Below are 248,296 nucleotides of genomic sequence, written 5' to 3'. Positions count from 1 at the left end.
TAGGCTCATTTTCAAATCCCCTAGAGTTAAAATAGTCCCCAGCAACTCTGCTATTGCTGCATCTACACAAACTAGGCCGAATGGATTCAAAAACCGTAAAACACAAGTGAGATGGAAAATGGGAGATGGAAAATGGAAAAGCCTGTTTTCAAAAATAGTGGCGTGTTCCTTTAAGAGCAAGCACACATAAAGAATAGTTATGGCATGAAGATAAATGAAGGAGTGAACGAATCAGTATTTGTTTCTTTGCTCAGAGCTGTTGAAAGAGGCCTTGTCAGTGACACAGAGTGAACAGGTAAAACAGCATGTGTCTGACAGACAGGAGGGACTCTATTCCAGCAGTCTGATATGTCTCAATCATGTAGGCCAAGCTTGAAAATATTTGACTTAAGGCTTTTCACATTTTAGAGAACAATCCTCCATCCCTCGTACCAGCTAATCAAAGGAGAAAAAAGTATAATGTAATGATACATACTACACTGATAGTGTACATTTTAATATTCAAATACAAAGTGAAAGTGATTTTAAAAAGGTTATGTATGGTAGTAGTTGAATATAGTGTGTGTGTGTGTGTGTGTGTGTGTGTGTGTGTGTGTGTGTGTGTGTGTGTGTGTGTGTGTGTGTGTGTGTAATTTATTGACAGGCTGAAATGGAATCTGGAGAATTTTTCTGTTTCTTTTTTCATTATTTTTTGGAAAATGTAGGAAATGAATTTATATAAGGTAGCAGAATTGATTTAGATAAGGAAGATTTCTGTATATATGTTTGAGATTCTACAGTCGTGGCCAAAAGTTTTGAGAATTACATAAATATTGGAAATTGGAAAAGTTGCTGCTTAAGTTTTTATAATAGCAATTTGCATATACTCCAGAATGTTATGAAGAGTGATCAGATGAATTGCATAGTCCTTCTTTGCCATGAAAATTAACTTAATCCCAAAAAAACCTTTCCACTGCATTTCATTGCTGTCATTAAAGGACCTGCTGAGATCATTTCAGTAATCGTCTTGTTAACTCAGGTGAGAATGTTGACGAGCACAAGGCTGGAGATCATTATGTCAGGCTGATTGGGTTAGAATGGCAGACATGACATGTTAAAAGGAGGGTGATGCTTGAAATCATTGTTCTTCCATTGTTAACCATGGTGACCTGCAAAGAAATGTGTGCAGCCATCATTGTGTTGCATAAAAATGGCTTCACAGGCAAGGATATTGTGGCTACTAAGATTGCACCTAAATCAACAATTTATAGGATCATCAAGAACTTCAAGGAAAGAGGTTCAATTCTTGTAAAGAAGGCTTCAGGGCGTCCAAGAAAGTCCAGCAAGCGCCAGGATGGTCTCCTAAAGAGGATTCAGCTGCGGGATCGGAGTGCCACCAGTGCAGAGCTTGCTCAGGAATGGCAGCAGGCAGGTGTGAGCGCATCTGCACGCACAGTGAGGCAAAGACTTTTGGAAGATGGCCTGGTGTCAAGAAGGGCAGCAAAGAAGCCACTTCTCTCCAAAAAAAAAACATCAGGGACAGATTGATCTTCTGCAGAAAGTATAGTGAATGGACTGCTGAGGACTGGGGCAAAGTCATATTCTCTGATGAAGCCCCTTTCCGATTGTTTGGGGCATCTGGAAAAAGGCTTGTCCGGAGAAGAAAAGGTGATCGCTACCATCAGTCCTGTGTCATGCCAACAGTAAAGCATCCTGACACCATTCATGTGTGGGGTTGCTTCTCATCCAAGGGAGTGGTCTCACTCACAATTCTGCCCAAAAACACAGCCATGAATAAAGAATGGTACCAAAACACCCTCCAACAGCAACTTCTTCCAACAATCCAACAACAGTTTGGTGAAGAACAATGCATTTTCCAGCACGATGGAGCACCGTGCCATAAGGCAAAAGTGATAACTAAGTGGCTCGGGGACCAGAATGTTGAAATTTTGGTTCCATGGCCTGGAAACTCCCCAGATCTTAATCCCATTGAGAACTTGTGGTCAATCCTCAAGAGGCGGGTGGACAAACAAAAACCCACTAATTCTGACAAACTCTAAGAAGTGATTATGAAAGAATGGGTTGCTATCAGTCAGGATTTGGCCCAGAAGTTGATTGAGAGCATGCCCAGTCGAATTGCAGAGGTCCTGAAAAAGAAGGGCCAACACTGCAAATACTGACTCTGCATAAATGTCATGTAATTGTCGATAAAAGCCTTTGAAACGTATGAAGTTCTAGTAATTATATTTCAGTACATCACAAAAACAACTGAAACAAAGATCTAAAAGCAGTTTAGCAGCAAACTTTTGTAAAACTAATATTTATGTAATTCTCAAAACTTTTGGCCACGACTGTACTTCCAATACAAAGATTGTGCATGGATTGTAGAGATGTACTCTGACTCTGTGCAAATTTGTTTTAATACTAAGTAGTACCACTCTTGTTCTATTCAAATTGCTGTTAAAATGGCTGTTGTTTATTAGTAAATATCAACATAACCTGAAAAGCAGAGGCGCACAGTAGTGATGTAGTTTTTACTGTACTCAAGTAAATTAAAAAAGTATCTGTACTTTATCAGAGGGGTTTTACTTCATTACATTCTGAAGCATAATGTCATACTTTTTACTGCATTTCATGAATAAATGTTAGTTTTTTTAATCCTTTAATTCTACTTAAGAACATTAAAAATGTAGTACTTTCTTGTACTCAAGTAAATCTTTGAATTACTTTTACTTGAGTAAAAGAGAGTAATAGATTTCTAATGTAATTAAATATTAAATTATATATATTATAAAATGCAGTGCAGTAAAAAGTACAATATTATGCTTTGGAATGTTGTGAAGTAAAGTTTTTCTAATGAAAAACCCTCTGATAAAGTACAGACACTTGAAAAGTACTTTTAGAGCAGAGTAAAAATACTTCAGTACTGACCGACTCTGCTGAAAAGCCTTAAGCAACACTATCTACACGTTGTCGCTACAGCGGTCAATAAACAGAACAGCACGCATCCCGCGGAAGAACATTCTAACCGGAACTACTTCTCTAAGTCTATGGCGATTTACGCAGGTGTGTTACTCCGCAGCGGTGACGAACCAAACAGGCTACAACAGTCCAAAAATAATCACTTATCATAAATGTACCGTAGTGATTTTGGATAAGACAAAAAGGCCGTTTGGTAGATGAATTTATGATGTACTCACTCATTATATACATTTTGCAAATTTTAAACACAGGAAAAGTTACATAGTGTTGCTTTAATGGAGAAAAGGGGGAAAAAAGTATTCTAAAATCACATTTGTGTTTATTAATTTTTAAATGAATCTGTACAGTTCAAATCTGCAGGCAGCTGCTGTCATTGTGTTGTCATTTTAAAGGATGTTGCTTACAGTAATGTACCGCTCCTGAATTTATACAGTACAAAAGCTGTAATGGTTTTAAAAGGTCTTCCATGTACTTTATAAGCTATTGTGAATGAAAAGGGACACTTGTTCTTTTATGTAAAGTACACATTTGTACTCTCATGTACCTTTTCTTTCAGAAAAGCACAGCCAGCTTTTTAACCATGATCCCATTTTCTGTCAAGGTACGGCTGTTTTTACCAGCATCCACCTACAGCACCGCTCAAAAGATTGGATAAATACGATTTTTTTATTGTCTCACCAAGGCTGCATTTATCTGATCAAAGATATAGTACAACAGTAAAAGGAAAATAATATTACTACTTAAAATAAGTTTATATTATTGTATTTTAAAATGTAATTAATTCCTGTGATGGTAGAGCTCAACTTCCTTAACCCAAACTGTTGGATGGGGTATTGGTTTCCACAAATATTAAGCAGCAAAATCATGTTTCAAGATTAATAATAAGAAGAAATGTTTCTTGAGTATTAAACTGAAATATTAGACTGATTTCTGAAGAATCGTGTGACACTGAATACTGGAGTAATGATGCTGAAAATGCAGCTTTGCATCAGAACAACTGTAAATGTTATATATTTAAAAACCAAACATTCTTTTAAATTGTAGTATTTCACAATATTACTGCTGTTTTTTTACAATTTTAAATTTAATCAAATAAATGCAGCCTTGAAGAAACTTGTTTCAAAAACAACCAAACAATTAAAAAAAATCATATAATATAATCAATAATTATTAGAACTGTTTTCTCTACTGTGTGTACTGTAGAGTCAATATTGGGTCAATGTTCATCATTTACATTTTAAATACATGCTCCTAGTCTTACTAAACATGCATTAATAATAATAAATGAACACATCAGAAAAGACGTTTTCTTGTTCAACACCCCTGATTCACTCCGAAATACATCATCACAGAAGTAAAATATGGTACTAGTAGGTGATAGTTAAACAGCGTTTGATTGAAAACTACATTTACACTTCATGAAAGTGTTTGTGTAAGTGAGGGGAATCAAGTGAACTTGCACTTTTGGATGTTTTTGTACATGAGCAATGGGTAATCCAGTCTCATTAACACCACAGAACACGGTGATATTTGCATTATTTCTGTTAAAGCTTGAAGCTGCAATTCACTGCAATATACAGGCAATTTTCTATTAATTTCTCCTTTCGTGGGCTTGAAAAAGAGATGACGCACCACATTTGACCAACACCGGGTGAAGTAAAAAAATTACTGAAGTTTTGATTTCGAGTGAACTATCCCTTTAACTAACCTAGAAAACCAGCTAAATCTTTTAATTGATATGAAAGGATCACGTTAACAGACATGACAGACAAATCAATTTTGATTTTTCCATTTTTAATGGAAAATGTAAAACATCTCTATAACTTCAATGTACATACAGTAGCAAACAACACATACAGCAAATAAAGCACACCATGTTATAGAAAATCATAATATATATTTATATATGTATATTCTGCTATTTACATATTACATTTCAGCTGAAAATTTCACAGATCTTTTTTTTTTTTAACAAACAGAAACTGTAATTCTTTAATATTCACCCTCTGCACAGTGAATATTTGCCAAACTGTAAATAATTTAATGTTGCTTAAACAATAAAACCTGCCATTTGGCAGCTGCTGATGTGATGGAATGCTGCTATGATTGTGTTGGAATCGCTGCTCTGTAAAACTGTCCAAAACACAGACAACATGTTGTACACTTTGCAGTGCAGTAATTAGTAATAAAGAACGTTATCGCCTTTGGAAAAACCCGTATTTCTAAAGGTTTTCCATGGTCTTCTGCCTGTGCAGCAAGTGGAAGTGATGGGCTTTGAAGTTCATTGCACCTGTTTGGAGAGCACAGTGCACTACTATTATCCCTCTGTTTGTTGAACCTACACCCCTTACTACACTTCCCGTCTGTTCAGGAAGACATGATGGGGAAGTTCAAACAAAGAGAATAAAATCAAAGAGAAGACAGTGACATCACAGAGGAAGTCACAGAATCTCACAGAGTGGCCTATTTAGTTAGAATCACAACTAAGAGATTTCTTGTTGGAGAATCCTGGTATTGTCTTTATGCTCCAAGGGTTTGGACAGAGGAGGAAGGGATGCATTGTCAGGACTCCTCCTGTTTCACATCGTCTGTGTTCCTCTCCTTCAAATGGTTCCTCAGTGTGGCTACAGCATCTTTCACAGAGTGATAAAAGATGTTCTTCACCTGAACAATCAAGAGGGATGAAAAGATACTGTGGAGTTAGATTTTACTTACAGATTTGACTCATGCTAAATTACAATTGGGAACACAATAAAACATAGTTTCAAACAAAAGGAATATAAAACTTCAATAGCAATTTTGGCTACAGCATGCCACTTATCACAAAAAAACTGGAATACACTATATGACTTAAAATCTGAACAGAATTTAAAACACTAGGCATCTTACACTTGCCGAATTTTTAAATGGTTAGAACAGAACAAAAGGGAATTATATACTAAACGGTTGAGGTTCACACACTGCCAGATGTTTAAATCGTTCCAAGCACAACAAAATGGCAAGCCTCCACATGTGCTTCATTGTTAGGAGACGCAGGAGAACTGAAAACAATGTCCTCTAAAATAGTGCAAAATATAATTTAAACATCCTCCGACAGGATGAAATCATAGTCTGAAGCTAGAAAATTAAAGTCTGTGTCCATCATACACTATGCAGTTTTCTGTGACTCCTTCAGACAGTAAATCGGGTCAAAAGACTGGTGTATCTAGCCTTTATTCCAAAGAGTAAAGCAAAAATGCTGTGAGACACAATGCCACACAACAAATCAGAAAGTAACATTATGTGAAGCGTGATTTTGGACCAATGAGATTACACTGTCGGTAGGGTTACCAGCATGATGTAGCAGAAATGGAAACTAAATGATCAACAAAACAAAAGGTCCCAGTAGGTAGATGGAGGTACCTGGAGTTTGTCTTCATAGTTCATTTGGTCTTTGAGAGGGCGGAGCTCTTGGGTTAGATAATAGGAGTTGTGCGCATGTTCAGGGGACACAAAATCTGCATTCACTTGGATACAACTGTGCAGATTCATCACCTAAAAACACACAGTATGCATAAATACAGAATACTGAACACCTGGTGGAGTGACAGCTTTAGGAATGCAGTATTCCTTCCCAAGGAAAGATTGCTTTAGGAGGATGTAGCTGGTAATGTGAGGGTGGTAATGTACCTGGTGCAGAGCTCCAGCAGGGATGATAACAGCATCTCCATGGAACTGGAGGAGTGTGCGGCTCTCTACACCATATTCATCCTTAAGCCTCTGCCTGAGCCTGGGGCTCAGATACCAGCCGCCTTCACGCAGGAGGTCGGAATCACCATCCAACTCTGAGTCAGAGTCTGCCTCTGGATCCACTTCAGACTGCTGCTCAGCAGCGATCTGCAAACACACAGAAGCATAAATAACATTCTCATCGATGAAGGAGCAAGGGGGGGAGTGTCTTATAAAACAGCAATACGTGTTTAGTGTACTTATTTAATTTAGATGAAATAAAGGATGGATGGTTTTAGGAGCATCTACTAGGAGAACAACAATGGGCACAAGACAGAGCCTTGTAGCACACCATACTGAATCAGCACTACAGGTCCTTCTCAAAAAATTTGCATATTGTGATAAAGTTCATCATTTTCCATAATGTAATGATAAAAATTAAACTTTAATATATTTTAGATTCATTGCACACCAACTGAAATATTTCAGGTCTTTTATTGTTTTAATACTGATGATTTTGGCATACAGCTCATGAAAACCCAAAATGCCTGTCTCAAAAAATTAATCCGACCAATAAAAGAAAAGTGTTTTTAATACAAAAAAAGTCAACCTTCAAATAATTATGTTCAGTTATGCACTCAATACTTGGTCGGGAATCCTTTTGCAGAAATGACTGCTTCAATGCGGCGTGGCATGGAAGCAATCAGCCTGTGGCACTGCTGAGGTGTTATGGAGGCCCAGGATGCTTCGATAGCGGCCTTAAGCTCATCCAGAGTGTTGGGTCTTGCGTCTCTCAACTTTCTCTTCACAATATCCCACAGATTCTCTATGGGGTTCAGGTCAGGAGAGTTGGCAGGTCAATTGAGCACAGTAATACCATGGTCAGTAAACCATTTACCAGTGGTTTTGGCACTGTGAGCAGGTGCCAGGTCGTGCTGAAAAACGAAATCTTCATCTCCATAAAGCTTTTCAGCAGATGGAAGCATGAAGCGCTCCAAAATCTCCTGATAGCTAGCTGCATTGACCCTGCCCTTGATAAAACACAGTGGACCAACACCAGCAGCTGACATGGCACCCCAGACCATCACTGACTGTGGGTACTTGACACTGGACTTCAGGTATTTTGGCATTTCCTTCTCCCCAGTCTTCCTCTAGACTCTGGCACCTTGATTTCCGAATTACATGCAAAATTTGTCCAAAAGTCCAGTTCTGCTTCTCTGTAGCCCAGGTCAGGCACTTCTGCCGCTGTTTCTGGTTCAAAAGTGGCTTGACCTGGGGAATGCGGCACCTGTAGCCCATTTCCTGCACACGCCTGTGCACGGTGGCTCTGGATGTTTCTACTCCAGACTCAGTCCACTGCTTCCGCAGGTCCCCCAAGGTCTGGAATCGGTCCTTCTCCACAATCTTCCTCAGGGTCCGGTCACTTCTTCTCGTTGTGTAGCGTTTTTTGCCACACTTTTTCCTTCCCACAGACTTCCCACTGAGGTGCCTTGATACAGCACTCTGGGAACAGCCTGTTCGTTCAGAAATTTCTTTCTGTGTCTTACCCTCTCGCTTGAGGGTGTCAATGATGGCCTTCTGGTCAGCAGTCTTACCCATGATTGCGGTTTTGAGTAATGATTTTGAGCTGGGAGTTTTTAAAAGCCTCAGGAATCTTTTGCAGGTGTTTAGAGTTAATTAGTTGATTCAGATGATTAGGTTAATAGCTTGTTTAGAGAACCTTTTCATGATATGCTAATTTTTTGAGATAGGAATTTGGGGTTTTCATGAGCTGTATGCCAAAATCATCAGTATTAAAACAATAAAAGACCTGAAATATTTCAGTTGGTGTGCAATGAATCTAAAATATATGAAAGTTTAATTTTTATCATTACATTATGGAAAATAATTAACTTTATCACAATATGCTAATTTTTTGAGAAGGACCTGTATATGGTACAACTCATCCCTTACCAGCAATTAAATAAGCTCATAAACTTTACACGATCAAGGAGTGCAGTACCTTTTGTAGAAACTCCTGAATCTTTTGTAGGTCTTTACTCATGTAGATGTGCCACAGAGCACCTGGCGTCTCTTTAGGGTCTTTCAGTCTTTTCTTTACACTCTCATCCAGAACTTCTCCTTCCAAGAGCTTTAGTACACCTATCACAAGGGTTTGACAGCAAAGTTAATGCAATCTTACACACAAATAATTGCTCACAATGTTCCATAAAATTTCTTATTGTGGCATTTTAAAGGACACCAATACATTTTTTATTTCAGCAATTTCCAAGACTCAGTAATAATGGAATAGTCGTGGCCTAATGGTTAGAGAGTTGGACTGGCAATCAAAAGGTGAGTTCGAGTCCCGGGCCAGCAGGAATTGTGGGTGGGGGGAGTGCATGTACAGTTCTCTCTCCACCTTCAATACCACGACTTAGGTGCCCTTGAGCAAGGCATTGAACTCCCAACTGCTCCCCGGGCGCCGCAGCATAAATGGCTGCCCACTGCTCCGGGTGTGTGTTCACAGTGTGTGTGTGTGTGTTATCACTGCTCTGTGTGTGTGCATTTCGGATGGGTTAAATGCAGAGCACAAATTCTGAGTATGGGTCACCATACTTGGCTGAATGTCACGTCACTTTCACTTTCATAATGCTAGTAAACTGTGAGTGGCAAATCTCAAGTCTGAGTTTAGTAAACAAAAAACATTTTTATTTTAATCAACATTCAAATAGCTTTAAAAGATGCATCATGGCAACAATGATCTCACACAGTCAATGAATGTAATAATGTACAACTATCGACTGTTAAGTCATTCCATTTTCAAAATCCATACACAGAATGTCTTTGCATCCAGATCCACCTCTCTTACAAATCAAATAATTTTACTGTTAAATAATGTGTATGCAAACCTACTAAGGCAAAATAAATGTTTTAGAGAAAAAAAACAGTGCCACAATATCATGTTTTTATGTACAAGTACCTGCTTTGGATGAAGCTCCATTTCCTTTGGCCACCCCTACATATACCAGAATACTCATGGTGTCTGAGATTTCAACATGTAGATTGCTGGTCCCAAAGTCTTTTTCTGGACATGTTGTTACACCTGAACAAACACTGGAACATAAGGTCCATTGCATAACAAAGAGCACAACAGCACTGTCAGTAAGTACAGGAAAGAAAGAATACCGTGGGCGCAGCAGAGCCGAGGACCAAGGTCAGGTCGAATGAAGAAGGAGGGCAGATGTGAGGCCAGGTTCAGATGTGCCTCTGGGTCTGTGTACTCTGGTACCGGCAAAGACTTCATCACATCATGATATCTGAGGTGGGTGAAAGCATTACATATTCAAATTCCTTTGTCTCAAAAATATCAGTAAAACCTCATTACACACCATAAAAGCATAGTGATTTAAAATAAATAAATAATGAAAATATAGAATGGCATTACACTTATCATAATAATGAGTACAATGGTGTTTACTTATCATTGTGTGGTTTAAGGTGACTTGATGATTTAATACAATTTAAGCACTCCTTTATAGTGAATTCTCGTTTTTTTGTGATTTTAATTCCAATTATTTTCAGATCAAGAAATAATGTAGAATCTGATGGACGTATGTGTAAAATAAAAAGCAATCCTGCACTTTTCATTAATTGGAAGATTAATTTATCACTAGAAATCTATTTCTCTATGGAAAAATTCACGTGTCTTTATTTCTGGAACTTCTTGTACTCTTTTACTGCATTTCTAAGTTCCAAGCTTGAGAAGAGGTTTATTCAAATACTGGTGAAAGTATATTCAAATCGAGGAAGCATTAGCAGTACGAAGTGGTATTCTATGCAAATTCTAGTGAGGTCTGAAAGACAACATATGCTTCAAATGTTTCCAAGGGCGGCAATACCTGGCAGGCATGAGGGCCAAAAACTCCTCCCCTGATGGCCAGTCTTTCAGTCTATACACCACTGATTCCCCTTTATCAGATTTAGGTCTCTCTGTGGGTCACATACACAAGAATGCAAATAAAATTTAGTCCACAGAGTCAAACAGCAAAATCATATTCAGCAAATTAGAATGGAATTATAAGTACTTAATCACTCACTTGACACATCTTCAAAACCATCCCAGAACTCCTTGACCTTAGAGTTTGTGACGCTCCCATCTCTGCAATTGTAGAGGTCAGTATGTAGGCTGGAAAACTCATGGCTGAAGTGCTCAGGCTTCCACAGATTAGTATTCAAACTCTTGTGCAATCCGGACACCAGCACTGGCTAAAGAGGACCAACAACAGCTTCAGAAGCATAGAATATGAAGATTCTTTTTACTTTGGGTTTTCATACAAGAAGCCCCTTTGAATGTCTTATTTTAAAATAATCAAAATCAATGGTTACTTTTAAGTAATTAAATCCCAAGAGGTTTCATCCTGTCAATCCTAATTTTTACAGAAAGTTAAACTGTAATTCACTGTAACTTCTCTTATGAGTTCATTTCCTTTTCACGCAGTATCTGTAGAGATGTAGTTAATACTCCACTTGCGTGAGCATTACAAACCTGCTCTTGTGTCCAGTTCTCTTTGAACAGTCTTTGGTTGCCTTGGTGAAGGTGATCTTTAAGCCAAAGCAGCCGGTGGTTTCCTAACCAATCGTGAGGGACAATGGCGTGGTGATCAGCCAATGGGCTTTCATCAAGCTTCACACCCTCTGGCCGCTTCCCCACTTCCCCTTCTGGTAGCAAATACTGATTTAGCCCCACCCTGGCCATCTTTGTAGCGGGAATCTTATTTTCTACTACAGAAGCAATGATGTCATCCAGGATGTTGGGCACACGAGTGTTTTGGGCTACCTAAAGAATGAAGCATGAATATATTTTGTTATTTGTTAAGTCATACACCTAGTTTAGTTATCATCATCTTATATTCTTGTATTAACCAGTCTATATAACTAACCTGTTCAGACAAGTTGTAAACTGGTGCAAAGGCACCTCCAGTGGCCCCGAGACGCAACTTTCCAGCTGTGGAGGTCAAAAGGTCACGCAATGTTGATCCTTGTTCGGGGCTCGTGGACTTCCTCCTGTGAGCTTCCATACCATCACACCTTGCCTTCTCTATAAATAAGAGGAAACAACATGTCAAGAGCATTTTATTCAGAAAGTACATGGCCAGAGCCAGGCAAAATTAGAAATTACCAGCGGCAACAATGAAGTGACACAAACACAGCCTCACAAAACACATTTGAGGTTTAATACACTATGTGGAGGACATATTTTGGACCAGTGAGATTTCATGGTAGGCAGGGCTACCTTCATGTTGTGAATAGTGCTGTCAATCAATTCAATTTTTTTTTTTACAAATTAATCGCAAATTTTTCTAAAATTAATTAGGCAAGGCAAGTTTATTTATATAGCATATTTCGTACACAATGGTAATTCAAAGTGCTTTACATAAAAGAACGTAAAATAATAATAAAGAAAAATAATAACAAGAATAAAACAAGCATTTAAAATGAATTTAAAACAGTTAGAAAATGATTTTACATTAAAAAAATAAATAAAAAAAATAGTGAAAATATAGTGCAATCAGTTCGGACATTGCACAGTGCTCATTCAATAAATGCACAGCTAAACAGATGAGTTTTTAGTCTAGATTTAAATGTGACTAGTATAAGTTTTAAGTCTAGATTTAAATGTGACTAGTGTTTTAGCACATCTGATCTCTTCTGGAAGCTGATTCCAGCTGCGGGTGGCATAGTAACTGAAGGCGGACTCCCCTTGTTTTGTGTGAACCCTTGGTATTTCTAACTGACTCGATCCTAATGATCTGAGTGCTCTGTTAGGCTTATATTCAGTGAGCATATCTGCAATATATTTCGGTCCTAGGTCATTTAGTGACTTATAAGTACGAGTAAAAGTACTTTAAAATCAATCCTAAATGTAACTGGAAGCCAGTGTAAGGACCTGAGGACTGGTGTGATATGCTCAGATTTTCTGGTTCTAGTCAGAATCCTGGCAGCAGCGTTCTGGATGAGCTGCAGCTGTCTAATCGTCTTTTTGGGAAGGCCGTGAGGAGCCCATTACAATAGTCCACCCTGCTGGTGATGAAGGCATGAACAAGTTTCTCCAAGTCTTGGCTGGAAACAAAACATCTAATTCTTGCAATGTTTTTTAAATGATAGTATGCTGATTTAGTTACTGCTTTGACATGACTATTGAAACTAAGGTCTGTCTCCAGAATCACACCAAGGTTCCTGACTTGATTTTTAGTTGTTTGACCCCTAGAGTTAAGGTATGCATTCACCTTGAACACTTCATCTTTGTTTCCAAATGAAATGACTTCAGTTTTTCCTTGTTTAACTGAAGAAAGTTCTGGCACATCCAACTATTAATTTCATCAATACATTGGCAGAGGGAGTCAATGGGGCTGTAGTCATTTGGAGATAAGGCTAGGTAAATCTGGGTATCATCAGCATAGCTGTGATAGGCAATTTGGTTCTCTCTCATTATTTGACTTAGTGGAAGCATATACAGGCTAAACAAGAGCGGTGCGAGAATTGACCCTTGTGGGACTCCGCATGTCATGGACGTCCACTTAGACTTATGCTCTCCTAGACTCACATAATAGCCTCTCCCTTCTAAGTATGACCTGAACTATTTGAGTACCATACCAGAAAGCCAGACCCAGTTTTCCAGTCTCTCTAGTTGTATGTTATGATCGACAGTGTCAAACGCAGCACTGAGATCTAGCAATACCAGCACCGATATTTTGCCAAAGTCACAATTTAAGCGAATATCATTTATTATCTTAATGAGTGCTGTCTCTGTGCTGTGATGCGGTCAAAAACCAGATTGAAAATTGTCCAGGTATCCATTTGAGTTTAAGTTTTTGTTCAGCTGATTAAAAACTACCTTTTCTATAATTTTGCATATAAAAGGAAGATTAGATATTGGTCTAAAATTACGATTAATCCCAACTAACATTAAAGTTTTTAAATACACTTATATTGCAATGTTTTGACATTCAATCTTCCAATTAATGTAGAAACAACATAAAGACAGTATATTTTTAATATTTGTTTAATGGCATTAATTTTTTTATGACAGAAGGTGAGTATCACTGATGTCTCTATGAAAATCTTTTTTCCCCAAATATTTAACCATTGGCTATATGTAATGTTGACTATATTAACGCCACTGTATAAATGAGAGCTATCAATTTGAAAATTTATTAAATAAAAAAAAAACAACAACTTCTAACTTAAGTGAACAATCTTCAAATAAACCCATTATAATAAAAGTATATACAGAAACTGAATAAAGTTAGTCAAACACTAAATTCTAACTTAAATAAAGATAAATCCTAGTTATTTATTTCCTCTTTTTCTTTTGTTCCTCAATTAACAGACATCAAAGCAGCTGGGATATTAGGTCATTTGGCTGCTATTACTTTAAGAGCTGCCGCTGCTGAACGTGAAGCTAATCTGACACGCATGCTCATAGTTTCACTTGCGCTTTAATACAAAATAGTACAGGCTACAGAATGCATCGCCCTATTTATGTGTGCAATTGAAGAGCATGCACTACATACTACGAGCACAGTATAACAGCGGACAGGATAGTAAAAATGAATTTTTACTGACATGTAGCCTGACAAAATTTTTCACACCGTTAAACTGGAAAAAATTTATCGCCTGCATTAATACTCTAATTTTGACAGCACTAGTTGTAAAAAAAAATACAAACAACATATAAAGCATCTAGTTGTGCATTGCTTGTTGTGGACTGTGTTTAAATATAAGGGAAACAAGTACAGAATGGATGAATGATGTGTTTGGTTTAGAGTGTTTGTGTAGGACATTCCTTACCTCCTTTCTCAGTGTGCACTTTCACTGTGACATGTGAGTTCTTCTGCTGATCTGGGATCTGCCGGCTCTTCAAGTCACTCTGATCTGTGTCTGAAAGCTGATGTCACACCAAAAACGCTTTCATAAAATGTTATTCATTCAACTATCCAGCTTCACATGCATCTAAACATTCCTGTAGCCAGATTTGAGCACCAACACACTTGCCTGGAAGTTTCTAGTGTGTTGAAGACCTTGATTAGCTGGTGTTTAATTAGGTATGGAGCTAAACTCTGCAGGACACTGCCCCTTCAGGAGCAGCTTTGAACACGATGCAGTGGAGCATTGTGTTACCAATACCAAATATATGGTTTTGATTCCCAGGTAATTTATGTACTAATAAACTGTATACTTTTTTTTGTATAAAAGTGTCTGCCAAATGCATAAATGTAAATGCAAAGTGGAACTTGCCGGGATATAAATAAGCCAGTACATAATGTGAAGTTGGCATCTTACTGGTGAGAGTCCGTTGGTAGTGGCTGTGCTGGGGTTGTGGGTTTTGCTGTCAGTGCAGGAACAATGGAATGGGATTCCAAACTTTTCTCTCACTGAATGCACAGACCTCTGCATGTCTGCCAATACTTAGGAAAAGATGGCATTGCACTAATTTTACTATAAGGTACACAGTCAAAGATGACCCAAAAGCTATGTCATGTTTAAAGACATTTAAGTACACAAACCTTTATCTATGCTTACCTGTTTCAGGGACAATCTGAGTAGGCATTAAGTTCTTGAAGTCATGTGGCTGATTCTTTACGCATCGGACCCAGACATACAGTTCCTTATCTGAACAACAAAACATACAAATTGTTGAAAAGAGAAACAGCCATAAAAAAAAAACTGCTGAAAAAAAAAACAGCATATGTTTTTTAATAAAACTATTTCCATCACTAAGGTTGTGGTGGTGAGGAAATTTTCCCACTGGTTAAACGACGTGTGACGTTTATCACAGCGGGGGTGGGGCTTTCCCTATTTTTCTCGCTTTCCTTCGCTTTTAAATAGCTTGTAAATGCGGCATGCACATTTTGCTTTCCCTTTTAAATAGTGGCAATTCGTCATAAAGCAATAGTTCTTTTTTTATTTGAATTTTTACTCTTTTCCTCGCTTTCCTTCGGTTTTAAAATCACTTAAAAGTGCCATGCGGATTTTACTTCCACTTTTGAATTAGCGGCAGTTCAGCATCAATTGCTTGATTGCAACAACTAAATACAACGTCAAACTCACTTTAGCCAATTTATAAAACATAGAACTTTTATTAACAAAACAAATAAAAATACACCATGATATAGGGCAGGCTATGGCTAATATAAAATAACAAATAACTTACGGAAAGTTTAAATAGGTATACAAAACTGGAAATAGGCTAAGCACAAATATATATTATATATAACCAAATAAATAAGAAACGTAGAAAAGTTTATTAGAAAAAAAAAATAATAATAAAAAAAAAGTAAGAAAGAAAGAGTAAGAAAGCTTGGTGGCACGGCATACACCTTGATGTCAAATAAAATAAATAAATGACACAAAGTTTAAATAAAGTAAAAATCAGCATGCAACGTGGAACCAATTCAATAAGAAACAAATGTTTAAAAAAAACTTCCAAAATCACCTTAGATAAATGGCAAAAGTCTAACAGGCTTTTCAAAATCCAAAATATTGGCAAACACGTGCTTTTGCATCGAAACTACACTATGCGCCATCGTCTTGTCTGTCTCACCTCACTCTTCTTCTCACTCGACTCACTGGAGAAATTAAATCTGATCTGTGATGCGACTGTCGTCTAAGCAGATGACACTGCACTAAGCAGTCGCGCTCAGTTTTTAATTGTAGTGTAGATTTTATATGTTTTTTTTATATGTAGATTATATGTAGATTTTTACATATTTTCCATATATTACCATGAGAATCCTGTTAGCAAGACCTTGTTGGACGACAAACAATAACTAATTTAACATGCTACACCAAAACAAACTAGTCTAAACCACCTTGGACCAGAATGGAAAGTCTAAACTGGCTTTTTCCAGAGAGGTGAAAAGAAAAGGTCAACCTACAGTATAGGTAAATTGGTTTAAAATAAATAGGAAAATCCATGATGCATTTGCAACTGACCTTTGGCTTTCTTCTTCTCTCTGGCTTTATAGCAGTCCATGCAAACCACAAAGCCACATTTATGACAAGCCCAGTGCATGTTGAAAAGAGTGGCCTCACACGCGTCACACATCTCCCTCACACCTCTCACTGCTCGCTTCCACATGATCTGGGCTGGAGAAAGGAACAGAGAAAGAAGACAGCAGGCCAATGTGAAAAAGACAAAATGACAAGGAATAGACTTTGTGTATCCGAAATTCCACACAAACATACTGTCTTTCTTGACCCAGGTGAAAGCAGTGTCCTCTGTCTTTATGAGCTGGCAAAACTTGTCTCCAATGAGTGCGAGGATGGATTTTGATGTCTCAAGGTCTATCTTTCTCCTCTTCTTGTCCTCCTCATCCTCTGTGCTTCCCGTCCACACTGTAACCGCCTCCTCATCTGTCTGCTCAGACACCGAAAACCCATTCACACGGATAACGCCGTTCTTACTGTACGACAGACTGAAGAGAACGGGGAAAGAATTTGTTATTACTTGCATGAAACATGTGCGAATCATGAATATGATTATCATGTTTTAAAAAACGTGAGTGCATATCATTAAAGTCAGACTACGCAGTACTTCATGAGGCTTGAGTAAATATAGCATCATTAATGACCCAAATAAACCCCAAAAACACAGGTTCACATGTCCAAGAACAGTCCCAACAGTTTTAAATACTGACCGTCGGAAGTAGTAAAATCGGCAGAAGACAGGTGAGATGGCAGGCTCCTGAGATTTACGTGAGCGATCTAAGCGACACTCTCTGCACTTCTGCACGTTGGTCCCGATCTCTGCACATGAGTCGTCTTGTAAAAACGCTTCTCCAGTTTGCTTGAGCTTCCTCACCTTCCTCCAGTCTTTCAGCACAGACCGAGGGATGCCATCTGAGACAGAAATAACATAGCTAAGCAAAGTACCAATTGGTATTTCAGCGATAGTTTGAATATGCATGATTTGAACGGTCCTGGCTTTCATGCCTGGTTCTGAATGCCATGGTGAAACTGATACTGTTACATTTTGGCAGAAACACACAGTATGAATAATTACTGTGTTATAATCTAGAGAATAATCTACTATAAGACCAATCAGGTTTGAGATGAGTCGACACTAAAACATTTAATAAAAAAAAAAGCTTTCAAAAATGGAAAAGAAAAAAGTGAAAAAGCCAGTATAAAACAATAAAAACATACTGACTATATTTGACAAAATATCGAGTTAATCATTGTTAATACCAATGACAATGTTTGATGTTCTAGTTATTAACATTTTCTATGGGTCTAAACACACATCAGCATTTAAACAGGAGGAAGAACTCACTGCTGTTAGCGAGTCTCTGTTGAGGCTTATCCTTTGCACTTTGCAGAGTCCCACTGGGTTTGGCCTCTTCCTCTTCTTCCTCCTCCTCCTTTACTTTCTTCTTCTGGAGGTCATTCTGCTTGATTTTAAAAGAGGACTTGGGCTGTCGTTTAAACCTTTTTCCTGATCCACCACTCTCGCTTTCATTGCCGGAGTCTCCTCCACTCTCGCTGTCTCCGCTGGACTCTAATGGCCGTTTCTCGCCTCGCTTCTCCCTCTCAGGCTTCATATGAACCAGGGTTGATCGTTTTTCAAAAGATTTCTTGTCTTCTACAAAGTGCTCCTTAGACTCCAGCTTTCCATTTCTGTCCAAAACAGGTTTGACCTCTTCTAAGGAAGACTTCTTGCCAACTGTCACTGGTTTCTCATCGGCCATGACAAATTTCTTGTCCTCTGAATTGAAACTTAGAGCATTACTAGCAGACTTTCTATCCTCTAAACATGACATCCTGTTCTCTTGAATCTTCTTGTTCAATATTTTGGACTTTCTTCTGTCTAGGGAGGGATCTTTATCCTCCTGACTGAACCCATTATCCAACAGTCCGTTAACTTTCTGTTTGATTGGTACAGAGTTGCTTGTGCTGGTCAAAGTTACAGCTGTCTTAGTGCCATCTACTGATTGGGAGACCGTGCTGCCTCTGTCTTGCTCAGAATGGCGGGTCAACCAGGCTTTTTTCAGTTTATGGTAGTTGTTCTGACCAGATTGAGATTGGTTGGTTATGGTCGAAGCAGGCGCCTGCTCATTGGTTAGTAAACCTTGTTTGGTTGTCGGCACAGGGCTGGAAGTCCCTGATGCCAGTTGGACACATTCAGAAGAACTAGTGTTGAATACAGGCTCTTTTTCTCTTTCTGATGCATGTGCAGAACATACAGGGCGTGTAGTGAGCGTAGTGCAAGACCCACACCTGCTATTTGAGAGGTGAGAGGTATGTTTCATAGCGTTTGAAGGATGTACAGTGTGTTGGGGCTGAATTGTATGTGTGTTATGTCTAGATTCAGCAATAGCTAGTCCAGCTCTGTGTTTCTTCAGGTGAGGGAAGTCTCTAGGAGTGCAACAAGAGGTGGAAGAGGACTCCATCTTCGGTTGAACAGCACCAATCTCTCTCCTCTTGCAGTGTTCTGCGATTAGGTCTATCCTAGAGCATGCAACATTCATGTTTGTTAAAGGTTGAACTGTGTTAATAGGTTTAATTGTCGTCTTTATGGGTGCACTGAGATCTCCCTTTTGGGCTGTCATGTTGATGGGGTGAACAGTATCCAGAGGGGTCCACAGGACACCTCTTTTATGCTGAACACCGCTCTCTTTTGAATGTGGGTTGGACAAACTTTCCAATGGTCTTATGTGGCCACACTGCATCTGGGAAACTGAGCTGTCAGACACTGTGTAACTTATTGTTGTATGTGTGTGGTTTGTTGGACGTACAATGACTGAAGCAGTGGCTGACTGTGGTTTGACTACACCTCCATTTGTTGTGTGTCCACCAACCACTTTCTCTATGCCATATATGACTCCATCCCATTGGGTATCATAGGATTGTAATGTCATTGATGCTTTCTCTGGCACAAGTCTTTTCCCATCTAAGGCAACATGTTTGAGTTCAGGCAACAAGGTGGGTGGCCTCTGTTGCTTCTGTGCAATTCCTGGCAAGCTCATTGGCTGGACGGGTGTGAGAGTGGGCGGGGATGATCTGCCAAGTCCAGAGTTTTTTGAAACCACAATAGTTGGTGCCGGAGGGTGAAAAATAGGCGCACGGTGGAGTAAAGGCACATTGCGTGGAGAAGAGGAGATGAGAGAAGAGCCTGGTCCCCTTCTCTCCACAACTGCTACCTCTACTGCTTTCATAGAAGATGCTTTATGAGCCAGTTGCTCTGAGATCTTTCCCAGCAGACCTTCTTCTTTCTCATGGTGGCGTTTAACAAGAGGCGGAGGTCTGGCTCTCATTGAGACCTGTGAGCTGGAGGAAGTTAAGACGGAGGTGTTGCTGGCACTGAGCCTGTCATAGAGTTCTTTGCTGGCTGGCACTCTGCGCTGTGGAGGCTTATTCTCCACGCTGTTAGACAGAGAGGCATAGTAGCTGCTCGAAGTGAGGGTTGGGGTGGGATGGGCTGACTGCGGCCGGGGAGGTAAAATGTGTCTGACTGCATGCGCATCTCTCTCTCTTTCTCCGTCTCTGTCCATCTCTCTCTCCCTCTCCTTGGCAGATGTGGGGTTTCCAGGGTATCGTGGATCCCTATCCGAGCCCAGTTTAGCAGTGAACGGTGCCACCTCACTGCTCTCCTGAAGAATGCGGCGGTTCTCTTCCTGGTAGCGGTTAGGTCTCTCTCCTGTGAGATCATAAACAACAAGTGGCTGTTTGGTTCGCCTTGGGGACGACTCAAGGGCGACTGGGCAGTAAGTCTGCCCATTTTTGCTTGTTGCTGTGCGGAGATGCTCCTGTTCAGACTTGAGGTGAGTGTGGATGAGTGTGCTCTCAATGACAGCTCTTCTATCCAGCTCTCTAGAAACAAAAACATCAGGAACGAATGTGGAAGAGATCTTGTCAGTATGTCTGATAAGTAAAATATAATTAACAGTTGACCATAGGAAATTAATTCAAAATTAATGCACATAATGCACACCCCAGGTTGGTAATGTGAGTTTTAATAATTTAACAGTCAGGTCTCATTTTAGACTACCATTACTAGTTTGTAAAGAATATGGTGAAGTAATATGAAAGTGTAGTGTCGTAAGTAAGCGGTTATAGAAAATAACACAAAGCAACATCTGTCAGTCTTTTATACAGAAACAATGTTGTGTTATTTAAGGCACAAAAATTATATGAAGTGGGAAAAGTGTGTAGGAGTTAGCTGAAAACTTACTCTGTGGTTTTGGAGGTGGGTGTGCAATGCTGAGTGTTCCTAGGCACTCTCTGAGGGTCCGCACTGGAGGGTCGGATGGGTTGTGGGGGTTGCAACCCTTGACCGTCTGCATTAGTAACATTGGTGGGCTGAGAAATCCAAGGGTTTGGGGTGTTCTGTTACCACACAGACAAACATACAGGGTTTCTTACAATTTATAGGACCGGTTTGGTTTGATATACAGATTAATATATATCTATCAAAGGACATCAAAGCTTAGGGAGGTAATATGAAATAAAATCAGAAATAAAATTAAACACAGTGTGGAAAGATGTAAATTAATCCCTTACAATACAAGAGAATTATTTGTGTGTACACTCTCTAACACATTGAGAAACACAATCTTGTTTATATCCATAGAACAAGATGAATAGGTGGTTTACAGACAACTCAAGGATGTCCTCTTGATAACATATGAATAAAACAAAGGTGAGGAGAGTCTACTGCCTGGATGACTTTTTCAATTCATCATTCTTTTCATTGCTTGTCGTAGCTATCTTTTTCATTTTCTTGTTCCCTAGTCTCCTTTCCATCTCTATTCAGCCTGTCACAATTCAAACTACCCACTGCAATATACGTCCATAATACAATAACCTGCCTCTTGATGCTTTATCTCGGCTTAAAAACTAAACCAGACAATATTACACCATCGTCATTGACTTGCATGACATCCTTATAAAATCCAGAGGAGTCAGCATAATACCCACTATGTCTACAGCAGAATAAGCAGAAAAGGGAGCTCTCTTCCAGTATGCACACCTCAGGGGATATGCTCTGCTTCGTCTAGACTTCTCTCTGACAATCTGAGGTCTAGCTATGATCTCATAAGTACCATAACAACTACACAAATATCATTATCTGTATACATAACAACACCATGAGTAACACAAAGCATGTGTTACCAATACAACCTGTTGGAGTGCTTACAACCTATTTTGACTTGAAAAGACTTGAAGGGATAGTTCACTCAAAAATGAAAATTCTGTTAATTACTCACCCTCATATCCTCCCAAACATGCAAGACCTTCGTTCATCTTCGGAAAACAAAATAAGATATTTGATGAAACCCGAGAGCTTTCTGACCCTGCATAGACAGAAACGCAACTACCACATTCAAGGCCCCGAAAGACAGTAGGGACATTGTTAAAATAATCCATGTGACATCAGTGGTTCAACTGTAACTTTATGAAGCTACGAACTTTATTCAACAATTTTTCTTTTCTGTAACAGTGTCCACTGCCATTTACGACAGTGCCAAGACCCATGCGTGTGCATTCCTCTGCTTGAAAACAAGCCACAGCGCATATGTATTCTATGCCAGAACACTGGCTCCTCTGTCAGCAGCACCACACACATACATCATGGTACTGTTGCGGAAGTGAAGAACTGTTAAATAACATTTTTTATTTCTGTTTCCTTTGTGCACAAAAAGTATTCTTGTAGATCCAAAAAATTACAGTTGAACCACTGATGTCACATGGAATATTTTAACGATGTCTTTCTTACCTTTCTGAGCCTTGAATGTGTCAGTTGCGTTGCTGTCTATGCAGGGTCAGAAAGCACTCGGATTTCATCAAAAATATCAGTTTCCTGAAGATGAACAAAGGTTTTACAGGTTTGGAACTACATGTGGATAAGTAATTAATAACAGAATTTTCATTTTTGGGTGAACAATTCTTTTTAAAAATCCACTATAGTGTTACCTTTTATTTACAATTGATATGACTGTCTATGATCCACCTATTCCTCAAAGCCCATATCCATGTAGGTTTGCTGGGATGCCAATGAAGGCAGAGAAACACCCAGGATTGGGGGGAACTGAAGCACTGAGAAAACATGCAAACATCACACCGAAAGGCCTTCTGGCTACCTACTGAGCCACCATGTCACCCACAGGAGTCATAGGAGCCCTCAAACCCTGTTCCCAACAAGCTCTTTATATTTCAGAGCAACAAACTCTGTGCCACAGCTCTTAATGGGCTTAATATCTTAACTGACACCAGAATCTGGGATGTGCATGCTAGAATTGTGTGAGGACACTTACACTCCTCACGCTGCTGTCAGAGATGCCAGCACCATCTGGGTGTGTCCATTTGGATGTTTGCAGGCCCAATCCAGGGTAGCTATGGGCTCCATTGGGGAAAGGAGGCCACAGGAGGGGATAGAGACCAAGAGGTGCCAAAGGAGCTGCACCAGAGGTCTGGCCCAGGAGAGACGGGTTACCTGAAAGGGCAAAAGGATGATGGGGAAGTCCCAGAGCTCCAATACGAGGATGTCCAGACAAGAGTGCAGGAGGCAGGAGGGACGGGAGGAGGTGTGGATGAGGGATGGTTGAGTGGGGTGTGGTCAGGGAACAGAGGGGAGGTCGGGAGTGGAGGCGAATGGGTGAGAGGTGTGCAGGGTGAGGGGAGGGACTCAGCAGCTTGCTATGGGAGGAAGCAGGGGTAAGGCTGGGAGAGCTGGAGGATGGAGGAGGCGTCTTCAGGTGGTGTTTGGGGTTTGGGGGTGTGTGGGGGGGCTGAATGTAGGTGGGGTGTGCCTCAAGCTCCGTCCTGATTAGTGCAGGGTCTCTGTAGATAGTGAAGGGCTCCTTCCTGTCCACAATGAGAAGACTTTTGGTGGACTTGTCAGGAGTGGGAATGCGATTAGGCGTACGGGAAGGAGAATGTGTCGGGGTTCTGGATCGGTTTTGGGTTAGAGAAGGACTCTGAATCAGTACTGGAGTTGTAGAGCAGGTCACTTTAGAATTTGGTGCCATTTTAAGGCCGCTAAGAGTTCTGTCCATAGATTTAGCCAAAGGAGCAGCATTCTTCAACAGGCCAATCTCTAGAGATGCACTCTGCTTCTGCCTGGATGTCTCCATTACAGTCTGAGGCTTAGATATTATCTCAGGAGAGGAGCAAGGACTAGTGAGCACACTAGGCTTGTGGGTAGCTTCCAAGGAAGTTACAGGTTCATATTTTGCATTCAAAGTTGCTGGAGAGCAACTCTGTTTAGAATCCACAACCTCCTCTTTGTTGCAAGGTACGACTGGAGAACAAGGCAGGGGTCCTCTTGGCTCCTCTTCTACTGGGACTACATTGTCATTGCTGGCTTCAGAATGGGGAAATTCTGACCTCCTGACCTCTGATTGGTTAAACTCTGACCCCCTAGGCTCTGAGTGGGTGAACTCTGACCCTTTGACCTCTGGATCAATCGTCGACATCTGGTGCTCTGCCTCTGCTCCTTCACACTCCAGAGGTGATGAGTGTAGCAGCACACATGTGGCTTCCATGGAGACCAGCTGCTCACTCTCTTGGGATGCCAAAAGTGCAGACACGGCCTCCGAGTCCTCTCGAGATGCCCCCTCGCTCCTGTCCTCCATTTCTGTCATCCCTCCATCGCCTTTCTCTTCTGATTTCTCACCACTAACAAGAGCAACAGACTCCGGTGCATCAGTGTTCCTGAATGCTCCATTGCAGGATGCACTAGGGGAATCAGATGGAGAGGTTTTTCCCAATTTTTGAGTCTTGCTCTCTCCTAATTGGTTAGGTGAAGGTTCCCCACCTCTATGGGAGGGGTGAACCTCACAGTCCAACGGCCTCTTTGAAGTGTAATGCTGTTTCAGCTGTCTCTTTGATCCTGAATCTGAGGATGAATCCTGCATTCTGCCGCTGGAATTTTCGGAATCGCTGTTCTCTGACAGGTCGGACACACTGCCTGCTTTCAACCTCTTCAACCCACATCTATTTATCTGCTTGTCATCTTTTCCCTCATATTCTTTCCTCCTTTTTCTCTCACCATTGCTGTTTTTAGATTTGGGAGAATCTAAAAAAAAAAATAGATCAATAATACTGATTTAGAAAAAGCTACACAGCTGCTGTACAGTACATAAAAAGACTCTCATTAACACTTTGTAAAAATCAGCACTCTGTATCAAGCTAATGCCATAAACCTGAATCCAGCTAAATGTAATTTAACACAGATAGGGCTCTTAATATCATTATAATCATTATCCATGGCTACAGCTCACCTCTTGCCTCATCACTCATACTTTCAACTTTCATGCTTTCTTTCTCATCCTCTTCCATGCTGCAGTTCTGTGTGCTCATCTCAGACTGCTGCTGCACTGGTCTGGAGCTGCACACCTTCAGCAAAGAGACAGAGCGTGTTTTTACTAGAGTATGCAAAACTATACTGCTATGATGGATTTGGAAGTGTTTTAAAGTCTCTACCTGGTCATTTGTTGTAGTGTTGTTTGATATGCTTCCTGTGCCCTGGAAGCAGATTTAAAAGAGGTAATGGAGACACAAACACAAACTTGACATCTAAATGAGGACATACCATCGACTCCTACTGCAATAACATTTGTCTTATTTACCATACTTTTGAGGTCAATTTTGTTCTGCAATTAGTATGTGCACACATGTACAAAAATGAATGTCTACACTCACAAGAAAAATCCTATTGATCTTGGTGATGTGTGATTTGCGTTTTGAGTTTTCTCCCATCAGCGAGGAGTGGGTGATATCATCCAGCAGCATCATCTGAACCAGCGACGGATCTACGTTCATCTCTCGAACCTTTCGAAGAGGAAAAAAATTACTTCATATAAAACACATTTCTACATAATCTTACTATACACAGCCTCATATCTATGTTTGTCTCACCTGGTCAGTCATGACAGCTACGGTTCTGTTGTTCTGGTCGTGATGTGTGATGACTCCAGACAGCCACTGAGCTTTGGACTCCAGTCTGAACACTTTCACTCTCAGGCCCTTTAGAGAACAAGCACCTGTCACACAAAAGCAAATAAATCAAATGCTTATTTGAGTCAAGTTTGGCCCGTAAAATTTGACCCATAAAATGAACAATATATAGTATGATGTGGCAGCATTCATATTAATGCACCAATGCTTCACATAATTGCACCAGTAAGGTAAACAAACTATGTAAAAACACTCAGTCTTGGAAGTAACCCTGTAATGCATAGCATCTTGTGGCTATTTGCCATCTTGTAAAAATGCTTTAGATGTAATCTAATTGAATATGCCAAAATTAAAATATAAATACAGCCATGACAAAATCATACATCGTAGCCAATAAGCAAGTGCCGTCTTGCACCTTAACCAATTCAACATGATTTCAAATACATATTCATTGGCCATGTACTTTTTTCACTGAACGCACTTTTTTGTTCACAGTGTTGGGGAGTAACTAGTTACATGTAATGGTGTTACGCAGTGTTGAGGGTAATGCATTACAAGTAAAACGAGTTCCATAATCAGATTACTTTTTCAAGTAACTAGTAAAGTAATGCATTAATTTTGAATTTACAAGAAAATATCTGAGTTACTTTTTCAAAAAAGTAATGCTAGTTACTTTGATTTCTCATTTATTGACTGACAAGTCTCCTGTCCCCATATTGGGAGAAATCGTAAGTACAGAGGCGTTGTGTGTGCTTGTGTGAACATGATGTAATTCTAGACTAAATGTGAATGTGCATTAATTCATCACACTCGAAAAAATTTAGTATTCATCAAGTGCAAACTCAGAATATGACGCAAACCTGCAATAATCTAATGTTAAATAACACTAATGTATCTAATCCCATTTTATTAACTAATGTATTTCCTGCTGACCTTTGATGATCCAGTTCCATACGAATAAGGAAAAATAACTTTATATTAACTAACATTTGCGCTTCATTGTTTTGTTTTTTGTTCCTGAAGAGTGTTGAACCTTCTTCTTCAGTGTTCTACTCTACAGACATGAATTTACTTTTCCAGCAGCCTTGCTATAAATAAAACTTCTTATATTTCTTAAATATGAGACACCAATGTTTCAGAAGTTTAGGACAGAAATTTCCTATTTGTTTTATTTCCTATTTGGGTTTAATGTATAGGCTTTATTTATTTTAAGATTAACTCTTTTTTTCCCAAGGCACTGTTATATGCCAGTGTTTCCAAAAATCTCCAAGTAAAAAGAGGTGCTAATGTCTGAATTTGTGGCATCTGTGCTTTAAAATTACTACTGTAAGGTTAACCCTGCCTGTTTGAAAATTGTTAACAGTTAAAAACGTTCGTTAGAGGTTTAGAAATGTAATACAAAAATTAAATGTAATCAGTTACATTACTTAAAAAATTACTGAAATAGTTACACTGTTTATTACATTTCAAATAGAGTAACTTTGTAACCTACAGTATTACATTTCCAAAGTAACCTTCCCAACACTGTCTGTTCATTTAGAGATCACAGTTTGATCATTCTTGTTTTCTTTATTTTCAAGATCTGAGGTAAATTATACATTGTCGCATTCAATATGGCTATTTCAGTCATGCACAATGATAATCTGACTACAAGTAAAGCCCTTTAAGATTATACAAAGCACATAATCAGCACCTGAGATTATCATTGTGATTAGACACCGTTTATGTGTTCTTGTTCCCAACCACAATCACACTCACAGAAATTGAAACCATTTCTAAAGCAGAATCCCCTGTTATTTGTTGTGTATAACTGTTGTGGATGGTTAGGACAAAATCTGTGATTAACATAAAACCTTTTTATTGTGAGGTTACTTTGATTACTAATATTAAATGTGAACTTTTAAACAGTAGCATCTTGCAACTTTCTGCAGTAGTATTTTACAGTAGTACAGTAATACACATTTCTCTGCCTTGTGTTGTGACAGAGGACATCAAGTAATGGCCTCTCGTGGCTCTTAGTTTTTTTTTTAAACCAGTCAAACATGAGCGCTAATGAAGATATTGAATATGCAAAATCCTCTGTGTACTCCGTTGTTTGACAGTCAGGCTTCAGACAGTCAACTCAGAGGTGATCATGTTTCTCAAACATCCTTATCAAACGCAGACTAACAGAACAGATCCAAATCACAGGATCCTCACACTGATCAGCATTACAAAGGCCTTTCCTCTGAAGAGAGAAAGCAGTGAGAACGTAGGCTAGAATACCTTGCTGAAGAATGTTCTGGAATTGGTTTTGTTTGAGCCAGGCCTGGACCTGTTCCTGCAGAGACGGATCATCTCTCACAGCTGGATTTCCACCATCCACTTCATCCTTTAACAGCAAAACAACACAGCTTGAGACAAGTTCTGGTTTTCTTTCCCTTTTTGAGGAGGGCTAAAAAGCTGTTATGATCACACCGAAGGCTCCTAAAGAAAATATGAAGATGAAGGAAAGCAACAGTTGCATACCAGACAGCTTCAGACGGGGGAGGGACGTCAGAGAGAGACAGCGCTCACACACACACACACACACACACACAAGCAGCATTACACATGGCATTACTCATGCATGTACACAAAAGACACACCTCTTCACTGTACACACACTCAAGACTGGAAATTACGTAACGGTAGTGTGTGAGGGATATTTAAGCTGAACTGCAGCTGAACTCCCAAAACCTTTGCCTGTCACACACACACACACACACACACACACACAGCAAATAAACAGGAAACAGAGGCTACATATCATTTACAATAAATATTACATCACACGTCTCTCTTTCTGTCATTTCCATTCAGTACAGAGATCACGAGTCCTGACATGCCACGCCTGACAGCACACAGTGAACACACTCCACACACACACACACACACACACACACACACACACACACACACACACGCGCGCGCGCCTCGCCTTTACAACTTTATCTCTTGCTCTTGAGTAAGACAGTTTTTTGTTTGTGACAATAGCTGATGAATGTATATACGAATGTATAAGAAAAAGAAAATTACTGTTACAAATTAATACATTATATATTAATCAATAATATCAATATGTTATATATATAATTATTTATAATTAATCATTAAAACTGTCAGTAATTTAATATATTGTATTTTTATATTTATATTTAATCTAATATATTTTATATATTTATATATTATTCAAAAATAGCATTCAAGTAATAGCTTTTATGATCAAATATATAATTATTTTATTGCATTTATTATTTATCACCAATTATTAAAATAATTCATAATAATATAAAATTAGATATTATATTACTCTCTATTTTAATTCTATTCTTAAAAAAAACTACGTTTTTTTAATTATTTAATTTGTTATACAATTAACAAAAGCAAGCTCTAGCTTGCTCTATTCTTTTTCTAGTCTATCGGTTTTCTTTTTATTATATAATAAAAAAAAACCTTGCTACGTGTGCTTTGTTAAGCTAACAGAGACTTGTTATAGCACTTACATGTCATTGCTCTTTTGTTGATTTTAATTGCCTCCACTGTTCTCATTTGTAAGTCACTTTGGATAAAAGCTTCTGCTAAATGACTAAATGTAAATGTAGAATTTATCATAATTAGAAAATACATTTAAATACTTTTTATTGTATTATTACGTTTTACTATATTAGTAAAACTTAATTAATTAATCAAAGCAATGTGACTTGAGAATGAGTGGAGGAGTTAAAGGGATAGTTCACCCAAAAATTGTAATTATGTCATTAATAACTCACCCTCATGTCGTTCCAAACCAGTAAGACCTCCATTTATCTTCGGAACACAGTTTAAGATATTTGACTCGACTCGAGAACAAGTCAGTCTTTTGTTCGTTATTTGGCTCGGAGTTCATCTTCAGTTCTCTCTTCACAGCAGTTCAGTCAGTGTACTGTGTGAGTACATGAATTACTCCGGGATATTGGTTTGTTTGAACTCAGAGGGAGTGTCAGTCACATTAAAAAAGTTAACAGCTTAAGTCATTTGTGGATTAATGCGTATTGGAGACGCGAACCGTTTAAAACTATTCAGTTCGATTTGGTGAACTGAATGATTCGTTCACGAACCGGATATCCAGCTGCTTTGTTTTGAACTCTCTCTCACAACAGACACTGAAGAGAAGACAATGCTGAATAAAGTCATAGTTTTTGCTATTTTTGGACCAAAATGTATTTTCGAAGCTTCAACAAATTCTAACTGACCCTCTGATGTCACATGGACTACTTTGATGATGTTTTTCGTACCTTTCTGGACATGGACAGTAGACCGTACACACAGCTTCAATGGAGGGACTGAGAGCTCTCGGACTAAATCTAAAATATCTTAAACTGTGTTCAAAAGATAAACGGAGGTCTTACGGGTTTGGAACAACATGAGGGTAAGTTATTAATTACATAATTTAGATTTTTCTGTGAACTAACCCTTTAAAGAAGACTTCCACTGATATTTTTATTGTGGAAAAAGCAGTCAAATTCAATCACTCTCTCTCTGTCCATCAGTCTTCATCTGGCTAGTCTAATGTCTCAGTCCAATTTCACCTCTGTGACTCATATACAACTGACCCCTGAGTCATTATCATCATCTTCCCTCTCTCTCTATCACACACACACACACACACACACACACACACACACACACACACACACACACACACACACACACACACACACACACACGTGTACAGAGGCTCAGGTACAGGGAAGAGAAATCTTTCACAGCAATACTGTGAACTGTTGTGACTTCCAACTGACAGAAATAGCTAAACTAAAGAAACAAATGTGACCCTAGAGCACAAAACAGGTCATAAGCAGCATATTGGGGGGGGGGATACATGTTGTTATTGTGAAGCAAAAAATTAATTCTACAGTGATGTAAGATTTTGGTCATCCCACCCCAAAACATTATTAACAACAGCTCACCGCAGTGGGGCAACGGGATCTGCTGCTGCCCAGCTGTGTGGGTGCGATCAACGTGTGTGTGTGTAAAGAATTATAATAATATCAGTGTGTGTGTGTGTATAAAGAATTATAATAATATCAGTGTGTGTGTGTGTGTGTGTGTGTGTGTGTGTGTGTGTGTGTGTGTGTGTGTGTGAGTAAAAGATAGAGCGGCCATCTCTGATTACTATCTGCCCTTGCATAGCAAATATAAGGCGGTGTGTGTGTAAGTGAGCAGACTGCATCAGAGAGGGAACGAGAGAGAAGAAGAGCAGGAAGGAGAGAGAGAAAGAGTGTGTGTGTGTGTGTATTACTCATGCGTGCTTCAGTTCTCAGGACGAAGGGAAGACATGATTTATTCATTTACCCGCAGGCAGGTTTTGATCTCTCTTTCTCTCCGGCTCAGACAGGTCTTTCTTGTCTCGCTCACACAAACATACACAGTCTCTCTCTCTGTCTCTCTCTCCCCCGCTGTTTCTGTGCCTCTCTCACCTCACACTATTTCTCTCTTTGACAAACACACACACACACACACACACAGCTCTGCTTCACTGGCCTTTAGGAGGAGGAATGAAAGAGGAGATAATAAGACGGGGGGATGAGGGAGGTGTGATTGGAGAGCGCGTTATGTGGGCAGGATGAAGGGCAAATTAGGCTAACGATGATGATAAGGTTAATTAGTGTTAATTAGCGTGCTACAGCATGGCTTTCTTTGATTGGTGGGCTGGTTTCCTGCTTTTATAGTTCTCTAAACAATCTGAAATTCACTCACTCCATTAAACACACACACACACACACACACACACACACACTCAAACTTATTCTGAAAACAAAAGCATCTCTGCATTTCCCTCATACATATGGAACACACACACACACACACACACACACGCATGGTCACAATCTCACTAACTCCTAAAAATACACACATAAACAAACAAGTTCTAAACTTGACAGAGCACGTGAACACACACCTCAGCTGACCAAAACAGAAAAGATGACAGAGAAACACAGTGACACTCCAGAGGACGTGTAACGCACCGCAGCATAGAAGGAACACAGCGCTGAGAAAATGAGATCTATTAAAAAAGCATTTCATTTACTCTGTTTATTCTTTATCTAATTCAACAGCACATTTGGATATTTTAACTACAGATCATCTGTCACTGTGAAGGCTGTGTTAACATTCATGTCTGTCATTATGACAGCTACTTTACCCACAAGAGTATCAAACTATCTCCATTTACGGTAATAATACTGAACCCTGGTCTTGAATATTCCAGGTAAAGTACAAGCTGTAGTTCACACAGTAGAGTATGATGCTAACAAACCAAGGTCAAGAGTCTGATTCCTAGGGAATGCATGAACTGATATTGAATGCAGTGAGAGTCGCACTGGATGTAAGCATCTACCAGCTGCATATGTAATGAAATGGAAATTGAAGCCTTATTAACAACATGCATGACATTCTGTTGACTGCCAAAGGCAATCATTCAGACTCGTACCTCAGAGTGTAAAAACACAGAAATATGTTGACAGTTATGCACTCACTATATATGGGTTAAGCATACAATAGTTAAGCTTATCTTGAGCTTAACCCTCTAATATTCCTGTAGTTTGTATGATTCATGTTATTCTAAACTCTAAACCTTTTCATTAGGCTAAAGCAAGTTTTGTAGGCAGCATATAATTTTAGAGTACATGACTTCAAAGTAACCAGATTTAATGTTAGGCCATTATACAACAGTTTAATATTATTATAAAACACAAGTTAAAAAAAAAACAATTAAACTGACTACAGTACTTCCAAAAGTTTGGGATCAGTAATACATTTTCAATTAAATTAAAACTTAAAAAAAGGATGCATTAAAATGTATAAAAAGTAAAGACTTTAAAATTGTTACAAAAACTTTCAATTCAAATAAATGTTATGCTTTTTGTACTTTCTATTTATCAAAGAATCCTGAAAAAAATTGTATCAAGATTTCAACAAAAATATTAAGCAGCCATCTTCAACATAAATAGTAAGATATCACCTTGGTATAAAAGTAAAATCTAAAGAATCATGTGACAGTGAAATCTGGACTGATTCAACTTATGTCAAACTATTTTAAAAATGTTATTACAGTAAAACACTTATTTCTATACTTACTAATCATAATGACTGCGTTTACTGTATTTTTGAACAAATAAATGCAGCCTTGATGGGCATAAAAAACAAAAATGTGATTTTTTTTTTGTGTATGGCACAAGCAGCAGTTGTCCATTAGCCACAGGTTGGAAACCACTAAAAAAAAAGCAAGAAAGATTATATTATATTGACCACTAACATCATGGCCAACTTTCTAATATCTAATCAGCAATATTATTCTGTTTTACTTGGAAATATGTCGCACTACAGAAAATAAATTCTTGACTTTAAAGCATATTTGAAGCATATTTAGAAATATTGATATGTTGTAGTCTATATGAAGATGCCTGTAAACAGATTAGTTGCAACAAACTTACGGAGCTACAAAATGTGTTATGACAGTAAAAGTGGACACAATGTAATATCTGATACGAACCCAACTGCACTGAACAGAATTGATGGATGCTATGGTTGAATTTGTATTTTTAGAAACCAAAATACATTATTGCTTCATCAGTCATGGCATAGTTTTGAGGTTTAGTGGTGGTTTGATTCCAGTTTCATAGTTCTGTTTGATCATTTTCTCCAGTCGTTTCTATGTTCTACAGGATGAGAGAGGTGAGACGAGACGAGAGAGACAGACAGGACGGGCTGATAGAGTCATACGAAGAGTGAGATGACCTCAGACTAGCGCTCAGCCAAAGCATCACCACGGCAACGTGTGCAAGAGAGACATCGGGCTGATCCAACTATTGCATCAGGAAGAGAGAGATGGGGGGGGGGCAGACATACAGATTACTGAAAAGGATGAGCTAGTATGTTTGTAGCAGCTTGTGTTTACGTATGTACAGACAAATATCATAGCTGGAGAGAGCATGAAGAGAACAAGCAAGCTTGTGCTCCTTCCTCCCGCGAGAACAGCCACACACACACACACACACACACATCCAGAGAGAGATACAGAGGGTTACAGAGGGTCAATCAAATTCCAATTAACAAACTACTGATGCACCCATACTGAAAATGTGGCTTATACCAATATTCAATATTGATTGATAAGTGAAAGTTGGATCAATACAGTTGGATAAAAGTTGAATAAATAATCAACAGAGAAGAGTGGAATACAACAGCATTGAACACTGAGTTGGGTATAACAACACAGGACAGTAAAACATAAAGTATAGCATAGAATATAGTCAAATACAATAGAAAACAAAGATAATAGAATAATAATGGAAAAGTGCAGCACAGTAGAATAAAACAATAGAAGACTGTAATAGTGGAGTGGAGAAGAGTGGTGTACAGTAAAGTAAGAGAAATAAGGGTATATATATATATATATATATATATATATATTAGGGGTATGCAGCGAAGCCAGTATTTGTATCTGTATTTGTATCTGTATCGATCACAGAATTATTCGGATCTGTATCTGTATTCGGATAAAACCGGAAGAAGGCGGAGCTTGAACCAGAATGTCGTACAGTATTTGATTTATGGTTTTACAGCCTTTTTTTTAAATAGTTATCTTTTTTTTTTTTTTTTTTTAAATAGGGACCTTTCGTGATCCAATAAATAGATATTTAAGTATCGGAATTAAAACAGTAAGGGTTCCTACGCAATTTAGAAATATGGAAATTGATTTAAGTAATTTATAATGCTATTTTATTTGTGCTTATTTCATTCTTAAACTCATTTAGCTAGTTTGCACACTTGTTACTGCGTTGTAATTTTAGAGGATTATGTAAAACAACATGAATTCCTTTGGCTCATCGGTTCCTGTAGAGTTAAGTATTTCACTTAAGTAATCTGCAGGTCTGGAAAAACTATGGGGGAAAACAGAGAACAGAGTGTGGAAAACTATTTCGACTATTTGCCCTATTCAGTGTTCTAAAATATAAAATTAATCATTTTAAAAAATAAATTTATCATACAAGTAGGAAGATTTCATGACAAACATTTAGTGAATGAATTAATCCAAGACTAACATTTCATTATGCAGAACTATTTAAACGAGTCATTTTTTAAACTTCACTAAACAAATGTGCATATGCCACGCAAACCAGCAAAAGTTAAGGAAGCAAACATTTGGGCCTAGTAGAAAATATATCTATTTAAGTTGATTATTAGCCTATACTCTTGCCAGAGTGCTCATTTGGTTTTTGAGAGACGGAGACGCGCAGAGACGGCTTGGCAATCACGCTGTGCTTATTCATTCGTGTATCATACCGTAGCCTGTAAGGTTTAAATAGTAGAATAAATAGTAGAACGTGTATGATGTAATATTTTAGGTAATATCAGCCCTACTCTTGCCAAGTTCTGATTTCTTAGAGATGCACAGAGAGGCAACAGCAATGCGGTTTTTGATTTGCGCTCATTTCATTCATAAAGTTTACGTTCATTTACTTCACACTCTCATTGAGTGAATTCAGAGGTTTGTGTAAAATATTGCGCTGATCCCCTGGCTCACCTGTGAATCTAGTAAACAACCGACTGTGCTGCAGCCTCAGCTGAATATTCGGGCAGAATTATTCATTATCCGTTATTCATTTTTGAAAACATTATTCGTGCCTTTCCGAATGAGGTATTCAACTTTGGGCACACCCCTAATACTGGTGTTCTAATACTTTTGGCCACCAAATATACATATATACAGTGCCCTGGAAAAGTAAAGACAAAATTGCTCTGTTTGCTTTGGAGTCAAGACGTTTGCAGATATGATTAAATGATGAATATGAGACAAAACTTCAGAATGTCAAATTTTATTAGCGGTTTCAATACATAAATGTATTACCAAATAAAAAGGACAGCACTTTTAGAGTTGATTCCACTATCTGATGTAAGCACAAGTATTGGAACAGTTGAACTTGAGGAAGATTAACGATTAAAATCTGTTATTTTGTTGCAGATCCCTTGCATGCAATCAGAGCAGTGAGTATTTGACCCTGTTCCAAAACTCTACTGGCTTTTGCAAACTCTAATCTTGCCTTTCTATTTTTGGTGCTGGTCAGAGGTTTGCATCTTGCTGTGTAGTTTCTGTAATTCTGTGTCAAAGTCTCCTGCAGACTTGTAAATTGACAGAGCATCACCCCAGCTTTCTGGAGGTTGTTGGTGATTTTAAGACATGTACTGTATCTTAAGGTTCATTTTCACAGCTTTTATGATTTTTTATGATTTGTCTGTCATCAACTACTGTTGTTTTTCTCAGCCGATCAGGTCATTCTTGGTTGCTGATGTTGCCGCTGGTCTCCAAACTCTTGATTTCTCCATGCCCTTTTTGTTTTTGCCTTCAAAATTACTTGCTATTTTCTCAAAGTCAGCCCCCTCGTCTTCATCCTGGTTCGTTTGTGTCATTATCAAATGCAATACTCAGAATGCAAAAGCAATGGATATAACTGATACGACACATTCCCTGCTTTTAATATCTAAAGAATTAATGCAACAGGACACAGCTGAAACTCTGTAAGTGCTGATCTTCTTAGCTGGTAAAACATTTATGTGTTGAAACACCCAATATTAAAATGTGACATTCTGTAGTTTTGTCTCATATTCATCTTGGAATTTAAATATTTACAGGAAAACTTGAAATCGCACCATATGACCCCTTTAACTTAACCCCTTTATTATTATACTTTATTATTATAAACAAAAGAGTGGATAAGAGTGAAAGTGTAAATTAAATTAAATATAACTGTGTATGTGTGTGAAACAGCCATGGAAAGCTTTTCTTTTACACACTGAGTGAAGTTTGTGTGTGTGTGTGTGTGTGTGTGTGTGTGTGGACTGAGGGTGACTGACTCACAGCCGAGTGTCTTTCTCACCACAGCCTCAAAAGGGAAAGTGTTCCACAGAGTCTAATGGAAACCACTCTGCCTGCTTTTCCCTTCAGTAAACCTCTCCTCCTCTCACTTACTTCAGTCTATCTCTGTCATACACAAGAACACACACTCACTCACGCAGGCAAACACACAGTTTGGAGCTTCCTAAAAACAGCTGCACTGTTCCCATTTCAGCATAACAGGTCAACAGTGCTTAACCCTTCCTTCTACACACACACACAGACACACACACACACACACACACACACACACACACCCTCTCATTACTCGTCTGCTCACATACTTTCACACACACACACACACACACACACACACACACACACACACACACACACACCCTCTCATTACTCGTCTGTTCACATACTTTCTCACACGCACACGCACACACACACACACACACACACACACACACACCCTCCACAGGCCCCTTAACATGTGCTAAGTAAAAACACAGCTTTGAGTTGTCAAGGAAACAGTAATAAATACACACGGTCCTCTGTCCATGCTCCATTTTCCCCGATAGATCTCTCTCAGACTTTCTCTCCACCTTTATCTCTTTCTGTCTCTGTCTCTGTCTCTCTCTCTCAGGCTGCTCAGTAATTCACTCACGTCTCAGAGCTCAACATTCAGAGCTGTGGGTAACAGAGCAGTGGGGAGAAACACAGTATAGTAAGTAGAGCAAAGAGTAAAGTTGAACATAAAGGAAACAGAATAGAATAGTTGAGTGTAGTACAATAGAATAAAGTAGAAAAGAGTAGAATACATCAGCATTGAATAGTACAAAGAAGAACAGATTAAAAGTGGAAATAGAACAGAAGAGCAAAGCACAAACAGACCAGAATAAAACTGTATAGTGTCAAGTACAGTGGAACAGAATAGAACATAACAATGAAAGGGTAGAGCAAAGTGGGGTAAAACAATAGATAGTGTGAAGTAGAGTAGAATAGAATAGAATAGAATAATATACTGATAAAGTGGAATAGAATAGATGAAACTACAACAGCACTGAAAAGAACAGTTGAATAGAGTGGAGTAGAGTAAAAAACAACAGAACAGAAGTACATTATAGAAGAACAGAATAAAAGAGTATAGCATAAAATATAGTGTATTAGAATATAATAGTAAAAAATAATAAACAACAGCAGAATAACAGAAAAGAGTAAAGTACAATAGAATGGAAAACAATACTGTGTAGTCGAAGCATGGTAGATAGGTGAACAATAAAATTGTATAGAGTAGTATAAAATAGAGTTGAGTGGAGCACATTTAAATATAATAGAGTGCAACACAATAAAATAGCAAAAAGTGGGCAAGAAAATAACAGTAGAATATAACAGTAGAGTAGAGTAGAAATAAAAAGAACAGAAGATAATAAAAATAACAGCAGACTGGAGTAAAGCAGAATAGATAGAATGGAGAAGAACTAAACAGAATGCAGTAGACAATAACAGAATAAATGAGCACAGTGGAGTGCAAAAGAGGACAATAACCACGCACAAAATAAAATGTAACTGAGTAAGAGTAGATTTAAATAGAACAGAAAAAAGCAGAAAACTAGCATAAATGGTACAAACGGGTACATACAACACAAAAGAATGTAGTAAAGTACAGTTGCACAGAATTAGAATAGAATTCAATAGAACAGAGTAAAGTACAGTAGAATAGAACAGGACAGAACAGAAAACAGAACGTGGGATCAGAGTAAAGAAGTGTTGTAGTTTAGAGGCTGTTTCTCACAGGATTGACAGAACTGCAGTATTCTAACATCAGTGTCATGTGCCTGTGCTTTCTCTCTCTCCCTCTGCCTTGTGTTTCTTTCTCACAGCCTCAGTTCCCTCTCCACACACACACACTCAGATGAAAGAGAGGGGGTCTCTCTTTTATCATCCATCCACAGGCATCAGAGACCGGGAGTGATGAAATGATGCAGTGGAATATGTGTGTGGGTGTGTGTGTGTTTTATCCACAGCTCACAGTGAATGTAAACTGTTTTAACACAGAGGGCTACAGTCCTGTGTGTCATAGTGCCTTCTCCTGCACTAAATGATATGATTGCGCCATGTGATTATGATAAACAAACACAGCCTGAAGGAGTATGTAAAGAGTGAGGAGCATGTGTCTAGGGCTAATTACACACCCCTTACAAAAACACACACTGCCGAATTCACTGTTAGAATAAGCTCTAAAACACTTTAAAACTAATATACATCACACACTACAGAATATATTTAACCCCTTCAGCACACCCTGGACTGTGCAAACTACGAAAGTAGTACTCCATGCTCTAACCATTAATGTTTCAGGAAAATATGAAATGTTGCTCTTTCTTTGCTCTTCCCCAAACTTTACAAAGTTGATGTGGCTTCTACAGGTGCTTCTCAATAAATATAATGTCATGAAAAAGTTCATTTGTTTCAGTAATTCAACTCAAATTGTGAAACTCGTTTAATGATACCCCCCCCCCCTAAAAAAAATTGTGTGTGTGTGTGTATATATATATATATATATATATATATATATATATATATATATATATATATAAAGAGGTTGGTTCCAAAAAGAAATAAATCCAATTTGATTAATTTGAGTAAAAATTTTGTTTTCTTACCAAGGATGTGGCAAGATAGACAAATAACCAACATGCTTAATATATATTTAGAATTTAGAAAACATATTTTACATGCCATTCAATAGATTTACTTTGACATGCAAAGAGTATTTTTAGTGTTAAAACATCCCTTTTCTCATGTGATTCTTATTTCACAACCCCAGGCAGCTGTACACTGAAGGCCTCATTATTTCTGCTAAATGTACTATACATTAACTGTACGTACATGTACATCGCCTGTCAAACGTTCGGGGTCAATAAAAAGAAATTTGTGAAAGAAATTCAGTTAATTCGGAAAGGATATACTAATTTAATCAAAACTGACAGTAAAGACATTCAAACTGTAAAAAAAAAATATTTCCAATAAATGCTGTTCTTTTGGTTTTCACGAAAATATTAAGCAGCACAAATGTTTTCAACTGTGTAGTAATAAGAAATAGCAAGAAATGTTTCTCGAGCACCAAAAAAACTGTAAACTTTTGATTGTTATTGTACACTACAGAACATATTCTGAACACACAGAACATATCCCATAAACCCTGCAAAAATACAAATAAAATTCTATAAACATCCTCTAAAAACTATTACATAAAAAGCCTTACTTTCAGTACTTTGCTGTCTGCTCTCAGTGCTCTGTTAGAGTTTCATATAGGAATATTATTATAGAAATCGTTTACATCGTAATACTACTTTTCAGCAGTGCAAAGCTATATTTAAATTGACATTTTTAGCCGTTTAGTGATAATAAATCTCATTATTCAACAAGTTTTATCACGTTTTTTTCATTGCCATATGATGACATGGTAATTTGCAATTAAACAAACTGTCTGGGACATACGCTCCTAGAGGCGCTTCCACAAACACTACCCGGCGCTACGAACACAGACTGATTAAACCAGTAATGACTGGGAAATGTCTTCATACATCACACTGTTATGAAGAGGTCTGAGAAAGCAACGACTCAAATCATATCTTCAGCAAAAATTGTAACACCTAGAGCAACAGAGAGAGGTTGGAGGTTTATTAAATATGCAGGTGTTGACGGCAAATAAAATTCACTCTATTATTTTTCCAGCATAGACTGTAAAGGGAAATGAGAAAAGGCTAAGTGAATTATTTAATGCTTTAAAATATAGCAGTCAATGCAAATATCAGTATATCATTGCTCTTATTCATTATATTTAAGGTTCTTATACTGATATTTTATGAATGTGTTTCATTCATGTCATAAAACACTTAGCGTCTAAAAAGATCAACAGCTTTCCAGTAATGACTTGACCTATGAAGAAAACTTTGTTCTAAACTTTTTATATGCAGTGTACTATAATTTCATCACACTGTAATTTAATGAATGTCAAGCATACATAGTTACACAAACTCAACAACAAAACACCCCCCACACACATGAATCTGAATAAAAACAACTTGTGCACACACCTCGAATGGTCGAAGCTCCTCCTGTTCTGTGTAGAACTCCAGCTGTCTGTCAGAGATGAACTCCATCACCGTCCAGCCTCCTACGCAGGACTGGCCAATCAGAGGCCGGAATCTCTGTAAAACACATATCACAACCAATCAGTCTCAACACTTCATCACAAACTTTTCAAGAGCAGACAGTCTTGAACTCATGTGACTGGTCATTTAAAACATTATTGTTAAAAAAGTTTTTAAGTTAAAAAGTATGCTTTACAAACATCATAAATTACTCAATGTCATTTTGGGGAGTTGCACCACATGATATTTTACAAAAATAGGATTAGTGATATTTCAAGAGCTTTTGACCTTGACACACAGTCTTGAGGGCCTGCAGGCATGAGAATTTCCCATATTATCTTTTTTTTGCTTGTTTATTTGATTACTTGACTTTTTGGTTAAATAATAAGATTTTTTTTATGCATATTTTAGAAGGATTTATGTAACCCTGAAATAGCTGCTGAAAATTCACCTGAATAAATTACACTCATTCACTAATTTTAATCTGTAATAATATTTCACAAAATTACTGGTTTTACTGTTTTTAATAAATAAATAAAATATTTCTTTCACAAAAATTCTAAAATCTTACTAACGGCAATCTTTTGAATAATATCCAAATGGTATTTTTCTTTAATGTTGCTTTTTTTCCATTATGATATCAGATGCATCACTGTGACTCAACCAAACTTAAAATTTAGTTATTCTTTCATTGATCAAGTCATGTTCTTCATGTATGGTTTCTATTTATATAAATACTAGGCCAGCACACTCAAAGTTTCCATGTCTGGCTGCCTGTTTCATGTGTGTGTGTGTGTGTGTGTGTGTGTGTGTGTGTGTGTGAGCTCATGTAAGTCGATGTGTATTATGCAACACAACGATATTCATGTCTCTAAGGTATCCTGAAGTGAAACCTAATCTACATGCAGCCAAAGTGTTATGGGATGTGTATACTTGTATGTGTGTGTGGGTCAGGTTTGGTCTACATTGTTAGGACCAAAAGTCCAGCCAGCATGGAAAACGACTTAATAAACACAATAAATAATGTCCTTATGAAAAAGCAAAAAGGCTGGGGTTAGGTTTAGGTCCAATGGAATAGAAAATACCATTAACTCGATATTAAAAATGGAAAGTCCCCAACAATATGTGTGTGCTTTTAAAGAGGCCTGATGCATGGGATGATTTGAGCCAAACATCAGTCATCCAAAACCTCAATTCACAAGTACTGTGTGCCAGTCTGACTATGTATGTGTGTGTGTGACTCATAAACCATGAGCTGGAGGGTAAGGGGACAAACAGAACGCGTGTGAGCTATTTTTAGACACTCTGCTGTGTGCAGAGCACTCACATACACTCTGTCACACACACTGCACACAGTTACACTCGTTTACCGCACTGTGGTTTGAGACTCTGTTCTGTCAGACAGAGAGAAAGGACAAACAGTCAGGACAAATATTCTTTTGCAGAAACAGCATATAGACTGTGACATAGTTCTAGGCACTGTAAACGTATTTAATACATGCAAGCACTAACAGATGAACTAATACAACACTGCAACTAAATATTAATGAATAGACTAATTAAAAAAAACTATTGAAGTGATTGACCAGACTGTTGTCAATGGCTTGTTATAAAAGAAGCGCTAGTCGTTGATGAAAATTCAGCTTTACCATTACTGGAATATAAAATTATAAAAGTAAATATTGTGTCAAATGAGTGTTCATTTCACTTCAGCTATCACTTCAGCTATTTTAAGTAGGTCTCATTTTATTCATAATTTAAATATTAGAATATAGCAGTAGCATATATTGCCATCATATTGTCCTTCATCCACCCTCCAGTGCAGAGTTGGCTATTAAGAATCCTAATCAGCCGATCAAGATGAAAATCATTAATGCATTATGTAAGATGTCCATGCAAGAATAAACCAGTGTCTGGAGTGAGACAGCACAAAGTCTGCGGCTAGCCATAAAACAAAGTCCAATCTTACTCTAATCATAAACTCAAATGAGATGCACTCCATCTTCAGTTCATGCATGTCTGTTTAATAACTTGCACACCATTTCCTCTCATGCTGAGAAGTTTCTTTTGACTTCTGTAGTTGTATAGTGAGCTACTGTTCTCTACCCTTAACCCTAAAATTACCTCTCACAAGTATGTGTGAAGACGAGTAACACTTACAACATGGAGTTGTAAAAATAAAAGCAAGATTTTTTATGAAGCTTTATTTATAAATTTTGAATACTTTGTCCATTAAAATATACATCTAGATGTCTGTTCAGAAGTCCCTATGTAACAGACAACAAGTGGAGAAAGTGATAATAATGTGCAACACTTAAAGGCAGGGTAGGTAAAAAAATGTATAAAAAACTTTTTTTCCAAATTTGTTTAAACTTTATTTATATATCAATACATAATTAAAATGTAAGTACTCTGAAAAAGAAAGTATAAAAATCGAGTGACTGTAGACCTCTCACGACTGTTTTAAAGACAGCTCATTATTTCCATTCACTCCACCCCCTCCCTTCTGGGCTCCTTCCAAAGCCTCTACTATGGCTCGCTAAGTAATGTTATGTTAGCTATATTACGCAGCTACGTGTGCTAATGACACATGCTTCATGAAAAAAATATGTATGATCAAAATACAAAAAGAAAGATTTACCTGTCCAGCAGAAATAAAGCCATCAAGGAGTCACTTTTCAGCCCCTTGAGTTCCCTCAGTTCTCGCCATCGCTGGAAAGCCACGCCGATTTTAACTTTTTGTTCATTGCCTTTTCTTGTACTGTTACTGTCTTCCTTTTTTTGCCTGGTTTGCCTTCACTAACTGCATAGGCTGGTACTGTGAATTTTGCTTGCTGTTTCTCTGCCATTGTTTTGGTATTCCTAGGATCCGTGTCTGTTGAATTCCTCAAATCAAACGTGCACGCGCAAGTGGGCAGGTCATGTGTGGCAAAAGGGTGGTTGCCATGGTTGCGAGAGAGTGACAGTCGCCTAAGCCAATCCTATGTTTCGTCCCGAAATGGAAATAATGAGCTGTGTTTAATACAGATTAAACGGTCTAGAGTCACTCGATTTTTATACTCTTTTTATCAGAGTACTTACATTTTAATTATGCATTGATATATATAGAAAGTTTAAACAAATTTGGAAGAAAGTTGTTTATACATGTATTACCTACCCTGACTTTAATGTTCAACTACCAAGTTAAACACTGCCATTCAAAGGTTTGGGATCAGTAAGATTTTTATGTTTCTAATGGAGTCTCTTATGCTCATCAAGGCTGTATTTATTTGATAAAAAATACAGAAAATCAGTGATATTGTGAAATATTATTGCAATTTCTTATATTGTGCCGCGTTTCCACTGAGATTACCCAGAACAATTGTACCAGGAACTTTTTTCCCCAGGAACTATTTCCCCCCAGACCTGTTGCTTTCTGTGTTTCCACCAAGGTCTAAAATACTGGGAAGATTAGGCAAATAGTCTGGTGACGTAGGTTTGCGCGCGTTTCTCAATACAAAGTACGCAAATTTTGGACGTGCATCCTCGGTTGTTCAGACTTTGCGCATTCGACTCGGGAGTGTGATGTCCGCGACGTCACAAATCCAGTAATTCTGCAAACAGCAGCGTACTTGATAACATCAGTCAGCTCACTTTGGCTATTGCAATTTTGCTCTCTGTATATTTACAATAAGACGAAATATGATATCAAACACCACTGCCTCCTTTCGTTTTCATTTAAACATAATAATAGCTGCATAAATGTACTTAGTTCAGGGAAATATGTATATATACAGCCATTACAATGAAATGAAATATTATATAAATTGGTTCTTTTTATTTTCATTTTAACATATAGATAAATTAAATACAGACCAAAGATAACCTGTTAGATTTACCCAAAACGAATTATATTTTATGTTTAACCACTAAAGAGACATCAGAGCCAGCGGCACACATCAGAAGGTCTAGCCGAGGTGAGGCTGCTTCTCGGTGGATAGATGATCACTGAGCTCCCGCTGGTCGCGTCGAGCTGACTGTCTCTGAGATCGGCGAAACACATTTTTAAATAGGTGCTGTCTTTATAAATAAACCACAGATTTGAGTTTTAAACAACTACATTCTCATCTGAAATACTTTTAAAATTACATTTCATGACACAATAACAATAATATTTTGAAAATGATCAGAAATAAATGGTGGTTGAACTCAACCAATGCTGCGTGAACTCAATCAATCAGGATGTTTAGCGGCCAAGTCCCGCCCCCGAAAGTTCCGGAACTTTGAAAAAGTACCACCTCGCCAGCAGGGACTTTCTGAGGGGCATTTTTTTTACCCGGAACTTTATTTAGTTCCTGGTTCCTGTGGTGGAAACACACCGAGTACCAGGCCAAAGTTCCTGGGTAAAGTTCCTGCGGTGGAAACGTGGCATTGGTTACCTTTTTTAATATACTTTGAAATATAATTTATTTCTGTGATGCGACACTGAGTTTTCAGCATCATTACTCCAGTCTTCAGTGTCACATGACCCTTCAGAAATCATTCTAATATGCTGATTTATTATCAGTGTTTAAACAGTTGTGCTGCTTAATTGTATTTTTTGTTAACCTTTGCTCCTTTTTTCTTTGATGAATATAAAGTTCAGATGAACAGCATTTATTCAAAATAGAAATCTTTTCTAAATCCTGACTTTTTATCCATTTAACACATCCTTGCTAAATAAAAATATTAATTTCTTAAAAATAAAATAAAAAAAAACAATTACATTGCAATACATTGCAATTAATTTTTTTTTATCAAATAGAGCCTTGATGAGCATAAGAATTTGTTTTAAAGGGGACATATGAGACATGATGCGATTTCAAGTTTTCCTTTCTCTTTGGAGTGTTACATGGAGAAGCTGTGTGTTTCATTGTGAAAGCGAAACTACTTTGTGTGGTCTTCAAAAAAAGAGGACATAACTAGAACTCAGTGGTTAAGTTGAATTTACAGCACTGTTCCAGAACAGTTCAACTCAAATAATCTGATAGGTGCAACACATTTTACGGAGGACAAGGACTGTTTCCTGATTCTGGGAGAGTAGCCTACAATGCCGGTGTTCTCACAAATAATGCTGACTCTCAGTCTGTAAGCATGTTTTCATATTTAAAGGATTTGCCACTGACTATTCAAATGTGAGTTTTGAGCAGTGCTAGTTGTTAGTAATTTCTCCGATAACAAATGCAGACATGCTTTTATGTTTATGCGACACGATACGCGACTATGTTCACACTTGGCGTCTTTTTTGAAGCTGCCAACATCTGTTTTTTTTTCATTATAATCCTATGGAGTAAACCGCGTTTTCAAAAAAGTCCTGAGCCTTGTCACCGCTGGCGTCTTTTTCTGCAGCTCAGAGCGTCAGAAAAGTTGAAAAAGCTAAACTTTTCTGTAAAAAACCACCCTTCGTCAAGTGCCTTTTTGACAGCTGACAAATGCCAAGCGATTGGCGAGTCATTTCCATAACAACAAAAACAATGAGGGGAAAAAAGGTTAAGATAGCCGGTAGACAGCTCGTACTAGTATCGGAGCACAAGGAGTTGTATGTCATTTTTTAGCAACGTCATATGACCCCGTACAATCGTACTGATCCCAAACTTTTTTCATACGCAGTGTATGTAATATTACAAATATATAACAAATTAATGGAAATTATATTTGAAAGTTGAAATAAATCTCACCTAATTCTGAGATAAAGTTATAGTTTTGATCTATAAAATTACAATTACGCCAAATAAATGAGATTTAAACTCACAATGCAAGATCTTCCAGATCTCTTCTTTTTTATCTGCAGAACATGTGAGAAGATATTTTCAAGAATGTTGCTAACAGAACAGTTTTGGAACGACACGAGGTTAAGCAAATGATGACAGAATTGTCATTTTTGGGTGAACTACCCCTTCAGGTCTTATCAGTTATGAGAAATAAAGCTACAGCTGTGAGAAATAAACTCACAATTACTTGAAAAAAGTCAATATTTTGAAGTCGAAACAACAGAAACAATTTTTGAGTATTAGGTTACTATTTTCTTTTTGTAGCTGTGGCTGTGTAGCAGTAATGCATAAGTGCTTTAAAAAGCCATTTTTTCTCATGAGAACCTTTGACTGGTTCCCACAATGTAGGTGATTTCATGTTTTACGGCCCTTGTGGTGACATTTGATCACCGTAGTGTAGGCAAAACAAGAACCACACACACACACACACACACACACACACACACACACACATCACATTCAACAAGATCAAAATCTAGATCACAAACGAACACGTGATCAAACTCTGGAAGCCTCTTTAACAGTGATCACACACACACACACTTTCCCCTCTCCCTCTGTCCTTTCATTTCTCTCTCTCTCTCTCTCTCTCTCTCTCTCTCTCTCACAAACTCAATCTAGGTCACACACCTGCTGAAGCACGGCCATACACCCTCACTCTTGGCAGAGCACACAGTGTTGCCATGGTTTTAGTGTGTGTGTGTGTGTGTGTGTGTGTGGAACATTAAGACTTCATTAAGCTTTTAAAGCTGCTTGAGTCTGTCTCTACACATGCTTTGAGGGACAGAGAGTGTTTGTGTGTGTGTGTGTCTGTGTGTGTGTGTGTGTGAGGGAATGCATGAACGTCTAGGCTATATTCGCATTTGAGACTGTTTATATTTTGTGTAAAGAAGGATGTGTGTGTGTAATTAGAAACGTCTGCTCAGCACAAAGCCACATTTAGGAAGACTTATTAAAATAGGTCAGAGTGCGTGCGCATACACACACACACACACACAAATACACAGAGGGACAATCAAACACAAGCAGGAGTCTCTGCTGATTGAATAAACAGAGATAAAACAGAAACAGTTAGATGGTAAATGTCATATGAGTCCACACCCAATGACAGCGAGACAGACAGAGAGAGGGACGCTGGAGAAGAACAGCAGTGTTAATCACTGACCCTTGGGCTATGACATACTGACACTTGTCTCGACACACTAGCTGCCCTTTAGCTCAACAGGATCAAATTCAGCTTATCCCTTCTGTAAATAACATGCGTATTTTCACTCTACTGTACTGAACTACAGTTCAACTGGACGGAAATTCACTTTTATATGCCAGCTGTTTCACCATGAAAACATTATTAACTGGAGAACAAACATAGACTTTTGAGAAGGCTGGTCAGATTTGACTTCTAAGAAAAGACCCAGGAAACTCTCGTCTCTTCAACAGTTTCACAAGTACATCGTCTCATACTGTGGTCTACAAGCGAGACATTTCAACTTTCAGTATTTATCACCAAATCCTCCCGAGACCATATCATCAATACTAGCCACCTGCATTTTATCAAGCTTCACACTTACTTTATATTATTTTACCTAAAGAATTTTAAGAGAACGATCAGTGACAAAATTTGATGTTTAAATGAAACACTGAGCTATGAAAGAGCGACCTGTGAGTAATATTGTCCTCTATAGTAGAACTAGTCCTAAATGTTTCACAGCAAGGCAGAGAGTGTTTCTGAGTGTCCTGCTCTGTTTGCCGCTCTCTTTGGGTAAACGTGACCTTTCGTGCCTGTTTTTTCCCCTCTTGGCGAGACTGCAGTCATAGAGCTTGTTCTGGATGAAGAACTGCCTCTGCTTTGAATTTCTGATGAAGACATTCAGCTAATACTTTATTTTCAGTGCTTGACTGCATTCAAACTGCTCTGATTTAGTGTTGAAATCCCTCCAAACTCAAGCTGTCTTTCATAAGAAATCTTTCATAATGGAAAAATGTGATTCATGTTTTGTACCTTTATTTTTCCAAGAATAGTTGTTGCTGAAGAGAAGCTTATTTTCGTGTGTGTGTGTGTGTGTGTGTGTGTGTGTGTGTATGGAATAATTTATGTGGCTTTGCGTCGTGGCCACATCAACACCTCGGGTGTGCATTATTTTTGTAATAATTCAACGGCCCAGAGTCAATTATTCTGCTTTTACTACAGTTACCACACCCCAAGACATCGATCAGATTATATATTAAAAGGGTTTTTTTTTTTTTTTTTACATAAATCACTATTTCATCCGCATCTCACACAAAGCCTCTTTTGCTGATTCCAAAACGTCAACTTAAAGCTGGTAATGGAGGCTTAAGCCGTTGATAGCATTCTAATGCAGTTATTAATGAAGTTATTAGAAAGAGAGTGAGAGAGACAGAGACGCAGAGAGAGAGAGCTTGTGTGAATTAGGCTATATATATATATATATATATATATATATATAGTTTGTTTATTATGAGGTTTTATTACATTTTATATAGTCAGATGTTTTAATCTTTCATAGTTCAGGAGACTTTGAACATTATCACTATTGAAGTTTATCTTCAATAATGATAATGTTCAAAGTCTCTTGAACTATGAAAGATTAAAACATCTGACTATATAAAATGTAATAAAACCTCATAATAAACACATGAACATGAACATTATATTATTACATGAACTATATTATTAACATATTTCTCCTAATATTTATTAAGAGATATACAAACGAGTGTAAAAATAAAATTTCTTCCTTTGTTTATTCTCCATTTAGCATCTTTAAGATGATATTGTAGTATTCATTAATATTTTGAAATAGCTCTTTTCAGTTTTTATTTTAATTCTAGTTCAGTGATTACAGTACTCCAGCTTGTTTGATTTCAGTTAGTTTGATTTCTAATTTGAAATTATTAAAGTGTCTTTTTATGTCTAATATTTATTTTATTTATGACTATTTCAATTCACAAAAACTCTTTTTAAACTTTAGTTTTAGTTTTACAATAACAACACTGAAACAGATCTAAATTATCTTTTTTCTTCAGGTTGAGCACTACTTGAATTCAAAGTGTTGGCTGGACTTTTCTTATTTGTTTTCTTCATTTATTTGTACCTCTTGAATTTAGAATTAAAATGCAACAGCTCTGTTAAGAAGCTATCATAAATCAGTTTTTGTGTTCGTGTGGTTCACTGAGCTTCTATAAGGTTGTTGAACTCACTTTAATGCACAATTAAAGTTGATACTGCAGCAGTGTGATAAGAATAACTGTGATCTGATATTTCACACTAAATGACCTCAGATTGAGAGCTAGTTGACCTCTCTATGAGTTCACCCTTTAAATGGTACATAACATACACAGCTTCACCTGATCTCATGTTAATCTTGAGTTTGTTACACTCCGTTGCTGCCCCGGAAAAACAAACTGCATCCACTCTTTGTGTACCGCTGGGTTCTTTGGGAAGCTGAACACTGTAAACTTTCCCCTCACATCCAAAAACACACTTATTTGGAGACATTCTCGAACAAATCCTATGCAGCGCTGGCAGCGATTTCCAGATGAAGCGTGTTGGTGTGCGGTCTTGCTCTCCTCTGGTCAACATGTGCGCGGGCGCGTTTTTCCGAGAGAAATGCTCATATAAGGAGTTCCACTCTCGTCTACGTCATTAGATCCACGATTTAAAAAAATGAATGTCATTCATTCAAATTATATATTTTTTTAACTTTGGCCATATTTAGCATGAGAATCCATCTCTTCAACACTGTGAACAACTCTGAATACATGAAACACCATTGTACCCCCCCTTTAAATGTACAACTGCATCTCTCTAACCATAATTCATGGCACAGTGTGGAAATAATGTATATGTACAGTATGTGATGTGGGAATTACCTTTATTGATGCTTATTGTCACAGCATACAAGTTTCAATCCGTACGAAAAGAAAATAAAGCCCCCCCTAAAATGTTCATGGAAACAAAAATCTGACATCCGGGGATTGTGGTGTGTCATGAGTGCTGATTCTCGCACTTTGCTTCATGACAAATGCTCACACACAGAAAAACCAAGAGTGAACAAAGCTTGTAGGCTTTAGAGATTGCACAAAGTTGGACGGAGAAGTTCTCCTTCCTTTCTTTATCTCTCGGTCTCGTGCTCTGTTTGTGTGTGTGTGTGTGTGTGTGTGTGTGTGTGTGTGTGTGTGTGTGTGCTCTTGTTTTTGTGACATATCAGGACACAACTCTGTATAATGACATGGGTATGACACAGGTATTACAAGGAGAGGGTGACTCATGAGGACATAACCCATGTCCCCATTTTTCAAAACGCTTATAAACCATACAAAATTTGTTTTTTTGAGAAAGTAAAAATGCACAAAGTTTCCTGTGAGGGTTAGGGTTAGGGTTGGTGAAGGGCCATAGAATATACAGTTTCTACAGGATAAAAACCATTACGCCTATGGGATGAACTCACTTTTCACAAAAACAAACGTGTGTATGTGTGTTTAAGAACCCTCTTTGTTTTGGCTCTCCAAGAGGCTGACACACAGCCAACAGCCAGACAGAGCCTCAATGTGTGTGTATGAGGGAGAGAAAGCTACAGAGAAACAGAGTAAGAGAGAATGTGTGTGTATGTGTGTGTGTGTGTGTGTGTGTGGTGGGTAAATTTATGTCCAGCTGAGTGAGTAATAGTGAATGCACTTCCACATAAATGACTCTCTCTCCTACACACACACACACACAGATCAGCCGTAAATATGCACACATAAAAAACAAATCTGCCAGCCATAAATAGAAAATGCAAACATACATCATTCATGACCTTTGCTCTGCTGTACACACAAGCAACACTAACACACACACACACACCAGACCTGGGGTAATATACTCACAAAACAAATTTGCCAGTCATAAATAGAACTTGGTGTAAAAACTTTTCTGCTACACACCCACACACACACAGAGAGGCTCTCTGCTGTAGATCTAGGTCATATTTGTATTTCTAGACACCAGTTAAACACACACACACACACACACACACACACACAAACACATAGTCTATTACCTCCACAAGCACCAAATGACTAGCTTAACTGATGTTGCTAATGGCAGCTTGGACAGACATCCACAACTACAGTCTTGCTGTGTGTGTGTGTGTGTGTGTGTGTGTTCTTGTTTTCTATTTTCGTTAGTGCCAGGGACAAAGTAGGAAAGAGGGACAGAGAAAGACACTTTCAATTTAATGATCAAATGAGTTAGCAATTCAGAGGAATCAACTCCCTCTCTCTCTCTCTCATCCACACACACACACACACACACACACACACACAGTAATGGAGTCACTTCCTGACTGAGTCACACAACTGATTAGTCATTTGGCAGCCATCTGCATTTGTATGTGTGTGTTGAATATGAATAATTTGCTACAGTAAGAGATGAAAATCATTAGAGGTTTGTTTTACTAATAGACAGACGGATACCACTGGCTCGGTCTAAAAACGAGTGAGCAAGATGGACAGCATTTTAGGCCAGTATAAATACATTCAAAAGGACTTATGATCCCCAGAATTGCTAAATCAAACACTCAAAATGAACTTTACATGCAGAATGAATGAAGTTCCTAATTATACATATTAATGTTCAACTACAATGTTTGAAAAACCCGATTCTCAAAAATGCTTCATTAAATATACAAACTTATGAATTAAGCTATGTTTCTCAAAAATGTTAATTCGACAGGATCTTGGAAACAAATGCATCTAAAGAGCACAAAAATGCTGACCAAAGCATTCAAATATTCGCATTAAAGATTCAAATGCACTCCGTTGCCCCAAACTGGTGAATCAAACACCCAGTATGAACCTTCAAACCAACAAACAACACCCAAAAATGCTGAATCAAAGATATGAACATTCAAATCCAACATATGAACAAAACTGATTCTCAAAAATACTAATTTGAACAAAACAATGTCATAACCAAACATTTCAAACTCCCAAAAATGCTGAAAAGAAAAGTTCAAAAATATCAAATGAAGATTCAGTTGCATCTGTAATGTGCACAATCAAATATTCAAACTGCAGATTCAAATACATTATGATACCTCCAAATCAGATTTAAACACATGAAATTACAAATTCAAAATTCAAAATCACCTATGATTCCCCAAAATGCAAAACCAAATATTAGGTGCAAATCCAACATTTAAATGAACATGACGCCAATAAGGCGTCAGACCAATAAGGGCGCTTCGCGCCCTTCTTGCCACTTCCCGCCGAAACGGGTGTGGCCCAACCTATAAAAGGAGCTCGAAAAGGCTGACTCACCTAATTTTTCATCTCTTCAGCGAAGCTCACGCATCGCTGGATCACGAAGGAAGCAAGCGCTGTCTGAGAAGCATATCAGCGAGACGAGCTATTCTGAAGCTGCTGGCCTTCACCGCCTTCCACTGCCGTTCCTGCTGCGCTGTCCGGCGCCTATATCCTTTCAATTCTGTTATCCAACGGTTCTTTATGTGTGTGTGTGTGTGTGTGTTCGCCCTGCGACACACACTCGTAAAAGAGCTTGCGTCTTTTTTAAGATGCCTTCCTGCGGCTCGTCAGAGCCCCACTCAGCGAGGGAGACCGGTACGTCATCTGTGTCTCCTGCTTGGGTGAAGATCATGCAGCGCTCGCGCTCGCTGACGGCGGATGCCCTCACTGCGAGCTGTTGCCATGGTGACTCTGAGGACTCGCCTGGCCTGTTTCTCTGAGCCTGCATTCTCCGCTGCGCTGAGGCGCCGTAAAAGCGCCGCTTCCAGCGTATTCCGGAACCGTCTTCAGCTCAACCGAGCTCGCCGGTTCGCCCTGCTTCACCGGCCTCCCCTGCATCGCTTCCCGATGGGCAGCGGCCGCTGTTTGCCGCCGCGTCGTCCGAGGAAGTCGATCTCAGTCTCGGCCTCGAGTGGTCTGCACCAGCGCCCCCCCTTCTCGTTCCCGGCTGGATGGTGTTTTCCTTTCGGATGAGCGTACTTCTCAAAGCCCGCCTCATTTCTTCCTGAGCTTCACAAAGAGGTGGCGAAGGCTTGGAACGCTCCATATTCAGTGCGAACTCGTTCGTCTGTCTCACTAGCATTCTCCACACTGGATGATGCTAAAAACAGGAACTACCAGTCACTTCCGCCGGTGGAACAGGCGATAGCGACGCACCTTTGTCCGCCCTCTGCTGGATGGCGGACGAAAGCGGTGTTGCCATCTAAAGCCTGCTGCATGACGCTGCGTCTGCACTACTCTCATCGAAGCGCAGGTGTACGAGTTCCGCTGTGGCCGAGCTCTCACCCAAGCACCCCGCTGTTTCAGTTTCAGGAATTGTGACTGTCTCAGCGTTTTCTGCAATGCGCAAGCCTGCACAGTTGCTCGCTTGCCTGCACACAAAAGCCGTTATCACAACAGCTTCAGCAACGCAGCTCGAGACCCCCGTTCTCGCTCTACCGGCCGTCGCCCCGCGTCGCGGGGACCGCGGCAGAGGATTACGGTGAGGCCGGGAGCCCCGAAGCCATCCTAGGAAAGCCATCTATGCAATCTAAAGCCTGCTGCATGACGCTGTGTCTGCACTACACACGATGCGCTGTGGCCGAGCTCTCACCTAAGCGCGCCACTGTTTCAGTTCCAGGGATTGTGACTGTTTCAGCGTCTTTTGCAATGCGCAAGCCTGTGCGTTTGCCCGCTTGCCTGCACACAGAAACCGTTATCACGGCTACCCAGATATTTCCCGAAAAAGGTGTAATTTCTGGTGTCCCGGCCACGGCCGATGGTGCTATAAATGTAGTGACGATGCCCACTGCTCAGTGCCCATCTCCACATGTAAGCACAGCCCTTCACACAGGGCTCGCGCCCATAAAAGCGACTCAAGTCGATCGCGTGCTCTACATAGTAAACGTGCCCACTCCTCAGTGCCCACAATCACTATGTCACACGCATCATGTGGTTTCTGTAAAAACGAAACCCGTGCACGTTCGTCCGGCCACGGTCGATGGTGCTATAAATGTAGTGACGATGCCCACTCCTCAGTGCCCATCTCCACATGTAAGCACAGCCCTGCACACAGGGCTCGCGCACATAAGATCAACCCAGATCGATCACGCGCGCCACATAGTAAACTTGCCCACTCCTCAGTGCCCACATACACTATGTCACACACGACGCGTGGTTTCTGTAAAAGCGAAACCCATGCACGTACGCTCTGCCCAGGCAGACAGCGAGTCGAAAGTGGTAAATGTGCACGCTTGCAGCCCACAGTTACTTGCAGACATCACGAGTCCCACGGGACCCGCTCAGGCCTCCCCCAATCGGTTAAGCACCGGGATGGGGTCGAGGACGAGCGATCTGCCCGCTGTGATCAGCGCGCTCCCCGCCTCAAATGCCACAGGCGTAACGCCCATGGTTGCCGTTGCCCAGTCAACAGAGCGCGCTTCGCATCCAGCCCTTAGCCATTCATGCAGATGCATGGTCAGCGCTTCCAGGGGTTTCGGATTGGGTGCTAGGCATTATAAAGAGAGGCTACTCGCTACAGTTTTTTCGACGCCCTCCGCACTTTTCAGTGCGCGTCGAAACTACGGTCAAAACAGAAGTAGCACACATACTTCGGGCCGAAATATCAAAACTGTTGAGCAAAGGGGCTGTAGAGCCTGTGTCTCGAGCTCAAAGCGAGGGGGGGCTGTACAGGCTGAATTATTATTATTACAGCAGATACTTTCTGGTGCCCAAGAGAGACGGGGTTCTCAGGCCCATACTGGATCTAAGACAGCTGAACAAGGTATTGATGAAACGCAGTTTCAGAATGCTTACGACCAGGAAGCTCCTCGCGCAGATTCGCAGAGGGGACTGGTTCATGTCAATAGATCTGAAGGACGCGTATTTTCAAATACAGATAGCGTCAAGTCACAGGCGATATTTGAGATTCGCCTTCGAGGGCCAGGCATACCAGTTTACAGTCCTGCCGTTCGGCTTGTCCGTGGCTCCTCGTACGTTTACGAGGTGCATGGATGCAGCGCTCGCTCCTCTCAGACTTCAAGGCATGCGAGTGCTGGATTATTTGGACGACTGGCTGGTTCTGGCTCGATCACGAGCGGAGCTCGTGGAGCACAGGGCCGTTTTACTCGATCACCTCGAGAAGCTCGGTCTCAGTGTCAATTGGGCGAAGAGTTCGCTGAACCCCAGTCAGACGATTCTGTTTTTGGGTATAGTTCTGAACTCGTGTTCCATTATGGCGCGGCTGTCACCACAGCGCCCGTTGGGCATTCAGCGTGCAGCGAGTTTTTTCCGCTGCGGCGCGACCGTTTCGCTCAAACACTGTCAGAAGGTGTTGGGCCTCATGGCCTCAGCATCTCCGGTTCTGCAGCTGGGCCTGCTCCGCATGCACCCCCTGCAGCTCTGGCTGAAGGCGCGGGTGCCACGCAGAGCGTGGGTGTCTGGCCGACTGCGTCTCAAGGTCAATCAGAGCTGTGTCACAGCCTTGAAACCCTGTACAGCAAACAGCTGGTACCAATCAGGTGTGAGCCTGGGGACTTCCCCGAATGTGAAGATGGTGTCGACGGACGCCTCCACTTCGGGATGGGGAGCGCTGCTCGAGGGCAGACCGTCCTTTGGCCTGTGGTCAGAACGGGAAAAGCTCCATCATATCAACTGTCTGGAAATGCTGCCAGTGGAGAACGCGCTGATGCGCTTTTTTGTCCCCAAATCAAGGACCACCACGTCTTAGTCCGTTCGGACAACATGTCTGTGGCGTCCTACATAAATCGCCAGGGCGGTCTCGGGTCCCGAAACCTGTACAGGCTGGCGGAACGCCTCCTGGTTTGGGCTCAGCGCAACGTGCGTTCGCTGAGGGCAGTGCATGTGCCTGGGTTACAGAATCTGGGTCCAGACAGGATGTCCAGAGGCAATGTTCCTACGGGTGAATGGTCTCTACACCCGCAAACAGTCCGGCTGTTGTGGGAGAGATTTGGCAGGGCGGAGGTGGGCCTCTTCGCGTCCCACGAAAACGCTCACTGCCCTGCGTTCTTTTCCAAGAACGAAAGCGCGCTGTCACAGAAATGGCCGTGCTGCCCGCTTTATGCTTTCCCTCCCGTCTCCCTCCTTCCGCAGGTGATAGAACGGGTGAGAGAAACGAGATGTTCAATACTGCTTGTAGCACCTCTTTGGAAGAACCAACCATGGTTCCCAGATTTGATGCAGTTAGCAGATGTCGCCCCGTGGCCAGTACCGTTGAGGAGGGACCTCCTCTCGCAGGCCAGGGGTTCGATTTGGCACCCTCAACCGGAGTTTTGGTCCCTCCATGTGTGGGCGCTCAATGGTTACCCGCTGATCTCGCAGTGGGAGTGCTAAATACCATCACTCAGGCTAGAGCTCCGTCAACACGACGTCTGTATGCCTCGAAGTGGTCGGTGTTCTCCAGCTGGTGCACAGCTCGAGGATGTTCACCCCTTAGTTGTGAGGTGACTGAGGTTCTCTCCTTCCTACAGGAGCTGGGCCTAAGGTCATACTCAAACCTAGGCACGGTTATGTGCCGAAATCCCTCAACACGCCGTTTCGGGCTCAGGTTATTGCCCTGTCTGCCCTGCCGGTGTCAGGAGAGGATAGAGACTCGAGTCTTCTTTGCCCTGTCAGGGTTTTAAGAGCTTATGTGTCTCGCTCTGCTGCCTTTCGGCAGACGGAGCAGCTGTTTGTCTCGTCCGGTGGACGTTCCAAGGGAATGGCTGTTTCGAGACAGACTCTATCCAGATGGATAGTTGATGCTATAGCGTTAGCTTACGTTGCCAGGGGCCTTCGCCTCATCGTGGGCGTGGTCTACTGGGATCTCCTTGCAGGATATATGTATGGCGGCAGGTTGGGCCTCGCCGTCTACATTTATCAGGTTCTATAACCTGGGGGTTCCCGCCTTGCAAGCAAGGCTGCTGTTGGTATAGTCGAATCAGGGCCCTGAGGGGAACTCTGAGTTCGTGAGCGTTATGCGCTGCCGACTGTTATATGGGCAGTATTGCGTAAGACCCGCATTGCCACATTGGTCAGGCCTTGCCTCGGCTGTGTGATGTCATATTGCCGCATCTACGGATGTTGCTAGATATGGGACGGAGGGCTTCCCCCTTCCTGTCCTGCCCTCAGGTGACTGTGCACTGTAATCCTGGGCGTTGCTTCAGGTTTATTGGTGTGTGATCCCTGCGCACACGGCATTTTACATTGGGTTCCCGTAGCGTCTTAGCTAAGACGCAGTACGAGAGAGCTCTCGTAAGAGAACGTACTCGGTTACTAAACGTAACCTCGGTTCTCTCTCTTCGGCGGGAAGTGGCAAGAAGGGCGCGAAGCGCCCTTATTGGTCTGATGTTGCATCAGCCTGCGCTCGATAGGCTGTGCAGTTGCCGCAGAACAAGCCAATGAGCGAACGAGCCGTCTCGCCTATGGCTGTGTACTGCTGCAAATGCGCTTTACAAAAATACAAAATTAAGGATAATTTTTGCTTCAGTATTTCGTGAAAAGAGACTTTTCCCGTAGCGTCTTAGCTAAGACGCAGTACTCGTTCGCTCTTCTAGAGAGAACCGAGGTTACGTTTAGTAACCGAGTACGTTTTCACAAAAACAAAACATTTTATAAAATGCTAAACTTTACATCTCAGCCTTCAGAGTCAAAAGTATTAACTCTTATATTAATTTTAACAGTTATTATCGATAAAATATTATATCAATTAAATAATATGAATTAGGGGTATGCGATATCGACAAAAAAAATGATATCTCAATCATTTTCTGGGATTTTATCGATTACGGTAATTAGATAATATTTTGCTATAGATTGTGTTATTGTGCTGATAGCTTATCTCTAATAGTGCTAACAGCTGGCTCCTAAATTTTTTAATATTCTTCATTTTCTGTGTGGTAAGGTCACAGTAATAATAAAAATTCATAATTTCCAAATAGTTTTATGGCCATTTTTACCTTTGGGCCATATTTTCTAAAAGTGTGCACCATCTTTTCAGTCAAATTCTTGCATTTGGGCTTTTACCAAGCAAATTAAATCAGTATCAACAAAATTGATCTTTGCAATGCAGAGGAAACACAGAAGCGGCATTAGAAGTGTCATTTAGACGCATTTACACACTGTTTAACATGGAATACTCTAACTTTTAATACATAAATAATGTTTTGATATTTTAAACATAAAACATTGAAAACTGACGTTTGAAATTATTTAAAAAATGAAAAGGTAACTTAAATGTGGAATTAAAACTGCCCGTAGGTAGCAGCAAGTTACTGTTAAGTGAGTCATTGCATTTGAATTATTAATTTTGGCGATTCATTCAGAAACCAAACAACATTATGTTGTTAACAGCACTGTGGCTATGTTTGGAATGATTTTTGTTGAAGAAATAGAGCAAAAACAGGAAATATCGTGTCTAAAATGTAAGTCTCTTAATATTAACTCCTTGTTTACTGAACTGTTGTATAAAATCAAGATCACATTTGTAATCATGCTGACTTTTGGACTGTTCGTGTGATATTAACTATATGAAATTATATAAATATATACATTTTCTGCTCCATCTAAAAGACTGATTCATGCAGTGAAAGAACGCAGTATTAACGCACACGGATAATATTATACTGGATAATATTAAATTGCACATAGTTAAAACAAAAACTGCGATATTATTGCAGGATTCGCAAGCCACATAACACACCCCTATACTTTTTAGATTTTTATAATGAATTGTCTTCTTCTCGATCCATGCGTTCACATTAAAAGCTGCGCGTGCTTACAGGGTAAAAACATGGGTCGCATTGGTCTGAACGCTGAACAAAACAACAGTTGTATTGAAAATGTTCATTCATTCTCTGCCAGCAGGTGGAGCGTTTGTTAGAATAGAACTGTTTCCCTGGTAACAGCAGAACACAAAGCAGCACAGCACCAGACCTCGAATGTGCAGCGCTCATGTTTATTTCATGAAATTAGGGATGTCAAATTTAGATTATTTCCATGATCGATCAACGTTTAAAGTAACGATCAATTAATCGTTAACCATAATGCTGCAAAATGCGCCTAATGCATGCACGCAGTCACCAGAATGACAGGATGTGAAAAAGCCACACACACACACACACACAAAACGCTTTTCTTATTTGAATTAAAGGGGTTTTAGTCAGAATAAAATGCTAGTAGCAGGATTATAAAATGAATAGATGTGATTATGGTCATTTCATTAAATGAAGAGAGTGTGTCGTACGTTTGAGGTCATTTACTTTGTTGACTTTCATATCCCGCATCGAGACCGCTGAACGCGCCTCTTTAAATGGTTTTGTGGTGCTTGTTGTTGTATTTTACAACACAATTGCAATGTTTTCAACTGACATTATGACAATTAAAATAAAATTATCCCAAACGTAACAGTGGCGCCCTTGTGGCTGTGCTTTTTAACTGCATCCATCGGCGCTGCTGCAGCAAAACACAGTTGCTCACATTAATCTGATCCTGCTGGATTCTGTTATAGAAAATGTCCGGTTTAGAAGTTTTGCATTCCGTTTGGCCTAGTCTATTTGTTTAAAAAAATCCAGCATCTAGTGCATTAGATCATGACAGCGCGTTAGTGCTTGCATATGAGGACGAGCTAGCGCGGGTTTGGCTAGATTTATTTGGAGATTACTGCTCATGTCTCATTCGGCACAATTCCAAATGTTTCCATAATCACAATGTATTTGAATGTGAAACTATTATTTATAATATAAACCACATACACATTCGCACATAGATGGAAAAGATGATCCTCTTCATATGAGCAAAAATGTCATTGGCATAACAGCAGAGTGGACCGGTATGGTCTATTTAAACTGACCAGTGTAACCTGTTAAAGGTTTAGTTGACTGTATTTTATTTTGATAATGAACAGACTGCGATGTAAGTTTGAATCGCTAGAATATACAGTACAGACCAAAAGTTTGGTCTGTAACATTACTATTTTTAATGTTTTTGAAAGAGGTTTCTTCTGCTCATCAAGCCTGCATTTATTTGATCAAAAATATACATTCTTCATAACATTCTGGAGTATATGCAAATTGCTATTATAAAAACTTAAGCAGCAACTTTTCCAATTTCCAATATTTATGTAATTCTCAAAACTTTTGGCCACGACTGTACACTCACAATAAAAACAGAAGATTTGTGCTCTTAAAGGGTTAGGAAATGTTAGATCGTGCCTCTGGATGCCGTTCGAGATACAGCCTCAATTTACGCGGCTTTGTTCTGGTTTGCCGGTTGGTCAGGAATTTCCACAAATTGAATAACATTTAGGCATTGTTTCTTTTCCTAGATCTTCATATTCTAACCCTCTAATTTCGCAGGTTTATTTTATTATCTTTCACTTTTAATCGCATCTCTTACTGTGTGTGGTAAACATGGGAAGGGAAATGAAAGATTTCATGAATTTCAAGAATTCGTTCTATTTATTGATTTGTTTCCTTATTTCAGATAAATCATGGGTTATTTAGGGAACAAAATGAATGAGACAATTGCCACAAATGAATAAGTCATAGGAACGAATTAACAAGTGTCCTGTGTCCCACAGCCCTGCAGAGCGCAGTTATCTGATGAAATGACTTAGTTTCTACATTTCTATTGCTTTTCATTTTGAAGAACTTTTTCTATTTTAATGTTCTTTTAAATCACATTAAAAGCTTAATTTGTATAAAAGCTTAATCGATCATCGATTAATCGTTGACATTCCTAAATGAAATCATAACGTTAGCCTTTATGAAGTTTAATCATCACATTCAGCCATATTGCAATACTGGTCTTTTCCCCAAATCTAGGACCTCTTGAAATCACAATTAAGACTTTCCTGTATAGTTTAAGACTTTTTAAGGCCTTAAATTTGATACAACTAAATTTAAGACTTAAGACTTTTTTAATACCCGCGGAAACCCTGAAAAACACTGATTTGAGCATGTGAATGTGCAAATCCAACATTTAAATGAACCTATGATTCCTCAAAAACCTGAATCAAACATAAAGTAAAAATGCAACATTCAACCAACCATATGATGCCTAAAGATGTGAATTTGAACATATGAACATACAAGTCTAATGTTCAAAAGAAACTGTGATGCTCAAAAACACAGTCTGGCTAGACAGTACACTGACAGAGACAAGATGTGACCTGACATTTGTGAAACACACACACACAAACCGATGCAGGACAGAACAGCACGATCTACTTCCATGAAGGGTGAACCTAGAAACATCAGCCTTTATTCACCGATTAAATCCAAATTTCATCAGAGTCATTTCTGGAAAAGAAAAGTGAATTCAGTTTGTGAGGAATTTGAGATTAATGTGTCGTCTGTGGCTTTCCTGAATCCGCTGTGATTCATTAAAACGACATTTGGGAAAAATGAGCAAGTGTGCATCACTCTGTGTGTGTGTGTGTTTCTCCTGCACACACACCCTGAGTCTAAACAATCACAACGCAAACAAACGTCAGTGTGTGTGTGTGTGTGTGTGTGCGCGCATGTGTGTGTGGTCCTGTCTCTTCCTAAATGATGACATCATTGGCGCTGACTGGAGCTCATCACACAGCCAGGCTTGTAATCTCTTAACCTGGATCCATTTAACTGCCTGCCATTACTGACAGCAGAATCATCAGAGAGAGAGACAGACAGAGCATGTGTGTGTGTGTGTCTAACACACAGCAGAGCTCTGACACGTATGTAAACACTGTGGCGGGTGATTGTGTGTGTGTGCGATCCTGAGAATTAGTTGAGTGAGAGAAGAGAGCGAGTGCATCTGGTGGTAGATGTCGACATGTGGTTAGACCGTTACAGGCACTGTGCCAAGAACAGGCGAGGGGGCGGGGGTCTCACACACACACGCACTAAATATAGAGCCCTGCCGAGGCTTCAATCTCACACATACACATTGTGAGAGGAGCACAAACGCATAGACAAACAAGCATGAGATGAAAAGGATATCAAAGTGTACGGCCCTTTATGGTTCCTGTAATGCAGAATTTACTGTGTAATTGTTTGAGAAATGTAGGCAAAATAGGTAATTTATTTTTAATATTGTCAAAATTTTTTAAAACTTTCTGTTGGCCAGCATTGTGACTTTGTGTGGCCAACATGAACATGAGTGAAATCTCCATGGGGAACTGCATTGGGAAAATGGATCCCTATTGAAATGACTGGAATTTGCCCACAAAATATGCAATGGTTAATGTGACTGGACCTTAAGTTGAATTAATAAATCAAAAGACAGACTAAGTGTAATTAATCTACTTCAAATTGTGACATGAACTAGTGTCTGTTATTATTAAACTGCAAAAAGAAATATGATGTTTGAATTTTCTTGTTAACATGAGTAAATCTCTGTTGTGGAGCAGTTTATTTGACAAACAAACAATAAATAAATGCATTTTTAATTTGAACAAGTTTTATTAATTAATACAAAATGAATTTGTATTAAATCATAAACACACAAACTATATAAAATGAAAATAAAATGGAATTTGAGAAAAACAAACACTTCATTGGTCCCTATTATTGTTACAATTTTAATATATTAATAAATTGTTAAAGTTTTATGAATTTGATTGATTAGACACGCTTTTTAAACCAATAAATCTAAACCCAGAAAAATATTTTTGTGAACAACTGTGTGATATGAATTGTGTGCATGTAATAAAGTCGGAAACATTCATATAGAGGGAAACCAAGACCGATAAGAGAGAGAGACCCCAAACCCCCAGAGGAAATAAATTTCCTAGGACACACAGAACCGCACACACAGGCGTGCGGTTGACCTGTTATTCTGTGGGGTCATGAAGTAATGTAAGCTCTGCAGCTGGTACATAAATATGACTTTGAGAGCAACACCACTAACTCTCTGTTTGAACTACATTCAGACTCATGAAGTGTAGCGAGAGACGGCTCTCTCTGGTCTGTGCTCTGCTGGTCTCTGGTGAGGTAGAGAAGGCAAAAAATGAAAAGACAAATGAAAAGAAAGCATGTCTGTTTCTCTCTGTTGAAATGATGGCACTGCTGTGCAATGTCCCTTCAGTAATAAAGCCCAATGTCACGCTCTCATGTGAAATGAGCACATATTCACATACATCATATAGCAAATCATGAATAAGTAAATCAAATGCTGAATGTCCAGTCTGTGAAATCACAGCGATGTATGTGTGATGGCATGCTCTCTGGAGAATACAGTGTTAGTGATATATAAAAATAATATAAAAGAAGTATGTTATAGTTAACAATTAGGGATGCACCGACAGGAAAATTTGGCCGATAAATCTAAATGCAAATTATTATATAATTTTTGATAGTCTGATTACAAAAAAAGTCTCACCATTCAAAGCCATTAAATACTTCAACATAAATCAAACAAAGCAACCTTACAAATAAATAAAATAATGCAAACAAGTCACTGACAACATTACTTAGGTGTAAAAAAAAAATATTTATTAAATTTGATTAAAGTTAAAACTGTAAAAGCTGCAAAATTTTATTACAATTTAAAAATGTTTATTACGATTTATCATTCTTGTGATGTTAAAGCTTAATTTTCAGAATCATTACTAAATCATGACATAAATAAATATTTCTTATTATCAATGTGGAAAAAGCTGTTCTGCTTCATATTTTCTTTAATTGTTTTTATTGAGATTCTAAATCGTGCACACTGATACTTTACATTTTTATATAAATGTATTTTGTATTTATTTATATGTTGATGCACAGTATTTCCTATGTATTTCAATTAATGAAGCTAGCAGGTGCTCTAAATAAAGTGCAACTGAAACCATCATAATTTATTGCAATGCATAATGCATGTGAGGTAGTTTATGATACCCTAATAGTAAAACAAAGTGCATCAAAAAAGTGCATCCTGAAGAACAATGCCATGTTTGTTTAGTAAAGGGTAGCCTTTATCACAACAGCAGTCATTTTCATATAAAAGTTTTAAAGGCACACTAGCATCAGCTGTTTAACAGTAAAACTAAAAGTAAAGTAAACTAACGGTCAAGTAAAACTAAATTACAACTTTGTGGCAGAAAAAAACTATCATTTAAATTGAACTTGGGTACACAAATGGGTAAAATGTGGCTTCTTTAAAGCCTCTTAAATAAATGCTAAATTCAACTTTAAATTCTTCACTCTCTCTCACCTCTCATTTCCCAGAATCCCCTCATTTCACATTCGTAAAAACGCAGGTCTTTCTGTTTTCATAGTGTCAATAAAAAATCCTGTAAAGGTCAAAATGTCTCTAAGCACTTACAAATATCTACAAATTTCCACACATTCACACAAATACACACACATGAAAGTATAAATAATCTGTTCTTCCTCCTGACACGTTCACATTCTCACCCTCACACACACAAGTGCTGTGTTAATGGTCTGTCTGACTGTCAGCAACACACGCATTGACTGGCTTTCATCCTGTGTGTGAGCGTCTGTCTCTTCCCCATCTCTTCTAATCTCTCTTTCTCTCTCTCTGACAAGTACACTGACATACATGCTGTGTTCATTTTTGACAAAGAAGGTCGGATAGTGATAGAGAAAAGAGGGCCAGGGAGATTATACCAGAAAGAGAAAGATAAAGGGAGAAAGAGATGGTGTGTGTAGGTCACTGTGATAGAGAACGGCTGCTGACTCAGTGATATTCTACAGCAGAGAAAGTCACAAGCAGATTGGTGTGTGTGTGTGTGTGTGTGTGTGTGTGTGTGTGTGTGTGTGTGTGTGTGTGTGAGAGTGTGAGAGAGAGGGAGAAAAAAAATAGGAAACCAAAGTGTGTCTGTGGCTGTTTAAACCCACATGAAAATGCATTTCTCAGAGGTTCTTTCTCAGTTATATTTCATTTAAGTTTCTACTAAAAGAACAGAGAACAAATGAAGCATTATATTAGGTATTAGATAGGGTTTCAAATGATGGCATATATCTCATGACAAAGATTACGCTATGCCATATCCACAACAATTTTTTAAAACACTGATATCAATCTGAACACGAGTGTGTAGTGGTGTAAACCTTTGTTATGACAATGATTCAGCTGGAGCAATTTGTGATAATTGCCATTATTTTGGAACAATTCATAATTATCAAAATATGCTAAATAATTTATAGTTCAAATATATATTACGTCTGACATGTATAGGGGACAATAACAATATTGATCTTGTTGCTGAGCAATGCTGTCAATTCCAGTCAGAGCCTCTAGTGTGCTACGGCTTATTTTATAACAGCTTCAAACATGGTTCACCACATCATATTTAATACAAACTAAAGCTGCTTTTGCACTGATGCCAGACTAATTCATTTGAATTAATTATGAATTCTTTATAAATAATCTTATATTTTGGTTTGCATTTATCATTATTTCCAAACACAACAGAATATAATCAAATTAGATAGATTGCGTATCTGTATTGTACTGCCTGTACTATAGGGAGTGTGCTTTCTTTATGGGAAAAACTGGGAAATAGTTTATCCTATTATATAGGATATGTACAGTGCACAACATAAATGAGTACACCCCGTCTGAATAAATAGAAAATATGTATTTTCTTAATGATCACTAATATAATTCATGGAAAGATGGCAAAATTGAAACAGATTAAATATATACTTAAAAAAAACATCAAAATATATGCCAATATTTTCTGTAAGATAAGTTAATTAGCCAATTTTGTTTAAATGAAAGATTGCAGAAATGAGTGAACCCGAGATTTAATTCAGAAAATGAATAATATTCTAGTGCTCTGACCCTTCTTGGCCCCGAGTGTACAAGTTCATGACACATTTTCACATCTGTCCTGTTTAACTACTGGATGACCTCCTTAAATGCTCTGGTCTTTAATGGGGAGTTTTGCTCAGCTCGTCTCTACAGAATCCCCCACAGCTGCTCAAGAGTGTTAAGATCGAGTGAAATACATGTCCACTGAATGATTTTCACATTGGGAGAATGAATATATTCATTGTCATGTCATGGGAATGAGGGGGGGGGGGGCTAGCATCGTCTGTTTCAAGTTTTTGTATTACATCACACTGCAGTGTATGAATTCATGCCAGCGTTGATAAAGCACAACTTCCTCACACCTTCAGCACTCATTCATCCCTATATAAAAACTTTACTACCACTGAACGTCACTGTGGGTACCAAGCACTTCTCACTGTGCTCCTCTTCTAGCAACACCAGAACATTTGGGATGTTTTTGGATCCGTAATGACTGACTTAGTCTCGAGACCAGAGTATGGATTTCCAGAAGTCTCTATGTAAATATGGGCTTTGAAAGAGGTTAAATGAGTTTATTTTGCTTTGGCTACAGTAAGTATTTCTAGTGGTGACAACAAGCATGCATGTCACTTCTGCAGGCTGCGTCATACTCCGTGAGATAAAGTGTCACTCTTTTCATAGCTTTTGCCGGCTCTGTGACACTTGCATGTTATTTCTCCTGCTCTTTTTCTAGCAAAAATTCACTCATAACTAAATGAAAACTTAAAGTGAAGACCTGAGTATTTCAGGAGCCTTGTCACAAGTCCATTGTTTTTGAATATCGGTGCTACTTCTGCTATATTTTCACACGTAAAACAATAATTTGGTACTCCTCTTGTTCAACTGTTCTTTCCTATGCTAAGAAATAAGTCGCCTGGTATTGACCCAATTGGTTCCACTGCTGCCAGCATTACGTCCGAGTATGATTCAGTGGGCTATATAACACTTTTAATTATGAGGAAATTACTTGTTTTTAAAAGTTTTGGTTCAAAATACTTACCTGTTGATCAAAAATAGCCTTAAATCTATACAAAATGTTTGTTTTTTTTACTTTCAAGAGGGTGTAACTCATTTTTGCGACACAAAATTCTATCGCACAACCGGTGCAGCATCATAGAACGTCTATGAACAGAGTCACGCCCACTTTTAGGGGAAAACAAACCGCCATACAGTATTGGATAGAGAAAGTGGACTAACCTTAAACATGCCAAAGAGTTGGTGTGTGGTTGGGTGCACCAATAATGTTTGTAAAACCCCAAATCTGAAATTCATGGCTACCTGCCATCATCATCATCATCCATATCTTGCTGCTATGGAAATATTATGAATTATGTATGATGCTAATCGAAAGCTAAGCTAAGCATTTTAAGAGGTTTACTTTCAAATACAAAGTAAAATCATTCACTGGCGTAACGTTACCTGGTGACTCGATGAGGTATTGTTATAGTTGTGGTGTGGACTTCCCAATTCTCACAGCATTAGAATAATTATTAAAACTGTAGTTTTCATTACAGTTATCTTCCTTGCTTTGAACAGGCTTTAATTCAGCAATGATGTATTAAATTCATCAAAAGTAAAGACATTTATAACATTACAAGATTTCATTTCAAATGGGGTTCTTTGAACTCTATCAAAGAATCCAGAAATTAAATGTATCGCAATGGTTTTCCACACTGATAATCACAAGAAAACCTATAGCATCTTATAAGTGTGTGTGGGGGGGAGGGACCAAGATGTGTGAGTCACAGAGAAAGAACTAAAAGAGGAAGAAAAAGTGAGAGGATTAAAAAAGAGAAAAGACAGTGTGCATGAAAAGGGAACGCAAGAGGTGGATGTGTGTCTCTGTGTTGGCAGAGTCAGATAAATGAGAGCAGAGGAATCAGTAGAAGCTGTGTAAAATCGCTCTTTGTCTCTCCTTCTCAGATGTTGCTACAAAATGCCTTTTATACTGACAACCCTGACACACAATAACACTCTGCCCGGCGCACACACACACACATGCACTGTTTTATCAAACACAGTTATAAACACACAGTACTCTGAATGGAGGAAGTCCACACACACTCGTTAACTCTTATCTCTGCAGCCCGTCGGCCAAACAGAGCTCTGTTATCACAGTTATCCCATTTACCCATGTAAATGGCCTTGACCCATAGTCACTCCAGGTTATGCACGGTAGCCCACAATAACACAGGGTTAGCCACGGTGACATGCTGTCATATAAGTCATAAATGAGGTTACATAATGCAGAATTGTAGAGTCTTTAATCCGCCGTCTGTAAAACGTGGAAAATTATTTTTTTATATATCTTCATGACACAGAGGCAACTAATGACCCATAGCAGCAGTTAGGACGTATAAAACAGGACACATCAGTCAGTCAGTCTCCTTTGGTGGAAACAGTCCAGATATGAAAACAAAAGCCCATCAGTTTCATTCATTCTGCACTGAGTGACTTCATAAATACATGTGTTGAGTGTTCAGACAAAAGCAGTCTTATGTATCTTACTATCAAAAGTGTGGTTCACATTGCAGCTTAAAGCGAAGTCAGACTGACATTACAATTGCTACAAACCACAGCTCGCTTTTGAGCATGATGTTTAAGGGCTGCTAAATCAGTATTTCAAATAAGTGCTTCTTGCACCATTTTCATGGCCAATAAAACGGCAAGATAGCAGTTAAACGAGTTTTCAAAAGAAATTAAAGTCTGTTGTTTTATTGATTCATTCAGACACAAAACTATCACTTTTGAATCATTCTGATGAATCTTTCGCTGAGGCATTATGAAATCATTTATTTACAGTTTGTGATGCAGCTGCAGTCAGATCTAGTACTGCTTCATCTTTCAACAAATGTTTTGTGAAATCTTAAATGACAGTGTGCCTCAATTACAAAACAAAAAGCTCTGAACAATCCTCTGACACGATTTGCGGTTTCATAAAAAATAAACTATCCACTTGTTCCTTACACGTGTTGACTCTGTTCCGAAAGGAAACACACACATATATACTATATCCACGGTAGACAAGATAGCGGCAGTGATTGGAATTTCTATTTGCTTGTGACGTGCCATGACACTCTCATTAATCAAGTGTTAGCGGCTGAACACCATTGGGCAGGGCCTATGGTGAGAAGATGACTAATTGTAGTTTTTTTGCTCTGGAGGCAGCGTTTATGCAAATGTTTTATAGGCTGTTTTAATGCTACAAAGACCTCTTATATGCCAAAAGATCAAGGCAAATTTGATTTCCCATGTGACTACATCTGACTACATGAAGCCAGCCAATCACTTTCAGGTTCTTGCTGTTTTTGTGTGTAGCATACATCAGATGGTCCATGAACAGTTTGAGCAGCAGTACTTTGAAGGGTTTTGTGGACTCACCAGGGCGGGTTGCAGGCTCCTCTTCTCCTGGCCGCTGCTGCTGCTGTTTGTGCCGGTTCTTCTGGTGGCCAAGACGAGTTCCTGTTCCAACAAAAACACCTCACATTCCTCTTGGAGTCTCCTCCACTTCCTCTCTGTGCTCTGCTCGCCATCCCAGTGCACACACACCTAACACATGGAGAGAGAGAGAGAGAGAGCGAGAGAGAGGGTAAGTGAGACTTAGGTCTCTGCAGAGCAAAAGTAGGCGTTTATGACCTTGTGGGTGTTTTCAAACTGCTGGGTGTTTCTAAATCATGCAATCAATGAGTTTCGGATGTATGTACAGACACAGGTGCATGTGCACACGCGAACACACAGCATATGTGTTCACAATTAACTTGATTGATGCAGCTAATTACTAGATGATTCAAAGGTGATAAATCTAATAAATTAGAAACAAATGTCAACACAGCAACAGCATACTTAACCACTTGTACAAAAACGTCTGCACACCAGATCACACAGTCCTGTCCATATCAAGATACATGTTTTCATGTGTAAGCCTGAACTCAATGATGTCACTTGTATTTGTCACCCAGAGTGTCATCACAGCATAACAAGTGCTTAATCTGACTGATGACTGAGCCAGACGAAATTAAAACCCACTCACCGGCTGCAATGAGCCATCCAGCTCTACTGCAGCATGACGATATGGCTAAATCTGTGACAGATCTGAATCACAAAGTCACCCAACAGAAACTCACTATGAATACAGCACTAAGATCTAGCTCACTCCCAGTGATTTAGAATTCATGGTCACTGAGAAAACATCAGCAGGTAAGGTTAAATAAAGAGGTGGAAGACTTCTGGTCCATGTGGCAGGAGAACAAGATGAATATGGCAGGGCTGGTAATAAAGCCCTACTATAAAGATAATGATAAAGATAAAGTTATAAAAATCATTCTCAATATTAAAGAATAGCAGAGTCCACCCCACAACTATAACAATAAAGGCACAGAGAAAGAATATCATTGGAATCACTTTCAGAACGATTTTCTCCAGCAGATGACCGATTCAAACATTGACAGCCAATCATGCTGTAACGAGATCGAGAAGTTAAAGAGGCAGACGCACGTGCGCTAAGAATAAGCTAAGATATTGTTAGCTGGTGTGGACACTATATTGTGATTGTGGTTGATGTAAACGGGGCTTTAGACGGGGCTTTAGACATGGTTTGTTCCAAAATTGAATTTTTGAGAACTGAAGGTCCATAAAGATTATTTGATTTGAATGGTTGAACAAGCATTTCTAAATATTATTACTAACATCTGAAATGTAAATATAGAGTGCATTTCTGGGCATCGTAAGTGCATTTAAAAGTTTGATTCAAATGTTTGAATGCTCAATTTGAATGTTCACATTTAGAGAGTATGATACTTTATTTTTTGGCTAGGTTAAGCATGTTTTAACATTCATTTAAAAAAAAAAGTTTAAATGTTTGATTTAGTATTTTGTAAATTTGTGGGGCATTAGTGACCTGGTTGCTCAAATGGTAAAGGAAATCCAAGGTCAGTTTCTATTTCCAAGTAACAGCTTTTGGCATTTAGCCTGAAAGTTACTTTGGGTAAAAGTGTCTGCCAAACAAATGCTAATATGATTTTTAGGACATTTTAGGTGCATTCAGAAGTTTGATTTCGATGTTTTAATGTTTGATCAAGCATTTTGTAGACATTATAACTGTATTTAAAAGTTTCAAATGTTTGAATGTAAACTAAGCACATTTTGGACCCTGTTCGTGTATTTGAAGGAACAGACAGATGACGCCTCACACCCTACAGAAGAATTAAAAAAAAGACCCAAAATATAATGCATTGCAGAGACACATGTTGTCATTGGTCAAGATCCTTTGAGCATGAGATGGAGAGAGAAAAAGGTTTTTTTCTGAGTTGCTATGCTACCAACACATCTTTTCTTCCTCCTGTCTTTCAACCTCACCTTTCCCCTTAATCTTCTCAGTGTCTCTTTCACAAACTCTCTCTCTCTCTCCTGGTGTAAGGATGCGTGTCGGACACTGAGGTGATATACGTGCACTCCTGCCAATTATCTGTGAGATGTGTGTGCCTGACCAACAGTGTGTGTTAGAAGGGGGAATGTGAAGGGAAAACTATTACTACTAATTATTCATTTAGAGGAAATCATTAGTCATAGGAACCAGTCCTAATGCCTTTTGAAACCACACACACATACATTCACACAGAGCTTCATCTGTCCGGCGTATGTTAAGTGAGTCTACCATCATGTCAGCTTGTCATTTTTCACAGCAGCTGTTTTTTCTTCCGCGTGAGTGTAATTACGATGATGTATGTGTGCCGTCTTTGGGTGTGTGTGTGTCTCAGACGCTGTTTACAAGTGTGAGTGAGCTAACAAGAGGCTCTTTCCTGCTATTCTTACACACATGTGTTGGATGTGTGTGTGCGCCGATCTGTTCGGCCATGATGCGTTGAGTCGTCGGCAAGCTGTAACAGGTCAGAGAAGCGTTTCACACACACACACACACACACACACACACACACACACACACACATGCATACAAATTCACAGGCGCACCTGCAAATCAACTCAAGCATTGCATACACTCCTGCAGTATCTCTTATTGACAGACTGCAGGAGAGAAACATTTACACATACTCTCTCTCTCAGTAAACACTTCCCTGAGGCTTGTGGGAGGGAAACATTCATCGGCATCAGATTTCAGCCTGGACCACATCCAACACTCCGGCAGAAATATGCTTATAGCATCAGCATTTATACACACACAACCTGACACTGCCTTCCTGACTGAGAAACCATGCACTCTTATTTTTTACTGGTGGTTTTTCATGAGATGTACATGTAAATATATTCTGCTAACTGTAATAATCTGTTCTGATCATTTCTGCAACACAAGCGAGGAGTGAATGAGAAGGGTCTGGTTGTGTTCCTGATGAAACCGACACTGTGTGTGTGAAAGGCGAGAGAGAAAGAGAGTCTGGGGAATAAAAGCATGCTGCCAACATAGTAGCATGAGACTATCATGTGACTTTGTGCGAGTGTGTCCGTGTCTGTTGTACATACTGTCTTTAGCACCGAGTGCAAACACACACACACACACATTCACAAACTGTGATCCACAGAGGCGCCTAACTGATCAATAATTTACTGAGCGGAGAGAGAGAGAGAGAAAGAGAGAGAAAGGTGGGCAGGTGAGAGAAAGAGAGAGAAAGACAGACAGAGAACAAGAGAAAAAAAGAGACAAATGAAGACAGTGAAAATGTACATTTATAAAGTCAACTCACATCAGAGCTACATGAAACACTATATTTGACAAGCATTTCTTATCTAATTATTGCAACATTCACCTATCTGTCATTAAAATGAACACATTTAAAAGTAGATTTCTGTGTAAATTACAATAATTAAACACCGATAAACACAATCTGTTATTGTTTTAATATGACTCATTTTAAATGATATAATTATTTATATGAACTGAAAAGCAATTAAGTATTAGGTTATGGATCTTATAATAAAGCATATTTCTAAATAAAATGCATTTTTAGTGTATAAGAAGGAAGACCTAATACTGACACACATCCATTTTTCTCAGCTGTTTACATTCACTTCAGACATTAGTGACTGTGTTTACTAGAATACTTGCCAAAGCGGGTATTTTAACATAACTTTGTGTGTATGTGAAAGAGGAATAAATTGGGTGTTCAGCACACAAGTTAAAATTGCCTAATTGTGTAAACTGGCAAGACAAAACATGTGCAGAATGATAAACTTTAATACTCTATGATGATTAAACTTAACAGTTAATCCATGAATCTGCCGAACCGTGCAGTCTGATCCATACGGATCACGGATCATCTACGATCCATTGCACCCCTATAAAATATGATTACAATTTAAAGTAACTGTTTTCTTTTTTAATAGGTTTTAAAATGTAATATATTTCTGTGATGGCAAAGCTGAATTTACCACTTAATAACTACAGTGTCACATGATCATTCAGAAATCATTCTAATATGATAATTTGCTGCTCAAGAAACATTTCTTATTATTTTCAATGTTGAAAAAAGTTTTGCAGCTTAATTTTATGGAGACTGTGATACTTTTTTGTGCAGTATTCTATGATGAATTTGAAGTTTAAAAGAACAGCATTTATTTAATATAGAAGTCTTTTAACATTATATATATATAAAATGTTTATGTATATCAGTTTTTGTCATAACGCAGTGCCAAAGTAGCAATATGACATGCATTACAATTTGAACCTGATGGAGACAGATTCAATAGATTCTCAATAAAGTCAATAAAGGTGGATGTGAGCACAAGAGTGTGTGCAGTTAGGTGTGGTGGAGGACTGCATAGTACATGTGAGTGTGTGTGTGTGTGTGTGTGTGTCATGAAGGAGTGACCCAAACACACTGCTGTGTTTTAATGCCAGAAAACATCATAATGATACGATAAGCTAGTGTGCATGACAAGAGAGAAAGACAAAAGAGGACACCATGTCCTTTAACTGAAAAGCAGCAGCAGGCATTCATTATTTCACAGCGAGAGTGAGAGTTGGACACCTTGTGCAGCTGTTGGCCAGCTCTCCAGTCCCGTGACTCTGATTCTGTCATGCATGATATACCACAGTTTAAACAAACTCGCTCTCCTCTGTCTGCCAAACACACGCACACGCACACACACACACACACACACACTCTCTCTCTCACCTTCACACTCTCTCCTCCGCACATATAAAGACATTCACACAGTTAGTGTGAGAGTCAAAGAGATGAGCACGGTTACACAAACATCCGAAACAACCACACACCCTTCAGGACTAATAGGAGATTCTCTTTCAAACACACACACACACAGACAGACACATCAAAGCAAGTTATGCATCATCAGAAGGAGAAATGACAGAGAAGTTAAAACAGCTCTGTATTGTTGTGTGTGTGTGTGTGTGTGTGTGTGTGTGTGTGTGTGTCTCAGTAGGGCTTAAATCTACAATCACACAGCCTGAGCTGGACTTCTTACTTATTTCAGGAGATAAGCTACAGCACACACACACACACATGCAAAATCTGTCTGGTCTGCAGAATCACACATTGCTTCCCTGGCAAAGCTTCAAACCATCTGCCAGAGGTCAAGGGTCAAATGAAAAGAAAGCTGAATGTAAAGCACAACAATACACACATTTTGCAGACTAACTGATTGAGAGGGTCACATAAACATGTAAACAAGAATTTACAACTTACATCAAAAAGGTATTAGAGAGAGAGAGAGAGAGAGAGAGAGAGACATTTAAAAAATGTATTACTTCTCTCTACATGAGGTGATGAAATTCAACCCTTGTCTCTGACACTGCAGAACCATATTTCTGTGTCTGTGTGGGTGTGTGTGAGTGTAGACCGGCAAACACACGTGCAGAGAACTGAAATCTGGTCCTCAGTGCCAGCACATGCACGGACGAGAGGGGAAGAGGAGTGCTTAAATAGAGCACAGTGCAAACACACAACCACAGAAAATGACAAGACAGAGACGAGGCCAAGCAGAGACATCTGGCTTTAGTTAATGCAGTGCAGAACAGAATTAGAGCGCTATCAGAGCAAGTCGATAAAACACACGCAGCTGAAATTAATAAATGTCTGCATCAGGCGAATGATATCACTGCAACATGCACACTTGTGCAATCCAAAACAGAAACACTGTCTGCACAGATAAACCCTCCATCAAATATGTGTTTGCAACTTCTTTAGTGGGTTAGACTGCAATATAGATGGTTAACAAGAGTTCAAGAAGCTACACTGTGAATATGGTCATGGCTAAAGATATGGTGTGCACTGTGCAGCATTGCAATATTACAGCAATCATATTTTAAGATTCTTTACTTAACTTCATAGGGGAAAATATAATTTGACATGACTGATTGAAGCTAAATACATCTGGTTACATTAAAACAATCGTGGTAATTCAAAACTATTCTACATTTTGGTGAATTGGTGGCTATTACGTATGAACTTGTATTATATCATTTCCTAAGATCTGCTTACGCCCAAGAGATGGTTATGTTTAGGTGCTCTCTTACTTTTTTCTAAAAATAGATGTCAGTTCATGCGAAATTGTTCTAAGGGTCAGAAGTATTTTAATTCGAATATGTGTCATGTGTGAATGAATGCAATGATATTTATGTACATTTCACAAAATGTTTTAATTGTGTCATCAGGAATTTCCCCACCCAACAAAACTGTCAGTCCAAACCGATAAGACTTTATCTTTGAAACACAATAAAACCTGAGAACAAAAGAGCTAAATTAAATCTGCTTATCATATTAAGGGACTGTGTCTCTTCACAAGATTTGGATTCAACTGCTCTATCCATATGGATTACTTCCAATGATATCTTTTTGTACTTTCTGAAGTACTTTTAATGGATGTACAGAAATATCTGATGTTTCGTTAAAATACCTTAATTTGTGTTTCGAAAAAGATACTTTTTCCATCACATTTAATTCATACAGTCAGAATAAAGGTATAAAATCTGTCTCTGTGGTGGTACCTTTTCAAAAAAAAAAAAATTATACCTTTAAGGTATTAATATGTACACTTTAGGAAGTAATAAATGTGAAAATTTAAGGTACCAAAATGGACCCTTTAAGTACAAACGTGTACCTTTAGAAAGGATACAATCCCAGTGACAGCTTTTATACCTTTTTTTCTGGTAGTGTTAATATTTGTATAAATGTGTAATTTAGTACAGCTGGTCTGCCATATTCACCCATCAGCATCCAGGACTGCAACCATCTGTTTTATACAGTACATACTATATCATCACACAAAGATAAGAAAACAACATTCTTGTATCATTCCATTTCATGATTTCCTGTTGTTTTAAAACTAAAAACAGTGCATATCTCAAGCTATCAGGTCCGGACACACTGCGGATATTTGGAAATTCAAGCAAATCAGTGTTTGTGGTAAGCCCCTGAGAACACAGCACAGTAAAACAACAGGCTGTGAAGGAGATGAGAAGCATTAGTGTGTGTGTGTGTGTGTGTGTGTGTGTGTGTGTGTGTGTGTGTGTGTGTGTGTGTGTAACACTGCAGGAGGTTGTAACCCAGGGAAAGCTGTCAGTCACACGGCTAAGCCACTGTTGCCACAGGGACGTCATCTAGCCAATGGCATAAAAGACATGAGTCCCCAAAGACAAACACACACTAACACACATGCACTTACAATCTCATGAAACACATAAATACACAAGGAGAGAAATCCAGCAGCTGTTCTGATAAACAAACCGAGCTGTATATTCCCCAGCTTTAAAAAATAATACTACAACCACCAGAGAGACTTTTTTCACAGCATATCTAAACAGAGGACACAATCCAAATAAATACAGTACTATATAATAAGATTACAGTTTTATCTAAAATAATTGACTTCACAGAGGGCGAACAAACTCTCATACAGTGAGAAAATCCTGTTGGTGCGAGTTTATAACCACAAAGAGCTTGTTAGACAAACACACACACCCTACAGATATACAAGCAATCCTGCACCTCTACTGGGAAAATGAATGACAGAAATGCACGCACATGAATGCAAGCATTTGCCAAACAATCATACCACATATGATCTGAGCAACAACTATGAATGCTTTCTTTCACGCTGTCTTTTACACACATACACAGCTGGAAGCATATGACAGCACGACTAAACTATCAATTCACACAAACTGTCAGAGAGAATGAATTAAACACAGGACACTTGCCAGATAACAGAGCAAAGTTTCTACATAAAAACAACACAATTCTCAATTTTTTGTAACCCTAGTGGAATCCATACTGTACATTTGATTTACACTGTAAATGTTAACGAAACAAGCCTCCACAACTTGTTCAATCAGTTAAGCAGTGCGATCCTCAGAGGGTGATCTGCTCTTTCGCTGAGCACTAGTGTAGGAGGAAAGTGTGCCTTTGACCCTCATTATTAACTTCACAGTTGTAAAAATGCAAATATGTCTACTGTGCACAGGGTGCCAGCAAAGATTCAAATGAATGAACTGTAATGGCTTTACTGAAGTCAACATGCATTTAGTGCATTTATTAACGTGCAGGGTTCCCACAGCTTTTCGCTAATGAACATCCATGGCTTTTCCAGTCCTTTGTGATGGCTTTATGGATTTTAAAAGCATTTTATAGAGTTTAATAAGCAACTTGAGTGTGTGTATACACATACATATATATATATATATATATATATATATATATATATATATATATACACACACACACACACACACTTGGATTCATACATATGGATGCACATGTAACTACAGAAATTAATTGCATGTGTAATTGCATGCAGATATTTTTTTATATAGTTACAATGAATGTACACAATAAGTGCATTAGATCAAATTATTAATAAATGTTATAGTACAGTTAAAGACACTTCATAAAAAATGGATCCATATAGGTAGCACTATTTTACATTGACCTTGCTACACGTTACATGTACTTACTCCAGAAATAACAGTAAGTTATGCATAATTACATGCAACTAACCCTAAACCTAACCTGAACCTTATAAATTGATATTGTTAATTAATATTACTCAGTACTCAAATGTATAGTTACACTGTAACAACGACACATTAAATTGAAGTGTAACCTTAATTGTGCTACTTTTCCAGGGAATTACTATTTCAAAATCCTGTTTTCTTGATTTTTACCTGACCTTGGGAATCCTGAATGTGAATACACATCGGAAAAGCTAACAAATGCTAGTAACACATATTACATGATGTCATATTGCATATGTCAAGTCATCTGCATTTCTATAGCAGTTTATACAATACAGATTATGTCTCAGTAGCTTCAAACACACAGAAAAATAAGGGGCCAGAATTGTACCTTTTGGGGTACAAAAGCTTGCCCCTTGAGCAGGACCCTTAAAAGGACATATTTACCCCTTTTTTACCCCTAATAGAGACATATTAGTACCTTAAGGGTACTCTTATGGTTAAGGTACTAATATGTCCCTATTAGGGGCATATCGGTTGTTATTTATATTTTTAATCTGATAAACAGGAAAACAGCAGAATCGATTGCTGAAACTCAACCATGGAGACAATTCAGATTTTGCAGTAAAACAGCTCTAGTGTCATTATTTTGTTCAAGTCAGTTCAGTGTTGTATTACTAATAGTTAATTACATACACATTCTCGGATAGGTACATACTAGTTATTCATTAGTTATTTTGCAGTAGCCTACTCACCTATGTAAACACATTAACGCTGTAATTGAAATAAATATCAGTATACAAAGATAAAAGGATGTGTCTATAAAAGCAGACACCTCGTGATTGAGCAGTCTCAGAGCTGTGCTGGAGTCATTATAGCAGCGGCGCAGTAAACTGTCTCACAACAGCTGATTAGTCTGAGTGAAGTCCCGCTGAGCTATGACCACACACACACACACACACACACACACAAACAGTTGTTGTTTTTTTCTCTCTCCTTCATAGTAACACGCCCAGCCTTCGACTCGTAGTAAAAGCAGCCTGAATGTCTCTTGACTAAACAACTGACAGAAACAAACCTAGCGTTACCAGCTTTCAAAACAACTTTCGCTGTCATATCAGTAACGTTAGTTCTGCAAAACTTTTTTTTCTGACAAAGAAGCGAGAATGAGTTTTTAGAAGTTATATCAACCTGAAAAGGCTCAAAAACAAACGTCAGATTTCCTAAGTAATGGTCGTGAGGTCAGTGTTACCGTTAGCGCGTGCGGGTCGCGCGCGCGGATGACCCCGGCTCTCCAGCTCCAGCGCGAGATCCCCGCGAGCTCCAGCCGCTCTCCGCCGCTCACGCACAGGCAGCGCTTCCCCACCAGCGCCACCGCCATAGTCCCGCGAAAAGTGCGAGAAATGTCCAAGGACAACTAGCAAACTTCCTCCTACTGCGGGCTGTGGTGTTGACACATTATTAAAATATTGTGATTAAAAGTAGATTATTGTGAGTTTGAGTACAGGGGGTTAAAATTCCCCGCATAAGTCCTCTAGCGAACGCTGATCTCTGTGTGTGCGCCGAGAACTGACTTACACTGTGGGGATAGTAACAGTGATTATGGCTCTCTCTCTCTCTTCTCGCTCTCGCTCTCTCTCTCTCTCTCATTCTCTCACTCACTCACTCGTGGTATTCATCCGCACACAGGACTATCAGACCGCAGCGGGCAGACTTGTCCGTCCGCCAGACTTCGGTTCACTCCTCTTTTGGAGGCTTTCTCAGTGCACTGCCACAGACTGCAGAAAACTAGTCCTTCGTCTGCGCTTACATTCTGAACTTGAACTTCACAAACACTTCACCAACACATTTTAAAATTACAATTGATAAATTACAGGTGAGAAATTATTGATTGGTTTTCATAAGAAACCTTATAGTTATACCTTATACCTTATAGTTGCCAAGAACGTGTACTATTTATTTGTTTGTTTGCTTGCATGCCACAATTTACCAAACTGTTTTGCTTGGTATTCTAAATACAACTACAGCTGAATTATTTTAGATACATGATCATTTTAACATAGAATACCTGTCTGTTTGTTTGTGTTTGTTTGTTTGTTTGTATGCCACAGTGTTCCAAACAGTTTTGCTTGGAGAAAGCACACATTCTCAATACAGCTACACCTAAATTATTTTTTAATTACCTGATTATTTTATCAACCTTATAGGTGTAACTGCATTGATAATGTGTCCATTCTCTAAGGAAAACATATTGGTAAATGGAAATAAATAAATAAATACACGATGCAGATTCATTTAATTATTTAGATCAGACACAACATTTTTCCTTTGAGAGTGCACAAATTATCAATATAGGTACCTGAATAAACAGTGATAAACGTTACTCTAATCTCATTCACCCTGTAGTTTTACAAATTTTGTATTACAAAGTAGGCCCAATATTTTGTTCTGTCATTTTATTTAATTTTAATTTCATAATTTAATTTGACCTACAATCAGATGGATATGATCATCAGTATAATGCTGCTAAAAGCATCTAAAAGTGGTGTTAGTGGTTAATTCTGTATCAAATGACTAAGTGTAACCTCGGAGAGGCTGATGTCATTGGGCATTACTGGTGTTGTCATGTGAATGGTAAAAATAAACTGACTTACGCAAGCGTAATCAAAGTTATGTGGTAACAATGAGGAACTACTTTTTCTAATGTCTACATTCCGGGAACCTCTCAAATCTTATGCCATATAACTTTCTCAGGTTTTCAGTGTTTAGGAATGTAAACAATCCTTTGACAAAGAGTAGAAAAAAAAACATCACGAATGAATGATGTTGTTTGTCTGCCCTCATGTGTCGTGCACTGGAAATACAGCAGACTGCAACAAAATTATAATTGTATGAATATACTTAAAATGTTATGAATTTAAAACAAGATGCAAGGGTCCTATCCTCAGTTTGCACCAGTCAAGAACAGAATGACTTACAGCAAAAAAAAAAAAAATTATATATATATGTTTTTTTATATATATATTTATTATTAAAAATGGCACTACATTACATAAAACAATAAACTAACTAGGATTTGGAATCTGCTAAAATTCACTCAAAACCCTTTTTGCAGGTACTTCTAACCAGCAGGTCTCAGTCTCAAACAGGGGTATGTCAACTAAAAATAGTTACCTTAACTGAACTAAAATATTAAATATAAATAAGCGCGTTTTCCATCTAATAGCAAACATTTCTCCTTGTATATTTAGTTTAATTTGAAACACTAAATACAAATTACCCTGCAGATTTTGGGACACGCAATTCAGTAATAAAATGAACACGTGGATTTTAAACAAATGTTAGCGCAATGTTTACAAATCTCACGCCGCACGTGACAGGGGCGTCACCTTTGAGGAGCTCCACCCCTTTGTTCTTTCATTTACTTTTCATTCAATACTTCCTGTGAAATGTAAACAAATGGCGCTCTGAAAAAAGTGTAAAATTATTCAAAATGTAAGCCGAATACGTTTGTTTAAAATGTTTAAGAGTTCACAATGCCTGGAGCGAAGAGAAAATATAATGTTGGCTTTCCACCCGTGAGGATTTCTTCATTTTCGTAGTTTTATGAGCATCGTGTGAAGCCACTCACTGCTGCTCGGATGAGCGCCACTGAACCTTTCAACTCATCCTCCTCTTTGCCTCATGGCCAGGGACCCATCAATAAAATAATGCAAAATAATGAGGTTGGACGAATCGCTACAGCGGTGCTAGTCAGCATATGTATCCTTTCAAAACACCCAGTGAATTCTGGTGGAGAGTCATTCATAGTCAAGAGTCATTTGCGAGTTGATTCTTATCAAGCGTGTAAATATTCGTTACGGGTTTTAGCAAATTAAAGAAAGAAAAAAAACAGATTTAGCACTATATATATATATATATATAAATATATAATCATTACACTTAAATAGAAGAGTGGACTCGAGAGTCGACTCTGACTCTTCGATTCTTTTGTTTTAACGACTCATGAGTTCATATTTTTTAGAACGCTGTGATTGGCTCAATCACATTGCTTATTTTAACCTTAGTTCAGACTTTTCAGGCCAAATATCAACGTATCTTACCTCAGATCTCTTCTTACCATGACCTGTAAAATAACCCAGTCCAGGAACAGCAGAATGATGTCCATAAATCACATGTGAGGTTCAAAATTAGGCATCCTCGTCTTAAATTTAACATAACTATTCATATGCATCATCTACCGTTTTGTGAGTTTGTGATCTTTGTAGGAAACAGTACATTCATTCAGAGTTGTTTGACTTCCTGAAGGATTTGGCAGATCAGGCATAAAACTAACCTATTATAACTACATCAATCCAGTGTTCTGCAAATTGTAATTTTACATTTTTGAAAATAATGCAGCGAACAATCTTTTGCTGAAAACTGCAGCGTTATTTATGAAGACCCAGCATCTTTTGGGAGGTGGGTTTCATTGTTATTCTTAGCATCTGACATAAACATTTAATTAGTGAAATTGCTCTGTTGTGGTATTATATTGACCATGAAAATAATTATAGAATTTTTGTTTTCAAGTTTTCCAGGGAGTTTTACATTCCGATAAGGAAGAAAATAATTATATAAGGGATTTTGTGATTATGAGCAGCTCCACTATTTTTCTTTCAGTTGGATTCGTAATTAAATCTGTAGTCTGAACTCTTATGTTTATAATGTAACATTATTTTCTAAGCTGAGACATATGTGATTTATAAAATATTTATAAAGGTAAATATTATCCACATTAGGTTACAGGGTTCTATTGTATGACAAGGTAAATTGTATTTGATAGTAAATATTCTTTAAAGGTGTCAATATTGTATAAATATGCATTTTCTATTCCTAACCTAACTCCTGTGATATATGACAAGATGTAGTAAATAAATGTTTAAAATAACCAAATATCTATTATAGAGCAATGCAAAATAATATTTGAATAAAAATATGAGGATGATGTTTCAAAGGTACTTTTATTTTAAGTAAATTATACTCTTTGTCTGGTCACAAAGTGTAATGCAGAAAATATACAAGAAAATAAATAAAACTCAAACAGGCCTCAAACCTTTTTCTGGATTGTAATTTGGGGCAAAAACCAACATTTTCTTCTGAATGACTTAAAATTGGTCTGTGGTTCCCTTTTTCAACATTTCAGCAGCTAAAACTGGGCAAACCCTGTCAAGGCTGAAATACAGTACTTACAGTGATATAAAGCAAATAGAAAAGCAGTGATCTAAAAATAACCCATTGTCCAATCTACATGATTTTCTTTTTAATAAAGTCTGTTTGAGACAAAAGAAACAGGCTTTCTGCGGCTTGCATCTGTTTTGGTGAATATAAATGGCTATGAGTAAAAGTCACGTATGTTCGTAATACTATTAGATGTGATGGCAAAAATGTACATAAATCACTCCATTTTCACCAGAAAGAAACATTAATTAAATGGTCCGAAATATCTCTTTATTGTTCTCTCTCCAAATCATCTTCAAGAAGATCCAAAGGAAAGCCTCTTAGTGAATGAAAAACCACCCAGTGCCTAAAAAGCACCGTTCAACCCTGTGAGCCTTTCACAGAACAGGACAGGGCAGCCGACAGAGTTACCATGCTAAAATAAGTACACTATATTACACACATACACAGATTTCATTTGACCAAGGTCTCCTATTTAGCACTCATCTTTTCATTTCATCTCTTGCATTTCCATCTTTTTATTCACTGTAAACAAAATCATCTAAAAAAGGAACGTGATAATGGAGCAATGTGATGTCTGCTGTTCAGTAGAGTCACATTCTGATCCTCTCTTTTGTAGGTGGAGCAAAAAAAAAAAAAACAAAAAAAAAAAAAAAAAAAAAAACAATGTTTAAAAGCCAAAACCGGAGGCTGCTACATCCTGGGCTCAGTAGAGTCGTGCGCCGTAGCCAAAAGTCTGTTTAATGGCGTGGCAGTAGTACCTCTGCCAGCCATCTCGTGTTCGTTCCTCTTCACCCTCAGGAACCGCCCGACACTCAATCTTTAACTCCGTCTCATTACCCTTGTCTGTGAAAGTCAATGTCACCGTCGCATAGTGCTCTAAAATAAAAAGGACAAGACAGTGATGGTAAACAACGAGCAGAGATAATCAGCTAGATGTTTCTCAAAGTCAGCTGTCAGACAGTAAAAGAGAGATGGTAAAAACAATATTTATAATGGTGCATGCATCAAAAAATATTTTTTTGTGATATCAGACCACATACGTTATTTATTATTCTTCTGCCATATAGTGAACTATACTACCATTTAAAGGTTTCTGGTCTAAGAGATTTAGGTTTAAAGTGCCCCTACTATGGATTTTTGAAAATTACCTTTCAAGTGAATGAAAACATCCTGCAAAGTTATAAATCTGAAAGTGCACCGTGTATAAAGTTAGTCTCTTAAAAGAAAGAGTTGACTCTGAATCATTGAAACTAGTCGTTTTTAAAGCAAATCCCAAGATCCTTCCATGTTGTCGTCAACATGAAACATTAGCATATTGCCTGCCCACTTGTTGGTCTTTTGATCCGAATGAAGATGCAAATAATTTTTTTTTACATAAAGCAGCACTGAACTCACAATCGCTGCTTTATCAGTCATTACAGACAAGATGAAATGAAAATGAGACAAATCGGACCAATCACCTGAGCTTGCCGGTAAGTCGTGGCCTAATGGTTAGAGTTAGACTCGCAATCGAAAGGTTCGAGACTCGGGCCGGCAGGAATTGTGGGTGGGGGGAGTGCATGTACAGTTCTCTCTCCACCTTCAAATACCACGACTTAGGTGCCCTTGAGCAAGGCATTGAACCCCCAACTGCTCCCCGGGCGCTGCAGCATAAATGGCTGCCCACTGCTCCGGGTGTGTGTTCACAGTGTGTGTGTGTGTGTTCACTGCTCTGTGTGTGTGCACTTTGGATGGGTTAAAAGCAGAGCACGAATTCTGAGTATGGGTCACCATACTTGGCTGAATGTCACTTCACATATTCACAAAGGAGCGGTTTGGAAAATGTATCGCTGATCGAATCGTTTGAGAGTCGTTGAGCAAATAAGATAAAAATGAATGCATATTATAAGAAATTGAAAGTGTTTTTTTGCCCTTGCATGCATTTCAACCTGTTGTTGGGGTCTCCCAAAACCAAAATATGAACCTTTCATTACCCATAAAAGGGGCACTTTTTTACACTGAACGCGAAAATTTGCTGCAAATGTTCTGTGATATTGCCCTTTTGAATCAAAACAATATATTCCAATGGAGCTATTCGCACTAAGAATCATCATTCGCGGCTTGAAGAAGCAAGAGATTTTTTTTTCATCCCATGTCATTACCTGTAATTATACGGAAAAGGACTATATAGGCCTAAATATATAATTTTTCCTCAATTCATCTTAATTTAATGCTGTATATTGAGCAGCAGACGAAGTTAAATCCATATATGAGAAACATATCAGAGAAAAAAATGCATTATTGGTTTGTGCCACCTAGTGTGTAGGTGTGAATTAGCAGAAAGCAAAAAATGGTTTCACACTCGGTATGAAAGCACAGTTCGTCGGTGATTCACCTAGCTCAGTGTGAAACAGCCTTCAAGGGTTCATTTATTTCATCAAAAATATAGTAAAAACAGTAATATTGTGAAATTTTATTACAATTTAAATATGATTAAATTTAGAGCAAACAATGTCTATATAACTCACACTGAACAAATGTATCTGATTGCAAAACTTGCAAAGGCCAGTGTGGTCACTCAATTGTCTGCAGGGTGCTCAAATTTCTCTTACCACAAGGCCATGAGTTGAACCTCCACTTCATGACTATCTTCTGCTCAGGAACCTGTCAAACCCACAGCACATGGTTTCAAAAATCAAATCATAATTCAGTCATCACTATCAATCATCACTGAATGTATTTTTAGCTGATTTATAGGACAGTGTCTCCGGTCATCATGCTTTATGTGATTTGAATCCGAAATCTCACCAGCTCCTGGAACTCTCCGTTCACGTTTCCATCCAGCAGACGAAACTTTCCACCCTTTTCAGCCTCAACCAAAGCACTGCTGCGTGTGAAAGCCTGCACCATCTGTAACACACAATTTGGCATTCCTCTCAAACAAATGCAATCACTAATGAGAAATGATCTGCTCATTAAATAATAAAAGCCCAGGGAGTCAGTGGCTGTCAGCTGTGGCGACAAAAGACTCACCTCCTGATTGAGAAAGACCCTGTAAAGGTCTTCTGGTGAGGTCAGGAAGGTTTCTTTTAATGAGAACTTGCAGGTGGGGATTTTTACCCCTGTGCTGGGAGGAGGAGGAGCAGCACTACAGGAGCCAATCTGAAAACACAAACAAATGATAAGTTTAAACTGAAGCTGCCTTGCAGGACTTTGGCCTCTCTATCACCATCTGTGGTTGAAAATAAAACTGCATGTTACTTGCAGAGTAGATCATTCGTTCAGATGTTTTGAGGAATCACAACGGTTTCATTTAATCACCTCATCAGAGCAGATCTGTTATGATACATCAAGCTCCACTGAAAAATTTTCAACAAAGCATATATTAAGGTGACCAGATTTAACATTTAACAGGGTTGCTGTGGAGAGCTGAACATGTTGCACGCTAGATAGTTGACTAAATAAAGTTCTGCATACCACTATTTAGTACAGATTCAAGCCAACCACGATATAGAAGCTGGAAAGTTTACAAGGTAATTATATATATTTTTTCATCTAGCCTCTGAATTTCCAGCGGTAACCCAGGAAATACTACAGCATTGCTGCTCATAATCGCCACCTGCTGGCAGAGAGTGAATTTGCATCTCATTCAGTTCATCTGCTATTTCGTTCAGACGTTGTTCAGTTTTGATTAGGGCTGCACGATTTGGGGAAAATGTCATATTGCGATTATTGAGGTCAATATTGCGATATGCGATTGCGATTATAATAAATTGTATCATGAGTCAACTTGATGGGTTTTAAAGGAAAATGCACACACAGATTAGTGATAATGCTAAAATGTGTATTTGTAAAACTAGAAATGTTTTCAAAATAAATAAAAAAATGAACATTTGCATTTATGTAAACTTATTTTCTCAAAAGTAAAGCTAAATAAATAAGACAAATAAAAACATACACATTTTCACAAAAATAAGATTTTTTTAACATTTTTGTCCAAACAAACATGGATGGACATTTACTCAGGATGTAACATATACTCTCTGTATACACGGTTGAAAACCCAAACCACTAAATCTTAAATGACCAACAGGTACTTCCAAATCCTCTTTCTAAACAGTTAGGCTAATCTTATCGCATTAGAGGTTCTTTGACAAAAACACAAGCATATCGACTTTCTCTGGTTTCAGACAGGAGCGATGATTTGACACAACATTGCCACTAGCACTAAAAGCTCTCTCTGATGCAGAGCTTGTTGCTTGTATGCCCAGATATTTCTGTGCTAGTTTGCATAGCCTAGGGAAGCTGACTTTGTGTGTCTTCCACCATTTCAGTGGATCTTCTCCATGGTCTACACATGGCATGTAAATGTAAACATTGATTTCAGAGGCCACTGCTTCTCTTAACTGTGCCATGGAATCGAATGTGGACAGTGGTGCTCTTGGTGCTGTGCATGTGGTTTCCTTAAAGAAACTGGCCAGAGTTTTCTTCTTGGCTTTAGCAGCAGGTGGACTTTCCACATCTTTGCTATTCTCCATCACTGCAGGGCTTTGGGCTACATACTGCTGGCCGTGAATTTCCTGAAACAATAAACAATGCACATGTTTTAGAAATTTGTTACATTGAATAATTTTTTACCAGTAAACTCTGTAGTTTCACTCACGATCAACTCGGATATGGCTCGTTCCTTTAAGGTCTGGGTCTCTTCTTCGGAGATGTGTTGTGTTCTGAACCTTGGGTCTAGGAAAGTGGTGAAGTTTAGCAAGTCCTGAATGCCTTCATATTTGCTGTTGAGGTAGCTAAGAATGTTGGATTTCAGTGACTTGGTCAGCTCAGTGTCTGCTTCGTCTTCAGCCAGCACTGAGGTGTTCAGAAGATGCAGCGCAGGTTTCACACAAGATATGCTCACATAACTTTCACCCGATAAGGCATCCGTGAAGTCCTGTAGAGGGCTGAGTGCCTTGTTTACAGATTCCAAGACCTCCAGGTCCTGCCAAGAAGGGAGTAGGTGTCGCACTTTGCGGTCTGCAGAGAGAACCTTGGACAATGCACTTTGCTGCTCCAGGACTCTTTCTATCATTTTCTGAGAGGAACCCCATCGTGTTGCGCAGTCTGTCACCATGGCATGCTCTGGGAGGTTGAGCTCTCGTTGTGCTTCCCTCAAGGCCACTCTTTTCTTCCAACTATGGGAGAAGTGGCCCACAATCTTCCTGCATATCCCAGTAGCTCTGTTAATGCATTGTGCATTCTTTTTCAGAGCATTTTCTGTGAATGATAGATGAAAAACATTTACTCACTACACATTGCAAAAACGTTTAATATTCACGTTCTGATTCCATGCCCAGTTCATATGAATAGCATAAAACACACACACACACACACACACACACACACACACACACACACACACACACACACACACACACACACACACTGCCCCTTTCCCTAAACCTACCCATCACAGGAGACATGCTGCATTTTTACATTTTTAATAAAACATAGTTTTTTATGTTTTTTAAGCTATTTGAACACCTTAAATTGTAATACCAGTGTAATACGCATGTTATTATACACAATTTGTATCCTCATATCACAAAAACAAGAGCACACACACACAGTTAATATTTGTACTAAATCATGTCACAACTCTAGGCCTAATTAATTATATTGGAGTAGTAGGCAAAAATGGCAATGGCAGATTTGTTCTTTACAATCATCCATCTTTTACAGAGTTATGTTTAATGCTAATTAATAGCCCTAAATGAAATGGGCCATCTTTTGTGACACACAGAATTTTACATTGTATTTCAAGTAATTTTATTTCATTAAATCAATGGTACAACTGCCCCTAACCCAAAGTTATTTGCTTATAAAAGTACAGTAGTTTAAAATATTTGCTTTAGTGTAATATAACGAAATATGAAAGCAATTTAACTTACCAATGGCCAAATGAAGTCTATGACCAAAACACTGGATTCTAGTCCACTGATTAAGCTCCACTGCTTTGACCATGTTAGTGCCGTTGTCTGTTGTTATGGCGACCTGACGCTCCTCGCAGAGGTCCCACGCAGCCAGTGCCTCTCTCAAGCCCAAGGCTATGTTTTCTCCTGTGTGGTCGGCGGGGAAATACGATGTTTGCAGGCAGCGGCTTTTCAATTCAAACTCCTCGTCGACAAAGTGTACAGTCAAGCTAATATACGGTTCACTTGTCCTGCTTGACCACAGGTCCGTAGTGGTTGAAAAGAACGTCACTGTAGCCATTTCCTTTTGAACTTCGTCACGGCGCGAGTTATAAAGTTTAGGGATCGCTATTTGAGAGAAATAGTTTCGAGAGGGCAGTTGGTACCTCTTGTCCAGTGTGTGGATCATTTTCTGAAACCCCACTTTATTAACGGCATGTATGGGCATCATGTCTTTTGCCAAACAGTGCGTTATGGAGTCAGTGATTTCTTTATGTCTAGCCGAAGACTTATCATATGGCGTGATGCTTGCAAACACATCTGTAATTTTGTTTTGTTTTGTTCGGGGAACAGCTTGTGCCTTGTTTCCTTCGGTTGTCTCTTTCACCGTCATGCATTCCTCATATTTTTCTCTGTGATGTTTCAGGTGCTGAAATAAATTTGTCGTATTGCCTCGTGATGTAGCAACTTTGATTTTGCAAATCTTGCACAGTACCTCTCTCTGCTCAGTGTCAGTAATCCGAAATCCAAAATACCGCCATATAACAGAGGTAGAGTAATTTTTAGGTACCAGATCAGTGCTGATCTCCTCGGCATCCATCTTCTCTCTGGTATTTTCGCGCTGCGCAGTGCGCGCGCACACACACACACACACACACACACACACACACACACACACACAAGTGACCACGCACGCGACACGGCACGAGACGCAACACGCCTTTACTGAGACTGTCAGATCAGATTTCGGCAAGGAAAATCGGCAAACTGTTCTCAGAAAGTTTGTCTTCACACACACTTATTTATTTTATCGCAACATTTTGCCGTCATATAATCGCAAAGGGCTGACATCGCGATTGCGATTGCGATGCGATTAATCGTGCAGCACTAGTTTTGATCGTGAAATCAAAATCGTGAATCGCTACATGCCTAGTAAATTTAAAAATGACATTAAAAGAGAAAAGGTCTGACATCACTTGTTTGTAAAAATTTCATGCTTTGATATGATGTATTTAAAACAAACTCATCCATGTGGCATAAGTATTATTTGGTCCACTGGATAATAAACGAATCGATTCATTCATAGTAGCATTTAGAAGTATAATTTATAGCTCACCTGAGTTTTGTTTGACTTGGTTGTTGCTTGCGCTGTCTGCTGTTTCGTCACACCATTGGCTGTAGGCAGGATCATGCCCTGTGTGAACTCTACAACAGATAATAACAGATAAACAGATTATGACAATCCACATCCAACAGACAATGCAGTAGGAGCTATGCTTATAAAACTCATATGCATGGTGCTGGTTTTGGAGTCTCAGTGAGCCTCACCTGTTTTGAGGAAGTCCACGTAACTGGCCAGCGCCGTGCGGATCTTTTTGACTCCCTCGCTCCTCATGAGTGAAAGCAGCTCTGTCTCGGGCTCATCTTTACAAAGACTCACGCTGATCTGCGAGTGACCCCGAAAAAATACTCAACATCATCACTTATGCAAAGTAGTAGACATGCTCAAAACAACTACTGAATACATCAACAAACAAATTACATCCATTTTAGATATTTTAGATCGGCTCTTCTTAACCTTTTTTTGGCTCCAAACCAAGATTTTTTTTTAAAGGTCCCATGACTTTCCAAGTTCTGTGTGATTTACTGGACAAGGATTTAAAGAAAACTATTCAGAATTTCTACCTGACAAACATTTTAGAGTTTAGCATAATTAGAGACGTATATTTGTTATAAAAATACTCATGAAGTTGTAAGATGTTAATAAAACAAGAATTATCCAGGTGTAGAAAAAAAAACTTTTAAAATGAGGCTCTCTCATATATCACTTTGGAAATAACAGTTAAAATATCTTGATTTTTTGTTGTTTTGTCTCATTTTAAATCCTTTTAAGGCTTTTAAAGCCTTAGTCTGGTGATGGTACAGTATGTAAAAATACAAAAAATATTTTGTTTATCTTACATCAAGGTCGTCCATGTCATTTTCATCCGAAAGGTTTGGAACTTCAATATTCCCCTTGTATTTGATGCCTGATTTTGATGTCCCTATATGAACAGACAGCCCAAATCATGTAAATAGTTTATAAATTCACCAAAAGTAAATATCCGATAGAGTTAAACATTACATTGGCCATATTAATCTACTGATCCGACTCTCTTTCCTCACCTCTCCAGTCGGCCTTCAGATTCCACTCATAGAAGAATATAAGCTTTCCTTTGCGGTTATTGATGGATGCTTCTCCCTCCAGCTTGCTGACCTCTGTGATCTCACACTTGCCTTCTTCACTCTCCACCTGCAACCCCATGAGCAGCTCCTTCAGCTTCTCTGATGACCAGTTTGTGGCATCCCTCTCGGTCCTAACAACACAAGGCATATATATGCATTGATATTACTCCATTATATTTGCAAAATTTAACACTAAGGATTTTTCTTCTGGCCCAAGTGCTTTGTACTTGCCCAAACAAAATTGACATTTACTCTGCTTAAAAAAAAAAAAAAAAAAAATATATATATATATATATATATATATATATAACCCTGTATTCTACTAAAAGATTGTTACGACACCAAAGCTTTAGATGTAATTTTGACATCGCAGCAAAAATATAAGTCTAACTATTATAAAATATAAAGATCAATGACATTCAGTAATAAAATCAGAACAAATTACAAACAAAATAAGACAAATAATTGCAATACAATAGTTGTCAAATAAATAATAAAGCTTATGATTGAATGATTTAAAATTACTACAATTTTTAAATTCTCAAGACTGACATGCTAATGCTGAACTTTTGTGACGATGCAACAATGTCAACTGTATAAACGATAAATAACAAATTCTATATAGATCGCCAAAGTTATTATTATTAGACTATAATAAGTAGTATATAAATGTCTACACGATTACATAAATACCCTGATATTAGAATACAATTCGATTAGGAAACTGAATGAGCAATACCTTATTCATGAAATTTAGCAAAGGAAAAAATACTTTTCCAGGCTTGTATCCAAAAAAGTATTATTTATTGTCTTTATTTCTAGGTTTTCCATAAGTCAACCCTGAGAACTGTTCTTGACAAACCATAGCTTGTCTTGCTGAATGAGGTTTCTCAATGAGATCATAGTTGAAACTAGATTCTAAAGTAGGCTGCTTGTTGACAACTTAAAAACCCTTTTCCCTTATGGATGGAGATGCTGTCAAACATATATAATGGTTTAAATGCTTAAGCTTTCTGTTCCTTTACTCATTATATTATTCACCTGATATAATTAGGTTTAAAAAAAAACAGCGTTAACCTAATTAAACTCCAATTTACCAAACTTTATCATGTAATTAGCTCCAAGAAAACCGATAGTATATCTTCCTCAGTAATATTCAATGTCTTTCCGCTGCTGAAGCTGACACACAACGAACAGCGGACACGATGAAAACTGTCTGACGACGACAACAACAGCTGACAACACAAGTAATAAACGAACAAAAACGAGATTGTCGTCAACTGATAGAAATATATCGACAAGATAGCAGTCTCGTGGAAGATGCTGTGAAAGCATGGCATGAATAAAACTTGTGACGATGCTAACGGACCACTAGCCAGACTCCACCATTTCACTTTATAGATAAAATAACCCCCAAAACAACAACTTGAGCCATCTCGGTCGCAGCGAGCTGTCCCCTTGTCCTTATTGTATTTTCTTCGATCGGGTCTCCATGAAACAGCAAGTTTAAAGAGGCCAGCTCGGGTCAGAGGCGGGTGTGCTTTAGCATGTTAGCATCAAGGCTCGAGCCGGTGAATCTCACCAGTGCCAGTTGTTGACATTTGTAGCATCCGCTCTCTCCTCCACGATCCAGCGAGGGTCTCCTTCTCCCCACTTCGCCATAGTGGTTTAATCCAGGTATTCTGCTCTCAGTGGACGAAGCTGTGGGTTGTGACAGAAGTGTGTCCGCCACGCGTGAACTCTCGCTTCTGGAAGCCTCTCGAGCGCTGCCTCCGGTTTTGCTGCTCGTAGAAATTACTGGAAACGGAAGTGAGTCGCGCGCAAAGCTCTCCGTGCTGAACACCGGCTGCTTGGGGAATATTCCGCGCGAACCTCCTACACGTGAGATCCCAAACAATTCTGTGTAGCTCCATACAAAACAAGAAAAATTTGGCGTAGTTGTATTTCTGTTTGTTGGTATTACTAACAGTTTTTGGGGGTTTTCTTTGGACGTGAACCATAGCAGTGACATTTGTTCTTAAATACCTTGGAGTACCACGTAAATTATGAAAGAATGTAGCTGACTTTTGAAATATATTTTGCAGAATGGGAATGTAATATTATTTGTAAGTGGCAGATTACTTGTCTGTAAATACGGACCTTGTTTTTGCAATGACGTCAACATGAAAATGCAAAAAAGGCAACTGCATTACCATACGATCACTGAAATGTGCTTAATTCAACTCGCATTATTAAAGAAAATACTATTTTACTATAAATGCATTGAAGAAAAACTATCATGATGAATGCATTTATCGTTGCTTTTAATACACTAAAATGATATCGCGTTTCTTTAATTATATATCAATACCTACATCTATATCTACATATATTAGTCGATTAAATTTTTTAATCTAGTTAATTACATGATGTTTCGATTAATTAATCTAATTATTAATCTAATTGCAACATAAATTTGATTGAAAATTCCCACAAAAGATATTTAAACAGCTACTTTTGTGTTAAATGAGAAAGTATCATTACAAATTGTACCTTTTAGAAATATTTTATTTGATTCAACATAAAATTTACTACACAAACATTTGGGCAGCTCAAATATATGTATGTGTGTGTGTATCTATCTACCTATTGAGATAGAGCCTATACATACACATAGATTTAAGAAAAAAATAAATTAATTACAATAAAAAAAAATAAAAAAACATACATTATTTCACTTGTAACAAAAAACCAGTTCTGACAAAACTTTTTTTCTGTTTTTGCACCTTATTCTGCCAACACCGACTTTTTCCTTAATATTATCAAGGTGTCAACCCATATCATTTATATATCCCAGAATTGTTGCCATTTATCTGACATTCAGGATTTTTTAATACTCTTTCCCTCATTTCTACTTAATGGGACATTTAAATCCACAGGTTGTCGTTTCAATGACAATTTAGCCAGTTTATCAACAGTTTCATTTTCCTCAACTCCTACATGAGCAGGAACCCAAACAAAGCCAACGTTCAAGCCCTTCTCATGAAAACAGCATATGTTTTGATGAATTGCATTAATGACATCTAATCTGCATGATTTCATAGTTTTAATGCTTAAAAGAGCAGACCAACTGTCCGATGCAACTATTACATCATTCACATTATTTTCCTGTATGCAGTTTAAAGCTAGTAGTACTCTCACTAGTTCAACTGTATATACATATAATTTATCTGTTGTTCTTTTTATTATAGCTATATCATGTTGAGGAATATATACTGCTGTTCCTGTGCATCCTGTCTCTGGATCTTTTGAGCCGTCAGAGAATACCAATAACTTACCCATATATTGCTGTTTAATATAATTTTGTGCTAATAAACCTTTTGGTATCTGGATAGAATTATCCCTTATGTGTTGTTGAATATTAAAATCTATTATTGGCATCACACATAACCATGGGGCGATATCTGAATAGTTGAGCTGTATTTCAGGTTACACAACCCTTCATTCTCTGCTTTTATATCTCCTATCCATCCAAAGCTTCTTATATATACAGGTTCATCTCAATAAATTAGAATGTCATGGAAAAGTTCATTTCAGAAATTCAACTCAAATTGTGAAACTCATGTATTAAATAAATTCAATGCACACAGGCTGAAGTAGTTTAAGTCTTTGGTTCTTTTCATTGTGATTAAATTGCCAAAGAAGCTAGCTGTTCACAGAGTGCTGTATCCAAGCATGTTAACAGACAGTTGAGTGGAAGGAAAAAGTGTAGAAGAAAAAGATGCACAACCAACCGAGAGTACAGCAGGCTTCTGAGGATTGTCAAGCAAAATCGATTCAACAATTTGAGTGAACTTCACAAGGAATGGACTGAGGCTGGGGTCAAGGCATACAAATGTGTTTAAGGAATTTGGCTGCAGTTGTCATATTCCTCTTGTAAGCCACTACTGAACCACAGACAATGTCAGAGGTGTCTTACCTGGGCTAAGGAGAAGAAGAACTGAACTGTTGCCCAGTGGTCCAAAGTCCTCTTTTCAGATGAGAACAAGTTTTGTATTTCATTTGGAAACCAAGGTCCTAGAGTCTGGAGGAAGGGAAGCTCATAGCCCAAGTTGCTTGAAGTCCAATGTGAAGTTTCCACAGTCTTTGTTGATTTGGGTTGAATGTCATCTGCTGGTGTTGGTCCATTGTGTTTTTTGTAAACCAAAGTCACTGCATCATTTACCAAGAAATTTTGAAGCACTTCATGCTTCCTTCTGCTGACCAGCTTTTTGAAGATGATTTCATTTTCCAGCAGGATTTGGCACCTGTCCACACTGCCAAATCACCAAAAGTTGCTTAAATGACCATGGTGTTGATGTGCTTGACTGGCCAGAAAACTCACCAGACCTGAACCCCAGAGAGAATCTATGGGCTATTGTCAAAAGGAAAATGAGAAACAAGAGACCAAAAAATGCAGATGAGCTGAAGGCCACTGTCAAAGAAACCTGGCCTTCCAGACCACCTCAGCAGTGCCACAAACTGATCACCTCCAGGCCGCGCCGAATTAAGGCTGTAATTAAAGCAAAAGGAGCTCCACCAAGTACTGAGTACATGTACAGTAAATGAACATACTTTCCAGAAGACCATCAATTTTTATTGGTCTTATGAAGTATTCTAATTTGTTGAGAGAGTGAATTGGTGGGTTTTTGTTAAATGTGAGCCAAAATCATCACAATTAAAATAACCAAAGACTTAAACTACTTCAGTCTGTGTGCATTGAATTTAATACACCAGTTTCACAATTTGAGTAGATTTACTGAAATAAATGACCTTTTCCTCGTCATTCTAATTTATTGAGATGCACCTGTATATTTACTGTGTTCCCAACACTCCCATAAAATATGTTTTTGTAGGATGAAAACTATTATGTATTTCTAAATTAATCCAATAGGTTGACATAAGCTTAAATCTCCTTATGCATAAAGGCATCTCTCCTGTTTCTACTTGTATTGCCGCTATTGGGGATGTTTTAAAAGCTCCACTACATGCTCTTAATGCTTGTGCCTGTTCCACTTCCAGCTTCTTAAGGTGACCCTCTGCAGCAGACATATAATCTATACATCCATTATCAAATTAGGCTCTCATGATAGCCTGATATATGTTTAACATTGTTCTAGTTGCACCCAGGTCTTGCACAAAGGTTGCTAATTTTCTTAGGGTTTTTTTTCACCCTTATTTTCTCAATATGTTGTTTCCATGTTAGTTTTCTTATCTAGAGAACTCTGGATATGGAAACACACAGGGATTAAATGATGGGACTAAGCAGTGAATTAACAAGACACCTGGAACTAATGAACATAATCAGAAGTATGTGAGAAATTAGGTCATGGGAAGAACAACACAAGTCACACAAATGTTTGTGACACTGAGATCACTCACCCTGAGCTGCTTTCCTCTAGGTAAAGGCACAATGAAGCTCCTGATTGTGGCTGCACTTGTTGGGCTGTTTTGCCCAGTACAATCCAAACACTAAACATAACAGGACCTCCATAGTTCATCTGTTTGAGTGGCGGTGGGCAGATATAACTGGAGAATGTGAGCGATACCTGGAACCAAATGGCTACGGAGGAGTTCAGGTATGTTTACAATGCTTCTTAAATCCAGCACAAATTCGCCTGCACTATTTTTAAGTAGCCGAATGTTAAATGTGATGTTTTGAACCTTCCTGAGCTTTCAGATTAGATATGTATACAGAAGGCATTGAATTATAAAAGATTATAAAAATGTAAAAACCTATAAAATAACAGTTTGTTGTGGTGTTTAATTTTACAGATCTCTCCCCCTGGTGAGAACATTGTAGTGACCAATCCTTGGCAACCTTGGTGGCAGAGGTATCAACCAATCAGCTACAACTTGTGTTCCAGATCAGGAACTGAGGCAGAGCTAAAGGACATGATCGCACGCTGTAACAATGTTGGGGTAATGCAAAACTAAAGCTCATAGTATCGTACCTCAAAAACAGTCAAAAGACGATGCTGTAATGCTATTGATAACAATGCAGCATTTCCCTTTGTACAACCTGAATTCTGGAAAAGTTGGGATGTTTTTTAAATTTTAATAAAATGAAAACTAAAAGACTTTCAAATCACATGAGCCAATATTTTATTCACAATAGAACATAGATAACATAGCAAATGTTTAAACTGAGAAAGTTTACAATTTTATGCACAAAATGAGCTCATTTCAATTTTGATTTCTGCTACAGGTCTTAAAATAGTTGGGACGGGGCATGTTTACCATGGTGTAGCATCTCCTTTTCTTTTCAAAACAGTTTGAAGACGTCTGGGCATTGAGGCTATGAGTTGCTGGAGTTTTGCTGTTGAAATTTGGTCCCATTCTTGCCTTATATAGATTTCCAGCTGCTGAAGAGTTCGTGGTCGTCTTTGACGTATTTTTCGTTTAATGATGCGCCAAATGTTCTCTATAGGTGAAAGATCTGGACTGCAGGCAGGCCAGGTTAGCACCCGGACTCTTCTACGACGAAGCCATGCTGTTGTTATAGCTGCAGTATGTGGTTTTGCATTGTCCTGCTGAAATAAACAAGGCCTTCCCTGAAATAGACGTTGTTTGGAGGGAAGCATATGTTGCTCTAAAACCTTTATATACCTTTCAGCATTCCCAGAGCCTTCCAAAACATGCAAGCTGCCCATACCGTATGCACTTATGCACCCCCATACCATCAGAGATGCTGGCTTTTGAACTGAACGCTGATAACATGCTGGATGGTCTCCCTCCTCTTTAGCCCGGAGGACACGGCGTCCGTGATTTCCACCAAGAATGTCAAATTTGGACTCATCTGACCATAAAACACTATTCCACTTTGAAATAGTCCATTTTAAATGAGCCTTGGCCCACAGGACACGATGGCGCTTCTGGACCATGTTCACATATGGCTTCCTTTTTGCATGATAGAGCTTTAGTTGGCATCTGCTGATGGCACGGCGGATTGTGTTTACCGACAGTGGTTTCTGAAAGTATTCCTGGGCCCATTTAGTAATGTCATTGACACAATCATGCCGATGAGTGATGCAGTGTCGTCTGAGAGCCCGAAGACCACGGGCATCCAATAAAGGTCTCCGGCCTTGTCCCTTACGCACAGAGATTTCTCCAGTTTCTCTGAATCTTTTGATGATGTTATGCACTGTAGATGATGAGATTTGCAAAGCCTTTGCAATTTGACGTTGAGGAACATTGTTTTTAAAGTTTTCCACAATTTTTTTACGCAGTCTTTCACAGATTGGAGAGCCTCTGCCCATCTTTACTTCTGAGAGACTCTGCTTCTCTAAGACAAAGCTTTTATAGCTAATCATGTTACAGACCTGATATCAATTAACTTAATTAATCACTAGATGTTCTCCCAGCTGAATCTTTTCAAAACTGCTTGCTTTTTTAGCCATTTGTTGCCCTCGTGCCAACTTTTTTGAGACCTGTAGCAGGCATAAAATTTTAAATGAGCTAATTAAGTGGATAAAAGTGTAAAATTTCTCAGTTTAAACATTTGCTACGTTATCTATGTTCTATTGTGAATAAAATATTGGCTCATGTGATTTGAAATTCCTTTAGTTTTCATTTTATTAAAATTTAAAAAACGTCCCAACTTTTCCGGAATTCGGGTTGTATTACTGTGCCGTCATGTAGGTGAACATATATGCGGATGCAGTGATTAATCACATGTGTCCCAGACAGCAAGCTGTTTCGGCCCAGATCTGGCCCACATTTGGCCTGTATGGATTTCACGTGGGCCAGATGTGGGCCGGTTCTGGGCCAAAACTGCTTGCTATCTGGGGTGGAGCCTCTGGTGGAGAGGGCACTCACTCCAGCTGTGGATCATACTTCAATGCCAACAAGGAGGACTTCCCCTCTGTTCCCTACTCATCGTGGGACTTCAATGATAACAAATGCAAAACCGCCAAAGAAGAGATTGAAAACTACAATGATATTTTCCAGGTTCTTGTTCGCAGCAGTGTTTTTAACTCTTCTGTGTAAACACTGTGATTCTGTGATTTGGTGTTGACAGATCAGGAACTGTCGCTTGGTGAGTCTTCTGGATTTGGCCCTGGAGAAGGACGATGTTAGAAGAAAAGTAGCTGAATATCTGAACAAACTGATTGACCTGGGTGTGGCTGGATTCAGGGTCGATGCCTGTAAGCACATGTGGCCCGGTGATCTTTCTAACATCTACAGCAGACTCAAGACCCTCAATACCACTAGGTTTTCTCCAGGCACCAAGCCCTTTATTTATCCAGAGGTATCAGCATCGCATCAAGATCAAGTTACTTTAAAATGGTTTTTAAAAACATTAACACCTCTTCCTTTTTTAGGTGATCGACTTGGGTGGGGAGCCCATTAAAGTCAGTGAATATTTTGAACTTGGAAGAGTGACAGAATTCAAGTACAGTGCGAAACTGGGCACAGTCATTCGTAAATGGGACAAAGAAAAGCTAAGCTATCTCAAGTAACTTCTATTGACACCACCTTGATATGTTATTGTACATATGTTTGTAAAAATATAATAATATAATATAATATAACAAATATATTTTGGGACAACTTTCTTGTTAATGTTCAGTTTTGTTAAAGGTAGTTTTTGTTTGTTTGTTTTGGAGGAAGAATGTGTAAAAGTATGGTACTTTGAGTAAAATGCACTATGTGCTATGTGCTCTGTGTGACCCAGTTTTGAATTGTTAGCCAGTTCCCCTGTGTCCTCATTTTAAGTTTAATAATTTTACCTATTGAAGTCAACAGAATGTTTTTTTTTTTTAAAGTGTTAACCATGATAAGTGAGTGAACAATTACTGTGAGCCTTTTACTCAGTTGCCACATATATATATATATATATATATATATATATATATATATATATATATATATATATATATATATATTTTTTTTTTTTTTTAAAAACACTATTTCTGATTTCTTTTCTGACTAAATTTGTTGCTCCTTTTAATGTTCCGTAAAAAAAGATTTTTCTACAATCATACACAATGGGACTAAAGAAAAGCAATTAAGATTTCCTTAAGATGTGCCATGAGTGTGCTAAATGTTCAGAAAACCTGAACAAATAATGAATTGGTGAAATAAAACCCAGGATCAGAATGACTGGATGGGCCCTCCAAACAATGCCAATGGATTCACTAAACCAGTCCCCATCAACCCAGAATCTACCTGTGGGAACAACTGGGTATGTGAGCACAGATAGCACCAAATTGGGTGGGTGTCTGTGTGTGGGTCACCTCTTCCTAAAGTCAGTCAAATCCCAGCTGTTCACTTGCTTTATTCCCCACCACAGAAATATGGTGATTTTCTGTAATGTGGTAATAAAGCCTCTCTCCAACTGGTGGGACAACGGTAATAATCAGATCGCCTTCAGCCGTGGCAGCAAAGGATTCATTGTCATCAACAATGATGATTGGTGAGAAACATTGTAATTTAATGTACAGTAATTCAAATTGGCTGATAACTGCTCCGTAACTGTATTTAATGAATGTCCCAGGGCTCTGAATGTGACGCTGAACACTGGTCTGCCCATGGGTACATACTGTGACGTGATCTCTGGAGATAAGAGTGGGGGCAGTTGCACAGGAAAACAGGTGTCTGTGGGATCTGATGGACGCGCCACCTTCAGCAACACCGACCAGGATCCATTCATTGCCATCCACGCTGACTCCAAACTGTAGATTCAGTCTGGATATAATTATAATAAAGCAGGATCAATTAACAGTGTAATCAAATAATAAATCATAGGAAAAGAATAAGCCACAGTGTCTCAAGCATTCCAGACAAGCCAAGTGTACTGTTAATAATTGGTGTTCCTTCTAGACATGTATCCAACCTAATCAGGGACAGGATCGCGTGAACTCTGCTTTCTACATTTGGATGACACAACATGTAAAATAACAACAATGCAATGTATAAACTTTTTTTTTTTTGTAATACCTTAAACTGTATTGACTAGCATAGCCTACTATATTTTAAAATACTATTTTAGAGCGACATTTTACTCCTATTGTCTTATGGTTTATTGATCATGTTTAAATATTGTGTAAAAAAAAAAAAGAGGGAAAGAAAGAACAACGATCATAATATGTAGTTACGTTACCAGTTTTACCGCGCGAGCTGATATTACCACGCTGATATTGGCGCGAAAATCAAACGCCAGAGTCGACTGTTTATTTTGTGTCAAGGTTTTGATCGTTTCTGTGGTGAGTAAATGTTCTTTTTTACCAGTGTATATAAAACATTTAAATGTTTTATGAATGGTTAAATAATCAAATGTACTACTGAACACAAATAGAAGTGTTCCAAAAGAGGAGTTTATTCGAGGTAAATGTTGACCAGGTAAAAAAAAGAGAAAAAATCCGCTTCAAGGCTTTGACTTTAACGTGCTCCTAAAAATACTATAAATAAATATACATGTTCTTACCCTTCAAATATAAAGTAAACAAAGTATATTTTGACGTAAAGGAGTCGAATTTGCTGTCATAATGTTTATGTGCTACAGTAACTTATCTACATCACTAGATGGCACAAAAGCCAGTATTGACTGGAAACTAATAATTTCAGCTCTAACTCGACTACATTAGTATTTTAGGAGCATGATAATGATATTTCGGGATTTTAAGATATTTTAGATTAATCTGTAAAATAGAAGTTAAATGCCTAAATTATGTACCTCAGTGAAAAATGTATATGTTGTGAAAAACGTGTATTATACTGTAAGTTATATATATATATATATATATATATATATATATATATATATATATATATATATATATATATATACTGTATAATGTCTTGCACCTTTTTTTGGTGTTGTTATAAGTTTATGCTTAGGAATTTATTATTTGGAGAAATATTAAGCAGTAGTAATTTACTATTCCTTTAGCACATTTGGTTTATTTTCACAGTACTTATTGAAGGGTTTCTCTTGTTGTTTTTTGAAGCTCTGTGAAAGCAGACCGATGTTTTGTAGCAGCACTGAAGAGGTGACCCCGGGTTCGAGCTCTGAGGCCGGGCCGAGCAGCAGCACTTTAACCCCACACAACCTGATCGGCTACAGCCATGTAACCTGTAGACCACAGGATCCTCCGTCGTCTTCTGGCCTGCTGACTTCACACAGATCGGATGATGTCAGGAACCGTGTGTGTCCAGGATCAAGCACTGCGACTGATACTGCTGCTCTGACAGCTGTGTTCACAGACACCACACCGACCGGAGGTGACAGAGAAACTGAACACTATAACACATGAAATAAATGGGTGAAATCTAGATCAAAATAAACTTAGCATGATAACTAAACCTGATTTGGTTCTTTAACAAAAGTTTTCTAACAGCAGCTTTATCAAAAGATAATAAACATTTTCCTGTTTGTTTAATTTTTCTAATTAGAGTGAGTATTATTCAGCAAACATATTAATTTAAGCAATTTGTGAACATCAATTTCACAATTTGAGTTGAATTACTAAAATAAATGAACTTTTGCTCAACCTTGTAATTTATTGAGATGCACCTGTAAATGTAATTCGTTACTTTCCACCTCTGGCCCAGACTCACTCTTCACAATAACTAAAAAGATGTTTGAGTCCAGGGACTTTGCAAATCATTTTTATTCTTTTTCTATTTGGTTACCAAAAAAGGTCCAACCCCTTTTCAGTAACCAAACTGAACAGAATAAATCTTATTTGTATTGACTGAAAAATAATTTCTTAATTTTGCTTTCAAAACCAGATTGATTCATTTTACTTTTGTAAAATTTTTGTTCAAATGTACAGTATTTTCTTTTGGAAGACATTTCCTCACAAAATCCAGTAGGAAACACAGGATATATGGGTAAAAAACCCATGTCAATGGACTAGTCCTGTGCTTTCTCCTTAGCTCAGCGCCTGATAAACATCAGTGGAAGAGCAGACAGGATCAGCTCTTCTGTGGGTTCATCTGTCCACTCCTGGAGCTCCAGCACTCCACATCTGAGGGCCACGCCTGCACTCTCACTGCATGGACGAACCCCTCAGAGAGACCTCAACAGTATACAGCTAACTCACCCTCTTTCTGTAGTCCTGATTAAATCTTAAATCTGATAACTCCTTGTACAACTCTTTTAACATAGTGACAACGTCTTCATCTGCGTCTGCATCTCATGCGGCCTCTGTGATCGTGGCTGTGGTGGAGGGACGTGGTTTAGCTCGGGGGGAGATTGGCATGGCCAGTATCAATGTGAGATGCCCAGAGCTGGTTCTCTCACAGTTTGCAGACACTGGAACTTATGCCAAGGTAAAAATCCATCAATTCTTCAAACCGCTTGTCTTTTGTAGGATCACGGGTATGCTAAAGAAGAAACCTGTTAAAAATTTTGACAATAATGTTTAATTGAGTTTAAAACAACAAAACTGTGTTTATAAATTTTTCACTATACTAAACAGTGTTACAGTGTTTCCCATATGTTGATTTATCGACATATCGACCGTCACAAATACCCACTGCCCCCCTGCCATCAGCTCCCGCTCCTCACACACAAGAGCGTGACAGTAGCACTATATTTAGCAACTTTTAGACCCATGTAGCTGCTTTTTTTCTCATAAAAGGTACATACTGACAACCATAATGACTTTTAAGAAAAAAACCTCAGTCAACTCATGAGCGGCAGAGAAGCAGCGCATTCAGCTGGCCGTACCGCAGCAGACTCATCAGTAAATGAGTACAAAACAGCATTTCTGAGCACCTGTCGCTAACTGACTATTTGGATTTTTATATATGAAAATAATTAGTCTGTTAATATGATCATAGTTTGTTATTTAGATGCAGGCAAGTGTGCTGAATGAGACAAAACAGTAAATTAGCCAAAACCACTGCATATAGTCACTTTTTAGTCTGGGTGTACAGTCGTGGCCAAAAGTTTTGAGAATTACATAAATATTAGTTTTCAAAAAGTTTGCTGCTAAACTGCTTTTAGATCTTTGTTTCAGTTGTTTCTGTGATGTACTGAAATATAATTACAAGCACTTCATACGTTTCAAAGGCTTTTATCGACAATTACATGACATTTATGCAGAGTCAGTATTTGCAGTGTTGGCCCTTCTTTTTCAGGACCTCTGCAATTCGACTGGGCATGCTCTCAATCAACTTCTGGGCCAAATCCTGACTGATAGCAACCCAATCTTTCATAATCACTTCTTGGAGTTTGTCAGAATTAGTGGGTTTTTGTTTGTCCACCCGCCTCTTGAGGATTGACCACAAGTTCTCAATGGGATTAAGATCTGGGGAGTTTCCAGGCCATTGACCCAAAATTTCAACATTCTGGTCCCCGAGCCACTTAGTTATCACTTTTGCCTTATGGCACGGTGCTCCATCGTGCTGGAAAATGCATTGTTCTTCACCAAACTGTTGTTGGATTGTTGGAAGAAGTTGCTGTTGGAGGGTGTTTTGGTACCATTCTTTATTCATGGCTGTGTTTTTGGGCAGAATTGTGAGCAACCCCACACATGAATGGTGTCAGGATGCTTTACTGTTGGCATGACACAGGACTGATGGTAGCGCTCACCTTTTCTTCTCCGGACAAGCCTTTTTACAGATGCCCCGAACAATCGGAAAGGGGCTTCATCTGAGAATATGACTTTGCCCCAGTCCTCAGCAGTCCATTCACTATACTTTCTGCAGAAGATCAATGTGTCCCTGATGTTTTTTTTTGGAGAGAAGTGGCTTCTTTGCTGCCCTTCTTGACACCAGGCCATCTTCCAAAAGTCTTTGCCTCACGGTGCGTGCAGATGGGCTCACACCTGCCTGCTGCCATTCCTGAGCAAGCTCTGCACTGGTGGCACTCCGATCCCGCAGCTGAATCCTCTTTAGGAGACCATCCTGGCGCTTGCTGGACTTTCTTGGATGCCCTGAAGCCTTCTTTACAAGAATTGAACCTCTTTCCTTGAAGTTCTTGATGATCCTATAAATTGTTGATTTAGGTGCAATCTTAGTAGCCACAATATCCTTGCCTGTGAAGCCATTTTTATGCAACGCAATGATGGCTGCACGCGTTTCTTTGCAGGTCACCATGGTTAACATTGGAAGAACAATGATTTCAAGCATCACCCTCCTTTTAACATGTCAAGTCTGCCATTCTAACCCAATCAGCCTGACATAATGATCTCCAGCCTTGTGCTCATCAACATTCTCACCTGAGTTAACAAGACAATTACTGAAATGATCTCAGCAGGTCCTTTAATGACAGCAATGAAATGCAGTGGAAAGGTTTTTTTGGGAAGTTAATTTTCATGGCAAAGAAGGACTATGCAATTCATCTGATCACTCTTCATAACATTCTGGAGTATATGCAAATTGCTATTATAAAAACTTAAGCAGCAACTTTTCCAATTTCCAATATTTATGTAATTCTCAAAACGTTTGGCCACGATTGTATGTTAATTTTATCAGATGATGTTGCGACTATAAATCAGTATTTAAGGACTATAGTGAGAGTGATTCCTGGTTAACATTTCGTATCAATGTGTTTAGTCACTATTTATACTTGTTTTATGTATGACAACAACACAAAATATGTAAATGTGAACAGCTTTATTGGGCATTCTGTTGTGTATTACAGTATGTGACGGTTCATAGAGCAGAACAGATCTGAAGTGTCAAAACCTGACCGCAAACTTGAAGCAATGATGTCATAAATATGCCAGTTAATATGTGATGTCACCTGCCACCGATTCCCCATAACATACAAATAGTATGTTTGGACTGTTTTAAAATAAGGTTTATTAAAATGCTTTGCTCTGGGCAATTGTCCAGAACAATTGTCCTTCACACAGTGCACCATGCCAGAAAAAAAGATTTTAAAATGACTGTATCGTAACCAAGAAAATAGATTTTTATTGGTCTTTATGTAAAGTCATTGCTTAATTTTTAATAATTGTATTGCTATTGAATTTTCTTTCAAAGTGAAGAAAATATATTTTTATCCAGAGACAGTATCAGGCAGTAGAGGACGACACTCTTTGTAAAACTAACACATTCAAAATGATTCTTAATTTTATTACAGGTTATTACCAAGCTGCATAACCTGATGCCTCTTGAGATTCTGATGCCAGACACGGCTAGTGTGAGAGGACAAGGAACCAAACTCTACACCCTCATCACAGAGACTTTCCCGGTACCGTACAAGTTTACTGCATCTATCCTGGCTATAAATCAGGGCTGGGTGACTTAAAATGAAAACTGTTGTTAGAGATTGTGCACACACCTTCATCTGATTTAACTCAGAATTACAGCGGTTTCTTTCCACTGAGTGCTGAATATTTGCTTTTGCTATGTGTGCAGTCAGTCACATTCACTGCAGTTCTGAGGAAGTACTTCAATGAGAAGAAGGGCCTGGAGTACATACAGCAGCTCTGTGTCCCTGAGTTCTGCACTGTCCTGATGGAGGTGCAGACCAAGTGAGTAGTGGATTCCCAAGGCTCTTTTTCAAGTGTTTGTTTTTATTCTAGATGTACAAGTCAAATTAGTAGTAGTAGTATATGAACTCCTCCTACATGTCCTCATAAAAAATCTCAAAATAAACATGATCTCAGGGGTGACCTTTCATTGTGTCAGTGTGAATTATTTGCCTGTTTCAGATGACTGATATGAATGTGTTTTTATAAATGCAGTAATGTGTTATTACTCTGTGTAATACATGTATGATAGATTTGATTAAACCGTATCAAATGAAACATCTTTGTCTGTAGATACTACTGCCTGGCTTCTGCATCTGCCCTACTAAAATACTTTGAGTTTGTTCAGAACTCAATATATGCTCCTAAGTCACTGAAAGTGATCTTCACCGGCAGTGAGCAGACAGCCATGATTGATGCAATATCAGCAAGCAACCTGGAGCTAGTAGTTAACCACAGAGATCACAGGTTAGAGGACATTACTATTCTGCAGTTTTATGTTGACCTGCACATATTTATGTTACAGAATTTGAACTGAAAGCTCCACAAAGATTTCGAACACCTGTCATCCACAAAGAGCTACAAATGTCCTATCCCAAGCTTAGTTAGCACTGTTTCACACACTATCATATTTAAGTACTTACCATGGAAAGTAAAAAAGCACACAAATTTCTATCGTGTGTTAGTGGTTAGATGTGCACAGAAAGCTGTGCCTTTGTCATATGTTGTAATTATGAACTACATTGACTATACTCATAATTTGAATGTCAGTAACCATATGCTGTTGTATGCAGAAGTAAAAACACTCTGTTTGGGGTCTTGAACTACACTAAGACTGCTGGTGGGGAGCGACGGTTACGCTCTAATATTCTTGAGCCCCTGCTGGATGTGGTCACTATCAACTCACGCCTGGACACCATACAGGTGATTTACCTGTTATCTGTCTGCTTTTTTCCTTCTGTTGTTTTGTCATTAATCAAATAATCTTCTCTTTGATCCAATTACAGGAGCTGCTGCAAAATGAGGAGCTCTTCTTTGGTCTGAAGAATGGTAATAACACTACATTTCATATATATCAGTTTTAGGGAATATTGTTCCAGGTAGTTTTTCTCCCCTTTTAACCCTTTTGTTTGAGGCTCTTTTTGCTTGTGATCATATGTGGTGTTGTTTTTTTAGGTGTGTACTGCACCACATGCATAAGTAGTTAACTAAAGTTGTGATTTCACACTGACTGTTACTGGATAATGGTTCCTCTATATAGTAAAAACTTTTTTCTAGGTTATTGTATTGCGAATTTGCGTTTGTAACAGCCATTGTTACCAGGAGATATTATTGTAAACTTGGTGAAATATAATTTACATGAGGAGGAATGCCACATCTACTTGCAGTTATTAGTTTAATTACACATATCAGAACCCAAACCCTAAAGAGTTGCATTCTGTCAAATTTTTATTTGTTTATTATTATTTGTGAGTACTGAGTTGAAAACCATAACAAATAACAAAACTCACAAAAAACAGGTTATCAAACGTTACAGTGAATACTGTAAACTGTCCATATGAATGCTAAAAAAAAATGCACAGCTTATTGCTGTTTATGTATGAAACAGGCCTTACTTGTTATTGAGCAATTTGTTGGTGTTTTCAAAAGCTCTGAAGCTCTTGGATCACAACAACATGGAACTGCACACATAATTATAATATATTAATATTAATCAGATGCCTAAATGTTTGGCTGGTACCACACCATGGCAGGACTTTATTGATGTTGTGCTTTAATTCACAGCCATTGCACACTTCCTGGATATAGATGATCTGCTGTCTGCTCTTATTCAGGTCCCAAAGCAAGAGACGGTATGCATAAGAAGCATATTTACCAAGTACATATTTAAGTATTGACCAAAATAATGTTGCTTTCTTATTCGGAACGATTTGGTGGGTAATTGATTTTACAACATTTTCACTAAAATTCAGTTTAAATTAACATGTCATTACTTTTTTAGGAGGTCTAGTTTAATACTAGGCCAAATCCTTCAGCAAGAGAGCTTTTGTCTTGTAAATTCAAGATTTTCATCTTTTAAATTACTTAGCCACCATTGTTAGATTCAGTTTAGCAGTGACTGTAATTATCAGTTTATCTTTTTTATGGTTTAATCTTGTAGATACCAGTGGCTGAAGCAAAAATAATGCAAGTAATTCAGCTGAAGCACACTTTGGAACTCGTCCCATCATTGAAGGTAACTTGTGCCTATGCAGACAGAAAGTCATTCAGGCCTGTACTAAACGTGTCTGTGGAAAGCTCAGCAGATTTCCAAAGAATTGCAGTACCCATATTTTGACCTATATTATAATGCTTTAAGATATCAATAAGAGCAGTAGTCATTTCAACTCAGTGTAAAGTCAACACCTGTAATGAAACACCTGTAATTATGTAAATCTGTAAATGTCATGATTGTATACTGAGTGTATTTTTTCTGACTTGGTTGAGAAGGCCTATTAAAATGCTCAGTTGCATATGTAATTATGCCACGTTTAAGTATATTATCCCTGATTAGGCGATGCTGTCACATTCCAAAACAGCCTTGTTGGAAGCATATTACACCTCACTTGATGACTGCAGGTAATACATTTTAGTGAACTATATTTGCATATGTGCTGATATCTTGAACTGGCCATATTTGTTTAACATTTAATATGAGCCTGTCCTTTCATAAGAGTAGATAATGTGTTGTGTATAAAGCAATAGCATAGAGGAGGTTCTGTGAGCCCCACATGTGTATCGAGATCAATCAGCATTTTATATATGCATTTGAAGGTTTAATTAGAGTTCTAGAATGCAGCCCAATAGAAACTACTATTTCATTTTTAATGTTTTTCTCATTTGTGTTGGTTTAGGTTCAACAGCATTCTGGATCAAATCAAATCACTGATTAATGATGACACCAGCTACATGAAAGGCAGCTTGACCATGCGCACACAGAAGTGCTATGCTGTGCGACCCAATGTCAGTGAATTTTTGGATATTGCGAGGCGAGCCTACACAGAAGTGGTAGATGACATAGCAGGTGAGTTTTCTTAAAGCTGCAGTCTGTAAGTTTTGCCTCTTTGTCGCCATCTCTGTTTGAAAACCTGCAATTGCAGCTGTTTGCGGAATTATCTTCCTTGTGTGGGTTGTGCAGATTAATCTTATGTTTTGAGGAGTATGTGATGTGTGGCAGTCAGTCACTACACTGGTGTGGATATTGAACTTTGCACTCACAGATTCTAGCCTACGTCTTGGAATATATGACCCAAATAAGCATTTTCACCGGATATTGTCATGTGAACAAATAAGGAACAAGTCACGTTTGTTCTAAACAACTGAGTGGAAAAAAGCATTACAATAAATAGAACTACCAATGGTGATTTAATCTAAATTTAAATCAAAATTAGCTCATATGACATCAAATCATGCAAATTATTATTATTGTTATTTAGGCCTGTCGCGATAGTTGATAAATCAATTAATCGCACGTTTTAAAAAAAGAGCTCGGTAATTTTTTCAGCCGTGATCATTTCTTTTTTAAATTTTTATTTAAAAAATGTAACATGTCACGATTTGGGGTTAGTCTGGAGCGCAGCCTGTGGACGGCCCGCGGTAGAAAACACCTCCTCCGTTGGCACAGATATCCCAGGAATAAAGAGATAACGTCTCGCTAGTGACCAGCTTTGTGAAGCGCCTTTCATTTGCTTGTGGATGTTTGCGTCGCAAGTGATATTGTATTGTACTTGCACTACTGCTTTATTTTAATACCGCGTAGCATATTTTGCAAGTAACTTCGTTGCCCTTGAGAAATGGGCCTACTTTTCGCTCGCTTCATTTGGCTTGCTCAGCTAAATATGTCTGTAGGCCTGTTACGTGTGTTAACACCCCCAGTGATTTCACACACACACACGGTTAACGGTTAAACGGTCAATATGAGCATCCCTAACTGGCATATAAACATAATATAATATACAAAATTTATTAATTTTAAGCCACACAAAGTCAACATGTTGGTATTTCTTGCTCTGAATCCATTATCATTATATTAGTTGAAACTGGTCTTAGAATGACAATATTATCGTTTATCGCAATAATTTCTTGGACAATTTATCGTCCAGCAAAATTTGTTATTGTGACAGCCCTATTGTTATTCTTTATTCTCAAATTGTTAATGTTAACAACATCAGCATTGCCTGACTATGAGTATAGTGTGTGTATAAGCGAGTAGATTTAAATTTCTGTAAAGTCTAATCTCTAATTGTCACACCACTCTAATTTAATATTAAGAAATTCTTTTAACCCAAAAAGCAAATTATGCTCCCTTCGAACTGGTTTTCTTTAAAATACAGATCTTGTGTAATCCAAAACTATCTGTAATCAGAAGCACATTTAAAACTGTAATATAACTTAATTTCATTCACATGTCTTTCATAAACACATAATCCTTTCTGGATTACAATCCACCATCAAAATGATACATTTAATTATTCCAGCTTGCTGTCAGAAAAGGATATAAATGATCGGCCACCTGCAGGATCCTCAGTCGCATGCTATGGCCTAGTAGCCAGCACTACTTCTTTATGTTTACAGACGTGACGTAATGACGCAGCAGATTCGAGCATGAAAACCTACCTGTACCACTCAAGTTAGAAACATCATTATTATTATTATTATTATCATCTTACTATTGTGAATCGGGCTACAGTACCGCAATAGTTAAGCACACTGGCTGGTTATGTACTTGCTCAAATAATAATTTTTGATAATTTTAACCAAACAAAAGTTATGAACTTCAGCTTTAACTTCAGTAGAGTGTGAATTGTGAATCACCAGTTCATATGCCCTAACCACACCACCACAATATATGATCCCTTACCATTACAGGGATTAAAAACATTTTTATTATAACATTTTTTTCCTGAGATTCATTTATAATGTTCATTAAATTTCATAATTTAACAAAAAGTTTGGCATAATTTAACAAAAAAGGCATTGTAAATGTGTTCAAACATGTGTATACTGTATGTTTAAATGACATGCCACAGTCACTTAATAATCGGATCTTTCCACATTCCATCCTATTTATATGTTTTGTCATGAACGTCAGCATTATTGATGTGTTGTGCTATTGCTGATCAGGATTGGTGGCTCAGCTTGGAGAGAAGTACAGCCTACCCCTCCGGACAAGTTTCAGCAACACACGTGGCTTCTTTATTCAAATGAAGCTGGAGGGTGGGGTCTTACCTGGGGGGAAGTTACCAGAGGAGTTCATCAAAGTCAGTGATAGAAATGACCTTTTAAAACTTTACTGAACGTCTTCATAAGTGTGTTAAATGTAACGTATATTAAATGCATCATATATGTTCATGTAAGCCAGATGTTTATTATTATTAAAGTGTTATTTATTATTAAATTTTTGGTATCAAGTGTTTGCTAGTGGTTTGATTCTAAACACTATAGGTGACCAAACATAAGAACAACTATGGGTTCACCACTGTAGACCTCATGAAAATGAATGACCACAGTGAGGAGGCTTTGAAAGACATTTTCCACATGTCTTATGTGTGAGTATATAGCAGATCAAAATAAGTTTGACTTGATGAGAAAAAGATGCAGCATTTTGATCATAGATGGTATTTCCGTAAACTGCAGGGTGGTGTCGAGGTTACTGAGTGATGTCTGTGAACACATCCACTGCCTGTACAAACTGTCCGATGCTGTGTCAATGCTGGACATGCTGCTTTCTTTGGCTCACGCTTGCACTGTCTCAGATTACGGTAATCTTTAAGAACCAGATAAGCATAATATATGTTATTACATTTATGTGAGCAAATACATTTTTTCCTGCTTTTAGCTATTGATAGCACTTGTGCCGCTCCGAAGTGATGCACGCAGAAACACAGAGGAGAGGTCAAAATAAAACAATGGTCTCTAATCAGTACAAAACGAGGAATTGGAAAGAAGAATTTCGGAGGATTTCGATATAAACCAAGAGGAGACTAGTTTTCCTTTGCTAAAGGAAACTTTGCTTCCTTTGCTCCTGTTAACAAACGTTGGTTTTCACGAGACTCACCGGCGCATCGCTGACCTCATACATCCTTCCCCCAGAACTGCTTCTGTTTTACAACAGTGAGCGAAAGCTAGATTAAAGTGATTAATATGTTTTGAATATGGGTATTTTTTGTATGAAAGAAGAAAGTCATATACTCCTCGTGAACACATTACACCGGTTCTTTCACAATTACACTGGCTTCCCGTAAATGCGAGAATTGATTTTAAAATTCTTACTTTAACATACAAGGCACTTCATGGGACTGCACCTGAGTATCTTTGTGAACTCATCAGCCCTTATATTCCATCACGCTCTCTTCGCTCTACTAACTCTCTTTCACTTAACCAGCCATCATGCAAGCTAAAGACCATGGGGGAAAGAGCCTTTTCATATAAAGCCCCTAAGCTATGGAATGTACTTCCTCTGCACGTCAGAAATGCACCAATGTTGGATGATTTTAAAAAGTTGATTAAGTCACATTTATTCAAGACTTTCTTTCTATAATGAATTGTTGTATTGCTTTTGGTGTTTTGTTTTACTTTATTTATTACTTTATTACTGTAGCGCTTTGGGTCTAAGAAAAGCGCATTACAAATAAAATGTATTATTATTATTATTATACACCTAGAATGACTTCAAGGTGAGTAATTTATGGGCTAATTTTCTTTTTTGGGTGAACTAAACCTTTAATGCCTGAAGTTCCCTGTAGTAACCTAAAAGTGTAAACAAATAAAATGATTTGTTTCCTACAGTGCGTCCTGAATTCACTGATACGTTGGCAATAAAGCAGGGTCGCCACCCAATCCTGGAACGCATTTCTGGGCAACAACAAATCTCTAACGACATCTACATCTCTGAGGGAAGCAATTTTGTGATCATAACAGGCCCCAACATGAGTGGCAAGTCCACCTACCTTAAACAGGTGGCCCTCTGCCAGATAATGGCTCAGATAGGTACACAGAGTTGCTTTTATATAAATATATATATATATATATATATATATATATATATATAAATATATGCTCGTCTTTGTGCATGGTTTAGCACCAGCTGTGTCTTCTAGTTCTGTGGGATCATGACAAACTTATTTAAAAAGTCTTCTTTGTCCCAGGGTCCTTTCTGCCAGCGGAATATGCCTCTGTTCGAATTGCAGATCAGATGTTCACCAGAATAGGAGTAGACGATGACTTTGAGACCAACTCCTCCACATTTATGGTTGAGATGAAAGAGGTCCGTTTTAGACCCTGTGGGAGAAAAGTTTTTTTTTTTTTGTATATTTGATTAATGAAACCTGAAAATGTAGTGTCGGTGTCTTAAAATTTGTATTTACACATGTATATTTTGTGTACACATTGTCTCAGTATGTCTCAATAAATAGCATATACAAGGGCTGTCCGGAAAGCATCCTACCATGTAATATAAAATATATGAGAACTGCAAACTGACAAAAATGGCTGCAGCTTTGGACAATTGGTGATTAGTGGCTTCATGACAACAATGTATCTGCCTATCTGTCCCATCTCATGCATAGTTTTTTGGGGAAACATCTAATTACCCAGGTGACTCATCCCCCTAGGTGCCCTCCTGGCTTTTCCCAAAACTAAAATCACACCTTTGAATGGGACTGAGGCGTCACTGTCCTGTGTACAGTGTTTCTTGTATCTTCTATAAATGTATTTATTTTTCATATTACATAGTTGGATACTTTTCAGACAGCCCTCAAATAGAGATAAATACAGATAGATCAAGTACTCAATCAAAAAACAGTATTTTCTCATTGAAATGCTCAACTGTACTCCTAGGTTTCTTACATCATCCACAATGCAAGCGCCAAGTCACTCATCATTATTGATGAGCTGGGGCGAGGCACCAGTCCCGAGGAAGGCATTGGCATCTGCCACAGTGTCTGTGAATTCCTCATCAATCTTAAGGTGCTGTATTTACTTCATCAAGAGTACAGGTCCTTCTAAAAAAATTAGCATATTGTGATAAAGTTCATTATTTTCCATAATGTAATGATAACAATTTAACTTTCATATATTTTAGATTCATTGCACACCAACTGAAATATTTCAGGTCTTTTATTGTTTTAATACTGATGATTTTGGCATACAGCTCATGAAAACCCCAAATTCCTATCTCAAAAAATTAGCATATCATGAAAAGGTTCTCTAAACAAGCTATTAACCTAATCATCTGAATCAACTAATTAACTCTAAACACCTGCAAAAGATTCCTGAGGCTTTTAAAAACTCCCAGCTCAAAATCATTACTCAAAACCGCAATCATGGGTAAGACTGCTGACCAGAAGGCCATCATTGACACCCTCAAGCGAGAGGGTAAGACACAGAAAGAAATTTCTGAACGAACAGGCTGTTCCCAGAGTGCTGTATCAAGGCACCTCAGTGGGAAGTCTGTGGGAAGGAAAAAGTGTGGCAAAAAACGCTACACAACGAGAAGAAGTGACCGGACCCTGAGGAAGATTGTGGAGAAGGACTGATTCCAGACCTTGGGGGACCTGCGGAAGCGGTGGACTGAGTCTGGAGTAGAAACATCCAGAGCCACCGTGCACAGGCGTGTGCAGGAAATGGGCTACAGGTGCCGCATTCCCCAGGTCAAGCCACTTTTGAACCAGAAACAGCGGCAGAAGTGCCTGACCTGGGCTACAGAGAAGCAGAACTGGACTTTTGGACAAATTTTGCATGTAATTCGGAAATCAAGGTGCCAGAGTCTGGAGGAAGACTGGGGAGAAGGAAATGCCAAAATACCTGAAGTCCAGTGTCAAGTACCCACAGTCAGTGATGGTCTGGGGTGCCATGTCAGCTGCTGGTGTTGGTCCACTGTGTTTTATCAACGGCAGGGTCAATGCAGCTAGTTATCAGGAGATTTTGGAGCACTTCATGCTTCCATCTGCTGAAAAGCTTTATGGAGATGAAGATTTCGTTTTTCAGCACGACCTGGCACCTGCTCACAGTGCCAAAACCACTGGTAAATGGTTTACTGACCATGGTATTACTGTGCTCAATTGACCTGCCAACTCTCCTGACCTGAACCCCATAGAGAATCTGTGGGATATTGTGAAGAGAAAGTTGAGAGACGCAAGACCCAACACTCTGGATGAGCTTAAGGCCGCTATCGAAGCATCCTGGGCCTCCATAACACCTCAGCAGTGCCACAGGCTGATTGCCTCCATGCCACGCCGCATTGAAGCAGTCATTTATGCAAAAGGATTCCCGACCAAGTATTGAGTGCATAACTGAACATAATTATTTGAAGGTTGCCTTTTTTTGTATTAAAAACACTTTTCTTTTATTGGTCGGATGAAATATGCTAATTTTTTGAGATAGGAATTTTGGGTTTTCATGAGCTGTATGCCAAAATCATCAGTATTAAAACAATAAAAGACCTGAAATATTTCAGTTGGTGTGCAATGAATCTAAAATATATGAAAGTTTAATTTTTATCATTACATTATGGAAAATAATGAACTTTATCACAATATGCTAATTTTTTGAGAAGGACCTGTATATGTATGATAAAATAACGAGAGATATAAAAAACAAACATAATTGATATGCTATTGTAATATCCGTACTACCAGTATTTTTATAAGAAGCTAACCAAACTCTGTGCTGTAGGCCTTCACACTCTTTGCCACACACTTCCTCGAGCTCTGCCAGCTGCAAACCCTTTACCCCAATGTGGAGAACCAGCACATGCAGGTTCAGCACGTCCGCACTGAAGACGGCAGAGACAGGGTCATCTACACATACCAGCTCAGTCGAGGCCAATCAGATGAGCGCAACTATGGTGGGGTTAAGATGATTTCAAGTTTTTCTAAACTACAGTGCTTTTGTTTAATGTGTATAACAAGTGAAGCTGTTTGGTTAGGTATAAGAGCAGCGGAGATGACCAATTTCCCGTCAGACATTACTGAGGAAGCCAAAACTGTCGCAGCTAAAATCAACCAAAAGCTGTGGGTATGTTTCTTCTTGGATGTTAATGACTAGTGAATAATATATTGTAGAGGTACAGGAGAAAAATCAGATACAGACAACCTAGAAGGTTTTTGACCCTGTGTCTTCATTGTGTTGTCCAAAGGCCAAGCATTACAGTGATCCTGACACGGTCAAACAGAGGGCAGTCTATCGTCTAGCCACCAGACTGCTGCAGACGGCCCGTAACTCACGGCTGGATCCAGAGAGCCTACGCCAATACCTGAAGGGGTTGAAGAGACAGTATGAGGCTGAACTTCAAAGTGCTACAGAGTCGGTAGAAAATGAGGAATAGGGAATGGGATGGTGGGGCTGGAATATAAGGGATGGATTTCACCTGTTTGAGAAAAACTGACAAAATACACTTGTTGAACAAAGCCAGGGAGATACACCAGACCATACATAAATCTAAGTGTTTATTTATTTATAAAAGCAACTTATTTTCACAGATCATCATTTATTGTTTGTTTAGTCTTAAGTGAGACCAAAACCATATGAGGTGCATGTGTTCTACTTTTGAGGTGTTATAAACTGTTATTTAAATAAACATATGGGATGGTAAGTTTCATTGTGGTTCATTCATTGCACCAATGTCTCACAATCAGCCGGCTGCTGCACTTGTATTAGTCTACAAGATTTTGAGTTGTTTTTTATTTGTGGATTGTATAAGAAACCGCATACAAATAAGAAAGAGTGCTGATGTTCCAAATATTGCCAGATCAATGACTTGGCTGCAGGTAATCACAGATGTGCTGATATTAGGAACAACAACATTTCATTGAATCATGTCACCCAACCAACTGGTTAAGAACACTGATTAATTTAAGAACAACAAAGTTATGAGAGAAGCGGTGAATCAATCACACAAATCATTTGTTTAGAACTGACACTGACTCAATTTGTTTCATTCATGGATTAAGGTTTTATGAGTCAATGATTCTATGACTCTCTTATACAGACTGCTGCTTGAAGCAGTAAATGTAGCCTGCAGAAAGAGTCATCAATAATCCTTCATGTCTAACGCAGTCTATCTGGAAGACTCGCAGACAAGCTGAGACATACAAACTCAAGGTCTGAAGTCAAGAACACATCCCAACTTTTACTACTAAGTTCGAATCATGTGTTATATCTTGCTTGAGTCAGAATGTGTTCTGTCAGTATCAGTAATACTAGCAGCTGTCAGTCTTGCTAGGCCAGTGAGACTCTTTTATTTTTAGAGTAGATTCATATCTGCACTTAAGCCTTCTTTGATGGGTGGATTTCTGAGGCCTCTAAATTACCAACATAATCTAATCTACTACATGCCTTCTTTCATCTGGCTGATAGTTCATACTTTTTTTATCTAGTAAAAGGCCTTTTAGTATAATAATAAAAACGTCCACATTCAGGTTTTGGTGCATGCTTCTTTATTCTGTGAAATCTGTAGTGATTTTTATAAAGTTAACAAAATAATGACCTTTATAGTGTTATCAATAGTGCAATATGAACATTTACTAGACTGAAGCAACTTAACTTTATCTTATGAATTATATTTATCAGGTTAAAATGTAATATATGAGGAACGTTTATTTGTACATCTCTCAGCAATGTATGCCCCAAATTACTAGTACAATAGTAATAATAATAAAATATATTTTGTATAATCTTCTTACTAAGACAGTATTGGGAAGAAGTATCGCATTTTATTATTCAGTTGCATTTTAGTATTCAGGAATAATATTTCTATGCATTTTATTTACCTCGTATCTAATCTGGAACACTCACAGACAAGCGGAGAGACGAACTCAAGGTCTGAAGTCAAGTAAACTATTTTTATGAAGTTAAAATAATGACCTTTATACTGTTATTAATAGGTCAATATGAACATTTACTGGACTGAAGCAACTTAGGTTTACTTTAATTATTTTTAATGAATTATTAATGACTTTTATCAGGTTAAAATGTAATATATGAGGAACGTTTATTTGTAGATCTCTCAGACAATGCATCCCCCCCAAATTACTTTTACTATTAGTACAATAATAATAAATGATCTTTTATCATAATTTTCTTACTAAGACATATTATTGGGAAGAAGTTTTCAGTTGCATTTTAGTATTCATAAATGATACTTCCATGCATTTTATTTCAGTAGTTAATACTGTCATAAAATCTCATTGATTTACATTACAAGCTATAAAAATGTCATATAATTTTCTCTTCTCTTTTATATTTTGTCTAAAGATCCAATTAATTCATACATTTTGAATTAACTGATATTTAATATCTCAGTCTTTACAGGGTATAGTGTGTAAATAGTGTAAATAGTGTGTAAAAACAACTCATAAAGCGCCGTGCTGTTCTTCTGAGCTTCTAAATCCCACGCTTCACTTCTCGCGAGAGTTCCGCGGCTCGTCATCCCCGGTCTTCGCGTCAGAGTTCCGTCTTCCTCTCTCTCTCTCTCTCTTTCTCTCTCTCTCTGAGCGCTTCTTCAGCCCACACTGACCTGACCCTGCCAAAGCGAAACAAGTCGACGTGCCGCCTACAACCGGGCCGGAGCCGCAGTCCACAGCGCGTCCACTTCAGGAACGCCTTTACACCCCGACAATAACAGTAATAGCGAGGACACCACCGCAGGTACGTGAAGCGGCGGCTTTATCCCGCTGTATATCCAGACCGAGGCAGTGAAGTGAACCGTGAGTGGATGGAGCGGATCACACGGGGCCTAGCACTGTCTGCACCGCTGATCCTCTCCATGCCATGCCCCCAGAACACAACCAGCCTTTTAACTGGACCTCAACGATACAGACCCGAGACCCAGGCCGTCGGTAGACCGAGAACACACGAGTGGAGATGTGCTGCTTTGTATGCGGGTTTGATGATGTCCGATCAATCCACGCCTCTCTCTTTAAAGATAATGCTAAGATGGTGATACAGATAAAGCTGACCCCTCGCGTTGTAGTTTTCTTGCGGTGATATGTTCATCTCCTTTCGCTGTCAGGTTGAGAAACATGCTTGTCTTGGCTCTCCAGCACACGGTGTGTTCTGCTGCTGGTTAGTTGGTCAGTCACATGTGGTGACACTGAAGTGACAGTCAGGTCCTTATTAAACATCTCGACCTACTTTAAATCCCGACTTTCATGCAGTCATCTCGGTGAGGGACAGTCATTCAATAAGGACTTTGCTCCTTGTCCTAACCCACTGTTATCTTGTAAAGGTATGAGCTTTATTGTAGACCTGCTGGTGTAAAAATCCACCTCACAATGGAAAATAAAAATGCGCTGTGTTGTTTGGTGTTGAGTTTTCATGGAGACGCTTATCGCTGCCATTAGAGCCAGTAATATCTTAACTAGCCACATTTCTCTTGATGTAGCTAACGGAAGGATTATCTGTCAGTTGTAGTTGGGTGTCTTTTAATAGTCGCTTTAAGTTTGCGCATGCGCACTGGCGTGTCATTCAAAGAAATGGGCGAAAGCTTTCATGGCAGGACACATGTCTCCAGGTCTTATTTAAGGACCTCATGGAATCAGAATTGTGTTGTGGCTTTTAATCCATGTCTGTTGGCTAGCACACTTCTAAGGGTTAACTACTTCTAGCAGGTATATTAAAAATAGACAGTAATTTCTAATGGGAAAATAAATCTAAAATGTCGATGGCTCGTATTTAGAGTGCAACATTCAGGTTTTAGGAAGTAATAATGGTGGTCATTTTTTTCCATGAGAGATAGTTTTTGACATTAATTTACCTAAACCTTTAAGGACAGACCTGCTGTGAGCTCCAAGGGTGTTAATTGGTGGTATATGCTTTTGTTGAAACCATCAGCCTGCATTATTTCAGATTATTTCGTAAATAATAGTTTAAAAGTGGAACTCCTGGTAAAAATGACATCACCCATGATTCTGCAAAGAAATCGCCACAAATTAGAGAAACAATTAAATTGCATGCTCTTTAGCATCCACCCACTCACATGAAGCGCTGGGAATGACATTTATTCATATTTTACGATAAATGTAATATATATTGTTTCTCTTTGGAGTGTTACAAGCTGTTCGTGAACAGATAAGATACCTAAAGTTGTAAAGACTAAAGTCTCAAACCCAAAGAGATATTCTTTATAAAAGTTAAGACTCGTCCATGCTCTCCTAAAATGCCTCATTAAAACACGCCCCACATGTCTACATCACTGTGTGGGAAGATTTGCATAACACCACCCAAATGTTCAAACAAAGAAAGAAGTCATTTTTATTCTCGCTGTTGCTTCCCCCATGTCATGGAAGCGCTGTTTTGTTGTGAAAGCGAAACTACTTAGTTTGGTCTTCCAAAAGAGGAAACCACTAGAAGTCAGTGGTTAAGTTGTATTTAAAACTAGGGATGGGCGTTTTCCACAAATATCACATTCGAATATTTGAGATCACAAAAAACGAATATTCGAATATTCGTTTATTCGTTTATTTAAATTAAGTTTAATGAGACAGACGTTATTTTTCAGCAACATTTATTGTTTCAGTCGTCTTTTTGAACAAGCTTACACACGGTAAGCTTGAACATTACACATCGTGTTTTGTAGCTGAAAACCTTTAACAATGCGTGCAAACAAACAAAAGTACAGATTAAAAGCAAAATAAAAAGTGAAAAAAAAGTGAACAAAGAAAAAACGTAAAGCAGCCTGCAGCGATTAGGCTATTGTAGAACTTAGCCTACACTTAACTTTGAAACTTTTAAACTGTCAGCAAATCTTTTTTGCTTTTTTTTTCCTATTGTTTTACATGTTCTTGTTAAGAAATACGGGCATGTAAACATGATCGGGGGAAAGTCGGCTCCTTAGTCTGTTAACAATAAGGCCGACCGTGGAGAAAACGCGCTCTGACGCACAGACGTTGACGGTACTCACAAATAACGGTGCGCTAAGCGAATAAGTTTTGTGAAGCGCTTCGTGTTTTCGTTTCAACACTGAATGGGATCCTCATCTGGTGGAATACATGGCTCCAGCAAGAACTGTTCCCACTCGTTTTGGCTGGACTCTCTGTAATCATCGCTGAAGAACTGACTCAGCCTTTTCCGATGAGTGGGCATTGCATCCTCTTCAGCATTGATGATGGCGGCTGCATCCGCACCACTCACATCAAGGGAAATGATCTGATAATGTTCAAAAAAGGTTTTTTTTCTTACTTCTCTCATGTTGATACTTCTCACAAACCTGAGATGTTTGTGCCGAGGGTCTAGGGCAGACACGAGAAGAGGAGTTTTCACTGCATTCTCCAAGTTAGCGGTGTTTGTTTGTTGCTTGAGAGATGCCTCAACAATGTTCTTGAATTCGGTCACTTTCTGTGATTCTCCACGGCATATTTGAAGTACTGTAGAAGACTGCAGTTCTTTTAGGGGCCGTTCACATATCGCGTCTTTTGCGCGCTCAAGTTCGTTATTTCCAATGTAGGCGCACGGTATGCGTGCTCATAATGGAAGCGTCGCGATACGCACGTGGTGCGACGCGCCCGTTTTTTCCAGGCGCGTCCGCACCGCATCGAGTTAAAAACATCTCAACTTTTCAGAATGCCGCAAGCGCACCCCAGGTCATGTGACAAGAACTATACATTCAGCTTCATTCTTTACCGTAACAATGTTGAAACCTCAGCCAAGATGAAGGAACAGCTGATCATAAATATAGTAGCAGAGCTACTGCAAGCGATTTTTTTTTTTTGTGCTGCAAATCCATTTATCCTTTGCTGAAATTTCCGCGTCATCATGGAGAGAGCCGGTCACTGTTGCTTAGCAACGGCAGACGCCTCAGGAGCGCTTCTGCCCGAGCGCTTTGGAAAGAAGGAGAAAGCGGCGCGCCTAGCGTTTTCCACGCGTTTTTAGGCGCGATATGTGAACGGCCCCTTATTCATTAATTAATTATTTTTTGCTTGCATACATCTTTAAATATGCCGTGGAGAATCACAGAAAGTGACCAAATTAGGTTTTATTGTGAACTTGTTTTTTTTTTTTCATGCAAAATTCGAATATCATTTTTATTTATCGAATAATTAGAGCAGAACACCCCTATTTAAAACACTGTTCCAGAGCAGTTGAAGCCAAATATTCGTATGTGCAATGCATTTTACGGAGGATGAGGACTGTTTCCTGAATCAGGGAGAGTAGCCTACAATGCCATCTGTTTTGACTCGCAGTCTGTAATAGTGCTGTCACGGTACCAAAATTTCAGTATTCGGTACCGATACAAGTGAAAATCCATGGTTCTCGGTACCAATTTCGGTACCAAAGCAAAACACAAAAATACGCTAATAAAAAAAAAACACACTTCTTATCACTAAAAATCAAAAACCAAAGCCATTCTTTATACTTATTTACAATTGTTTTTAAAGTTTTTCTACAAATAATATAATTATGAAAAGTGGTAAACAAGTTTCATTCAAATTTAATTTATCTTTTAATTAATTAAATTTAAACACATTTTATTTTGTGTTAAAGGGGATTTGCTATTAAAATTAAAACATAGAAGAAATATTTTGTGATTTTCTTTCTTTAAAAAATAAAGTTTACAAATTTGTTCAACACTAGTAGCAGTATTGCATACATTCTACTAAACGATAGTAGTATTTCTAGCACTTTATGTAAAAATGAACTTTTATTTTGACGGATTACCATGAATACCTTTAAATTGAGACTGGTTTTACTCAAATTAAACGGTAAAATGCTTGTGAAGTGACTCAGAACAGTTCTGGTGTTGTTTATTTATTTATGTCCTCATTGAGACGGCAGATGCTGAAATTATTGCAAGCGTCTCGCGCTTCAGTCTATGTAGTAAACAAACCTGCACGTCTCTTGCCATTCATTCATTCACACAGAAACGCGCAGAACATGCAGGATTCGTATTTCAACCAACTTTTGCTGCTTAACATTTACAAATACTGGTCCATGTGGATATTTGATTTGATTAATTTATGCTAACTTTGACAAATTCCGTGACTGTCCATATTAAAATGTAAGTTTCATTTTCATGACTGGATTTTGAGATTCCGTCCGCGTTTTCTGCTTCGTGGAAATCATAGCGCTGTATGCGTCCAGAACCGGGTTGACCGGGTACTCGATACCACCGGTACTTAAAGAAACCTGGTACCCTGACATTTAAATTTTTTTTAGTACCGACTTGGTACCAAAGTACCCGGTCTTTTGACAACACAAGTCTGTAAGTACGTTTACGTATTTAAAGGATTTGCCAGTGATGATTCAAATTTCGTTTCTGTCACATGCTTGAGGTATTCAGCCAATCACAAAGAACTGGATAGCTGGCCAATCAGAGCACACCTCGCTTTTCAGACCGATGAGCTTTGTAAAAATCGAAGCGTTTCAGAAAGGCGGGGCATAGCGGTGGAACAATAATGTACAGTACGTGGAAAATGTTTTGTTTTTTAACTTAAACCGCATAAACACATTTCACTACACACCAAATACAAACAAATATATTTTTTTTTTCAACTTCGTGTGACCCCTTTAAATATTTTGACTTAACAGACTATTTATTTTCAATTCTATTTATTTTTTTATGCCCATTTTAATCTGGGCTACAACATGCCCTAGATATTGTTAAAGTGTTTTGATTCTTTGTTTGGTCACACTTTACATTAGGGCTTCATTAGTTAACATTAGTTAACAAAACTGCCAATGAAAAATTCTTCTAAACATTCATTAATCTGTGGTAATTGCAATATTTATAAACCTGTTGTTAAAATCAAAAGTTGCAACTGTGTTATTTAATGAGCTATCGTGAACTAATTAAAATTAAAATTAAAAATTAAATTAAATTTATGAATTTAGCAGACGCTTTTATCCAAAGTGACTTACATTGCATTCAGGCTAACAATTTTCTCCTAACATGTGTTCCCTGGGATTCCAAACCACAACCTTGCACTTGCTAACGCAATGCTCTACCACTTGAGCTACAGGAACACATTTAAAACATTTTTCAACAGTTGCTACATGGTGTAAGAGTTTTTTTTAAATCTCGAAAAAGAGTAGGGGTGTAACCCCGACATCCTGGCCAAATTTGCCCATTGGTCTTGTAATCAACATAATATTCTGATTGGCTCCTCTCCACCGATAAACTGGTGTGTGGTGGGCATTCTGGTGCAATATGGCTGCCGTCGTATCATCCAGGTAGATGCTGCTCACTGGTGATGGTTGAGGAGATTCCCCCCTTCTATGTAAAGCACTTTGAGTGCCCAGGAAGGTGCTATATAAATGTAAGGAATTATAATTATTATATCTTTGGCACTTGATCTGTTTAAAATTGTATAAATATTTTGTGTAAAGAAAAAAAAAAAAGTGAAAGTGACGTGACATTCAGCCAAGTATGGTGACCCATACTCAGAATTCGTGCTCTGCGAATTCGTGCCCATCCAAAGTGCACACACACACACACACACACACCCGGAGCAGTGGGCAGCCATTTATGCTGCAGCGCCCGGGGAGCAGTTGGGGATTCGATGCCTTGCTCAAGGACACCTCAGTCATGGTATTGCCAGCCCGAGATTCGAACCCACAACCCTAGGATTAGGAGTCAAACTCTCTAACCACTAGGCCATGATGACTTCCCCTAGTTGCTTTATTGTATTTAAATGTTCAGTTATTTTTGTTTACTGTATTATTTAGCTATACTGTATTATTTCAGTGACAGCTGAAAACTCATCTCTTTTGACTCTGCTTGACTTCATCCTAAATTTTACAAAGAAAAAAAACCTGTCTAATTATTCCTTCCCTTTCTAGCTTGTATTTATTTGAACAAATGCCTAGGGGTGGGCAATATCTCCTATTTAAAATATATCAAGATTTTTTTAACACGATATGGATTTTGACATATCTTATATCTATATGTTGTTTATATTTAATTTAAATTTAATTTGATTCCGTCACTTTGCTTGTCTGCATTCTCTGTGCTGTGCTCGGTTTCAAGACTTCTGGCGAACAGCAGGCAGATGTCTTCTGTAGGGCCCTATGATTTCCACGATGCAGAAAATGCGGTCGGAATCGCAGAATCCAGTCATAAAAACGGACTTTACTGTTTAACACGGAATGTCACGGAATTTGTAAAAATTTTTATGAATTAATCAGAAGTAGGTCATTGCACTCACATCAAATCGCGATATGGACTAATATCTGCAAATATTAAGCCGGAAAAGTCTACTTAAATATGAATCCTGCATGTTCTGCGTGTCTTTGTTACTGAATGGCGCAGAAGCGCGTCTTCGGTTTATTACACACAGAAGCGCGCGTGACGCTCCGGTGATTTCAGCATCTTTCCTCTCACTAAATAATGATGTAAACACACGAGGAACATCTCCAGAACTGCTCTGAGAGTCACTTCATGAGCTTTTGACCGTTTGATTTGAGTAAAACTAGCGTCATATGTCACATCATAGACTGTAGTATCACATACACAGAACTGTAACGGTAAACCCGTCAAAATAAAAGTATTTGCCAGAAATCTATTACTATTGTTCAGCAGAATGTACATAGCCCACTACTACTACTATTAAAATGAAAAGAACATAATTTTTTAAGGAATAATCACACAACATTTCTTCTAGTTAAATAATTTTTTTAACTAATTAAGTTGTTTTATGCATTTAAATAATTACATATGCTAAAACACAGAATTAGGTAACAAAAAAAAAGTTGGTGAAAAAAAAATAAAACATTTCATAGGGCCCTAAACATGTTATATTTGCCATAGTTGTTTTTGCAGTAGTTTTTTGGGGGTTATTTTTCCTGTAAAGATATAGAGATATATATGGTATATCGAGATATAGCAAAATATATAGAGATATATTTTTTGCTCCATATCGCCCAGCCCTACAAATACCTGAAACCTGGTATTACGAGCACTTCCTGTGTCTGTTTGCTTCTTTTCGCTTTGTTGCTTTGGATCAAAGCTTCTGCAAAATGACTAAATATAAATATGTAAATGTATTATGACAACACTTTTTGCAACTAAATTTCAATAACGTGATAATACTGTATACCATGATTAAAAACATTAGCAATTAATCGCAACATGAAAATTCAATAACTGCATATCACTAGTTGTGATTCACCTTGCAACATCAAGTAGCTAATCATGGTCCTCATGTTTGATGTAAATTAAAACATATTGGCTTTTTAATAAAATGGAAAGGACATGTCCAGTACGAAAACTATCATTCAGTAGAAGTGTTATTACAGAAAATTATGTTGAGGCATTTTGTGAAGTCTAAGTTTTGTTTGTATTGGTGTGGAGCTTTCCTTTTCACACCGTGCCGCCTTTGCACCAATATGTGCCCTTATTTTCCTCTCTTTGTCTGAACCATTGTTCTGAGTAGTGTGTAGCTATTTAAATAAACACAGAGAGAAATTTACGTAATTAAGACAAGTAGATGACTTCATTTTCACTTCCCGTGCCTCTTGGGTTGAAACTTGCAACACAACTTGAACACAAAGTAAGGCTTTCCTGTCTTTATCCTCCATGGTTCTGAGGGAACGTTTGATTGTTCTGAACTGTTCTGTACAAATTAAGTTTAAAACTGCATCTATTTCTTTACATTTCCTAGTTCAGGGGCTCAAAATGCATATGAATAGTAGTCAATCATGGGAATGATTGGCTGTTTGGCTTGGAATATGCTGTGTATACTGCCTCAAGTTTCATAAAATAGACTGAAACTATTTGCAAAGTGTAATGATAAACATTAAGTGTGCACCACTGTAGTATGAAATGTCACAGCATTTTTAATTTAGCAAGTGAAATTCGGTTAACGTCTTGAAAAATAATTTTATTTTGATACATTTAAATTCGGCATTGTTTAATATTTTAAACATAATATTTTAATATATTTTCTAAAATAAATGCTTTATGAATTTATTCATTCAATTTTAATTCACAAAATTAAATGATTAATAAATTGACAAGTTAACGAGATTAGTGCTGTCAAACATATTTGTCGATTTATATATACATAATAAAAATAAACCGTACACACACACATTATGTAAACAAACTTATTTAGGTGCTATTAATCGCAATTAATCATTTGACTGCACTAAACGAGATATTAAAAATAAAGGTTGACATTGCATCTGGTTTTTTTATCATATTGGAGATGGTTGGTAACATTGCAGTAAGCTGTCTTGTACACATATTGGAAAATACAGATCAGATGGGTATTTTGTGCATGCAAACAGTTTGCATACTTTGCATCCTACTGAAATGGAGTATAGTTGTATGGTTTTTTTGAACATAGCCAGGCATAGTGTTGTTGAGCAGATCGGTCCACTTTGCTTGGCACCAGCTACATAAAGCACTAGATTTGCCAGAGCTAAAGACTTCCTGTAGCAGCGTTTACAGACACACTGCTTTTAAGTGATTCACATCTTTGTTTTTTTCATTTCCTCTTAGCAGGGCAAAGAAAACTAGACGCAGTTTAGAGCAAGTGAGCGCACCACACCCATCTCCACTCTGTTCTCTGTGCACAGGCCTGTGTGAATCGAACACACGTGAAGCCTAAGAAATGTGTTTCCACTTATTTAACAGGGAATATGCAAGTAAGGGCAATGCACAAGTTTAGTTTACACCTCAACAGCTGCTTGTCTCGTCTTGTATGTTTTCACAATGCTTTCAGAATGCTTTCACATAAGTATTTTCTCACAAGTATTATATTTTAATCTATATATTTATTTAATTATACATTTACATCAAAATTTTAACTGACTAATTAAGGCATTGATAAATAGTTGATAATCAAGAAAAGATGAGAGACAAACACATGACAGTATGATTGAAATGTTAATATGTAAGAAAAACACGTTTATTCTGTGGCACTTAAAAAAAGAATTTGGAAGTTTGGAAGAAGCGTCCAGCAAACCACTAGCTTGCTTCAAGCAGTACCTTATTTACTTCTTCTTGCACGTTTAATGGTGGATTGTGTTATTTATGGAACATAATTACTGTTTACCGTCTGCCGCTGGTTCTGTTGACCAGGACAGCTCCTGTAAACGTAAGCGTATGGGCTAACCAAACGACCCAAGAAGAGTTTGGGACAGGAGAGAAAGAGTGAGGATCAATATCGGTGTTGCATTTTCTAGATGGAGAGAGCTTCGCGACAAACTTCAACTAGAAAGAGATGCCGATCTCGCTTGTGTTTTACTCGACAGGTGAATTGCTTTGATTCATATCTTTACAGAAAACGTATGCTATTATAACGAGCAACGAGATTAGTATTATGGGGCATACACGCCAAACGCGGGGCATCGCGTCTCTAGACCCCCGCGATGACGCGTCTGATCACGTCTAATCACGTCTGTGCATTGACTTTGTATGTAATCTACTCACGCAAATCGTTGAACTCACGTTTGCTATGTATGCCCAATTATTGTGTTTGAATGTAAACAAGTGTATATATTGTTGAACAAGTGGTAATTGTTTTTATATCGTCTGATTGATGGCCGTCAGCAGTTGGGTAGAAGACAACAAATCCCATCATTCCACGCTCCTCCTTAGCGTCATCAAACCACGCGAGTGTTATTGTTTTGGTAGTGCGCCCTCTAGTGGCAGGTCCTACAACCTGTACCTTTAATAAATAAATCAATTAATATCAGGAAAAAATTTAGCTCAAACCACTTATCTATTTCCATTTATTTATTTAGTTAAATGCAGTCATTTTAATGGAAAACCTGAGAAATGCTGTGAAAAGAATTTAAACATGGCAAAATGTTTTAAGCTGAGCGCCTAGCAGTACACTTTTTTTTCTGACATCAGATTAGGGAAAATATTTCATAAATGTGCACACACATGCATTCCATTTCCACCCTGGTTCTATCTCAGGCCTTCATGGGACTAATCGCTTGTTAAGAACATGACATACTATAAATTAAGAGTTCATATGCATCTTTCTTGGAAATGGTGTCTTTTGGTTAAGTAACGTCGTGAGATGTGACCGGAAAATGGAGAATGTTAGACTGATTGTCTCTTTAAGGGCTCCTGGGAAATTGCAGTAGAATGGTGCTCCTAAATGTATTCTTAATGTAATCGGCTTATCCATATTCCCAACACAGTGAATTTCTTGGACACATTGAACAGAACAGACTCCAGTCAGACAGAGCAAACGGTCGTTCCAGGACCTGGTGCTTCTTGTCACTGGTTTTCCTCACTGTCCCGAAGGCAGAACTCAGCCAGGCATGTCATCCAGCACAACAGGGCACTGTTTCTGTTTGCTTCGCATTTTGTACGAAAGCACTCAACCAAATGTCCACTTACGCCTTCCATCAAGAGCCTGTCTTTTCTTGTTTCCTCGTCCTAATTAAACATCAGACAAGATATAGATTTTTCTCTCTCTATTTCTTTGGTAGTAAACCGTTTTGTTCTGTCAGACTCAGGTTTTTTTGTTATCATCAAATTGTTAAAGGGATAAATAAAATAAATAAATATTCTGTCATTAATTACTCACCCTCATGTCGTCCCAAAGACCTTCGTTCATCTTCAGAACACAAATTAAGATATTTTTTATGAAATCCGAGAGCTAAAAAAAAAAAATTGTTAAAATAGTCTGTGACATCTAAAGAAGAAATTAAAAAAATGGAATTTCTTAAAAAAAAAAAAAAAAAAACATGATCTTATAAAATAAAAAATTCAGCTAGTTCCCAATGCATAATTTTTCATTTTGTGTAGTTTCTGTTGAAGTACTAAAATTACTAAAACAAAATAAAATAAAAACTTTATCTAAAATTAAAATAAAAACTGAAAATATAAAAATAAAATCAAATTCAAAATATTAACAAAAACTCTAAAAGTCTATCAATACTAAAATGACACTGAATATTATTTTTTTTTAAAAAGTATATACTTTGGCTTTTATATATAAACCAAACGCAAGACTGACATTGATCCTGAAAATATTTTTTTCTCAGGCCACACTAAAGCCTGGATAGATTAGCACTGACAGGGGAGTTGTGCTGTTTTCAGATCTGCAACCACTCAGCGTGTGACATTTTCCCAGCTGGATATTTTTGTTCCTTGCAAAGCTACTCTGCACTTGAGTTTAGGATGTCAATTGAGTTAGCGAAGGGTGTCTTGAATGACCGCTTTGGGTTTGGATAGCTCCACAGTATCATGTATTCAACAAACAAATGCATTTTTTTTAATAGTGCCATTTTAGGCTTTATTATTTGGCTCAGTGATCATATTACTTGTATACAGTCTCTGAAAAAAAAGTGAATGTGAGGGAGTAAGTGTCACCCGCTGAAAGGTATTTAGCTTGGTGTCAAGAAGTAAACCCAGATTGCAGCCCTCAGCACACATACTAATTGGATCATACCACTGTGAGAGGGTGGAGGAGAAACGGACAAGCCAGAGACATGGAGCAAGTAGAAGTCAACCACAGAGGAGGCAGCGTTCCAGGGTTGGCCGTATTAGAACATCTTATGCAATTTGCTGAATAAGTGTGCCAAGGTGTGATGATTTAGTTTTGCCTGAGGCAATGTGCACTGCCTTTAAACAGCACTTGGTGAAAGTACAAATGGCTGTGGTTACAATATAGTCTGATAACAGAACACAATACACAACTTTAATTTGTGTTATTTAAGATTATAATGAGATCGTTTCCGATTAATTCCGGTAATCTGATGTGGTTCAACTCTAGGTCTGTTGCTTTAAATTAGACACCATAAAAGCAAATATAATATCCACAGAGTTATCATGTAGCAGCATGAAAAAGGACGCCATGTTGCCTTGTACATGAATTTGTTGGCATATTGTAAGCAGCTATGTTTCTGGTTTTGTAGCTGCCAGATCTAATGCGGTCGCAAATAGGGCTGTGCGATATTGATAACAAGTAACATTTTGATTAGTGGTTCTACGGATCATAAACCTCAAGCTCTAGCTGAAAGACCTTGAAATAGGTCCATATATACAATTTTGATTCTTTGTAGTTTGCATTTGTCAAGTGGCTCTATTGTCACGCATCCTGCTGAATATTTGTGCTCACTTCTGTCCTTATGCTCTTTATTGCGTTCTTCAAGAATGGCGCTGGACATGGCTGACTCACAGTACCTGCTCATCCTGGCACCGTCGCTGGTCATCGCTCTCATGTTCCTCTTTTTCTGGCTCTTCATGAAAGAGACTTCCTACGACGAGGTTCTGGCCCGCCAGAAACGAGACCTTAAATTGCCTCCCACCAAGCCCGATACTCGTAAAAAGAACGAGAAAAAGAAAAACAAGAAGAAGGAGACTGGTGGAAATGGAGTGGGAGGAGGTGGCGAGTCAGAGGAAGACCTGAGGGATTTCGATACATCTGATGGCGCTGGCCCTACCTCGAATGATGAGGATTCTGAGGCGGTGCCCGTGAGTCCACCGGTTGCTGCTCCGGTCCTGGCAGAACCTCCGTCCGGGATAAGAGAGAGGAAAAAAAGAGAGAAAAAGCCAAAAGCTTCTCCAGCTGCTGTCCCAACGAAGGTACCCCTTTCACGTACAACCCCAACTACTCCTCCTGCCTCAGAGGTACCGGAAGTCAATGGCTCCAAACCTGCTGTCCGTAAGGAGCAGCCCCTCCCCCTGACCAAGCAGTCCAGCCCCCCCCAGCCTCAGGCCACGCCCCCTGCACCAACTGAGACTACCAGCAAAAAGAAAGCCAAGAAGCAGAAGAGTGAGTCTGGTGAGTGGACTACCTACAAATAAGAACATGTTTTATGCAAATGCCATGCAAGTTGTGTTGAAAATGTGCAATGTTCTATTCCATGAGGACAATCCAATGTACAATATTCAACTTGTGAATGGTAAAGGCCAAAGTATACCAACACTTAGCATACATGTAAAGCTGGTTTTTGCTGCCTCGCCCAAATATTTCCAGTTGCCGAGATTTTGGTGCACTGCTACTAAAAACAATTCAAAACCAGAACCATTCCGAACACCCTAACAAGTACTATCATTATCCTAACAACCACCCAGAACACCTTCTCATGCTCCTCTCTAAAGATCTCTGGCTCTCATTTCTCACAGAAGAGCATCCGCCTGAGATCAAGCCTGATCTTTCTCCTCCTGTGGTGAAGAAGGAGGTGCCTGTGATCATTGAGGTGGAGATAAAGGCAAAGGAAAGAGCCGCCCCTATTACCACAGCAGCACCAACACCACCAACTGCCTCCAGCGGCAGTGGGCGTAGGAAGAAGAAACAGAAGCTGGAACCTGTCGTCACAGGTAAGAATAAATCAAAATCAGACAAACTAGAGAGGTTCAAATTCTCAGTTGAGTCATCGAATCAATAAAGTAGGCATCTGGTCTGTGAGGTCTTTGGCAAGATTTTATAAACTAAAGCAAGTGTTGCATTATATAAAAGGGCTAGTTCAAATCTATCATCATGTGCTCACTGTCATGTTGTTTTTAAACCATATGACTGGCTTGCCTCCAAGGAGAACAAATAGAGATGTTTAGAAGATGTTTCTAAATGCTGCTCTTTTCTCTTTTAGGAAACTATGCCATGAGCAGTGGTTGTGATGCTCCAAAACGAGCAAATAAGCACCATAGAAGTGGTCTTTACTTTCATATCTCACTTAGGCAAATTCAAACTACATATTTGAGAAATATTTTCATGAGTTCTATGGACTACTGTAGAGCATTGGAAGAGTCCTTTCTTATTCACTGTTATTCTATGGAAAAGAGCGGCATGAACATTCTTTTAAAGCTCTCCTTTTGTGTTCCATTGAAGAAACAAAGTTAAACCGGATTGGAACGACGTAATGATTAAGTGATTTTAGTTTGGTTTGAAGTATTGCTTTAATAATTGCTGTGGTCATGTGTGTTTCAGTGGATGAGGCACATGTCCAGTCCTCAGCCCCGGTCACTGAATCCACCACATCGACAAATCACCAGAGCAACCAAAACAATGAGGCTCCGCCCCCTGCTCCTGCACCCACCAAACATAGCAAGAAACAGAAGAGCGAAACCAACAAAGGTACTTGGCATCCTTCATACATTTTTTTTTTACACTAAATGGGGGGTATAGCCAGATTTGAATTATTTTAAACATTTTTATTGATACTTTTCCATGTTTAATGAGTTGTAACTATAATCATAATCTGCATTCTTCACCATCTTGGAATATTTGTTCCACTGAGCTTGTCACAATGCATAATGGGATGGTCTTGTCCACAAAGGATGCAGGCAAATGCTGCCTTAGAAATTGACCTAAAGAAAGCATATTAGAAAACAGCACCTCCTATGATCCCATAAAATACTGCCTATGGAGGGTTTGAAATTTTCCTGATGTCCTGTTTTGAACAGGTTGCTAATACGTGTCTGTTTTTGTGCAGAGAACTCTGAGGTGAAGCTCAAGGAGCTGCTTGCCAGTCTGAGTGGACTCGTGCTGTCAGACTCTGATGTGGTCAGTCTCGTCTCGCTGCTCCGAGACAAGAGTCCCAATGCTTTGGACAGCTGGTATAAGGTTAGAGGATTAGATTGACTTTGGTTTTTTGCTATCATGCAGTAATGAGATGTGCTCTATAGTGAAAGCTTGAGTCGTCAGATTTCTGATGATTTTTTTTCTGGTTTCGCTTTCTCAGTCTGCAGCTAAGTTTGAGCCCTCGGCCCAGCAGCTCGCAGAGAAAGATCGTCTTCTGAGCACGCTGCAGGAGGAGGTGTCTATCGCCAAGGGCAAAGTCAAACAGTTAAGCCAGGTTAGTCAATTGTTTCACTTATATTTCCTGATGTGAAAAATGTGTGGCACTTTTCATTTGGTTACTCATTATATATTTTTTTAAGTTCCTCTATCAACATAAAAAAAAATTCATGAATACATTAAATTTGTGCATCCAAAAATTTAATTCATTTGGACCCTTATTGGGAAAGACAAGGAAATAATCTCATTCAATTTTCAGCCCCGTTATCAGAACTTCTCACTTTTATTGGTTATTTATTAATTAAATATTTGTTTATTTGATGTTTATTACTAAAATAATAATTTCATGGTTGTTAACACTATTCAGATATGTTACCGAAATTTGCTAACCTCATATAAAATAAACCTGCGTATAATATTTAAATTAATTTGAGGAAAAAAGTTCAGAATAATTCAAATATTTAAAGTACTTTTTTGTAAATAGCAATCCTTTTTTTTTTTTTTGCAAAGTGCCACATTAAAATCTCTAGTTGTGACACAATATTGAAAATAAGTAACCTAAATATGGTGTAAAAATATGAATATAATGGAGCTTGGTAGTAATTTATTGACTGGTACTTCAGGAACTGCAGGCTGAGAAGCAGAAGTCGGGCCGCGTGGAGTCTGTGTTGCATGAACATCGTGTTGCCAGAGAGAAAGACATCATGCAGGTGAAAGCTCAGAGCTACCAGGAGATGCAGATTAAGGTAATCAATCTCTTTGACCGATAACACTTAGTGGTCTAACCATGCAAGTCATAATAGAGCTTAAGGAAGCATGCTTGATGTGGTATGTTTATGTGTAATAACATCTAATGACAAGTTACCTTTCTCGCTGCAGTTCCAACAATTAAGAGAACAGCTGGAAGGACAGATCGCGCGACTGCAGCAGGAAAACGGCATCCTGAGGGACGCTGTGGAGAGATGCTCCACCTCCACCCAGATGGAGAACAAGTGAGTCCCACCAACTCCCAAATTCCTCTCCTTTGGTCCAATTATAGTGTCAAGATACATAATATAGTATCTGAAAACCATCCATCAAACAGCTGTGTTTTTTTTCAGGCAGACGTCAGAGTTGAATAAACTGCATTCAGAATACAGCGGCCTGATGAAAGAGCTCGCAGAGACCAAAAACAAGCTGCAGCAGGAAGAGTTGCAACGGAAGAGTCTAGAAGTCAACTACAAGCAGAATATGTCCCAGCTGGAGGTGCCTGCAAAGCCCTGCACAATACATGTCCATTAACATGCCTTTTTCAATCACACTTCTATTAGAAGACTAAACATGGCATTTAAGTGGCAAAAAGGACCCTGGACCACAAAACCAGTCTTAAGTTTAAACTTTTTGAAATTGAGATAATTACTAAAATCTAAATACTGAGAAAATCACCTTTGAAGTTGTCCAAATGAAGTTCTTAGCAATGCATATTACTAATCAAAAAGTTTTTATATATTTACGGTAGGAAATTTACAAAATATCTTCATGATCTTTGCTTATGAATATCATTAATATCCTAATGATTTTTGGCATTAAAAAAATCCATAATTTTTATTGTTACAAATATACCCCAGTGACTTAAGACTGGTTTTGTGGTCCAGGGTCTCACACACACACACACACACAAACTTCCTTTGCTTTTTTATTGATAAGGTCACTTGTATTAGGTCTCAAATTGTACCTTCAGCTTCAGACTCTTCAATCTCTGTCCCCCCCGACTATTTAAGGAGGTTTTACCCCACTGTAGGACCATCTGTTGTTGCACTTATAAATAGTAGTCTGACCTCGGGTGTGGTCCCTGAAATTTGAAAACATGCAGTAGTTCAACCTCTGATTAAAAAACCTGCTCTAGATTCGTCAGTTCTTGCTAATTTCAGGCCCATTTCCAAATTGCCTTTCCTTTCAAAAATCCTGGAGAAGATTGTGTACAGTCAATTATTGGCCTTTTTGGAAGAATATGATATACTAGAGGTTTTCTAGTCCGGCTTTAAAGCCTTGCACAGCACCGAAACTGCTCTTTTAAGAGTTTTTAATGATATATTTTTAGCTACTGACTCTGGTGACTGTGTTATCCTTGTGCTTTTAGATCTAACTGCTGCATTTGACACAGTGGATCATGAAATATTGATTTCACGTTTAAGGCAGTGGGTGGGCATCAGTGGCATAGCACTGGAGTGGTTTAGGTCATACTAAGCGGATCTAACTTTTGTGTTAGCTTAGGTGACTCTGTATCCTCCTCTGCTCCTCTCTTGTGTGGGGTCCCACAGGGCTCAGTCCTTGGCCCTCTACTTTTCTCTCTGTATTTGCTTCCAATTGGTTCCATACTTAAAAAGTACGGCCTTTCATTCCACTGCTATGCAGATTTATGTACCTCTTAAAAAGAAAAATGATAACTCTGTTGGACAACTACTCGATTGTCTCGACGACATAAAGGCCTGGATGGCTCTGAACTTTTTAAATTTTAATAATAAAAAAACAGAAGTGATGGTTTTTGGAGGCACCACTGGCACCCCGCCTGTAGATCTGGGCTCCTTGGCACCCTATATTAAACCTAGTGTAACAAACCTAGGAGTGAAAGTGGACCCTGAGCTTAAATTTGACAGTCAGATCAAAGCTGTTGTCAAATCAAGCTTCTTTCATTTGAGGCAGCTGGCCAAAATAAAGCCAATTCTGTCAAGACAACATTGTGAAGCTGTAATCCACATCTTTGTAACTACACGGCTGGACTACTGTAATTCACTATATGTGGGGGTTAGTGGGTCCTCCATCACCCGTCTCCAGATGATACAAAATGCAGCAGCACGTCTTCTAACTGGCACATGTAAACATGAGCACATTTCCCCTATTTTAGCTTCATTACACTGGCTGCCTATTCAATTTAGGATCCATTTTAAAATTCTGTTATTTGCTTTTAAATCACTAAATGGTCTTGCCCCGCCATACCTCTCTGAGCTTCTACACTCTTATAAACCCGTCCGCTCTCTCAGATCAGATGATCAGCTGCTCCTGACTGTGCCTAAAACTAAGAGTAAACTCAGAGGAGACCGGGCCTTTGCTGTGTCTGCCCCTAAACTATGGAATGATCTGCCTTTGCATGTTAAGCAGGCCTCTTCTTTATCTGTTTTTAAAACCCTTCTTAAAACCCATCTTTTCTCTTTGGCTTTTGACACCTAGGCCCAATCCCAATTCTATTTTATACCCCTTCCCTTTCCCCTACCCCTCCGCCTACCCATCCCCCTTGTCCCTTAAAACAGAGTGTCAAAGGGTAGGGGAGAAAATATTCCCCTAAGGATTGGGACACCATTACCATAACGTCACACGCCATCATTCGTCGACTAGCTCTTACAATACACACATATACTGGTGTGCTGGTGTGCATTAGAGCCTTTAATTATCATTCTGTATTAATGAGCTGCTTACTGACACACACACACACATATCGAAAATCGCGCAGCTCACACATCCAGGAGAAAATAAACTTGTCAACGCTGCCCCACAACTTTTATTAAATACAGTTTAAATACTGAATCGCTACATTATATTTTCCAGTGACGAGAGGATACAATCGCTGTTAAGTAAACTCACTCTAAAAAGATAAACGCACAGATGCGAATACACGCAACTTCCATCTCTCTCTCTCTCTCTCTCTCTCTCTCTCTCTCTCTCTCTCTCTCTTTCCCTCTCTCTCGAATAAGCAATATTTGAGAAAATGGTTTAGCGATTTCTAATTATTGGGGGGATTAGCCCCCATCAGTGTCTACGGCAGTTATCGCCCTGATCAGACATATGCTGTGGCACTATCATACAGTCTGTAATGACGTTAGCAAACATAAGCAATTTTTTGCAAACATTTCTCTGAGTAACATGACCATAAATATGAACTCACAATTGAATGTAACATAAAACAAATTATTACTTTTCATTAAAATCTTTATTTATGCCAAAAAAGCTTACATTTATGTGTCTTTTTGTTCGCTTTAGCAGCCACGTTTCCGAGATAATTCATACCCCTTCGTTTGAAGTGTGGTCCCGAAAAATCTTCGTTTGAAGGGCTAAGGGGTAGAATTGGGATTGGGCCCTAGTAAGATGTCGACTTTATTTACTTGATTTTATTTGTTACTTTCAATGCCTTTAATGTGTGGTTATTAATGGTACATATGTTTATCTTTTCTGTACAGCACTTTGGTTGTTGTAAATTGCTTAACAAATAAAGTTGGTGTGTGTGTGTGTATATATATATATATATATATATATGTATATATATGTGTGTATATATATATATATATGTATGTATATATATGTATGTATATATATGTATATGTATATATATATATATATATATATATATATATAGAGAGAGAGAGAGAGAGTGATAAAATATTTGTGCTTTGTAAAAAAAAAAAAACCTAATGTAAAATAATATAATCTTTACATTAAAATGTAATCTTTTTAAATGATTATCAGATTTTAGAATAAAAAAAACTGTTTTGGTTATATGAACAGTGAAGATCTCAATCAGGTTGCCTTAATAAAAATTTAATGATTGAATACATTTCACTTTTAAATATCAAATATTAACCCTCAGAAAGATGGGCATCTCTGGAACCGCACTCCTGTGGTAGAAGTGCGGTTCCACTTTTGACAAGTTAAATGACTTTTGTGACCACTGATAAATGAGGATTGGCAAATTTATTAATTTATTTACATACACGCACACATGCATAATTACTCTTTAACTTTTCAACATTTTTACCTGGTCATTGGAATTAAATAAATTTTATTAAACAAGCCATTCACTCCAACCAATCGGATTAAATGAATAGGATTTTCCTGTATATAAGACAGACCGAACTCTCGAGGAGAGTGTTTATCATTGTTGAGTTTCATTTTCCCTACTCCACTGCTTGTTAGCAGAATTAGATTGTGACAGGAAAGGATGCTCTTGAAAACAGCTGAGCTTTTGTTAAAGGTTTCTAAAATGTAGCATCTGTTTGTAGCATCACTACATTTAGCTATTGAGCTGAATCTGTTTTGTGTCTTTTGTCGCAGGATGCAAAACGTCGTTGGGAAGAGCTGCAGAACTATTTGCACAACGTGAATGCAGAGAGAGAGAAGCACCAGGCCTCTAAACAAGGTGGAAACACACACATACACCGTCTTACAGACATGAAGTGCTCTGCACACACCACTTGAGCAGTGTCCTGTGTGTCTTCTCAGAGCTGCAGAATCAGCTGATGACTGCGGAGAGCGAGGTAACCAGTAAAAACAAGGAGATCCAGAATCTCCACAGCAACTTGAAAGAAACGCTCATCTTCAAAGAGCAGGAGCAGCAGAAGGTCAAGCAGCTGGAGCAGCAGGTCATGCAGCTGTTGGAGGCGTCCCAGCACGACCAGCTGCAGGAACAAGTCCAGGTACCTCCTCGAACTCTAAAGAAGCATGGATGCATGTTATATGGCTCCTGATCCTCACACAACACTGTCATTTACAGGATCTTCTTAATGAAAACAAAGCGCTGAAAGTTCAGATTGATAATCTTCAGGCTCGGCTCAACACTCAGGTATGTGGATGAAGGTGAATCTGTCTCTGCTTGTTGGTGGACAGTTATGTTTAGGAGTCATTTCTTTGTTCTCCCTCTTAGGCTACAGCAGTATCACATTTCGATGAACTTCAGAAACTGTAAGTGGTCACCTCAAAGCTTCCTTAGTTTATGAGTTTTGCACAAAAAAGGCCTGTTTTATATGAAATATACTTGACATCCGTATTAACAGGTTAGGTTACAATATTCAAGCAATAAAATAACAGCTTGTAAGACAGTATTTATTGTTTCTCATACAGCTATGTAAAATTAAATTTGTACCGATAAGACTTTCATGCAAAAACCCTAACATGGAACGGATTTATCACTTGCCTCTTTATCACATGGTTGGGACACAGCTTAAGGCGGTCAGCTGTCTTAAAACTCATTATATGTTTTGTTACATTTCTCTCTCATTAGGCTGGCTGACAAAGAGCTACAGAGAAAGAGTCTAGAAGATTCTCTTAATGCAGAGAGGAGCAGCAGCGCCGGCAGGGAGACAAAAATGCAGGCAAGTGTCCCCACCGTGGTTCCAGCTCACACCAGTTGAACTGAAGTGTGATTACCGCTGTGCAGCGAACTCACAGCTCTCTCTTACCCTCTGTAGGCCATACACAATGAGAACCTGACACTGAAGACAGACCTCCAGAATCTGCAGGCACAGATTTCTGAGCAGGTTAGACTCCAGCTGCTTTTCTTTCCTCTATTAATGCTTCTTTACGCTAACACACACCACTGACGTGTCCTCTCTTTCCTCAGGCTGTGTCTGTGGACCAGCTGAAGCAGAGGTGAGAACTTTGAAATTCGTTAGAAGTGTAAATAAAATACAGATGCACAAGTGCTATTCAGATATGAAAAACCTGGCTGATACAGATGATTTTCGTGTTGTAGCAAATATTAAAAATCAGTATAAATAATATAAAAAAATGTGTAAACTTTAGCCGAGCTCCCCGTAAAGTTTTGCTTGTTTATTATTATTTTTTTTAAATGGATGATACTTTTTAATATTTATTCCAAAAGATATGAATTTAACTACCCACAGATTAGTTAGGGGTTGGTAAGTAATTTTTTCCCAGTTCTCTTCTGCTCACAAAGGCTCAAAATTACAGTTAACATATGAAATATTATTAAAATTGAAAATAACTTCATATGTTGGAAAATGTCATTTATTCTTATGATGGCAAAGCTGAATTTTCACCATAATTCTTCCAGTCTTCTGTCACATGATTCTTAAGAAATCATTGTAATATGCTGATTTGATGCTCGATGCATTTCTTATCAATATTGAACAATTACACTTTACGCTTTTTTTTATATTTTTGATAATAGAAATTTTAAAATAGCAATATTATCGCACTAGTTCTGTACTAATATAAAAAAAAAAAAAATCTGGCCAATGCTGGAAACCTCATTATTTTTGTGTTAAAGCAGGTATTACCAATCAATGTCAATGATATAAAAATGTATGAATTAAATTAGAGATGTTCCGATACCCTTTTTCTCTTCCCGATACTGATGCCGATACCTGGGTCGGTATCGGCCCATACCGAGTACTGATCCGATACCTGGGTGTGTATCTGTATATACAGCTGTATATACTACTAGCCCTGTGTAAATTGCTAGAATTATTTTATGGTGTGCTTCCGACTTGTCCCTTAATAAAACATGAACAAATACATGGTGAACTACTGTATTTATTACAGTATTTTTATTATCTGACATGAATTTGACAGCAATATTATTTATTTTCTTAAGCGAAAAAGAACTTCAAATGCAGCCAAAAATCGACAGCGCAAACTAAAAAAGGTATTTTAGTTTTACAATATAACTGTATAAAAAACTGCAACAAATAAGTCTAGGAATATAAAAATGTGCTCGGCGTAATGGCGTCAAGTCTATCAAACATTCAAATATATAAAGTCAGTAATCATATCTTTAGTCAGTTAAAAACCTCATAATCATGAAAGGTTTACAATTAAGTTTTTCAACAACTCAAATACAGTAACAGCAATAATATGCATACGAGGATTTAAGTCTTGTGTGTCAGTCTGCTTCACGTTCTCAAATTGGTGAGAACCGATGAGCTGATGATACTGCGCATGCGTGATTCATCGTTGCAAATCTTAATTGTAAACCTTTCAACCGACAGAAACTGTTTTCGGTTCAGTGTACTGATGATCCGAAAACCGATGCAACCGGTTCTTGACTCGAGAACGAGAACTGCTCCAGCAGTGGGCGTGTTTGTTCGCTATCTGGCTCGGCTCGGTGTTCATCTTCAGTTCTCTCTTCACAGCAGTTCAGTCAGTGTGCTGTTTGAGTACATAAAGTCCTCCGGGATATTGGTTTGTTTGAACTCAGAGGGAGTGTCAGCCACATGCTTATTGGAGACGTGAACCATTTCAAACGATTCAGTTCGATTTGGTGAACTGGTTCAAGAAGATCCGGTTACATCGAACGATTAGTTTGCGAATCGGACATCACTAGCGGTTAAGCAAAGCTAGCGGTCATAACTAGGTCTTGTTTAAGAAAATGGTGTTTAAACCCCAAAAATTATTTAAACTGAATTACTAAATATATTATATTGCATTAATAATTAAAAAAAAAAATTACCAAAAAAGATAAATATTTAAACAGTAGTTTTTCATATTACAAATGGATTTTGATCTCAAACTAATTAAAAAGTGCTATTTACATAATGTGTACAGGTTTGTTTGTGTGTGTTTTATTAGAGGTGTTTCTAAAGTCAAATTTATGTTTAGACAAACTTGTAAAATGAACAAGCGATTCCTAAATTAATTTCCAAATTAAACGAAATATGATTTAGAACTATTATTTTGCATTTCTTGGCAACATTTAGAAAGTGTGTAACATTTATTCATGAACACACACAGCTCTCCTTATGAGATAAAGTTCACGTTTTTTCAGTATTTATTTTTCAGTATAAATGCATTGATGCATTTTGTTTATTAAAGATCATTAATTAATGTGTGTGTATTATGTGTCCTTAGCCTTCAGCAACGTGATGACAAAGTTCGAGTGGTGGAGAACTTGCTGGAGTCCAGCCTCATTCAGGTGGCCAATAAAGAAGCCGAACTGAAGGTGAACAAGAAAATAGTTTTTAATATTTGCATTAGCTCCTTATATACTAATATATAAATATAGTAAACTAACTGAATGTTAGAATGAAACTGAGCACAATAAATGCTCTTATAACTGCAATTAAATAAGAAGTTTACATTTGTTGTGTTGAATGCATCTTTTAACATGTGGTTTATTTTAAACAGGCAGTCAAGAATGAGTACGAAGGTTTGAAACAACAGCAACTGGAGGCAGTTCAGAAGCAGACCTCAGAACAGGTAGCGAGCCGCTACAACACACACGCATTGTTTTCTGGAGAAGAGAGATAGGCATTGTGATAAACGCCTGCCAAAGCTGCCCACTAACATTCTTCCTGTTTCTTTCCACCGCATTTTTCCAGACAATGTCAGAAAAGACACTAGAAGAGCTACAGCAAAAGTAAGTTACATCGTCACAACCAGGACCAGAGTGGGGACAGTTTAATGCCCCCCCAAAAGTTTCAACAAGAAGAAATGACATGCTAAACTTCTTAAACAATCATTCTGCAGTCAAATGTATGGATAAGTGCAGCTGAAAATACACCCCATACAAATGAATAAGTCCGTAAAGGAAATTAACATCAGACATCAGTATGGATTATGGTTTTCTATGAAATATTACACCACTGTATAAAACCAAGATTATTTGGAAGGGGTGGGATTGATTGACCGGTAGGGGCAGAAATTATGTAACGCATAATATTTTGTGATTTCCTGACTTTTTTTTTTTAATAACACTATTGACTAACTAACTTTTTTCCCATCGTGACTAAAAAAAACAAAAAACAAGCAAGAGCGAGCATTTAAACCTAGTACCTAAACTTGTATTTTACAACAGTTGTCTGTTTGTGTGGATTCACTCTTTCTGTGCTGTGTGTGTGTGTGTGTGTGTGTGTGTGTGTGTGTGTGTGTGTGTGTGCACTCTATCAAGTGACACAACACTTTAATACATAGTGTGAATAACTGATGTGCTGCTTTAAAAACAAGTAAGGATGTGTGATGAGTTACATTTTAGTTATCCATCACACAGTAATGTGTAACACATGCTTTTTCAGTGAATGTGTGTGCAAAAAATTGAGAGCAAGCGGGGAAGAAGCTGGAGATTTATATACTTCATATAATAATGTTTAAAAAAACGCAACAAAGAGACTTTACATACGCAAGCAGCAAGATGCATGCTTCTGCAGCCAAAATCCCACTGTTTGCTTGTGCACAGCTCCTCTCGGAGTCTATAAATATTATTTATTTTATAATACAGTATAGCACATGTCTTTGGCACTACGATAACTGCCTGCGATTTGCCTTTTTCTATGTGCCTCTCATCTAAAATGAACTAGACACTTGCTCTTTCTGCATCCTGTGTGAAACTGGCTTTATGTCGAAGTGGCCCAATTTATGAGCGGCCCACTGAAAACTTTCCCAATAGCAGAAACTATTTCTTGAGTGCTAAAATATTTGAACTTTCTTATTTGATCAGGATTCAGGAGAAGGATGAAAAAATTCGATCAGTTGAGGAAAGTATGCAGTCGGCAGTGGACAAAGAATCAGAGAGAAAGAAGGCAGTGGAGGTGAGTTTGTACTATTCAGTGCTCTAGAATAGTGCTCATTCATTTGCATGAGGTGTTAAAGGCTTGTGTGTGTGTGTGTGCATAGGATCTACAGCAGCAGGTCGAGACTCTAAACACTGAACTTGCCCAGCTGAGGAGCAGAGAAACTCAAGAGTCAGACTTAAACGCTAAACTCCAGGAGCTTCATGCTCAGTACGTGTCACTTCTGTTCTGTCACATGGACTTTTGCTTGTCATTTAATCCCAATGGAGTAAATCAAGTAACATTTCACATAGAGGTACTTATATGCAACAATAAGTAATGCTTATCTTTTTTCCACTTTGAAATGTATCACATTATAGAAGCAAAATCGGATTTAATTTAAATAATAAACGTTTCATTGTAAATTAAGTGTTATATTTTCATTTGATTATATTGTAAGAGATTAAAACAAGTGTTATGAGTTCAATTTAATTATACACCATTATTAATGATACATTTTGTATTAAATCACAAAACACTACTGTAAATCTGGGGCCCAAATTAGAATTTAATTATAAATTCTATAGTTCTTATTCTTATATTTTACATGTGTTTTCAAGGTCTAACAAACATGGAATGCGTTTCCTTCCCTTAATGGTATGAAACAGAAACCTGGATGATACTGAATGATATAGAAAAAAAGTAGTTCTCTAATTCAGTTCCCTTATTCAGTTCCTGAAATCAAATTGCAGTTCTGAAAACATAATTTAAACGATTTTTAAGATTAGTACATTTACAGAACTTTTTGTGAAGCTAATTATAGCTTTTACCAAGTTGCATATATTTTCTCTAAACGTTTGGCCACAATTTGCCACCATACAGTTATTGTACAAGATTCTCTTGGAGAATCCCAGATCATTCATGCGTTGTGTGTATATTGTAGGTTAACTGCTAAGGATCAGGATGTTGAGAGACTGCAGAGAGAGCTTGAGAAGGAAGTTCATCAGCAGCAGGTGAGAGTGCTGGGACATTCATATCAGATGCAGTATATATTATATAATCAGCTTCAGATCAATGTTTTGACATTGTTACATTCAGTTTGTTTTGCACTGATATAATAATTTGTGTCTCCCTTTGCCCAAAGCAAACTGTTTCAACAGTTCCCAGCCCGGAGCTATTAACAGCGTAAGATTCATATTCATTTATTCATATGTTGATCATCTGTAACAGTATAATAAATAATCCACACATTCTGCTGTGTGTCTGTCTTCAGGCTGGCAGAGAAGGACCAGAGGCTGTCTGAACTTCAGGAAGAGCTGCAAGAGTTGAGGGAGTCTGTGGAGCTTCATCGTATGAAGAACAATGTAAGTTAAGCCAGATTGAGTCTTGAGTCTCTTTACCTGTAGAAGAGAGCTTTAGATTTTCTTGTCTAATGCACATGCTAATGAGCATGTCAAGCAGGTGACTTGAATTTGAATGGCAGCGCTATAGTCTTGACCAGATGCTGTGCATCCCTGAACCTTTGAGAAATGTTTCTTATAAATGTTATTGGATGTTTTAAATGTTTTAGTAATAATTTGAAGGGTCCTTGTGACTGCAAAGAAGGTGCACTACATTGAAAACACTGCATTAAAAACACTTAATATGGTGCACTCACATGAGAAAAGCTTTTTTTTTCCTTTACATGGAGGAAGCATTTTTAGATATATTGTGGAAAAAATTTTGTTGGGGAGAAAAAAAGCATCCTGCTGATAGGGAATGGCTACAGTTGTTATGTTTGCTTTTTGTGCATCCATCCATAGGTGTCAGGATAAAATCTGAGATCAATGTTGTGTCAGACACAAAAACAAAAAATGATCAAATACACCTTTGAGGAATATAATTGTTTGATTTAACAAAACATTGCATACAAAATTCTGAATCACAGCTAATAAAGAAAAAAGTAGAGAAACATTAAGAAATCTGTTTGGATCCTTGGTTCACAACCAAGGGGCTGTAACAAACTTATTATGGTGTGTGTGTGTGTGTGTGTGTGTGTACACTTGAAATCCTTTAAATTAAAACATTAAAACTGATTTTTAAAAACTTTAATATTTCATATTCACCCCAACATTTCTTTTCTTTTGAATAACCTGAAAAAAAATGAATACTACCTTCATGTGCATTAATACATTTTTAAAAATCCTGAACAACTGGAATATTCTGGGGTCTTCAAATATTGTTGTGGACAGTGGTTCAGATGCTCAGTCATTTGTTTCTTATTTCTTATTTCGTTGGTTTATTTTAGGTCATTCATTTATTTTGGAGATGCTGTGACGTGTAAATATCTTGCATGTGTTCCTCCATTTTTTTTAGTTGAACGTTCTACATGGTACATTTTTATTATTCCTATTTTTTCTCTCTCTCTGTTTTCTTGTAATTCTCGAGTTGCAGGATGATTTTGGTCATTGTTAGAGAATTTAAATGTTTGATCATTTATTAACCCTTCAAAATGGTAAGACTATTGCTTCTAGTCTAGAAACGATTTTGTGGACCTTCAGTGTCGATGTAAAACAGTGGAACAGGGAAGTGCCAAGGCTGAGCTTTGGTTCAATAAATGGCAAAATGACTGGGACAATCAAGAGTGTAGGCTGAAAGTGGTGTTTCTCTGAAACTGACTAGGAGCTCCGGGAGAAAAACTGGAGCGCTATGGAGGCGCTGTCAGTCACCGAGACCATACTTCAGGGAAAACTCGCCAAGAGCGCCAAGGTTCGCACCACAACTCCCAAACTACTTCACTCTAGAATCAAATCAGAGCAACTCCAATAAGCCTCTGCCATTTATTGACCAGGGAAGTTCTCATTCCTTATTAACTTCCTCCTCATGAACGGCTGCACACTCGTTTCATAACTCTGACCTGCTCAGCTTCATGCTACTAATGCACAATGCTGAGAGCGGTTTAAAACGGAAAACATGCTTTGAAATTAGCATTTTGTTTGTTTTTAAACTCTCCTTTTTGGGTTTTTTCAAAATGGTTTTAAACAAATCACCTGAAATGAGTGTGCAGCTATGTTTTTTCATTAGATTAGGAGTAATTCATGTCCATTGTGTCATTTGACGTCCCCTGATCTCCTCTTTCCCAGCATGCTGATCACCACTTGGTTTCCACTATTCAGACTGCACCAATCACAATCATTTCAAACAACTATCATTAAAAAAAGCAAACCGGGATGAAAATTACCCAATCTGAAGGCACGCAGATTGACTTTTTTTGAAAATGTACATCCTGTTCTCTATTTATTGGTTTGATCCATCCTGTTTTTCCATTTCTCATCACGTTTTAAAGTCTCCTCATCTCTTTCCTCCTTTGGGTAATCAGAAACTCCTGCCCTTCATGGGGTTGAGCGGTCATCTGAATGTAGCGAGACTATAAACGGTCCTGAAGCTGTAACTAACCCTGCTTACATCAGGAGTAATTCTGCTGTCACCATTTGTGCGGAGCGCATGTACTGTCCAGTGTGTGGACATCAGCTCTCAGTCATGTCCAGCTGTACCAATCCCAGCCCTGCACCTGCTGGACAATCTCAGCATTCGCCAGATTTGGCCTTTAAAGTCAGCTTGAAATCAGTTTTATTATTGCACATTCAAACCATTGTGAAGACAAATTTCCAAATAAATTAGAATCTTTTTTTATTATTCAATGTGATAACTTGGGAGGAATAGATTTAGTTCATTTGTATTCGATGCTGGTGCGTAACAGTTGTGACTACTCACAGTCCAGTCAGTTTCCAATTGAAATAAACTCCTACTTTTCTTCCTGATTAAAGGGTTAATTCATAGAAAATAAAAATTGTCCAAATTGACCTGTTGTTTCAAACCTTTATGACTTTCTTTTGTGGAACATGAAAGATATTTCAGAAATAAACTGGCTACCAAAAGTCATCAACATATCTTTTTTGTTATGCAGAAGATTGAACACCACTAGGGTGAAAAATTATGCAATTTTTAATTTTTGAGGGAACTATCCATAAAAATATCTTGATTTTCTCGACTGTACTAAAGTCCTGTATTTGTTCAGAATTTTTCTTCTTGTCCCATTTCAGTAATATGGTGACAAACGTGAATATGTTGTTTTTGGGGAAATTTCTAGAAATGTTTTTGCTTTTTCTCATTTTTATTTATTTTATTTATTTTTTACAATTGTCTTAAAACAAAAATGATATTTTGAGCAATTGTCCTGAAATATCCTGATTCGGCGCTGGCTTTATGATGTTTTTTTTTTTACTTGTATGTGTTGATGAGTAGAGATTTAAAAAGCCTTGTGGTTAAAAAGTAGAAAACAATGTTTTCTTGTTTGTGATTTTTCAAAATTCATAGACCAATAAGATTAACTTTAGTCAGTCTGAGATTGGTGTTGAGTGTTATTCAAAACGGATGAACATTTAATTTGTGCCCATTCATGTGAGAGTACCATTGGATTATAGTGTAAATGAGTGAAAATTATAAAAGCTCAGGGATTTTTAGGTGAATTTGTCACTTTTTTTTTTTTTTTTTGGTGGTGGTGGTGGGGAGCACAAGTGGCAGCAGCTTGGTGGTATGGATTATGGAGTGGTTTTCAGATGAACTATGAAATATAATTTTAAGCTTTTTGATTGGAGAGTTTGATCTGTGTTTTTTTCCACAGGAGCATCAGACAGTGCTGGAGTCAACAGAGGCCGAATGCCGAGCATTGCTGCACAGCTTCCTGCCGCACGTGCCACTGCCCACTGACCAGGTACACACACACACACAAAGCAAAAAAAAAAAAAAGAAAGCACAGATAATTTTTCATCTCCCCATCCTAATTAACTTGAATCAGGATTGACATCTGTGCATGTTTGCATAATCCTCGAGTGTAAACGTACATTGTGCTCATGCAGAACCACCAGCAGTGGCTGCAGACGTTTGAGACGTCTGTGAGAGAGAGCTTGTCTGGAGAATTGACCTCTGACCCTGCGTCAGGAGCTGGAGATGCCCAGGTACAGAAGCACTGATGAACCCATTCCAGTGCTTTATGAATCAAGTGGGTGCATAAACATTTCAGAAGACTTCAAGATTTGTTTTTATTTTGTTTTTTTTGGGTAGGCTTTAGCAGAAAAGTTGAAAGAGGCTGAGGAGGCCCAGAAAGTTCTGCAGAAAGATTGTGAGACGTACAAGAAAGTGCTAGCAGAGACGGTGAGTTGTGTTCATTGCATCTGTCTGTGATTTTAAAAACGTGTGCTGAGGGTGGTGTAGTGATGGTGTTGGTGCACAGGAAGGGATCCTGCAGCGGTTACAGAGCAGTGTGGAGCAGGAGGAGACGCGCTGGAGGGAGAAGCTGGAGCAGTCACACGCTGATCTCAGAGAGGTCCGGGAAAACAGCATCCCTCATATCTACACCACTCCTTACACATTTTAGGAAATTAGTAGTTAGGTTTGATGCTAAAGTTTTGCTCTGGCAAAGATTCAGTGTGATTGATAGGATTCTCTACTAAATCCTGCAGTGCATCTTCAGAAGTATTATTTTACTCAATCAGTTCTGTATTAGATGCACTGAATCACTGTCAGATTCAATGCATTGCCGTGCGTATTTGAAACTCCTATAATATTATTATTATTATTATTATTATGATTATATAACCAATACAAGTTCATGTTTTTATTTCACTTTTCAAAGTTTGGGGTAGGTAAGCTTTTTTTAATGTTTATGAGAGAACTCTCTTATGCTTATCAATTTATTTGATCAACAGTACAGTAAAAACAGAAATGTTTTAAATGCTATTGTGAATTTATAATAATTTAAATGCATTTTTCTAGTTTAATATATTTTAAAATGTCATTCTTTTCCATGATGGCAAAGCTGAATAATCTTCAGCATCATTGCTCCAGTCTTCAGTGTCACACGATCCTTCAGAAATCATTCTAGTTTGCTGATTTGGTGCTCAGTAAATATTTTTGATTACTAACAAATGTTTGTGGAAATTTGTACTTTTTTTCTGAATTCTTTGAATATAGAGTTCAAAAGAACAGCACTTTGTTTGAAATATTTGCAACATCATAAAAGTCTGTGTCACTTGACAAATTTAGTGCCTCATCTTTGCTGAATAAAAATATGAATTTCTTAAAATAAAATAAAAATATAAACCTTGCAGGCCCCAAAACTTGAATGGTAGCATATAGCATGTAAATCTGATGTATAATTTAGATTTCTTATATAAAATATTATATAAAATATAACTGTCAATTATATATAATGTATGTGATATTATATAATATTAGTAATATTACAACATATAATAGTACAGTAAACAAAAATAAAAGGTAAATGACCATGTAGTGTGTACTAAAAATCTTCTATTCTAGACACTTAATGGTAATGAAAATGATAGATAGATAGATAGATAGATCACCCATTTTCTTTATGTGAAATGTATTTTTTCTTACTTATTTCGAAGCCTAAGACCTTGTGTTTTTTTTTTAAGATTCACCAAGTTAGACTGCAAGATAAAAATGCGATGCTTTTGTGTTTAGATGACTCAGAGGGTAATTGCACTGGAACAGGAAGTGGACAGACTGAGCTCAGATGGAGATGTGGAGAGTGTGAGTATGCTTTCAGTTTAAACCGCTCTGAAACACAGAACAACTTAAATCTGAAAAACACAACCGCGCTGGCCTGAAGAGTGTCCCTTTGAATACTGCTTTGCAATTGATCTGTGTCGTAGCTAAGGAGAGACAAACAGCACCTGGAGGCTGAACTGGAGAGAGCGGAGCGTGAGAGCGCCACCTATGTGTCAGAGGTCAGAGAGGTGAGCACAAAAACTAACGCCTTACTGCATGCTTACGCCTCCGTCTCTCGTTTCTTTGTTTTAGTTTGTTGCTTGTGGTTGTGTTGTTGTTAAATGTCTAACATGTTGGATTGTAGCAGCTGTTGAAGGGTCGGCATCTACATGTCTATCCTCAGTCCTAACACAGTCCTAGCACAGCGATCAGTGAAGAATGAAAAGTGGTCCAGTGCTCTCTTTAACCTGCGGATCTTTCTAGAAAAGCGTTCATTGTCTGGACTTGAGGATACAATGTTCCGGGTTCATGCATTTACAGCATGCTGTCAATCACCAGAGAAAGACATTTTGACTCGTTTAAATAAACTTGCCTGGATGTTTCTCAGGGAACATGTCCTATATTTATAAATCTCATAAACCCATTGCATAGACCATTGGACGACTTTCACCAAAGCCAACTAGGTTGATCCTCCAGTGTATGTTGGAAATTACTTTGGGCGTCCCTTATATACTGTATTGAACTAAACCACCATCCTCCAAAACCAGCCCCACTCGTTCCTTAAACATCTCCAACTTCATTTCAGCTCCGAGATCTCTTGACTGAGTTGCAAAGCAAACTCGACGGCTCGTACACCGAGGCCGTCAGGCAGAATGAGGAGTTGACTTTGGTAAGACGTGCCCTGGTTAAACTGAAGTAGCTTTCTCTTTCTCTTGAGCTCACACGGGTGGAGCGCTCGCTTCAAGGGCTTGCTATCTGTTATCTCTCCTTTCTAAACATTTATTCGGCTGTAAAGTGAATTCTTTTTCCAATAATAACAGTGGCGCTCCAGCGATGACAAAACGCCATCATGAATAGTAGTTCATTTGAAATAAATGCAGTTCTTGACAAAAAGACTTTGAAGTCCTGATCATATGAAACATTAGAGATGACAGATAGACCTTGCTCAAAGTTGTGTGTTACTCTGTCCTATAATACCTTACTCTGTTTCCTCTGCGCTCACAGTTTCACTTACTGCCACCTTTGCTTCACACTTGGAACTGCAGGCACAGGCACAATCCTAACAGATAACCTACTATTCTCTGAACTATTGTCAAATCCTCAGTGTTTGTGTGTTTTTGACATTTTGACATCAACTGTACTGCACACATTTGTGTGTTAGAGAAAAAGAAAATGACTTTTTTTTCAAGTTTTCAGCACTGTTAACTGTATTCCTTAAATGGATAGTTCTCTTCAGATTCTGTCATTATTTACTCTTTTCTTCTGTGAAAGTCCAAAGGAGATGTTTATCAGAGTGTCCGAGCTGCTCTCTTCCGTACAGTGACGGTGAAGGGCCACCAGATGGGTTCTAGATCTAAAATACCAAACAAAGCATCAGCGAACTAGTCTGTTCTGTTCATTAAGTCACTATTTAGAGTAAAAGTAATAAAGTACAGCTTGGACATTCTGCTTTAAATATCTCTTTGTTGTGTTCCACATTAGAAAGTAAGTCATAAAGGTTTTGAAAGAGTTGGAGGTGAGCCCATCACTGACTTGTCAGTAAAGTGATATTTCTTCTTCAGCTTAAGATTCGACTGACTGAGACGTTGTGTAAGCTTGAGACGGAGGAGAGTGAGCGACAGAAAGTAGCTGGAGACCTTTATAAGGTAAAGCTCAGTTAAAGCGAAGCAGGAGGATCTTTCTGTTGAACTCATTGTCTGTTTTGTCACCTGATCAGGCCCAGCAGTCTCTGGAGTTGATTCAGGCAGAGATCGTTAAAGAAGCAGGCCAAGCTGACCTGATAGAGACCAGCGGCCTCACGCAAACGGTGAGAAGTAAACCGTATACTGTTTAACACATGTGGACAGGTCCTGGGGGTCAGGTGTGAGTGGGTTAATGAGATCTCTATGCAATAGTGTTTTTTAGCAATAAATAAACATCATTGGCTTGAAACTTCATTAAAAAAACACATGAAATTTTTTTTTACTAATCTACTGATCCCAAACTTTAGTGTCTGTGTGTGTGTGTGTGTATGTATATATATATATATATATATATATATATATATATATATATATATAGAGAGAGAGAGAGAGTTTTTTTTAATGAAGTTTCAAGTTCAAGGATGTTTATTTATTGCTAAAAATGCAGAAGAAACCTGTAATTTTGTGAAAAATTATTGCAATATAAAATAAAAGTTTCTATTTTAATATACATTAAAATATAATTTATTCCTTTAAAGTAAAGCTGAATTTTCAGCATCATTACTTCAGTGACACATGATTTTTCAGAAATGGTTCTTGTATGCCGATTTATTATCATTGTTGGAAACTGCTTAATATTTTTTGGAACTTGTGATACTTTTTTCAGGATTCTTTGATTTAATGTTTCAAAGAAAAACATTTTTATATATATATATCCCAATGATACTAAATTAACACTGCAAGCGTGGTTATTGAGTTTAGTCTTTGAAAAATCATGACATTTAATAAAAATTGTGCAATCTTTTGACTCGTGTTCTTAGGAGGAGTTTGACCGTAAGGAGAAGATGACTGCAGGGTTGAATCAGACAGTACAGGATCTACAAGAACTGCTTCAGTCTGTCAACAGACAGCTTACCAAGGGAAATGAAAGGGTAGGATCTCCTTTTCCATCGTTTTTAAAATTTTATTTTGATGCATTCTAGCATTTCTGTGTATCTGTGTTTCTTAGATCAAATCACTGTAGCTAAACAGCATTTCAAAAATACAAACAGTGTTACAAATTTTACACTTGGCTTTTTTTAGCCGGCATTGCCTATATATGCTTTCTTACATGATATAAGAGCATTATAAATATTTACTGGAGTTCACAGGAAATCCATTTTTAAAGAATCTGAATTTGAGCATTCTGTCGGCTACTCTGTTTGCTAATGTTACTTCCCAGTTATGGTAAACAAGTGCCTTATTGTCTTATTGTTTCAGGATGATGGAGATAAAGTATACTCTAATTATAAACTGTAATGAAAAACTCTCTTAATGCCACATGACGTCATACCAGAATAACCCACCCTCAGATTCCGGCCTGTTTACTGCACCTGATCTACCATGTGATCTCCAGTTAAACCAGTCCACAGTCCCAGCACACTCCAGCCTCAGCACAGGACCCCGGACCCTTTCTAACGCTGTGGCATTCCTCATATTCAGTACACGTACAGAGCAAAGGCATCCGATAGACCAAACGCTTTCATCTGACCCTTTTTCAGTCCAAATACTCTGAATACTACTTTTTGTTAGCTATCTTTGACCAGAGAGGTTTTTATCCTTTCGTATAAAGAGCGTTGAGGATATTTGTGTAGTTTTAAAAATAAATTAGCTAACTGTTATGATCTACTGACTAACACTTACTTTGTGTTTTCAGCTCTTGTCTTGAAACTGATAAACTCAAAGGCACATGCAAGAAATCCGTTTTAAACCAATAAATGCTTTTCTTGACTAATTTTGCTCAGTTTAGTACTTGTTTTCCTGGGGGCCTGTTGTAATGAGGGACATATTTTACGGTATCGTGGGTTAAAGACGGGTTAAATCTGTGCTAAACACCACTGCAAGCAATTCTTCACTCTGTACTGTTGCTCATTTCATTAACACTGAGATTTTCGTTTTTTGTAAAGCAGGCGACCGGTAATAAAAGGGATGCTTGATTAAAAATGCTATCTGGCCTCTTATTTAATTTCTTTTTTATTTTCTTGAAATTGCATAACTGATTGCGCTTTACTTTTGTGAACCAATCAATTTTCAAAGCTATTTGGTAAAGTTTAAAGTTTAAGTTTATTTTAAAACAAACTAACATCACGCATTCGTCAGATATAGTTTTAATGAATAATATTTGTTCAATCTATGGTTCATTTTATGATGCTTTTTAATTAAATATGGAGAGAGTATAGTTCTATTGTAAAAAGAAAATGTAAATTAAATTATTATACATTATAAAATCGAAGATATTTTGTGGATTTATTTTTGGAAATAAATCTGATTTTCTCCAAGGCTGCAATTATTTGATTTGAATTATTCAAAAAATACACTAATAACAGTAATACTGTAAAATATCATTAAGATTTTATTCATGTCATTTATTCCGGTGATGGCAAAGCATCATTACTCCAGTCTTCAGTGTCACACCATCCTTCATAAATCATGCTGATTTGAACTGTTTTGCAATGTTGAAAATGCTGATTGATATTTTAGTTTTTCAGGAGTCTTTGATAAGTGGAAAGTTCAGAAAAAAGGCACTGATTGGTAAAAGTATTTTTTGTAAAACTCTCATCTTTTAATGCATCCTTGCTGAATAAAAGTAATTTAAAATAATCCTACTGACCACAAAAACCACTGCCAAAAGCTTTAGAGTGCTATAAATCTTTATTTTTAAACATTTAGCTTTGTATAAATGACATTTGATTTTCTGTAATGAGTTGTACTCTACAGCAGGGGGCAGTCATCATGTAATAAACGTCTTCCTAGCAATCATTTGGATGGGAATCTGGGTGGAAAGAACTGATTAAAGCTGTGACACATTTCCATCATTTCTCATGATTCTCTATGAAAGGCCAAAACAGACAAATAGTTATAACATTAAACTTCATTGATTCTTTTAAAATGATAAATTATTGATAATTAGCATCTACTTAATCAGCCTCCTATCAGACAAACCAAGTAGGCCTATAATTATTTTTCTTATGGAACATAAAAAAAGAGTTTGGTAACCGAATGAAACGTGAGGGTGGTGCTTTTTTATTTTTCAGGTGAACCGTCCCTTTAAATGAATCACGTGTGCTTAATGTCTACACAATGCTTTAAATTCAAAGTATCCTACATCACACATCTTCACTTTTGTTTTTCTTCACAAGGCTGCAATGATTTAGACTTAAATGAAGGGTGAAGATCAAATTAAAGGATAACAAGAAAACTTTTGTGCGGCTCTGAGGTCAGCAGACACATTCCAGCCATTCCCTCCTTGTGTCATACTACAGTCAGCTGAACATTTTACCATCATACACTGGCATGGAGGTTAAGTAAGGTGACAAGTAGTGTAGATAAACCCCATATACTGTATATCCAAAAAGTGTGTGGACTTCCCCTCATCATTAGTGTATTTCTGTCATGCTTGTGTGGACATCTTAATGCTACAGACACTCTAGAGCAGTAGTTTTCAATATGTGGGTTGCAGAATGGAAATAGCTGTGCATTGCAAATATTAGAGTGGTGGTGCTTATAAATTCAGTTCAGTTTTTTTTTATTCTCTAGAAATGTTTATTGCATACAAATAATACTTTATATGAACCATATTCAAATTGAAATATTATAGCAGGACATTAAAAGTAATAAAGAAAAGAAAAGAACAAAAACATCTAGATATCTAAATTACACGTTTTACAAGAAGCGGCCCATGTTGGAAGTGGTGTAAAATATCACATGAACACAGAGCGTGACATTACTCCTCTGACCTGAAGCAATAACTTACATGAGTCAACGTCCTCAAAGATCTTCTCGAAGCACTCACAGTCTGATAGACCTACTCAGGTTGAGTAATAACAACTTCATTTACTGACTCTGCTGTTGTATTGTGAGTTCAAACTGTTAGTCAAACACATTCCAAATCTAACTGGTGACAATGAGTTCTTCAGTGCTTGGGATCTTTGTCTTAGGCCACTAAAAACACCTTAAAAGAAAGCAAGAAAGCACAACAACTCCCTGACAGTCACCCACAATATAAACTAGCATTTCAATGTTTTCATCCTGAGTAGTGTTTATGCATTATGAAAGAAAACGAAATCATGATTTGGTCCAGGTTTTGACTCTTGTCTAAGTTGCACAATCATTCTCTCATGAGTCATGCCTACTTATTTCTCTTTTGTTCATGCACTTATATTATTCTCATAGTACAAAGATGGAAACCAGACACATGCCTTTCAGGAACATCAGCTCTTTGCATCTGCTATCTATCAAGATGGAATGAGCAAGCCAGTCTTTGATCCTTCATCTAGGCTCGTGTGTGGAGGGGTGGAGGCTTTGAGAGGGGTTGACTAATTCATAAAAAAACCCTCTGCTACTACTCTGCCCATATACAACACACATGGGCTCATAGGACGCTGTCAGCATGCTGGTAAAATTGAGAAATATTCAAGTCATCGACACGGCATTGTTATTCATCAACATGTTTGTTTACTCAGAAGTGGCACAATGTAAGAACGATTTTAATTCATAGAGGAACTTTTAAAATATGCACTTCTGTTCAGACAAGTAAGCTATTTCTTTCAAAAGCATTTAAAAGTCTTACTGACCCCAAACCCCAAGTCATAGAGACATTCTTCAATTTGATTTTAGTGCTTACCATTTCTTCTATTTTCATTTGACTTTATTGTACATTTTTTGTTATTTTATGGCCCTTTATGCATTGTTGTACTTCAGTAAACTCATGTTGTTTTAAATATTGCTACCGTATGTAGATAAATTTGACAGTGGCATTTTAGAAAATCAGTATGGGGTGTAATTCGTGTCCAAATTACATTTCAAAACATGTCCAATTAAAGTAAGTCAATAAATCACCGCCTTGAGTTATTCACATATTATTATTCGGTGACAACTTATTTACAGAATTTAATGTTTTTTTTTTTTTTTTTTGTAAGCTGTGTACATTTTGGGCCTTTTTTTATAGAACATGATCCATCATCATTCATGAATTGTATGACTCATGATTAAAATGCTCTTAAAACAAACAAAAAACAAAAAAAAACAAAAGAGCTATATAAAATATAACAAATGTTCACTGAATAGTTATTTGGAGAACCCCAAAAATGGTCACAAGTGTATATAATCTACCTGATTTATATAACATTTTATTCTTAAACTATGTTGAATATGTTATGGCTGTTGACAGTATTTTGAGATTTATGTAGATATCTAATAAAAAGGATCATATAAAAAGATATGGTCTTTCTGATATAAAGGGATATCCAAAAACCCCTCAAGTATGTCTAAAAAAAAAAAAATGTGATTAGTGTTCTGAAAATGTATGCACATTATGACATATTTAATGACATAATACAACATTTGCATATTTCAATATAACATTTCAGTTGGCTGATTGTACCATGATTAACTGGGGAAGTATGGTAGTATCTATGAGTTAAAACATTTACTGTTCACCTGTGGTGTCTTGCCTTTAACAGGAAAATACACATTTGTGGGTGTCCCAAAATGTTTCAAATACAGGTGTGAGAAATCTATAATACTTATAACAGAAACTCAGTGCTTCTGTGAAGGCATGTGTATGGATGAAAAGCAAACTCCTAGCAAATGGCTCATTCATGTGGACTGAGCTGTTAGAACAGCATGATGTCTGTGATGGACCTGACGGCATTGATTTACAACAGTTTATATATTCTCAGACCCTACTGCCTAATTTACATGTTATGGTTGCACATGGGCTTTTTGAAAGGCAAAATCATTTATTTGTAAAGGCAACTCCCATTCAGATTATTACAAAAATGATAGCTGCAATTGAAGTGATAGTTTTAAAGATAGATTAAGACGTACAATGAAAGCCAAGGAGGACTAATGTTGTCAGGATCACAATGTTCTGCAAAATATCTTCGTTTTCTACAGAAAAAAAGAAAGCCATATAACGTAAAGGTGTGTAAATCGTGACAGACCTTTTATTTTCTGTGAACGTGACTGTATGATACACTAAAATGTAACTTTAAATCAGTGGAAACGCAAACACATTTATTTCTGATTACTGATACATGGGTTACTGTTATTTAACCATATGAGGGACACTTACTTATTATTATTTACCTAAAGTGTAACCAAATCGATAAACCCAAGTGTATTACTTTAAATATATCTAAGTTTCAGCTTTTGTTTACATAGTTGAAGGTGCCGCCTCAGACCGCCGTTGTGTTGGATTGTGCCGTTAGAGGGGCGTTTTTTTTAGCTTCAACAACTTGAAATATTACAGGATCAAACTGTCCATTACAGATTGTGCAGAGGCAACACAGTCTTCAAGTTTCCAAGTATAAACCAAACAATAATGATCCTTCGAGAATATTCACTATAATATTTGGAAAGTTTCTTCGTGCGCTTCCCCACGTAAAGTCGCTGTAAGTGAATGGTACGGTCCACCCCCTACTAGTACTGTTTTTCTTACAGCGGATGGAAACACTAAATTACTCGCTGTTCCTATGATGAAATATGCACGAGACATAAGGCTGTATTACTGTCATCATTATTTCTTAAATCTCTCTCCGATTTAGGATTTCACGGACTTTTTTCTTTTCTGGAAACTCCAACTCAAGATCGGGAGCAGGTAAATGGGAAATATGGCAGTTAGGAGCGACCTTTGAAGTCTCTTCCCTTGTCGTCGCTGGATTGATCGTGTAATTGAGAGGGTGTTGTTTGAAAAGCCTCATGTTTTCACCAAGTCAAGAGGAGCACTGTGTGCCCACCAAAGAGCCAGTAAAGTACGGCGAACTGGTGGTTTTGGGGTGAGTTCTTACGCTCAGCTATTTTTCCTAATGTGTGTCCAATATGTTGACGAGTTCACGCGACTTTGGTTCTATTATATGCTGTTTTCAAGTTTCCTTTCATAATCTCACAATAGAAACTCTGAAGCATATTTTTCGAGCCGCTTTTTAGTTTCTAACTGCGTTTTTGGAGTACGGAAATAGTTTGTTTACACACTTGATATATTGGTGTGCCAGACCTCCCAGCTCTTCAAATTCACGCACTCACGTTACTGCACAAATTAAACACGTGCGCTGTCTGTAAGCTAGCACGAGCTAGTCAAATAAATACATTTAGGCACTTATTATTTTTGTGCACGAAAAATAATCCTCTAAAGTGATTTCCCGATGTCTTCGAAACACGGTTTTTAATTGCATTTTGCTCATCATGGGGGTGGATTGTGAGGCTGTGATTTGATGTAATCCTCAACGCTCGTATTTTGGCCCCAGCGTTTGGGTTTTGATGGGACCTTCTCATCGGGATCGTTCATCATCTGTACGGGAAGTCATAACGAGATGGAGGAATTCGGAAGCAGCCCACTAAAGTTATTTGTTCCCCCTCCTTTTCTGTTACTGAGCAAAGAGGCTGTCTCGTTTTTACAATACCCCCTCCTGGCTCTGCTGGGTTGTAAATCACATGTGTTCAGTGATCTAGAGCAAGGCTTTTCAAACCATTTCAGGAGCACTGCATATGTTGGCTGTCTACCTAATTAGTTAATAGATGCTTTGGATGTGTCAGATAAAGGCAATCCAAAATAAGCAGAATCCTGAACTTATATTGAAAGCATTACAATCAAAATCATCCAACACCGAGAGATGTTTAGCCTCAAGCAGAACTTCATATATATATATATATTATACCTATTAAAGCATACAGTGTCATGTTTTCTACATGCATCTGTAAAGCTTTTAAATTATGAACATGATTTTGTGTATATATATATATATATATATATATATATATATATATATATATATAGAAAACTCAATGATAAAATATATAATGCATGATAGATCTGGCTTTTGAGGAACGTTTATTTCTCTGACATCACTGTATTGCATTGCATTATGTTTTTCCCTCCATGAAAACTACATAGATTTGATTAATACATCTAAACACACCTTACTAAGACATATTATTGGGAGCTATAAAGTGACAACTGATATTTATGTGAATTTGAATGTTATAAAGATCTTATTGTTTACATTACGAACTATCACAATTTCTATCAGCATCGGCACCAAATTACTTGTTTTTACTCCGTTTGGGTCTCTCAATATATTTGGTATTTCTTCCTCCTTAAACGTGAAAAAAAAAAATTTCAATTCAAATTCCATTTAGATTTCTGATTATTCATATGGTTCAGAGGTACGTATGTTTTTGTTGGAGCAGCTTGTCTAAAAGCACAGAAAGCTTTGTTTTGTTAATTTGTAGGCCAACCTGGCTGCAGATGCCCTGGGTTCCCTCTGGAATTTCCTATGGTTTTTATTTTTATATAATAGTGGTTATACATAAGTTAACAAGACTTGAAAAAAGTGTCATGTTTTGTTTTGTAACAAGTGTTTGATTTCACGTCCTTTTGGTGGTAGTAGGTCCTTGTTTAGCAACCTGTGTTTTAAAACACTGCAGCTTCATAATGCATCTAAAATGCATAATATCATGTAACCTTTTATAGAATAAAACTAAGTTTCTTAGAGTAATAATTTAAGAAATTGCTAATTCTTTTTTTAATTTTTTTTTTATGCAGAATATAATTTTAAACATGACAGATATACAGCCTTTGTAAGATTGTCAAAAATATCGTAATTGTGAGTTCTGAGCACATGTATGACCGGGCGGTCAGATCTATAAGCATATCATCTCGAGTTCAAGGATTCCCACAAGTTTCTAAGTTGTGAAGTTGTAAGTGGTGTGTGGAATTGAGCCCAGGTGAAGTTAACCAGGAAGATTTGCTGAAAAGCAGACAAATTAGGTGATAGCCTAAATGAATAATTTTCATCATTCTGAGTTCAGATTAGTGGTCGACCGATATGTTTTTTGACTAGCCGATCTAATTTTTATAAAATTATTATTATTAAGATTTAAGAAATATTAAATCATTTGACAATGGATTAAAAAATAAATGTGTAAAAGAATCCTACTTCTACTTTAGATGACAGTATTTTCACAAATAAATATTTAATAAAATTATAATATAAAGAGAACGTAAACACTGTAACCAACAGGGCACTCCGTATTCTGGGAAGTTTTTGTGCATTGGCAATCATATTTTTCAAATAAAGCCATGGTAACCCTCATTTAACATACAGCACACAGAGAAAATGACATGAATATGACAGCGGGCAAATGCATAAAGTGCAGCATAATTTGAAATCACGAGTTTAAAGTTTAAAGCATTCAGTTCACACGGAACGACCATCACATAGAGAACACGTGATCATGCTGGATACACATGCACAGTTCACAAGATCTCACAGCTGGGTTCGACTGAGTTTGCAAGGTTTGTGAAATTAAATGTTCATTAGTCATTTAAAGATTTGTTCAAATTTCAATATAATGTTTGCCTTTCTATTACTAATAGGCCTAATATAAATAAATCTGTTTAAATTCCTTCTATCCGTATTAGACAGAACTGTTAAAAACGACAGTAAACAAGTGAAAGAGTGTGCCGCTCTCAGCGCCGTCAAAATAAAAGTCCCGCCTCGAACACATCGACCAAGCAGAAAAACATATCGACTGATGCCGATATTTGACAAATGGCTAATATCGGCTGATATATTGACCTGGGTGATTATTTCGGTCGACCACTAGTTCAGATGTAGTTAAGTTTATTCAGAATATAATTATTTTTTGTTATGGTTCCATATTATTTTGCCAAATTAAATGCAAGATATTATCATAAATGTCCGACTCAAGGAATAAGCTTCCCAGGTGCACTTAAAAGGCAACATAATTACAGAATCTCATAAAAGTTAACTTATCATAAGACACAAACTAGTGTTGTCACTGTACCAAAATTTCAGTATTCAGTACCAATACCAGTGAAAATCCACGGTTCTCGGTACCAATTTCGGTACCAAAGCAAAACACAAAAATATGCTAATAAAAAAAAAAAAACACTTTTTATCACTTAAAATAAAACCAATGCCATTCTTTATACTTATTTACAATTGTGTTTAAAGTTTTTCTGCAAGTAATACAATTATGAAAAACATTAAACAAGTTTCACCCAAATTTAATTTGTCTTTTAATTATTGAAATTTAAACACATTTTATTTTTTGGTAAATAAAGGGGATTTGCTATTAAAATTAAAACATGGAAGAAATATTGTGTGTTTTATTTATTTTAAAAGTTAAATTTTTTCAACAGTAGTAGCAGTATCGCATACATTCTTCTAAATAATAGTAATATTTCTAGCACAATGCCTTTATGTAAAATTTTGAATACCTTTTAAATTGAGACTGGTTTTACTCAAATTAAACGGTAAAATGCTTGTGAAGTGACTCAGAACAGTTCTGGTGTTGTTTATGTATTTATGTCCTCATTGAGACGGTAGATGCTGAAATTACTGCAAGCGTCACGCGCTTCAGTCTATGTAGTAAACAAACCCGCACGTCTCTGCCATTAATTAATTCACACAGAGACGCGCAGAACATGCAGGATTCATATTTCAACCCACATTTACAGATATACAGATACTGGTCCATATGGAGATTTGATTTGATTAATTTATGCTAACTTTGACAAACTCCTTGACTGTCAATATTAAAATGTAAGTTTAATTTTCATGACTGGATTTTGAGATTCCGTCCTCGTTTTCTGCTTCGCGGAAATCATAGCGTGTATGCGTCCAGAACCGGGTTGACCGGGTACTCGGTACCACCTTTACTTAAAAAAAACCTGGATACCTTGACATTTAATTTTTTTTGGTACTGACTTGGTACCGAAGTACCGGGTCTTTTGACAACACTAACGCAAGCCATCCCGTTTAACCGTAAAGCTTTATCAGTAGAAGTTTTAGTTAAGTAGTTTGTGTCTTTATATGTAAAGTGAATAAAGCTTTATTATGCACCTGTCATAGTACAAAATTAATTGGATGATTTTTGGAATTTGAAACTCTGCATGAGCCAAACAGATCTATTGTATATCCATTGTATGTTTAAAAAAAATGATGGTACCAACTTTCCACTGCCCTGATTCAGTGGGGTTGCCTGGCATTGGCTGCTGGCACACAGAGAGCAGAGGCTGAAAGAGGGTATTATTGATCTGGACACAGGCACATCTGAGCCTCCAGTCCTCCTCTCTCTGTTCATTGTTCTCATTGGACTGACTGAGCTTTTTGATAAGGCTTTGTGGGACACTACAACCCTCGAAAATGCACCTTTTGTAATGGTGTCTTTCCTCTGTGACTGATAGCTGTGATGGGGAGATGGATCTTGCTGACTCTAAAGTTTCTGCCAACTCACTGAGATGGCCTTACAATCAGTGTCATTCAAACTCTGACCTCTGAAAGGAAGAGGCGATAAAGCTACAGCGTTGCATAAACGCTAGAGAGTTATGTAATTAAAATCTTAATTTAAAATGGATTTAATATTCATTTATTTCTTTATTTGTTTTTGTTGTATCATCCATTTCAGATAAATGTGTCCTTAAATGGCACAAACTGTAATTGGTCACTTTTCATACCAGTTAGACATCATCCTGGCTGAATCGGAAAGCTAAAGCAGCTGCCTATGAAGATTTCTTCTAAGGAAACGTTTCAGATAGACTTCCAAGGCACTGTGTCTAATGATCTAGAACAATTCAAATGAGCTTTAGTCACAGAAAAGCAAGCATTTAAGGACTTTTTCTTGGAGTCATGCATCAACTTTCAAATGAGATGCCATTCTTTCCATGAACTGCTTGTGCAGGATTGTGGGATCTTCAAAATCTGACCAGATAATGACATCTCAGTAGACAGGATGTTACTTATTTAATGGTTCAGACATGCCATGATACTTTCTCTAATTGTTGCATGTCTAGACATCATCGATGGACAGGATGTTGGGGCGTCTCATAAGTGCTGACATCATGCACACTGCAGGGAGCTGAGTGTGGATTAGCATTTTACTCTGAATCCTTGTTTTCATGAATGCTGTATGAAAAAGGATCCAGGACACTACCAGGAAAATCTAATGGAGCAGAACAAAACTGCTGACTGCTTGTACCAGGATGACATTAAGAGCTGGAGTCAATGAAAAGTCGTCTCTGTATTAACATTTACATTTAGTCTAAGGTGCCTTAAGCACCATTGTGTGTATAATTGAGTAGCTTGATTAAATAATGTAATCGGTTTAATTAAAATGAGTGTCATTTATGATGCACATTTCTTTTTGCTATGAATCCGTGATAGAGTTACGTTTTCATTTAGGTTTGCATGCATCATTAAAAGGGACCTGCCCAAGGGAAGTAACTTCATGAGAACTACACATGCTGTTATACAAGAGAACATTTACATGTTGAATCATGTTGCTCGTCACTGATGTGTTGGAGTAATTACATAAATGTATGAAAAAATGTATATTTAAATTCAGCCACACCACATCTAATTATTCTTATGAACTTAGTAATGTGGGTGGATGTTGTTAGATATACTGATTTCCTTTTATACACTGATATGGCCTGTTCACACAGAACACTCTTTGCGTCTTAAATGCTAAGGAATGGTTTTAAGTGCAGTGCAGAAAATGCCTCCTCCATGTTGCCGCCAAGTAAAATTGTAGCTATGTAACATGCAAAATCTCACCATGTGTGACCTGCCTCCAAAGTCTTCTGATTGGTCCACTCTTTCGTAACTGACATGGATGAGTGGAGTTGCGTGTAAAATTGTAAATTCTTTTAACTTGACACGGACTCTTAATGCTACAGTCGTTGTGAGACGCTGCTGAAGATGCGAGACACAAGCGTAGTGGTCATACACGTCTAGTCTTCAGTAGCTGGACCTTCATACTGACGGCAGAAGGCAAAGCAACCAGTCACTTTCTGTTTTGTTCCGTGTCATGTTTAGGGGTGTGGAAATGTCCCCACATTAACAAACCGGTGTGTAAAACACTTGGACATATTTGAAAGATTCTATGCAGCATGTTTTTATAGAAAAACATTGCAAAAACAGAGCATTAAAGAATGAAAAAAATCTATTGACTTCTGATATTTTCAGTGATGATTTTGTTGGAAATCAGAAGTATTTTACTGAATAGTTTGTTGCTAGCTTTTTTATATAATAGCATTTATATATATATATATATATATATATATATATATATATATATATATATATATATATATATATATATATATATATATATATAACCACTTGTGCTTTATTTGCGTTCACACTCGTTCTCTTTAAAAGATTCAGACCTCAGTTGATTCTAAAGTGTAAAAAAAACCAACAACATTGTATCTGGACCCTTTTTTTTGTGGAAAACTGAAGGACAACATTTGGGTTTTTGTAAAAAAAAAAAAATATATATATATATATGCTTCTCGTTCCAAATGTAGTGACCTCCTGTAGTCCTGCAATGTTTGGTGACGGTACCGTCATGTTTTCTAAATTTGTATATAATAATTTGTGGCAGAAACATTTACAGTTACAGATGTGAAACCACAGTGAACCTGGAGCATTTTGTGTTCAAGATAACAAAGCAGCACTTTTACTTCAGAGACGTGTACGAGATAACAGAGAAAACCTCTTTTGGTAATATTCTGCCTAATAAATGTATACCCTAATTCCTCAAATAAAAGCCTTTATTTACCTGAACTGCAGAAGGTAACAGGCTTTTATTTGAAGCAGCCTTTTATTAGAGGCAGGACTTTATTTTTAATTCCATCTGTTTGATAAGTAATTGTTTTAAATAACCGTTTTAAATTAAAAGCGATAGCGTTCCAGTGGACAGAGATCATAACATTAGCACAGAATCAGTTCAGAATCAGTTCTGTTCAGATGCGCTCTGTGTCAGTCTGCTTCACGCTGAATCACGCATGTGCAGTATCATCAGCTCCTCGGTTCTCGAATCGGACGTGTCTGACAGAAACGCTGCTTGGTTCAGTGAACTGGTGATCCGAAAACCGATGCAACCGGTTCTTGACTTGAGAACGAGAAACGCCCCGGCGGTGGGCGTGTACGTTAGTTATCTGGCTCTGCTGCACAAATTTTCCCCCGGCCTTTATTTAAGACCGGCCTTTATTTGTCCGTGTTGACCACGCCCCCGGCCACTATAAGAGGCCCGGCGTTTATTTGACTACCGGTTTTTATTTGAGGAATTACGGTATTTTATTCCGTGCAGCGTGGGGTGTGCGATGTGACGATTTTTGATCGTGGACGATAAAAATGTCTCCCTGATCTGCTTTTGAAAAACAATCGTAGTATCAATCGTAGTATAGTGCTACAGCACACATTCCATCATGCAACTTGCTAAATAGTAAAATCAACATGGAAAAAAGAATTGATTTAAAATAGTGATATTTCTTATAAAAAAAAAAAAAAACGTGATATGATATTTTTTCCATATCGCCCACCCCTAGTGCAGCAATTTTTCACTTGCATGTATCGGATAAATATTTCAGAGGCAGCTAACGTTAATAAAATAATTTGCAGCTTTACTCGCAAACTACAATTCCTGTTAATGATTTAATTCAGTTAATTGAAAAGTGTAGTGTAGAAGTAATAGAGTATGTTTGCAGTTGTAATGATGACAATAACACACATAAAATGTGTATGTGTAGTAGATGGCCGAACATGTCGCTACTCTTTGAAGCACATCTGTGTGGCTTTCTGGTTCTGTGTTAGTCTGCTCATGTGACCGGGATCTTTAAGGTTGTGAAACACCATATATATTCTGCGTTTAACTTCTTAAAGAGATTTTTTTCTTTTTTTTTAATCTTCCTCATCTAATGTTATCTAATTTTGGCATTTCTCTTCTTGAACAGGTACAATGGTTCACTCCCCAATGGAGACAGAGGGCGAAGGAAAAGCCGTTTTGCCCTTTACAAGAAAGCCAAAGCCAACGGTGTCAAACCCAGCACTGTACACATCCTTAACACGCCACAAGCCAGCAAGGTAACCTCATTACAGAAACCATAATTGGGAAACCTAATCTGTGAGATTTGCATTTCACCACTTCTCCGTGTCTCGTGAGCTGCCTTTTTTGTTTGTTTGTTACCATGACTTGAATTTACACAGATTTCACAGCCAGAATTCCTCTTCACATTATCTTAAAAAAAAAAAAAAGAAGATCGGAAACTGGGAGTAAACTTGAATGATGGACAGCTCATTGTGGGGATGGAGAACATTATGCTGTAATAATATATTATTATAAATAATTAGGGCTGCACGGTAAATATAAATGGAATCGAGATCGCGATAGGACAGAAGCAGCGGTTGTCATGCGATGCACGGTGTTGTGATCAGAAGTAAATCTCCATCCGAAGTAGGGCTGGGACAACGCGTCGAGGTCATCGATGACGTCGACGCAAAAAATACGTCGACGCAAAATATGTGCATCGATTCGTCGACCTGTTTTTATTTCTCTAAAAAACGTTTGCAAAACGTTTACCTTATGTGCGCTGAATATACGTGATGGCCGGATCAACATTCTGTCCAACGTTATATAACCAATCCAGGGGTTTTTCTGCATTGATCTTTTTTTTTGGCGGCTGTCAAAGCCTTATTTGATCAGTGAGTGACCGTGACAGAGCGCGTACGAGAGAGAGCCCCGGCTGCGCACGCACTCACAGTCTTCAAACAACACGAGCGCTTCTTGCTCTCTCTCTCCCTTGTGCATATTAATCAAAATCATTAAACACGATAGAAAAAGGGCGAAACACCAAAGTTTCACGCGCAGTTTCACTCACAGTCTTCAAACTACATGAGCGCTCTCTCTCTCTTCCCCCACCCCCCTCCCCTCGTGAATATTAACCAAAATCATTAGACAGGATAGAAAAAGGGCGAAACACCAAAGTTTCACGCGCAGTTTCACTCACAGTCTTCAAACTACATGAGCGCTCTCTCTCTCTTCCCCCACCCCCCTCCCCTCGTGAATATTAACCAAAATCATTAGACACGATAGAAAAAGGGCGGAATGCCAAAGTTTCACGTGGAGCATTCTGAGATTTTTTTTTCTCCATGACAGGCTGCTGGCTCCCACTGTAAATATTTTTTTTTTTTTTGGAAAAGCACTCTCTGTATTAGCTTAAAGCCCTAAAGTTTACATTGGTTACTGTATTCTTTCAATTGCTCTAAACAAGTATTTTGGGTGAACATTTTTTATTGAATGCTAGACATCAAGTTGGTTATTTTCATCTGAAAGAAGAACTTTTTTTTCAGTAAGCTAGGCCCTATGTGTTCAGTAAGCTTGTTTCAGTAAGCTATGTGATTTCAAGGCTTCAAGGTTTTATTGAATGATATTTCTATACAAGTGCAAAGTAATGCATTCTTAGTCAGTTTTTTATTTTGTAATTTTAAGAGCAATAAACATATATTGCAATGTTATGGAATTCATGTTTTTTTTTCATTTAGATTTGTAAATCAACATGTATAAATTGTTAGTAGTCAATTAATGGGGAGATTATCGAAATCGAATCGGCCCGAAAAATTAATCGTTAGATTAATCGATGCATCGAAAAATAATCGCTAGATTAATCGTTTAAGAAATAATCGTTTATCCCAGCCCTAATCCGAAGGCCAGAGGGCGCTCTCCTGCTGAAACTCCAAATTTGCCTCGTAGAAGAAAATCAGGAAATGCCTATCGCTGCAGCTGAATAAACAGAAGATTTCACTGTTTTTATTGATTCGGTGTGACTAAAAAAACACTCAATTATGACAGTGTTTTATCTGAGTTATTATTATTATTATTATAATTTATTAAAATAAAGTATATTAATAATGCAATGCCTTTATCACCAATTAGAATACTATGAAATATGTGGCGTGCCTTATTCTGTGTAAGAAACCCCATCATCTCACAGAAGGATTTATTTCAAACACTCGACTGACGTTATGAAGTGAGTTTGGAGTAAAAATGTTGTTAAATGTGGTTGTTAAATTTTCACATGCTTTCAGATGGAGCAGCATTAACCGTAGTTCACTGAGAAGCTACGCAGTCAGCTGGCATTATCGCAAACTATTTATTCGATTTCATAATCGCGCAATAAAATCATCTGTAACTTGTCTTTGAACTACGGCTCTGTGTAGTAAATGCTGCTCCATCTGAAAGCACATGATGATGATTTACTGCTGTTTACAGAACTGGCTTTACTGAAAAGATGCGCCTGACAATTGCATTCCATTGATCGTGCAGCCCTATAAATAATCTGACATTTATGACACAACCTGCCTTAATGTTACCCTTTTTAAGAGATTGCATTTCGTTTTGTAACTTGCAGCAGGGGTGTGTCAACTCTTTTTAGATTGTGTGCCATGGAGAAAGACTAACTTAAGGGACTGATTTTTGTTTAAAGCATGCAGTTCCCATGCAAGCGCATGATTAACACATGCTCTTCTGAAGCTTGTCAGAATATACTTTATGCAACAGCAATACATGGAATTTTAAATTCTTTCACCAGACTATCCAACTCCACATAGCAGAGAGTAGTAGAAGAGGAGTATGTTGGTTTCTTGCCCAGGCGTAAACTGTGCAATGCAGTGTTTGGTTAAGAAAGATTGTGACTTTAGTTATTCCACAGCACTAGTTCTGATAGCATACCTGACCCCACCTTTCAAACGTCTGCTTGCTACTGGGACATTCTTCAGGGATTTACAGGTTGGTACTAAACATAATGGGTGGGGTTGAGCTGTAAAAAGTTTATTGTCCTTTAGAGCAGCCTCCGCCAATAAACGAATCTGTGCTAGTACTCTGAGCCTCCAGATGTTATTAAAATTCACAGAGACTGTCTTTCCCTCTGATACTTGAGAAGTTTAATGGGTGCTGGAGATCTGTTTGAACACATTTCAGCAGCCAGGCCACAACTTTCAAGTGCAGCCCACATTGTATCTATTAACAATGGTAGTATTTTGATCTTAACTTCTATCCCAGTGACTTTTATTTTTTATTTTTTGATTGTGATTGGTGGCTTCTCTGTGATGATTGATGACTCTTGTTGTTTTGCCACTCTTAGTCAGCTGAAGGCAAACTATGATCAAATAGATCTGCTCCGTTACTGTGTGTGACTCTAGTTCTGTTCAAAAACCTAGTGACTTGAAAAAAATATTTTTTTCAGACCCAGCTGTTCTCAGGGGAGCAGAGCTCATTACCAATTAAAGGGACATGTAATAAAACGAGCTGCTTTGAAAAGAGCTGATTTTGACCTGCTACAAAGGATGTTTTTTACACTACCATTGAGAAATTTTAACTAAAGCATGATATAGACTTTTCATAAAGACCCTAAAGAATCATTTGTGGAAAATGGGCATCTGGTGACCCCTTTAAGGCATACTTTTAATTGTAAATATGAGGAAAAAAATCATAATGTAACACAGTTACATTCAGCATCTTTAAAGGATACTTTTGACAAAATCTAAAAAAAAAAAAAGTCAAATAATGATGTGTTGTTATGCTTTGAGTATAACAATTAATTGTTACTGTTAGCTTAGCAGTGTGCTGACATATTTTTTAATTTATTAATTCTTCCAACTTTACAAATCAGTCACATCAGAAACCCCATTTTTATTTTCATAATTAGCACAGAATTTAATCAGTGTAATTTTTAAAGTGGTTTACAGAGGACAGCTATACCAACTTGAAGGAGGTCACCTACACGTGGGCAATTGTTCTTTGTAATTGTTTGGGCCACGATCAACAGAGCAGAACCCTAAAGCTATGTTAGGTCGCAGTCTGAAAATAGCCATGGCATTGTGCCACATTACATACATTATTCTTCTTAACTCCTCAATCTGTACCTGCCTGATTCTAGCAGGGCTCTGCTTTTCTCTCTCACGCTGTCTGAAATGTAGTCCTCAATAGACTAGCCACAATATCATAATTTACTCTGGTATCAGTGTTCAAACCGATATTAGAGTTGGTTGGATGTAGAGGTCTGCGCGGGACATTATATTCCATGTGAAGTTATATTCGCGATATATTCACTGCTTAGTCTGCTTAGAATAGTTGTATTCCGGACCCAACCGTTCCCGCTAAATTTAAATAGAATTCCAAAATCTCACATTTAAATTTCCACTGCTGAAAGAGAGCAAGGAAAAAATACAAATGTAGTCTGCACAACATTATTTATTTTATTCGTCTAGTCAGGATACTAAATTAATGTAACATTTTGTGGTCAACACAGAAAGAAAATGTCACAGAGAAAAGAAATGTAGGTTGTAGGCTATATTTTTCTTATTATTTTTGTCAAGATACAATTAGTTTAACATTTTGCTGTCAGCACAATAGCAAAATGTGTCACAGAGAAAATAAAATAAAATGTAGGATAAGTTGTACAAAATTTTTAGCCTATTTGTTATTTGATTCATCTTGTCAAAATACAAAATTAGTTAAACATTTTGCTGTTAACAAAGTAGGAAAAGCGTCACAGAGAATAAATACATAAATAGCCTAGAACATCTGTCATTTAAAACGATAGGCTAAGCAAAATATGAACGAAACCGAGTTGAACGTACTTCAAGGACAGCGTCACCATCTCGGGTGTGCGTTATTTCTAATAGTTCATAGGCCTGTTGTTAATTATTCTTTACCTATTCAGTTTGTTACAATGTTGATATAGGACCTGTTATTGTAACGTAAGTTTCATTGATAATTTTCCTCCCTATAAACCTATATGAACTTTTACAATGCCACTCATACTGCAAATAATGGTATAAGATGGCAAAGCTATGTAACTCTTTCACAAAGCATAGATAAACATACAATCATGGTTCGAAACTTATTACTTTGTGCATTGTGGATGCAATTTGGGAGTTGTAATTTTTTTTTTTGTCAGTTTTATTATACAACTGCTTGTGAGCTTTCATTTGGTCCCTCAGACCAGAATCCCTAAATGTTTTTCAGTCACACACTGTAATTTTCTATAGAACTGTGTTTAGTTATTTTTAAATGTAGGCTTGTTTTGTCATTTTAAAAAGGAAGAATGTGATATATTTGTGATATGTTTGTTTTACACAAAAACACAGGCTCCATAATTAAAGTACCATGAACGCAAGGAATGTTTTCTTCTCGCCATGAAACTAGCTGGCATGCTGTATTTTTGGGGATGTTTTGTTACTGTTGGCTGCTTATTATCCTTCCGCAGTGCCTCGTCAGAGCTGAAAATAGCCCAGCGCACAGTCATATGTGAATCACGCTGCTCTTTGGGGTCACGGCGCTCTGAGGTGGAAGGCCTTTCATGGCTCCCGGCATGGGTCTGAAAGGGTTAACTAAAAAAACGACCAGTTCTCCAGCAGTCACACAAGTGCAGCTGCATCATTGTAATGTTAAAGTTGAACAAAGAACAGGCTCTGCGACTACTCGCAGTGCGTCTGCGAGCTCCTTTCAGATAATGGGTCACAAAATGTCTCTAAACTATTTCAAGAACAATATGTGATTGTTCATGGATGTCTGAGAGGTTTCTGCAGAGGTTAGAGTTGTTGCCACTTGCATTGAAGGCTGTCCAGTGCTGATGGAGGGTACAGTTGAATTGGATCCTGTGGCTTGGGGTTGATGGCCACAGCATCTCATCGTGTGTTTACAACAAATGCGATGCCCAAGCTGCTCCGGCGTCTCACAGATGGAGCTGCTTCATACACCATGTTGCTCAACGGGTGCGGCTCCACCAGGTCTATTGTTTGGGGGGCTTTTCTGTAGCTTTTGTGGCCCACTGTAAAACAGGGGTGGGATGTGGGGGATGGATACATGGACCCCCTGTTGATATCTGGCAGTGAGCGTGGAGAGCTGGCCACTCTTTGTCCACTTTACTATGGACACAAATGCACCACCAACAATAATGTCCCACATTTTAAACTGGAAGCTGGTCATACACGAACTATGTGTCTCGTCACAACACAATCAACATAGCTTTGGACTATATTTGGATGGGATAGATAAAAATGATGCAGTACACTGATATGCTGTAAAAGAAAAAAAGTGTGTGTGTATATATATATATATATATATATATAGTATTGGCCATTATTAAAATCATTTGTTTCTGTAATGGTTAATCCAGACTAGTATGTGTAAGGTCTCTACTCACAGTAGTGTTTCTAATGCTAAAATATAATTATTGTTGGGATTGAATGGATTCTAAGATGGATCGCACAAAAGTTTCATCAAAAGCAAGTCTTTGGGAACAAATAGAAAGTAAGAAAGTCAGTAACAACCGATACCGTGGAAAAGTACATATAAAGAATGAACACTTGGTTTTGATGCACACTTGCTCCATGTATTGTTTGAAGTTTAATGGTGATGTGCAACAGACTGCTTTTGAAATGAAAATATGCATGACTTGCAGTTTGTAAAATAGTAGTGCTTTATGAGCCTCTTTGAAGCATTTAAAAGCACTCCCAAGGCTGGGGGCAACTCGCTCATTCATTTGTTCATTTTAATATATATATTTTTTATTATTTAAACATTTTGAAGCTTGTAAAAGTTTACGCTGGGACTTCAAAACATTCTTGATCAACTCAAACTTGATTGTTGAAATTTGATCTCATTCACCCATTAAAACATGGTTCGGAAGAAGTCTCCAATTTGTGGAAATGATAGTACTAATAAAGCACAAAATTAAGCACATTGTTGAAAAAATGATTTCAATATTCATGTTTATATGTACAAACATTAATTTGGATTTTGAGTGCTTGGTGTATATATTGGCTAGTTCTATAACAGACTCACCCAGCATGACTGTTTAGTCTGGGTTATTACAGGACATCTGTGGGGCGTGAAATTTTGGCTTTCCGCTTGCATATGTGAAATGTTTGTGACCTCCGCTGTTATTTAGAACAGTGTTATGTGCACGAGCATTCACACAATCCTGTGCTCAGCGCATGAACAGACACTGAGTTTTAAACACCATAATGCATTGGGCTGTGTTTTACAGATACAAACCACCTTCCTCTTGGCTGTGTTTTTCCATTGTTGCACACTAGTGTAGTAGGCTAACCATGACCCAGTTTCCACTCCCTCTTGAGCACACGTGATAGAGATGTGGGTAATTTGGAAATCACAGATTAGAGGAGAGAAAGGGTGAATTGGGAAGCGAGAAATAAGCACACTGGGAAATTGACTGCCTTTAAACACTGCAATGCTTTGGTTTGTCTCAAGCCACCATAAAAGTGTTCACACACAATGCGCTTTGTAGTGAACTCGATTTGTATTGCAATTCAGATCAGTTATGCATACGACAGCTAATTTTATTACTTCATTTAGCAGAACTGTTATAGAATAGTCCTCAAACTATACTCGTGATGTTACCTCTTCTTACACTCTTGACATGAATCATGTATGATTTATTTATAACAAGCTGCATATGACAGCTGTCTGAGTAATGAATGTTTGATGGGGTGTGTTTCACATAGACACTAAAACGCTCAAATTGCATGTTTGTTACAGTGGTAGTTTAGTTTTGGACAAACTTTATATATATACAAAGGTCAGAGTTATTAGTAGTGCTGCTTTCTAACCTTTTCAAACTTCCGGGTTTAACGGAGTAAAGGGCATATAGTATCATGTGAGGCCATAGCAAATGTTATTTGAAAATATCTTGATTTGTGTTTTGAAAATGAACGGAGATCTTATGGGTTTGGAACGACATGAGGGTGAGTAATTAATGACATAATTTTCATTTTTGGGTGAACTAACCCTTTAAAGCCCAATGTAAAGGTGTAAAACAACAGCGAGTTCTTGTCAAGACTGCTAAATGGTTGTCAAAATGAGTACTTCTCATGCAATATTAAGTCAAATTTAATTATTAATTAAAGCAAACAACTTTATAGCTAATAAGTAATGGATCCGTCAGCTTACTTGGGTTATGAGCCAAAAATAATGTTTCTTTTTTTAATTTTTTTTTTACGTTTTCCTTTTACCAGATAAAATGACAGGGATGTCACGAGAACCGATACTACGGTACCAAGTTGGTATAAACATTTTAAAATCCTGCCGTTATGTGTTTTTTTCTCGGTAGGATGGAACTGAGAGTAGCGACTAGCGAGTCTGTAGTTCTTCTGGAACCTGGAAGTGTTTCAGTCGGTCCTCAAAGGGTTAAGATTTAAGAAGAAGAAGAAAAAAAATGGCTAAAAACCACACAGAAGAACCACACGTGGAAGACAGCGACGATGTGTGAATATGATTGTGTGAGATTTAAATGAGCATGCAGCGCTGAAAGCACAAGTGCTGCACATGATCTCACACACACACACACACAAAGTTTGACAGCTTACCACTGGTTCATTTGTTGTGTATCCATCTGCAAATTATCCTTATCAACATTATTTGCTAATATTATTGGTTTGGATAATAGTTGTTTGTTAATGGTTTTAAAAAATATTTTCAGCCTGCTAGTGTCAGTGAATTTAAACTAATGCTTGCATTCAGAGTATAGGTGTGTGTGTGTGTTTTATTTGAAGGCCAAGTGCCACTAATGTTGTGTTTTTATCATTGGAAATAAAAGAGTTAATGTTTAAGTATTATTGCTATTTTTTTTTTCCCTTTGGTATCGACTTCCACTCATGGTATCAGTACTACTAGATTTTTGGTTTTGTGACATCTCTAGTAGCAACTTGGCAACAGCATTACAATCACACTAAAAGCTTTAGGAACTACATACCATTGCCCTGGAATTGTGGCAGCGTGTTTTTCACCAGAAATAATCATTAATGTTTTCATAAAGTGTAAAAATCTAGTAATGCATTTGAAAAGCGTCCTCTGTGTGCCACTGTAGCAGGAAAGCCTCTCTAACAGATGCTTCTGTTGTGTTGTGACAGGCGGTCAACTGTAAGGGCCAGCACAGCATCTCCTACACGCTGTCCAGAAACCAGACGGTGGTGGTGGAGTACAGCCACGACAAAGACACAGACATGTTCCAGGTACTGTTTGACAAAAACCACTTTCAAATCTGATAATTCAGTTTCTGCCTGTTGTCTTTCTCTATACTATGAGGTCTGATTTCCACCAGAGCTGATCAAGATCCGTGATATGGGACCGTTTTATTAACTCCCCCAGTCAAGTGCTCAAGTTTTTCTTTTTTCGGGGGGGTGGTGTTCATACGGATTGAAGCAAATAGGAAGAAAAGCAAAGACCGGAACCAGCAGCAACCCACAGGGACAAAACAGAAACTGTCTCTATGAAAAGGAAATCAAGTGGAGACCATTGCATCTTTATTTCAGTACAAGTATTTATAAACAGGATTTAGTGCAGTGAGCACCTCTCTATTCTTGGGATTTTCCATCCCACTTTTAAAACTTAAACAAGATTCTTCAAACAAGTCCCAGCACATGCATGACTGTTTTTCATCCTGTTTACGATTTTCTTCTCCTAAAATTGTTCTTTCTGTCATGACATGGAATATAATTTATTATATAGTTGGCTGAGAAACTTGAATTTTTCTTTTGTACGTCAGATTGGACGATCAACGGAGGGCCCTATTGACTTTGTGGTGACTGACACCGTGTCAGGCGGAGGGGAGGGTGAGGACACACCCATCACTCAAAGCACCATCTCCCGCTTCGCCTGCCGGGTGGTGTGTGAACGTAACCCACCCTACACCGCGCGCATCTACGCTGCAGGCTTTGATTCGTCCAAGAATATATTTCTCGGAGTAAGTGCGTTTTCTTGCCTGGTCTTGAAATGGAATTGTCACAAGTTACAAGAACCTTTATTAAGCTTTCATTTATATATATACTTGTGTATGTGGTGTCTGGGGAAGTATCCACTTCTGCTGATCCAGTGGAACTGCTCTAAACTTACCTGGTAAATATAGGTGTGTCCGGCGAACTGGAATGAGTCACCCATGTGTAACTAAAAAGAGAGCGCAGCGCATTCATTTTTGTTTATGTATAGTAATTAAGTCTCTCTGTAGGAGAAAGCAGCCAAATGGAAGAATCCAGATGGTCACATGGACGGCCTGACGACCAATGGTGTGCTAGTCATGCACCCGCGGGGCGGGTTCACAGAGGAGTCCAAGCCTGGCGTGTGGAGGGAGATATCAGTGTGTGGAGATGTTTACACACTGAGAGAAACACGGTCCGCTCAAACTCGAGGCAAACTGGTTAGTACGTCAGCTGCATCTGCTCAGTGTAGCTCACGGTGAAGCCAATCATCAGTTCACTCACACTTCCTTCAAACTGCAGAACCATCAAGACTTTATCTGAACTGCTGATCAGAATTAGGGGTTCAGTCCAGGGTCAGGAAGTTTCTTGAATCTCGTTGAGGTTCCAGACTATATAGATGAAACGTTACTAGTGTAGTAGTGAAGCTTCAGATCATGGTAAGAATGACTGTTGAACTGAAGATTAAAGAGGACTCTCACTAGGGCTGTCAACGAATATTCTAAATTCGAATATGTATTCAAATAGTTTTAAAAAAACGAATTTCGAAGGTGAAAATTAATATTCGAATAAAAAGAAAAATGTGGAAAAAAAGGCCCTCGGTAGTAGAGGCGTGGTTGTCTGCTTTGCGAGTGGGCGTGCTAGCGCACCTGAGGGTTCAGGGACAGGTCACAGCCTCACAGGATTCGCACTGTCTGGCACAGCATCACTGCTGAAAGTTGACGCGTCTTCATGGAAGATGCCAGCAAGATCCCAACTCGACCGCAGTAGAGAAAATGAGGTAAAATTGTTGACCCACGAGATTGTTGTATGCAAGCTATTTAAGATACAGTTAGGGGCCGTTCACATATCGCGCCTAAAAACGCGTGGAAAACGCTAGGCGTGCCGCTTTCTCCTTCTTCCCAAAGCGCTCGGGCAGTTGCGCCCCTGAGGCGTCTGCCTTTTCTAAGGCATGACGTGCTCTCTCCATGAAGACGCAGAAATTTCAGCAAAGGAAAAAGGATTTGCAGCTCTAAAATTCTAAAAGTAAGCTCTGCTACTAAATTCATTTCAAAATGACAATCCTATGGTCAGCTGTTCCTTCATCTTGGCTGAGCTTTCAACGTTGTTACGGGAAAGGATGAAGCTGATTGGTTAGTTATTGTCACATGACCCGCGGTGCGCTCGCGGCATTCTGAAAAGTTGAGATGTTTTTAACTCGATGCGGTGCGGATGCGCCTGGAAAAAAAGGGAGCGTCGCGACCGCGTCGCTTCCATTACGAGCGCGCATACTGCGCGCCTACATTGGAAATATCGAACTTGAGCGCGCAAAGGGCGCGATATGTGAACGGCCCCTTAGCATACCATTCGACAACTAGCAACATGAGGTCACATCTCAAAAATGTGCACCCAAATGAGCATGGCATAATGTGTGGAACTCCAGCTAAACAGTCACGTCTTGACACTTAACGTTACTTTGCATCGCCCGCCGCAAGCACTTTGTCTGCAACATGACAAGAGGCCATAACGGATAAAATAATTTCGTTCATTTTTAAGGACATGAGACCGATCAGTATCGCGGATGGGGCACGCCTCGGGGAGTTCTGTCAAGCAATGGATCCGAGGTTTGATTATTTATCGTTTCATGTGAAGGAAAAGTTCCATGTTTACCACAGCACAGCTCGCTCGGAGCATTCAATGTCAGTTCTATAGGCTGTAAAACTCCAATTAATATTAATAATATTTGTTTCAATCACTGAATGAAGCCTGCTATATTTGGGACAACAGTCGCGACCTTAAATTGCTTGCACAAAAATGTGTTTGTTCATTTAAACCATTATGCGCAGAGAACGTGAGGGTAAGAGCGTGAGGTCTGCAGTCTTGGCCATTAGTTGATTTCCTTGTTTTTGTGTAGGTAATACGTTGTCATATATGTTTAAACTTAAATAGACTATCTATACAAGTAGTTATGTCTCTTTGTATTATTTTGTCATGTTATTGACGTAATGCGCGTCATTGACAACATGTGCAACCTGATGTTCGAATAGTTCGAATATTCGTGTATTTTTTAGAGGGAATATTCGAACGTCATTTTTGAGCAATTTTGACAGCCCTAGCTCTCACTGACATACTCTAGATCAAGTTGTTTACTTTTATGTATATTACGTCTTGAGCTTTAAATTAAACCATTTCTTGGTTTTTTAGCAGCGGAAGTGGTAATAGCTGGGTAAACATCTATAGCGGTGTGTGGGAGACTACATCAAATATATTTTATTCCCATTTGCTCAAAATAACTATATTGTTAACATTATATAACTAGAGTTTTCACGACTTTCAAAAAGATGGAAAAAAAAATGGAGAGAGTATGATAACGGAAATTTGTAGAGAAAACAATGTCAAATGAGCCTTAACTCCTTAACTAAATAGTAGTTTTAATGCATTATGCACTTTATCCATTGTTCAATCTCATTGATAACTGTAACCACAGTTAATACATTATAACACCTACAAATTCATTGTTACACTATGCAGTTTAAATTTGGTAATTTATATTACTCCAAGGCACATTATGAATAATTTTAATGCATCATACCCTTTAATAACCCTTTGTAATGTTTTTTTTTTTTAAAGTGTGAAATGTTTGACAGCTAAAAAGAAAGCAAAGTAGTACTTAGTTTGGCTACTTAGAGCTGTGACACAAGCCCTACAGTATGTTTGAGTCTTTGAACCTCTAGCTCCTTCTGGAGGACAAATGTGGCTTTGCATGCATTGTTACCATACCATATATTTCTATACCACAACAGCTGTTTCGCTAATAAACACTCTTCTAAAAAGTAAATATTAACATATTTAACCAAGTGAGGTTTAATGTATATCTCATTTAAACAAAAGTTTACAGTATTTGAAACTGAAAAACAATATCCATCCACTCATCAAACAGCTTGTCCTCCGTATGATTGCAGAGCCGGTGCTATGAGCGGTTTAGTGTCTCCAGCTATGCATGTTATGAGGGTGTGGGGTAAACTGGACCCAGATAAAACCCACGCAGACACGGGTAGAACATGCAATCACAGATAGTGATTTTCCACTGACCGCGTTCTCAAGTCATTCTGTGCATTTTCACTGCAAGAAAGAGGGCTGTAAAGAAAAGAAAAAAAACGCACCCAAACAGTGACCTGTACAGATGCATTTATGTAAACTTTATCAGTGAATAGTTATGGTTGTTGTAACCAAATCAATGTAATGTGTCAGTGACTAGTTATTCAGACTCTATAGGCTACATGCTGCTAACAATTAGTCAGACTATTACAGCCCATAGGCTAATCTATAAACTGTGTAAATAAGACTTTCTGGCCAGCTCAGTGGAAAAATAATCTTAAAATGTCTTTCTGCCCTGCAGGTATTGTTGTTGTAAGGCAAACTGGGTTCAAAGGTCAAGACAGACGTGAGAGCAAGACTTTGTGTTTATTATTTCTGTAATGGGAGCAGTTAACCAGTTTACTGAAAAGCCGTTGAATTTAAAGGGATAGTTCACCCAGAATTAAACATTACCCCATGATTTACTCAACCTCAATCCATCCTAGGTGTATATGACTTTCTTCTTTCAGACTAATACAATCAAAAAATCTGTCCCTCATAAAAAGTGCCCTATACTGCTTTGGGGGCTTAATGAAGGCATTCTGATGCAAATCGATTGCTTTGTGTAAGAAAAATATCCACATTTAAAACGTTCTAAACTGTAATCTCTGGATTCCTGCACTCTTATATTAAAATCCTCCGTCATTTTCCTTTTAAAAATCCTTGTTTTGTACTTCTAATTCATGATCAGGGTTTTGTTTTGCTCTCCTCTCATGCATTTCTGCGATCATCAATTCTCACCAGAGCTTACGCTGCGCCTACATCATCCGCAGGAACGCTACCATCTCGCGAACGTGCGTACAACAGTTGACAGAAGCTAGAAATTACCATTTAGAAAGTTTTCAAATGTGGATATTTATCTTATACAAACGCATCGTTCCACTTTAGAAGGCCTTTATTAATCCTCTGGAGCCATGTGGAACACTTATGATGGACAGATGCACTTTTTTGGCCTTCAAAATCTTGACCACCATTCCCTGTCACGAACCTGGACTTGTCATTTGTCCAAGGTGTTTTCCCGTCTAAGGCCTCCAGTTTTCCCACAACCCAACATGGGACATATGTTTTGAAAAATGGATGTAGGGAACACCTGTACTGAATGCACTGCATTGTTTGTTTTCTGCTCAGGTGGAGAGTGAGAGTAACGTACTCCAGGACGGCTCTCTGGTTGACCTGTGCGGAGCCACGTTACTCTGGCGCACAGCCGATGGCCTTTTCCACACCCCCACTCAGAAGCACCTGGAGGCGTTGCGCCAGGAGCTCAATGCAGCCCGGCCTCAGTGCCCCGTGGGACTCAACACCCTGGCCTTTCCCAGCATGCAACGCTGCAGCCGTGCCCTGGCCAGTGGCCCAACCCAAGAGGACAAGCAGCCTTGGGTCTATCTTGCTTGTGGCCACGTTCACGGCTACCACGACTGGGGCCACCGTTCTGAACGAGACCCCAATGCTCAAAGAGAGTGTCCCATGTGCAGAACCGTGGGCCCCTATGTGCCACTCTGGCTCGGATGTGAACCAGCCTTTTACGTAGATACCGGCGCACCAACGTACGCCTTCGTACCTTGTGGCCACGTGTGCTCTGAAAAGTCAGCCCGCTATTGGGCGGAGATTCCTTTACCGCACGGCACCCACGCTTTCCATGCCGCCTGCCCCTTCTGCACTACCCAACTCAATCTGACGCAAAAGTGGGCGAAGCTCATCTTTCAGGAGCCTGTAGACTGAGAGTCTAGAGGAGGCGGACAGTGGATTATCGCCTAATTGAAGCAGTATGCTGAAGGACAGTTCGTAGAAGGTGTGACCGCAAGCTGTGAAACTCCCCTTGAAACACTTACGCTGGAGAGCAGGTTCTTGCTCATGAACGTGGTGATCGTTGGCGAAGGACAGGTGTCCAATATGATTTCCTGACTTATTTCATCTACCGGCCTACAAGATGTCAATTCACACCAGCATTACCACATCACTCAGGAGATTGAATTCATTTCTACACCTGGCTTTATACCCGAGGTGCTCTGTTTGGATCTTTTTTGGTAATCAACCTTCCTGTGGAGTTTTGTTGCTTTAATGATCCTTCCGGTGCTTTCCAAAGAACGTTAGATTTGGAACTAAACAGTGCAGGATGGTCGGAGCCCCAGGACCAGGACTGAACATCCATTATTTTAAGTAGTTCAATGTGTGGGAACTCCCAAAGGACAGGATCCCATATCCCAAACTCCACTGTAGGCTTCTACAGTGATTTGGGAAATGCAATACTAAAATGGTTGTTTCCAAAGATGAACAAAAAAAATTGTGATTTCTGTTTATACATTACATGAAGTGCTACCAAAACTCCTAAAGGAAAACTAATCGGCCACAGTGGAAGCTTAATTTTGGACCGTGCATTATTGATTTCGAGTGATTTGTTGTCTTTTTATCCTAGTGCTCTGTTCACCCACTTCAATGATCTCAAGTATTTGGAAACTAACACATTTTGCTTTCTTTCGGGTCTCAAAGGTTAAGGATTTTAAGCTTTTTTTAACGTAAAGGTATTTTTATTCATAAACCAGGGTAACCGGTAACAAGATTAACAAAGGATGTTGCCAAATATTTCTGGAACTGACTATAGAGTTAGTAACTTAAATAGTACCTGGTGTTATTTTTTTCCACTTCTTGAAAACTGTGTCCCAGATATTTTGGTAGTGCTTATTGCTTGCCACTTGTTCATTTTTCCACATGTTGATATTGGTATACAATCAAAGTAGATGTGAAAATAGTTGACTTCTGCAGTCGGCGTCTAGACTTTTCCTAAATGTGGAAAATCCAATTGAAACAATGATGGTGAAGGTTTATGGTGTAAAGAAGATATGAAGCAGTGATCTCTTGGTAACCATTTCTCATTACTCAAAATTCTTTCTATTTCAACTGTTTTAGAAGTTTGTAATGAGATTTTATTCCACTATTTTCCTAACATTTATACAGAGATGGTTTCTTATGCCTAAAAATAATTTTTACGGGGATGTGAAGAAGATATTTTTGTCGTACTGAAGGGGTATTTTTTTAAACGCTTGCATTTACAGAGGCTTTTTACTCACTGAAAAGTATTTTACTACACAACAGCCCATGTACAGTTTGTTTTAAAACAGATACTAATATATTTATTCAAATATGTGCTTTACTGTGTGGTAGGTGTCTGTATGAATGTATCAGCCTGAACAGCAACATCTGGTCATCACTCATTTATAAGTGCATGCTGCGTCTGGATGCTTAACCTGTGAACAGTCAAGAGTCATATTTCTTTTATTGATGCTCAAGCCTTTGATCCTTTATCTGGTTATGCTCGTGTTTGCAGAATAACCCAATGTTCCTCCCACACTCCATGTTAAATTCAGACCTAATATGAAATGTTAAAGGAACACTGTAAAATGAAATTGTATTTTTAATTAATGAAATATTTAGTTCTCTCCTTTTTTTTAGATATACAAACAGTACCTGTGGTGTAAACACCTTGTGTGATTATACATGCATTTAGAGGATGTTCCCTAGTGTTTTCTTGAAACCTAACATATCATTGTGAAATGTTCACACCAAAAGCCAAATGAACTCTGGATGGGGAGTATATTTACTTAAGCGAAGCTACTGTTCATTAACAATAATGCCGATGTGAGGCTCTTCCATGTGGTGTTAACTAAAATTAGGCAAACCTTTTTTTTTTTTTTAAAGCACCAAAAATTATTTTGTGAAAAAGCTACTTTTGTATTTTATGTTGAATTCCAGGGAGCACAATTCATTTGTAAACTATTGTATATTTCAGTTGTGCAAAATTAGGTACAATAAACATTACACTACAGAGCGTTAGTGTTTTAATTGCAGCTTTGCAACACCAAGACTGACAGTGTCCCAAAATAAGCTTTTCACTACAAGTAGATAGTTTAACACTTATGAAAGATCAACCTATGCAAGAAAGAAACAGCACTGACGTAATGCTATTAGACATGCACTCAATCGATTTGACATTTATGTATTGGATAATGTATAATACATCCGTTACTTTTATCACTTCTGAGTCGTTTACATTTTCTCTTTAATATCCATTCAAAGCAGAATTGTTTTTCATGGTTCAAACAGGAATAATCAAACTAACTGCTTTTTGTTCCACTTTGGAGCAACATGAAGGTGAGTGAATGTTGACGATGTTTTTTTTTTCCTTGTGTGAAATACAGTACATCACTTATCTGCATTATTGTAAAATAATAATAATATATAGATTTTCTGAGTGGCTACCACGTTCCATAAATACATGCTAATGTTAATTTCAGGCCTATAAAGAGTGTCTGTGTGCTTCCTCCTGCGACTCTTTCTTCAGTTGCTCTTGCATTACATCATCAAACCCATTATAAAGTTGAAAGTTCAAAATTTAGTTCTCAACAAAATTACTTTTTTTTTTTTGAAGATAATGCTCAAAAAATGAAACAAATCATCATTGAAGATCTGATGTTGTGAGAGATGAAAATAAATATTTGATAAAGATTATTAAAATTAAGATGATTAAAGACTATTAAACGCTAACTTCGTCCGTGTCAGTCACATTTTTTTAGCTGTATGTAGTAATTATTCACAGCCGCAAGAGGGTGCTGTAATCATATTTTATGAACTTGAAATATTGACACTAAATATATTTTCATGATCTGCAGAAACATGAATGCATTTAATGAAGACAGCATTTAAGAGTACATCAATTAATTGAACGTTAAATTTGTCCAATTATACATTTAAGAAAAGAGCAGTGCACCTTTCATGAAGATATGCCATTCTGATTATAATAACCTTAATAACCTGAATCTGTGTTTTAAAACATACTAAACTACAAATAAATTACATACTAATTTAAAATGCATAACATAAACATTTAACACTGGCGATAAAAAAAGTACCCAATTTAACTACATTTTTTTTAGCTGTTAATTTTTAAAGGCTCACCTGCAGCTGTGCATGCTTCCTGTTTAAAACTCCCTGTGAATCTGAAAAAATGACACTAAAATCATAGAGTGAAAGGGCTTTGAATAATGGCAGCCGCATTATCCATCAAACAGGGATGACATATTCGTCCCTTTCAAACGCGCTCTCTCTGCAAATAAGGGCATATAAAAGGATTTCGATTTTGAGCATGCCATTTAGCTGCTTTGAAAGGGAAGATCAGTGGGATGCCATGACTGCTAATTAACATTTCCTCCTGTAGATGCTGGGGAGATGGGATGTGTCTCTACTCTGACAGTCAGCGTAGTAAAGGTGACAGAAAGCTCGTTGGGAAATCTCTGCTTGGCTTGCCCCCCATTTAAGAGGGTTTATTAAAAATGACATAACGTCTGCATTTGTGATGAAGCTTACGGCTTGTCTTTTGTGGTTCCTGTGGAGCGTTATTTTGTATTCTCAAGTGTGATGTAATATTATATGCCTGAAAGGCCACCTCACCACACATCAAATGCCTGTCACAAACGGCGTAAATATGTGCAACTGTACTCTGTTCTCTCCTTATTTGAATTATGAAAATACGATTAAGCCTAGCAGCTGGTCCCTTTCCTGTCTTTGCAGTGATTCTGAAATGCAGTTCAGTAATAGTTTCTCCTATGAGATCTGTGCATCCACCAAAACTGCTCGAGGCGTGATATGGAAGGCTTAGGCGAGGGCATATTGCACGATCGTGCTCAGAGAGAGAGAAAGAGAGAAGGTCTTTTTATTTGCTGCCTGCTGCTGTCTCCTTCAGGATGCCTGCCAGCTCAGACAGTCAACTGTTGAAGGATCAAAGCCGCAGAAAATCAAGACATGTCGCTCCGATCAGCAGTGTCACGATTGTGACATCAAACCAAAATATGGAGAGCCGAGTCCTTTAGAAAAGGTGATTTCCAGACAATATTAGCTCTCTTTATCAATCTTTTTTGTACTTCATCTGGAAATTGATGATAATTACTGTGCAGTGAAGTGATCTTGTTCAAATTTGTTCATTTTTATTGTATGTAACATTGATGTTGTAATGTTAGACTAATGCACCTTTATTATTTTGAGAGCTCTATTTGAGATTGAGAATGTGAAGCTTTTTTGTCCTCTATTAATTTGTTCAAACTAATTCAGTGACTTGAATGCACCTCTTCTAAAACTGTCCTGATATCATAAAAAGTCAGAATAAAATTATTGAAAAGAAATTATTAAATATTATAAAATATATCAAAAAAAGTTTATAATATATTATACACAAAGTCATGTGGTCCAACCAATATTTAGAGAGCAAACAAAAAAAGGAAATTATATCATAGAAAAGACCCTGCAAGGTCAAGAAGTCTCAGAAATATCAGACAATATGACCTTTTATGATAAGACCAGATTAGTTAAGGTTATAAAATTTCATGTGGTGTGACACTTTAAAAAACATTATATATTGATTTACTATAAAAAAAATACCTTGAAAATTTTTTTTTTTAAATGTAGGCCTATGTGAACTCCAATGTATTAAATGTGTAAATATATATATATATATATATATATATATATATATATATACTTTTTTATTTACTGGGTACACCACAGAACATGTCATTGAATTTAACTTTTGGAAACCATATGTGACCCTGGGGCACAAAGTAGCATTTCTAAAAAATAGCCAAATATACATTCTATGGGTCAAAATTATAGATTTTTCTTTTAAGCCAAAAATCATTAGGAAATTAAGTAAAGATCATGTTCCATGAAGATGTTTTGTAAATTTCCTATCATAAATATATCAAAACCTAATTCTTGATTAGTAATATGCATTGCTAAGATCTTCATTCGGACAACTTTAAAGGTGATTTTATTTTATTTTTTTGCACCCTCAGATTCCAGATTTTCAAATGGCTTTTTTTATCTTAATATGGTCCAATCCTAACAATGCAAAGCTTGTTTATTCAGCTTTCATATGATATATGAATCCCTGTATTTTATTTTATTACCTTTATGACTGGTTTTGTGGTCCAAGGTCACATTTAAAAGCTTGTTAAAACCAAAACGATGAATAAAAAGAGTACAAGGCACACGTTTTAGATTGTTCTTTATCATGGACGCATATTGATACTTTTGGATACACTAGCTACATGATCAGTCCTGACCACATGAGGTCTTCTGTGAAGCAGAAAAATATCCCGAGGGAACGCTAATGGAGTTTCTATCATAATTTGGAACCAATCCTAAATGGGATAAAACAAGAATCCTCTCAGAATCAAATATGATCCTATTGGATGAACTGAAAATCCTAGTTTTCCATTTATTTTGTCAGAATGTCACTGTATGCGACAGGAAGCTGGTTTGACCCATGAGCTTCCAGATTGTGACAGATTCCTTCAGGGGGTTTTAAGGGCTAGTGGCGGGTGTCTCGGTAAGGAAGGTGTTGACTGTTAAACTCTCTTACTCCTGCGGGGGGAAACAGGTCCAAGCATGCTTCGTCTCTCTGTTCTCTCTGTCCAGCGACCCGGTGAACTGGCAAAGCGATGTGTGCCACAGGTGACTGGAGGCTGGATGCCAAAGTATCAATAGGACACTACATTCGGCGGGTTTGGTGTACTTGATATTCACCTCTTTCCCCCAGCGCGAGACCCCGAGAGATGATATGCAGATCATCGCCTGTAAATACGAGATAGTACACGCGCGCACGCGAACACAACAAGGCGCGCGTTTGTTTCCCCCGCGCTCCTAATTTAGTAAACTTGGCAGTCGTTTTTAATCTCCCGGCAAATTGAAGCGGTAGGGGATCGTGGCAAGTGTTGGATGCATGTTATTAATTCCTCGCTATTTCTGTCTAGCGCAATTAGTCACTGTTTGCCGCTGAAAATGTCCCACTAATTATCTATGGCCTGTAACCGGAGCTTCGCTCGTGGCTACTGTCTGAAGGCTCTGGTCCGCATTCAGTGTCCTCACCTCTGAGAATGCTTGACGCTTTTAAAATGTCTCTTTTATTGCGTTTTAACGCGTAATCTTTGCCTCGGTGTGAAAGAACGGCACGAGTCGTCTCAGTTTGTCTTCTGTTGTCATCCTGGATTGTTCACGAGCCGAAGGCGCAGAAGTCGCGTGCACCGCTGTTTCAGTAAAAACCCCTGTGACGTCAGATTAAAGGTCTGAACATAATAACAGTGTTTTCATCTGTCATAGGAGCTGTTCCAGGTCATCTGAAAAAACTGAAGGTGAGACTGGGGCTTGCTGTGAGTCCAGTTGCAGAAATGCTTGTTTTCTTTATTATATCCTCGCTATGTTATTATGTCACTTCCTGGAGGCCCCCAACAATGCACATCTCTCATTTGTCTGACACACCCAATTCAGGTCTTGGAGTCTCTACTAATGAGCTGATGATTTGAAACACTTCTTTAGAGGAATATAAAGTGGTGGCCAAAATAATACACTAGTATTTTCATGTGGTTTATGTTTAAACGCACCTGCAAAGCTACAGTACTGTTAAAAGTTTTAGGCACACAGTAAAAATGCTGTAAAATGAGGATGCTGTCAAAAAAGAATGTCATAATACATTTTCTTTATAAAGTAACCTTCACTACAATAAATCAACATTTGGTGTTGTCATCCTTTGTGTTTAAAACAGCTTTTGCCCTAGAAGCACTTGTGCATAGCTTTTCGGGTAGTTTTCCAGGTGGGTTTCTTGAAGCTTCTTGGAGATGCTGTCACAGTTCTTCTGGATTGAGTCTGTCTCTGTTCTGTTTTTTCATGTTATTCCAGACAGACAGACTGATGATGATGAAGAGATCAGATCTGCTGTCAGACAAAAATCTCACTGGATTATTATTACAATTCATGGCAAAATGAATGTTTGGAAATGTAAACTGATATTTCCTACTGACACACTACAGCAAAAGATAGAAATAACTGACTTAAAAACCATTTTTTTGCTGGTAAAAATACTAGTGTTCTAATAATTTTGGCCACCACTGTAGATTTAACCAAAATATGTTCAGGTCAAATTGTCTAGGCCTGTTGTAAAAAATGTTGTAATTTTAAATGATTAATTAAAATAAAAATTATATAAAATAAAAAATATTACATTTTTCCTTTGGCTGAATAGTTTTGTGTTTCATAATTGCTTTACAGATTTAATGTGGCTGAAAACACAATAATTAATTGTGCAATAGTGTTGTGAAAAGTATTTTGGTCACACTTTAGTTTACGGGACCGATTCTCACTAAACATCTGATGAGTTGTTTATTAATAGTTATTAAGGTGGTTGTTAAGTTTAGGTCCTGGGTCAGGTTAAGGGATCTAAAATATGTTCATGCAGAATAAGCTTATAATATGTGCTTTATAAGTACTAATAAACAGCCAATATCCTAGTAATATGCATGCTAATAATAAGCAACTAGTTAATAGTGAGAATTGGTCCCTAAACTAAAGTGTTACCAATATTTTACATGCATGAACATCACTTGATATCCTTAATAATATACTGACCAAGCGTGTTTTCAATTTTATCTCAACAATACCAATTCAAATTTGGGTGAATTGCTTCTGCAAACCCATATTTTGATCTTTTACATCTATTTATACAGTTTCTTCCTTTCTTGTCCAATGATAAAACAAGCAGTTAGTCAGAATGGCAGTGTATTTATAGGACTAGGGCTCAAACACAGCACTGAGTCCCTCGTCATCCCCCTCCTCGCTTCCTCTCTCTCTCTAATTCGCAGCTCTATGGCAGCAGTGGCACGCTCAGCTCCACAAGAGGACAAATGACTTTAATTACAGAGTAATTGCCGAGCGTTGTGTTAATTAAATCTTGATCAGTTTAAGTAACTGGATTGCTCCCACATCGAGCCCATGCTGTTATGTGCTGTCTCACTCTCCCTCGTGCACATCTTCAGTCTCACACACACACACACACACACACACGCACACACACGCACACACACGCACACACACGCACACACACGCACACACACACACACACACACACACACACACACACACACACACACACACACACACACACACACACACCTCCAACCTGGCAGCTTCTCCTCTACGTGTCTCTGTAACACAGCTCAAACCATTTTGGTGTTTCATTCTTTTCTTGAAGTCATAACCACTTCATTTATCTCCATCTTTTTGGTTGGATTGCATCAAAATTGGTTAAAACTCAGCTAATAATAAATTAGGATTCATAAACTAAAAACATATATATATATATATATATATATATATATATATATATATATATTTTTTTTTTTTTACAGCAGTTATTAATCCAGATGAATGTTATTTCAAAAATATGCTATTATTCAATATACACAACCTTTTGAAAGTTTGAGAAGCATTTTTCATGTTTTTGAAAGAAGTTTCTAATGCTCACCACGGTTGCATTCATTCTTCAAACATGTAGTAAAAACTAATATAATTGGAATTGAAAATAACGGTTTTCTACTGTTATCTATTTTAAAATATTATTTATTGCTGTGATGACAAAGCTGAATTTTCGGCATGGTTACTTCGGTGTCACATGATACTTCACAAATCATTCTAATATGCTGATTTAGTGCTCAAGAAACATTTCTGATTATTATATGTTGAAAACAATTATGTTGCTTATTTTTAGGAGGGAAAAGCATTAACAATGGAAAAAAAGAACAACTTAAAAATCTCTAAATTGTATATATCTTCACAATACACTCTTATTTTAATACTTTCTCAATTAAGAAACCCTATTTTTTCCCCCCTGTAGGGTTTATTAAAGGGTTTGTTGCAATCGGCTGCAGGTCATTTGCGAAAATGCCATAACAAACATGATAGAAGCAGAATCAAGACTGTGGCATCTACTGCAATTTCAGATACATGCATTATCTTTAGGTTCCTGTTGCTTTGGCCAAATTGAATCCTCTTATTTTAATTGGCCGCCGTTAGGTGTTCTGCTCGAGGCATTTCCAAGCAGCCCTTGCTTTTGTTGTGTCTTATTCTCCAGGACCCACCAACGAATATTAATCACAATTGTCCTAATCTCTGGGATTTTAATTGGAGTGCTTTGTAAACCACAAGGAGGTAAACAGAAGACAAAGGTGGCCTAAACGCACCTTGAATAGTTTGGTGTGCGCAAGGATCGACTTTTTTGTTTCGTGTTGGCTTTCGAGAAACCGAAATCCCAATAAACTATATATAATCACATGCTTGTCTCAGAGATTGTAAAAAGCTTGTCTGATAGAGCTGTATGTTAATAAAATAGGTTGTAGTAACACAGTACACACTACATGAGAGACGTATTGCATTTACCACTGCAATTAATCGGTTTCAGACCGAATCCTTTCATTGCTTTGCATATTTGTGTAGCTAACACAGAGGATCATGGGATTTCTCTCTACAGATTTTAAAGGGCTTTATTGAAAATCCACTTGTTTGCTAGGCTCTTGGGTTTAGATTAAAACAGACTGTCAGTGTACAGTAAGTAAGCAGATAGTAAGCAACAGGCTGGAGCTGAAACATATTGCAATGAGTGGCGGGTTTATCTGTGATTTAGGAAAACCTAATCCAGTTTTCACTGATGCACTGAGTGATTGAATTTATGTGCAGATATTTATATGTGATGTGTTACCATTTAGCATGATGGATTTGCTCTTCAAATACTGTGGTTTTCTGGTGTCTTCTCTGCACTGGCTGTAGTCAGCAGGCATTTCCCTAAAAAAAAAATCGTACGTGTAATACTTGGCATAGTAACACTTACTACTCATACAGCTACTGGTGTACCTGTGCAATACCCTGTTCTCATATTTCTTCCTTAATTCTCTTGTTTTTAATAATATTTCACTCACTACAGTACACACAGTATCTGCTACATTTGCACTACAGCTATTTTGCACATTTGGTATATATGACTGTTTACATTTGCACTGTTTATATTTTCTGTATCATTGTTTACATTTTGCTTTGTATGTATGTGTGCACATCAGTGTGAGAGCAAATAATTGTGTTGTACAGCTGTACAATGACAATAAAAAGCTATTCTATTCTATTTGTATTTTGTTGTTGACAACTAAATAAGGTGAATACTTAATTTTTATTTCAATATTAATGATATAATAAAGTAATAAAACCAACACACACACACACACAATTTAGAGATGTAAGTTAAAGGGGAAAACTAAATAAGGGAAAAATATAACCGCATTGTTTACTAGTTACCAACGTTTACCTTGACAAAGGCTATTTGTTTTGCCAAAACAATTTTTTTTACTTTGTATTAATGATATAAATCCTTTACATAATTTGTATACACTCTGTGCTTGTGTAACATAGGGGATTTATAATTTTTTGTTAACATTTTTGGGTGGTATTTTTCTGTATCTTTATCCTGTTAATATTGTAAATGAAGAAAAATGACTCATACTTGCATTAAACCGGGAAAACAAACCTCTGAACTTCCAGAACAGCAGATTTATCCGTTACAGATTAATGCAGAATTAAGACGCACCAGGAATTACCCAGATTAACCTGTCAAAGACAAAAAAAGACTAAGCCTTCTCCTTTAACATTTCAACCCAAATGAATAATTCTCACATTCCTTACATTTGAATTGTATGAATACTGCACTCTAATCGACTCTTAGTTTTTATCCTCTCTCTATAAATACATCTAGCATACATTTAGTTCTGCAAATGGCTGGTAAAGTATCTACTATTTTTTTAGGGATGTGCACGGATAGTCGAACATTCGAATATTCGTTCTGCTCTAATTATTCGATAAATAAAAATGATATTCGAATTTCGCAAAAAAAAAAAAAGTTCACAATAAAACCTAATTTGGTCACTTTCTGTGATTCTCCACGCCATATTTGAAGGTGTATGCAAGCAAAAAATAATTAATGAATGATTAAGGGGCCATTCACATATCGCGCCTAAGGCGTGGAAAAGGCTATGCGCTCCGCCTTCTCCTTCTTTCCAAAGCGCTCGGGCAGAAGCGCTCCTGAGGCGACGCGTTCTCTCAATGAAGACGTGGAAATTTCAGCAAAGGATAAATGGATTTGCAGCACAAAAAAAATCGCTTTCAGTAGCTCTGCTACTAAATTTATTTCACAATGGCAATTCATATACAGCTATGATCAGCTGTTCCTTCATCTTGGCTGAGCTTTCAACGTTGTTACGGGAAAGGATGAAGCTGAATGTTTAGTTCTTGTCACATGACCTGCGGTGCGCTTGCGGCATTCTGAAAGTTGAGATGTTTTTAACTCGATGCAGTGCGGACGCGCCTGGAAAAAACGGGACCACGTCGCACCGCGTGCGCATCGCCACCGCGTCGCTTCCATTATGAGCGCGCATACCGCGAGCCTGCATTGGAAATAACGAACTTGAGCATGCAAAAGACGCGATATGTGAACGCCCCCTAAAAGAACTGCGGTCTTCTACAGTACTTCAAATATGCCGTGGAGAATCACAGAAAGTGATCCAAGAACATTGTTGCAGCATCTCTCAAGCAACGAATAAACACCGCTAACTTGGAGAATGCAGTGAAAACTCCTCTTCTCGCGTCTGCCCTAGACCCTCGGCACAAACATCTCAGGTTCCTACAACCCGAATTCCGGAAAGGTTGGGACGTTTTTTAAATTTTAATAAAATGAAAACTAAAAGACTTTCAAATCACATGAGCCAATATTTTATTCACAATAGAACATAGATAACGTAGCAAATGTTTAAACTGAGAAAGTTTACAATTTTATGCACAAAATGAGCTCATTTCAATTTTGATTTCTGCTACAGGTCTCAAAATAGTTGGGACGGGGCATGTTTACCATGGTGTAGCATCTCCTTTTCTTTTCAAAACAGTTTGAAGTCATCTGGGCATTGAGGCTATGAGTTGCTGGAGTTTTGCTGTTGGAATTTGGTCCCATTCTTGCCTTATATAGATCTCCAGCTGCTGAAGAGTTCGTGGTCGTCTTTGACGTATTTTTCGTTTAATGATGCGCCAAATGTTCTCTATAGGTGAAAGATCTGGACTGCAGGCAGGCCAGGTTAGCACCCGGACTCTTCTACGACGAAGCCATGCTGTTGTTATAGCTGCAGTATGTGGTTTTGCATTGTCCTGCTGAAATAAACAAGGCCTTCCCTGAAATAGACGTTGTTTGGAGGGAAGCATATGTTGCTCTAAAACCTTTATATACCTTTCAGCATTCCCAGAGCCTTCCAAAACATGCAAGCTGCCCATACCGTATGCACTTATGCACCCCCATACCATCAGAGATGCTGGCTTTTGAACTGAACGCTGATAACATGCTGGATGGTCTCCCTCGTCTTTAGCCCGGAGGACACGGCGTCCGTGATTTCCAACAAGAATGTCAAATTTGGACTCGTCTGACCATAAAGCACTATTCCACTTTGAAATAGTCCATTTTAAATGAGCCTTGGCCCACAGGACACGACGGCGCTTCTGGACCATGTTCACATATGGCTTCCTTTTTGCATGATAGAGCTTTAGTTGGCATCTGCTGATGGCACGGCGGATTGTGTTTACCGACAGTGGTTTCTGAAAGTATTCCTGGGCCCATTTAGTAATGTCATTGACACAATCATGCCGATGAGTGATGCAGTGTCGTCTGAGAACCCGAAGACCACGGGCATCCAATAAAGGTCTCCGGCCTTGTCCCTTACGCACAGAGATTTCTCCAGTTTCTCTGAATCTTTTGATGATGTTATGCACTGTAGATGATGAGATTTGCAAAGCCTTTGCAATTTGACGTTGAGGAACATTGTTTTTAAAGTTTTCCACAATTATTTACGCAGTCTTTCACAGATTGGAGAGCCTCTGCCCATCTTTACTTCTGAGAGACTCTGCTTCTCTAAGACAAAGCTTTTATAGCTAATCATGTTACAGACCTGATATCAATTAACTTAATTAATCACTAGATGTTCTCCCAGCTGAATCTTTTCAAAACTGCTTGCTTTTTTAGCCATTTGTTGCCCCGTGCCAACTTTTTTGAGACCTGTAGCAGGCATTAAATTTTAAATGAGCTAATTAAGTGGATAAAAGTGTAAAATTTCTCAGTTTAAACATTTGCTACGTTATCTATGTTCTATTGTGAATAAAATATTGGCTCATGTGATTTGAAATTACTTTAGTTTTCATTTTATTACAATTTAAAAAACGTCCCAACTTTTCCGGAATTCGGGTTGTAGATGAAAACATGAGAGAAGTAAGAAAAAAAAAAACTTTTTTGAACATTATCAGAACATTTTCCTTGATGCGAGTGGTGCGGATGCAGTCGCCACGATGAAGAAGATGCAATGCCCACTCGTCGGAAAAGGCTGAGCCAGTTCTCCAGCGATGATTACACAGAATCCAGCCGAGACGAGACGAAGTTCTTTGTGGAGCCATGTATTCCACCAGATGAGGATCCCATTCAGTGGTGAAACGAAAACACGAAGCGCTTCACAAAACGTATTCGCTTAGCGCACCGTTATTTGTAAGTCCCGCCAACGTCTGTGTCGTCAGAGCATGTTTTCTCCGCGGTCGGCCTTATTGTTAACAGACTAAGGAGCCGACTTTCCCCCGATCGTGTTTACATGCCCATTTCTTAACAAGAAAATTTGAAACAATAGAAAAAAAAAGCAAAAAAGATTTGCTGACAGTTTAAAAGTTAAGTGTAAGCTACATTCTGTACAATAGCCTAATTGCTGCAGGCTGCTTTACGTTTTTTCTTTGTTCACTTTTTTTTTTTTTTTTTTGCTTTTAATCTGTACTTTTGTTTGTTTGCACGCATTGTTAAAGGTTTTCAGCTACAAAACACGATGTGTAATGTTCAAGCTTATTGTAAGCTTGTTCAAAATGACGAAAACAAATGTTGCTGAAAAATAACGTCTGACTCATTAAACTTAATTTAAATAAACGAATATTCGTTTTTGTGAGCTCAAATATTCGAATGTGATATTTGTGGAAAACGCCCATCCCTACTATTTTTACGGCTCATGTAACTGCCATCAACGTTTGTCTCTTTTATTTGGAGCCGTATTGCAAAAAAATTGATTGTAAATTGAATTATGTGCATGCAATTTCTCGCTTTGTGGCTTAGAGAGAAAACTATATACATTAAAGTCTGCTTTTGTATATTGGTTTAAGATGACAGGGGTGTGTATTATTCAGGAACATTTCCATGTTATGATTTCACGTTCATTATACATATAAGCAATTTAAAATGTTTTGAAAGAGCAATCCATCAGTTTTGCTTTGAGGAAGCTGGCTTGTGTATGTGGAGGGCAGACTGTGTATGTGTGTGTGTGTCAGGTAGGTGGTTGAACCGGTGATTAGACAGTAGGGACGGTAGTAAGGGGGGAGCGTGGAGGATTATGAACTCGGAGGTGCTGACACATCTCTGCCTCTCAGAGCTCTCAGTTTAGTCAAGGATCAGACTCACTTTAGATGGTGGAGGATTAATGATCAGTCTAGCATGACATTTTTATGAGGGTAACCTTTTCTCTCGTCAGGCTCTGAAGGGTCTCATACTACATCCACATCTCCAACTGCCACCAGAAGCACTTTTACTGCAACAAGCTGTACAGATTGTGCAGGACTAATCATTTCAGCTCTGAAGCCTGATTGAAGGCTCAGGAAAATAAAGAGAAAATAATCATTCAAGGTAGCTAATTAAAAGTGTGTGTAAGCATGCAGTCAGGGCAGATGTCTTATTTCATCTGACACTAATTCAAATAACAGACTAAAGTTTTGTCCAATGTATTTTTAATGTTTAATGATCCACATCAAGTTAACAGCTGCAATTACTGTTATTAAACTATAATAAAACAATATATATATATATATGCCTTTTTTGATAATGGTAACGATTAATAATGATTAATAGTAACAGAAACACTTTTTGTAAGAGTAGGTATATAGTTAAAAAATCATTAATCATAATAGTAGGCAGTTTACACATCACTAGATTATAATGGGATTAAAACCTAAAACAACTTGCCTACCTCACATAAAAATTAAAAAAAGATAGCAGAAAAACACTATATTAACTAGTCTACAGTTAGTTAACTTATTAGCTTTTGTCCTCGGAAAGTAAGAAAGAAAAGATTAAACACAATGAAAACGTATTTGAAAGCTTATATACAGTGTTTAATAGAGATCCCATATTTATTTGTTATGATTTAGCAATTTGAGCTATACAAAAGAACTACAGTAAATATGGTAATTTTGCCGGAAACTACGGTTACTATGGTAATTTTTTTTTAAAACCAGCACTACAACAAATCCCGCCCAACCAGGAAGTGAAATCCAGCTCTGTCCTCGAGTCCAGGCGGAAAAAGTCAAAAGATCAACAGTGCAGATGTAGCTTGAATGCAGTCAGCGAGATGTTGTCACGATTGTGTCGCAGCGAAGACTAAATCGAGTTCTGCTGCGATATTAATATCCTTCATATTTTGGTGCAAACGCCGATGTTAACAGCAACATCTGCAATGCTATCGAAATAACTGCTGCCAAAGGGATAGCGGGTAACTTTATAACTATAACGTTGTTATTTTAAAAGCTTACCTCGACGATACAGCTTCCGTTTATTGGTGTACATCCGATGATAAACATGTAAGTTATTTACCGGAATATTTTGAGGACGCGCCGTTTGCAAACTAGGCGCGCGAAACGAATGGCTCTGGAGACACGTTGAACAAACGTGAAATATGCGTAAAATTTCAAATAGCTAACACTAACTTAGAAGAGGTGTGGAATGTCGTCGGAGAGGTTGAGTTGGACCCTGACGGGAGCGACGGTGGCGTGTGTTTTGGCGGTGTATGTGGCCTCTGCTCCGCGCGCGGTGTCCGGTGGAGACTCAGGTAGGACTGCAGTCAGTCACGTGGGTCTGTGTTTGTGTCACATGCAGCCTATCACAGAACAGCATATTGTAAGATCACATACACCGTAAGTCATGAAGCTTTTGCAAATATACACTGCATGAGACCTGTTGAGTTTGTTATTAATCTTTCTGAACTCCTGACTAAATCCAGCACCGCCAGTGGGACCCAAAAAATATTTGGAACTCAAGTCACACCTGATTCATACAGTATGAACATCATATAACAACAACAGATTAGACCAAGTGATGCTTATTTTAAAGTAGGATAGCATAAGCTAAACTTTTTGTTAGACAATAGATATTGGATATTTTCTGGTTGTGAAATGTATTAAAAAAAAATATATATTTAAAAGGATCATTTACAGATGCCATTTTTATTATATTTTGGAATTATTAACTTCAGACATTATGAACTCAAGGGAAGGTTATTTACTGCTGGGTCAGACTGAAAGAGTGTCAGTCCTTCTGAAAGCTGTCAAGAGAACAGAAATACTAATCTCTCTGGAATGACGTCAGAGCATTAATCAGGAGAGAGAGAGAGATGACTACTGTACATGATGATATTAATGCTCTGCAGGATTGGAGAAAACATGAAGCGGTCTGCGTTTGTGTCCGATGTAATGAATCATGTATAATGAAATAATGTAACTGTTTAGGCAGCTTTTTTATAATTTAGCAGTTTGTGATTGATTATTATATTAAGATTTTTTTTTCTGTTTTGTTAGTCCTCCTATCCTCCCATGTAATTTCTATAAGGAACAGTTATTCAATGCTTGTAATTTGTTATAAGCAATCCCATTAATGCAAAGGTAGAGTTACTCTTGCAGACATAGTACTGCTAGGTTTTGTTTTTATTATCAGAATTAAGTAAAAAAAAAAATCATAATGGGGATGCAAATCTCCTAATATCGTAATGAAGAAAAAACTTAATTAATTGTTTCATTTTTTAAAAGAAGGTTTTATAAGAAAGTTTTCCAATGTTTTCTAACATTACAAGGTTTCATATTTTACTATTATATTTTTATAAAATGCTTGACTGACTGCATTAATATGTGAAAAAACATTTTCTCCCGAAATCATGTGGTGAAACCAAATCGCAGAATCTTGTAAAAAAAAATAATAATAATAAAATGCTGTAAATGATAGCATAAAGAGGATGCCTGCAGACTCTCATGTTTGTATAATACAAGGTCAAGAAGTTTCTTAAAATATCAAATAAAATATCTAAATTTGATATTTTAATTATTTTAAGGCATGGTTCAGGTTGTAAAATGTTCTGTGGCTCCTTAAAATCTTAATAATTCATGAATAAGTTAACTTTATAAAGTTAATAATTCATTATACTTATTTTTTTCCTTGAAAATGATAAATAGATAATAATGTTTACAGATTATTAATTTGTGAATACTCACATGTTTTCACATTGCAAGGAAAATATAGTTCAGATTATTATTTATTTTAAAGGTATAAAAAAACCACAAGAACCCAACATACATACAAAGTGCATTTGTAAGAACTTGGCACATGTGTTTTAAACTAGATTTTATAAGACTTTTGCTTCTCTTTGATGTGTACTCTTATTAACCCATAGACGCATTGCAGCACATTGTTTTTAAAAAGGTCCTCAATAACAGCCATATTCAATAATGGGGAGACAAAAATAAATGTTTTCTTCTAAGGGAGGGAGGGGGTGGGTGTGCAAACAACAAGCTGCTGTTCTGTGAGCTTTACAGCATGTGCACGGGCAGGGTGGCTTTTGGAGGCTTTTAGGGGGATGGGGGGCTGCAAGACGCTGTTTGGGGCTTACAGAGAGAGAGAAAAAAATCAGCCAACCCCTTAAGCGTGGCGTTTCGGGACATTGCAGGATGCCGGTGTGATAGCGCCAGCTGAATGCTCGGCAGAAATTCTCCAGGTCTCCGTCTCGCAGTCCTAATCCCTTTAGGTGTGCTGCGCCCTGGAGAGGCTGAGCGGGCGCCCTGCGGGACTGCTGTTGTCTAGGAATGCGAGTGTGGAAATGATGAGGATTATGGGGGGAAAAAAGACGGCTGTGGGTGCACGATGCTGTGCTATCACCGAGACACTTCGCTGTCCTGCACTCAACTGCGTTTGCGCCACTTTCCCCGCTCTGTATTGGGGTCTAGAGACAGCACTGCAGTGTGTGAATGAAATTGGGAATGTATAACAGAGAAATTTTGATTACAGGGAGATCCACATGCTTTGAAATGCGGTAGACCTGGCCTCACCGCTTGTGTATCTATTTCTATTCTAAACGAGACTGTGAAAGCAGAGAAAATTCAACCGCTGAAGTATGAGGGGTCTGCACCTTCAGATAGAGGACTTCCAACATGACAACAAAAACAGACGACCACTAGTGATACGCAGGAAGTGCCAGCTAACAATTTAAAAATTTTGTGATGCACTGAACATTTCATATTGCATCAGAGAGCACAGATTATAGGATTTTACAGTGTTTAGGCAAGTATTGCATCAGGCAGCATTGCTTAGATTTATATAACAGGCCAAAAACATTTGGGATTAGTAGGCGAAAGGACTTTTGCCCATTCATTTCTGAACTGCAGTTTAAATACAATTTATTTTTGGTTTGTAGATTTCTAGATTTAGATCAGTCCTACATTTTTGCCACCCTTAAAGCACTTTTTTCTCTCCCAAAACTCACTTTTTTTTATGTATGTCCTATAATGAGCTGGATTACACATGATTTCTAGGCCTGGAAAAGGAACGGAAATGAATAAAATGTCAAAAAGTCAATAATATACACCTTCATTTAAAAGTAGATTATAAGGCTTGATCCAAAATACAGTTATATTATTAAATAGTATTACAATTTAAAATAATAATTGTTAATAATAGTTCATTCATTGTCGTTGTTGTTGTTATTATTAATATATTTTAATCTACAGTATTTAAAAATTTCTGATGGCAAAGCTGTATTTTCAGCATCATCACTCCAGTCTTCAGTGTCACATGATCCTTCAGAAATCATTCTAATATAATATGATTTGGTGCTCAAGAAACATTCCTTATTTTTTTTTTATCAATGTTATAATAATATCAACTTATTATTTTGTGGATTTCAGATTTCATGTTTTTACATTTGTTTGTTTATTTATTTATTAGACAGTTCAAAAGAACAGTATTTACAAGAGATATAAATCTTTTGTAACTTTATAAATGCCTTTTGTCACTTTGATCAATTGAATGCATTGTTGCTGAATAAAAGTTTAATGAATTAATTACATTTATCTTTTATTTAGAAGCGCTGCTTTTTTTGTTCCGGCCTCTTTAAATGCAAATGAGCTGCTGCTCTCCACCCCCTTTTCCAGATTAGGGCTGTGCCTTTACAGGTCGTACCTGCTGAAAAAACCCATCTGTTTTGGTTCTGATGATTATAATGTTTATTGCACTGCAATTATGCGTATTAAACAATATGAGTTTAAACTTCTGATATACAGTTTTCTGAGTGTACACATCCGAAGTACACGAACAGAAAGTTAAGGGGCGGTAATATTATAATGAGATTGCTACGTCATCAAGGGAGCGAAATCTGACGCGCTCGTTTTTTCACTACCTTGCTGGAAAAAAGGCCAAAACAAAGTTACTGGGTTAACCTTTTTCACGTTTCCTTGGTTGGTAGATGCACAGGGACCTGACTAAAGCACTTAAAACCTGGAAAAGTCAGAGTTTCATGATATTTCACCTAGTTTGATATTGTTAATAAACTACCATTAATTAATACATTAACACATTTGATTTCTTACATGTATAGATATTCAATTTTAATATTTCGGATTGCCACTTGATGTGAATTCTAAGTCCTTAAGTCAAACCAGCTGAGAAAATATTTAGCCATATTTCATCTTCACCAACTGTATGCATCAATAATGTTGTGAGAGGAAACAAACTAATGTTCTTAAGATCTCAGTCACTGGAGTTTTAGAGGGAGCTTTTTGCATGCGTGTGGCTATGCGTTGAGGGACTCCGTGTACGGCACACAGCGATGGATGGGGCTCTGCGCATGCACCTTGAGTATTGGAAGAGTGAATACATTAGCCTGTGTATGTGTGCGTCTGTCTGCTCGGGGATCAGGGGAGCTGTGTGCAATGGAAGAGAATGAGCGTGTCGCTTAGGAAATGTCACACTGGGAAGATTTTGCAGGTTTTGATCCAAGCAAATTAATGCAAAACCCAGTGCAAGTATTTGATTTGGGAAAACTTTCAGGAGCGGACTTGTCTCTTAATAATAATTATTGGGTTTACATTAATTTCCCTCTCTGTTTTTCTACCACAGGAGAGCTGATCACTGCTGCTTGTGAGCTGGGGGTAAGCATTAGCTGCATTGTTTAATCAATCCACTCATTAACTCTTATAAGCATTACGGAAGTTTAATTAAGTATGGGGGGAGAAGAAAGATGATTAATTTACTTTTCAGGCCACAGGTTCTTTTATCTTCTCTTCTTTTCTGTGCACTTCTTTTTTAACTAACTTAGGACTAGAGAATGCTATAATTTGCAACCCTGTTCTTCAAATCCAATTAGACTGAATGGTTAGGCGATGGCTTTTGTAAGCTTCGCCTTATGTACGGTATAAGGCTTATTATACTCAACCCCTCTCCTTTTTGTGCATGCGTGTGTGCGCGCGTGTGTAAGCCGCAAAGAATGAACTAAATCGGGTTACCAGTTATAATAAGTTTTATTATTTAATAAAGTTTATTACGCCGCCGCGATCCTTTTAGGGAGGCTGTGGCGGTGTCACTATGCCAGTAATCCCTCCCTCTGTCCGTGTGGCCTGCCTGTCTGCAGCTCTCCCCAGGGTCAGAGGGCTCTCTTCGGGCCGCAGGCCCTCCCTTCCTGCTCCCTTGAGCAGTTGATCTTTTTTCCTTTAAACTCCTCTTCGCAGGACTGCCCCCTACCGCGTGTTCTGCCTTTTTCCGGCATGCCACACACGCTTCCAGACCCGGTGACGCCTCGGCGTGCCTTTCCACGCTGTTGGCATTTCAGCGGTGCAGGCATTTCAGCCACACACGTCACACGTCACTTGCGCAGTCACACACCTTGCTGGCACTTCCAAGTGTGCCCTTCGCGCCCCTGCCATCTGCTTACCATACTGTCTCTCTCTCTTTTTTTTGTCCTGTGTCTGTCCCCCCTCCCAGGCCTCTCTGTTCCTCTCTGCCTTGACCTCTCTTGCTTGTCTTCAAGCTGTCTGTTCATTCTGTATTAAAGACATTTAGCAGTGTTTGGGGAAGCTATGTACAGTAGCTGACTGTACTCAATTATCGCTCAGTTACAGTCAAGCCCTTTTGAAAAATATTGTTAAGCTAAGTGGCTACCAATGCTAGTGGACCAAGTTCCCAGGGGATCCATATGTAACCTTAAGGACCCCCAAATATAACAGTGAATTCTAAAATGTTCTTTCTTTCTTGCAATTTTGAGTTTGTCTTGCAAGTTCATGTTTAAGCCTTGCAATTCAGACTTTTTTTTTGGATAAATTATGCAATATAGCATTTTTTCCCTCTCAAGTCTCAGTTTATATCTCTTCCAACCCATGCCTATTTAGTGTGCAAAATTACAAAATGAATTTTTTTCCGAAATATGTTTTTGTTCATTCAATTTCCTTTTCATGTTAAATGTAGTAAATTAAGAATACATGTTTGGAAATATGGAAATATGCTTTATGATCCAGACAAAATCTTTTGTGTGCAAAATAGGCAGGTCACAAAACCCTGAGGAGAACCCTGGTGGCTAAGCAAATGATTTGACCCGCCGCCCTGCTCATTTCCATTTATTTATTTACTTTAATTAATTATTTAATTATTTATTAACTATTATTAATTGATATTATTTCACACTAGGCAACCCTTAAAATAGATATAAACTTTTAATACTCCAAATTTGTGAAATGTAAACTTTAATAAATAGTTTATAGTTCAAAACATAAAGTCAGTATAGTGATACCCCCCCCCCCCCGATAAAGCTATGTGCAAAATGCATTTATGTTGCAATTATATTTTGTTTCCTAAAATTCTTTTTTTCATCCTAGAGCTCTTTTAAGGGGCCACAAACCCTAATTTGTAATCCCCTGAACTAGACAATCGATCTAGTTTCTCCTGGGTATGTTTTTATTTGTCAATAATATATAGTTAAGTGAGTTTTAAGTTACTTTTAGTTAGTTACTTCACGACACGGACTTATCACAGTTCACCAAACCTGACTGACAAGGACTTCAGCCTTACGAAATTGTTTGGAGGGATCAATTGACTGGGACCCTCTCTTCTGCTTTGATCTTGAACCTCACACAAGCTTTTAGACATCCACTTGTCCACCGAGTTTCCAATCCATCCCTCAAACAACCTCTTCTCGGAGACATTTCCTGCTCTTCGCTCTAGTGTGCAGCGTTTCTCAGCCTGCTGTGCCTGTGTGTGTTATCAGGCCAGTAGGAGTGAGACAGCCTTTAATAGCTCTAGTCCTTATCGCTCCTTAGGGGACTTAGTGCCTAATTGCTGGGAAGGCAAGGAGACAGGAGATCAGGCTTTATGGTAGGGGGAGGACAGTGTGATGCTGTAACCCACAAAAGTAAGGTCTGCTTTTGAAAGCTGAACTGTATGCTGATGGGTGGTGTGAGAAGGGGAGGGGGTTACTAGATTCTGTTGCTGTTATCAGAGTGAGTTTACAGCTGTGTTTTCCCCCAGGTGGCCCATCCTCCAGGATATCCGCTCTTCACCATGTTGTCCTCTCTGATGCTCTTGCTGCTGCCTCTCAGGTCTCCGGCACACAGTATCAATGTCCTGTGCGCTGTCTTTGGGGCCGGGGCCAGTGGAGCCCTCTGCTTCACTGTCTGCAGGTAGGCCACTATCAGACTATTAAACCAAATTTATAATATTCATTGTAAATTCTAAAGCATTCCAGGTTTACTTTATTTAGCTTTTTTAATGTAATATGTTGAATGTTATTTTATATTAGTATTTTACTCATTACTTTAGTGAATATATATATATATATATATATATATATATATATATATATATATATTAGGGCTGCCCCCTAATAGTCGCTTTGTCGCAGAAAAAAAAATCCACAGGCAAGGTCACGTAGTCCAAGATGGACAGATTGTTAACAGCTGGTCTGTGGAAATACAGTACATCAGGCAGGACATGCGAACGTTTGCCTATCATTCAATGACCTCCAATATGGCTTATCGTCTGAAATGATTATTAGCAACAAGCATTGGCCACTCAATCTAATGTTAACCTTGAAAAACATGCGCTATTCAAGTGTGTGGAAGCTGACCAGTAGCACGTTCACTGCAGGTCAGATGGAGGCGCTTTAAAATACTTCATAATTTTTGCCCATACATATAAGAGTAATACTTCTTTCAAATCTGTAAAGACTCTATGTTTATTGGAGTGGGCTCATAATAACAACAAAACAATGCACTTTTGTAAAATAGTGAAAGCAAACAGGATGCGCTTTCTGCCATCTTGGTCTGAACTTGAATGCTAAACTCTGTAGACTTGCTTACATGCATTAATGTCTACTTTTAAATGAACAAATTAAAGGCTCAGTATTTTGATTTAAATGGTTTAGTAATAAATGTGCGATTAGTCGACTAATGCTTAAAATGAATGACTACTAGTTGACCAGAATTTTTTTTAGTCGAGGGCAGCCCTAGTATACACACACATGCACACACACCCACATATACTGTATGTATATATGTATATGTGTGTTTATACACATACCTGATAAAGTTTGGGGTCAGTGAGATTTATTAGGGCTGTCAGATGATAAATCTTTTTAATCGTATTAATTATGTGATGTTTCAATGAATTCATCAAATTAATCGCTAAATAAATTTGACTGTGAAAATACCCGCAAAAAATTATTTAAAGCTATTTTGTGTTAAATAAGAACGTATCAAGTAGACAATACAAATTATAGCTTTAGAAATAAATATTTTATTTGATTCAAAATAAAATCCAGAAACTATGGAACACAAAAGAAGATAATTTGAGTAAGAGCTCAGTATTTTTTGTTCATATAATGGAAGTCATTAACCAGAAACCGCTTTGTTTCCAAGTCTGCATAATACCTCCTTTTATGTTCAACAAAAGCAAGGTTTGAAACAACATGTGGGTGAGTAAATTTTGGGGGGAGAACTATCTCTTTAGTGTTTTTATATTTATATTTATTATTATATTTTTTTACTATTATTATTTTTAATGAAATGATACTCTAAATAAACTAAATCTGTCAGCAGGTGGCTGTAAATTCCTTTATGAATCACTGATACAATGACTATTTGATATTATATGAATGCGCTTTTGAATCATTGGTTTACACGATTTGTTCAGAACGCAGATTGATTGATACAAAACTAAACACCGCTAGTGATGGGAAGTTTGGATAATTTTACGACTCAGACCTTTGACCTTTACGACTCATTTAGTTAATTTTAGCAAAATGTCATTAAAATGCTACGTGTTACTTCCCCAATACATCTACTACTTATGCAAACGTTGATCACATTACAAACAATACAAAACTATAATGCTATAAAAAACTGAAAAGATTGATTCATTATTAACATGGGTCTTTAGTCTATGATCATCTCACCTCACCTCTTATCTGACTGAAGTCTTCGGGTTTGAGTCGTTCATCACGTGACAGACCCATAAACTTAACCAATGCTGTCTGAGCTGGAAAGAGAATTGATTAGTTCATCGAGTCTTTCGAGTCGTTCGTTATTTTGTCACGTGATGTGACAGCATTGGATAGAGAAACGGGAACATAGTTATTTTAATTATTATCATTATTATCCTTATTATTTACTCTTACAGTTAGTGTTGTGTTTCTGGTCTCAAATTGTAGCTTTTTATTTATGTGTGTTTATAAATGTGTGAATTTTTGTTTTCCATAAAACTGAATGTGGTAACAAAGGTAATAAAGAGTTGGTTATTATTATTATTAAGTCTCTTTCCGGCTCAGACTGCATGGGTTAAAGCTTATGGATTAGGGCTGGACAATATATCTAACGATATGATCATGTGCATCTTGTCATTAAAGTTGGTTCCGTGATTAGCGGTAAATCACCTGCTTTCAAATGAAGCAGCAGTTTATACACACACTATATAGAGTTCATTATTGAAGATGAATCGCCTTCGATAATGAACTCGATATAGCGTAGCTTGTATATTGTCCAGCTCTATTATGGGTCTGTCACATGATGAACGACCAACTCGAAAAACTCGAAGACTTGAGAGATAAACTAATCAATTCTCTTTCCGGCTCAGACAGCCACAGTCAAATAGATTACCCCCTAGATTCAAAATGAAACTCTTAGTCAAATAAAATAGTGGTCATAATCATGCTGAGGCTGTGTAGTTGTAAATGTTTTTAATATATGCCGACTCGCGCATATGATCCACTGCGTCTGATCGTGTCTCTGGACCAGAGCCAAAGTCTGGAGCAGACCGTGTGCACTGCCGTGAAACCTTACCTCATTTGCACCAATCGAAAACATATTTACACTGTCTGAATAGTTCCCAATCACCTACATTGTGTATCATGAGCCATTCACTGTACAGGAAATGCTACACACTGTGAAAAAGTGACTGATCTCAGCCGGCGCTTCAGCATCTAATTGTTGTTCAGGGGACAATTCTGCTATGGCTTTAAAGGTAATATATTATTTGCAAAATTGAGCAAAAACACATAATATATAACACAAAAGCAAATTCATATTCACAGAACTGCTGTATAAAATCACATTTAAACTCGTGATATTCAGGAATCAGGACATAACCAGCGCTTGTGTAATAGGGCTACAGCTCTCCTTGCTCGTGTGATATCACTTATCGTATGATATTATGAGACAAAAGAGGTACGTTTTAGAGGTACGTACGTTTATCTTGAATTTAGGGGAAGTCGTGGCCTAGTGGTTAGAGAGTTTGACTCCTAACCCTAGGGTTGTGGGTCCGAATCTCGGGCCGGCGATACCACGACTTAGGTGCCCTTGAGCAAGGCACCGAACCCCAAAACTGCTCCCCGTGTGCTGCAGCATAAATGGCTGCCCACTGCTCTTAGTGGGTGTTCACGGTGTCTATGTGTATGTGTTTACTGCTGTGTGTGTGCACTTTGAATGAGTTAAAAGCAGAGCACATTCTGAGTATGGGTCACCATACTTGGCTGAATATCACGTCACTCACTCACAAATTTGCTGGGCTAGGGCGTTACCTGCATTAAAATATTTTAATTGCATTATTTTTTAATTACTAATTAAGTTAACGCAATAAACTGACAGCCCTAATAAATATATACTATATATATATAATATATATATATATTATAGGGTGACCATATGAGCCATTTTCCTAGGACGCATCCTTGCAAGGATTTCTATATTGCTTAAAACATCCAAAGTAGTTTGACCAATAACATGCAATGTATGTTACATAATCAACCAATCGTGGCGTGTGATCTACAGAGAATGATCAAAGCAATGCAAATACACGTACATGTTAGGTGTTTGTTCGTTCATTCAACTTGAAGCGTCGCTGTGCACCAATCATTGTATGACACCAAAGTACCAAGAGAGTGATTTTAATGCTTAAGGAGCCGTGCTCTGCTCTCTATAGCTCTTATGAATGTCATACAATGATCAATCTGCACAGCACAAACAGCCAAAATCTGGATATTTTAGGCAATATAAAAATCCTGGCAAGGACGCGTCCTGGGAAAATGGCTCATATGGTCACCCTATATATATATGTGTAATGTTATTATTACCAATGCATTATTTATTTAGTATTTTTTTTCTCCGTAATGTTATGGTACTACTCACCACTACTCAGATTCTCTATTCAAATAAATATAAATTTGGTTCCCCCAGTGAACTAACTCCCTTATTTTGTGATAAGAGTAAGATGTTCTGACATTAACTGCCATCCTAGTCATGGAGTTCAGTCTGCAGAAAATTTGTCTAAACAGGCAGTAGTTGCTGCTTGTATTTTAATGTCTACACGTGACTTTTACCAACACATGCTTTCACTCAGCTTAGTTTGCGAGCCAAGCTGACCAAAGATTTGGCTGCAGTTACATGTCCAATGCAACCTCTGCTCTTAAGCCTCAAAGGATTTAGATCCAATTTTGGATTACAGCAACCAAAAAAGTCATTTCCTTTGGCCCCCGCAACCCATCCTCCTCCTGTGGCTGATGGCAATGAGGATTTTGTTGCATACGTACACACACACACACACACACACACACACACACACACACACACACACACACACACACACACACTCACACACACACACACACACACACACACACACACACACTCATACAAACCCTCTTAGCTCTTAGGTTTCAGTATATAATCTATGTTTTCAATTAAAAGCATAAGTGTAATAGGTTTTGATGGTTATCTGTCTGGGCTTAGGCTGTGGTTTGGCCTCATGTATGTCTGTTGGGCACAGAGCAGTAGCTTGCAGGCTTGAGATGCCAGGACTTGGAGGAGTGAGTGTTTTAGGGGTTTCAGAGCTTCCGGCACAGTCTGGGACTCCCTTCTGGGTTGGCATTGGGGTCCTTAGGTGCTTCGCCCATGCCCAGTGGTAATGCTGTGGTGGCGTGCCACTCCCAGTAGGAACACTACCGTACAGGCCTGTCCCCAGGCTGCTACCCTGGCACCCAACACCACTCTGAGACTGACCATTTTCTGCCCTATAAGGTCTCTGCTATCTTTAGATTTAAGGAATTTTAGTGTGTGAAGGATTGAATGCCTTGTTTGATAAATATATTACTCTGCTGTGTTTTTTTGTACAATATGTGGGTCAGTTACTGACACTTTTGCATATGTGTATGTATAATGACTGAAGTATATACAAAAATGTCCTGATATCAAAATGAAGAAAAATACTTCAATCAAGTTTTATGTCATCATTCACTCACTCTCATGCTATTCATAATGCATGGATTTTCTTCTTTTTAAAACAAATATTTTGAAAAATATTGGTAATTCTGTCATTAATTACTCACCCTCATGTCGCTCCAAACCCATAAGACCATCATTATTTTTCAGAACACAAATTGAGATATTTTTGATGAAATTTGAGCTTTCAGACCCTCCATAGGCAGCAATGTAACTGAAATGTTCCCATACCCAGAAATGTAGTAAGAACATTGTTAAAATAGTCCATGTGACATCAGTGCATCGTGGTACTGTTGATAATGGCAGAGGATGGTGACGTGGAAGAGAAGAATTGTTGAATAAATTCATTATTTTTGTTTCTTTGCACACAAAAATGATTCTTATAGTTTTGTTAAAGTACAGTTGAACCAATGATGTCACATGGACTATTTTAACAATGTCCGTAATGATTTTATACTATATGACACAAATGTATTCAAGATGTAGTGAAGATATGCTATTGCATTTGACTTAACTGTTAAATGACATTACAATTTTGAAGTCATTAAATTTAACTTTAACAAAACTGTGTAACACCAACATGACAACAAGAGTACATTTTAAAGAACTCAACATGTCTTAAACTAGATTTTCCTTCAGTGTTGACACTCTTATACAAAATGTCATTGACTCTATTTATATCTATAATAAACAGATAATAGATCATTCTAAACACTTGTTAAATTTAGAGAATTCACTGCTGTCCATTTGACATTTTCATTGAGAAATCTCTTTGATGTTCCAAGTTAAATTAGGTAGACAGACTGTTATACAATTTGTCTCTCTTCCCAGACATAGCACTCCATTTTCCTTTGATTTGTCAATTACTGATTTTTTTTTAAACGTCATGGTTTGCCACTTTACTTGGTTTTATGTTTCTACTCTGCATCTGGGAAAGCCTTTGATGATAGCTGGCATCAATAATAATCATAATCGTTGATTGAATTACAAGCTAGGAAATATTATTTTGAACTCACTTTGGGCTTTTGGTTCTTAGCCTTAAAGGTGTCTCTGTGAACTCTAAAAACAAAAAATTATGACCAACAGCTGTTGATCATAAATAACAAGAAAGGGAATTAGATGTCAATGGCGAAACACTATTTGTTTGGTATACGTGCTTTCAAGTTAGTGTATCACAAACTGTAAGTAAATATTTTCAATGCTTCAATGCTCAATGACCCCTTTTAAAAATTCCCACCACTCCTTTTGTACAGTCCTAAAGTTGTGTCCTAAAATACTGCCTAGTAAGAACACATTCGGACCACTTAACACAATGATTACCTAGCAATTTCTGTAAGTTCATGATGTGGATTACGTAATAGATGTGGCCGTGGGGTCGATGAAGGTGACTCCACCCATCCTCCTCAGTCCTGGGTCCACTGCACCTGTGAGGGTGCACACCAGCCAAGAGCAGACGGCTCCAGTTCTGCATGGACCAGCTCATATCACAGCTGACCGGGCTCCGGTGCCCACCTGTCCCGGTGCTTTTGTGTCCATATAAGGCACTTTACCATATGGTCATAACTGCGCATTCGTTACTGGACCCTCACTCGCTCTTAGTCACCCTGTGGCTCTCTACGGTGAGCTGTGTTTATTAACAAGACGGTTTCTTCATGAGAGCAGTACCCATGTTAGAATGTGATAGCCTATGCAAATATGAGCATTTAAAGGGACAGTTCAACCAAAAATGAACATTCTATTATCATTTACTCACCCTCTTTTCGTTCCAAACCTGTGCGACTTTGTTTTGCAGAATTTTTGTGAATTTTTGATAAGCAAATAGTTTTGGCGAACATTGACTTCTATTGTATGGATCAAAAATGCTTTCGCAGAATATTTTCCTTAATGCTCCAGAAAAAAATAAAAGGAATTTTAATTTTCGAGTGAACTAGACTTTACAAAAATGTTTTATTCAAGCCATTGTGTAATGTCGACTTCTCTACAAACATGGATTTCAGAACTGAAGCTCAGTATATTTGTCTGTGTATTTGTTTCTGATAAAGACTAAGAAAAAAACGCTGTCGTTTCCCACGTCCCTTGGCTGCCCCCTCCCGCATACCTCTGTTGTCAGGTAAATCACCGACCCAGAAACTACAGCTCCTGGCAGCTTAAGCATATGCTTTATTAGCCAGTCTAATCTCTAAAGCGCTCTGGTTTGCAGCCATTCATTTATGGTAAATATATCTTCTCTTTAGCTATGTCACCCACCCTTTGTTTTTCATGCCAAGAACATTTGTATCTCGAAAAAAAAAAAAGAATATTCTGGATTAAATGCAATTTAAACCCTATTGGCAGCTGCTGCTGATTACCACCGACAATAATATGGAGTCATCTGTTAGAAGTCAATGGAGCGGTTGTACAGTACCAGAATAAAGATTGAAAATAATGATAACACTTCAGATTTGGGAACACAATTCACTATTAACTAGATGCTTATTAGCATACACATTACTAGCATTTCGGCAGTTTATTATACTTATAAAGCACATATTAATGCCTTATTCTCTATGACCTTATTACCTCATAAATTAAAACAAAAACAAAATAATACTTTTTCCTATGCTCTCATTTTCCCTTATTGCCTTCCTGTCCTAGCTTTTACTATTTTGAACAATGACGGAAACCTGGTATAGATGGCACTTCTCGTGTTCATTGTCATCTTATGTTGAATCGCTTGTTGTATTCATCAGCTGTAAGTCGATTTGAATAAATGCATCTGCCAAATGAATACATTTAAATGTAAATGTATTCTAGAGTTTTATACTGTTTTGAAATGATTGCTGTAACATTTAAACATTATTAGTGTTAGACAACTTTACATGTCAAATAATGTTTTTATTTGAAAATAACTACTGAATACTTCACATAAAATTGAATGTGTACTGCTTTTAAACCAAAGAGTGCAATCACGCCATGACCTCCATTACATTTGCATTACCACAAACACATTTTTCTATAAACTCAGAGTCTTTCCATAGATCTTAAGCTGTATTTAACCTGTAAGTTTCCTTTAAACATCTCCATGCGCTACAGGCCTCATATTCTATAACTCAGCATGACCAATGGCACCGTTTAAAGACGTGCATTAATATTTCCTTAACAGATGTTTAATGAAGATGTCTAAACCCTCATTACCCCATTCAGAATAGGGGAAATAAGGCCATTTCACTGTGCTATGGCATCACTTTAATTTCCCCTTGCCTGGAGGCCTAAGATTGTGTCTGTTGCATCAGAAGTCAATATTGCTATAATATTACATTTCCCAAACTGTCTCCACAGGCGGTTTTAAATGGGAGTCATGCAAGGAGAGGATCAGCCTTTTCCAGAATGCATGCGTTCCATAGGGCCACATAATACTGCAGTCGATTAATGACTTGATTAAAATAATAATACACTAGAAAATAAAATGCATATTTGCTGAATGATATACAAAATTTCTTTTTGTCTATTATGTCCACATGACGTGTGTCAATAGGGGATTAAGATGGAATTGGGTGAAATTGATGTGCCATTGGCTGTATTGTTTGAGGTGGATTGGAGTTATTAGTTTTTAACATGCACTGTCCTGTGGGGAGGGACGTCTAAACCCAGCAGAAACACTGTCCATAGGTACAACACATGCACACAGTAAATCGACCAGAGATTGTATGACAGTAATACTTTGCACAGCTTCCAGTAGAAATCAACTGATAGTCACTTCATTAATTGCACCATCAACAAATATTATACCTTATACCCTAAATACCATGCAGCAAGAATCCTACACCATGCACCGTATCCTCACTGCATGTTTCAATCTAAACAAGACCTCACATTATCATAAACATTAGGCATATTGATAAGCAGATCAACTGGCAAAACAAACTAAAAGTCCAGAATTTTTCACCAAAAACTGTGAACACTCAGGCTCTGTATAAAAACACTGTATAAAAACATGGATGTAGTGTCCGTGATGTCACCCATTGGTTTCCGAAGAGGGTTTTTAAAGCCAAAAGTGGGCGGAGGCAGCCATCGCCATCTTGGCAGCGCGTCACTCCCGGATAATCAAAAAATGGGCAAAAAGGTGGGAGCTGGTTGCTGAAACCATGCCTACCTAGCTCGATGGCGGCGACAGCAGCGGCAATTCACCTTTTACTCAAGTGGCTGAGCCCTTAATTATGCAGAACTTTACGGCTTAATATAATTTTAACGGATAAATTATAAAAAAAAATTCACCCCCCTCACAGTTGTCACAAAGGGGAAAATTACCTATATAGACCAAAATAATTTTTTGTACCAGGCTGTAATCATGTTTTTTTTCTGCTGTAAAGTTGGGCATTTTAATATGGGGAGTCTATGGAATTGACTCTCTTTTGCAGCCAGCCTCAAGCGGCCAGTCGATAAATTACAGTTTAAGTCACTTCCGTGTTGGTTTCAAGAGAGAGAGCGGAAGGTTGCTGCGTGGCACTGCCAAAATGTTTAAGCAACCTTGAATCTCACCAATGTTGTGAGTTTTTATGATAGAAAAGATGAAACAACAGTTGTGTACATTTGTAACCAGGAATAGTAATATATAGCTTGAATGGGAAAAAGATCAACCCTGAAGTTATGTGATTCTGTTGTTTAGATTCAGACTGGAAGAGTGTCTATTTTTCCCCACATGGAAAAAAAAAGTGTAAGCCATGTGTCAAACTGATCAGCTGAGGTGAATCACAACATTAAATTAATATGATTTGAAGATTTGAAAATATTTGAAAATTGGCCAGAAAGACAAAGGTTCAAGACTTTGTACATTGACTCTGCTCCTCATCAGGTTACACTGGCTACCAGTAGCTGCTCGCATCAAATTCAAGGTACTGATGCTAGCCTACAAGACGACCACTGGCACGGCACCAACTTACCTAAACTCATTGGTTAAATCTTATGTGCCCTCCAGAAGTTTGCGCTCTGCAAGTGATCGACGCCTTGTGGTACCATCCCAAAGAAGTTCAAAATCACTCTCAAGGACCTTTTCCTGGACTGTGCCCAGCTGGTGGAATGACCTCCCAATCTCAATTCGTACAGCTGAGTCTTTACTCATTTTCAAGAAACAGCTAAAGACTCATCTTTTTCGCCTGCACTTAACCAACTAACACTAGCACTTTTCCTTTTCTTTTCTTTAAAAAAAAAAAAAAAACCCTACCTATGCGTTCTATACTAGACTAACTGAGACTTGTCATGGCACTTGTATACTGTTGTTGTTCTCTTGTTGACCTGACTGCTTCTATTGTTCTCATTTGTAAGTCGCTTTGGATAAAAGCGTCTGCTAAATGATTAAATGTAAATGTAAATGACTATATTGAGGGAAAAAACTACAGTCCAATGAAGCATGTGAATGACATAATCAGATAAAAAAAATAGAGAAATGTCAAACTATTGATATATAGGTTCATTGTAAATATAAAAACAATCTATTTTTAATTCATTAATTCACTATATATACACATTTTTGAGAATGTAGGAAACTGGTTTGATTGCATCATTCCAGTGCTTTATCGGAGTGGGTGGACGTTCTTTGTGATGTGATTTTATTGTTTCCATTCTCTGATTGATGGAGATTTCTCTGCAGAATCATATAATTATTTTTCACCAGGTGTAGTTTTTAACCAGAATTTCCACTGTTATATTCAAGTATTAAAATAGCATATTTAACAAAATTGTAGCTCTCAGGTCTCTCTTTAAAGTTTCTTAAGATATAGTTGAAAATCAGATTTTGAATGAAAAATGGGAATGAAAATTTTACTTCTGGAACCCCGAATCATGGTTACTTCATTCATTCCTAAAACTTCTAATTTCTAATAATTCTAATGCTATCATTGTAGCTATGCAAATTCTTATAATAATAAAACATTTTAAAGGTGCCATAGAATACATTGATACAATATTTATAATTGTTCTCTGATGTCCCAAGAGTGTATATGTGAAGTTTTATCTCAAAATGAGCCAAAGCGTGCTGTTTTTTTGTGTTTGTCCCCTTTAAATGAAAACCCACCTCCCTTTTCAGACGAGTTCGGGGCTTCAAGAGCTCATGCTCACGGGCATACTGGTGTTACAGTTTAACTGGTGGTGACCATGTTACTGACCTCACATTGCTTCCAAATTTTAATTACCACATTCCTATTCATGATCATTCTGGCAGCACGGGAAGGCAGCATTAGTGAAAACAGACAGAGACAATGGTAGCTTTAGCAACGTTAGCCTTACAGAGAGCCAAGAAGCTCTTTTTACTGCGGAGTCTGCACGTTTGCACACAAAGCATTGGTATCAGTGTGGAGAGACTGATTATGATTTATTAGGATATTAGATTATAACTCAATGAGTGGGTGGATTTTTACCATTATAGGCCGGTTGTTTTCACCCACTGCGGCCACACAACTCTGTTCAAACACTTTATTAAAGTGATTTTTGCATTCTATGGCACCTTTAAATACTTTTATGAAATTTGTATGATGAACAAATCAAATTTATCACAGTTACCACAAAATATATCAGTATTCAGTTGCTAATGAAGATAAATATATATATATATATATATTAGGGGTGTAACGGTACGTGTATTCGTACCGGACCGTTTCGGTACAGGGCTTTCAGTATGGTGCACGTGTGTACCGAATGACCGAATGCAATATTTTGTATGCGGAACATAGGTACATTTTCGTGTTTCCAAACGAACATATTAAGTGGCGGAAGTCTCCACGTTCAGCGCAAATCCCGCCCTGCAGCTGATTCTAAGGCCGGTGACACACTGGCTGTGTGGCGTGAGCGTGGCGTTTCTGCTGCGTGTCAGTTGCGTGACGGCTGCTTTGCGTTTTCTGTGTCTTTACACACCAGAATCGTGCCTGACGTGGCGCTGGCGTGCTGCTGCTGCTGTAGGTGACATACAGGGAGGCCGCCGGCAGACCAGGATCTTGTCTTCATGACAACAATTTCAACTTTTTTTACACACCTACACCTTCATGGTAAGCATAAATATAAAGCCTACTGATAAAGGACACAGTCAACAATATTGACGGCAAAATAGACTATGTTTAACAGGTGCAATATTTGAAAATCGATAATTATTAATTTATATCTGAATTTATGTCAACCTATAGACTTTCAAACATCAAAATGTCATGAATTAATATGTATTTGTGTACAAAATGACATATAAACATATTTTCCTATTCTATTTTGCCTGGAAACGCTTCCAACACGCTTGCGTGTCACGGGGAAAATAGGCGTCAGTTCTATTTCTAGCATGTACGCGTTTTCCGCGCGGCTCAAGCCGCGCCTGAGACACGCATCTCACGCAGCCAGTCTGCAAGCTCTAACCTGATAACATGGGAGCCGAATTAAAAACGGACACGCCACGCGGCTGAGACGCTTGCGCCACGCATCCAGTGTGTCGCCGGCCTAAGGTTTTCAAAAGGCATCACGCGAGTGTGAACATCACTACAACTAGGAAAAAAACGATTGTAATTCAAACGCTTTTCACGTCGGCATTTAAACAGACCTTTGCTCTTAATTCCGATCGGTCCAACGCAATAACGAAATCTGAGCAGGTCTAAAAACTGAAACTGTTGATGCTGCACTTTACACTTTGGAAAAGTTATATATATTTTTTAAATATGAGCAGGTCTACAAGCTGGGATTGGTAATGCTGCACTGTAATCATAGTTATTTATTTATATTTTTTTCATTATATTTTATTATATGATATTGGTTTATTTTATTTAGTGGAGAACTTTGCAGCAGTATTTTATTTCTTATTCTTTTTTTATTTTATATGTACTTTATTAAAAAGTATTTAAAAAAAAGTGTAAACAAATTGTTAAAAAAAGTTTATAGTAATAAACAACCTGCAGTTTAATGTTTGCATTTCTTTCCCTTACTGTAACGAAAATGAACCGAACCGTGACTTTAAAACCGAGCTACATACCGAACCGTGATTTTTGCGTACCGTTACACCCCTATATATATAGACTTTTTTTGACAGCAAGTACATTTTTATAGTATGGACACCAACCCTCACCCCTCAAAAAATAAACATACCACTGAACATGTTTTACCAAGGTGCATTCATGCCTAAATTCAGTCACACTTTATTTTAAGATTATTATTACAGTGTAATTACACAAAAGTACTAAGTAATATTAAGTAACAACATGTAAGTTCTGTAGCGTTAGGTATAAGATTAGTTATTTTTAATTATTTATCATTTACCTTTATTATTGCATTAAGAAGTAAGTACGTGTAACATGTCTAACAAGGACACCAAAATAAAATGTTACTGATAAGTTCTTATTAGAGAATTTATTTATTCCTCATAGAGTTAAATGTTAACTGTACTGAATTAAAACTAAATTACAGTGAGAGCACTGCTTTTTATATAAGAAAGAAGTTAGATAAGCATCTTTAATTTTCTCTGCATTGATGTAGTCAAGCATGTTTTCACAGTTACAGTGTTTATTTTGGAGTCACCCATCTGTTCTGAACTGAAGTACTTCAGAGACACTAACAGATCAGCATCCTGCACAGCAGACAAGCCTCTGATGCTGCACGCAAGTGTCACTCTCTCACCTTTTTACTGGAGAGAGAGAGCGAGAGAGAAGGAGACCCAGGTGGTCCTACATGTTCTGGAATGCAGGACGTGTCAAATGCCTTCCTTCAAGCAGACAGACACTCCTAAAGAGGTCCGTGTCAAGCCCCCTCAGAGGAATAAAGACAGGAGGAGGACAGTGAGTGACTGTCAGGCTGCCCCATTGAAGCAATGACAGGGGGAGGATGTGATATTTCGCCTACCTCTGGATAGCACCTCTGCTCTGACCCAGCCGCACCCCCCCCCCCAACTGTCGACGTGTGCTGGGGGTTAATTGGGACACAGCAGGAGCGAGTTGAGGATGTGGGGGGTCTGCACCTTCACCAAGCCTCATCCTCGTAGTAAAGAGGACTAGAGAGAAGCTGATATCACCAAGAATCCCCCCCCCCCGCCTGCTTTTGACAAGCTATTAGTCCGACCGCACGCACACGCGCAGCCTCATCTCATACGAGGTGGGAGAAGAAAAGAGAGGAAAGGCAAGTAGTGTGCAAAAAAGCAGGAGAAGAGAAAAGAGAAGTAGTCAGCAAGCGCAAGTTCCGCACACACCATCCTTCCTCCTTTCTTCCATCCGTATCCTTCTCTCTGCTCCCCTTTTTCCTGACTTACTTTGCTTTCCCTGCGAAAGCTCCATTGTTCCCCTTCCCCTAAGTCTCATCAGCCTCTTTTGTGGCCGACTATCACAGCGGCAGGCAGAGGCGCGCTGGAAACGTCTAAATGGTATCATGGCTGGTGATTAAGCGCGCGAGCTTCGGTGGTGCCGCCGCTGCTTATGAGTCAGGTCTGATAAGGCAAGGGCCCTGCTCTCTACTCAATTTCAGATACCGTTAATGGAATCTGTCTTGTGCGATTGTAATGTGAGAGCGCCTAATTTGCCATGGAGCTTGAAGCTGTCAGCGGCGAGGGATTGTGGGGTCAGGAGGGAGCTGGCAGCCGCTTGGCCCGCGGCGTGTATCTGTGCCGCTGAATAGAGCAGCTCTCCGCCTGTCACTTAGCTGATAGGCTGATGAGGACTCTAAGCCACTCGGCACAATGAAGAGAGGGCCATACTGCCTCGCTTCCCCCCTCTACCACCCCCCTTAAATTGTCAAGCCCGCTAAAAAAATTTCCAAGCCAGTGTGCTGGAGACCGGGCTGAGATTTTTTTTCCTCTCTCTTTTGCGTCTTCCCAACTTTTTTTATTCCCCTTGCTTTCCTTCATTCCTGTCTTCTCGGGTCTCCAACAGACAAAGCTGAGCTCGCTCGTTCAATCTTTTTGTCCAGCGTTTGCTTTTACCTCGTCCCGGCCATGTGTCCCATCTTATTTTTCCCAGCTGGAGTCCAAGTCAAAGTCTCTATTCTTTTGTCACAATTCAAAGTCAAGTCTTAAATTATATATGCATTGCAGGTGGATATGAACATTCAGAGATTTTCTCCCAATTATGAATTCATGAGATAAAACAGAATTTGTTTTACATCTGGTTAAGATTTCTGAGCCTGTTTACCATTTACCAGTATGCAGTTGCATTTTCAATCATGCTCTATGTGGTAAAATGTCTACATATAGGCTACATTTTTCACATCTACATTTTTTAGCATTGTACAGTATTTATGTTTATATACTGTGTATATATATATATATATATATATATATATATATATATATATATATATAGTTAGAAAATAAGCGATAAAACTTTCTTTTACAGTGCCCTTGTTACATATACTTTCTATGTAATAACAGTAAATTATTCATAATTACAAGCAACTAACCCTAGCCTAATCTTATAGTTAGTAATGTTAAATAACTCAGTACTTGTTTGTCAAAGTCGAATGCATTTATTTATTTAGCACTTTCCACAATTGTTTCACATTTTGTTTTAAAATAGTGTTACAGAAAATTATGAAATTAATGTGTAATATCTCCAAGGTTTTTTTTTTTTTTACATTTTGCGATGGAATAAGCAATCAAGCCGTTGAGATACATGCTACATATTATATAATTGCTTTATGTGAATTTACTGTATGGACACGGATAAAGTTGGACATACTTCGTTATATATCCAAACTTGTATGTAAAGCTTTATCTGCCCCCTAATCATCTGAATAGTACCACTGGTTTTGGACTCTGTACTGACACCTGTTGGTGTGGATGTGTTCGTCATTATTTTGCTGAGATAAAATTAGGGCACCTTAAATTAAAGTGAAAATTAAATTAAATAAATAATTACATTAAATCAAACTTAAAGTGTTCCTGTAGCTCAAGTGGTAGAGCATTGCGTTATCAAGCACAAGGTTGGAGGTTCGATTCCCCGGGAACACATGATAGGTAAAAATTGACAGCTTGAATGCACTGTAAGTTGCTTTGGATAAAAGCGTCTGCTAAATGCATTAATTTCATTTCATTTCATTTCATTTGAAAAGCGCAATGATTGTTCTGTACCTTTATTTTTATTTGTTATGTAATTAAACTTATGATGCCAGAACTCACAAGCATTTTTAAATGGTTATAGTTGGTTGGTTGTTGATTTGCTGCTTCATATAGATTTTCTTTTACATACCAGATGTTGCAGCATTAGAGTGCTTGCACACTAGAGTTTACATAATGTCGAAAAACGTTGAAAAACTGTTGTCTCTTCTGTGCTCAGGGTGGCTGGTCCCGGTCCAGGGGCCGTCCTGGCAGGAGGAGTTTTTGCCGTGTCCAGGCTGGTATGGCAGTGGTCGGTCGTGGCTGAAGTCTTTTCACTTAACAACTTGTTTGTGGGCGTCCTTTTCTCACTCTTGGCCTGCTTCCACTGTACAGAGAGTGTTCATCACAAGAAGAAGGTACTATAGTCCAAACCATTTGGTATTTATAGGTGACACCAATCATTGTTGGTTTAAAAAACTGATACATCTTGTGTCAACTGATACATCTTGCTCGTAAGATGCATATTTCTATATATTTTTGAATTTGTCAGTTTGCTCTGTGGGGGGCGCTCTTCTGTGGGCTGAGCCTGTGTAATCAGCACACACTGGTCTTGTATGTTGTCATCATAATTCCCTGGGCCCTCCTGCACCTCTACACTCATAATGTAAGTATTGATAATCACTCAGGTTTCAACACATAATTTTTCGACATTTTATTACATCACGTAGTAAATATACAGCATTACAGGGATTAGTGTTCATAACCCAGTGATTTCTCAAGGTCTTCAGGTACTGGTACTTGCAAATGAAAATAGTGCAAAGCAGTAGAGGCAATCGCTCCCATATAACTGTGGCTTTGTCCAAGTGTTATACTGTTATACTATACAGTATGTAAATTTGAACACTTGACAATGGAAGGATCTATCAATAACAAGTGTCATGCGCTGCCCGCAGGGTTTGTCCTTCTTTAGTCTGGTGTCTTTGGGGACGTGCTTCCTGGCTGGCTTTATGCCATACATCTACCTGCCCATTTCCTCCTACCTCAACGGAGCTCGCTGGAGCTGGGGAGACCAGACGTCTCTCCACGGCCTCCTCACGCACCTGCTGCGAGCTGAATATGGCACCTTCAGCCTGGTATCAACAGATTCAATAATGATTCATAGTTTAAAAAACATGCTTTTAAAAATTAAATGAAATGAAGTTATTTCCATGCTGCATATATTTTATGAATCTAATGCACTGCATATGGTATTCTTTGGTTTCAGGCAAAAACAGATGAAAACTTGAACCTCCTAAAAATGTTATGGTGAGTGTAAGAGAACTGCAAAACAAGTTAAAGGGATAGTTCATCCAAAAATGAAAATTCTCTCATTGATTACTCAGCCTAATTTCGTTCCAAACCTGTAATACCTTCATTAATCTTTGCAACACAAATTAAGATATTTTTGATCAAACCCGAGAGCTTTCTGACCCTGCATAGACAGCAACGCAACTACCACATTCAGGGCCCAGAAAGGCAGTAAGGACACTGTTAAAATAGTCTGTGTGACTTCAGCTGTAATTTTATGAATCTGAAAGAATCATTAACTTTATTCAACAATTTCTTCTTTTCTGTGTCAGACCGCTGGTGCATTCGCGGGAGTACCATGACTTAAAATGACTTTGTTTGATGAATAAATCCAGTCATTTCCAGAAGGACACATAAGAATTTATGTAGCGAATCCAAATTTTAATTTCCAGAAGGAAGTATGGGTATGAGAATTATGTAGTGACCAAAAAACAAAACACGGTTCAGTTTAAAATAAATGCAAAAAATAGAACCGTTGCAATTCAGTTGTTAATATTCAATGTTAATACTATAATTTTATTACTATTACCATTTAGACATTGAATGCCAAATATTCTGTCAACTAGGGTTGCATGGTTGTAAAAAAACAAACAAAAAACATAATTGTTGATTATGTCCCTTGATACTGTAACTGCAATTATTCAATATTTTAAATGATACAATTTTATATATAAATCATTTTGTGCAAGACAACTACACTTTGTTTTACAGTCATGTTCTGCATACAAAGCCTGTTTGCATATAGTAATTGCAATAATTGGGTAATAACTATGTACTAACCCTGTACCTAACGGTACCTAACCTTAACCAGTGTAGTCACCTTATATTACCAGTACTTATGAGTGCATATACTGTAAAATAAATAACAAATATTTTTATGTGTCTTGATTTTGTCCAAATGTTCTTCCACTTGCATTAAGTGACAGCTTTATTAAAGACTAATGACTCTATTTATACCCCATCCATAGTTAATTCTTGTACCGTAGATCCCCCTTCCCTCCAAAACTGCAAAGCTGAACCTACTAGGAATAACAAATCTGTTGTGTTGCACTAGCTTAGAAATGATCAGAGACACTGGTGTAACACATCATGTGAGACTCAGGTCGTCTCCTCAGCCCACCATCATCAAACGTTTGGGTGTCCCCAGAGAGAGAGCTTATATTATGTGTCCCGCTAGCACCAATCAGCCGTTTCCCATCGCCCCCCACAGCTGCCCCATAGTGTGATGGACAGGTGAGGGGAACACAACAAGCATGTCACAGCATAAACCTGCCATAAGGAGCTCAAACGCTTTTTCTCACACACACTCGCTTTCACACGATGCTTAAATAAGCTGTCAAAGAGAGATGGGTATTAAGGCACAGGCAGGGCACTATCTCTTTCAGCAGGGAAATTGGCCATTGACTGGGTTTGGGAGACGGATAGAGAGAAGCCTGTAACAAGACTGCACTTAATGCTGAAAAAAAACCAACATTCAGACACTCACAGCATTTTAAGTTTGAGTCTCTGTCCATCACACAGACATGCACACATAGTGGATGTATTGATAAGTGTATCTCTTGTGTTTCAGGGCTCAGTGGAATCACTGTGTGAATGATCTGTCTGCTCCAGTACTAGTGTTGGCTCTTCTAGGCATTTTACTGTCTTTGTGGAACAGGTAAGACATGGCTGCATGAGATCCAATGAAGCGAAGCAAAAGCACACAGTCTAAACGTTTTTCATCCATCACAGTTTAATGTAAAGGGGATACTGTAAATGTAAACACTGGATGTGTGTGAATGTGTTTTTATTTTATTTTATTTGAGCTGTCAAATATGTCCGTTTCTAGCTCAACTACCTATTTGTCAGAAACCTGTTGGGAATAATCATATTTCTTGCCATTTACGTTCACTTTAAAGTAACTTTTTTTTTGTCATTATCAATGTTGTAAACAGTTGTGTGTTCAAAAGAACAGAATTCAAAATTATAAAAATTCTAGTTTAATTTCATTCAAAAAATAGAAGAAAATAAACATTTCTGGACTACTAAATCTGATTGGAGAGGTGGTGTTGAAATCTGTATATACTATTATAGTGTTACATATATTACATGTTATTCGTCCATTAACTTATTTGAACTAATTTATTTCTTAAAATAAAATAAAAAACTAATCCTAATTTAAAAGTATTAATTTCTTTTAAAAAAAATGCATAAATTATATATATATATATATATATATATATATATATATATATATATATATATATATATATATATATATATATATATATATTCTGGACCACTAAATCTGATTCGAGAGGTGGCTTTGATAGCTCGAAATTTGAAATATTATGTAAAATTATATTTTTACATAAAACTAATTTTGTGGAAACTATTTTGAATTTAGTTCTTGCAGGAAACATTATTGGCAGTGCAAAAAGCAACAATATTGTGTTTGAAATGTTAATTTCTAGATAATAACTTCTTTATAGAACTGTATTAAAACAATATCAGTATTTCAGGCATACATAGCCGTGCTAATATTCAGTACAATAGCATGTGTGCTCGTGTGATATTACTACAACTCTCTCCTATGCATACTATCATAGTTTTGCCATCATATTGTATTTCAAATGTAGTAAATGCAATATCATCATAAAACTTTTTAACTTAATGGCATATACTTGACCCCTAGACTGCGCTGTGTATTTGTCTGGTTGATTGTCACTATGGTGAGCCTCTACTCCGTGTTCTTTGCCTGGAGAGCAAACCTGAATATTGAGAAGCCTCTTCTGCTGGGAGTGGTGAGTTCTAACAGATATGATTCTTCTATGATGTGATGTATTAGAGATGGACTTCAGTGAATATAGCACGTGTGTGTATGTAGGTGGAGCGCTTCTGGCTGCAGGCTGATGCTGGGGTGTGTGTTCTGGCTGGTCTGGGTCTGAGCTGGGCCATGTGTTGGCTGAATGGGCGTCTGGGCCGGGGGACGCTGGGGAACACAGGAGCCTGGATACTCACTGCAGGCCTCATCTCACACATGATCCGCTTAAACCACAAGTAAAGCATTCACACACAGTCACACAGACTGGGAGGATATTACACTTTTCAAAGTTTAAGGTCACAAAAGTCTTGAAATACCTTTGACCAACATTGATAAATATAAGAAAACTTTACAGATGATTTATGAAGGATCATGTGACACTGAAGACTGGAGTAATGATCATTTTTAAAATACATTAAAATAGAAAACGCTTTGCTAAGAACTTCATTTGGACTAATTTAAAGGTGATTTTCTCGGTATTGTGATTTTTTTTGCACCCTCAGATTCCAGATTTGCAAATAGTTGTTTTTTGGCCAAATATTGTCCGATCCTAGCAAACCATACATCAATGGAAAGCATATTTATTTCACTATTTCACAAATGTGACTGGTTTTGTGGTCCCGGGTCACATATTTCACAATAGTACTGTTTACTATATTTTTGGTTTAATAAGTGCAGCCTATAAATAAATATGTTTAAATACTGTTCTTTTAGGAAGTAACTAATGATAAAACATTCCTGAGCTTTTAATTGTACATCAGTTTGTCCCAAATGATGGTTCCTCCAACCAATCAATCAATCAATCAATCAATCAATCATTTCTACTCAGAATATTGAATATCATCATAAGGCTACTCTTTGTATATTTGTATAACTGACAACCATAATTTGGTGCTATTTCATGGATTGGCCCTTTTGTGATAACGACCAGCTGATATTAATTCTTACTTGAAATGAATTTCCATTTTTTATCTTTAAACCCATTCCATTAAATTCAATACATTTCCACCTAAAATCAGTGCTGAAAATAGTTTTTATGATCAGCGGACTACAGTCATCAAAGAACTGCAGATTGGTATTATGTCCTGTCTAAATACTCATTCTTTTGCAGTGGGCCGATCAGTGTGCGTTACTGCATTAACATCACAGACCCGCTGAACCAGCAGAGTCTGTGTTTTTTTCTATATATTTGTGGTTGATCATCCAGACCACGCCAGTCACTCCCTCATTTCCTCCATGCTTCAGCACACATCAAAGCTAAAGCTCTCTTGCACTCTTCTGCAGCTTTGACTCTATGCTTGATTAGCCGTCCTGGCCACGCCAGTCATGCAGATTAAAGCAGCCAAGTTCTGTGCTTGATTAGACATCCTAGCCATGCCAGTCATGTAGATTAGAGCGCTGAGGTTCGGTGCATCGCTTTGATCAGTGGTGAGACTGACACTCTTGTCAGTGATCATCACACCTGTCCGAGGCTGATTACAGCCGAGAGATGTTCCACCTCATCACTGCTCACAGGGAAGCAGAGCTACTGACTGCAGAATAGCTGAAAGAATGACTATGTCACGGATCCTTACACTTTTGTGCAAACTCACAAAAAAGTAAACAACACTATATCACTTTCAGATCACTTTCGTCCCGCAATCTCTCAGTATTAAATACTGTCTTTGTAAAGCTGTTACAACAGCCTTTTTTCACTAAAGACTTTTACACGCATGCATTATTAACCTGTTGACCTTTATTGACCTTTGGGATTTTGTTGGTAAGATGTCATACAAACATCAAACAAATAAATACAAAAAACGAGTTACTTGTGTTGAACTCTTAAACCTTATAGTTGACTATTCACCAAAGATATTATGGTTGAGATAATATTTTAAGATCACATTTTAACACTTAAACAATTTGCTTTAGAACAATGACATAAAATTATTAAATTTAGGAAATAGGTCATTTTGTTTTCTTTGCAATATTACATTAATATACGTAATATTTTGAAGCAATTCATATTTGAGCATATTTTTACCTATAAGTTTTATTTTTCCTCTGAAAATGATCACCGTATTTGGCAGCAGTTATTTAAATATTGTTTGTATAGATTTTAAGTTTTCATTGTATTTTTCAAATAATTGTTTATATATATATAAATTATTATTATTATTTAGGTTCTTTTTATTTCAGTTAATTTTTTTTTATTTACAGTTATTTTATTTTACTTCAACCTAAAAATTTTATTTTTTTACATTGAGTGTTTCATGTAATATATTTATTTTTCCAATTTATTTCAGCTTTATTTAAATCAGCAAAAATGTTTTAATAGTTTTAGTTTAATGATAATAACACTTATTTGAGGTGCTTAGCATAAAAAAAACACACAAAAAAACAAGTAAAACCTGTGTGAATATACAAAACAATTGTGGCCCTGTTTAACCCCTACTCTGCAACTCAAGAAACACTGCACATACTGTTTTCATACTGTAGGTATTTTCAGTGTTTTGTCTGTGTGTGGACAGAGAGTGTGATCAGAGCGGTAATGACGTGGTGGACAGGTTTGCTCGTGAGGTTTTGTTGTCCCTGCCGCCGAGCTCGTTGGTTCTGACTCGTGGTGATCTCCCAGGAAACACACTGCGCTACCTGCACTACTGCCAGGGTCTCCGGCCAGACCTCAGCCTCGTTGACCAGGAGGTCCGTAATCCAGCCTGACACATGTCTAATTTACTTCAGCCATAAACACGCTACTCTGTCCCTGTTTCAAATGGCTTTTAGAAACCGGTGTTTTATGATGCAGATGATGACGTATAGCTGGTATGTGGCAAAACTCCAGAAGCATTTACCTGGAGTCACCTTTCCTGGGCGCTGGTGGGATCCAATCAACACCAAGGAAAAGGCAACATTCAGCATTGAGCAGTTTCTCAAGCACAATATGCAGTAAGATACACTGACACATTCAAATGCCCTCTTTATATATGCTACATTTAAAATGATAATTTGTGCATATTTTTCATAGAACAATTTGCTGAATGCACTAGAGATAGCAAACCATTCCATGTCTTCTGTTACCCCTTATACCACACTGCAAGAGCAAAGGAGATTGAGCAGCTATACTGCCTCCCTCCACCAGACGGCAGTATTTCCTTGGTAAAGCCCCTGGCCTCTGAGAGGGGGGCAATAAGCACTACAGTCATTTCCCCGGGAAGCAGAACAGAGAGAATAAGAAATAAATACTTGAGAAAAAAACAATCAGCAACCTGCTTCTTTTGTTAAGTGAACCAGTTTTTAAACATTCCTGCCATGTGTATCCTGTGATTCAGGATCTATAATAACAGACAGGGTTAAAAGCTTTAACTGCGTTTACTCCAAAATACTATACTTTAAAGATTTTTGTTTGTTTCTTGCTGGATTATGCAGAGAATGAAAGTATATTGGTAATAATTTCGGTAACACTTTCTATGAAGCCCGTATTTATAATACATTATAAGGGTATTCTTAAAACATTATAAAGAATGCATAATGCATTATAAAAACCTTATAAAATGTTATATCAACTCATGAATAATCATAACAACAATTATAATACATCTTAATACTTACGTATTTGTGGTTATAAGTTTAAGAGTATGATTATTTATAACACACAATGAACACTATATTAAATCTACTTCATTTTCAGTATAATGGACTCTATCATATCTTGACATTGTTTATTTAAGATCTGTAAAGTATCTTACTACAGCTTGTGAGTGGTTAGATGCTGAGTGTTATTTGAGTGTTTCCTCTGGAGCTAATGTCAATTAATTGATGTGAGCTTAATACTTTAAAACTTTGCCACTTTGTACACTGATGCTCAGTCTTTGCTCTGGGTTTGTCTACAGCCGGCCAGTGTTTGCATGTATTGGTCTAACTGAGGGTGACCCCAGCTGGGAGAGGAGTTTCTCTCGTTGGCCCTGGGGCGTCTGTGAGCAGTTAGTACCTGTCAAAACCCCATTTGACCCTGAAAAATGGGCCCACAAAACACTTGACCTTTACAACTGGAGCCAGCCACATGACAGGTAGCACGATTACTTATGTTTGTAGTATACTTAGGGAGTGACATATTGCCTGAATACTTTTTGTTAATATGTGGAATTTAATGTTTTAAGCTGAAATTAACATTAGGCTAACAGATGTGTTATTTTCATACAATTTATGATTAGAGGGGCAAAGTATTGATAAATAAAGACTTGTTTCTTGCGCAATACTGTTATGACCTTAAACACCTTTTACAATACTATTTATGGCATTTCTGATGCAGTAAACTTGCTTGAGTGCTCACCTGGTGTTGCTGATATTAAAGTGCACTTAAACACTTCTCTGACTTCATGCTGTGCAGACAGCCTCCGTTTCCATCTTCAAAGTCGTTATTAGTCCGCTGACCCCACCCTAATGACTTTCTAAACTGCGGCATGTCAATATCTGTGTATAAAGTGAAATTAGTTCTAGTCTCCGGCACTGAGGCTCTCTGCAGCCGGCTGGTATTCAGCAAGTTAATCGGGGTTGAATGGTGTGACATTACTCTCCTCTCACTCACTACAAGCGTGTCCATCCCTGCCTGCCAGACAAATATTAGCGGGGAAGTCACACGCTAAAATATTCCTTTGAAGGAGAGGCTGCGCGTTTATGAGCGATGTAGTGGAAAGGAAGAAATGCAGAAATATATGGGTCGTTCACCACAGAGGGAGCTTCCAAAAGACAGGCGAGGTTGAAGATCAGCTGTTGCATGGTTTGAAGATATGCAGAATATGATTCGCTGGATTACTGGCTGGTTTTAAACTTGTATTTCAAGTCCGTACTCAACAAGACTGCTTTGATGCCATCCAAAGTTTTTCTCTCTGCATATAATCAACTATGCATACTATCAATTATTTTTTTGAAAGTACACCGTTGTGAAAGTAAAAGCTACTAGCTACTCACAGCTAATTAAATGACATTATAATGTTTGTTTATTCCACCCTGTCAGCTTCCACCCTGGCTCCTGGGAGAGAGTTGCTAATGAGGAGATGTGGCAGGCCTGGTAATACATAGGTCATGGTTCTCATCACTGTATCTACACCAAACCTCAGTATATAGCGACAAAGGTAACCTATGGTGCTTTTTAATCCATCACTTTTTAGGATGAAGACAGCTTTTTTCCTGTTTGACCTGGCTGAGAACATGGAGAATGAACAGCAGGCCCGTCTCTATGAGCTTTCTTACAATGTGAGTAGGAAATGACATCATATATTAGCCTTTTTTGGAATTACTGTGCTTGCAATACAGCTACCAGTTTCGTTGTGTTCTACTTCACATGATTCAGGGACTCACATTGCTGGATGAATCAGTGTTTTTAAATTAATCTCTTGAATGAATGATTCAAAGACAAATACCTTTACTTTATTATTAAGGTTTTTTTTTTTTTTTTTAATTGTTCAAACATACTCTTTGTTTAAATACTGTAAGCTCAGTCTTAATTGAGCTATTTTATTTAAGAAGTTTAAGTTTGAAAATCTTAAATATATTATTGGCATACTATTACAGAATTTTTACTTCCGACAGCAATTTGCATGGTGAATTTTTTCATGTTTTTAATAACAAAAAAACAAGATGCACTGTGAGCATCATAAAAGTGGCAAAGCAGCTCAAATGCAACATTATGCACAGAATCAAAGCCTAAAACCAAAGCTTACCTAAAACCTTTAACACTTTCTTTTGCTACTTTGCAAGCTCTGCTATTTCCTTAAGGAAATGCAAATCTAGTTTGTCATTTGAAATTATTTGTAGAATGAATACAGTTCCTTAAAACATCACAGCTGATGTCTTCTATCATTTATATTGTGTTTTAAAAACCTTTTATAAACTTGTTTTAAAAAGTCTCTTTTAAAAGTTATTAAATATTAATATTGTCTATTTTACAAATATTTAAAGCTATGTGGTCTTTTTTATTTTTATTTTTATTGACAGCTGTATTGTCAAATAGTGGAAACCCAGGTAGACTACCCAGCAAATTGGGATAAGAACCTGGCTCTTTCCGCAGAACGTCTGCTGCGATCAGGGGGCAGAGGTCATGGTCTAGATTCCCTCCTGAGTCGCAGCATCCACCACTTCAGCCGCTACCTTCAGAGAGAACCCACCGATCCCCAGAGCAAAGCCATCCGCTCCATCATCACACATCTCAAGAAGGAGCGCAAGAAACTCAGAGACAGACAGAAGGCTTGAGACAAGAAGTGACATAAATTGTCTAAAACAACACAGAGAGCCTCCAAAACATTGAAAACATCTACAACACGACATAGGTGCAGATAGCACAATAAGGTAAGAGGGAGGGTTGTAAATATGAAGAAAGCTGTAAAGACAGTGCAGGTGTGACTGAAGACTGTAACTGATGTTTAATGTCTATTTTACCAACACACAGATTAATCTCTAAGTAATTTGGACTCAAAATGCTAAAAAAAACGGTTCATTTGGTTGGCAGACATTATTTTATTAACAACATGATATATTGGTCAGTTATAAAAATCAGGGGTTTATATTTACGACTCCAAGATTCCAAGACTCCAAGATAATTCCCACTGTGAAAGTAAAGGGACACATTTTTCTGTTCTCTAATAGAATTGGTTGTATTTGTGCGTTTCTTTGCATCTCTTTTGTAATAAAATTTTCACACTTTCAACATGTTAATATGCATTGAGTTGATGATCAAAGGTGTCCTGAACCACTCATTCCACCTCTCCCCTTCTCTCCTTTTAAACAATTGTCATTTGCCCCCCGCTGTCATGCATCCCTCTCTCTCACTTTAGGATCCCAGAGGTCTCAGATTGAGATTGAGGGGGGTGGGGGGTAAATTTGGGCTCAACCATGAGAGATTAAGAATTACCATTAATCTAGGTCAAATTTGAAAATACTGCATCCTTTTCCCTGTCTCATTTTTTCTGCTTTGTCTATCTCTCAAAACAGCTTTGAGTCTTCAACAGAAGAGACATGACTACTAGGGACCCCGCCAACTACTGTTTGATTTTAAAATTATATATTCTGATAGAACTTTCGTGTTTTGTGGTCACTGGATGATCAGTGTAAAATGTGGGTCCTAAGAGAAGCTGGTTGAAGAATGATTTCATCCTAAATTCAGGATGTCAGCTACACCTTATCACAACATAAAATGTCCCCCCTTCTCATGTACATTCAGCTCTTCTTCCACTGTGCTGCTTTCTCTCCGTCCCTCCCTGTCCCTGTTTTTGCCTCTCTCTCATCTGAGGGATTGTGTGAACCCATGGAATCGCCATGACCGTGGATGCAGGCAGGAAGCCACGTCAACACTGGAATGTGGGGTGCCTGAACAGATAAGAGCTGAGAACCCAGCCAGGCAGAGGGAGCAAAGACAAGCAAGCGAGAAGTAATCAGTACATAGGATGGTGTATATGGCACGATAGAACAGAGTTAGACAGGAAGTGCTAGCAAGAGGCGAATGGACACTGACAAGACAGAAATGAAATCGCAACACAGGGACTTGGAGACAAAAGAGGGAAGGTAAGAGAGAGGCCCATGAATGGTAATCCTTGAGAAAGAGCCAAAGAGAACAGTGCAGTTGCGCACACACACTCATAACATGGGAAGCCAGCCTTATTCCTCTTTGCATTTCATTTACATCCCTGGCTGTATCGACCAATCGGATTGGGAGCAAAGCCCGAAGCTTAGGAGGGGAATAAAAAGAAAAAAATGCCTTCGCTGCTCTCATCCTTCTCTGATAATACCCCCTGTGTTTCTCCTTTCTCCTCTGCACCCGGAGAGAAGTAGATACTGTCCGAAATGCCATAGCAGAAGTGACACCTCCGCTCCCTGTGCTTTGCCGATAGACCTCGCCAGCGGCAGGCCTGAAAAGGGGGCTTTAGCTGTGGGGCCAATCTCCTCTACTTCCTCCTGCTGAGGGAGTGGAGGAAGGGATGGAGGACCGCGGAGGAGGGTGGAAGGGATAGACACAATATGTGAAATTGGCTGTAATGTGCATGCCACATTACAGACTGGAGAAAATGAAACTTGAAACTCTATAGTGTGGAAGATCACTCTCTGTTTAGACAGAAGAGCATACTTTTCTAAAACTGTGTCTAAAACAGAAGTCAGCTGCCTTGCAGCTGCTCATTAAGTCAGTGACTTAACAGATACCTTTTTTTGTATAAAGTTATGAGGAGTATTAGGGCCGTCCAGTTTTGCTCCTTAGCTCAAACGTGCTATAAAACACCTGCTGGTAGTTTCTGGATACCATTAACACCTTAAAAATACCTTAACTGGCTAGTTTAGATGTGTTTGATTAGGGTTGGAGGAAGTGTCCCTTCGGGAGCAGGATGGGGCATTTCCTGTCCTAATGTAACTGAAAAAAAGTCTTATAAATGGTACAGAAACTATTTGTGTCGAAGAAAACCACTGTTACAGCCTGGCCCTCATCATCTCCATTGTGACCCTTCAGTTTTTGATCCACAAACAAGCCTTTAAAACCGCCAAGACTTGTCATATGCCACACCATCTCACCGTCATCTCAAAGTCTGCTTTCTCCATCTCTTTCTCCCTCATCCCTGTATTTAATAAACCTCTGAACAATGCAAGGATATATGAGAGGGATTAGGCAGAGGCAGGGATTGTCTCCATTTCTCTGGATTGATTCTTGAACCTTTATTTAATCCCTGGCCCTGGACCCACATAGCCATGATTGACTGCCTCAGGTGGGTTGTTGGAAGCTGGTTGAGGGGTGAAGAGATGAATACTCTGGCAGCTGTACTGAGCGGCTCATGTCTGTGGTGGTCCTAGTGTCTTTGGGAAGCCCTGATAAGAATGAGGCCATGGAGCTATTGAGAGAATAGGTGGATGGAATCCACTGGCTGGAGTGCTTCTTGACAGAAGGTTGGGTACTTTTGATGATTTAAAGTGTTACTTCACCCAAAAAATAAATTCAGCCCATGTTTTACTCACCATCAAGGTACCCTAGGTGTATATGACTTTCTTCATTCAGACGAATCCAATCAGAGTTATTTTAGAAATTGTCCTTGCTCTTCCAAGTTTTATAATGGCATGGGCGTGTGGTATTGTTCAACAGTCCAAAAGTAGTGAAATAAATCACATCGATCCATATTAAAACCTGCCTCACACGGCTCCGGGGGCTTAATGAAGGCGTCCAATGAATCGATGTGTTTTTAAAAAAAAAATCATAATAAAATGCCGCGAGACGTAGGCATAGCGCATGAATGTTTGGGTCTCGCGAAAACCAATATTTGTTAACAGGAGCAAAGGAAGCTGTTTATAACATTTTAAATATGGATATATCTCTTTAAAAAAAAACACATCAATTTGCTACAGGAGGTCTTTATTCACCCCCCGGAGCCGTGTGAGGCACATTTTAATATGAATGGATGCACTTTGTTTGACTACTTTTGGACTGTCAAAAAAAAAACCCCACCCATGCCATTATAAAGACTGGAAGAGCAAGGAAAATGTTTAATATAACTCTGAACCTCTGAAAGAAGAAAGTCATATACACCTAGAATGCCTTGAGGGTGAGTAACTCCCAAAAGACCCCAGAATTTTCATTAAATCTGCATAGTGTGTGGACTCATTCATCAATTTTGATACTTTGTTTCTCCGCCACTAGCTGCTCTCACCAGCACTGAAGAGGAGGCCCATAACTTAAGTTTACAGGTCCTAGGACAAAGATTGTACACTATACTGAAGTTTGGTCCTTCTCCCTGTTGCCCAAAGAATAGACCAGAGTTTTTAAACACCTGGGGGCTAATTTATAAAACATGCACACACAGAGATTTGCTTGGAAGTTTCTAGTAAGTCTGAATACCTTGATTGGCTGGTTCAGGTGTGTGTAAGTGGGGCTGGAGCTAAACTCTGCAGGACCGTGGTCCTCAGTGAACAGGTTTGGACACCCCTGTTTTATAATAATCCTGAAGACCTTGATCAGGTGTGTTTGATTAGGGTTGGAGTTAAAGTCTGCAGGACAGTGGCTCTCAAAGGAGTAGGGTTGAACATAGAGGATCTTCTTTGGACCTCCTAGTAACAAGACTAGATCTGCCAAAACATGGCTACCATGGAAATCTTGGGATTGATGTATTGCATACATGTGTAGAACGGTTTAGGAACTTGTATTTTGGAATTTATATCACTTCCAAACTCAATCATTTGTTTAACTGAGCAACAGACCTCACTGTGATAAGACCATTGTGATCCTTTTGGAATATCAAAAGAGACTAAAGACACTATGACCAACAGCCGTTTCATAAAAGATCCTTTAGCTTTGCAGCTTACCAACATAGAATAGCCTCATTTTCTGATGCTTGTGTAGATCTATTTAAATAATGATGAGGTAAACTCATAAATTAAACCCCTTTATGAATGCCCACAGGCTCTGAAAAAGTATGTCTTATTGTACAGAAGAAACCCTCAGAAAGTGTGAGATGATATCTTACCTTTAATGTGATGAGTTGCTCTAAGTGAGTGAATGTGTGTTTGTGTATGCGCCCAGAGCAGTGTTTCCAATTAAACTGACCTGTCTTCCTTCTCCCTCCGGTTCTAATTTTGTGCCACATTAAAGGAGTGCGACGCCATTGAGGACACAAAGCCACATTTTCATAATTTGCCGCCTCAATGTGCTTGCATCCCCTTGCATCTGTGGCTGTGAATACATGCCTGGGGAAGAGCCACAGCCGCCATCCACTGAGAAAGAGAAACAATATTCACATGTAGATGCAATATCAAGTATGTTTTCTTTAATTTACTGGTATATAATGCATTAAAAATTTTCTATTTATAAGTCATGTAGTAGCACCTTTCTAACTTTTACCAAATTATTGGATCTTGAAGGGTTAGTTCACTCAAAATTCCCAGAAGAGCAACACGACAAACATATTCAAAGAGAACCAATGGATTTGATGTTTCCTTACTTCTAATAACAGTACAAATGAGCACTATAAGTCTCAAGCCACATGATAACTTTTTGTGAAGAACAGACTGCGATTTCTGTGTATAACAAGTGTCAGTTTGAATACACGGAAGTGCGAGTGACATTTGAAAATGACCAGTTTCAGAAATTTTTTTTTATTTTTGGCTGATTTATTCCTAGAACCTGTCAGAATATCAAATCATGTTCGGATCCAAACAGCATGTTTTTAATAAAATACCAGCTTGTTCATTACAGCCTCATTGATGGTCAATCAATGGATTAACTTAGAAGGTTACTGCGTACTGTAGTTTCATTGGTTTACAATTCATATTGCAACAAACATTTAATCAGGGATTGCTTGGTTGACACTTTTTCATGATTTCTTGTGGAAAATATTTGTGAAGGGCTTAAACGGATGAATCATGTTTTGAAAAGTTTACATTTCCACTCTGACAGACAGGAGCTAATCGCAGTATTGGGGGAACATTGGGAAAATGTTTCATAATGGGCAGACACCAGCTAATCTAAAAAGCTCCCCATTTACAAATGGAAATCCCAGGATCCAATTGGGCTAATGAAGAGAGTTGAGCGGGATAATTCGATGTGCTGTAATGCTGTGTAAGAGGCCTGTAATGTTGTGTTGGTGGTGAAGCCTGTGTGCTATGAGTTGTGTGACTGACTGGAGAGACTTCCAGAGCCTGAAGGCCTGGCTGCGGCTCTCAGCACCTGCCTCAAGAGACCTCTTCCTCGTAAGATCTGTCTTCCTTCTCCTCCAGAAGGGTGAGAGAATTCGGCATGCTGAAGTGGTGCAGAATGGACTCTCCTCTGATCTCTTGCCCCATCCGTTCCTACTGTTCTCCATCTGTTTTTCAGTTTCAGACGTGGGTTCAAACAGAAAATTAGCTGAATGAATTCTTTGAAAGTTTCTGTTTGCATAATATATGCGTGTGCTATGTGTATATTTATTATGTATATATAAATACACACATAGTATATATTTAGAAAATATTTACATGCATTTATTTATATATATATATATATATATATATATATATATATATATTATATATTTAAAATATATAAATTTACGTCTATATTTATATTCACATAATTTACATTATAATAAATATATTTAACATATAGCATATTTTTCTGAAATATATACATACATGTTTATTTATATATACACACTGTAAAATCTAATAAGTTGGGCTTACTTAAAAAAAGCATGCAAACTGATTGCCTTGAAAAAACTAAGTAAAGTGAAATAGGAATAGTATGTTGTACTGACAAATGCTTAGTTAGTATAGTTAACTTACACAAGAGTTCTAGTAACTAAAAAAGAACTGTAGGGGGTACTTGATCCTTTCATTTAGGTTTACTCATGACTTAGTATAGCTACTCACTGACTCCCAGGATGCATTGCGCAGAATAAATTATGCAGTTGCTTTGTTTTAAAGTTGTTGTTTTTATTTGCCAATTTTATTTGCTGTCTTGTGTCGGCAGTAGCACAACAAAAAGAGCAAATAAAATGGCTATTGTTACAATTAATGAAAATAAATTTAATTTAATTGTTACCATTGTTGTGATTCACATGATGAATGTTTAAGTCTGTGTGTGACTTCGGCATATTACCACTTACTATTTAAGGATTATATAAAAAGCATATCAAGGTATTTATGAAAAATAAACTCTCAAAAAGGTCATCATGAAACACACACATAAAAATGCTTTAATTAAAAAATAGGTCATTTTATAAAAGCAACCTATTTATTACTTTTCTTTGAAATCAAATAACTCTGATTTCATGATGCATTTCTCCATTAATAGAGAGAAAATTATATTAACATAAATGAAGTTTCAAGTGCCCAACCAAAGGGAATGCTAATCACTATAATGGTGAGCTAAAAAAAAACAACCGGCAATTAGCAACATATTAGTGCACTGCTGCCTCTCACTGGTTTATTAATGTCATTGGTTCCTTTGTGGCTACTTGAATATTTTAAGTAAGTGTCACTCAAAACAGTAAGTAAATTGTTTTATTTGCCTTGAAAGAAGCTGAAACTTAATAAAATCTAGTAAGTATAACGACTAAGTAAAGATAACTAATTAAATCTAAGTAAGGTAAACTATTGGATTTTACAGTGCAGTACAGACCAAAAGTTTGGAAACATTACTATTTTTAATATTTTTGAAATAAGTTTCCTCTGCTCATCAAGCCTGCATTTATTTGATCAAAATACAGAAAAAACAGTAATATTGTGAAATATTATTAAAACTTAAAATAATACTTTTCTATTTGAATATACTTTAAAGAAATAATTTATTCCTGTGATGCAAAGCTGAATTTTCAGCATCATTACTCCAGCCTTCAGTGTCACATGTAACATACAGTCTATCACATGATCATTTAGAAATCATTCTAATATTCTGATTTATTGTTTGTTGGAAACAGTTCTGCTGTCTAATATATTTGATCAATAAAAGGTTAAAAAGAACTGCATTTATTCAAAATAAAAAAAATTCTAATAATATATATTCTAATAATATATTTTCTTTACTATCACTTTTTATCAATTTAACACATCCTTGCTGAATAAAAGTATTGATTTTATTTAAAAAAAAGAAAGAAAAAAAATTACTGACCCCAAATTACTGACCAGTAGTGTATATTGTTATTACAAAATATTTATATTTTAAAAACATAGCTTCTTTTTTTATTTTTATTCATCAAAATATCCTAAAAAAGGATCACATGTTCTGAAACAATATTAAGCAGCAGAACTGTTTCCAACTTTGATAATGAATCATCATATTAGAATGATTTCTAAAGGATCATGTGATAATGATCCTAAAAATTCAGCTTTGCATCACAGAAATAAATGATCCTTTAAAGTATAATAAATTTAAAAACAATTATTTTAAATTGTAATAATATATCACAATATAAAAATTTATTTCTGTATTTTTGATCAAATAAATGCAGGCTTGATGAGCAGAAGAAACTTCTTTCAAAAACATTAAAAATAGTCATGTTTCCAAACTTTTAGTCTGTACTGTACATTATAAATCTACACAGTACACATACATATATTACGTAAACAAAAACTTTTATTTTGGATGCGATTAATCATTTGCCAGCACTAATCCTAACAGGGAACATTTGGAACGTTCTGGCAAGGTTATCCAAAAAGTTATGAACAAATATATTTTCATTCAAACAAAATGTTCGTTCAAAGTTATCTGGTTTTAATAAAGTTATAAATATACATAATTCATAATGAAAAATATACATAATTCATGGATATTTTCAACAGATTTTTTTTGTTTTTACACTTGTTTCAGAATGTTCAGAGAACATTTAAAAGTAACATTCCCGTGCAAAATCATTAATAATGGAATGCTCTCTTAAAGTTCGCAGCCAAGAAAAAAAACATTTCTCAAACATTTCTAAAATGGGAACGTTATAAAAACTTTCTTAGAAGTATTCCAGAGTTGTTTGGTTTATCAAGTTCCGTCAGCTATTTCGAATGTCTCTTGTCAAAAAAACATGGAATACACCGTAAACAGAAAAATCATATAGAATTATGGGTAAAGGTCGTTCATGGTGGTTTAAATGTTGCATTAGACTGTGACGGGAAAAAATTGCTTTTTAAGTCTTATACATTGTAATGGACCTCTTGCATTAGAGGGTTAACTATTATTAACTGAATGATTATTATAATATTGTACCATGGTACTGGTATCTCATATTACCTGTTGTACATGTCCACAAAACATGATAATACTATGGTATATTACTATTGTACCATGCCCAAATAGTGCGCCCTCTCTTCTAATACCTGTTTCCTTTCTACCCCTTGTTGTCACTCGTTTTCACCAACTATGGCCCCTCCCCCTTCTCTCTTGCAGTGGCTCTTGCAGATGTGCACAAACAAGAAGAGATTAAAGCAAAATGAATCTAAACAGACAAATGGAATTAGACTGACGGGTGTTGGTGGCCTGGGTTGAAGTGATAAACACAGCGATGCTGAGTGTGTGTGTCTGCGTGCGTGTGTGTTTGTGTTTGTGCATGTGTGTGCTTTCTAGTGTCTAGAGGATTAACAGTGGTTAGGTGTGTATGCTGGGTTGATTGCTTTTGGGTACTGCAAAGTGTTTGTATAATGCATTCTGTTTTTGTAATTGTTTCTTTTTTATTTCTATGTGACATCAGCCTGAACCCAGTGTTTTCACTGCCACAAATGTACATGTATACAAATGTAAAAAATTTTAAGCTTAATTTTTAAAGGGGACATATGATGCTGATAAAAAGAACATTATTTTGTGTAATGAAATGTGTTTATGCGGTTTAAGGTTCAAAAAACAAGTTCCACATGTTGTACATTATTGTTTCTCCTCTATGCCCTGCCTTCTGAAATGTCGATTTTTACAAAACCCATCCTTGTAAAAAGCAAGGTGTGCTGTGATTGGCCAGCTATCCAGTGCTTTGTAATTGGATGACTACCTCAAGCGTGTGACAGAAATGTTACGCCCCTTTACACTGTGATGCCCTGTCCGGCCAGAGCAACGAGTCATAAACATAAAACCCATTATAAACGTGATATAAACATGATTTCTAGTCATGTCCTCTTTTGGAAGGCCAAACAAAGTAGTGTTGCTTACTCAACGAAACATTGTCACCAGTGGTGTCAAAAGTATTGACATTCATTACTTGAGTAGAAGTATACGTAGATACTAGGGTTTAAAAAGACTCAACTCAAGCTTTTTACACAAGTAAAAGTGTAAAAGTACTGGTTTAAAAAACTACTTAAAGTGTAAAAGTAATGTAAGGGGAAAAAATGCCATTAAGAACGAAAGCTTAGGCCGCGCCACAGGGGCCTATTGTGCACTACCCCACCTCCTCAAAAAAACATTTTTCTAAAGGCCATAATGACTATAATGTTATATTCAAATGTTCATGTTGAAAAATTTGGGATGCACTAGGCTACCTGTTTCAGCCGCATATATGCCCATTGAAAATGAACGCATTTTAGTACAATGCATATACATTAAAGAACTAGAGATATAATGACTAGTTGCCTAGGGTGACCATATGAGCCATTTTCCTAGGACGCATCCTTGCAAGGATTTCTATATTGCCTAAAACATCCAAAGTAGTTTGACCAATAACATGCAATGTATGTTACATAATCAACCAATCGTGGCGTGTGATAAGGTGAGATCTACAGAGAACGATCAAAGCAATGCAAATACACGTACATGTTAGGTGTTTGTTCGTTCATTCAACTTGAAGCGTCGCTGTGCACCAATCATTGTATGACACCAAAGTACCAAGAGAGTGGTTTTAATGCTTAAGGAGCCGTGCTCTGCTCTCTATAGCTCTTATGAATGCCATACAATGATCGATCTGCAGAGCACAAACAGCCAAAATCTGGATATTTTAGGCAATATAAAAATCCTGGCAAGGACGCGTCCTGGGAAAATGGCTCATATGGTCACCCTATAGTTGCCTGTAAGTATTGTTATGGTGCAAAAAGTCAAACTTCAGAGGCATGTCATCAATAACCTTTAATGGAATGTAAATGTACATCCAAGCTTAGCTGCAGGAATCTGCGAGGGCAATAGACAAGAACATTGGTGCAGGCTAAGAAACAATTACCCTTGTATGGTTTTCTATGTACAATAAACATTATAGTGCTGTCAAAATGAATGATTAATCCAAGTGATTAATCAAAAACTAAAAATTAAAAATAACTCCTAATCCTGATACCTTCTTGATTGATACCTTCCTGTATTCGCTACATACGTCTGCTATGTCCAGTGTGTGTGTGTGGGGGGGGGATAACGAGTTACCAAGTTGGTATAGCCTACTTATCACAACATTGTCAATCGCGTCATCAATCGCAAACGATAATTTATTAAAACGTCTCGTTACCGAACTACCTACAGTAGCTTGATTTGTGGAGGACGAAGAGAAAGCACCCATTTGGTAAATGAGTCAGTAGTGAGAAATAATAACTTTTAAGTAGGGTCCAGTGCCTTTTCGATACTTTTAAAACGGTACCGGCTCCTAAACGGTGTCTGAACCAATACTTAAAAAAAAAAGAACCACAAAAAAAACTATGGATAACATTATAGAACATTACAAATATTTAAAATAAATCCATAGCTTTCACCTTGGATGCTCTCATTTCCCAAGTTGTGCTTCCCTTAATCTAAGGCTAATAAATGTATTTCACAATCTGGGTCATTATTTAATACAAAAGCACACATAATGTTTCTACTGTATCTGTCACTCACTCTGATATTTAGTTAAGATGAGTGCTGTCTGTCACTGTCTTTAATCAGTTCTATGAATTACTGTATGGTCAGTCTTTATAAAGTAGCAACAATGTCGTTTGTAAAGTACAGTACTGTGCAAAAGTCTTAGACACATTAGTATTTCCACCCCAAAAAAGGGTTATTTATATCTTTTGCTGTAGTGTATCAGTAGGAAATATCAGTTTGCCATTCATTTTAATAATAATCTAGTGCGATTTTGAATGCACAAGCAGTCTGACAACGGCGAAATGAATGTTTGGAAATCTAAACTGATATTTTCTACTGACACACTACAGCAAAATATATAAATAACTGGCCGAACACCATTCTTTTAAGTGAAAATACTAACGTGCCTAAGACTTTTGCACAGTAGCTGGTGTATGTATAAAGTACATATGATTAAATTAAGTATATTTAAATAAGTGTAATTAAAGTATGTTTTCGTTCATATGTGTTTAGGGCTAGATTGTCGCTGGAGGAAACAGCTGTGGTGTGATGAGCGGTGCCGGTGACAAGCGAAAACTTTACAGTAGATGAGAAACCGACTGCTCCCTCATGACCTTTTGTAAACTGTATTTATGACAAAGAACTGCACAGATACGGATATTCTAACAATCTATCGATAAACACATACCTTGTGTCCTCTGTTTGTGTTCGTGTCCGCTCGCGCTGCTCCGCCGCGGTCTGCGGATTGAAGAGCGCGTTGAAAGACGGGGAGGGGACCGGTCTGACGCCGGTTTAATATGAAACTTAAGGGGACTGACTCTGAGGCGTTCGCAAATTTGTGTATAGTTTATGAAACTAAATGCTGCAGCCCCGTGATTCTTGTGTATATTTCGGAGAACTAGGACAAACATTTCAATCGATCGCTCAGGCATTTAAAAGGCACCGAAATCTGCTTCCTCTTATTCGGTTCAGTGCATACCGGTTCCATACCCAACCCTACTTTTAAGAAATATATTTTTTTGATAAACGAACCCAAAACTGGCTATGTCCTTGCTCTAGTGCAGTGGTTCTCAAACCTGTCCTGGAGTACCCCCAGCACTGCACATTTTGTATGTATCCCAGTATCAGACACACCCACTTAAGGTATTGCAGTCTCCACTAATGAGCTGATGAGTTCAATCAGGTGGGATAGATGAGGGAGACATACAAAATGTGCAGTGCTGGGGGTACTCCAGGACAGGTTTGAGAACCACTGCTCTAGTGTGATGTGATTTGTGTCTTGTGCAGGTGCGATGGATCGCGTTAAAACCAATAGGGTGTCGGAATGGTATATGTTTATACTTCTCATCCAACCACAATCAAACTCACTCCATCTGGATGGCGCGATTTATCTGGATAGGTTTTTTTTTTTTGAATGATGACAAGCCGGAATGAAAACAAGCCGAAATGAAATAACAGTAATGAAGCTATTTTTAAGCAAAAAGTCGGCTGAAAAATAATTACTCAAGTAAAGTATAGATACCCCAAATTTCTACTTAAGTAATGTAACGAAGTATTTGTACTTCGTTACTTGACACCTCTGATTGTCGCACACCGCTGCCTTGAGTGAGCGGTGGCAGGAGGCCTAGACTGAGAACGGCGCGGCTGGTGGACTCTATGAAGGAGCGTCTGTTGGGTTGGCAGCAACCACATGTAACATCCCCAGGCTGGACTTGGCTTCATTCACGGTGAAAGCCGATCCGGCGATCCACAGTGCAAGGTTGATGTATTTCCTCAGCGACCAGCATAGATCAGCTCCAGGCACGACAAAGTTGATATCGTCCTCTTTTGGAAGGTCAAACAATGTAGTTTCACTTTCAAAGTGAAACACACAGCGTCTATACGACATGGTGGCGGCTGCAACAACAACAATACTACAACGAGAATAAAAATGATGCCTTCTTTCTTTGCGTGAACATCTGGGCAGTGAATCTTCCCACATAGTGATGTAGACATGTGGGGGCATGTTAGAACGAGCCGTTTTGGGGTGGGGGGTGGACGAGTATTAACTTTTATAAAGATTATCTCTTTGGATTTGTGACTTTAGTCTTTGCAACTTTACAGATCTTCTTCATGCACCAAATGCTTGCAACACTCCAAAGAGAAAGGAAAAATTGAAATCGCATCATATGACATAATGGTTCATTTTAAACTAAACTAAATTTTTAAAGTACAAATATTCTCTTAATGTGAGGTTAATTTGCATGCTTAATATTTGTAATTTTTTATTTATTTTAAATAGCTTTAGTTGTGCCATTTCTAAAACTGTTCATGTCATCTTCCCACTTATTGGCAAAATATGAGATAATTAATAGTTCAGCAAAAACAATACTATTTTTCCACATTGAATTCAACAGAAGACACACTTGCATCTAGAGTCACTGCAGAGCCTTGATGCAAGTCTTCAAAGTGTCTCATGCTCGATGTGTGTGTGCCCAGTCAGCAGGCATAAGTGTGTCTGAAGGTGAGAGTGTGTCAATGGCCACTAATGGGTTGTTTTGATCACCTGTCTGTGTCTGATTTCAAAGCTGCAGGGTATAATTCCATAGGAGATGGAATGTGTGTGTGTGTATGTTAGCAAGTGTGTGGAACATTGGTCTGGCAGACACATTTTAGATCAGATGTGCTGGTGACCACCTGATTTCTATATTTCTACGCTTGTAGAATTACCAATCATTTTAAAAGCTTAAACTATTTAAAGCTGTAGTGTGTAATTTCTTCACCAGTACCGACACTAAAATGACATTTTCAAACAGTTTTCCCCATTTTCAGTTGTTCTTACAAATGGACAGTGCTATACTAAACTCAACGCCATTGCTTAGATTAGAAACTGACTTGTCAGCATAAAACAGAGTAGTGCTGGGTGGTATACCAGTTCATACCGAATACCGGTGTTTATTTTTCTTATGAATTTAAAAAAATACTGCAATACCGGTGTTGTTTAAATAATGTTTGGAACGTGTTTGTTGCACTGTGGCGAGGACACAACTGTATGTGTTACTAAGTGTGAAAGTTCCGAAAACGAAGCTGTAGAACTAGTAGAACGTGATGACACAGAAGAACTAGTCCACAATATCCACTGACCGCCACACACGCCGTGTCGTCTTTTGGTGTCTGTTCTGTGCAGTGAGTGGCAGAGAAGCATCACTTTCAGCTGGCCGAAAATTTCTGCAATATTCCCTCATCATAACAGTATAAAATAGGGCATTCTAGTATCCTATTTCCTCTCTCAATCAGTAGAAAATGTGGTTTACATCCGGCCATGCATGAAAAAATAAAAATACTGTCATATACCGTGAAACCAGTATAATTTTGAAAAATACCATGATATTAATTTTTGGTCATACCGCCCACCACTAAAACAGAGCAAATTAAAGCCTGAATACAGTCAGGACAAGCTGATGCTAGGTGCTGAAGGTCAGAGCCAGTATTCAGATTTGAGTTGAAAGATTTCATAGAAAAATTTGTAGTGTATGATCAAAGACAATTTTTTTCCTTCAATCAGAGTATAACAAACATGCTTGATTTTTTGAGCATATTTTAGAACACATTGTTTTTGTTTGTCACGTGTCTCCAAGCAACAAGTCACATGTTTCTGCCTGAGTTTGTTGTGTTCAGAGTGACTTGAAAGTCTGGTAGCATGTGATCCTCAGTCATTTGTGATGGCCAGTTTTTCCTCTGTAACTATTTACCAAGTTGGCATATGTAAGGTACCTAGTGTTTGAAAATCTGTTCAGATTTCATCAAAGAAGAAAAAAAAATAAAGAGCAGTTCCTTGTATTATAAGTCAGTTCTTCTTTGGATGGAGGAAGTGGTGGAAGGTTTAAATTAGGATTTTGATTAAAGGGCTAGTTCATCCAAAAATTCTGTCATTAATCACTCACACTCATATCGCTCCAAACCAGCAAGACCTTCGTTCATCTTCGGAACACAAATTAAGATAATTTGGATGAAATCTTTGACCCTGAATTTTCAGCAAGGGTACTACCACAGTCAAGGCATAGAAAGGTAGTAAGGACATTGTTAAAATAGTCCATGTGAAATCAGTGGTTCAACCTTAATTTTACAAAGCTATAAGAATACTTTTTGTGCACAAAGAAAACCAAAATAATGATTTTTTTTCAATGATTTCTTCTCTTTTGTGTCGGACTTCGACACATGCTCATGAGAGTACAAGACTATGAAGACTGACATGGAAGAGAAGAGTTGTTGAAAAAAGTTGCTCATTCCTAGGATTCAAAAACCAGTAGGATAAAAGTACCAGCATCACCTACTACATCTGACGAGGTTCTGAAGTGCACATTCAGTGGACACTTTACTGTCCCATGAGGCCACGGGAGAGGATTTATGAATGGCAGTGAAGCGACACAACTTAGGCTAGTAGGTGACAATAACAACATCGTGGACATAGTGCATCCAAATTTAATTTCTTCTACCCATATTCATACTATACAGAATGTCCTTTTTTAATGGTCATGAAGTAAGTTCAAGTTTTAAGTGTACTTATTCAGATGGTATACGA

General features: G+C 38.0%; 6 protein-coding genes and 1 pseudogene across 10 annotated transcripts; 5 read left to right on the top strand and 2 right to left on the bottom strand.

Annotated features, from left to right (window-relative positions):
- Positions 1 to 4,738: 4,738 nt before the first annotated feature.
- On the bottom strand, positions 4,739 to 79,755 carry LOC132113006 (probable JmjC domain-containing histone demethylation protein 2C). 2 transcript variants are annotated; one of them, XM_059520786.1, is made up of 27 exons: positions 79,427 to 79,755; positions 69,633 to 69,800; positions 40,615 to 40,728; positions 27,877 to 27,982; positions 25,573 to 25,697; positions 25,357 to 25,485; positions 25,138 to 25,179; positions 24,936 to 25,050; positions 22,968 to 24,730; positions 20,885 to 21,039; positions 17,987 to 20,523; positions 17,352 to 17,553; positions 16,900 to 17,129; positions 16,648 to 16,800; positions 15,235 to 15,324; positions 14,995 to 15,119; positions 14,503 to 14,599; positions 11,592 to 11,749; positions 11,198 to 11,488; positions 10,749 to 10,917; positions 10,551 to 10,641; positions 9,838 to 9,968; positions 9,632 to 9,754; positions 8,672 to 8,811; positions 6,631 to 6,837; positions 6,364 to 6,495; positions 4,739 to 5,625 (listed from the first exon to the last, which is right to left on the bottom strand). In XM_059520786.1, exons 1-27 carry the CDS (start codon positions 79,553 to 79,555, stop codon positions 5,524 to 5,526), a joined length of 7,824 nt encoding a protein of 2,607 aa, XP_059376769.1. In that variant the 5' UTR covers positions 79,556 to 79,755; the 3' UTR covers positions 4,739 to 5,523. The 2 variants fall into 2 exon arrangements, with proteins under 2 accessions (XP_059376769.1, XP_059376770.1); XM_059520787.1 differs by lacking the exon at positions 79,427 to 79,755 and adding an exon at positions 79,010 to 79,271.
- A 3,403-nt stretch (positions 79,756 to 83,158) lies between these two features.
- Positions 83,159 to 93,589, bottom strand: ahsa1b (AHA1, activator of heat shock protein ATPase homolog 1b). Its single transcript, XM_059520777.1, has 9 exons — positions 93,364 to 93,589; positions 91,722 to 91,912; positions 91,518 to 91,600; positions 90,885 to 91,002; positions 90,673 to 90,761; positions 86,410 to 86,538; positions 86,185 to 86,286; positions 85,989 to 86,040; positions 83,159 to 84,273 (listed from the first exon to the last, which is right to left on the bottom strand). The coding sequence occupies exons 1-9, from the start codon at positions 93,441 to 93,443 to the stop codon at positions 84,101 to 84,103; spliced, it is 1,017 nt and encodes a 338-aa protein (XP_059376760.1). The 5' UTR covers positions 93,444 to 93,589; the 3' UTR covers positions 83,159 to 84,100.
- Positions 93,590 to 97,212: 3,623 nt separating this feature from the next.
- LOC132113396 (pancreatic alpha-amylase 2a5-like) lies at positions 97,213 to 101,524 on the top strand (annotated as a pseudogene).
- A 336-nt stretch (positions 101,525 to 101,860) lies between these two features.
- msh4 (mutS homolog 4) lies at positions 101,861 to 117,866 on the top strand. The gene is made up of 22 exons (XM_059520776.1): positions 101,861 to 102,007; positions 102,752 to 103,025; positions 103,683 to 103,832; positions 103,915 to 104,078; positions 106,843 to 106,953; positions 107,121 to 107,236; positions 107,528 to 107,701; positions 108,028 to 108,157; positions 108,241 to 108,283; positions 109,019 to 109,086; positions 109,395 to 109,469; positions 109,788 to 109,852; positions 110,128 to 110,297; positions 112,397 to 112,533; positions 112,718 to 112,821; positions 112,910 to 113,034; positions 114,062 to 114,262; positions 114,421 to 114,539; positions 115,112 to 115,240; positions 116,948 to 117,119; positions 117,201 to 117,289; positions 117,411 to 117,866. Exons 2-22 carry the CDS (start codon positions 102,770 to 102,772, stop codon positions 117,597 to 117,599), a joined length of 2,787 nt encoding a protein of 928 aa, XP_059376759.1. The 5' UTR covers positions 101,861 to 102,007; positions 102,752 to 102,769; the 3' UTR covers positions 117,600 to 117,866.
- Positions 117,867 to 119,701: 1,835 nt separating this feature from the next.
- Positions 119,702 to 240,882, top strand: LOC132113009 (kinectin-like). 4 transcript variants are annotated; one of them, XM_059520790.1, is made up of 37 exons: positions 119,703 to 119,920; positions 132,329 to 132,960; positions 133,305 to 133,499; positions 134,107 to 134,253; positions 134,612 to 134,742; positions 134,861 to 134,974; positions 135,540 to 135,662; positions 135,796 to 135,908; positions 136,017 to 136,161; positions 139,999 to 140,083; positions 140,167 to 140,360; positions 140,438 to 140,506; positions 140,588 to 140,625; positions 140,945 to 141,035; positions 141,132 to 141,200; positions 141,284 to 141,312; positions 143,533 to 143,623; positions 143,809 to 143,880; positions 144,003 to 144,040; positions 145,118 to 145,208; positions 145,294 to 145,400; positions 146,113 to 146,182; positions 146,314 to 146,354; positions 146,443 to 146,533; positions 147,831 to 147,917; positions 149,833 to 149,922; positions 150,068 to 150,166; positions 150,273 to 150,362; positions 150,442 to 150,534; positions 151,698 to 151,766; positions 151,889 to 151,972; positions 152,530 to 152,613; positions 153,506 to 153,589; positions 153,661 to 153,750; positions 154,447 to 154,557; positions 154,886 to 154,929; positions 240,872 to 240,882. In XM_059520790.1, the coding sequence occupies exons 2-36, from the start codon at positions 132,330 to 132,332 to the stop codon at positions 154,922 to 154,924; spliced, it is 3,795 nt and encodes a 1,264-aa protein (XP_059376773.1). In that variant the 5' UTR covers positions 119,703 to 119,920; position 132,329; the 3' UTR covers positions 154,925 to 154,929; positions 240,872 to 240,882. The 4 variants fall into 4 exon arrangements, with proteins under 4 accessions (XP_059376775.1, XP_059376773.1, XP_059376772.1 ...); XM_059520789.1 differs by lacking the exon at positions 240,872 to 240,882 and having other exon boundaries at positions 119,705 to 119,920; positions 154,886 to 155,399; XM_059520792.1 differs by lacking the exons at positions 152,530 to 152,613; positions 240,872 to 240,882 and having other exon boundaries at positions 119,702 to 119,920; positions 154,886 to 155,399.
- Positions 160,097 to 185,441, top strand: LOC132112995 (E3 ubiquitin-protein ligase pellino homolog 2-like). The gene is made up of 6 exons (XM_059520775.1): positions 160,097 to 160,443; positions 168,432 to 168,561; positions 177,412 to 177,513; positions 178,047 to 178,244; positions 178,506 to 178,694; positions 182,719 to 185,441. The coding sequence occupies exons 1-6, from the start codon at positions 160,367 to 160,369 to the stop codon at positions 183,307 to 183,309; spliced, it is 1,287 nt and encodes a 428-aa protein (XP_059376758.1). The 5' UTR covers positions 160,097 to 160,366; the 3' UTR covers positions 183,310 to 185,441.
- Positions 198,811 to 233,208, top strand: tmem260 (transmembrane protein 260). The gene is made up of 16 exons (XM_059520774.1): positions 198,811 to 199,388; positions 203,717 to 203,748; positions 206,114 to 206,265; positions 222,615 to 222,792; positions 222,927 to 223,040; positions 223,330 to 223,509; positions 223,641 to 223,681; positions 225,294 to 225,380; positions 226,398 to 226,506; positions 226,590 to 226,762; positions 229,037 to 229,208; positions 229,312 to 229,451; positions 230,396 to 230,572; positions 231,520 to 231,573; positions 231,674 to 231,758; positions 232,500 to 233,208. Exons 1-16 carry the CDS (start codon positions 199,283 to 199,285, stop codon positions 232,752 to 232,754), a joined length of 2,055 nt encoding a protein of 684 aa, XP_059376757.1. The 5' UTR covers positions 198,811 to 199,282; the 3' UTR covers positions 232,755 to 233,208.
- Positions 240,883 to 248,296: the final 7,414 nt, after the last annotated feature.

This window comes from Carassius carassius, chromosome 32, assembly GCF_963082965.1.
Source record: "Carassius carassius chromosome 32, fCarCar2.1, whole genome shotgun sequence".
NCBI lineage: Eukaryota > Metazoa > Chordata > Actinopteri > Cypriniformes > Cyprinidae > Carassius > Carassius carassius.
The sequence above is the reverse complement of the archived record's forward strand: the minus strand, read 5'-3'. Positions and strand labels throughout refer to the sequence as shown.

Bases quoted from the DNA above. Each gene is read 5' to 3' on its own strand.
- tmem260 (XM_059520774.1), top strand. From the start codon at position 199,283: ATGTCGTCGGAGAGGTTGAGTTGGACCCTGACGGGAGCGACGGTGGCG. The intron at 206,266-222,614 runs GTAGGCCACTAT...TTCTGTGCTCAG, and splicing joins CTCTGCTTCACTGTCTGCAG to GGTGGCTGGTCCCGGTCCAG. The intron at 229,209-229,311 runs GTCCGTAATCCA...TTTATGATGCAG, and splicing joins TCAGCCTCGTTGACCAGGAG to ATGATGACGTATAGCTGGTA.
- LOC132113009 (XM_059520790.1), top strand. From the start codon at position 132,330: ATGGCGCTGGACATGGCTGACTCACAGTACCTGCTCATCCTGGCACCG. The intron at 140,507-140,587 runs GTATGTGGATGA...TCTCCCTCTTAG, and splicing joins AGGCTCGGCTCAACACTCAG to GCTACAGCAGTATCACATTT. The intron at 153,590-153,660 runs GTAAAGCTCAGT...TCACCTGATCAG, and splicing joins TAGCTGGAGACCTTTATAAG to GCCCAGCAGTCTCTGGAGTT.
- ahsa1b (XM_059520777.1), bottom strand. From the start codon at position 93,443: ATGGCGAAGTGGGGAGAAGGAGACCCTCGCTGGATCGTGGAGGAGAGA. The intron at 91,601-91,721 runs GTGAGGAAAGAG...CTGTTCATATAG, and splicing joins TCTGAAGGCCGACTGGAGAG to GGACATCAAAATCAGGCATC. The intron at 86,287-86,409 runs GTGAGTCTTTTG...TGTGTGTTACAG, and splicing joins GGGTCTTTCTCAATCAGGAG to ATGGTGCAGGCTTTCACACG.
- LOC132113006 (XM_059520786.1), bottom strand. From the start codon at position 79,555: ATGGCGGTGGCGCTGGTGGGGAAGCGCTGCCTGTGCGTGAGCGGCGGA. The intron at 15,120-15,234 runs GTAAGCATAGAT...TCTTTTCCTAAG, and splicing joins TCAGATTGTCCCTGAAACAG to TATTGGCAGACATGCAGAGG. The intron at 11,489-11,591 runs GTTAGTTATATA...TTCATTCTTTAG, and splicing joins TTTACAACTTGTCTGAACAG to GTAGCCCAAAACACTCGTGT.
- LOC132112995 (XM_059520775.1), top strand. From the start codon at position 160,367: ATGTTTTCACCAAGTCAAGAGGAGCACTGTGTGCCCACCAAAGAGCCA. The intron at 178,245-178,505 runs GTAAGTGCGTTT...GTCTCTCTGTAG, and splicing joins CCAAGAATATATTTCTCGGA to GAGAAAGCAGCCAAATGGAA. The intron at 178,695-182,718 runs GTTAGTACGTCA...TTTTCTGCTCAG, and splicing joins CTCAAACTCGAGGCAAACTG to GTGGAGAGTGAGAGTAACGT.
- msh4 (XM_059520776.1), top strand. From the start codon at position 102,770: ATGTTTTGTAGCAGCACTGAAGAGGTGACCCCGGGTTCGAGCTCTGAG. The intron at 103,026-103,682 runs GTGACAGAGAAA...CTTTCTCCTTAG, and splicing joins AGACACCACACCGACCGGAG to CTCAGCGCCTGATAAACATC. The intron at 117,120-117,200 runs GTGGGGTTAAGA...CTGTTTGGTTAG, and splicing joins ATCAGATGAGCGCAACTATG to GTATAAGAGCAGCGGAGATG.